This window comes from Setaria viridis, chromosome 2, assembly GCF_005286985.2.
Source record: "Setaria viridis chromosome 2, Setaria_viridis_v4.0, whole genome shotgun sequence".
Classification (NCBI taxonomy): domain Eukaryota; kingdom Viridiplantae; phylum Streptophyta; class Magnoliopsida; order Poales; family Poaceae; genus Setaria; species Setaria viridis.
Window position 1 is genome coordinate 42,046,908 of NC_048264.2, and position 270,579 is coordinate 42,317,486.

The 270,579-nt window shown below is 48.2% G+C and overlaps 40 protein-coding genes and 4 long non-coding RNA genes across 65 annotated transcripts; 17 read left to right on the plus strand and 27 right to left on the minus strand.

Moving 5' to 3' along the window:
• Window positions 1-1,424: 1,424 nt before the first annotated feature.
• Window positions 1,425-7,058, minus strand: LOC117843480 (uncharacterized). Of its 9 annotated transcripts, none has more exons than XM_034724078.1 (17): window positions 6,840-7,058; window positions 6,228-6,346; window positions 5,981-6,100; window positions 5,850-5,885; window positions 5,598-5,732; window positions 5,358-5,441; window positions 5,173-5,291; window positions 4,929-5,030; window positions 4,444-4,560; window positions 4,307-4,360; window positions 4,059-4,125; window positions 3,240-3,293; window positions 2,743-2,832; window positions 2,238-2,303; window positions 2,122-2,154; window positions 1,779-1,876; window positions 1,425-1,685 (listed from the first exon to the last, which is right to left on the minus strand). In XM_034724078.1, exons 3-17 carry the CDS (start codon window positions 6,068-6,070, stop codon window positions 1,505-1,507), a joined length of 1,326 nt encoding a protein of 441 aa, XP_034579969.1. In that variant the 5' UTR covers window positions 6,071-6,100; window positions 6,228-6,346; window positions 6,840-7,058; the 3' UTR covers window positions 1,425-1,504. The 9 variants fall into 9 exon arrangements, with proteins under 9 accessions (XP_034579969.1, XP_072147686.1, XP_034579968.1 ...); XM_072291585.1 differs by having other exon boundaries at window positions 5,358-5,450; window positions 6,228-6,272; window positions 6,840-7,057; XM_034724077.2 differs by having other exon boundaries at window positions 5,358-5,450; window positions 6,840-7,057.
• A 523-nt stretch (window positions 7,059-7,581) lies between these two features.
• LOC117843479 (uncharacterized) lies at window positions 7,582-12,114 on the minus strand. The gene is made up of 5 exons (XM_034724076.2): window positions 11,778-12,114; window positions 10,953-11,002; window positions 10,189-10,266; window positions 9,040-9,985; window positions 7,582-8,534 (listed from the first exon to the last, which is right to left on the minus strand). The coding sequence occupies exons 1-5, from the start codon at window positions 11,931-11,933 to the stop codon at window positions 7,911-7,913; spliced, it is 1,854 nt and encodes a 617-aa protein (XP_034579967.1). The 5' UTR covers window positions 11,934-12,114; the 3' UTR covers window positions 7,582-7,910.
• A 755-nt stretch (window positions 12,115-12,869) lies between these two features.
• LOC117843478 (protein STRUBBELIG-RECEPTOR FAMILY 3) lies at window positions 12,870-19,053 on the minus strand. Of its 7 annotated transcripts, none has more exons than XM_034724074.2 (19): window positions 18,609-19,051; window positions 18,018-18,277; window positions 17,573-17,702; window positions 17,406-17,477; window positions 17,233-17,298; window positions 17,075-17,146; window positions 16,903-16,974; window positions 16,734-16,805; window positions 16,580-16,645; window positions 16,398-16,463; window positions 15,906-16,306; window positions 15,750-15,809; window positions 15,541-15,597; window positions 15,129-15,439; window positions 14,764-15,032; window positions 14,553-14,688; window positions 13,725-13,858; window positions 13,439-13,595; window positions 12,870-13,360 (listed from the first exon to the last, which is right to left on the minus strand). In XM_034724074.2, exons 2-19 carry the CDS (start codon window positions 18,133-18,135, stop codon window positions 13,274-13,276), a joined length of 2,346 nt encoding a protein of 781 aa, XP_034579965.1. In that variant the 5' UTR covers window positions 18,136-18,277; window positions 18,609-19,051; the 3' UTR covers window positions 12,870-13,273. The 7 variants fall into 7 exon arrangements, with proteins under 7 accessions (XP_034579965.1, XP_034579961.1, XP_034579960.1 ...); XM_034724070.2 differs by having other exon boundaries at window positions 15,541-15,600; window positions 18,018-18,229; window positions 18,609-19,050; XM_034724069.2 differs by having other exon boundaries at window positions 15,541-15,600; window positions 18,018-18,234; window positions 18,609-19,050.
• Window positions 19,054-21,779: 2,726 nt separating this feature from the next.
• On the minus strand, window positions 21,780-25,989 carry LOC117842044 (uncharacterized). Its single transcript, XM_034722381.2, has 2 exons — window positions 25,222-25,989; window positions 21,780-22,301 (listed from the first exon to the last, which is right to left on the minus strand). The coding sequence occupies exons 1-2, from the start codon at window positions 25,576-25,578 to the stop codon at window positions 22,143-22,145; spliced, it is 516 nt and encodes a 171-aa protein (XP_034578272.1). The 5' UTR covers window positions 25,579-25,989; the 3' UTR covers window positions 21,780-22,142.
• A 7,644-nt stretch (window positions 25,990-33,633) lies between these two features.
• LOC117845766 (peptidyl-prolyl cis-trans isomerase CYP37, chloroplastic) lies at window positions 33,634-37,803 on the plus strand. The gene is made up of 12 exons (XM_034726832.2): window positions 33,634-33,870; window positions 33,957-34,130; window positions 34,217-34,306; window positions 34,498-34,593; window positions 34,736-34,843; window positions 34,963-35,012; window positions 35,749-35,851; window positions 36,129-36,182; window positions 36,628-36,783; window positions 36,908-37,030; window positions 37,395-37,444; window positions 37,551-37,803. The coding sequence occupies exons 1-12, from the start codon at window positions 33,691-33,693 to the stop codon at window positions 37,672-37,674; spliced, it is 1,308 nt and encodes a 435-aa protein (XP_034582723.1). The 5' UTR covers window positions 33,634-33,690; the 3' UTR covers window positions 37,675-37,803.
• LOC117845767 (caffeoylshikimate esterase) lies at window positions 37,745-41,195 on the minus strand. The gene has a single exon (XM_034726833.2). The coding sequence runs from the start codon at window positions 38,885-38,887 to the stop codon at window positions 37,880-37,882; it is 1,008 nt and encodes a 335-aa protein (XP_034582724.1). The 5' UTR covers window positions 38,888-41,195; the 3' UTR covers window positions 37,745-37,879.
• A 1,118-nt stretch (window positions 41,196-42,313) lies between these two features.
• Window positions 42,314-43,823, plus strand: LOC117842538 (uncharacterized). Its single transcript, XR_004637529.2, has 2 exons — window positions 42,314-43,004; window positions 43,218-43,823. It is a non-coding gene; the product is annotated as an uncharacterized lncRNA (long non-coding RNA).
• Window positions 43,824-44,417: 594 nt separating this feature from the next.
• LOC117842539 (putative cell wall protein) lies at window positions 44,418-45,198 on the minus strand. The gene has a single exon (XM_034723013.2). The coding sequence runs from the start codon at window positions 45,091-45,093 to the stop codon at window positions 44,746-44,748; it is 348 nt and encodes a 115-aa protein (XP_034578904.1). The 5' UTR covers window positions 45,094-45,198; the 3' UTR covers window positions 44,418-44,745.
• A 4,499-nt stretch (window positions 45,199-49,697) lies between these two features.
• LOC117844436 (eukaryotic translation initiation factor 2 subunit gamma) lies at window positions 49,698-52,856 on the plus strand. Its single transcript, XM_072291985.1, is given in 11 exon segments — window positions 49,698-49,787; window positions 49,790-49,805; window positions 49,921-49,982; window positions 50,436-50,548; window positions 50,815-50,917; window positions 51,317-51,436; window positions 51,438-51,548; window positions 51,625-51,775; window positions 51,778-51,827; window positions 51,908-52,169; window positions 52,246-52,856. Coding segments are annotated over 11 exon segments (1,380 nt in total). The 3' UTR covers window positions 52,548-52,856.
• Window positions 52,857-52,986: 130 nt separating this feature from the next.
• On the plus strand, window positions 52,987-54,460 carry LOC117843391 (F-box protein At5g07610). The gene has a single exon (XM_072291986.1). The coding sequence runs from the start codon at window positions 53,236-53,238 to the stop codon at window positions 54,394-54,396; it is 1,161 nt and encodes a 386-aa protein (XP_072148087.1). The 5' UTR covers window positions 52,987-53,235; the 3' UTR covers window positions 54,397-54,460.
• A 797-nt stretch (window positions 54,461-55,257) lies between these two features.
• Window positions 55,258-58,729, plus strand: LOC117842817 (uncharacterized). Its single transcript, XR_004637570.1, has 2 exons — window positions 55,258-55,587; window positions 58,331-58,729. It is a non-coding gene; the product is annotated as an uncharacterized lncRNA (long non-coding RNA).
• A 444-nt stretch (window positions 58,730-59,173) lies between these two features.
• Window positions 59,174-60,442, plus strand: LOC117844437 (F-box protein At1g67130). Its single transcript, XM_072291915.1, has 2 exons — window positions 59,174-59,784; window positions 59,870-60,442. The coding sequence occupies exons 1-2, from the start codon at window positions 59,204-59,206 to the stop codon at window positions 60,408-60,410; spliced, it is 1,122 nt and encodes a 373-aa protein (XP_072148016.1). The 5' UTR covers window positions 59,174-59,203; the 3' UTR covers window positions 60,411-60,442.
• A 7,764-nt stretch (window positions 60,443-68,206) lies between these two features.
• On the minus strand, window positions 68,207-69,055 carry LOC117844439 (uncharacterized). Its single transcript, XM_034725144.2, has one exon. The coding sequence runs from the start codon at window positions 68,786-68,788 to the stop codon at window positions 68,315-68,317; it is 474 nt and encodes a 157-aa protein (XP_034581035.2). The 5' UTR covers window positions 68,789-69,055; the 3' UTR covers window positions 68,207-68,314.
• A 2,151-nt stretch (window positions 69,056-71,206) lies between these two features.
• Window positions 71,207-75,295, minus strand: LOC117845240 (probable protein phosphatase 2C 64). The gene is made up of 5 exons (XM_034726206.2): window positions 74,787-75,295; window positions 74,373-74,642; window positions 74,117-74,237; window positions 73,802-74,025; window positions 71,207-72,124 (listed from the first exon to the last, which is right to left on the minus strand). The coding sequence occupies exons 1-5, from the start codon at window positions 75,009-75,011 to the stop codon at window positions 71,672-71,674; spliced, it is 1,293 nt and encodes a 430-aa protein (XP_034582097.1). The 5' UTR covers window positions 75,012-75,295; the 3' UTR covers window positions 71,207-71,671.
• A 6,097-nt stretch (window positions 75,296-81,392) lies between these two features.
• LOC117845239 (NAC transcription factor NAM-B2) lies at window positions 81,393-83,981 on the minus strand. 2 transcript variants are annotated; one of them, XM_034726204.2, is made up of 4 exons: window positions 83,690-83,981; window positions 83,336-83,570; window positions 82,771-83,090; window positions 81,393-82,687 (listed from the first exon to the last, which is right to left on the minus strand). In XM_034726204.2, exons 1-4 carry the CDS (start codon window positions 83,948-83,950, stop codon window positions 81,989-81,991), a joined length of 1,515 nt encoding a protein of 504 aa, XP_034582095.1. In that variant the 5' UTR covers window positions 83,951-83,981; the 3' UTR covers window positions 81,393-81,988. The 2 variants fall into 2 exon arrangements, with proteins under 2 accessions (XP_034582095.1, XP_034582096.1); XM_034726205.2 differs by having other exon boundaries at window positions 83,655-83,827.
• An 8,217-nt stretch (window positions 83,982-92,198) lies between these two features.
• Window positions 92,199-92,952, minus strand: LOC117844440 (probable 2' cyclic ADP-D-ribose synthase BdTIR). The gene is made up of 2 exons (XM_034725145.2): window positions 92,429-92,952; window positions 92,199-92,307 (listed from the first exon to the last, which is right to left on the minus strand). Exons 1-2 carry the CDS (start codon window positions 92,950-92,952, stop codon window positions 92,199-92,201), a joined length of 633 nt encoding a protein of 210 aa, XP_034581036.2.
• A 4,925-nt stretch (window positions 92,953-97,877) lies between these two features.
• LOC117844441 (probable 2' cyclic ADP-D-ribose synthase BdTIR) lies at window positions 97,878-99,607 on the minus strand. Its single transcript, XM_034725146.2, has 2 exons — window positions 98,497-99,607; window positions 97,878-98,348 (listed from the first exon to the last, which is right to left on the minus strand). Exons 1-2 carry the CDS (start codon window positions 99,084-99,086, stop codon window positions 98,243-98,245), a joined length of 696 nt encoding a protein of 231 aa, XP_034581037.1. The 5' UTR covers window positions 99,087-99,607; the 3' UTR covers window positions 97,878-98,242.
• Window positions 99,608-101,435: 1,828 nt separating this feature from the next.
• LOC117846596 (probable arabinosyltransferase ARAD1) lies at window positions 101,436-104,930 on the plus strand. Its single transcript, XM_034727819.2, has 3 exons — window positions 101,436-102,424; window positions 103,028-103,393; window positions 104,459-104,930. The coding sequence occupies exons 1-3, from the start codon at window positions 101,480-101,482 to the stop codon at window positions 104,630-104,632; spliced, it is 1,485 nt and encodes a 494-aa protein (XP_034583710.1). The 5' UTR covers window positions 101,436-101,479; the 3' UTR covers window positions 104,633-104,930.
• Window positions 104,931-119,488: 14,558 nt separating this feature from the next.
• On the plus strand, window positions 119,489-122,411 carry LOC117844149 (obtusifoliol 14-alpha demethylase). 2 transcript variants are annotated; one of them, XM_034724914.2, is made up of 3 exons: window positions 119,489-119,852; window positions 120,453-120,980; window positions 121,088-122,411. In XM_034724914.2, exons 2-3 carry the CDS (start codon window positions 120,495-120,497, stop codon window positions 122,114-122,116), a joined length of 1,515 nt encoding a protein of 504 aa, XP_034580805.1. In that variant the 5' UTR covers window positions 119,489-119,852; window positions 120,453-120,494; the 3' UTR covers window positions 122,117-122,411. The 2 variants fall into 2 exon arrangements, with proteins under 2 accessions (XP_034580805.1, XP_034580804.1); XM_034724913.2 differs by having other exon boundaries at window positions 119,493-119,824.
• Window positions 122,342-127,838, minus strand: LOC117844148 (uncharacterized protein At4g19900). Its single transcript, XM_034724912.2, has 5 exons — window positions 126,576-127,838; window positions 125,126-125,275; window positions 123,924-124,061; window positions 123,457-123,651; window positions 122,342-123,091 (listed from the first exon to the last, which is right to left on the minus strand). The coding sequence occupies exons 1-5, from the start codon at window positions 127,751-127,753 to the stop codon at window positions 122,905-122,907; spliced, it is 1,848 nt and encodes a 615-aa protein (XP_034580803.1). The 5' UTR covers window positions 127,754-127,838; the 3' UTR covers window positions 122,342-122,904.
• Window positions 127,839-127,943: 105 nt separating this feature from the next.
• LOC117844150 (cytochrome c6, chloroplastic) lies at window positions 127,944-129,855 on the minus strand. The gene is made up of 5 exons (XM_034724916.2): window positions 129,505-129,855; window positions 128,658-128,746; window positions 128,538-128,569; window positions 128,389-128,452; window positions 127,944-128,278 (listed from the first exon to the last, which is right to left on the minus strand). The coding sequence occupies exons 1-5, from the start codon at window positions 129,737-129,739 to the stop codon at window positions 128,138-128,140; spliced, it is 561 nt and encodes a 186-aa protein (XP_034580807.1). The 5' UTR covers window positions 129,740-129,855; the 3' UTR covers window positions 127,944-128,137.
• Window positions 129,856-131,013: 1,158 nt separating this feature from the next.
• On the minus strand, window positions 131,014-131,792 carry LOC117845606 (uncharacterized). The gene has a single exon (XM_034726672.2). It carries the CDS (start codon window positions 131,627-131,629, stop codon window positions 131,303-131,305), a length of 327 nt encoding a protein of 108 aa, XP_034582563.1. The 5' UTR covers window positions 131,630-131,792; the 3' UTR covers window positions 131,014-131,302.
• Window positions 131,793-136,763: 4,971 nt separating this feature from the next.
• LOC117846545 (scarecrow-like protein 23) lies at window positions 136,764-138,726 on the plus strand. The gene has a single exon (XM_034727754.2). It carries the CDS (start codon window positions 137,193-137,195, stop codon window positions 138,564-138,566), a length of 1,374 nt encoding a protein of 457 aa, XP_034583645.1. The 5' UTR covers window positions 136,764-137,192; the 3' UTR covers window positions 138,567-138,726.
• Window positions 138,727-147,226: 8,500 nt separating this feature from the next.
• Window positions 147,227-152,462, minus strand: LOC117845161 (exocyst complex component EXO84C). The gene is made up of 7 exons (XM_034726097.2): window positions 152,129-152,462; window positions 151,437-151,531; window positions 150,221-151,259; window positions 149,067-149,585; window positions 147,979-148,167; window positions 147,772-147,908; window positions 147,227-147,658 (listed from the first exon to the last, which is right to left on the minus strand). Exons 1-7 carry the CDS (start codon window positions 152,231-152,233, stop codon window positions 147,397-147,399), a joined length of 2,346 nt encoding a protein of 781 aa, XP_034581988.1. The 5' UTR covers window positions 152,234-152,462; the 3' UTR covers window positions 147,227-147,396.
• Window positions 152,463-154,932: 2,470 nt separating this feature from the next.
• Window positions 154,933-159,717, plus strand: LOC117843203 (nodulation receptor kinase). 2 transcript variants are annotated; one of them, XM_034723763.2, is made up of 12 exons: window positions 154,933-155,119; window positions 155,373-155,523; window positions 155,725-155,796; window positions 155,878-155,949; window positions 156,148-156,216; window positions 156,310-156,542; window positions 156,833-157,053; window positions 157,439-157,565; window positions 157,642-157,710; window positions 157,860-158,049; window positions 158,642-158,774; window positions 158,993-159,717. In XM_034723763.2, exons 1-12 carry the CDS (start codon window positions 155,041-155,043, stop codon window positions 159,332-159,334), a joined length of 1,758 nt encoding a protein of 585 aa, XP_034579654.1. In that variant the 5' UTR covers window positions 154,933-155,040; the 3' UTR covers window positions 159,335-159,717. The 2 variants fall into 2 exon arrangements, with proteins under 2 accessions (XP_034579654.1, XP_034579655.1); XM_034723764.2 differs by having other exon boundaries at window positions 154,943-155,119; window positions 156,310-156,515.
• A 381-nt stretch (window positions 159,718-160,098) lies between these two features.
• LOC117843202 (uncharacterized) lies at window positions 160,099-166,542 on the minus strand. Of its 2 annotated transcripts, none has more exons than XM_034723762.2 (4): window positions 166,325-166,542; window positions 164,107-164,142; window positions 163,131-163,988; window positions 160,099-162,721 (listed from the first exon to the last, which is right to left on the minus strand). In XM_034723762.2, the coding sequence occupies exons 2-4, from the start codon at window positions 164,140-164,142 to the stop codon at window positions 160,745-160,747; spliced, it is 2,871 nt and encodes a 956-aa protein (XP_034579653.1). In that variant the 5' UTR covers window positions 166,325-166,542; the 3' UTR covers window positions 160,099-160,744. The 2 variants fall into 2 exon arrangements, with proteins under 2 accessions (XP_034579653.1, XP_034579652.1); XM_034723761.2 differs by lacking the exon at window positions 166,325-166,542 and adding an exon at window positions 165,114-165,335.
• Window positions 166,543-170,617: 4,075 nt separating this feature from the next.
• On the plus strand, window positions 170,618-172,178 carry LOC140221954 (uncharacterized). Its single transcript, XM_072291916.1, has 3 exons — window positions 170,618-171,045; window positions 171,445-171,633; window positions 171,787-172,178. Exons 1-3 carry the CDS (start codon window positions 170,622-170,624, stop codon window positions 172,176-172,178), a joined length of 1,005 nt encoding a protein of 334 aa, XP_072148017.1. The 5' UTR covers window positions 170,618-170,621.
• Window positions 172,179-175,468: 3,290 nt separating this feature from the next.
• Window positions 175,469-179,237, minus strand: LOC117845072 (uncharacterized). 2 transcript variants are annotated; one of them, XR_011897400.1, is made up of 4 exons: window positions 178,797-179,234; window positions 177,835-178,239; window positions 176,886-177,145; window positions 175,469-176,793 (listed from the first exon to the last, which is right to left on the minus strand). It is a non-coding gene; the product is annotated as an uncharacterized lncRNA (long non-coding RNA). The 2 variants fall into 2 exon arrangements; XR_004637999.2 differs by having other exon boundaries at window positions 175,469-177,145; window positions 178,797-179,237.
• A 1,408-nt stretch (window positions 179,238-180,645) lies between these two features.
• Window positions 180,646-183,704, plus strand: LOC117843171 (zinc finger CCCH domain-containing protein 50). 2 transcript variants are annotated; one of them, XM_034723731.2, is made up of 3 exons: window positions 180,646-180,938; window positions 181,208-183,303; window positions 183,407-183,704. In XM_034723731.2, exon 2 carries the CDS (start codon window positions 181,240-181,242, stop codon window positions 183,274-183,276), a length of 2,037 nt encoding a protein of 678 aa, XP_034579622.1. In that variant the 5' UTR covers window positions 180,646-180,938; window positions 181,208-181,239; the 3' UTR covers window positions 183,277-183,303; window positions 183,407-183,704. The 2 variants fall into 2 exon arrangements, with proteins under 2 accessions (XP_034579622.1, XP_034579621.1); XM_034723730.2 differs by having other exon boundaries at window positions 180,651-180,938; window positions 181,208-183,704.
• A 2,014-nt stretch (window positions 183,705-185,718) lies between these two features.
• Window positions 185,719-190,193, minus strand: LOC117843172 (HVA22-like protein k). 2 transcript variants are annotated; one of them, XM_034723732.2, is made up of 8 exons: window positions 189,996-190,193; window positions 189,026-189,084; window positions 188,475-188,572; window positions 187,597-187,648; window positions 187,074-187,173; window positions 186,582-186,677; window positions 186,430-186,502; window positions 185,719-186,093 (listed from the first exon to the last, which is right to left on the minus strand). In XM_034723732.2, exons 1-8 carry the CDS (start codon window positions 190,026-190,028, stop codon window positions 185,978-185,980), a joined length of 627 nt encoding a protein of 208 aa, XP_034579623.1. In that variant the 5' UTR covers window positions 190,029-190,193; the 3' UTR covers window positions 185,719-185,977. The 2 variants fall into 2 exon arrangements, with proteins under 2 accessions (XP_034579623.1, XP_034579624.1); XM_034723733.2 differs by having other exon boundaries at window positions 187,074-187,137; window positions 189,996-190,192.
• A 5,293-nt stretch (window positions 190,194-195,486) lies between these two features.
• LOC117843720 (protein TIC 20-IV, chloroplastic) lies at window positions 195,487-198,689 on the minus strand. The gene is made up of 3 exons (XM_034724399.2): window positions 198,302-198,689; window positions 197,653-197,808; window positions 195,487-196,313 (listed from the first exon to the last, which is right to left on the minus strand). Exons 1-3 carry the CDS (start codon window positions 198,672-198,674, stop codon window positions 195,676-195,678), a joined length of 1,167 nt encoding a protein of 388 aa, XP_034580290.1. The 5' UTR covers window positions 198,675-198,689; the 3' UTR covers window positions 195,487-195,675.
• Window positions 198,690-200,228: 1,539 nt separating this feature from the next.
• LOC117843719 (calcium-dependent protein kinase 20) lies at window positions 200,229-204,010 on the minus strand. The gene is made up of 8 exons (XM_034724398.2): window positions 203,125-204,010; window positions 202,689-202,812; window positions 202,381-202,524; window positions 201,950-202,102; window positions 201,679-201,794; window positions 201,428-201,595; window positions 200,790-201,020; window positions 200,229-200,655 (listed from the first exon to the last, which is right to left on the minus strand). The coding sequence occupies exons 1-8, from the start codon at window positions 203,662-203,664 to the stop codon at window positions 200,503-200,505; spliced, it is 1,629 nt and encodes a 542-aa protein (XP_034580289.1). The 5' UTR covers window positions 203,665-204,010; the 3' UTR covers window positions 200,229-200,502.
• An 8,187-nt stretch (window positions 204,011-212,197) lies between these two features.
• On the minus strand, window positions 212,198-213,620 carry LOC117842007 (polygalacturonase inhibitor 1). Its single transcript, XM_034722340.2, has one exon. The coding sequence runs from the start codon at window positions 213,513-213,515 to the stop codon at window positions 212,517-212,519; it is 999 nt and encodes a 332-aa protein (XP_034578231.1). The 5' UTR covers window positions 213,516-213,620; the 3' UTR covers window positions 212,198-212,516.
• Window positions 213,621-218,157: 4,537 nt separating this feature from the next.
• On the minus strand, window positions 218,158-219,689 carry LOC117842607 (uncharacterized). Its single transcript, XM_034723088.2, has 2 exons — window positions 219,365-219,689; window positions 218,158-218,574 (listed from the first exon to the last, which is right to left on the minus strand). Exons 1-2 carry the CDS (start codon window positions 219,627-219,629, stop codon window positions 218,348-218,350), a joined length of 492 nt encoding a protein of 163 aa, XP_034578979.1. The 5' UTR covers window positions 219,630-219,689; the 3' UTR covers window positions 218,158-218,347.
• A 168-nt stretch (window positions 219,690-219,857) lies between these two features.
• On the plus strand, window positions 219,858-225,126 carry LOC117844676 (uncharacterized). The gene is made up of 3 exons (XM_034725429.2): window positions 219,858-220,210; window positions 221,155-221,504; window positions 222,020-225,126. Exons 1-3 carry the CDS (start codon window positions 220,000-220,002, stop codon window positions 224,858-224,860), a joined length of 3,402 nt encoding a protein of 1,133 aa, XP_034581320.1. The 5' UTR covers window positions 219,858-219,999; the 3' UTR covers window positions 224,861-225,126.
• Window positions 225,127-227,200: 2,074 nt separating this feature from the next.
• LOC117846526 (remorin 4.1) lies at window positions 227,201-228,890 on the minus strand. The gene is made up of 2 exons (XM_034727730.2): window positions 227,911-228,890; window positions 227,201-227,809 (listed from the first exon to the last, which is right to left on the minus strand). Exons 1-2 carry the CDS (start codon window positions 228,682-228,684, stop codon window positions 227,615-227,617), a joined length of 969 nt encoding a protein of 322 aa, XP_034583621.1. The 5' UTR covers window positions 228,685-228,890; the 3' UTR covers window positions 227,201-227,614.
• An 8,002-nt stretch (window positions 228,891-236,892) lies between these two features.
• LOC117846245 (uncharacterized) lies at window positions 236,893-238,530 on the plus strand. The gene is made up of 2 exons (XM_072291587.1): window positions 236,893-238,053; window positions 238,310-238,530. The coding sequence occupies exon 1, from the start codon at window positions 237,226-237,228 to the stop codon at window positions 238,036-238,038; it is 813 nt and encodes a 270-aa protein (XP_072147688.1). The 5' UTR covers window positions 236,893-237,225; the 3' UTR covers window positions 238,039-238,053; window positions 238,310-238,530.
• Window positions 238,531-239,608: 1,078 nt separating this feature from the next.
• LOC117846244 (L-type lectin-domain containing receptor kinase IX.1) lies at window positions 239,609-241,726 on the minus strand. The gene has a single exon (XM_034727371.2). The coding sequence runs from the start codon at window positions 241,724-241,726 to the stop codon at window positions 239,609-239,611; it is 2,118 nt and encodes a 705-aa protein (XP_034583262.1).
• A 942-nt stretch (window positions 241,727-242,668) lies between these two features.
• Window positions 242,669-244,217, minus strand: LOC117846246 (chaperonin-like RbcX protein 2, chloroplastic). Its single transcript, XM_034727373.2, has 5 exons — window positions 243,793-244,217; window positions 243,475-243,566; window positions 243,318-243,375; window positions 243,135-243,200; window positions 242,669-243,046 (listed from the first exon to the last, which is right to left on the minus strand). Exons 1-5 carry the CDS (start codon window positions 244,084-244,086, stop codon window positions 242,930-242,932), a joined length of 627 nt encoding a protein of 208 aa, XP_034583264.1. The 5' UTR covers window positions 244,087-244,217; the 3' UTR covers window positions 242,669-242,929.
• Window positions 244,218-247,115: 2,898 nt separating this feature from the next.
• On the plus strand, window positions 247,116-249,933 carry LOC117846219 (zinc finger AN1 and C2H2 domain-containing stress-associated protein 16). Its single transcript, XM_034727347.2, has 2 exons — window positions 247,116-247,359; window positions 248,919-249,933. The coding sequence occupies exons 1-2, from the start codon at window positions 247,261-247,263 to the stop codon at window positions 249,690-249,692; spliced, it is 873 nt and encodes a 290-aa protein (XP_034583238.1). The 5' UTR covers window positions 247,116-247,260; the 3' UTR covers window positions 249,693-249,933.
• Window positions 249,934-250,055: 122 nt separating this feature from the next.
• Window positions 250,056-252,083, plus strand: LOC117844442 (uncharacterized). The gene has a single exon (XM_034725147.2). The coding sequence runs from the start codon at window positions 250,475-250,477 to the stop codon at window positions 251,918-251,920; it is 1,446 nt and encodes a 481-aa protein (XP_034581038.1). The 5' UTR covers window positions 250,056-250,474; the 3' UTR covers window positions 251,921-252,083.
• Window positions 252,084-252,507: 424 nt separating this feature from the next.
• LOC117845068 (xylose isomerase) lies at window positions 252,508-257,094 on the plus strand. Its single transcript, XM_034725954.2, has 21 exons — window positions 252,508-252,706; window positions 252,852-252,939; window positions 253,065-253,175; window positions 253,280-253,354; window positions 253,487-253,616; window positions 253,713-253,804; window positions 254,338-254,388; window positions 254,486-254,565; window positions 254,658-254,712; window positions 254,789-254,890; window positions 254,979-255,030; window positions 255,144-255,189; window positions 255,265-255,320; window positions 255,512-255,563; window positions 255,651-255,730; window positions 255,889-255,959; window positions 256,184-256,224; window positions 256,308-256,407; window positions 256,485-256,556; window positions 256,648-256,725; window positions 256,849-257,094. The coding sequence occupies exons 2-21, from the start codon at window positions 252,877-252,879 to the stop codon at window positions 256,882-256,884; spliced, it is 1,443 nt and encodes a 480-aa protein (XP_034581845.1). The 5' UTR covers window positions 252,508-252,706; window positions 252,852-252,876; the 3' UTR covers window positions 256,885-257,094.
• A 2,160-nt stretch (window positions 257,095-259,254) lies between these two features.
• LOC117845067 (uncharacterized) lies at window positions 259,255-264,326 on the minus strand. Its single transcript, XM_034725953.2, has 4 exons — window positions 263,408-264,326; window positions 262,540-263,308; window positions 259,918-262,309; window positions 259,255-259,782 (listed from the first exon to the last, which is right to left on the minus strand). The coding sequence occupies exons 2-4, from the start codon at window positions 262,800-262,802 to the stop codon at window positions 259,318-259,320; spliced, it is 3,120 nt and encodes a 1,039-aa protein (XP_034581844.1). The 5' UTR covers window positions 262,803-263,308; window positions 263,408-264,326; the 3' UTR covers window positions 259,255-259,317.
• A 3,067-nt stretch (window positions 264,327-267,393) lies between these two features.
• LOC117843238 (uncharacterized) lies at window positions 267,394-269,172 on the minus strand. Its single transcript, XR_011897401.1, has 2 exons — window positions 269,033-269,172; window positions 267,394-268,799 (listed from the first exon to the last, which is right to left on the minus strand). It is a non-coding gene; the product is annotated as an uncharacterized lncRNA (long non-coding RNA).
• Between the last annotated feature and the right edge of the window lie 1,407 nt (window positions 269,173-270,579).

Here is a 270,579-nt window from a genome sequence, read left to right on the forward strand (position 1 = left end):
TCTGCAGAGAAATAGTGGCCCTCTTTCATGGGGTAAACAAATTATGTCCGCAAGTCAACTGTGTGACGAAGCTGCCATGCCATGCTTGATTCGGAGAGAGAACTACAGGAAGCTCCAAGGAATTGTTTTTCTTGAAAAAAAAAGACAGAGCTGTGCCGGTCAATTCTCTATTGAAACACACGGGCAAGAACAGCTTTTCATGCACCTCGTGGGGCCTTCCATGCCAACTCGCTGCCACAAGCCCACAACAGGGATTTGGACTAGCTGACTAGCTGTCACCGAACACGACGCGGCGACCAACCTGCGAGGACGTGCGACATGTCCGCCAGTTTTGTTTTGTTCGCCCGTGTGTGCCAGCCAGTCAACAATCCAGGCGACCACAGACACATTTCGTTGTGCTGGGTTTTCGTCTCAATCCACAGGCCCCAAACGGCCAAACCATGCATTCCGAAAGCAGTAAATCCATCTCACCTTAGCAACATGCAGATATTCACAGCCAATGGCAAAAACACCACTGGAGCTATGCCAGCACACATCAGCAGTTAAAACCACTAATTTCCACTGTTAGTATGTGGGTACCACTGCCAGAACGCCCATTGATGCTGCTGCTGCTGCTGCACTGTCACCTTTCATCGTAGTACTAGGAACATAATCAGTTGATGGCGTAATCAGTTCAAAATTTAGATAGACTAGGAACATAAACAGATAACTAGATACACTGAAACAGAGCCTCGAAAGCACCCGTGCCAGCAGCTTATAGCAAACCAGCATGACATCTGGGTTGGATAAGGAGCGTGAACCCACACTTCACACAGGAAACTCACCGAGGCACCGCGCTGAAATTGTTCATGTGTGGTCAGGTCATCTGTTTCTGTTCCGTCCTTCAAATTTTATACAGCAAATTCAACTCCGCTAACACCAAAAACCCACCCATCCCCCATCCAACCAGCTCGCAAGACGCCAAATCCAAGGCATTGCTAAAGCCGATTCAGTCCACCGGCCCATACGAACTTCCTCAGCTCCCCTCGCCGCTGGCGGGAGGGGCCATCAACCGCCCGCGCTGTAGCGTTTTCGACCCAATAACCGGGAATTTCAGCACAAGGACTCCAGCACCAGTCCCCCGGAACTCACTGGCGTCCTGAGGACGACGGCCTCCACCACCTCCTCGCCGGCGTCCGCGGGCGCGCCGAAGTTGTGGTACTCGCCGGGCGGGGGCGCGAACGGCTGGTGCCGCTGCAGCAGTGCCCGCGCCCTGGCCTCGCCGGCCGCCGCCGCCATGGGGATCGGGGCACGCGCGGAGCCGCGGATCGGAAGGCCGGCGCGCGGTGGGGAGGCAGGGTTCGGGAGCTGGGATCTGAGACGGCGGCGGGGGGCGAGGGTTTGCGCGGCGGGAGGGAGGGGAAGGTAAGGGAGGGAAGAAGACGAGGGAAAAGTGGCACAATCCGTGCCGTTCGTTCATTTTTTTTTTAATTTTATACAGCATCAATTATGCAAGTATACATTCTCAATCAATGGTCCAAATGGGATATTGTGTAACTATGAAGACTGCCAATCTACTGTGGGTTTCTATTCCTCCGTTTTCTTCGAGAGCGAGCAAACGGATCGACCCATGTTCTGTCTTCCCTTGCGGCCCGGTCCCAGCGCTTCTGGAAATCACGAAGCTCAGATCGTGATTTTCTCCGGATCTGCAACGTTGAAACAAAATTATGACAATCTGTACTACGATCATTTTAATTCTTGTGGTGTCATTTTTAACTCAAGGGAAATGCAGATTTTACAAGTGAAGTGGCACTGTAGCAGTGGGTTTTTTTTTCCTGGAGCTCTGAGGTTTCAGATTCCAACTGCATTTTCTCCCGACTGAGGGATGAGTTGACATCTGATACGATGCGCAGCAGCTAAGATCAGTCTTAGTGGATGTTTCATCAAAAGTTTCATAACCATTAAATAACATGCCACATCATTCATTTTGATGATGTGGCAAGGTCATTGTGAGGAGAGAGGTGAGGAAGTTTTATCATATGTGAGAGGAGATTCATCATATGTGCACGGTTACCAAGTTCTCAGTCTTATTAACTATGTCATGAAACTGTGCACTAAGACTTGCCTGATTTGTTAGCTCACCTTTGTTCGCATGTCGAGGCCTGCTGCCCTCCCCTGGTTACAGATTATAACACAAGAGTTATGCAGAGGTCACATAAGAAAACGCAGCATTACGATGTCATGCACAAAGAACATACTCTTGTCTTTTGCACTTGAGCATCTTTCCGACGGAGTTGCTGAGCTTTTTTGCCTCGAGTGCCATCCTTCCAGAATTCAAAAGGAAAAAATACAGGAAACATTCAACATTACTTTGCACATGAACAAAGAAAATTCATACCATACAAGATGTGAAGGTGCAGATACAATAAGGAATATCAGAAGAAAGTCCTATGGCAATATTTTAATGCACTTTCCACCACCTACCACAAATCACGACAAAGGGCTTTTATTGTCTCCTTAAAAGACTTGATTATGAAAGGAGTATATGAATTATGCAAACAAGTGCGCTCAAACTGTTATTCTCAAGAACAGATAAAAGCTTTGTGTGTTGTTTCATTACAAGGTGCAGCTCAAATTTGGAGTGTGCTGAAATATATTGCTATGATGTATTGTTCTTATATAAGTAACAAATATTGTGAATGTGTGTTTTAAAGAGACATCAAGGTTCCAACTTGCAACACTAAAACAGAAGTTTCCACAAACCTTTGTCGTTGTCGAACCTCCTAATGTCTGCACTCCTCGATGAACTATAAATTCACTATCAACTACTCCGATGTTCTTTGTCCTGTCACCCTGAAAGCAGTATAAGAAAAAACAAGTTATATTTAGAGTGTTTGCCAAATAAGAAGATATCTTGGACAATGAGGTCACAAACTCAAAGTTAATATAGTCTGAATTAAAATATGCTAGATGCTTTAGAACATAAATGACTACAGAAGTTTGTATTCTTTTATATCAATTAACCTCGGGCAAAAAAAGATCACTTTCAATAGATTACCACAGAAAAATTATATTGACCACATGAAAAATAGTGCTATATAATTTTCTCGGGAATACTATCATAATTAATAGTTTTCATCATTATGATAACAAATAATTATAAATCGAGAGAAGCCATATGAACAACTTAATCAATAAACACTTAGATGAAATTAAATTATAAAGCATGCCACAGTTACTCAAACAATATTTAAACATACCTGAGCACAATACCCAAACTTGTAATCGATGCCCCATCCATGGATAAGATCATTCTGTATAAATATAATGTAGATATATCAATAGCTGGAATAATCCACAAAAGTCAACCAGGTCGAAGACAAAAGAGAATATCACACAAAGTACTTTCTTTTTTCGAAAGCAGGTTAATTATATGTCGATGTATCATACTCTTATAGTAATCAAACAGTCAGTTTAAATATGATATATGAATTAATGTGGGCTCTTTCTCCTTCCTTTGCTCCGGACAACTGCAGCAGTGACAACACAAGTAATGACATAAAATGAAAACGTATGTAGCATCCACAGTCCAAACTAATCTTAGTTGTGATATTAAAAATCCAGAAATATATTGGGCCAATGATACAAGTAGTTAATACCTATCTAGTATATATTAACTGCTTTTGTAGTCATATTATTTCAGAAAGAAGCAAAATATAGATACTTAATACATTTTAGAAAGAAAAAAAAATGTGAAGACCTAAGGTATTTCAGAAAGAAACAAAATGTGAAGAATTAACACTAAGAGAGGTCAGTGTAAGCCCCAAGTTCCAAAATGCACTAGCTTTGCCTGTTTGGGTTTCCGTCCATACTTTTCTCAACATGGTTAACCACAGTTATGTGAGTCCAAATACCAACCAGGACTAGCCATACACATGGACATCTAATCCTATACCATTTTGTACAACCCATGCCCACAACTTACGAACCGCTGAAAGGAAAACGGTCATACTGTGTGGTACAATGGTAAGTTCAAATATGCAAACCTAGTTAAGAAATTATATGAAGACAAAGTCTACCTGAATAAGATGCCACACACATTGCCAAGCAGACTTTGAGAAAACCGGCGCCATGCCCTCAACCCATCTATGGATCAAATAATTATCATGTCATGGACAGCTCTCAATCATATTTGTCGTAAGTGTACTGTGGTTACTAAACAGTAAGACGATACTGGTGTAACCAGATCAAGCAGTAAAAATGTAAAGAGTTAATCATCAAAAGTTTCTGTTGTAGCACAAGAAAGGATTCAAGAAAGAAAATATACCCAGAACAAGGCGGTCCTTCTCTTGAACATTCTTTGTTAGCCCGACTAACTCTTCTATACAAATACACATGCTGTTTGATTTAGTTATGATGTAACCACAAGTTTCCAAAATAAAGGTTGCACGACATGGAACTTACCTATGAAAACTCCCTGTTCTTTTACGAACAGTTATCCGGTGATGAATTTCAGAAAGTTTAGAGTCAAGACCTGGTTGTGATATCTCCAGCCCTTCTGATTTAACTATATTTAAGTATCTGAAGGGAATTAATGCATTAGCTAAATTGGTGCAGAGAATGAACAGATCGAACAAACTCCTTTTGGGGAGAACATTAGCATAATGCCATTTCTTCAAAGATTTCTCCTATCTGGAACAAGTACTTAAAGTTGGATTACTTTTAAGAAGGCAAGTAACATTAGACGCCTAGGACATGCCTGGCAGCAGAAACATCTTGAAAACTGTCAGTTTATATTAGTAGCAGCCTGAACCATGATTTAAAAAATCCAATAAACTGGACTCTGATAAAATTATACGTTTCTGTACATCTTTCCTTGTTTGTATTTTTTTTTACTGCTAGGCAATGATAAGTTTGAAGCATCAGGTTGCTTTCATGTAACACTATACCTTCTTGGGTTAAAGTTATCTACTTCCAGATCTTCGTCCCAAAGAAAGATGTACTGATACATGGAGACAACAGAAGGATGGAGGAACCTCTTTGCAAACCACCTACAAAAACAGATGCCTTGACATTTTATCTTGAAGCTAAACGATACCAGATAAAAAATGAAGGGTAGAACAATACCCTTTTTTGGTTGCAAAAGAGAGACAAGGCATGTCCAATCTCAGAGCAAAGAAGGAAATACCATACCATTTTGTCTGGTTAGAAGCAGCTATATGTATCACACTTTTGCTCCACAGCAGATCATTCCACCCGTTGACATTCCCATCATAATGGAACAACATGGCTGTAAAATTTTCTGGAAGAAACTGAACACTCAAGAGTTACATGACAATTATGTGCAATTAGTTCTTACGGAGGTAGTAATGAAGTACCTTCTTTATAATAGCGTCCACAGTTTTTTTCTGATTTATACCAGCAGCAATGGCAATCAAAAACTGGTCGTTCTGTTTAGACTTCTGCTGGAACTAAACACTTACAGAGCATTAAATAACTAAATAAGATTTTGTACTTATGAGGTGGGAGCAGCTAATGGTTGATGAGTTTGACAAGTGAAACCAACAGAAATTTTGTACTGGAATCAAAGCTCTTAAGAGGAGATGTACCCAACTGACCTGTGACTCTGCACTTGTCGTCAGCCACAATGGCTTCAACTCCATGTCGGAGTTAGACTCCACTATACCATGGGGCAAATATCCAATCCTAGCAACAGCTTTTTGAGACACCTTGACAGCAGCTCTGTCAGACACCTGATGTTTAAAATGGAGGCGCAATCCATGTCTTAGTAGCAAAATAAACTCTGCTTCTGGGTTGATAGGGAGGAAACAATTTTTCTAACTTTTGATAGAAATAATTTGTCCACATACCGTCACTGTATCAAATGGTCGAGATTTTGCTTCCAACTGTAAAAATTGCATAATCACATCAGATTCATCCTTCAGGTATATTTTTGTTCAGAGAACTCCGTTTTGAATAAACGAGGGATATTGATTGTTACCGATGTCTGCTTATGTTGAAAGTTAGCCATGTTGTAAACCAGGAACACGATAATCACGCACAGGACCAATAGATGCAACCGCAGTTTCATCTTAGGATAGCTATCGCCCTCCTTACCATTCTGTGGAATCAAAAGTAGGTAGCAATACAGAATCGTGACCTCACACTGAACCACCCTTTTAAGAGCTCAGGAATTGTAGATGCCACTAACAAGCAATGAATCATCAAAAGAACACATGCAAACTCACCTTATATTGCAAGGCACTAGTTTTTGACTTTTTTTTCCTGTAGATCTGGAAACAGATGAATCAGTCTTCTTATGGTGTTAAGATGCAACTCGAGCACGTCAGGATTATTTCATGACACCCTGCATGCAGGTCATAAAACATAGCGAATAATATGTTGTCATAATTTTATAATGTAAAGATTGACTCAGTTCATTTGGGGTGGTCCCAAAAAATGTTCTAAGGCGTGTTGCTTGAATTCAGACGTATACCACATAAAACAAAGTGTAAAATTCTTAACAATTAGAAAACAGAAAAGGAGAGGGAGAACGCGGGGGCGAAATCTCAAATGAATATGTGGACATCGGAAGCAAATTGACGGCAACGGGGTGTGACGCACGCATCGATGCCGAGCGGAACGGGAACACTCACACACCAGCCGCAACCAAATTACGCTACTCTTATCCCCTAACCCTCCAGTTGAAGCTCGGGAGTCACCTCGCGGCAACGAGGGCGTCACAAGAGATCGTTTCCCAATTGCGGGTAAGAGCACCCCAAGGCACGATCAGGACCAATCCGTGATAGCGCATGGATGATGGTACTCCCTACGGGTCGAGAAGAAGAAAGCGAAATTACCGCGGCGGCGGGAGGAGCCGGCGACGAGTCCGCGGCGGGCGGGAGGCCTCGGAGCTGAACGCGCAATGGGCGGTGGAGGAGGCGCCTCTCGCCACTCGTCACGCCGACCTCACGGGCGGGCGGGCGCTTGGCAGCGAGGGCACCGGCGGTGCCTCTGCTGCGTGTCAAAGGTTAACGAAACGTCTCGCGGTGCCGGAGCCCGGAGGGATTGGGAAAGGTTGGGGGTGGGGGTGGGAGTGGGAGGGGGAGTTGGGACGGGCTGACGGGGACGGGCACGGGCACGGGCGGAGGCGGCTGCGGGGAGGGAGCCAGAGAGCCGACGCGCGATAGCGACGGTCGGGGTCAGCGCATCAGAGGAAGGGCGACGGGTGGCGCCTCGCCCAGGTCGCAGCGCCCCACACACGGGGCGTCCTCCGCCCGCTCGCGCGACGAGCGCGCAGCTGCCGTTTCGGCCGCGCCCACGACCGGGTTTTCCGGTCGGTTTGTTGGTCCCTGCAACAACAACACGTGAACTCGCGAGGCCGTCGTGAGTGACAAAATGCACGCGGCCCACGAGTGGGATGCAAAAGAGATGATGATGGATCGATGCACAGGCACCACCGGCCCAACACTGCCGGCGTGCCGCTTCTGCTTCTCTGGTGCTGCTGGAACACAATTTTAGCTAGCGTGGAGTTTGATCTGGTCCAGCCAGTCCACTCCACTCTTGTTGTGTTTATATAAGCATCAGTTCACACGGATAACAAGCAGCAACAATTGCTCAGACAGACATGTTGGTGCAGTTCTGCTCGTCCAGATACCTTTAATCTGGAAACTGCAACATTACACAGTCAAACATGTATAGCCTAACTCGGAAAATCTCTACAGGCAAATAAGGGTTCCCTTCTAACTGTCCTTACTCCTCGCTCCTCAGCCCTTACAAAAAAAAAAAAAAAAAACAGCTATCCCTTCCTGTTACATCAGTTTGATTACTGGGCCAAAGGTTTTTTGCCAGGTAAACAACACCGTCTGGAAGGGACTAGCCTATGATATGGTTAAAGCTGTACACAGTTTTGCATCGAGCTGATGGTAGCTTCACCGCCGGCTCTTCTTGCCGCCTTTGCTGATGCTATCCTCAGCACTCCTCTTCCTGCCTTTGCTGGGGCTATCTACCTGTGCACCAGCACCCCTCTTCCTGCCTTTACTGGGGTTATCTTCCTGTGCCCCAGCAGTCTTCTGCCCACTCTTTGGAGGCCGACCAACGCCTCTCTTCTTGTCCGGCTCATTTCTCTGGGTAGTCTTTTGATTGGCTGTTAATGATGTATCACTGCGAGAGCTCTTGCCCTCACCCTCCTTGGCAGTAGCTTCCTTTGAAGCAACCTTGCTTCCCCTTGCATCACCAGGGCCAGGACGTCCAGGCTGCAGGGCTCGAGCATTCTGCTTCACTACAGAGGCACCAGCTGTTCCCGTCTCTCCATGGCTCTTCAAGAGCAAACTTGTACTCTGCATCACAGTTTTGCATGCAAAGCCCCGAAGCTCAACTGCAGCCATATGCTCCAATGTAGCCTTTGGGTAGAAAGCTATTACATTATTCACAAAAATGAGAATGTCTCTCAGAAGCTCCTTGGTGGAAGAGATGGCGCCACTCTTGATCTTAGAGTGAAGGGTCCGGAAGTCCATATGCCGGCGAATCATCTTCTTGTATCTAACCCTTTTCCTCTGTAGACGAAAAGGTAAGAAGTGAGATAAAATTCAGATCCATATGTGTTCCTGCTATTCGACTGACCTTGAATGATTTGATGGCACAATTAATTTGAGAAGTAAAATAAATCTTGTACAAGACTACATAAGCAAGCACTGCATGGTTTCCCTAATTCAACAAGACCAACTTCAGACACATAATAAGAAAATAAACTAAATTAAAGATCCATAAACCTGTCTTGACTAATCTCCTAGCAGGAAAAACAGTTTAGCGGCTCTAACAGAAGTTTCAAAACTATTGACACACACATGAAGCATCCCCTCTCATCATTCCAAAACAATTATGACAAGGTATCTAGGTCATTTCCTCACATAGCTCTCTCAATTATGACCTCCTTAGTCTTTATCAAAAGTCAACATAAGTCCGATATTAATCAGTGAAGGAAGTATATACCAATAACTTATACCATCTACTGAGGCACCGGAAATACAAAGGTGAGTAAATTAGGTAAATCCATCATACCTGGGTATCAAGTTGGCGTTGCAACATTAAACAGTCACCTTGAGTGGATATAGAACTCAAAATCTCTGTCAGCTTTTGTTTAATTTTCTCAACCACAGCCTGACCACATTCTGCCTTTGGAGTTTTCAAGCCCTTCTTCATGACATCAGATTCTGCTTTAGGAGTTTTCAAGCCCTTCTTCATGAAATCAGATTCTGCTTTAGGAGTTTTCAAGCCCTTCTTCGTGACATCAGATTCTGCTTTGGGAGTTTTCAAGGCCTTCTTCGTGACATCAGATTCTGCTTTGGGAGTTTTCAAGCCCTTCAAAACATCCGATTCTGCTTTGGGAGATTTCAAGCCCTTCTTCATCACATCAGATTCTCCATTTGGAGTTTTCAAACCCTTCTTCATTACACCAGATCCCACATTTGGAGTTTTCAAATCCTTATTCATCACACTAGATTCTACCTTTGGAGATTTCAAACCCTTCTTCACCACAATAGATTCTACCTTTGGACTTTTCAAGTCCGTCATGCAGCCTTCAGAGGAACCCTCCCTCTCTTCTATGCACGCTGTAGATGTAGGGTCACCATCTCTACTACTATGACCACCTTTTATAAGAGTCCTTCTAGCTCTCCTTCCTCTTTGCTTTCTAGAACCCCAAAGCAAGCTATCTTTGGGGCAGACCTTCTCAACTTGGGCCTGGGGATATGGCTCATCTGGTGATGGATTATTAGCTTGAATTGAATCAGTATCACACCGCTGCACTTGCTGAGATTTCTGACTGTTGCTTGCTTCCTCTGTGAAACTAGCTGCTGATGATCTGTCTCTGGATGCTTCTTTACCTGAGGAAGTATCTGCTATATTTTCGGAGTGCGAACATGATTCAGTATGACTGGTGCGGCATTCAGAACTCCCGTCACCATGTTTGCTATTGCTAAGGCTTTCAATCACAGATTGGAGGGATCTGGAAGGGTAAAAGAAGATCATACTTTACCAAAACGTAGAGAAAATCCAGAAAGTTGGCAAAGTATCAAACAATGAATTGCTTGGATGAAAAACAATAAATACAGATAGTATCCGGGAGAGTCGACCATATAAGAACAAAATATCAACAACTTAAGTGAAATGCAAAAATGCTCAGATAAGAGTGAACAAATTGGCACTAACCCAATAGAATTTTCTGACTTCTCCAATTCCCTTTTCAGTTCAGCAACTCTCTGCTTGCGAAGCTCTTCAAACCAAGCACTGTATTGAAGCAAATACAATGATCAGAACTCAGATGAATATAAGATACTTCACAACATACAATTATCTATATTCAACTGCAGCCATCTGAAAGGCACTTCAACGTCCTACATTTTCACATACATAACTTATTAATTATTATTTATGGGATTGTGAATACAATCTTCAAACTGAGATTGTTGATGAAGTGGTCCAAGTTTTAAAGTTTTTTTTCCCTCTTTGTCCGCTTGTATTTTATCCCCTATCCAGCCTAAATCAGCTCACTGCTGGAAGTAGCAAAATGCCAACTTAAAAACCTGAAATCACCAACCCGCAAATAGAAAGAAGTGCAAGCATTTCTAATGGCTGAGTGCAGCCTTCAGAAATGCTGATTAGCAACTAATATTTAATATGATCAAATGCAGCATGCAGTGCGCATCTTATCTTTTGGTAAAACAGCAAAGATTCTTTTCAACTATCGTGCGCTATATGATGAATATGTTCAGAGATTCATGAAGTTCTTATTCAGCTGATCAGCTCCCGCACCATCATAGGCAAAACGAGCTTAAAATTCATCTGATTTCAACTTCTTGAAATACATAATGATATGCAGTTGTTGTTCTACACCGCGCAAATTCAACTTGCAAGGTCATGTAGTGGATAAGCAGGTATGGAATATGAATATCACAGATCAGGCGTACACTTACTTGCATGGGGAGTAGCGTGACTGTATCTCTGCAAATTTTGCTTCACATTCCTGGAAATATAAACAATTGTAAGCAAAGAACTGGTACGCAGCTCTAGTATAAACCACTCAATCAATCTGCCATAACTTAACAGCTCAAATGTAATGTAATCAGACACAGCGTGATGCGTAAAAATAGTTACACAAAGAGCACACATCATTAGGTTCAAGGTTCCCCTACATCTGCATTGCTAGAAAAAGTAGTAAGAAAAACATGCCCGGGAGATTATACAGCAGTAGCAGCAAAGCCTTTTATTTCCAAGCAAGTTGGGGTAGGCTGCCGGGAAATTATCTTGTTTCTGAGAGAAGATTTTTTACCTAATAGAGTGATTTATGTGCCCCTCGTGTGCAAGTATGAAAAGTTATGTAAAGCATTTCAATGGCTATTATAACATCTGAGCAGCAATTTGAGCACAAACTGTGCAATGTGTGTCATCATTGCATTGCTAGTTACTGTGGCACACTTCATTAATGCCTACATCCTTGTCCTTGTGACTGGGCTCCCCTTTTTTAAACTCAAAATCATGGCATGGCAAATCCTATCCAATCGAACAGCCCCTTAGCATCTATAAGGTCAGCGATGCATTTCTAGAATCACACAGCCCTAAAGACATTGCAAAATCAAGCATACCCACAGGTAGGGCCACGAAACCCTAGCCCCAATTTTCTCTCGAGACAGTTATTCCCGAGCCGGTGGGCCCAAGGGCCATGCCCTAATCCGTGTCCTAGTCGGACGCGAGCTGCAGACACACACGAGCTAGGGTTTGACAGGGTGCGGGGTGCGGACCTCGGGCGAGAAGGCGCACGGGGAGCGGGTCCGGAGCTCGTCGGCGACGGCGGCCCACGCGGCGCCCCCGTGGCGTAGCACGGCGCCGCCCAGCACCAGCTCCTCCCACGTCCCCCACCCGCCGCCGCCCCCGCCTCCCACCGCCACCACCACCATCGGGTGCCGGCTCTGGTCGGCTTGATCGCGGGGGGTACGGGCGGTGGATAGCCAGTAGGAGTCGGAAAAGGGAGGTCAGGAGGAGAGGAGAGGTGGACGAGGTGTCGGGTCGTCGCGGTCTCGGGGCGGTGGTCTGGTTTCCCCTGTTCCGCCTGCTGTTTTTCGGGTCCGGCTCGCGTGGGGGCGGGGGCGATGGGTTTTGTGGGTTGCTATTTCTGGGTCCGTGCCGTGCTAATCTCGGAGCCGCGGAGGCGCGGACCCACCCGGGCGGGAGAGCGTGCGCGAGGAGTGGTGGGGCCGCACGCCGCGCCACGGAACGCTTTTTTCACTCGCCGCTTCGCTTTTTCCCGTTGTGACCGCGCAGCGTGCATCGGAATTCGGAATCGGATGAGCCGACGGTGACCGAATTGGGTCCGTGTCGGAAAAGCACTGAACTGGGATACGAGGCGCAAACTTCGACCCTGTCACATCAGGTTCACATCAGGTTAATTAAGAGAATTAAATATAAACTAATTATAAAACTAATTGCAGAATTTTGTACTAATTCACGAGACGAATTTATTAAGTCTAATTAATTCATCATTAGCAAATGGTTATTGTAGCATCACATTATCAAATCATGGACTAATTAGGTTTAATAGAATCGTCTCGAGAATTACACTCCATCGTCTCGCGAATTACACTCAATCTATGTAATTAGTTTTGTAATTAGTCTATGTTTAATACTCCTAATTAGCATCCAAACATCCGATGTGACGATCTAACACCCTAAAGCCAAACAGACTATGAAATTCGGATTACAGATTCCGATTCCTACATTCGTTTTCCGTTAAATCTGACCACGAATTGGATTGGGAATTATTCAGCGGCATTTTCCAACGAAACGGAGCAAAAGATAAAGGCCTCTTGGAGTGGACTTCAAATTTAAACATACAGTGAATTTAACACGAGCAAACTCTAATATATTTGTTTCACTTCTCGTATTTACATATGGTCTACAGAACCACGCATGATCACATCAAGTGATCTGGAAACAGGCTTGGAGATTGTATTGTGCAGACTACAGAATTACAACAATAGCTTCGTCGAACTATAAATTGACCAGAGATTCAGAGGAGGAGCATGGCAATGGATAAAAGCACGGTGCATTCTTGCATCCTGCCACTGTATTCCATCGTTCTTGCCTCGGCCAGAATATCCTACTACTGCATCAATGATCAACGGAGGCGTCTTTGCAACATGGGGGAGAACTGAATCTGGCAAGAAGCTCCACATGACACTCCAAAATGAGGTGCATTCTTGCATTCACTTAGAAGCAGCGGCCTCCACATTTCCCCCCTCTACATGGAAGCCTTTGATGCATTGCTTACCATGCGAGTTAAGTCTTGGACAACTTCAGACATTGGTGGTCTAAATTCTGGTTCATGCTGCACAAGAAGGCTCAAGTTAGTCGCACTGTCTATCTTGATGCAAAGAGATGTCAGATTTAAGATCAATTGCTTTACCTGAATGCAGCGGCTAATAATGTCAGCAAAACGCGACAATGCCTTTTCAGAACATTGTCCTTGAATGGAAGGATCGACCATCTTTGCTATGGCATCAATATCATAGAGCTGAGAAGTGGCCCATCGCACCAGATGCTGTTCAGCGCGTGGACGTGAGCTGCAATTCCATCCCATGTCAAATATTGTTGAATTGGCTGGATCAGAAATCATCTTTAAGAAAAATAAACCTGCCAGACTGCCAGATGAGTGTGAAAAACGGATTTGTGTTGTTTATTTAAAATGTTACCTGTCATAAGGTTTACGCCCTGTTAGAAGTTCCAACATGACAACACCGAAGCTGTAAACATCACTTCGATCACTTACGGATCCAGATTCATGCACCTCAGGAGCTTCATAATGGAATAAGGTGCGGCCAGACAACTGACATACAAAGAAGCACAGGCTTTATGAAAGATGAAAATAATAGCATTCATTCCCTTGTCATGAAAACATTGGTTAGCCAGTATTCACTACTTTGAAAATAACTAGTGAACTTCTACGAAATCAATGTATCATAACCAAACTCAAAGAATAACATTGTCAATGCAACTTTAAATTACAGCATCAAAACATCAAGAAAACAAATAGCTCTATACCATTCGAAATGATTATAAAATGAAAGGAGAAAACCAGCATAACAGCAGATAAAGAAGCAATAAGCTAGAAAAACATAGCACAACAGCCCAAAAGTGTCATGGCATCATGCATGTTTAAAGCTGTGTCTAGCTTGACATTTGTTTTAACATATAATTTTGAGTAAGATATTTTTATGTGGCCAATACAAGCCTGTTTCCAGAGACTTAACTAGCATACAATAGACAGGTTGGGCACCCAGGTCATCAGGACTCGGATAACATAAACGACATCACCTGAAGTTTCAACTATCCTTATGAAAATCTAATACCAAAATATCATCATTACCAGTAGGAACTTAGAATATATCTGTAATGGTTGACTAAGCGATCACTGGAATCCCCAGTGTTTGAACAGAAAAGGTTGTACTCTTCATATTTGCTTTCTATAAAAGCAGGGAGAATCCTTTATCGAAAAAATATCATCATTAACATTAATTTACCTGAGATACTGATTTTGATGCTAATGATGCAAGGCCAGATTCAGAAATATGCACAACTAAGGTGCTGTTCAGAAGAACAACAGATGGTTCAAAATTCTGATGTACAATTGGTGGTTGGCAACCATCATGAAGATGTCTGCAAAAAATGATATGAATAGCACTTTCAGACAAAACTCAAACAAAATAAGACGGAGCAAACTATTCTGCTTACTGTAATGCTTTTGCTGCCCCAACAGCAACTTGGAGGCGAGCATTCCATGATAATGGCTTGCTTGAGTCATCTAAATAATGGAGCTCATCATGTAGGGTCATCTTGCTACAGTGCTCGTAGACAAGTAATCGCTGCTCAAACTCCGCACAGTATCCAACAAGCCCAAGTATGTTAGGATGCCTGAGTTCAGAAATGCTGACAACTAGCTCAAGAAAGGCGTCCACTGGTACTTTTGAGTTAAAAGCATCTATCGCCAAAACTTCAAGTAGCTGCTTACAAAATGAGTTTCACAATTTCAGAACTGATGATTGTATCGTCAACATACATGAAAAAAGAATTTCATCAAATTTCACTGCACCATTTACCTCTCCATCAGGAAGCTCTGCCAGATATACCTTACCAAACCTGCTATCTCTTATGAAATTTTCCTCACTGAAACTATTGGTATATTGTTGAAGGGATGCAATGGAAAAGGACTTGACAGTACTTGTCAAGTCTACCTTTCCAACTGAAGGTACTCTTCCCTTTCTAGTGCGGACACTGGGATTGACGATGACCTTTTCTGTACGCAGTGCAACAGGTTGCATAGGATGCAGCTGTTCCTCAACAAGATTATCAGCCTTTTTCATATCAATTACATGCTCTTTTGGCTTCACTGTGACAACCCCAGGAGCAGCTGCCATGCATGCGTTCATATTAACTTTCATACATTCAAACTTGCAATACACTGAAAGAATACTTCTGATTTCTGATACTATTGAATTTCAACTCATTTACCTGCCATCGATGAGTCTGACTTTTGCCCATCTCTCGCATCATAAACAACATTTGAAGCTGCTGCAAAACATTCTTTAAAATGTAAATGATCGAGGAAAATACAGACCCAGCTATGCAGTAAATCTTTCAAGTTTTCCTGTATTCAAACTTGCAAGGCAGTAAAAATGGTGATACTGGTATTCATTTTTCCTAGCTTTGAAGTCATTCACCTGATGTTGGCATTTTTAACCTATGCTCCTCCTTTGCGTCAGAAATAACATGGGAACCTGCTAATAAATTTTCAGATGTCAAAACTAAGGAGCAAGATCAGAGAGAAATCAAAGATGGATGATAGAATTTTGGGTGTCAAGTGACAGAAACGGAACCTTTCCCAACATTATTCTCGTGTTTTACTGGTGACTCCTTGATTTCTGCCACTTCCTTGATTTTAGGCTCTCCAAGCTTCTGAGGCACCCTTCCTATCTTGTTTTTGGTATAAATGTCATCCCTTGACTTTTTTTCTTTGCACTTGGATAAACAGTACATGGCCATTAGCACAATAACTACTGCTGATACCACTCCTGTAAGGATATATCCAACTAATTTGATTGTAGATACAGTATGTTTTCCCGATCCTGGAGTACTTCCTCCTGGAACACTAGAAGAGGTTGAAGGTTCTTTTGTGGGGACATGCCTAGCTGGAGGCGAGACTGATGGTAATGGTGTTGGCGCCGCAGGAGGTTGTGCGGATGGGGCTATGCTGGTATTGAATGGGTTCCCATCCTTCCTGTGCAGTAAAATAAATTATATGAGCATTGTGAACCCATAAAGAAACTAATTATATGAGCTTAGTCAAGGAGGATCTTGTAAGTTCTTACTTAAAGTTTGGCAAGTTGAGTAACTTCACAGGCACTGGACCAGAGAAAAGATTGTTTTCTATGTTCCTGTCGAATTAAATCAGTTGTGATAAGAAAACCAGAAATTTCATTTCATTGAAAGGCCAATTCAGATGCCCTTCGAGAAAAGATAAGACATAAAAACTATAATTGAATGAGCATACAAATCTTGGAAAGGTAGATCTTGCAACACATCAAGGGTTCCGGTTAGTTGATTGTTCTGAATATGCCTGTGATGGTTGTGGTATAAAATTAGGCAATTCACATTAGTTAAAACTTCATATCCCAAAAGATAGTGGAAAAGGCATCAATACTCACAGGCTAGTCAATGCTGTCAAATTTCCCATTGAAGGTGGCAGCGGACCGGTCAAGTTGTTAGAAGAAAAATCTCTAATCAAGAAAGTTGATTGACATTACTAACTCACTTCAAATTATCAGTTAGTGGTAGTATAGAATAACACTGTAAACCAAGTCAGTGTGTTCTCACAAATTTGCGAGTCCAGTGAGTGCTAAAAATACATCTGGTATATCTCCAGACAATTGGTTGTTATTGAGTGACCTGCAAATGAAAGAACGCAGGAGGGACAGTTTGAGAAACCATCATGGAAGTCTTAATTTTCTGAAGGCCTGTGAATTTCTATTGGCAATAATATACTTACATGCTTGTCAAAAGTGTAAGTGATGACAATGTACTTGGGAGGCTACCACTTAGCTGGTTAGCTGAAAGGAAACTGTGATTGACAGAAAGGGCTTAGTAAAAAAAAATAGCCATGAAGGTGAATGGAAAAAGAGCAATGGAATGCTCGGACAAACGTACAATTTCTGCATTGTGACTGGTAGACCATCTGGTATGGTTCCGCCAATATTATTGTTGCTAAGATCCCTAAATGAGGTAGCAAATCAGGAAGTGTTAAGCACCAACTTGATAGAATATCACGAACTAAGAACCAGACAGACTGGCATCTCAAACTCTACACATAATCAGCTTACAAGGTGATTAATGATGTGAAATTCCCCAAAGTGTTACCCAGCTGTCCACCCAAACTTGCACCGCTGAGAATTCTGCAAGAAAAATATGCTACATTGTTCAGATCACCAATTAAAGGGGGTCATTGAGTAGAAAAGTTGAAGGAAAAATACATGAGGACTGATCATACATGGAGGTAATATTTGAGGCCACGCATGAAACACCCTGCCAACCCTCATTGCAGGGGTCACCGCCATTTGTAGTCCAATTAGGCAGCTGTGGTGCTCCAAGCGCAGTGTACAAGCCATTTATCGCAAACACTGATAAACACAACAAAAGCACACGATATAAGGTACCAAAAAATAAAATACGTGCATTATCCCGTTTGCTTTAAGTAAATTATTATATGATATAAAAAGATGAAAACAATCTAGTGTCCTGCATGAACTTATGAAACCAATATCATATTTACAGCGCACTTACGAATACTGTATTTAAGAAAATTGTAGCAAGTATCAAGGAGGATAATCTAGTGTCCTGCATGAACTTATGAAACCAATAATCATATTTACAGCGCACTTACGAATACTGAATTTAAGAAAATTGTAGCAAGTATCAAGGAGGATAATACAGACCGTCTTGCTCGTAAGTGTAGGGCTGACAGCACGGTAACGCGGAGAGTAGCAACAAGATGGCGGCCGAAGCAACCAGGGGCGGCGGGGACACCCGCAGCACGCGCGCCGGCTTGCTCATCGCCACGACCTTATCCCTTCAGCGATCCCCCAACGCGGGCATGAGCTGACGAGCGACCCCAGTGGATGAAGGTGGCAAACTCGGTCACGTTACTCTGCTCTTTGGAAACAATGATCAATAATGAGTCCCTGAGGATTCCAGCCTGGGGTCAAAAAAGGGAGGGAACAGTAAGAACACAGGGGACAAAGAAACGAGCGGCGCACGAGAAAGTAAACAATGCTGATGCCGGAAGATTCTTGCAACCGCGAAAACCGGCAAAAATTCCGCAAGAAACTCACAACATGGGGGGGGGGGGGGGGGGGGGGGGGGGGGGGGGGCGACCGCCTCTCGCTGCCGGTGACTGCACACAAATTCGCTTACCATCCTCTTCCCGTGGAAGAGAGCACAGATGGGAAACCAAAACCGGGAAGAAAGGAGACGACGAAGAACCAGAACAGCCAGAGAGAAGAAAGGCAAAGAAGAAGCCCTGATACCTGCGGTAGGTTCCTGTCTCCACGGCAGCACTGCACTGCGCGCAACCAGCGAGTCCAATCTCTGCCGCAGGCCGCAGCCGCCGACGCCGCTTTACCGAGACGCTCGCCACCGAAAGCAAGCGACCACCAGCAGTCCAGCAGCCAGTGCGGTCCTCCTTTCCTCGGTCCGCGTTTAAAACTGCCCCGAGCTGAGCTCGGGAAAGCCTTGGCCGCTAAGGATTCGCGCTGCTCGGGTGGGAGAGTGTTGGAGAGGAGAGGAGAAAGGAGATGACGAGACAGGGACGGGGATAGATCTATCAATCCGCTCGTCGCAATCCGTCGCGGGCGCCGGAAAGGGGACAAAGCGGCCAGGCGAGGCGTGCGGTGCGGCGGGACTGCGGGGGAGGGGGGGAGCGTCTTGTGTTGATGAGTGCGCGGAGGCGCGGCGAGGCGAGCGGCCGGAACAGCTGGGGCAGGCAGGAAAAGGACAAAGCCCCACCAAGGCGAGCCGCTTTTGAATTCACCGCTGCTGCCGCTGCCAGCGCCAGTGGCCAGGGCTGGCCGCTGGGAATGAGCAGTGATGGCGACAGCGGTTGTACGGAGCAGCTCGTGGTTTTTTACTTTTTGATAAACAAAAGTCTTTGCTAGGAGAGGAGGATGTTTTTTTTTTTCTCTCGGTTCATGGTCGATTTGAGATCTGCCTTTGGTTCTAGCTGATCCATAGCGCACTGGGAGTTATATTTTGAAGGTATCACTTTATTTGATCATAGTTTTTTGTGTTTCTGACTTTTTTTTAAAGAAAGGTTCTGACTTTCCAAGGAAAAATCATTACGAGAAAGAAAATGGTATAAGGGCTGTACTCGTTAAAGTCACCAAATAAGCATCGTGGGTACGATAATTCTATCAATTGATCATATTTTAAAGCTTTAGTTGAAAAATAGTTTCGAAAAATATTTCATATAAAATCTACAGCTGGATATGAAGAACGGGATTAATACTCACATAAATAATCATGAATACGATCGATTGTGGTACGCATATTAAATTAGAAACCACTTGTCTTGCTAGAAATAGCATCAAGATCTGATTTTTGTGGACAGTAAGATATCTATAAATGAATCCAGTTCACCGTGACCGTAAACGTTTCAACACGGTCAGATTTGTGTGCCATTTTACTCAGTACCAGTAAAGTGATGATAACTGATTTGAGTCGAATACAAAGCCGCAGACAAGAAATTAGGAGGAGGAGAAAACACTGCCAACCAAAATCGGTGTCTCTCGATCTGGCCCGGGCACCAGGAGATAGGCGTGTGGAAATCCTGGTTGAGGTAAGAATGATGGCCCGCTTTCGGTTTGCCTTTAGATTTTCTGGCAACGCTGATGGCGTTGGCACTGGCCACTGGCCAAATCGAATAATCGATGGGGTCACGGAATGATCCCACCCTCCCTCCTACCTCGTGATCCCTTTTTGTGTCCCGTCTTTCCAGCCGATCCCAGCGAAAATTCCCAATTCCAGATCCCGTCACACATCACCTCGCTCCGAGTCCGTTGCGGGCATCCATCTGCACGTCGGCATGGCATCGTATACGATACGATCGCGTCTCTCTCCGAGCACACGAGCGGACGAACGAACAGCCCGCGGAATTCCGTCAGCTTTGTTTTCCTCCGCGCCGTGCAGGAACGCAGGGTACGAAATTCCTACCGGCATTTTTTTTACAGAAAAATGGAAGGAGGAGAAGAAAAAAAGGGAAATTCCTACCGGCGAGGAGCATGGTATTCCAATTTCCAACCAGCAATGCACTCGGCAAGATGTACGGCGGTATCCATGCCGGAGAGAAAAAAGGTGACGAAACTTTTCTTGAGCTTTTGGCGTGCTGTGGCTGTGCGCTGCACGCCACGGTGTCGTGTGATTGGCTATGATCGTCAAGTGGCGTGTTTGTCAAGTATTATAATCACGTTCGCATATTTTAGTCGTGTTCAGTGATGGTGGATTAGTGGATGGATACCCGTCGGCTCCCGGTTGTAACGGCTACTAAACGGCCACGGCTGTCCTTTTTGAACAGTTAGTGCTGCAGGGGGCGCCCTAGTGCTGCAGGGGGCGCCCTAGTAGCCGTTGCAGCCGTCGCCGGTGGTGTCCAGTCCCGGTGATCCGCCTCGAGTCGAGCCCGCAGCCCCGCACTGACACGACAGGACGGCATGTCCCATTCCTAAAATCGGAACCCAATCAGAGGTAATTTTATTGCTGCGATCCCAGATTAAAAAAATGAATTTATTACCGTCAACGAGGGGTGTACGTGACACGTGCGTCGCTAAGCCGATCGGTAATCAATCACGGCGGGTCATCTTGCTCTCGTCGTCCCCGCATCCCGGCAAAGTTTAATTGGGTTAATCAATCCAAGTTGCCCCTCTTGTGCGGGCGCGCGACAAGGCGGCGTAACGGCGCAAGCGAACAGTCGCAGCGAGGGATTTGGAACAGTGGGTGATTGGGGTTGGTGGAACAGTGGTCGGATTCCGCCTGTCGCCTCCGGCGTCCAGCAGCGGCGGCCGCAATCCCGCCATAGATCTGGCTGGCGGCGGACTGGCCACCCGGGGCATCAACGGTGGTTACGGCCTAGTAGGTGCCTCGCGGGCCGCCGTGAGATTCGTCCGTCGAGTCGGAGTGGCGTTCTGGACCGTAGAATCGCCTGCGTGTATCCTCGACAGCGTCGTCCCGTCCTCAGCGTGCCGAGTCGCCTGTCAGGCTGTCACCGCTCACCACCGAACCGAAATTGTTCGACGCGGAGGCGTTGTCACCTGATAACGGGAAGCTTAGCCGCTTCTCATGGTCACAGTCATTGATTTCGATCGGTTGCGTTACGCGAGCGAAGGCGACCGCAGTTACCGAAAGGGAAACAAAGCAGGTGGGATGTGCATCTTTGACCGGCAAAGAAACCAGCCTTGACAGTGTCATTAGTATTAAGTCACTTAATAACTGTGCGATGCATTTATGAATGATGCATCATTCAGTTTCTGGATAGAGACAACACCGCCTTGAAACGTTTAATTTTTTTTTTTGTAAATGACGAATGTTTTCAGACTAGTAAACTTGCGGGTCCTGAATTCCCTGGTTTTCGTCAGTAAAAAGAAAGGTGAAACGCATCCTTTTGATCTGTCAAACATGGCAGCCACTCAAGAAGCAATCATCAGACAGAATGAGACGAAAGGGCTAAATTAAACGCCTGGTGGCTCACATTTGGCAACCGAGTTCACATTACATGCTCCATCAGGCATCTACTATAACACAGCAAGCGGGATCAGCGACAACTCTAGAGATCCACCAGCCGCCGCTCGCCCGCCACAAGACAGCAGAGGGGGCAGCGGCAAAGCTTGCCTCAGAACAAGACCTAAAACTGTACAGATACATAGAGAGCGAGAGAAAGAGAGAGCCTCTTGACTTGACGGGCATGCTCTTGATTCACCAGAGAAGGAATGGATCGGCAATACGTCCACAGAGCACACGGCTGATTCCAACAACAGTTCGCGCTCTGAATGGGGGAGTGTAATAATACCGTGGCGCTAGCTAGGGTTTGATGAGGAACCGGCAAAAGGAGGGGGCTGGTGCGATGGCCATTGGATCCTCTCCGGGGGACAGGGTGCTGGGGCAGGATGCGCGATGAACGTTGGCACGTCTTGCCCTGGCATCAGAACCGAGACGCCTTTGGGGTAGACAGGTATCTGCGAGCGACATGAACAAAGTGGTCAGTGAAAATGCATCAAGTGTACTCACTGTGGCCAATGTGAAAACAGAAATGTTAAAAGGTTTTGATGCAAGCACAAATGGTGATGTCGTAAAATCATGCTACATTGTAGTAGAAACAAACATGAGAGATATTTTGGTAGCTGAAATGCAAGGTCAATGTCATTTTCAAACAAGAGCAATGTATACTTTGTGATAATGTAGCAGAAATATTTCCATTTTCACAAGAAGAACTGAAACCGTTATTGTGTAAACTGACACAAATCACAGAATGAAGTATCTAGGAAGTCTGACACAGTTGAGTTCCACAATGGCACAACAGAAAATGGGTTTCCTGCAGTTTTTAATTCCGCAATGTCCAGAGAAAATCAGGTCTAGAAGAGAGCTCTCAATCCTACTTGTAGTCACTATAGTAAAATCCTAGGCCCAACCAAGGCCAGCTGTCCACAGTGTTTGTCTGCATAGCTGAAGGTTTCGATCTAATTTGCCAAAGTGCAAAGCCTCAACATATTAAGAAGAAACATAAATTTCTAAATTCCTTCTGCCTAGATCATATCCCAGGGCACCCAAGCAATCCAAAATCATTTGGTGCCAACAGTTATGATGAAGGTCAGACCTACGATTCCAATCTCACAAAATAAAAATATTGGCAGGAGGTTGGAATTGGAAGTGAAAGTTTAGGAACTACTGTGATTTATGAATGATTTTCCATCAACTTATATATATAATCTAGCAATCATACAACCAAGTTGTTCTCTACAAATGCAATATCAATTTTCAAACCTACCATCAAAGGAACTTTCTAGTGGGCCTTTGAAACAAACTAGATTGTCAAATGGACCAAAAGAAGAAAAAAGGAAAGAACACGGATATGCTTGACACCATGTATGTGGTGGCTTTCTACAACCATTTTAGCTAAACTGAGTTGTACTGATGCATGAACATTTCCCCGACTATAGTGGGCACGACAATCTTTGGCTTGCAGGCCATAAAAAGATAATGCTGTACTTTTCCAGTGCATGCTCAATGATTTAGGACATATCCTCCACAATTTCATTCAATAGTTCAGCATTTAGTTTTTCCGCACCTCCCCCAGTAAACACAAAAGTTGCATCATGTGCACTAGTAAGCAGGAACTAATGCTGAAAATGAGCTGAACACAAGAGATAGTTGTTGGTCTGCTTTAGGGGACAGGTTGTCAACTTTGAATATACTTGTTTGCTTGCAATTAATGTTCTCTCCCACCACTGGAACACTAGAACACAAGATGGTGGCAAACAGTTAACCAATCATCCTAAAATTTTCATGAGTTCTCAAGTGATAGCATAGTGTGTGCTTGTAAACTTTAAATTGTCTGAATTCTGAAAAGTAAAGCAATAAACTTGAAAGTAAGCCTAATTGACCTACCTGGTAGTCAGTTTGTCACATTAAATTTAAATTGATGTACCAGTAGTTGGACTGAAAAAATGATCTAACTTTCATACTGTTAAAGAACAATGGAATTTATATATGTAGTTTGCCACACCTCTCACTTAAGAGTAAATGATTTTGATCTCCATGGTCTGACCCACAGCTACAGCAGTAACTAAGTTCAACTGCTGTCCGCTGATCCATCTTAATAACAAGATGCTCCACATGACCACATTATTAACAATTATTAAGCAGCAAAAATGATGACAGTATCTGGGACCTGCACGCAGTTGTGGTCCTGTGGACAACCTAGATTGCAATTTGTAAACTATACCAGGTCCAGAATTTGGTGTGGCTGCAGACAGGGACGGGCCCTTGTCTGTTTGCTGCTGTCAGCCAAATTTCCCTCTCAATTCCATAACTCATGCTTTCCTTTCTGAAAAATACAGGCCCAATCTTTTATGGCTCATTCACTATACATATTCCTTGAGACACTATGTACAAGATTCTTGTGACAAGTTATACAGATGTATTACCTGAACTTGGCTAAAATAAACAATTTGGGGGGAGATAGGCAGAATGGCATTCGGGAACTGATGCTTACACCTACATTCTTGCTTCCGCTATCTACTCTAGCCTCTCTCAGCACTGAACAAGTACTACTTCTCCCACCACTTCCTAGAAAACAGTATAAATGGCAGTGCTACGGTCCTACCGAAAGAACTTAAAAAGGAAAATTTAAACAAGCATTGGTGCAAAAGCATAATATGCAAAAACGAGGCAGCAGTAGCCACCATATGGCTTATCTCACTGGATATCTGGATATGGTTTGCTGAGTTAGCAGCAGATACTTGTGGAGTTGTGGAGCTGAACTAGTAGAGCCCATGTGCATATATGAAGTTATAACAATGGCATGCACACCAAACTAATTAAATGGTACATCTTGTGATTACATCAGTCCTAGTAGAACTCATGTGCATGTATGAACAACAGCTTCTATGCTTTGACAATATTGAAACATCTACAAGACCTTGACATTTTGAGGAAAAAAATAGCCTCCTTAACTTTTTCTTATGCGCAATGCATGATCTCTTCCAGTACAACCAGACACCTACTATGCATCGAATCATAACAGGGGTGTCCTAAATTCTAAACTTAAGGATTGCAGTTGCACGAGCTCTTTAACGGCCGATCAACAGCTAGAGGTAAGAAATCATTTGCATTTCCATCTTCCTCGCAAGATGCCTTCGTACCACCACTGCATTATGTTCGAGCAGAGCAGAAGACTAGAGGATGACAAGAACCGGGGGTCCGACAAGATTCGCAATCAGGTCCATCAGATGCACAGACACACAGTAGAGAAAAGCCAGGACACGCGACAACGGAAAAGCTGAGGAAAAGGCGAGGCGACGGAATCATTAAAAGCGTCGCGCCATGGATGGGCGCGGGGCGGGGCGGGGCGGGGCGTGCGGGAACAGTGCGGCGTACCTCGAGGGGCGCGTGGCCTTCGAGCTTCCTCGCCGCCTCGAGATCCGCGCCGGGGGCGGCGCCGCGCCCGCCGCCACGGCCGAGGAGGAGGCGGAGGCGGCGGAGGATCCCACGGGGCGGCGGGGCGGCCCCGTGCCCGGCCGCGTGGGCGGGGGGCCGGAGGAAGTGCTCGAGGATGGCCATGGCGAGGAACATGGAGACGAGGATGGCTGTGGCCACGAACCCGAACGACACCGCGCTCACGCCGCTGTCCAGCTGCCGCCACCGCATCTCCTCCGCTGCCGCCGCCGCCGCGGCGGCAGCCGCGGACACCGTCCCGGGCCCCGCCGCCGGGGCCATCGCCGGCCCGCGTACCATCGCACACCGCCGCCCTCCTCCTTCCCGTCTCCACCGCCGGTTTGGACCTCTGATCACGGCACGCGCGGCGCCATTGCCGGTGCCGGCTCCTTGGCTTTCCCCCGCGCGAGTGGGTGTGGCTTGGGTAGTTGTCTTCCGAAACCTTTCTCTCCCGCGGCGTCGCGCGCAACGAGCCGACGAGTGGAGTTCAGAGGGAGAAGAGGGGACTGAGAGGAGGAAGGGGTCGGGCAGGGTCTACGCGACGCGATCCTTTTCCGCTGCGCAGCAAACCGAGAGGCCCTTTTCGCGGAGAAGTACGAGGCGGGGCAAGGGGCAGGACGGGCATTTCGTCGTGACGGTAATGCACCTGCGGGGCTGCGGGGCCGGGGGCTCGCGAGTTTCATCGGCCGGGGTCGCCGGGATGGGGCTCGATGTGTTTTCTTGGGTACCAGAATTGCCCCTAACCTCGTCTCTTGTTCGAGTATTTTTCGAGTAGAGTAAAACCACTCTCCAATCTCAATCACAAATGTTTGACAAAGGACTCTTTTCTCTTTTGACCTTAATTGTGGGCCCTTGATGAAAGGCTTGCAGCGATGGGTTGATTTTTATTTTCTCTAAAAATTTACTATTTCTTATTTAAAATGATGATGCTAAATTTTCCTTTAGCGTGCATATGACTATATGGTAGCGCCGAGCAGTGTCCACGCTACTCAAGTTCGATCCCTATGATCCAACACTCATTGTTGCGTCATGGAGGTTTGCCTGGTGTAACAGGTTGTGTTAGCAATAGGTTATCCCTTTTCTCGCTCTTCTTTTCTTAAGGGACACGATTCCTTCACTTGATAATTACGAAAACAATGTTTCCTCCCAAAAAAAGAGAGAGAAAACAATGTTAATTTGACTATAAAAATCACTTTCATGATGGAGCAAGCCGCCTGACTATTACAAACTTGTCATACTATAAGGTCGATGAAACTTTTCCATTGTCACACGAACTTGTCTATTGTCAATGACAGTGTTAAAGTACTCTGTCATACTATAAGGTCACCTCAATGGCACAAAACGGCCTGTAACTGTAATAATAGGCAATATACCAATGACAATGTTAAAAAAAAAACATGCCATAAGATCATCCTCACAGAACAAAGCAGCCCGAGCCAATCGGCAATATAATAACCACTACAAACTTTTCTCTGAAGAAGTTTGTAAACGTTTACAGAATAGTATTCAGAGAAAAAGATAGCATAACTACTGGCTATAATACACACACCAGTCCGTTGAAATGCTCTCGGATAGTCAACAAGTCAAGCACACGCTGCAAGAGCTCGGATCTGCTGCCCGCTGTCTACTTATCAGATAACGCCCTTCGATTAGACGCTTAAACAACTGATCTAATGAACCTTATCCTCGTAAAGAGAAGTTCTAAACAAAGGGCTGCCCCTCGTCAGTCGTCACAGCTTGGCAGGGCGAAGAAGGCACGAAGCTCATACACATCCCATTCCCATGGCCACCAAGCAGCGCGCGTAATCTGATCGGGGTGACGACAAGCTCCTCCACCGGACACTTGTCACCCCTACAAAGGCAGGTGTCAGTGGGCGCGACCCTGCGCTGCGCCCACCTCTCGGCCGATCACGCACTTCACCGCGGCTGCTGGCTCGATGCATGGCGTAAAAGAGGCTCCGTTTTTTCGTCGCCTACGTCAACGAGTAAGGAAAAAAAAATGGGAAGCTTTGTGACTTTGAGAGCCGTGACGAGGAGAAAGGCCCCGCATACCGAGAGAGGATCGATGCTCGCGAAAGGTCGAAAGGATACACAGCCGCTGGCATCTGCTATCTGCTCATCGGCCGTAGGGGTAGTACTCTCGTATCGTATCACAGCCGCAGGCTACGTACGTGCACAAGTTCCCACCATTTTATCTCGACTTTGCAGTGGACGAACGATGCGAACAAAGCGGTGAACATTGACTCAAGCCACCACCCGCGGTCTGAGGACATGTGCGCGCTCTGTCTCGGTTCATCGGACGCGAATCTGCACGGGCGTGAGCGTATATACTACAGGTTACTACGTGCTGGCACTTTAATTTCTTTAACTGGGAAAAAGTCGTTGGGATAAATGCCAGCAGCAATATACCCATTAATTCCTCATCTTATGATGAACAATGAGTAGGATAACTACCAACAGATATGCAGCGGAATAATAATAATCACATGCATAAAGACACAATATTTTTCATGGGAAAACTTCCTCAAGGTGAGAAGTAAGATCCTGTTTGGCATGGCTCCAACTCTGGGTGGAGCACTCCAGAACTCCAGGTAGAGCCATCTCTAGGTGGAGTTGGAGCGGTCTAGATGGGGTGTTTGGTCAAAAGAGTGCTCTCAGCTCCAAAAAAGAACGATTTCAGTGTAGATTGCCATTGTGCCCCCCAATTCAGACCCCACTTGTCGTCCGCTCTATCCTCATCTTCTTCTTCCTCAGGATGGGGGCACACCGCCAGGGAAGAGCTGGGGCGTGAGGGAGAGACCGGCGGCCTGGTCTGGCGGTGGAGTTGGGCGGCCTCGAGGTGGCGTCGGCAGCCTTGGGGGTGGGGACGGCGGCCGAGTTCGTGCAGGATGGGGGCAGTGGCCGGCTGACGGCGTGAGGGAGGGGCCACGACGCGGCCGCCCGCCGGGAGAGCAGGTGTGGCTGCCCGCCAGCGGAGGCGCGCCCGATGGGGCCAGGCGTGGCCGCCCGTCGACGGAGGCGCGCGGTTTGGCGAGAGGCAGGGGGGCCGGCGGCAGGACTTGGGCGGCCGGTGGAGGTAGGCGGGGCTCAAGCAAGCAGGCGGCGAACGGCGCCCGCCGGTGTGGGTGGCGGCAGGGCTTGTGCGCTAGGAAGACGCGGGGAACAGGTGCGCGGGAGGGGAATGAGGCGCGGATGGGGGTCTCGGGAGGAATAGAATCGAAATATTTTTTGTGAAAGCAGTGGTATTGGTGGTTAATTACCCACCAACTATATGAGGAGGTTCAAAAGAGGTGGTTTTGAAGTTGCAAAAGAGGTGCTCCAAAACTCCAGACCCATTTGCACTACAGCTCCATGGAGTTTTGGAGATAGGATGTTTGGCTGGATTTTCTGGTGGAGTTGCTGGAGTTCTGGAGTGGAGCCATGACAAATAGACCCTAAAAACCCACGGGATCAATCGGCCCACTCCAAGCTTCCACTATAATCAAAAAATGGTTACATAAAATCTTCTCTATAACCTCTAAGTGATTACACCAGCAGCAACACATTCACCATAATACAACTTGGCATTTGCAACAACAACCACAACCACTAACAAGAGGTATGACTACTACAGGTTCACTGTGCATAAATTTTGGTAGGATTGTGATTTCATGAGTCCCCAAACTACTGACAAAGTTTCAGCTCAATCAGACACCGTTTCACCCACCCAAATTGATCATCTACCGAAACTGCTCAGCGCTGAAACTTCAAAACCACTCACAAATCTGATGCTTTGCCGAACCAAACCTCAAACCAACTGACCAGATCGAATTACTCTAAGTGTAGAATGATCTCACCAAGTTTGGCGCAAATCCAAGCACGTTTGAACCTCGGATCACAAGTTTGAGGTCAATATGCCCGGAGCCACCAAATCTAGACAGATTTGCTTCTCCTTCTTCTTCCTCTCCTCTCTTGGTTGTGTTGTGTGTGTTCTTCTCTCCCTCTCTCACCAAGTGACGTCCGGCACCTGGGAGAAATGGGGCCTAGAGTTTTCTTACATGCTACTCCCTCTCAAGGAGCAATCTCAACCATCGATTCGAGCCACAAATCAATGGTGCACAAGAGCTGAGCTTGTGGGCTGTTTTTTTTAACTTTGTTGGGCTCCAAGTCATCGTCCATATGGAGGGATAGCCCAACAAACTTCCCCTCCTGACATCATGGAGGTTTTTAGTGCCTTTTGGCAGTCCTGCCAGCTATCTGGCAACAAACTTTGAGCTTCTCCTTTGTCACCACCTTAGTCAAAATATCAGCTCCATTATCATTAGTGTGGACTTTCTCAAGCTGCATTTGCTTAGAATTCAACACATCTCGAACCCAATGATAACGCACATCATTATGCTTTGATCTCGAGTGAAAACTTGAATTCTTACTCAAGTGTATAATACTTTGGTTGTCATAAAACAACACGTACTTGTCTTTATCAAACCCAAGTTCTCTAACAAACTTTTTTAGCCACAACAGCTCTTTGCTTGCCTCTGTCGCTGCAATGAATTCAGCTTTAGTTGTAGACAATACAACATATTTTTACAACTTGCTTTGCCATGACACAGCTCCCCCCCGCATAGGTAATCAAATACTCTGAAATAGACTTCCTACTGTCAACATCCCTATCCATATCTGCATATGTGCATGCAACTAGCACATACTCACTTCTCCCAAAATAAAGTTTCAGATTAGTGCTACCCTGGAGATACCTCAAAATCCACTTCACGGCTTCCCAACGGGTCTTGTTGGATTGGACATAAATCTGCTCACAGTACTAACCGCATGAGCAATGCCAGGCCTTGTACACATCGTAGCATACATCGAACTTCCAACTGCTGATGCATAAGGATTATGCTGTATTTCCTTCTTCATCTCATCAGTAGAGGGGCATTGCTTGGTGCTTAACTTGAAATGAGCTGCAAGTGGAAAACTCACAGCTTTTGCATTGTCCATCTTGAATCTGCAAAGTACTTTCTCAATATACTTCTCTTGAGACAAGTACAACTTGCTGCAGCTTCTGTCTCTCTCAATTCTCATCCTGAGAATTTACTTTGCTGGCCCCAAGTCTTTCATGGCAAAAGATTTGCTCAACTGTTTCTTCAGCGCTGCAATTCTAGAGACATTCCTACCAACGATCAAGTTATCATCAACATAGAGCAACAAGATGATAAAATTATCACCTGAAAACCTCCGAAAGAAAACACAATGGTCTGATTTACTTCTCTTGTAGCCTTGCTCCCCTATAACTGAATCAAATTTTAAATACTATTGTCTTGGTGTTTGTTTCAGGCCATAAAAACTCTTTTTTAGCTTGCACACATAGTATTCTTTACCCTTCACAAGAAACCCCTCAGGCTACTCCATGTAGATCTCTTCCTCCAAATCACCATGAAGGAAGGTTGTTTTCACATCCATTTGCTCAACCTCCAAGTTGAGGCTAGCTGCCAAGCCAAGGACCACTCTAATTGATGTTATTTCCACCATAGGAGAAAAGATTTCACCAAAATCAACACCTTTTTTTTCTAACTGAATCCTTTCACAACAAGCATGGCCTTGTACCTTGGATGTGGCGTGTGCTCTTCTTGCTTGATTCTATAGACCCACTTATTTTTCAAAGCTTTCTTGCCCTTGGGAAACTTCACCAACTCATAAGTATGATTCTTATGGAAGGAATCCATTTCTTCTTGCATAGCTTTCATCCAGTCCTTCTGATGCTAATCTTCCATTGCATCTGCAAAACACTCAGTTCTGAACCATCAAATAGTAACACCACATACTGATCTAAAGGATACCTGGTGGAAGGAACTCAATCTCTGCTAGATCTTTTGAGTGGAAGTGTTGGTGGATCTTTTGGTACTGGTGGTTGCTGATCCGGATCATCAATTTCAGCATCAACCTCATGCTATTGGGGAGCATTTTCATCACCTATACCATGCACATCATCTTGTGCATCATTTGCAACATTATTTTTAGCATGTGTGGGAGCTGGAGTTGCAGAAACTAGGTCTAAATCAACCAATGGATCTTGCTGAGGAATCTGCATCTCTGTCTTCACAATATCCTCAATTTGTTTGATCTTCACCAAACACAACATCATGGCTTCTCACAATCTTCGTGCAATTGGATCAAATAGTTTATAGCCAAACTCATTCAATCCATAGCCAAGGAAGATACACTATCTTGTCTTAGCATCAAGTGTTAACCTTTCATTTCGAGGAATATGAACAAAGGTCTTGCACCAAAACACTTTCAGGTGATCATAAGAGACATCCTTGTTGTACAAAACCCTGTTAGGAACATCTCCCTGCAAAGGATAAGATGGTGAGAGATTAATAAGATAAACTGCAGTCATCAAAGCCTCACCCCAATAGTTCTTAGGTAGCTTTGCATGTGACAGCATGCATCTCACTCTCTTCACAATTGTCCTATTCATCCTCTCAGCAATAACATTCAACTGTGGTGTCTTTGGAGGTGTGAATTGGTACCTAATCCCTTGCTCTTTGCAATATGCATCAAATGGCCAATATACTCTCCTCCATTACCAGTGCGAATGCACTTGATCTTCTTCTCAATTTCTCTCTCAATCGAGGCTTGGAACTGCTTGAACACACCTATCACTTGATCTTTGGATTTCAAGGGAAAAGTCCAAACTTTTCTGGAGTAATCATCAATAAAAGTGATAAAGTACTTAGCACCACCCATTGATCTTACTGACATTTTGCAAACATCAGAATGCACCAAATCCAGTAACTCTGGCTTCTTGTGAGAAGGTAGACCCTTGAAAGCAATCCTGTGCTGCGGAAACATGAGGGTTGAAGTCAATGTCAGCCCTGTAAGGATGTACGAGGCTAGCTCCTCATCTTCAAGCTTCTTGCCGGCAGATGCCATCTCATCCGCCGGCGACTTCATCTTGCCAAAGTACTCGGCAATAGTGGAGCTTCCCTTCTGCGCTGTGGCCAACGCCATGCACGTTCCAATGACCCGGGCACGCGACTGAGAAGCGAACATGGCCTCAATCGCTGCCTAGGCCGTGGCAGCCGTCGGCGACATAGCAACCTGCACAAGTATCTCACGGTAAATAGAGAGAGAGGACAACAAGTAATTCAGAATCTGCTGATCCTTTGCAACCCAAAGATCATACTCTGGATTTGGAACCTGATCATCAGGTTTGTCGGCCACCTTGGCGACCGTCTTCGGCGGTGTTGCTGCCGCCGGGTTGATGAAGCTTGCCACCTGCGCGCCGCGGAGTGCAGACATGATTTGCGCCTTCCACATCTGAAAGTTGTTCTTCACCAGCTTCTCGGTGGCTGGAAAGTCGAATGATGGAGCAGCAGCAGATGCGGAGGAACCCTGAAACACCATGGACTAAATCTTGGAGAAACATGACTCTGATTACCATGTGAGAATGGCTTAACGTGATACCTCGCTAGAGGCTTAACGTGATACCTCGCTAGAGGTCATGGTTCCGTGTTATATAGGTCGGGAAAAGCCCCCGACATGGTACACAATATATCTTGTACAGGAAGTAAACTTGTACACAAAGAAAACAACAAACATCTATAATCTTATCTCTAATATGTAATACAACAACCTCACTAATATCCAGCTGATATCTTAACAGTGACCACCGGGATCACTGCTTAATCAACCAAGCCCAGCGACGAGCCTAGAGGAGTGATTGGACTTGGGATTAGCTGATTATGGCTAGCAGTTGAGCTGATGAGGAGGAATGCAGGGGAGCGCGGCGATCCATGGTGGACGCGCGTGAGAGTGATGGCGACGCGGGGGCCTGCGCGCCCCTTGCCATTGCCGGTGACAGGTGTCGGCGGCGTGGTCGATCGGGGAACCAGGGGGCAGGCGGGGTGCCGCGGCATGGCGGCAGGCAAAGGCAGCCACCCGCCGCTCCGAGTGGGGTGTCGGGCGAAACGACGTGCCGGTGGTGTCATGGGCAGGCCTTGAGACACTCTGGCTTTGGCGCCGCCCCTGAGCGTCCGTCCCTACCACCTGGGCCCCGCGGGATGAGGCTTCACCACCTGGGCCCCGCGGGATGAGGCAGGCAGGAAGCGGGAGATGAGGGGGCAGCTGGGCCGAGTTAGATGTGTCCGGGCTTTCAACAAAAAAAAAGTGATCAACCCCGCACGTTCAAAGGCTTGGGCCGAATTGGCGACGTTTTCGATAGAGAGAACGTGGGGCCCATGACGGAAATGTTCGAAGCCGTGTCGGCCCGCAGCCCAACAGGAGGAGGAGCCGAGCCAGTTCGAAACTGGATTGCTGGCTGTCGAAACTGGATTGCTGGCTGTGGCTGGGAATAGACGGCGACCACCGCCACGACGGCGACGGCAGGGACGGCAGTAACGGCCACCATTCCCTTCCAATCCCTCGCACACCATGGCGTCGCGCGTGGCCGCGATGGCGCTCGCTGGTGCCCGCCCCACGGCCCATGCTCCCTCGTCCGCGGCCGACACCGAGCGCCGCGCGTGGAGGACGCGGCTTAGCCTCAACCGCCGCGGCCGCGGCACTCCCGGCCTGATCGCCCGCGCCTCCCACCGCCCCCCCTGCGCTGCTGAGGTGGGTGCGCCGGAGCTGGACTTGTCAAGATAACTTCCAAGCTTCCAGCGCTTCATTTGTGCTCTTGGTTTGTGTAATGGGTGCAGGGGGTTATCCAGTGGCTGAGGAGCGCGGCCGCGGCGCTGGCCATCGCCGCCCAGATTTCCGTGTCGCTGCCGGCGGACGCGGTCCTCTACTCGCCGGACACGAAGATTCCGAGGACCGGGGAGCTGGCCCTGAGGAAGGCCATCCCCGCGAACCCAAACATGAAGATCATACAGGTTTGCCTGATCCTCTGAAATGGCATTGAGGTTTGCTTATTCAGTTGTTCAGTCTGGGCGTTGCCTTATAGTGCTGCATTTGGCAGGAATCGCTAGAGGACATCTCGTATTTGCTGAGGATACCGCAGAGGAAGCCGTACGGTACCATGGAGGGCGATGTGAAGAAAGCCATGAAAGTAAATTATCTCCATGGCATGCTTTTTTTCTCTCCTTTCCCTAGTTGCTCTTCAGAGTTCAGAATAACTAATCGCTAGAGCTATTCAGACAGATGGTCCATGCTTTATCTGGGCATAGTGGCCTTCGCATTGCACTTGCCACTTGATAGCATCGTGCTTCCTTCATATAGAACTCTGTGCTCTTCGTGTAGATTGCAATGGACAACAAGGAGGCAATCCTGGGAAGCATACCTGCAGAGCGCAAGGAAGATGGTGCCAAGCTATATACTTCTCTGCTGGAAGAGAAGGTAACCGTGCTATGTTTGTTAGGAGTGCAAAATGCAGTTTACAGAACAGACTGGAACCCAGTTTTCAATCTGTAGTTAGTCATTAACCTTTATTTGTTATTCCAGTTGCATGATAGCTGATATATTTTACCATCACCTGCAGGGTGGTTTGCAGACTCTCTTGAAGTATATTAAGGAGAATAACCCTGACAAACTTTCCATAGCACTTGCTTCGTCACTTGATACTATTGCTGAATTGGAGCTGTTGCAGGTAGTTCAGTGATCCCATAAACTGTTTGATAGAATTTAGACAATGCTTAGAACAAGTAGTTCGGTTCCAATGACCATTATGATTACTTAAAACGTCGTTTTCTCCCCTCCCTTCAACAGGCTCCTGGTCTGTCCTTTCTCCTGCCCCAACAGTATTTAGAATATCCAAGGTGACACTTTTGATTTTCCCTTAAGCTCAAAGCTCTATTTCATTGACTGCTCGCGTTTCTTTTCATAATTGTTTTCTTTGTTTCAACCAGCCCAGCCTGGATCATAACTTAGTAGAATGCAGTTGTTATGAAACTTCGTCACGCATGACTTAGTTATATAAACATTTTCAGTGCAAGGTTTAAGCATGAGAAATACCAACTGCCTTAGCTGCTTGATGTAGTAATCAGGGTTTCAGGGCTGCCCTTTAGTAGGTTAATTTGAAATCCTCGTGTGACTTCTGAAACCCCAATTAATTCCATGTTGCAGTGCTCAATGAGAATAAGAAAAACATCATTTTACTACTATTTGCACCCTGATGGGTCTGATGGTGCAAACACTTCTTAGTCAATTCTACACATGTCCATTAAACTTAAACTGTTTGCAAATTGCTAAGTATTTCCTTGCCATCATATAGGATTCTGGAATGGTTAAAGTTTAGTTAGTGCTTGATCCTAAGGGAGGCAACATAGTTCCTTTAGAATTTATTAGAATCAGCGTAAATTCTTTAACAGGACTAATTTTGAATACTTAAGAACAAAATACACGATATGTCTAGCGAAAAATAATAGATTCAGGATCTCATGCCAACTGAAATGTTCAATTTCTAGGGGTGTTTACATAATTTCAGCATGCAGTTCTCCAATCTCTGACAAAAGATTTTTATGAAATTTAGTTTAAACAGCTTGCTATTAATAGGCTAACAGGGAGAGGAGTTGTTGAATTCACTGTTGAAAAAGGTGACGGTTCAACATTCTTTCCTACTGGTGGTGGTGAACCAAAAAGTACTGCTACAATTCAGGTAGTTAATGGTGACATCGTCAAGTTATAGTCCATGGAAAGCTTGATATAAATCAACAGTTTTAGTTCAAGACTCTTCTGACATTTTTCCCACACCCACTGTTCTGAAAATAGTCTGTTGTACTTTGTAAGTGTTCTGATGGCTCTAATAGTTGTCATAAACTTCTCTTTTTATTATTGTAGTTAATGGTAAGAGCTAATGAGCTTTAGTAGCCTTTGCTACCATTTGTCTTGTCATCTGGAGAATTATGTTGGGTACTGATTGTTTACTAATGTAGGTCGTCATTGATGGCTACTCTGCCCCACTGACTGCTGGAAACTTTGCAAAATTGGTAAGGTAGCTTAACTCTGACCCCAGCCTATTATTTCCTCCTGGTTGTCATGGGGAAATTCCTAAATTGTAAACTTTAATGCTCACTCCTTTCTGGAACAATAATGCACTAAACTTTGACCACTAAAACACAAAAGTACTAAGTTTGTTATGCAAAAATGATATTAGCAGATCTTTTCATACAATAATATAAAACGAAGGTTTTTTCGGTAACTTTTAGTAGCAAATGTTAGAAAAAAAACTATATTCAAAGACTGCATGTGTATTGAAGATTACAAATGTCCAAAATAACAGGTAAAAGAGTGGTGGGGTATGAACATAATTTCTCTTTATTCAAGGGACCGGCTAGAATGTTACCGAAACATATTCACGATTCTTGAAATGTTGCTTTACAAGCTCTTTGCTCTTAGTACCAGCTCTAAATCAATGTGGCAACCTTCCTTCAGGTCTTGGATGGGGCATATGATGGGGTAACACTGAAATGTGCGAGTCAGGCAATTAGTGCAGATAATGAGACTGGAAAAAAAGGGTACACTGTTCCACTAGAGGTCATGCCTGCAGGACAATTCGAACCATTGTACAGAACTCCATTAAGCATTCAGGCCAGTTGCTCTCCTATACTGCTTTAGTGGCGTTCGAAGTTTAAGCATATGATCTCTTTTGTTTTTTTTTGGGTGAATGATCTCCTCTGTTATATTCCTTTTCCCTTTGCTTCATCTATTCTAGGATGGAGAATTGCCAGTCCTGCCGATGTCGGTATATGGTGCTGTTGCCATGGCACATAGTGTGGATTCAGATGAATACTCCTCACCAACGCAGTTCTTCTTCTATCTTTATGACAAGAGAAACGTGAGTAAAAAAGTCTATAACTCACCCTCCCAATAAGACATCAAACTACATATTTTTAATATCCAATTCAAGGATCATTTAAGTGTGCTTGGCTGAATAGTGTCCCTATCTTCCTCTCCTATTGTGAACCATAACTGCTGTCTTTAGAGGATCATTTCATGCTTTTCTTTTTTTTTTTTTAAAAAATGCTGAATACAAAGTATTCAGATAACTGACCAGACTCAGCCAGGTCATACAAAGGTATGAATTCCCAATCTACTGTATCACTCAGCTTCTCCCTGGTCCCAGCCTGTAATCTATAGAAGCATGAATTGTGTATATACTTGGATATGTGATTTAATATGAGTCTATTTCTCTTCTGTAGTCTGGTTTAGGAGGAATATCGTTTGATGAAGGACAATTTTCAGTTTTCGGGTGAGTGGTGGCTCGTTTCATTTTGGGATCATCTAATGGCAAATTGATCAATTTCACGAATGAATAAGGGTCCAGTAAAAATTTTAACATATCCGAACATCTGCAGGTATACCACTGATGGAAGAGATGTTCTGACGCAGATTAAGACCGGAGACAAAATTCGTTCTGCCAAGCTTGTTCAAGGCAGAGAACGCCTTGTGCTGCCATCAGCAGCGCCTGAAGAGAGCTGATATTTCGACCCGAGAATTGCAACATTCTTTACACTGATCAGGCAACCAACATTTTGTACATCCAAGCCACTAAACCTGACCATGCAGTTCATAATCAAATATATATAAGAATAATTGTACATGAAACCATTTTTCTGGTGTGTTGATCACTTTGGAATCTGAACAGAGTGGAACTGAATAAGCATTCCGAGCCACTGTGGAATGCTTATTCAACAGTTATGTCACGTTGCAAGGAAGTTGGCAGCGTGCATTTCTCGTTGAGCCAGGCGAGGATGTCGCCACGAACGCGCTCGATGTTCTCGTCCAGCTCCCCGAAGAGCAAGGAGTGGAGCATCCCGTCGTATATCTTGATGGTCTTGTCCTTGCTGGCTGCGGCCTCGTACAGGGCGCGGCTGACTTCGGGGTCGGTGACCTCGTCGGCGCTGCCGTGCACGACGAGGAACGGGATGGTGACCTCGCCGAGGCGCTTGGCCAGCTCGTCGGTGGCGCGCAGCAGCTCGACGACGGTGCCGAGCCTGGGGCGGCCGTTGTAGCGCACGGGGTTGCGCGCCGCAATGACGCGCTTGGCGGGCACCTTGACGGACTTCTCGATGAGGTCGGCGGTGGGCACGATGGCGGCGGTGGGCGCGAACCGGGCGACGAAGGTGAGGATCTCCGGCAGCGGCCACGGCGGGCGGATCCGGTCTGAGATCCTGCACATGGGCGCGACGAGGACGGCCCCCGCCCACTCCTCGGGCGGCGTGCGGAGGTGGATGAGCAGGCAGATGGCGCCGCCCATGGACTCCCCGAAGAGGAAGCAGGGCAGGCCCGCGTGCTCCTCCCGCGCCCTGACGGCGCGGAAGAAGGCGAGGAGGTCGGCGACGGCGGCGTCGAGGTCGGGCACGAAGGCGCGGAGGCCATGGGAGCGGCCGTGGCCCGGGAGGTCGGCCGCGAAGCAGGCGAACCCGGACCTCGCGAGGAAGACCGCCGTGGACTGGAACGTCCAGCTGATGTCGTTGCCGTAGCCGTGGACCATGAAGACGAGCGCCTTGGGGCGCGCCGGCGCGCGGGGCCTCCACGCGCGCGTGAAGAGCCGCCGGGCGCCCTCGTCGGGCGTGGTGAAGTAGGACGGCTCGCCCTCCGCGCCGTGCGCGGCGTAGTAGTCGGACTCCGTGGCCGGGTGGTCCCCCCAGAAGTGGACGGCCGGCGCCGGCGCGTCCCCGTCCGCCGGCATGGTGGGGATCAGGGTTTGGTTCCGGACGGTGGCGTGGGGTGGGGAACGGTGTGGATGGGGAACTACTGGTGGCCGGCGAGTGGGGGAGTCGTTGCTGGCTTGCTGCCAGTTGCGTAGCGGCAGGGGAGAAGAGGCGTTTGGGTGCGGGACAGGGCTCCTCGATTCGTTTCGGGCCTTGGGGGTAGGTAGAGAGCCAATAGAACGGTTCGTGGCGCCGTTCCACCAGCTCGTCCCAGCGCCGGTGCAAAAACCACGTGGACGTGGTATACTACTATTCGTTCTTTAGTTGGCAACACGCCAGGAACATTACTCCCGTGCAGCAGTGATTCTCAATTTTCTCGTGATAGCATATCACCTGAATCTCGGTACTATTTTTTTGTTCTTTTGGAAGAGAAGAACATTGGCAAACAAAAAGTTCTGAAGATCGAGCGTTCACACGAATGTGCGTCGACAATACTATTAGCACAAATAAGAGCCCAGTTAGCAATCGCTTATTCGGCCTGTGTGCTGATGCTCAGGCTGCACGACGTTGCTGGTTGGGCCGCGGTCCGCAGATCTCGGATCCGTTTCCCTTGCGCGCAGAATTCCCGAAGATCACAGTGCGTGCTCGATCTCGTGCTGCTCGATCAGTGCTGTGTCAATCAACAGAGACGAGGAGTCTTTTTTCTTCTTGGAAAGACCGTATCGAAAAATAATACTTCCTCCGTATGTCGTTTTAACTTTTCTAAAAGTATAGATATTATTATGCATCTAAATATAGTGTATGTTTAGATCCATAATAATATCTATGACTAAAAAAATCAAAACGACCTTACAGTTTAGAACGGAGTGAGTATAGAGTAAAAAAAACTTTCTCCGTGATAAGGTACAGTAGCTACATGATCTCTACATTCATGTTTCGGCGAAAAATTCAGGTACATTCTAGCATTGATGATGGTACTTCCGCCAGACGATCCACACCGTGTGCATGCATCCATCTTATTAGTATTTGTTTGCCAGACAGGTGGCCCGGTAGATCGGCAAGCGCATCTACCCCCTGAACGAATGAACCGGGGCGTATCCCGATCCCCTCCGGTCAGGCGGTCATGGCCTCATGGACCTCCCTCTTTATTATGCAGCTCGTTTTTTTCACGCCAAGAAAAGGCTCGAGAAAATTAAAGGTCCCCACCGCAGTAGGACGGTGATGAGTACAACACGGCCATGTACAGATATACTTTGCCCCCAAAAGGAGTACAGTGCTGCTTGCCTGAACTTCCTGCTACCCATGGTTTTAGTAACGCCGCCACCTACTGGCTAGTGGCTACTGTGGCGTGCACCGCACTGTTGCTCATCATCCCATCATCAAGCACGTAAAGAAGCATGGAAATGTACAGTTGACAGTGACAATAAGACAACTATATCGAGCAAATTTTATTCGAATAGTAGTGACGGAGAATATTGTCTAATTCAGTGTGCATACCTCCTGCAGGGTCCAGATTAGATCCTATGCATGCATTTGGTCATTTTCATCATAGAGTAATAAGAAACGTAACTCACTTCAGTTTTTATATTCTGCTATTCTAGCTGTCTGAAGGCATATGTGCAAATGTTATTCTTTTGTTTCTCTGTCATGATGAGATTCCTAGGTTCATGTTCTGCCAATTAATTCCTAGCAAATCTTATTGGGCTTTCAAGTGATGGTGCTTGTGATAATCCTAGCTGCGTGTCAATCTTTTTTGAAAAGGACTGACTAATCCATGTCACTTCTGGTTTTACATATCAGAAGTATATAAGATATTGAATATGTTTTCTTGCATCTAGGAGTGTGGTCACTGGCTCACTTCTAGACTACATTTACTTGTTTTCATACACTCATTTAGTCATTTTCAGAACTGATTGTTGAACCTTCCATTTTCAAGGTTCTTTAAAGCCACACCTTTTACATTCTGATAAGCTTGATACATTTTCAGGGAAGCAGATGAGTCGATGATCAAGAAACATCCTACTTGACAAAGTACCTGTTGGTTTAGAACTTTAGATGTTTTTCTTACTCTTTTGAGAGTATGGAAGATTTTTTCCTAAGTTATGATTTTGGATGGACTTTGTAATGCTCAACGGCAAAATTCTATTGCTCTGAAACTTACAGTTGTCGTGCTATGCATTGTGGGACTCAGCTGTTTAGGCAAAAGAGTGTATCCGTATTGTGTAAGTGTGTGTTTGTTTCCCACCTTCTAAAATTTTAGCTCCTAAAAAGTGACTAAAAAGGGACTAAAAATCCAAACAATATGACTAAAAGAGGATTAAAAACTTTAGGAGGCCCAAAACTCTTTAGTCCCCTCACCCCCTCCTAAAAGCGACTTGTGGACGCCCCCACCCCTGCACCCTCGTCCCGACCACTCGCACCCCCACCGCCAGACCCGTCCACCCCCAACCCCGCCGCCAGACCCGTTCACCCCCAACCCTGCCGCCGCTAGATCCGTCCTCCATGCCGGCGGCTGCGCCCAACCACCGCCGGCCGCACCCTCCCCCGCCGGTCCACCGCACCCAAGTTGCCGGTCCGCCGCCCCCAAGACGAATCCGCCTAATTTCTCCTCCGCGCCCCCTCCGACGGCCAGCCACGCGGCCATCCCCTGCCTCCCTCCACCGGCGGGCGCACGTCGTCCTCCCCTGCCTCCCTCTGCCAGCGCCCTCCTCTCCCTCCCCTCCTCCTCCGGCGGGCACACTTCGTCCTCCCCCACCTCCCTTCGCCGACGGGCCGCCGCTCTCCTCCCTCCCTCCACCGGCAGGGGCGCGCGTCGTGCTCCCCTACTTCCCTCCGCCAGGGGGCCGCCCATCCTCCCCTGCCTCCCTCCTCCGATGGGCCACGCCGTCCCTCTCCTACCTACCTCCACCGGCGCGGAGGAGGACAGGGAGCTAGAGCACGGCAGGGAGGAGCTTTAGGGCAGAAAGCTCGAGCACGGCAAGGAGGAGCCAAGTGGCGCGGCTCTGTCTCTCCAAGCCATGCGCCGCTCTTCTCCTATCCATGAGTGGGGGCAAGAGCTCCTCGCTGGAGATGAGCGGCCCCTCCTGCTCCCTTCGCCAGTGAGCTGTGCTCGGGCACCGTGGAGAGAAGAAGGTGTGGACAGTATCAGAGAAGCGCCAAGGGCAACTGGGAAGGGCAGCATGATCCTTTTGTCACACCATTTATTGTCTTTAGTCACTTGAACTAAACACCCTTCGACTAAAGTGGGAGTAAAACTTTTTAGGAACTAAAATTTTAGAAGGCTGGAACCAAACAGGACTTGTAACACTTACATCTGCTGATGGCACACGGGAACTGCAGGTGCCACGACTATTCACTCATTTTTCGTTCCATCATTTATTCCCCTACCAATCATTTACATTTGCTTGTCAAGTTGTGAAACTTAAGTTGGATTTACTTTGCATCGTAATTTGAATTATCTGGGTATCTTTCCTCGCTTCTTTTCAAATTGCAGGTCATTTTACAAATTGAGGTCATTTTAACTTTTCTAGGTACATGTATTTTGTTACGTAGATATAACCTATACTTAGATGCATAGGAAAAAATATGTATCTAGAAAAGTTAAAACGACCTAAATCTAGGACGGAGGAGTACGTATATATACTATCTTCTCGTACGATCATCCCTGTATTAATCCCTGAGACTAACCGAACGAGGAACTTATTCCACCCAACAGGATCGGGTGATAGCACAGGGATCCACCCACTCCCGGTAGGGAATAAATCAGCCTTTGTAACCGTTCCACCCCTGCCGAACAAAGCAGGGGATGAGGGGCGGCGGCTCAAACAGATCACCAACGAGATATCTAGATCCACCTCCTCTGATCAAGCCCATGGCACCCATGGCGTCCATGGTCGCGCGTGTTGCCCATCACGCGTCCGCCAGATCTGCCTCCCTTGCTGCTCGCTCAGGCAACGCATGCAAAGATCTGATCCTGGGCAGCCGCTCCAACCCAGCAGTTCGCCCTCAGGGTAAACTTACTGGCGATGTCTCCCCCAAGCGCCCCATCCAGTTGTTTGGATGCGCCCATCACGACGCCCGCCGCCGATACACCCATTCATTCCACCAAGTCAATTGCGTCGCTGGTAATCCAGCCCTCTGAAGCTTGCAGCTAAGGTCCTCATCTTGTATGGAATTTTGATTGGGGGATAATCCAGCACTGTAAAGGTCCTCATCTTGCATGGTTAGATTGGGATTGGGTCGCCGTGCGCCGTCACTAATTTTCGGTTTAATCACCACGATCGAGCATTCTATAGACGCTTCAGGCGCCTGAAATTGGAGGTAGGGAGTGTCTAATTCTCCCCTGACGTAAACAATTCTTCTTTGTAGATCTCCAGCACGAGTTTGTTGCACAAGAAAAGGACATGGAGTCAGATGAAGCAATGTGGGCCTTGTATCAGCGCTGGTGCGAACATTTTAAGATTGAGCGTGATCATGATGATATGATCCGTCGGTTTCCCGGTTCAAGAACTGTGTATTGCAAGTGCATCAAGTGAACAGAGCTGGTCTCTCCAACAGGTTGGCTATAAACAAAAGGGCTGATACTTCTCTTTTCAGAGAAAAACAGGAAGCGGCCTATACTATTGGATGAGGCTTCTGCGGGATTCAAAGCCCAGAAGGAGTTTTCCATGAAACGTGCGCCGTCTGCTGATGACTGAACTTATTACAGTCTGAATAATCACAACCGATCCTTAGTTAATTATTAAGAACCATGCACTTATGGTTTTATCTTGTTAAGACTTGTGGACTCAGCATCTCCAGTTAAGACTTGCTGCTTCATCTTTAACCATCTTTATGCACAACTATGGACTTACCGTTTTATCTTAACCTGGACAATGTTTTATCTTCACCTATGGACCCTCGAGTCAGCATCTTTATGTAAGAATATGGACTTTACTGTGATGTTTTATCTTAACTTATTGGAGGGAGTCAGCATTTTCATTGTGCCTCAAAAGTAATGTATGTACTCGCTCCGTCCCAAATCACAATTTGTTTTAGCTTTTCTAGATACACACATTTTGATATGCACATAGATATATACTTATGTCTAGATACATAGCAAAAGTGATGTATTTAGAAAAGCCAAAACAAATTGTAATTTGGAACGGAGGGAGTAGATAACATGATCGTGATACATGGAGCCCACACGTGCAACGATTGTTTTCAGATGTGCATCTGAGTTATATGACTCGGCATGTACATTGGTTTGGTCTGCCGGGCATAGTCGTTAATGTTCAATTCCATGAATCATATTGTATCAATAAGGTTCAGTAGGAAATGAAGTAACAAGAATTTAATTAAATCGAATTTTCTTGTTTGGATGTACATAGAAAGTTTTTCTTAGAATTAAATTCGATGGGTAATGTACTTTTCACCCTAAAGGAATGCAGTGCTGATTACCTGAACTTCCTGCAACCCATGGTTTGTTAGTTAATACGCTACCTACTGTGGCGTGCACCTCACTGTTGCTCATCATCTCATCATCAAGCACGCAAAGAAGCATGGAAATGCACAGTTGACAGTGACAAATAAAATAACTATATCGAGCAAATTTTATTCGAATAATAGTGACGGAGAAACAAGCTGCGTGCTAATAACAAACCATCTCGGCCAAGATCTGACGCTTCTTCCTACGCATCGCGCGTGCACACTTCACCAGAGCACAAACTGCTCACAAGACGGCAAGAGACACGACGTGGGACGGACCACACAAAGACACGCGTGCATGCAGGGAAGCAAAGCACGGCTAGCTCTAGCTATATACGTAGCAGTAGAGGATTATTTTGGAGGGTGGCGTGGCCGGCCGAGACGACGACGGACCGAGCACCACCGGCGCCGGCGCGCGCGTCTCGGGCGTTCAGGGAGTGGCGGCACCTGGGCGGAAGGGGTTGGGGATCTCGAAGCCGGGGTTCGGCACCCAGGTGTCGTCGGCGCCGGGGAGGTACTGCCCGTTGGCGGCGGCGGGGATGCTGTGGTCGAGCCCGCCGATGTCCGGGATGTAGTGGCTGCCGAGCTCGTAGCGCCCGATCCCCGGGATCAGCACCGTCCCCTCCTGCACCGTGTCGGGGCGCTTCACGTCCTCCGCCGCCGCCGAGGCCGCCACCGCCTGCTGGCCCGGGACGGGGCGCGTCGCGGAGCCCAGCTGCGCGAGGCACGCCGCGGACACGAGCAGCGCGAGGAGCAGAGCTGACGACGACCTGGCCATGCCGACGATCTTCTTCTGGTTACTACTAGCTACCTGATCACGACTCACTCACTGACCAATCCTGGCTCCCGTTGCTTTCGTGGTGGTGTGACTACCGATGACGCCGCGCCCGGGCTTATATAGAGAGCGCGCGCTCGGGGCCGGGGGGCACGGCGCCATCCAGCGGCCGGGGCGGGAAAAGGCGGTGCGTTTAATTCGTGGCAAGCATGTGTTTGCTTGTTACCACACTTCGCCAGCGGCGTTGGCCGTGCGCTCGAGCTCGATGGGATCGGCGCTCGGGTTGGGTGTGATCGGCCGTGTGTTTCTGAGCGTGCGTCGCGCGTGCCCGGCCGGCGGGGGCGTGTGGGTGAGTCGTCTTCGTCGTGTTGTTGGCTAGTTACGGTTCGACGGCGACGGATCGGGGGGCAGGGCCCGCGCGCGCGCGCCCCTTCCGTGGCCATTGATTGGGATGTGGCGGTCACGCTCGCGCCTAGGTTCCACCCACTCTACGCTGCTCTTTATTGTGGCGCCGGCGGCGACGGCCATCATGGGGGGAGGCTACTTATTTCGGCCTGACGCCAAGGTTCCGATAGATCATCTCCTCCTGTACGCTGATTAGCGCGGCTCCGCTGATACTGACCATCACGGCATCGATCACTGTCTAGCACTGACGTAATCCAAGCATAGACACGTCCACTCATCAGGAAACATGACTACTGTTTGTGCTGTGCTGAACGATGCACGGAGCATTCCAGCTGAGGATTAGGTACTAGCTAGCTATACTGTTTGTGCTGTGCTGTCACACTAATCGATCTAGACACCACGGTGTTCAGCTCGATCGCGGCGGACTCCAACTAATTTTGGGGGCTCGGTACCAAACGCAGATGATGGCCGATCCGTACAATGATTCATCCACCAGCGACAAGCTTAATAACCCATGCTTTAGCAAGAACATCAGGTACCCGCAGTCCTGTATCCCTTGCTCATCAGACTCCATATACCGTTCCATGCACAGTTCCGAACTTTGATAGGTCCAAGTGAACTTTTCTTTTCCTTGAAAAATGACATGACACATGAACTCTTCCATTCATCTAAGAAGAAGATAATCAATCGAATTTTTCTTTTCCAAATCATGATGAGCAAAACCAACCAGCCAACAAGTATTTACGAATAGGTTCAACAAAGCAAAATCAAAAGAGAAAAAAATAGCAATGTAGCTCTGCCACCACCAACAGGGGCGCATGTGCATTTGTCAATCAAGCTTACAGTTTAGGTTGGCTTATGTGGGATGGGACCCAAGCTGTCGGTTAAATTCTGTCGGTCCCTGCAACGTGTAGGCGTAGCAAACTACCATCCGCAGGTCGGCAGTTGGTGATGTACTGCATGCTTGCCTGGCCAATCAAATCGCTTCATGCATCTACCAGCGCCAAGGTCAAAAACTAATGAACCACTAACAGACCAGAACAAACCGTTTGCTGCTCCTGCACGCTGGCGCAGCGATTAATGGCGGCGTACTTGTGGGGTTGCAGTACTACCAGCGCACCGCCGGCAGGTCCTCGGTGCGGTGCCGGCTCCGGCATGGTCGCATGGATCAGCAGGTTAGAATTGGAAGCTTCCGATGGTTTGTTGGGAGAACCACTGCCTCGTCGTCGTACGTGGGCATCCGGGTTTCATCCAGGCCACGCCATTGGACGTTTGGGCGATCCACCTCCCGCGAACGGCGAGTTGATTATGGCGGTTGTTGCGCAAACTGCCCTGCAGGCAAGAGACGGGGCCAGCCGGCCAGTGCTTTGTGCGCACAGGCACAGCTCCTGGTTCAGATCAACGCTTAACCCGTCGGTAGATGCTGAGCGGCTGTTCTGCCCTGTTCATCAAAAAATCGATTTTGGACGCTCAGCTAACCTGGCTCTCCTTTTAAAAATCCTACATCCCCCCCCCCCCCCCCCCCGGGTGCTTGTTCAGCCATAACTTGACATCGATCGCATAGTTAATCAAGCAGTTAGCAGTTAGTACTACGTCCGCCATAAGCAATTGCTCAACGCAGGGCGGCGGGCGAGATCGTCAACAAGAAACGCGGCGGGCATCTACACATGCGCGATGCACCTGCGCCCATAATTCGCGTTTGCAACTGATGCGAGGACGGAGAAGCGGCAAAGGAAACCAGCAAGGCCCGGCCCCCCGCTACACCCTGTTGGCCTGCATTTGGCCTGCGCGTGCCCAGCGCCAAGCCGCGAGCGCCCGGCCACAGGTAATCCACGGGACGGTGGTAGAGCAGGGCGCCAGGTGAGACGAGGCGTCGAACCCCAGCAGAGTGATTCTGTCTACCTGGACCAGTGTATCACTGTTATCCAATCACTGGAGGGTGTAGACGCGCGTGCGAACCCTCCCCGGCGGTGCGTGATTTATTTCACGAGGGGCCCTCTGCTGCTGCTACTTCACAGTTTTGCGTCGTGCTCGTCAGGGGGCGAAACTGGGCTTCCCCCAAAACCAAATTTCGAGCTACGTCGAGTACATCGAAAGATCCAAATTTTAGAAAAATATCATAAATTTTTTTGAGGTTGCTTTGTTTTTGTCTTTTGCCATTCGCGTTAAATGATGATAAAGAAAAGGAAAAACCTCAATCATGGCCCAACCTAAGCAAACGGATAAAATTTGCTGTGAAATACCTCAATCACGCGCCCCCAACCGTACCTAAGAAAACGGATAAACCTTGCTGTATTATTCGATCTTTCAAAAAATAAACACTGAATTAACACTAAACAATTTGTTTCACCTATTTGGTAATTGGCACCCAAAATGGCACCCAAATTCAACTGTGGACGGATATCACTCATTTCCATGACTAACAAGAAGTAGGACAAATAGTTAGTCTCAAACGCTGATATGCCGTGTATCCCACGAATGCGCCATTGTCTAGAGAAAGTGCTTATTCAATAGTTATTAGTGATTTTGGAATGCACAATATGTCTTCTCTCCCTTCGAAGGTTATGCATGTAATCTTCCTTCCGAGTAAGAACAGAGAAAGAATTACTGTTCACAAACTTAGAGTCCATATTATATAAGAAGTTAAGAATCGTGTGAGGTGATGCCATGTGTCTTTTGGATCTCAACGACATTTCTTCCATACCATGGAAGAAATGAGGGTTTAACAAGGTTTTCTCGAATATTTGCACGGTAGCATAACCATGCTCCTAGGTCATGATTGACATCGACGCGTTGGCGACCATCTAGTTGAGTTGTTGTGCAGTGCCTCACCGTCCTCCTCGTACCTCCAGCCCCGGCCTAAGTGGTACACACACTATGCACGCGCCATCGCGTGTGCCATTACCCCTGCACAGCATGTTCGCGCTTGCTGAGGAGGTCATTCCACCCGCGAACCTAGCCACCGCTTAGAGTGCGTTTGCATTTGGACCACCTGCGGGATGGATACCATCCAGGAGGTGGCGGTGTGTGGAAACGAGACCGTCCAAAAGGTGGAATAGGTAGTCGGGTTCCTGGGTTGGACCAAGACGGCTAGCAGCTGACACGTGCATAGGCTTAACAAAGCCATCGTGGTGCATGCGCCGTGTGCAAGATGAAGGCATATGGTTGACGAGGCGCTCCTCCTTAGGCTCAAGAACATGGCACTTGTGGATGATGATGCGCTAGAGCCTAAGAGTGAAGCCATGTTGCTCTCCAATCATTTTTTTTGGGCAAGGCAAAGGTACATCAAGTTAGTTAACAGAAATTCTAAAATATTGTAATAATGAAATAATCCTTCACTGATACTTTTCCAATAATCAATATTTTGATGGTGTTTTTCTAAAATATACCTCATACGTCCTAAATTATAATTTAATTTGGCTTTATCCTAATTTAATTTTTTCTAACTTTGATCAAATTTATAGAAAAATATTAACATCCACCGTACTCCTTTTAAGTGGATACCAAATGAACACGCTATCAAAATATAGTTAATGGTGGATTCAGCCAAATTAATTTGGTATTGTAAATGTTGATTCAGCCAAACACGCTGCCACACTCCGCATCGGCGTCGAGGCTAGCAGGAGGCCCCTGGGTGCCTGGGTGCCTGGCAGCCTTGCAGGTGATTTCTGCAGTCCCCAATCTTTAGCCCTATTTATTGCTATCTATGATTTTGCTAGCTTCACGATCAATTGGATAATTTGATTTCTGAAGTAGGTAGCAATGGTTCCTCTGAAAATTCTCCGTTCATATTACGAAAGAAAACGGGATGAGCACGCTGTTGGGGAAGGGGAAGATCCTTCTGAATTTGGTGCTCCTTCCGTACTTCAGTTATGGTTACTGCAGCAACGTCGAGTCACTTGATATGTGACTAGTGTTATATATCATTTATATATAATGTCATTTCTGATGTCAACTATATGTCAATTGTATTTTTGTGAAATTGGCATCTGTGAACTTATATTTTGGAATTTGTGTTAATCGATGGTCCCACCTGCATGCTGCACATGTATTATCGGCAGCCAATACAATAGAGTTAGAACGCTGGTCTAATTAGCTGGTTTCATGTGTTCTCTGTTTTTTCATGCAGTTTCTATTGGGTTAGTTAGCACTGAACAAGACACTAGGTTTACCTTTCCGAGTATCACCGTGCAGTTTCCAAGATGGCTCGCTGAGGATTGATGGAACAGGATTTAAGCAAGCTCGATGTGACGAAGCTTCACCCACTGTCTCCTGAAGTTATCTCACGCCAAGAGCGACAATTAATATCGGTATGGATGCAATCCCTTTAACCCTATGAATCCAGCTTGGCCTATGTGTAGAATTCAAATTGTATGCGATGCAAAACCTTCTGCAGTACATAATATTCTTCTATAAATATCTAAGGTACCATTGGCCATGTGGCTCATGGAAAGTCTACTGTTATGAAAGCTATATCTGGAGTTCAGGTGTGATTCACATATTCCAGTATCACATTTTCCTTCCAAGCATGGAATCTGACTTATGTACATGGTTGACACTTAATGACATTTGTTAGTAACTGCTTATGTGTGCTCCATGCTACTCCAACATGTGATGATTAGATGTGCCTTTTAGACTTTGGTGCATTAGTCGACAAATTGCTTTGCAAAGTTTTAAACTCATGCTAGGAACACATTGCACATTTGGTTAATAAATTCATAGAAGTTATATCTGGGGATTATTCAATATTACTATGATGTAAAAGTATTTTCTTCACTGAAGGGCTGAAGGCACTGTTGTGGTTCGTGCTTTTGTTTTTATATGCATTTCTTACCATGACATAGACCGGTTAGCAACTGATTTTATTGATTGCAATCTTTTACACCGTGTTTGTGCGTGATATGTTATTTGTTTTTGATGGCTTAATTTCGGTTATGTAGACTGTTCGGTTCAAGAATGAACCAGAACATAACATCACTATAAAACTGGGTTACGCTAATGCAAAAATCTACAGATGTGAGGATGACAGATGTCCCCGACCAATGTGCTACAATTATGTTTTTCATACACTAATTGTCACAGTTCTCTCTTAACATGGCAAGCTTCTATTTCTGTCATACAATGAAGAACTCAGCATGGTTGTTCTAAACTTTGGCGTATAATATGTTTCTAACATCATGTTTGAATTTTTCAAATGATTTTGATTCTCTAGAAAATATATAATATATTATTTAGATTTTACCTATCAAATGCTTAGAATTTGATGCTGTGTTGTGAATTCCTGATGCACTATTTGTTGACTCTTTCTTTTAAATGAAGGGCCTATGGAAGAGGAAAGGAAGATAGCCCTCTCTGTGATGTGCCTGGTTTTGAAAACACTAGGATGAAGCTCCTGAGACATGTTTCTTTTGTTGATTGCCCGGTATGGTCACTCTTAACCATTTTTGTCCTATCGATAATTCAATATTCTGCTGTGCTCGGTTTTAAAGATTCCGGTCCTAATTAAACTGTGCTATCCAAAATCCTTATTAACATCACCGCATACAAGTGAACAAGCAATAAGCTTTATACTTTGCTGCATATAGTTCAAATTTTTTTTTTTGCTTCCTGTTAAGATTCTAGTTGCATTAAGCTTTTGGTGATTAATGATGTTTCGACTAAAAGGGATATGATAAACTACTTTTTGGTAATGGTTACCATGGGAAATTGCTAAATTAGATTATGTTAATTTTCTGATGTTTCATTTGATATTGGTTGTATAATTTTATTGGTCACATGATATAAGGAAATAATTATTTGAGTAACCTATCTCCTTGGATAGGGGCATGACATTCTCATGGCTACAATGCTTAATGGAGCTGCTATCATGGATGGAACACTGCTTTTGATTGCAGCAAATGAAAGTTGCCCACAGCCCCAGACATCCGAGCATCTTGCAGCTGTACGTTGAGATCATGCGTCTCCAGCATATCACCATTTTGCAGAACAAGATTGACCTTATCCAGGAAAGTGCAGCGATGAATCAGCATGAAGCAATCCAAAAATTCATCCAGGTCAATACTTGTCACCATCTCGTTATAGCACGTGTCTTGTCTTTCAAGATCTGATCCTTTTTTGCTCATTGAGCAGGAGACTATAGCTGAAAGTGCTCCTGTGGTGCCTATATCTGCCCAGCTGAAATACAACATTGATGTGATCTGTGAATACATTGTGAAGAAAATCCCCATCCCTGAAAGGAACTTCACCTCACCTCCTAATATGATTGTTATTCGCTCCTTTGATCAGAGGTTGATGAAATTAAGGGTGGTGTAGCTGGTGGCAGTATCCTTAGGGTATGTACATCTCAATCATGGTGCTATTGTTTTGTTTTCCTTGTGGTTGATATGAACAAAACAGCAATGCTTCTTTACAGGGAGTTCTGAGGGTTAACCAGAAGATTGAAGTTCGCCCTGGCATTGTCATGAAAGATGAAAATGGCAACATCAAATGCACCCCAATCTACTCAAGGATTGTCTCGCTATATGCTGAGCAGAATGAGCTCCAGTTTGCTGTGCCAGGAGGGCTGATTGGTGTGGGAACCACAATGGACCCAACTCTAACACGTGCTGATAGACTGGTGGGCCAAGTTCTCGGTGAAGTTGGCTCGCTACCTGATGTTTATGTAGAGCTTGAGGTTTGCACAATCTTTGTCCCTTCATAATTTTAGATGGACGGAAATAGTCGTGTGCATCATCGAACCTTTGCTTTGCATCAATTTCTTCCTTCTCCGGAGGCTCCTAGGTGTAAGGACGAAAGGTACAGAGAAGGCAGGGAAGGTGTCCAAGCTCACCAAGGGCGAGATCCTCATGCTTAACCTAGGATCCATGTCCACAGGCGCCCGCGTGCTCGCTGTTAAGAACGATCTTGCCAAGCTACAGCTCACTGCCCCTGTCTGCACAAGCAGAGGCGAGAAGGTTGCCCTTAGTCGTCGTGTTGAGAAGCATTGGCGCCTTATCGGATGGGGCCAAATCCAGGCCCGTACGACACTTGAAGTACCACCCTGCCCGCTGTGAAGCATCATCCTCGACGGTGAGCTGAAATTCAGTGTTGAGGAGAGAACATGAGTCTGTTGGTAGACCTGTTTCCGCGTTACTGCAGATTCAGTCTTAGCAACTAGTTTGATTTTGTTTCTTCGAAGTTTGGAGGCCACTTTACATTAAGTGTTACCATGAAATCCTGTGAACATTAGCAGGTTGGAGATCAGTATTATTTTGTCGACGTTGATGGTAGTGTCATCTCGGGTTGAATGTTATCGCACCAAATATTTGTACTTTTCACTATTTTTGGGTTCGCTACTTCAAGAAGCCTACGGCGCCGGAATCTATGTCATTGTGCAAATTTGCAATTCAATTGCAATGTTCATTGATCACGAATCAGGGCAATTCAGGAATCTAGCGCCGGAAAAAAAAATCATCTCATCAACATACATTTCATATGTTTCCAGAGGGTGGGCGGCGGCAGCAACGGGATCCAGATCCAGTAGAGCTCTACGCTCCATCCAACAGGACGACCCGATCCCGTTAAGGTTACGAGTTCAATTGGTTTGCAATTCCGAGTCCGAGTTGCAGTAGTTTGCGATTCCTTTGCATCACATACCATCAAATACATATCTTCCGTAATTCTGGTAGTATTTGCAAGCCACAAAAGTGAAGTCGTTGGATCTCAGGCTCGGCGGCGCCTACCCACTGTCCAGAATTGTAGATGGAGCAGGGCACAACGCCGGCGACCTACCTTCCGGACGATCTCGTCGTCGAGATCCTCGCGCGCCTGCCGGCCAAGTCGCTCTGCCGCTTCAAATGCGTCTCCCAGCGTTGGTGCCGCCTCATCTCCGACCCCGCCCACCGCGCCCGGTTCGTGCAGACCCTTTCCGGCTTCTTCTTCGTTTCCGACGAAGGCCCCGAATGGCGCTTCACTGCCTTACCGTCGTCTGTTACTCCTCTCGAGGAAGACGGTGACGGCCCGCCTCTGGTGGACGCCGCCCTCTCCTTCCTGCCCCCTAGATGCGGGGAGATCGAGATGCTGGACTCATGCAACGGGCTCCTCCTCCTCCGCTGCTACAACGAGCTCTCATCTTCTCCCCCGCCCCCGTTCTACGTCGTGTGCAATCCTGCCACCAGGGAGTGGGTGGCCTTGCCGCAGCCGAGGTACAACGGTTACGGACAAGGCACCAGGACCTTGTACGCTGCGGTAGGCTTCGATCCGGCCATCTCCTCGCATTTCTATGTGTTTCAGGTGGTGGAGGTGGATGATGCCATGCCCCGACGTTCCATCGCGGCGGTGGAGGTCTACTCATCTGAAACTGGCACATGGGTTCTAAGGGAATGCAAGCCTGAATGGATCTACTTTTATGGCCGTATGACCTACTTCAATGGCTCCCTACATCTTCCTATCGAGCACGAAGAAGTTGTGTCGGTGGATCCCAACGGTCAGTCATGGAAGGTAACCCAAGTACGTCACTGTGAGGATCATGGCCATAGGGAAGGCCGTGGTTATGTAGGCCATTCTCAAGGGCGCTTGATTTACGCGAACAATGACCGCAAGTATGATGTGCTGTCAATATATGTTCGTGAGGACCAAGCCAGTAGGGAGTGGATCATGAAGCACAACGTTAGCAAGTCCGATCTACTTTTTGAGCCATGGAAGCATATGCTGAAACCAACCTACTACATAGCTGGATTTCATCCGGATGGTGATTTGGTTTTCTTCTACGACCGGACACGGAACATGCTGATCTCCTATGACATGAATCACGGTGATTGGCATGTTGTTTGCACTCTCGAAGACTTCAGACACGCCCACCACCCATTTTTTCCATACGTCCCATGGTACTCAAGGGGACTGGCATCACCAAATATCAACTAGAAGTGCTTCACGTTCTCCACACTACAAGGCTGATATTTCTAATCTCTATTATATGACATCGACGCCTTGAGAAAGATAGCGAACAAATTTTGGTACTCCTTTGTGTCACTCAGTAGAGATAAGTGCCATAGATGAAATTTAGAAATTCCGAACTTTTCTTGTTTTTATAAAATAGAAACTAGATCTTCTTGTTTTATATATCCTTGGAAAATCGACTGATGGTGAGACGGTGGTGTCCATTCTGTTAATTAAATCGGTTTTGTGTTGAGGAATTAGTTGTACTGATCTTTAGTTTCACTTGTCGACTGGTAAGACAAAATTCGGTGCTGTTTAGACTTTGGACCCAGTGGTGTTTGTGTTAGTCTGATGCTCGTTTCTGGTTCCCGCCGTGAATTCGACGAGTCCAATTAGTCTGCTTCTTCTTCTTGTTTGGAAGTATATACTTTTGTTTTTGGAATGTTCCTGTTCTTCTGCCGTTCTGCTGCAATTTCTCTACGAGCAGTTTTTCAATCTCTTCGTGCAAATTCCGCCATCCCCGCCTCGAGGATGGAGGCGGGGAGCTGGTGCCCGGCGCGGCCTACCTCCCTGACGACCTCATCGTCGAGATCATCTTCTCGGCTGCCGGCCAAGTTGCTCTGCCGCTTCAAGTGGCAGTCAGTGGTGTGGGGATTCGCTCTTACCGCCGGGGTGGAAGGCGGCGGCGCCAGCCGGAGGAGGTGCCGGTGAGGGGCAGAGGGCGAAATCCAACCGGGGTACTCTGCAAAATTTCAATCACAACAAAGCGGCTATATGCATATATTCGGATCGCGATTATTGATTGCGATCCAAAATAGGGGGTTATTTGCATATAATAGGGGGTTAAATACAAATCTTCGGATCGATCTAATCCAGGGGTCTTTCTGAAAATGCTCCTAGCCGGACGCCGGCGACATGGCATCCGGCGAACTCGCGCCGCCTCCGGCCGCGCGACCCCCGCTGGCTCCGCGACCAAGCATCTCGCGCTCTCCTCCGCGACCAAGCCGCTGCCTCCGGTCTCGGGCGCGGGCCACGGCGGCCTCCGCCGTAGTCTGCCGTGGTCGGGAAGGAGACGTCGCAGGAGAGGAAGACGCGCTCGCCGAAGCTCGCGCGGTTGGCTCCGCTCGTCGTCGCCCCCGCGAAAACCGGCCGCTGGTTCTAGATTTTCACCTCCAGGTATTTATCCATAGCCCAAACTCTACTATGCACACAGTCATATCTAAAAATCTCAGTATCTGTACTCCAATCTGAGTTATGTCGGTTCAAAACTGAAATTCGATCAGGCCCTCGCGTCGTCCTCCCTAGGCGGCACGAGGGCGCTCCGCGCGCCGGAAAAAAAAGGCGCCGCCACCCTCACTAGCTGGCCGCCGCCGCCGGCGGCGGCCCCTCCCACCCTCCTCTTCCCTCGCCTCCCCTCCTTTCCCCTCTCTCCTTCTCTTCTTTTTTCCTTATGCTTCTTCCCATGGTAGTTATGGTGGCGCGGCGGCCGGCTCTTGCGGCTTCGCGGCGTGGCTGCCGACGGCTCCCGATCTGTGCTTCGGGTGGACGGATCTGCGTCTCCCTTGGCCGGATCCGGCCTTTCCCCCTGTCGCGGCGTCCCTGTTGGCCTCCGAGCTAGCGCTGGCCAGTGACGGCGAGCTGGCTCATGGCGCCCGCAGCGAGGACGCCTGCGCGCGTGCGGGGTCGGCTGGTGACGACGGGGACGCCCGCGCCCGTCACCAACGCCCAGGGACACGGGGTGGCCGCTGCTGTGTTGCAAGATGGCGTCGCGGCTGCCGCTTTGGTGGGTCGATACGCGCGAAGATGCGTCCGTGGCGCCATGGTGGCGTGGCCGGTGGCGGCTTGTTCGGGTGCCCAGCAGCGCCGTGGTGGCGTGGCTGGCGACGGCCGAGCGGAGCGCCATGGTGGTGTGGCTGGCAGTCGCTCGCGGTCCCTGGCGGTGGCATTCTTCCTCGGCTGAAATGGCTTCCTCGAGTGGCAAGCGGCACAGCTTGTCATTCTCTCGGCAGCGTGCATTAGGGACTAAGCCTGAAGCGAAAGCTTTCGGCCATGACGGATGATGGCGACGACGCTCGAGTGTCGTTTACCTCCTTGGAGGCATCCATCGGTTTGGCCTCAGTCCTTAAACCTGCGAGTTCTTCCTGGCTGAAAATCTCGACCGTGTTGGTCAGGCGACAGCGGCGCTATTGGCGTCGTAAATCTCGACCGTGTTGGTCAGGCGACGGCGGCGCTATTGGCGTCGTATTCCTTGTTGGAGGCATCGCCTTGGAACTACTGTCTCTGTTCACTCCTGCGTGGAAGATTCAACTTGGAAAGTAGAAAGAAAAAGTAAAAGGAAAAAGAAAAAGGGGTCGGTTGGTGTTGAGTTGCCGCAAGTTGTGGCGCCTAGGGCCATTTGCTTTGGGCAAGTTGAGTAGTGTGATGGTATTGTGCGGCTTGTGTCGATGTCCCAATCCGACCAGCCAGAGTTGTTGCGGCTCGTGTCGATGTCTCAATCCGACATGTTAAAATTATGGAGATGAGTTGAGTTCGGCGTGCGTTGATGCCCCAATCCAACCCGCTTTGTTGTTTGTTTGAGTTGAGGAGTGTGCGGTGCGTGTTGATGCCCCAATCCAACCGGCCGTGTTTTTTTTTCATTTGTTGTATTGCCTAGTCTGGGTTCATCTTTTTTTTAATATAATTGGCATCTCTCCTGCTTGGTTCGTTTAAAAAAAATTGCGTTATGTCTTTTTGTTGCAATTCACTTCTCTTTATCCAATCGAATTTCACCGTTTTGAAATATGGACCATATGGTGGTTGAAATGAATCTCATAGCATTTCAAATGCCAAAATTGCTACTAAGAGTTTTTCAGTCGGATACAGAGTTCAGAACAAGTGCCTGCTTGACTGCAGCTAGCCATAGTCGTCAAGGGGCATATGTTCAAAGACCCCATATTTCCGTGCTAGAAAAAGTAAGGGGGGAAAATGAAGTGAGAGCCTACTCAATGCCCTCGAATGCACGTTTCTCTTCACAGTAGTACAAATACATCAGGCATAGAGAAGGCTGATTTGCTCAGCACCGTTTTGAGATTAGTGTGGCAGAGGGGCCCTTCTTGCCTTTGAATTGTTCTGGCAATACGCCTTTTAAACTGTTTTTTTTAAGACTCATCTTTTCAACTGTTATCTACTTTTAACCTCTTGAACAATCTTAGACATTATTAGTAATTCTGGATCTTATGTGTTTAGAAAGCAGTACCTGCAAACAGTTCGAACGATCTCATTATTTGCTGGGTACCAAATTTTAATCGTTATATTCAGTTTTTGTTCATTTTTATTTTTTCTCTATTCTGGTTGCACCTGGAACATATAGTAGGACTAACCTTAGAACTTGTCCGGCATTACAAAGAGCTGTTGCCTCAGGGGATCTTGTTTTAGGAATATGAAAGTACTTAACCTCTTGGTGATGGCTTTGCTTGCTACTTAACCATAGCATTTTTTGGCTCTCTTATTCTTTTCATTCGAAGAGACTGAATTCCTATGCTTATTTGAAGTTTAAACAGGCCAGACACTGCAGGTTGCCTCTGAATTACGGTGGCAATAATTCTGGCAATGCCCTTTTCAACTGTTATCTACTAACATTTTCTGTTTTACCTCTTGAAAGGTGAACAATCTTAGATACATTGGTATTTCTGTATCTCTTTTATCCACCTTTTCATGCAGAATTTATTCAGTGCTTGGTCAGGTTGCACTTGGAACATCTAGTAGGATTAACCTTAGAACATTTTTTGTGGCAATGCAGTGCAATATATGATTTTCAATTTGATGTACATGTCTGGTTGTGAAGCACATTGTGTGTTCAAATAAATTAATTATTTATTTCAAATGACATTGATGGGCTTAAATGGGTCTGCTGAAGTTTTTTTTTCCTTTGTTGCAACAGGTGAACTGTGCGGCCATAACTGGATTCCTTTTGCTATTTATGTCATGTCACTTTGATATAGGAAAGTGCCTAGTGTGACGACCGTGTATGCCCAGCGTTATTGCGTCAGGGAAATGTTGTTTTAGGAACCTGAAAGTACTTAATCATAGCATTTTTTTGGCCCTCTTATTCTTTTGATAAGAACACACTGAATTCCTATGCTTTGTTGAAGTTCAAACAGGCCAGGCGCTGAGTTCCAAATTATAGGTCGTTTTGACTTTTTAAGGTTCATAGATATTATTATGCATTACGCTATATCTAGATGCATAATAATATCTATGAACTTAGAAAGGCTAAAACGACCTACAATTTGGAACGGAGGGAGTACCTCTGAATTACAGTGTCGATATTTTTTCTTAATCTGAATTCTCTTGTGCTGTTGTTTTCCACCTACAGAGCTAGTGTAGGAAATCTTGGTTGTGTTTTGACAGGCGGTGTGGGTTTCAAAGTTTTCTTACTACTATCTTGACCTGAAAAGGGGAGCCTGAACATGGTGTCGTAGGCTGGCCCAATTGCATTGGCCACACACATAGCTTGGGGTGTATATTGATGCTGTAGCGATTTGGGGAACCTACGCCAAGTTCAACAGGAAAATTTCAGTAAACAGCTTCAAGTTTGAACTGGAATATTTCCCTAGCCGAAGTGGCGTGGTCACGGCGAAGAGAGAGTCCAGCTTGGTTACATCTCCATGCTTGAGTTAGAGTCCGTTCTGCTCTCTAGGTTCCGGTTCTAGCATTGTCTGTCGCGATTCCTCTAGGTTGCTGCTCGATCTCCACCATCTCGGCCCAACTTCCAAGCCGGCGTGCAGATTTCGCCTACGCCACAGCTTTGGGCATGGACGCCGCAACCCAGAGCCCGCCGGCGGCCTACCTCCCTCAAGACCTCGTCGTCGAGATCCTCTCGCGGCTACCGACCAAGTCGCTCTGCCGCTTCAAGTGCGTCTCCCGGTCATGGCACGCCCTCATCTCCGATCCCGCTCACCGGCACAGGTTCGTGCAGACTCTGTCCGGCTTCTTCTTCTGCCGTCGCGACACGAGCACCCCGCCGCCCTGGGGCTTCGCCGGCTTGTCTTCCGCGTCCCCGCCCCTCGTCGACCCGTCGCGCGCTCTCCTTCTTGCCCTCGAGCTACGGAAAGATCGAGCCGCTCGACTCCTGCAACGGGCTCCTCCTGCTGCGCTCCAGCTCACCGGCCAGTGGCGGCGCCACCGAAGCAGAATCGTCTCCCGCCACCGTCGTCGTTCTACCTACGTCGTGTGCAATCCAGCCACCGGGGACTGGGTCGCCTTGCCCCAGCCGTCCGTGGAGCCAGGGCTAGACGACACCCCGAGGGCTTGCTCCGCCGCACTGGGCTTCGATCCGGCAGTGTCCCCACACTTCTACGTGTTCCAGCTCGTGGAGGATAACTACCGCGCGCGGCTACTACTATGCCATTGACGCCGTCGAAATCTACTCGTCCGAAACTGGCGCATGGGCTCTGCATGAAAACAAATGGGGTCCAAGTCCGAGCGGATGGCCCTCCTTCGCGGGCCACACGGCCTACTTCAACGGCTTCCAGCACTTCACCACGTCGGACGACGTCATCGCCCTGGTAGACGCCAAGGGCCAGTCATGGAGGACCATCACCGTGCCGTTCGATAGGTCCTTCGGCAACGGTTTCGTCGGCCATTCTCAAGGGCGCTTGCTTTACATGGATGAGGAACCTGATGAAAACGCGCTCGAAATCTATGTCCTCGAGGACCATAGCAGTGAGGAGTACTGGACTTTCAAGCATCGTGTCAGCAAGGTAACTTTGCTTGCGCCACAAAAGTTTGCATGGGAACTGGATGATTTAGTGGCTGCATCGCATCCTTGCTGTGATAGGATTTTCTTCTATGACCGGCAGCTGAAAAGGCTCATGTACTATGACATGAATCAAGGGCGTGTTGATGTTATCTGCACCCTTGAAGTTGCAGACGAAACTCAACCCCTTTTCCCGTATGTTCCATTGTACTCAAGGACTTTCGATCACCCTGATGGTGAGTGTATCACAATCATGATCTAGTGAACTACAATGAATTTTGATTTTGCCTTGAATTGTCCTTGTCGATCTTGTTGCATATATAGTTATGGAGTAATCAGCTTCTCTGATTCTTGTTGTTGCAACCGTTCTCAGCACGTACTGTGGTCCTGGTTCCGGCCGTGAACGTGAATTGGAGTCCGATTACTGGTGTACTACGTGCATTTTTCGAGTTCGAATTCGCTATCCTCTCTAGTTTCAATTCTAGCGCTTATTTTTTAATTAAGGAAATTATCCAGTCCCGAACATTCACAAGTGAATGTCTACGACCACAAAGAAACAAATCCGACCACCTAGTCCGGAGGTACATGAGTACTTAGACTCCACCAAGCCACCTAGAAAAGAAAGCTAAAAGGACTAAGCTTCAAACTTCTTCTATGCTCTTGCTTCCACCTAGCAATGGGACTTGTGCAGCAACTAATCCCTCCCATCTCTTAGAAACTTTAGAAGTTAGGATGATCCTGCTCGACGACCACATGTTTCCTATTGTTTTCTTGTCACCTAGAAACTGCACTTAGTCAATCTCTACCATGCACACTGGCAGTACACTAAAACCTCCATCCCACCAAGCTGGATGGGTACCACCATCCCAAGTACTCCAAAATGGTACCTCAAGAAGAAAGCAACGCCAAGACGCTGCCGCCACCCGAACCTGCTTAGGTTCTTCGGTTTTCACCTGGAAAAAATCCTAGGGTCAAGGTCCTCACCGCAACGCCTTCAACAAGGAGCACGATGCATCATGGTACCGCTGTCGCCGGCACCGGTTAAGACCGGTCATGGCTGTTGCCTGAGGACCTCAACACCTTGACAACCACCAAACTTTGTTGGCTGCTGCCAAAGCCGGCCACCTGCCGTCGCCACCCTCCATCTGCCTCCCTCCGTCTGCCGCCACCATCATATAGCCGAGCCACGTTCGCCTGTAGCCGCCACGAGCTGCGTTCGGGCAGATCCACCGCGAGCTCCCCACGGTGGCGGTCACTGGAGGCGAAGATGCCCTCCCCCCGAGCTTAGCCTAGGAGAAGTAGGCTCCACGTGTGCCGCCACCTTGCCGCGGGCCATGCCATCGCGGATCTGAGCATCCGTCCCCCGCTAACGCCCCCCATGGATCCACTAGGGGAGGCCCTAAACGGCCTGGGCGACGCCGGATCCGGGCCTGCCGGCACCGGATCTGGGCACCACCAGCCCAAGGGTGACAGCTGCCGCTAGCAACCACTACCGCAGCAGTACGAAAGAAGAGGGTAGGAGAGGTTGCGGAGGGGGAGAAGGTCTTTCACGGGGGAGTTGATGCGCCCGCCGTCGCCCTCGTCGCGGATGGACGGACTTCCGCTGGCAAGCTCCGGCGGCGGCGAGTCGGAGGGGAAGGAGGGAGCGGCGCTAGAGGTGAGGTGGTGGTGCCGCCCGAGTTGCCCTAGGGTGACGCGGGGACCTAGGATACGACTGCCTATTTCGATTAGATCTTCAACCCTGCTATGATTGGCGATTGGTCTAGTTGCTGTCTAATCTTCCCGGCTGGCATGCTTCCGCTTCTACACTTGGGCATGGAGGAGGACGTGACCCAAATCCCAGCACCCTACCTCCCCAACGACCTCGTCGTCGAGATCCTCTCGCGGCTGTCGGCCAAGTCACTCTGCCACTTCCGGTGCGTCCCCAAGTCATGGCGTGCTCTCATATCCGACCCCACCCACAGGCACATGTTCGTGCACACCACATCCTCGCCTTGCTTCTTCTTCCACCGCTGCTGCGACGACATCCCTAGCCTGTGTTGGAAATAACCTTGACCATGGTGCGTCCTGGTCATAGCGTGCGTGTGTGTGTGTCTAGCGTATGTGCACATGAGTTTGTTTTAGTTGTTGGGTACAGTCTAGCAGCATGAGTCCATAGGCACAAGTTGAACTTGGTCCTTGCCCATGTCTTGCGGAGGAGTTTTGGCTCACGACGAGAGGCAGCCGAGTTGGCCGGGCATATGTGCACGTGTACGTGTGTGTGCAGAATAGCTGCGGCATCAAGTTTGAGTTTGTTAGGCGATTAGGAGGCGTAGGTGTGTGTGGTGCTGATTTGCATGGAGGAAAGCTGCGTCATCCAGTGGCTCACGATGACGACGAGCAGGTCCTACGGGTCATGATGAGAAAGCCGAGTGTGGAGGTTAGCTCTATGGCATTCCCAGTTTATATGTAGCCCCGTGCTCCTCTTTGTTTGTTGCCGAGTCCAGAGAAATAAAGTTGCCAAGATATAGGTGAGTTCGTCGCCATGGCATTCGTCTCCGGCAAAAACCATAGTTCATCTTCCTCCTTGCGTCATCATCGCAAGAGTGAGAGAGAGAGAGAGAGCGTTCCTGGGTTCCAACATTTGGTATTCAGAGCTAAGGTGATCAAAGATGTCGTCCCTTGGGCCGAAGAAGCCGCGTATCGACCTAGGCGACGGCGACAGCTCTAGCAGCTCACCGCGTCCGCTCGCGGTGGCGAGCGTCGGCACTGTCGAGTTGCCGCTAGTGACCAAGACCAATTACCATGAGTGGTCTGTGGTTATGCTGGTATCCCTGGAGGCAATGGAGCTCTGGGATGTCATGGACGCAGTCTGCAAGGAGCGCACCAAGGATCGGTGGGCGTTGGCCGCCATCTTGCGTGCAGTGCCGTCAGAGATGAAGGTCGGGCTCATCGTGAAGAAGTCGGTGAAAGAACCATGGGATGCGGTGAAGAAGATGAGGGTTGGTGATGATCGCATGAAGGCCACGAGCATGCAACGTCTCTTGAAGGAGTTCGAGAACGTCGCGTTCCACGACGGGGAGTCCGTCGACAACTTCACGATGCGCATCAACAGGCTTTTCCCCAACCTGCGCGAACTTGGCGAAGCGATGGAGGACAGCCGTGTGGTGAAGAAGATCCTGTGCGTGGTCCCATAGAAAATGAAGTAGGTCGCGGTGGTGATCAAGATGTTTACTGAAGAGTATCTTATCCCTCTAAGTGGGTTTTGGTGATTTAATGATAAAAGTTTAAGTAACTAACAAAGTTTCAAGTGCATGAGCAGGTTCAAATTGATGTAGCACTTGTGATGGATCCCTCAAAAGGAAATGAAATGATGAGCGACATGTCTAGCGATTTAAATTTTATTCTCAGTTTGAATTTGAGTATAGGAAAACCGCACTACGAAGAAGGATGTGTAATCTCTGGTCTTGATGATGAAAAAGGTGCTCAAGATGACCTAACAAAACCTATGAGAGACACCATTTGCACCAGCACATCACTTGGGGATAATTAGAAGTGCTAACCAGAGACTTCTGGATTTTTTCGAAAGTTTTTCCGGAATATTCCGAAAGTGGAGAGTTTCCGAAGAGTCTCCGGAGGTCCGGATTTTTCCGAAAGTTTTTCCAGAAAAGTTTGGAGGTCCGGATCTTTCCGGAAGTTTTTCCGGAAAATTCTGGAGTTTTCGGAAATCTCCGGATAAAAGTTTCGGAAATTTTTGAAATCTTTTTTATAATGGATAGTTCAGGTGTGAAGGGGGTATAAATACCCCCTCACCCTCCTCCCTGCGCCCCCTCTTGCCTCTTTACTGTTCTAAGCTGCAGAAACACTCTAGAGCTCCTCTCTTTGCTCCCTTTGACTTTCTTGTGAGATTTGTTGGGGATTTGAGGAGAGATTGGTGAGTGGGCAACGGATTGTGCTAGTGAGCTTCAACTCCATCTCTTGAGCACCTTCGTTCTTTGTCAATCTGGCAGTTTGTGTTTGTTACTCTTGGAGCTTCAAGCTCCTAGCCAGCTAGGCGTCGCCCGGACGAGCATCCAAGCTTGTAGCTGCCCCGAGAAGTTTGTATTACCCCTACGATTGAGTAAGTAACTCTAGGTGGATCTTTGTGGTCACTAGAGGGAGAAAAGTGACTTGGTGATATAAGTCCACCCTTTGTGGGTCCTCAACGGAGACGTAGGCTTCGCGGTGTGAAGCTGAACTCCGAAAACAAATCCTTGTGTCATTCTTGCTTATTGCCTTTAAGTTCATTCACATTCTTTCTTAGAACTCATTTCTAGGATTTGCTCCCGATCTACATTTCTAGTGTGCTTGGAGTTGTTCTATCTTACTTAATAGTACTATAGCAACCTGCTGCTTCACCTATATTCATCGATCTAATTTCCAGCAAGTCTTGCTAGGGGGTGTAGTTATCTTTAGGAGAAGTTCGGATTTCTTCGGAGATTTCTCCGGAAATTCCGGACGTCCGGAAGTTTTCAGAACAATCTCCGGAAATTTTTAACAAGTTTGTTTTAAGTGTCAAATTTTCAGATGGACTATTCACCCCCCTCTAGTCTACACTCTAGATCCTTTCATTTACGGACTTCAACACCACGTCTGTGGAGGAGGTCATCAGCCGGCTGCGTGTGGCGGAGGATGCCGACGTTGACGAAGCTGCGGACGACGTCGGGCGGCTCTTCCTCACTGAGGAGCAGTGGGAGGTGCGCTGGTGTCAGCGTGGCGACAAGGACCAGGCGCACGGTGGTGATGCGCGCTGCGGCGAGAAGAGCACTGGACGTAGCAGCGGCCATGACAAGGATGACGACGATATGAGCAGCACAAGCTCGAGCACTAGCAGGCATCATCGAGGAAGATGCTTCAACTGTGGCGAGCGCAGGCACATCGCGAGGGATTGCCCCCAAGTTTAGAAGGGAGAGGGTGCTGCTCGCTGACGCTGACGACGAGCCGACGTTTCTGTGATGTTGAAGCTCGCTATGCCAAGCTTAGGGGAGATTGTTGGAAATAACCTTAACCATGGTGCATCCTGGTCATAGCGTGTGTGTGTGTCTAGTGCGTGTGAGTTTGGTTTAGTTGTTGGGTACAGTCTAGCAGCATGAGTCCATACGCATGAGTCGAACTTGGTCCTTGCCCAGGTCTCGCGGAGGAGTTTTAGCTCACGACGAGAGGCAACCGAGTTGGCCGGACTTACGTGCACGTGTACGTTTGTGTGCAGGATAGCTGCAGCATCAAGTTTGAGTTTGTTAGGCGGTTAGGAGGCGTAGGTGTGCGTGGTGTCAATTTGCATGGAGGAAGCCGCGTCATCCGGTGGCTCAAGGCGACGTCGAGCAGGTCCTGCGGGTCATGGTGAGAAAGCCGGGCGTGAAGGTTAGCTCTGTGGCGTTCCCGATCTATATGTAGCCCCATTCTCCTCTTTGTTTGCTGCCGTGTCCAGAGAAATAAATTTGCCAAGATACACGCAAGTTCGTCGTCAGCAAAAACCACAATTCATCTTCCTCCTTGTGTCATCATCGCGAGAGTGAGAGAGAGCGAGCGTTCCTGTGTTCCAACAGCCTGGGCTTGGTCACCGCCAAGGGAGACGGTGGCCTGCCCCTGGTCGACTCGGCGCTCTCCTACCTGCCGACCTCGAGCGGCGGGAAGGTCATGCTGCTCGACTCCTGCAACGGGCTTCTCCTCCTGCGCTGCTCATCACCCACCGGTGGTGGTGGTGCCGACACCAGCACCCCACCCCCGCAGACCATCTACATCGTGTGCAATCTGGCCATCAGAGAGTGAGTCACCCTGCCCCAACCAAGCCTCGAGCCTGGGTTTGACAACTTCTACAATACGAAGGTCTGCTCGGCAGCGCTGAGCTTCGACCCCTCTGTCTCCTCGCATTTCCACGTGTTCCAGCTCGAGGAGAAAGAGCAGAGCTATGATCAGTTCATCAAGGCGGTGGAGATCTACTCGTCCAAGACCGGGACGTGGGTAAGGAAGGAAACGCGATGGAGTACTCGTCCTCACCAATGCCTCTTCTTGACCTGCCACATGACCTACCTCAACGGCTTCCTGCACCTCACCACCTGGGACGATGTGATTGCCATGGTAGATGCTGGGGGCGAGGCGTGGAGGACCATCGACGTTCCGTGCAAAAGGTCGAGGGGCAGTGGCTTCATCAGCCATTCTCAGCGCCGCTTGGTCTAAGTGCATGTCCGCACCAGACGAGCGGGTGCAGGTGAGCTAGTGATCTATGTTCTTGAGGATCATAGCAATGAGCGGTGGACTCGAAAGCACAAGGTGAGAAACGCATTTTTGTTTGGGCCAGGAAAGTTGCCATCGTCTAGGCTTGATAGTAACCCTGTGGTTGTGTTTCATCCTACCTGCGAGAGGTTTTTCTTCTATGATTGATCAGGAAAGAGGCTCGTGTGCTACGATATGAAACGGAGGCGTGTGAATGCTATACGCATTCTTGAAGACGTGGCACAGGCAGATGAAATTAACCCCTTTTTCTTGTATGTCCCATTCTACTCTGGGACGTTAGATCGCCTGATGTCAACGCGGCATGATTCCTGTAGGACTAACCCTGGGAACAACGTATTAGTGTGCTATTTGAACACTACTAACCACTTTATGCTGGCTATGGCATTCTTCTGAGGATCTCGTTGAACGAATTGACAAACTACTCTGTGAAGAAAAAAATACATTGGTAATGCTATCCACAGGGTGTCCGATGCGAGAACATTTTTCCGAACGGACTCAGGACGTGTGGCGCAACATGCTCCACATATTTCACTACTTCTTTTTTACATCGTCCACAAGCTGTCCACTGCCGACTCCTCCTTTCAGATAAATATCCCCACCGCAAGATCTTCTCCTCCAACGCCGCCTCCGCCACCGCGTCCTCCGGTGCGCGCTGCCCCTCCTTCCCACTGCCGCCCAACATCACCAGGAGCTCCCTCGCCAGCACATTCGCCGCCGAGCAGTCGCACGCGACCTTGTGGATCCGGACGAACAGCGCCACGCCGCCAGCTGCAGGTGGAAGCTCGTAGAGCGTGGCGAAGAGCACTGGGGCATCGTTGAAGTCGGCCCACAGGTGGCGGTTGAGCTCGTGCTCGAGGAGCGCGTGGAAGTCGACCGCGGACTCCGGCGCGGGGAACGGCTCGAGCGGGAGCAGCGGAGGCGGAGGCAGCGCGGCCGAAGGGAAGGCGAGCGTCGGGCCGGAGGGGGTGGTCCGGAGGCGGTCGTAGAGGACGGGGTGCGCGTTCGGGAGGGAGCGCAGCGTGGCCTGCACCGCCGCTGCCGATTGGGCCGCGCCGCCGCAAGAGAGGCGGAACGCGAGCAGCGTGGTGCCGGTGCCGCTTGGCACGGCGCAACACTAGCTGTACTCTGTGCTGTTCGGCGCGCGGGTGCACCACTCGAGCTCGGCGCCCTTGGCCTTGGCAGCGTGCTTCCGCCCGGAGGCGCGCGTGGGCGCGGCGGCGGACGACAAGGAGCTCAGTGCCATTTTCATGATGTTGCAGCCATGATTTGGGGATTTTTTTAATCGACTTTGAGATGTTGCAACATGATTTTTTTTTATGTTTCAACAATGACTTTTGTGATGTTTCACCTGCGATCTGTGATGTTGCATCTGCGATTTGATTGGGATGAGATGTTTCATGCATCGGTAGTTTGATGTTGAATGGTTCATTTTTCATGATATTTTGGTAGGTTACTTGGATGTTGCACACATTTTTTATGATGTTGCAATAGTTAGTTTGGGATGTTGCATTTTTTCCAATGCAAGATTGATTATCGCACGTAACATGATACAGATGTTGCAGCGGGTTTTTTTCCATCATCAACGAATCACTAAGAAGGTTTTTTACACGTTCTTTGGTGTTGCAAATGTTAGTTTTCGATATTACAAATGTTAATTTTCTATGTTGCAGACGTTATTTTTTGATGTTGCAACGGACTATCGGAGCGTCCGTTGGATTTGACTCTATCGGGACATCCGGGCGCTAGCGACTTCGAAAATACATAGCAAAAACCCCAGATGAGGCGTATAATAAGTGAACTGAAGGATGCACAAGCAGATTAGCAGTTTCGCTAAATTTGAATTGATGTACAGATCAAAGAATTTTTCTTTTCCGTAATGACGAATAAAAAAAGAATTCGATCGCGAGGATCGATCTACAACGGCCGCGGCCGCGGCGAGGCAGGGGACGGCGAGGAGAGCGACGACGCGTTGCGCAGCCGGCTGGGCGCGGGACGGAAGCTCCACCTCCTCATCAGGACCGGCGCGCCCCGGCCGCGGCCGCGCGCGGCGGGCGGCGCGAGCGCCCGCCGCACCAGCTCCCGGTTCCCCTTCCCCGTCGGCACGCGCGCCGCCGGCCTGCCGGTGCCCCTGCAGCTCCTCTGCCGCCCCGGCGCCGCGGCCGCCGCCGCCGCCTGCCGCGCGCCGGCGCCCCACCATTTGCACTCCGCTCGCCCCGAGTGCGGCGCCGCGCCGCCCGCAGGACCCGCGGGCCTCGGCGTCGCCGGCCGTGGTCCTGCCGCGCCGGGCACCAGCCTGACGGGCCGCGCCAGCCCACCGCACGCCACGCTGACGTGCTGAAGCCGCCGCTCTCCTCCGGTCGCCGCCGACGGCGCTCGTGAAATCATCATTGCTGCCCAGGCAAAGCTCGACGCGCAGACCTCCCCGGGCGGTGCTGTGCAGCCCCTGTCCTCTTCAGTTCTTCTCCTAGTCGCCGTCTCCTCTTATATGCCAGCCACGCACGCGCTCGTCGCGTTCGTGCCCGCGCGAGGTGGAACCGAAGCCGCGGGGGGGCAAGCTTTACAGCTCGCGCGCGTGCCCGACGACCCGATCGTGTTGTTGACCACACCAGGCACCAGCCGAGCCTGGCCGATCGGTCGCATTTCCCGGATTCTCCTGCTGACTGACCCTTTCGCGGGCCTGGGCGCCTGGCCTCGGCGACCGGGTGTGGCCGCGAGCGCGGGGTGTCGCGATCGGCGATCGCGCACGGCGCGGCGCCTTTTCAGATTTGACCATTCCTTGGTGTCTTCGGCATGTCATCGGTTCAGGAATTGACCAATCTTTTTGAGGTCCTGGTCATGCACTGGCTGGGTGTGTGCGCGGAAGATTACTCCGTGGTTTCGACCGTGCAGGTAACAGAGCATACTACGTCCTCGAACTTGGTAAAAAAAAGCAGCTTTCAAGTTTCAATTCTGTGACAGCACCACGAAAGCCGGTCGAAGATATTTTGTTGCACTTCCAGCTCCAACGCGCAAGTGCGCAGCTGCAATGCCTGCAAAGCGAAAGCATATCTTTCTGAAAATCACTGACGCAGGTCCACAGAAGAAAGAAGGCATGAAAACGAAGTTACTGACACCGTTGCCCGCGTGGAGGCTTTAACTTTACGTTTGATCTTTGAGGCTTTAGTTCCCCTTTTTTCCCATTTTAGCACTATGCAAAAAGAAGATTTCCCATCACATCAAACTTGCGATACATGTATGGAGTACTAAATGTAGACGAAATCAAAACTAATTGCACAGTTTTGTTATACTTTGCGAGACGAATCTTTTAAGCCTAATTAGTCAAAGTTTGGATAATAATTAACAAATACAAACGAAATGCTACAGTTACGCATTTATGGTAAAATGCAAACTTTGCCACTCCCAGTTTGGAAACTAAACAAAATATCAATTCAACCGCGAGAATTCTACCAGAATCGCGCGGAGATCCGTCCGTCACTTTCTACTCGTCGAGCGCGACCCGCGCGGCGCTGGCTCAAATAGTCCCTGTTCTGCTGTTCACACCTCCATGACCATGATCCCGACCCGGAGGCCGGAGCACGTAAAAACTCCTCTCTCCGACTCTCCTGGACGGGGTACGAACAGCGGCGCGCGTGCTGTAGATCGCACTGGTGACTGATGCCACCATGTCGTGAGACTGAGGTCAGCGACAGATTGGATGCGAGATCCACATCACGCGACGGGGTACACGTCGGTACTGGACATCTGCTGCCGGTGCCCCGGGGCCGCCGGTCCTGGGTTCAGTCATCAATCATCATGGAAGCGTCTCGTCTGTCCCGTCCTCAGCGCACTAATCGCACCGTGCACGTACACCCTTCAACTGTTTACTGCATTTCATTGTGGCCGTGTCTTCTCCTACAGCAGAGGCTGCAGGCAAAAACAGAGCCTCCCACAGACAGCAGGCATAAACAGAGCCGCAGCCTGCAGCCGCCTCGCCGAAAACAGAGGGAAGAACTTGCAGATTCACGTCCGAGTTCTGAACAGGAACACTCCACCCTGGGCCGGAAAACTTAACTCACCATACGTGCAGGAGCTGAGCTGGGGCTGTAAGAGAGTGTCGCGTACGTAACAGGTTCGAACTTTCCTTGTCCATCGTCGCTGTTTCGTTCTGCTACATCTACATGTATCAGCTACCATCACACCAGTGCAATCTACAGCTCGTACAGTGCCCACACACCCCAACAGTCCATCTTGATCTCAGAAATGGGGCTATGGAATCGACAAATCAGGTACGACCGATTAGACCCGTGAGCCTCGCACAGGTAGATGTACCGCCCTACAGCACAATTCGGCAGGTTACATTCACATCGGCTCATCGCAGACAAGATGCATCATGCAAGGCGTGTGCGGTACGGATACCAACAAAGGGCAAAAATGGCAATGAAGGGGATGTTTGTTTCCTATAACCCTAATCACATCGGATGTTTGATACTAATTAGAACGTTAATTGCAAAACTAATTGCACAGATGAAGGCTAATTCGTGAGATGAATCTATTAAACCTAATTAATCTATGATTTGATAATGTGATGCTACAGTAACCATTTGCTAATAATAGATTAATTAGGTTTAATATATTCATCTTACGAATTAGTTCATGACTTTTGCAATTAATTTTATAATTAGCTTATATTTAATTCTTCTGATTAGCTATCGAATATTCGATGCGATAAACGTTAAACTTTAGCGAGATAAAGCCGGGGCGTCGTGGACGCGGCAGGAGGATAGGAGATGGTGGATCGGCAAAGGCGACACAGCGCACCGCGCCCTGTCAACAAAAGCCCAGACAGGCACATCTCTCTACAAAGCCCAGTGCCGGTAGGGGAGAATTTACAGGTCACCCGACAGCGTCATCATCCCAGATGACTGTCGACTAGCATGCGCTTCGAGGCCACTGTGCCCAGGAGCACCAGCTGTGAGCTGTTCGTTTTAACACAACAAAATTGCACGCTCTGAGCAAAGGTTCCCTTGTTGCTCGACCTTTCAGGTATCCTTGCACACCTGAAAGTCAGATAAACACACAAGGAGCAACCTTTGTCTCTGGAAATGTGCAATTTTGTTGTGCCAAAAAGTCACACAGCTCGGGCACTGATCACAGTGGCTCAAACGCTTGCCGTGCACCGGAGGAAATCACAAGACCATGTTTCGTTTCTACCTTTTCTCTCAAACAACTGGCAACTAAACTAAATTCAAACAGAAGAAAATAAGTTAATTGACAACAAAGAAACGCAGCTCCTCAGCCAATTGCCTTCTCCTCGGAGAACCTGGGAAGCTGGACGAGCGAGTTCACCCGCGTCACGCCGTCAAGGCCCGACCAATTCTGATCGTGGGCTGCGCCGGCGACCACTGCGTCCACTGCCCCAGCAAGCACCTTCTCATGGGCGCTCCCAGCAACTGTCCTGACCGTGAAATTCCGGGTCAGCGCTGGCTCCTGCTCAGCTTCGTTCGGGTCTGCGACTGAACCCTCGTCGAGGCTCATGTTATCCATGGAGGCCGTGGAGTCACGCTCGTGGTCCATTTTGCCATCCAAATATAGGCAAACCACCGCGCAGTCGTCGATCTTTGATGTTGGGTACTTGGTTTTCCATTCACGAGTGGCTGCCTCGACTAGGGATTTTGCGGCCTTTGATCGACTTGGGGATGAGGACACTATGTCCACAGCCTCCTGGTTGCTAAGGACATCCCACACCTGCATGATTTGCATTAGCGTTAGATTTCCTGAAGTATGACTGCGCCAAGTGGTGCGTCATGTATAACTTCGCTGAGTATATACAACTATAAAGAGACATGGGAAATGGGCCGAACAAGAGAAGGCGGAAGGACAAATAGAATGATTCAAAATCGCATCCGTAAGCAGACCAATGAAAACACTCTTGATGATTCCGCACGAATGCTCTTTAATTCTTTTTTTTTATAAAAAAGGAAATTAGATGCCAAAAGGGGACAGAGTGGCATGCTTTGTGAATCGTAATAAGAAACAGCAGCAAAAGGCAAAAGCAATTACACAGAAAGTGACTGAAAAATCGACCCAACTAGTCATCCATTAAAAGAAAATTTCAAGTGATAGAGAAGTCCATTACATAGGGTAAAATAAACTATGCTTCTTCACCAACTACAATCATTTCAACAAAGGGATCCAAGTTCAACCATGACAAAATCTCACTTTTGATAGTATACATTGTTTAAACTAATGCACCATGGGCGCACTAATGAAAAGGGCAATCAAGCGAGGGTGTATGAACCCAAAGGAGAATTTGGAACGAGTAAGATACCGGTAAGTGATAATCAGTTTCCTCATTGGCATAACTGACAACAAAATGAAGACTGATGTCCATATAATACACATCATGACCTCAATGCAGGGAATAAATTCGATAAATCATCACTGTAGTAAATTCTGGGGCAGACACCATATCACATGGAGAGATATGGAGTACTACTACTTTATTAAAACAAGTGGTATGGTCAAATATTTCACTAGTTTTGATTGGTCGCTGTACTTCATAACAGTGACATAGCAACCTGTGATAAATAAATAAGAGCAATGCTAGATGCCCAGATCATTCCAGGAAAGCTCAAACAATTCATACATCTGGCTGGACCTTAAAGAAAAGTTATCGATCTTTCAATGAGGTCAGTCCACATGGAAATCCACATCATTCAGATGCACAGGTCATCAATGAGGAAGTAAGTTAAGAATGAGGAATTTCGAATTTTATCTTTATCTAATCCAATGAAGAGAGTCCTTGATAATTTTAATTATCTTTTTTAGGCAAAATTTTAAATTTTATCTATTGCGGTTAACAGTCCCTACACTACCCACTCGATGCTGGAAGGTGCAATCTCTTCTCAACACAATGACTAAACCAATTGGTCATGTCAAGTTGAATATGGATAAGATTTAACAGCTGAAGGACAGCAGATAACAACAGGTGGTGACGATGCAGTGGAGAAGGGTGTTAAGCTGGCTAATCATTATATATGCAGCAGACAGGAAAGGAACCAATGGCGGATATTATTATTCTTGCACCTGCCATGATGACAGTTTATCAACCGACCCCTAAAGCTAAAACATTTTGAAGTCAAAAGACTAGATCACTCGTAGGTATGATCACGAATCCTCTTTTAGTTTCAATGGAATGCACGGGACATCCTGGACCAAAGGCCCACCATGTGCTGCTATTTAGATCACGAATGCGAAAGTGCCACAGATTGACATTACACTGCAACTAATCATGTTCTGAGGAAAAAGATTATGGCAAGATCTTGTTGGATCAGAGATATTCTCAAATGCATATATTTGCAAGCACAAAAATCCAAAAACAAAACAGAACACTAAATTGGAGTGCTTGGTAGAGGAAATTACCCCATCTGATGCAAGGATGACGAACTGATCCTTCTCACTAAGTGACCAGTGGAAGAACTCTGGCACCGAGATGACACCGTAATCCTTGAGGCAGAAGTCCCCAAATGCGCGGGCCATTGCCAGGCCCGGTGCATCGTCAAACGGCAGCCAGACCCGCGGCACCTCCGGCTCATCCTGCAGCGCGAACACTCTGCCCCTGCACTTCTTGATCCGCTCTGCCTCACCTGAATCACAAGTAGAGCCATTAACACAGGAACACATAAACACCACCTCATCAATAAAGCTGATTTAATGGCAGAGAATATGGTGGCGTACTGGGAACATCAGGTTTGAGGTCAACGGTGAGCTGCACGGCCACCATACCGCCGCCGGCGGCGTCCCTTGAGCCTAGAACGGCACGCGAGTCGCCAATGTTGGCCATGTAGAGATCCGAGCCCTGCGTGCGGAAACCGCTCGTGAGTTGCACGGCTGAACGGATATACATCCAACAGAATCTGATTTGACATTTATGTCTGCGAGGAAAGGATGAATCGATGGACAAGAGCCTCATGCCAAGTCCAGTGGCACGTACGAGCTTGAGGACGGTGACGCCGGTGCTGCCGCTGCAGAAGCAGTCGAGGGTGGCGTGGGAGCGGAGGTCCTTGTCCATGGCCTTGTAGGCGCGCGCGAAGGCCTTCCTCCACGCGGCGGCGGGCATGTCCAGCCCGGCCTTGGACGCGCGCACCGCGGACATGAGCCTCAGCGGCAGCGCGTCGCGGACCCTGCGCGCCACCAGGTGGCCGTGCGGACCGTGCCCGTCGAACACCCCGCACAGCACGACATCGTCCTCCCCGCCGAACCCCTGCAACGGCGACAGGTCCACCATAATTATTACCACGCCACCCGCGGCGGATCAAATCGACGACGAGAACCCGACCGACCGCTCGCTTTGGGAGAGACAGGAGAGATAAAAGGACAGAGATTGGCGAGAGATTTGGTGGCTTACATCCCAGACGAGCATGGCGTCCTGGTTGATCCCCTTGCGCCCCTGCTGCGTGAACACGGCGGCGGTGCGGCTGCGGCCGTCGTTGGAGAAGATCCGGCCGGGGACCGAGCCGAGCTGCTCCTCCCGCGGCGCCTTCCACCTCCTCCCGCGGCGCCTCCCGTCCTCCCCTCCCGCGCCCGCCGCCGTCACCGCCGTCGTGCCCCCGCTCACCACGCAGTTACCCATCGATCACGCCTCCCGATCTCCTCCTCCTCAAATGCCGTGCTCGCCCGGCAGAGTAAGCGCCGAACAGAAACACCCGCGCGGAGACCAACGACGCCGGTTGCCGCCGCCGCCGCGTGCAAGGATTCCCTCCCGGAGTGGTCAGGTGTGGAAGTGGGAGAGGAGAGGAATCGCAGATCAGCAGCAGCGCCAAACGCAACGTGAAAAGTCAAGGCGGGTCCCTGGATGCGGAGGAGGAGGTGAGAACGGAGGAGGAGGAGAGAGAGGCGAGCGAGTTATTTATTACGGGCGCGGGCGGGGTGGGGGCAGCGGCACGGCAGCGACGCACGCACGCAGAGGCAGAGGGCAGTGAGGCAGACAGCTCCGGGTCACGGAGAAGAGGCCGGGGGCTCTCGGGGACGGCGTGGGCTGTGGGACGGGCGCCGGCAGGCGAGGCCGCGAGGGGCTCAGCGCCCGACGCGCTGCCCGTGCCACGGCGTTGCTTGTCGATGGTTCGTTGGCGCCGCTGGAACCGTGACTCTCAGATTGATTATTTGTGCGGTTGGCTAGGAGTGACTTGTTTACTGAGGCCGCAGGGCGTGTACGGGCTGCCGGGTCGCGCACTGCGAGGAATAATCAAGCGGCGAGCAGCGGCGACCGCTGACCGGGTCGCCGGGGAGCGGACGTGGCGGCAGCGGTCAGAGCGGGGAGGAGCCCAACGGACGAATTACGCATATCCAAGTCTTGTTACTGGGTTTGAAGTTTGGAATGGAAGCGAGGTACTCTTTTCCTAGGGACATTTAAAAAAAAGGATTTTTCACAAATGATAGTCTTATTTATTATTGATGTTGCATAGATAATGAGGAGTCACTGAGGCAAATATTGGAGGGCTAAGATCAGTCTTAGTGCACAGTTTCATTGTACTGTTACGAAGACTGGTAACTGGTTAACTGTGCATATTGAGTGTTATAGGGATGAAACTCACCTTGCTCTCTCCTCATAAAGACCTTGCCAAGTCAGCAAAATTACTGATGTGGTATGGAATTTAATGTTCATGAAACTCTTATGAAACTCTAACCGAGACTGGCCTGATGAGAAAAAGCTGCTTTGCATGTTTTTGTTGGTCATTGTGTTAATGTGAAATACCCCTATGATAATAGAGGGAGTAACTAAAATTCATTTTTGACACCGTGACTCTTTTTGTTTGTCTAATTTTAAACGTCGACGATTCTAATGACATCTATGTTTAGCATGTCAACTGTATACTGCTTGATTTTCATCCAAGACGTCCTTTGGTCGTTTTCAAGCGACACGATGGTGATTTATCCTTTATGACTTTTTTTTCCTATCCTAGGGCTAGTTTGGTCGGACTCCTACCAGCTCCAGCTCCACCTGACACCGTACTGTAGCAACACTATGCATGGGAGCCATTTTTCTTTCTCCTCTCCCTCTCTCTCACAAACCAGCAGGGAGCCGGAGGAGGCTCCAGCTCCTGCTCCTGGGGCCTCTTGCACTACATTGCAGGAGCTGGAGTCCAAGGAGTCCGACCAAACTGATCCTTAACCTAAGATAGCAAAACAAAGCACAAGAGCTGGAGTCCAAGGAGCCCGGCCAAACTGATCCTTAACCTAAAATAGCAAAACAAAGCCCACGATGTTGTCACTTGAAAACATAAAATGGTTGAGGTATCAAAAATTGGATGGAATTGTAGTTTAAGGTCAAGATTAGATAAACAAAAGAATTGAGAGGTTAAATGGACCTTTTCCTTTAAAACAACCTTGTTGAGAATGTAAATGTAAATATCACAACTCCTATTTTTCAGGCAACTATTGTGCCTTCGAGAGTATGATCAGGAACTGTTCCTGTCAGTCTTGGAAAGGGGGACGTACCAATTGACTAGAGATATACTTAGGACGTACTCAGTGTTAATGGCACAAGCGGTACATGCGCACTCTGAAATATGAACACTCAGGGTTAAATGTCTGCCGATGTGATGATGGGGGGATGAGCTTTATCTTCGAGAAGGAAATTACTCTGAACTGAGTTTTGGGAGGCAGATAGATCGGTCGAGGAGGACTGTGATTTAGCGAGTGATGGATATGATAGGAGATCAGACCTAGTGACGAGGAGACCAGCAGGCTAAGAATGACCTGTTCGATCGGCATGTAGAACCACCGAAAAGAGATTGCGAAGGAACAAAGTAGGAGATCCGTAGGATCACAATTGGAGCGACGAGATATGTTGATTGAATCCCACTGACTGTCAGATATCTTGCACCCAATCTAAAGGAAGTCACCTACCGTTAACCTTTAGACCCAGAACTCAACTTTTGACATCAATTCTCACTCTCACGTCTTTCTCAAACCTTATCCCTCTCTTAGCTTTGCATGATCAGAGCCACATCAGGTTCAGTAAAAACTGAAATTCCTATCCCTTTGCAGAAATTTTTACCTGATTTGCTGCCCGAAGTTATTTTATTGAGCTTGATCCTCTGGCGCGGCGCAAAAGAAAGGCCGGTAGCGCCGTAGCCTTTTTCTGAATGAACAAAGTAAGTAGCGTATCTGAATCCAAAAGAAGATTCTACTTCTATACTCTATACAATACTCCAAGCGGGCGAAGGAGCCTTGTACTTCAAGATCTTCAGAAAATCTCTGCAAATCAACGAACCAAGCCCAGGCGGCCCAGTTGATGAAAAGGCTCCTTCAAGCATCGTTCCGGAGCGTCATCGCGTGCGCACGCATGGAGACCGCTCGCTCGTCTCCGGCCGGCTTTCTGCGCGCGGCCGCCGGCGCCAGCGACCTGCGCGTATCTTTCCGCATTCGTACCGGCGCGCTTTATGGTTGGGGATCCCAATCCACCTGCCCATTGAATCCGATCCCGAGCCGATGCTTTTGCTTCGAGTTCCGGCGGGGCCTAGCGGCTGGGGATCCCATGATCACGCCCACTTGCCGCAGCATCGTCGCCTGATGAATGCCCAACTACCCCCACCCCCGCCCGGCCGTGGACCATGCGCGTGCGTGGGTCGGACGGATCCATCATTAGCGAAGGGGGGCGCGCACGGGCGGCGATTGATCAGGTCACTCATTGCCCCACTAACGCTAAGCGCGGCGCGGCGCCGGGAACGGCCTGTAGCATCGAGTTGACGCGACGGCTGGGGCCTTCGTGGGGTGGTGGAGCTGCCCTCTCCAGCCTGCTCGATCGCGCGCGGTTGATGACGCCGTGCGGATGGCAGCCACGCTGGTTTTTTGTTGGATAGGCTTGCAGTGCAGGTCGGTGTCGTCGAGTCCGACACGTTACGTGAATCGTGAGGGACATGGTTGGCAGTCAACTATTCTAAGCCTAATTCTTTGGTTCGTGGCTACCTCTAGCTGTCACGTTGCGTATTTGCGGCGGCGTATCGAGCAAGAAGAGCAGCAAGCAGCTCTTTTGTAGCAGAAGTTTGGGTCCCAAGGTGTTCCGCACAAAAAGTAAGAAAAGGAAAGAAAGATCTAATAATGGACGTTGGAAAGCCCAAGTTTGCATGTAGACCACAGCCCAGCTTTTCTTGGACGGGCCAATAACAAACAGCCCGGGAGCATCAAATTGGACCCTTTTGTAACGTGTCTGGACTTACGTACCAGGCCGAAACTTCCCCCAGCAGGCCAGCAGTCCACACCTAGAATTCTATTGTGACCCAATACAGAGTTACAGGTTGGGCCCAACATGGGCTGGATTACAATTCGTTCTCATCATTCATTCCGTCTCCATTCCTGGATTTTCCTGCTGCGGCACGAGCTGTTAGTTACTAGTAAACTCCTAGCGGTAACTCGTACGCGACACGTATCGCACGTTAATGGCGAATCCCGGCGCCTCTCGCGATCTCGCCCCGTCGTAACAAATACCATTAACCCCCGGAGCATGATCGGCCGCTTTCGCTCTCACCTCCCAATCCCGCCCCGCGCGGGCCCCACCCCTGCCGCCTCGGTACGACCCCGACGGCAGTACGGTCACATCACCGGCACGGCGCATTCCAGCGACCGACGCCGAGCCAGCCACAACCGCAACCGCATGCATTCCCCCCACTCCTTTTTCCCTCGTGAAATCCTCCTTCACCCCCTTTTGTCGCCCTTGTGCGGTGAGGAATCATAGTTTTGGTTTTCACTGTTCCGCTGACGAGGAGAGGGCAGAGGGGGATGGTAAGTAGCGGCGGCATCAACCGGGGGCGATCGACAGCTACCGGGCAGCGGCAGGCAGGCGACCGGGCCGTTGCACTCTGCTTTCCCCTCGCGGCCGCTGCCCGAGATGGCAAGCCCGGCCCCACACCCCGGACACCGGCCGGATCGATCGCTGGTGGCTGCAAACCTAGCTAGTTTCGATCCGCCTGCCCCTGAATGGCAACGGCGCAGATGGCTGGCGCGAGATTGGCCGTGTATTATCCCCTGTCAATCGGGGTCAGACAACTATTAGTGCGTGATTAGCCATCGCTTTTGCGTTTTCGCTCAGCGGATGGAACGCCCGAGCCAGCCGCCCGCCGTGCTTATCGGCGGTTTTGACTCTTGGGATCAGCACCGGGCTGGGGGCGAGAGCTCGCACGCCCACAGAATCGCAGGCGCGTCGTGGGACCGCTGTGGTAGCAGCAGGTAGCGAGGACGGGACGACAAAGGCGTCGAAGCCCCTGGAAAGGAAACCTTTTGGCCGCGCCGCGGAGAGCCGTTGCTGTACATGCGCCACGCACAGGACAGACAGATGGTACCGTGAAGTAACCCTCTGGCTGGCCCGATCAGGAGCACAGCATAGTGTTGTCCTCGGCCGCGCCCGAAAGCGACGACCCCCTGTTACCATTACCACGCCGCCAGGACATAATTTTACCATGCTCTGCTTGTTAATTCAGAGGCTAATCCAATGTAATTAATCCCGTTGCTACCAGCTGATGATTAGCATGTGGAACACGTAACCCGTAATTAACTACGCTTCGGATCGAAGTCGTATAAGCGGTCGTCACCGGGATAAAGATCCGCAGCGGCGCGTGAAGCTGCCAGCTAGGGGGAAAGAGATCGAGGTTGGCGGGAGGGCGGCGGCTCGCTGCTTGCATCGCATGGCAAAGGCTGATACGGCGCCAGAGCCAGGCACCGAGTTTCAACACAGACAGGTACCATACGGGGGCGACTGTGCTTTAGGATGAGTTGATTTCAGCTAAGCAACAGATGACAGGTTTGTTCGGGAGCACTTTTGATCTGAAAACAAAACGTGCTTTTATTTGCACCAGAGGCGGCAAAGTGAGGTAAAATCTGCCTTGTCCTTATCTGCTAGTACGTATCCCCGCGATAAAAATCTCGGCATCAATTCCCCCGATCTGCTTGTCTAGACCCTACACCACACCCCCCAACTCGTGTGCTGCCGTCGACCTCGATGTGTCGTCGCTAGCTAGCTGCACATTACGACATTGCCACCGGACAGTGACGGCCGAATTATACACGCTCGGATGTACAAATCTACCCCTTCGCTAACCATGGTTACTTAGCAGCTTCCTCGGCTTGCCCCAGCCAATCACCCGCGCGCACTCCGGTGGTGGGCATGGCATTTTACCGCAATCCCGTCGCAACACCTAGCGTGCAGCGGCAGCGCGGGCCAATCGCGATCGCGACGGCGTGGTAAAAACGCGGGCGAATCGCGGGGAGACGCGTAGCGCGTAGGCGAGCGCCGCCAGCCATACGACCGAGAGGCTGTGGGGGCCGGGGGTGAACACAAGGTGGTTAAAGGCGGACAGAGGCAGGGGTCAATTCCGCCGCCCCGGAGATAAGATTTGGATGCGCGCCCGCCGTCGCCGTCGCGGGTGCCGTCACCCAAAAACTACCCGATTCGGGCAGAGCCAGAGGCGACAGGCCCGAAAGGGGCCGAGCCCCTGTGCGGCGCGCCGACGTTTCGAGCGCCCGTACGCCGCCCCCCGCTCTCGCACTGCTCGGTGCCTCGCGCGCGCTCTCGCCGGGGCGCTCGACGCGGCGGCGTCGGCGCACGCAGAAAACCACCCGGAAGGAGGCTGCTGGCTCCATGATCCCGCGCGCCTACGCCTAACTCCTTTCCGTCTAGGCCTAACTCCCTTTCCTCCCCCGGCCGGCCGCTCCGATCCAGGTCCTCCTCCCCGGCCGCAGAGCACGCCGCGCGGCTTGTCTCGCGCGCCATTGCCAACGCCGCGGTGGCGCCCGCGCGGACGCGTGGCTGTCACTCTTTCTCGGCGGCGGATCGAGCATGACCGCCGGCCGGAAGGAGGTGGACGAGATTGTGTCACGATCAGGGGAGAACGATGCCATGTTCTCAGCCTCTGGGTGCAAGATATATGAGGGTGCCAGTGACATGGCACGACAAGATATGGGAAATGGTCTAGCCATTTTAAAACCCATCTGCACATACATTACATTCCAATAATGATTCAACCCAAACATGCATACAATCTCTTTATAATTTTGATCAAACATAAAATGGACTCTTCAAAAAAGTTAGAAGGACTTATAATTTGGAATGCAAGTAGTAGCTAGTATATGAACATTAATTTTTACATGCGGGCATGTGCATGAATCAAGCATACACACACATGCATGCAATTACCATGCCCGAATTTTTTCAATCTTAATTACATGACAGTGATAATTGATAAGTAGTAAAGCAGTTAATTGTGTGACTGGGATGTCATCTCAACTGCATTCTTGTGGAATTATTATATGCAGGGCCCACCACACTATAGATTCACTATCATATATCTATGTAAGTACAAGTAGATTTTTTTGGGGGGTTTCAAATATGGCCTACTCCTATAGCAATGTCGTTGCTTAGCTAGTCCGTACTGGTACGTGCTCGTGGTAGGCGATGGGGGCACTATATGCATGCAAGTGTCCTGTGCGTGCTACTACTCAGTGCTCACTGAATGAGACTACCACTACAACAACTACCAGAGCTAGCAATGTTGACTACCTGAAAAGCCAGCCATGCATTCGATGCATGCCCATAGGCACGTCGGTATCATGGATTCACGGGTTCCAGTTCACCCCGGAGAGCTGCTGGTAGGGATGCTGGAAACTGCAGGCGGCGGCGGCAGCTTCCGGCGGCACCGGTGTGCCGAGAATGGCGTGGTGATGGTAGGTCGCCGCAGCTTGCACGCCGAGCGGAGTGAGGAACGTAGGGATTGCATTGGCGCCGCCGCCGCCAGTGTCGTTGTCGACGGCACCGGCCCCAACAGCACCCAGCTGATTTCTTTCGGACGGCGACGACAGGGACATACCGCCATCGGTGGCGTCTCTGCCGCTATACCCATGGAATCTTTTTGTCGGGGGAAGGATCGCGAGCGCTGACGCGTCGAGCCAGTTGAATGGGGTGGAGGAGGAAACGAACAGCTGCTTGGTGGCAGACGGAGCCGCCCTCGCCGCCGCGGCGAGATGGCTCAGGGAGGTGGCGCCCGCCGAGAGGCCGCCGGCGTCCTCTGGGGTGAGCAGGCCGTCCAGGAAGTTATCCTCGTGGCCTTCGTGATGGTGGAGCAGCGAGGTGTAGTTTCCGCCATGCGCCCCTCCTCCCCCAGCTGCGGCGGCCATGGCAGCCGCCGCGGCGTGGCGCGGGTACGCGGCCATCACCGCGTCCTCGACGGAGCCCTCGCACTCCATGCTCCTCTGCTGATCGCCGGCACCAAGCTTGGTGGTCTTCTTGTAGATGCGGCACAACACCCAGTCGTCCAGCTGAGACACTAATTATTAGAGCTTGATCAACCACACCGGCTATTCGAGAATATTGCCCAGTCTTCAGACTGTTGCACACATACCCTGAGAGAGGTGGCCTTGCCACCGCCGGCGCCGGGCGGCGGCCGGTTGGCGGCGGCGGAACTCGCCGCGTCCGCGAGGCGGTACTCGTGCATGATCCAGTTGGTCTTGAGGCCCTTGGGCGGCTTCCCGCGGTAGAACACGAGCGCCTTCTTCACGCCGACCTTCTCGCGGTTGCCGGTGGACGCCAGGATGGGCTTGTCGGTGCCGGTGGCCTTCCAGTACCCCGACGTCGCCGCCCGGTTCGGCCGCGCTCCGTTGGGGTACTTGCGGTCCCTTGGGCTGAAGAAGTACCACTCGTGCTCCCCGAAGCTCGCCTTATCTGATCCAAGCCAAAGTGCATGAGAGTAGCTTAATTATGCATTCAAGTATGCAACTGATGCTGTAGCAAGTGCAAATCACCACTACTTTACTTCGAAAAAGATGTGCATAGTAGTAAAAGAATATTTTAATACTTAGCACCAGATACTGCATAATCCAAGCACGGGAAAGGTGAGATAATCATCATGTCAAATAATAAATTATTCTCCAATCAACTTGGTACGGATTTACATGGCGCCCACGTACCGGGGAGCTCCCACGGGTCGAACTTGTAGAGGTCGACCTCGGCGATGATGGCGACGGGGAGCGGCGCGGAGGCGGCCTTCTTCTTGAGGTAGTGGACGACCAGCTCCTCGTCCGTCGGGTGGAACCGGAACCCCGGCGGGAGGTCCGGCGCCGAGCTCGTCTGCTTCTGCTGCGGCGGCGGCGCCGAGCCGGACGACGAGTCCGTGCTCTCCATGGACCTCATCGGTCGATCACCCTGTAGCAAAGCACCAACAACACCAGATCAGCAGATCGATCTACCAGACTATATATACGCACGCAACAAGCACGGCGGCAACACCTTGTGCTACCCAACCGCCAGGCTGTTAGCTTTACCGCGGGATGGATGGATGGATCCCTGCAGCTTGGCAGAGCTTCTAGTGTGAAGGATCGGAGCAGACAGCGACGAGGATAGCCGGGGTTTGTTACGCTGTCGGTTGGGAGGAGCTGAGCGGGCGGCGGCGGGCGAGTGATCTGCGCTGGGATTTTTGGTGGTTTCGTCGGGAGCCCAATGGAACCGTGGCGATGGAGGAGAGCCGGCCAGAGACGGAGGCGCAGGCGGGCAGGGAAGGAAGGAGTGGGAGGCGCCGAAGGCATTGGCCCGAGAAATATGGCTCCGTTGCACCGAACCCAGAGCCCCGGACCCGTCGCCGCTCGACACGTACCCCCGCCGCCGCCCGTACTGCGTGTCAGCTTGCCACCGGCCCCGCGCCCGCGCGTGACCGTGAAGCGCCCTCGCCTCGGCTGGGTCTGGGCTCTATGCGCAAGCGGGCTGGTTGGCTGCGTCGTACGGGCTCCTTCCGAGCAGAGCCCATTAGCTCGCACAGGTGGGCTTGTTGTGTGGCCCGCTTCTAAAGATACATGGGCTGATTTCTTCCCCGTTAGCCCGTCTTGAGCCGCTGACATGGCCCCTGGGCTATCATGAAATTTGGAGCGGCAGGCAAGTAGAAAGTGCAGTGCAGGTTCCCTGAAAAAAAAAGGTGCAGTGCTGGTCTGAACTCTGAAGCGAGAACTGCATGTTTCTTTTTTCCTTAAAAAAATCCAGACGTAGAATTTAATTTAACCTGTTTCTTCGAATGTTCCAGCGCTGAATTTGAAAATTTTGAGCTCGGGTTGTACGTCTTCCTGACCGTGCTCATGCATGGTTCATGACTTGACCGTGGCCGTAGTTTCTTAATCACAAGCAGGTTTTCTTTTTTTGAACGAACACAAGCAGGTTTTCTTAAACAGGTTTCTCATACTGAAACTTTTGATTCCAGCAAAGCGTGGTGGCAGTGCTGCACTAGCTGCTGAATTCAAACATTTCAAGTAAACAAATGAAAGGCAGAACCATCGAACCGATCTGCATGAGGTCGGATCGGTGAAAAGCGAAATCTAGCATTATACAATTATACGCACATTCTTTGACGTATCTAATCTTTCTACTTTCCGAAACGGGTCTTTAACGTACTCTCAGGAAGCGTATACATGATCATAACGCATTATTCTACCTCTTGCATTTTCCGAATTGATGTTTGAAAATAATTAAAGCTCCAAATTTTTATAAGGTTACTTTGACGAGCTTTGCTGACATTCCAATTTTGAAGCGCATGCAGACATTCTAGCCGGTGGTTATATTTTATTAGCCGGTCACGCCGCTACAGTCCGAGTCCCCGCCGCATGGCTGCATGCTGGGAACGGACCAGTTCTTGGCTGACGAAAGAAAGTCGCTGTCAACATACACGGAGCTGATTCCAGAAACAAACAAATTAGACTAATGGGAGCTTATCTGGACTTCAAAGATCAAAGACCGGTGGTTGACTGCACAAATCCCTAAATAATCAGCGCTTAACTAGTTTCAGACCAGCTCGATCTCAACTGCATTAACCGCCAGTGAATCTTCAGCTCATGAAGATGCTGGGAAAAAGAACTGCGGTCTGAGTTTGGGTAGTCTCTAGTCTGCAAGGCTGCTCTGACCCGAACCCCGTCGTCCGTACAGTGCCTAACGAGTGAGCTGACGCACACCGCGCTGTAGAAAAGAAAGCTGCCTGGATTTCCGTTCGGGACTGCTACGTGCTGAAACAATCAGGCCTGGTTTAGTTCCCAATTTGGGAGTGGCAAAATTGGCATTTTGCCATAAATGCGCAACTGTAGTGTTTTGTTTGTATTTGTGAATTATTGTCCAAATATTGACTAATTAGGCTCAAAAGATTCGTCTCACAAAGTACAACAAAACTATGCAATTAGTTTTTGATTTCGTCTACATTTAGTACTCCATGCATGTACCGCAAGTTTGATGTGATGGAGAATCTTCTTTTTACATAGTGTCAAAGTTGGGAGTTTGGAAGTAACTAAACATGACCTCAGTTAACGCCGCGATCCGTTTGGCTGACCTTGATCCTGTCAATGATCCTGACGCCTTGGCCTCTGACCGATCCGTCGGTTAATCAAACTCTGACTCTTGTTTAGTGATTAATGATGATCCGGGTCAATGCCCATCTTGACGCCGGGGGCTGCATTGCAAATTTGCAGGTCAGACTAGCGTCTGACTCATCAACGGATAGGTGTGGATTGCCTGCCGGTCGGGTGGAATAATCGTTCGTCTTCTCCCCACGAGCACGAGGCACATGTCGGGCAGCACGGCAGCAGGATGGTATGATCTGATCGAACAGTTGAATGTGTTAGGTCAGCCGAGACGACGACGCAGCAGCTAGAGTCCTGCGGTTCCATGTGGCGGCTTGGAAAAAAAATAGAAACAACAGAGAGGTTACCCGACGGCCACGGAGAAAGTTCAGGCTCGATCGCGGTTACCGGTCGAACCCGGAACCGCACGCGTACGCAACATCCGGGCAAGTATCATCGATCGCCTGTCTTTGTCAGACAACGTGATCACGAAAACGGAGGATACTGTTGGGGAAAAGGACTTTGCGCGGTGTCCCCTTTTCATTTTGCGCGGTGCCCCTTTTTTCATTTCGAAATTGTACGATTGCTCCACCTAACATTTGGAGATGAAGTTTTTGGGTTTCTTAATTTACAGGAATGAAAAACCGACGCTAGCGCGAAGAGGTGACTTCGCGGATGCTGAGATTGGGTGTTGGGAAGTGAGGACGCTCACATCGAGTTGGCGTTCGATCGGGGTGACGAGAGGATTTTGACTGTGGAAGTGACAGCGCGAGCACGGGCGGAGTGCCAGATGCGAAGTGGTCATTCAGAAGCGATGGCGTGGGACAACACTCAAAGGCGAAGTGGAGAAGACGGCTTCGACGCTCTGGCCCACCTAGGCTTGGGTATAAAGTGATGAGTTATAAAGGGGTGTGACAAAAGTGGTGTAATGTTATTGTAATATTCTCGAATATGCTTCACATGACAAGTAAAGAAAGAAGTCGAGTTGTAAAGTGTAAAAATTACAACCTTATAAAATGGGATCGCGGTGAATGCAAACGGATACGTTCGGACGGAGGGAGAGCTTTCTCAAACTCTCCCGAAACCATTTTCTCAGCTCTTTGTCGTTCTTATTATTTTTATTTGGAAATTTGTTGGACTCACTCCAGGCACGGTTTTCTACCCAACAGATGCTGATCGTGTCTTGTTCTTCGTGCGTCTTCCCTGCTCTGATCATCCTCGCAAGTCTTCTATTTTCTTTCTTTTTTGGGCTTTTGGATGTGGTCAGTCAGATCACCGGGCGTGCGCGTTTACACGTCGTAGTACTGGCACGTTTGTACTTAGTGGTACGCACTTGTGCGATTGGTTGAAATCCAATGGAAAACGAGAGACTTGAATGGCAAGCAACTTAGCTTGGAGGAATTCTAATTTGTTAGTAGTAGATGTTTGGGTGCAGTGAGTCTGGCCTTGCCGGCTAAGACAAAGATTTCTTCCTAGTATAGTTCAACCACGCCAAAAGAGTAGTTAGAGTACCATTAGCATTAGGCAACAGAAAACGCAGTCCCAAGTGCAACTCCAACCTTTTGATGGACTTAATTGGTTGAGAATAATCAAGTGCTCACTTCGTTCTTTTTCTACCACATTGCATTGTTTTCTACCGCATTTCCAACAATGTATCTTCGGAGAATCAGAAGCAACCAACTCTGGTCACACTCGTGCAAGCGGCATGAAACTGCCTTACAAGTTCCAAAGGAGAGTCACTACGACCCGTCCGATCATTCGCGAACTTGAGCCATGAAGAACAGCAGCACCCATGCATACTCCACGATCGCCGGTTGACCACTGACCGTTAAAGACCGGTTCAGAAGTCAGCCTCGGGGCTCGGGCGCACGCACGCGAAGTGCAACTCGTTTCGGACTGTGCATCGTCGGGCGGGGCACTGCAGCCTGCAGCCGCCGCATCGACAGTGACTACTCTGCAGCCTGTTGCTGTAATGGACGCGTTGTTTCATCCGAGAGACAAACGGCGGCATCGGAACAAAGCCTTGGTGATCGTGTGGTGGAGGCGCATCCTTTGGCTGCCGCACGTTTTAACCGCGACCGCACGCAGCAGACGGCGACCAAGCTGCGACCGCACGCTAAAAGCACGAGCCGGGCGGCGGTTAAAAGCGAGGTTTCCCAGCGCCGAGCTTGCATGCCGCCGGCGGCGGCTGAAAAGGACAAGCAGGATGGTTGGAGGATGGAGAATCTGGATCGCATCGCATCTCTTGTGCGCCGGCGCCGGCTCGCCGCGGGAGCCCGTGCTGTTTGTTTTGGGTCCGTATGTACTCGGGATTGAACGGGAAAACACGGTTAGTTGGTGCCCGTGTAGCAGGAAATGGTCTTCCGAGGATGTAGTGTTTATCGGAGTGTCCTGGTCGTGGTTGGATGGGAGACCAGTTCGTCGCGTGGGCATTGCTTGAGCATAGGTTTTGCTGCTCACTCGTATGATAGTATTAAATACTTGCCTTTTTCCTCTCTTTGACATCTGACATTATTAATTACTTGTCTTTTTCCTCCCACTTTATTTTTTTCACTGCATCATTTCGGAGGGGAGAAAATGCCGAGCCGATGCCTTTTTTTTTTTGCCTCATATGACTATAACTTTTCCTTTGGCGAATCTGATTGCTTTCTTTATAATGCTATAACACCAAGCAATATAAAAAAAATCTCTTCCAACAAAGCACGTGTCATACATTTTCTAGCTGGTTAATCATAATCCACCACTCACCAAAAGAGAGAGAAGGATTGGGCTTTTGAACTATTCCAATTCAGGACCAGGAATTCAACAGTCTTTGCTTGCAAAAAATTTAGAACACCTAAAGGGTGGTGACCGCAACTATGTGGGTAAGAAGCAACTACCAATCTGAAAAGGACGACAGAATTCCAATACACTCAAAGTTTGGATCTTGATCAATTTCTTCAAGTAGTCTAAAAAATACTGGATGATAGCATTTAACAGATGTCCTTTATTTTGAAGTTAGGACTACTTTATAAACCCATTTAGAGTATCAAACAACTCAACTTTTTTGTTGAGGCTGAAACAGGATCAGAGATCCCACACTTGAACTCAATATAAGTGACCTAGGCCCAGAAAGGTGAACAATTTTGCGGCACATGCATGGTGCAGATACAACGGGGGAGGGGGAGAAGAGAGATACAATTATACAAGTGTAGTTGTTTCAAGTTTTAGGTAATCTCAAATGCAATTCAATGTATGTATCTAGTCAAGGATGGGATAATGTTATTGTTGAAGTTTGTTTTGTCCTCGCTTGTGTGAAACCATATTAAGTCTTACTTGTCGAGTCGTTAATTGAAATGTTATGGTAAAGGTTTCTTTCCAAAATATAATGTACTGACTTGTAAAATGTAAGAGTAAAAAATGCAAACACGAGAATTTGGTTTATGAATTAACCCGATTTACCAAAATATAATTCACATGTTGTTGATCAAATTTGAAAACTAATTACCATATATTAGTTGCACAAAATAAAATAATCTATTTACCAAAATAGAATTGACCTCAAGAGAATTGAATTATAGGAAAACACCAAAATCTAACATATGTTCAAATACAAATCCATTCCAATGTTTTGGCTCCTACTCTTTTACTTATCAACATGGAGGTATCTTTCATTCATTTAGAGAATAAATAGAAATTTACAAGATTAATCAATTTTTCGAAATATTAGATATTGGATTAAACACATGTGGTAATTTATTGCTATATTTTTTGTGTGATGATAAGGGAGTAGGTGGAATTCAAAACCTTTACAATTCTTCGAGCAAAAAAAATGTGCTGCTATATCAGACTAGCTTTTAATAGTTCAAAGGTAGGATCGATACTTTTGATCTATATGCTGATTTTAAGATTATTTACATACTCCACCCACAAATATAATTATTTCTAACATTTAAAATTTCTCCCAAAATATAAGCATCCTTGACATTTAAAATTTATCCGCAAATATAAGCAATCCTAAGTTTTTCCTTTCAGATCACGCGCACCATCAATACATTATCCCATCTTAAAAGCTCTTATTATACAATTAGATTAGCCAAGGGAATGCACTTAGACTATGCAGGTGCGTGCAAGCTATTATGCCATGCGCGTGCAGTGGTGATTTATTCCTTTTAAAATTAGGGCTATATTGGTTTTTTAACTTCAAATCTTAATTTGTCCTAAAAATCCTAAAAAACACTTATATTTGCTTATTAGAGTAGACTAAAGTCTAGTCTTGTTTCCTTTTCCTTTTTTTTCTTCTCTTATAGACTAAATTCTAGTCTTGTGTCCTGGATTGGGCGATCGAGCTCTCAAGGGGCTTGCTACTGTAGACAGGCGCTGACATGTTGCTCCACAGGTCCAGTTTTTTTTTAAAAAAGAATTCCAGAAGAGTGTCGAGCTCTTTGTCCTAATGGTGGCGTCGTAAATACGGTTTGACGCTCTGAGCCACTCGGCCGCCTCCACGAAACCCCCTCCTCTCGGCCCATCTGCTACGTCCGGCCCCCTGCTCCCTCAAACTGTCCGTCCATCGCTGGGTCCACCTCCACCTGTGCTGTAACTGATATCAGTTCTTCGAATTACCTCTGGAGTATACATACATGTATTGGTTCTGAACTTTTTTGATCACCTATGGAGTGATGCAGACAGGACAATTTCAAACAGCTTCGGTGCTCCTGCCATCTACGGACAAGGTTACTACTCTTGATTATGTATATTAGACATATATAGCACACTACATCCTTATACTCCCAGTTTATTCAATTATTTTTCTTTGCACGGTACACCATTCAATTCATCTGCTGATGCAAAGGAGAAACGAAATATCAGAAGAAAACTTGACTTGACTGAATGTTATGCACCAGAAGAGACATGGTTCAACCGTCTATTATATGTAACTGCTACCTTTTTTATTATTGACGTTTCTATAATCTAAAACTCAGAACTTTATTTCCTCAGAACAGATAATACTTTAGCTATATATAATTCTTTTACTTTCTATTGTCCGCATAAATTACACCCCTACCAATAACTGATGTTACCAAAATAAATTTACTCAATAATTTGCCATGACCTATAAAGAACACAATTATGAGCAGCGCAGCGTAGCACGCCTATCCACTTAGTACATATATAGTATGAACCCTTTTCTATCTATATACGTTTGGCAGGAGCTCCGTTTAGAAGAGAACATATGGCCCAACTTAGGATATCATGCACTCGGAGAAGACTAAATGGACTTTAAACATCACAATATCTTGGAAATTATTAACCTTGAGGGGTAAAAATTAAATAGCAATAATTATCTACTACTACTGATAGTTAATTGCTATAATAATTATATCAATTATTTTACCAAAAAGTAAAGTGCCATAGGCTCATAGCAGATGTCCATCCGAGCTATGAAAACACCACATAGACACATGCCATCCTTTTATATAAAAATAAATGTCACTCACAGTGCCAAATTACACTTAGCCACAATTGGAAGGCCAGAAATCAATATATATCTATTGAAATTTTTTGTTGAATTCCATGAACATCACATACACCGAAAAGCTGAGCGTCGACATGCAGTTTTCCTGCAGGATATGCAAAGTTGCATTTAACATGCATAGGACGATATATATGTGATGCCTTGCAAGAACGCATTTCATACCATCCATGCACATAGATTAAATTGATAAATGCAATAGAATGCACGAGATCAACATAATTTCATTTGGAAACATGTACCCTCCCAAAATAATATCTTGTCTGCCGTTCCAGAGTAGCACGTCAATTCTCCCCCTCTAAATTTCATTTGGACAAACAAATAACGAAACACCATTCAACATTTCTTTTTCCAGTAAAATGCTAACGTATTACCACGTTGAGTACTGTAAATAAACTTAAATAAATATTCTAGCTATGAGATGGTTGGAAGCACACAGTACAACACTCTAGCATGTATTATATTGATAGAGAAGGAGATATACATGGAATTTAACACCTATTGCCAGTTGCCACTGTGAAGCTAAGCAGCTAATATAAAATGTGAAACATAGTACCGCACTTTCAAATGATCCACGATTATTTTTGCAAACATCGAAGGAAAAGTTAAAAAAAAAAGATGGAACATGACGAGCGAGTCTGATAGACTCGCATTGCATTAGCAGCTTGTAAAAACCATTTCTTTACATAGAAATTTATTCATTTTGTACATGTAGATATGCCTGTCATTATTTGCAAAAGGCGCATCTTCGCGTTGACTGCGTATGGTCAGTCGTGTAACTTATTCTACATTGAAATATTTCTATCACCTCATATTTACCCAAAAATTGACTAAAGAAACTAAATGAACCAATATCCCCCCTCCAGGTTAATGAGTTATTCATCATCCGGTCGTCGTTAACTGTACTGATTCGCTGGCCTGAATAGTAGTCGGTGTACGATCTGTTCAAAATTACAGCCTGGAGGCGATCATCTGCTGCCTTCGTGGCACGCTCATCTCTGTTTCTTTAATCCTCTCCATGACCGCGTCCGCTGCCCTTGACACCAGCTCGGCCAAGTCACTGCAGATCAAGAGATCGCCATTGCAGATACAGTTAGTTCTTCCAAGCTAGTTTGCATCATTGTATTGCATAATGCAGGTAGACGTCGGAGCTAGGTCGTCTGGGAGTGTAGAGCACGTACCCTGTGGCCGGGTCGTAGGTGATCCCGACGGTGTACTTGGCCTCGCGGAGCGCGAGGCGGAAGCGCTCGATGTCGCGGGGGGCGTAGGCGTTGCTGTCGACGACGTCCTGCGGCAGGACGAGCTCGGAGGGCTTGATGCCGTAGAAGATTGGGATGATGGCCTTGCGCGCCTCGACGAGCGAGGCGAGCTCGTGGAGGCAGAAGTCGGAGTCGAAGTAGTGCCTGGAGAAGATGGCCACCCCCACCTTGCACTGGCCGATGCCGGCGTTGATGCGCTCCTCCAGCCGGTCGCCCGGGCGCATCGACTTGTTGTCCAGGAAGGAGCGCACCCGCCCGCCGCTCAGCTGCAGCAGCCGGTCGTACAGCAGCCGCGCCACGTTGTGCTTCGTGTCCACCCCGCGGTGGTTGATGAAGACGTCGTACGCCGCCGCCCTCGCGCCGCCGCTGCCGCCGCCGCCGGACATCATCATCATCTCCTCCTCGTCGACGAACTCCACCGCCCCGTTTCCAAACAAGTTGCTCATCATAGTGAAACCTTTGATTACAGCAAAGTGTTCGGGAGTTTTGCTGCACTAGCAGGTGAATTCAGCGTTCAGGTAAATAAGCGAGAGCAGAACGTGAATTGCGACCGGCTCGGTGCCAACAAGCGAAATCTAGCAGTGTACAATTTACACAACTTCTCTTTCGCGTATCGTCTTCTATATATACTATACATTCTGATTTCTGAAACGAGTCTTTAACGTAAGCATTCTAGTCCATCCTTGGACGAACGCGAACCCTAAGCCGCGCATGCATTACTTTATTAGCCGGTCATGCCAGTATGGTTCATTCCGGGTCCATGCATGGCTGCACGCTGGATCGGACCACGGAAGTCACTGTCAACGAAAAAGGAAGCTGATTATTCAAAAAGAAAATAAATAAACAAACTATACAAGTTGCATATAAGGTGGTAATACAATCCAACACAGTCCTATCTATTTTTAATTCAAAATCATATAATATTATGACCCGATCCTTATTAGTCTGATAATAAGCCTGATCTTTAAATTAGAGTACCACCCTAGTTGCATGGGGATCCTAACTACAGTCCAGTCTACAGTAGGCTCCAAAAATCAAAGACCAGTTGACCACACTAATCAATAACAAAATAGTATTTCAGTCCCAACTGCAATAACCGTCAGGACCTTCATCAACTGATGAGAAGTTTCACCGCGAAAGATCATCCTGTAGACGTTTGAGTAGCTTCCAAGTAGTCTCATCGCCCGTACACAGCTTAACGAGTGAACTGACGTATATCGCGGGCGCTTAACGTATTCCGTCTGGGGCCGGGACTGCTAAAGTGTTAACGCTGCTAATCGTTTGGCTGACCTTTGATCCTGTCAATTCCGGGGTCTCAGCCTCTGACCGGCCGGTCGTTCGTTCGTTCGTTCGATCCGCCGATTATTGTTTGGTTGATCAAACCCTGACTTGTGTTAGTGATTGGTGATCCGGGCCGATCAATGCTCATCTTAATGATGTGGCTGCTGCATTGCGCTGCGCATGCAGGTCAAACAGGAGTTGCAGGACTAGCCGCGTCTGGTCTTGACCCATGAAGAGAAGTAGCTAGAGAACTGCAAATGGATCTGGATGCTTGGCGCGGGGCGACTTGTCTCTCCCAGACTCCATAAGACATGGCACATGGAGGCCTGTAGCAGCAGGAATGCAGGATGGATAGTACCATCTGCAATGAAACGTTGAATTTTCAGGGTCAGGCCGGTCAGACGACAACGCCGTCGAGTCCTGCAGTTTCTGAAGCAGCTTGGGGAAATAGAAACAACAGAGCGGGCGGTTAGCTGAAGCCGCGGAGAAATTTCAGGCTCGTCGCGTACCGCTAAAACCCGGAACTGCACGCAACAACGGAGCAAGTACTATCAGTGATAATAATAAAATGATTGATTTGCTTTGTGCCACCTCATTTTCTCGCCGAATTCTTCAATAATGTGAATTTAGAACAGGGGAGACACGGAAGTCGTTGGTGCAGAAAGCAGAAAACGATCGGCTTTGTCGGGGCCATGATCGGGTTATCTGAGCATGTCTTTGTCAGCCAACGTGATCGCGGAAACGGACGCTGTTGTCTCCTTTTGTGCGTTCTCCGATTCCCTCATGCTTGCAGGTCTGTCATTTTCGTTCTTTTTTTTTTTGGGATATATATCGATCACTGGTGCATGCGTTCACACAGGTACGTCTTGAACAGGAAGCGACTCTTCCGTGGAGGCAGGCGTGCCAAATTAATTGCTAGAGATTAGGGTGAGCATTAGCTTGCCGGTTAAGACTAACATTATTTCTACTAGAGAGTACTATACAATCCAATCACTGAAGAATTAGTGTACCTTTGGACAAGAGAAAGCTAGGGCATTCTCCCATTCAACTCTGATAGCATTTTGTGGAATTGGTTATGCCGGAGAATAGCCAAGGGCTAGTGCATTTTTTTTGTACCGTGTTTAATTTCCAAGAGACTGTATCTTTTGCGGATCGGAGACAGTCAGTGCTGGTCACCACAAATGCGGGAAAGGCATATGAAGCTACCTTACAAGTTCCAAAGGAGCTCAGCTACGACCCGTTCGATCATTCGCGAACTGCTTGAACGATGAAACAGCGCGCACGAGACGCATGCATCTTGGGTTGAACACTGACTGTGCCCAGAATTCAGCTAGTGCAGCACGCTAGCACCCATATATCCATCTCTGTGCGCGCCCCCGCAGGCGTCGCGTTCCGGTCATCATCTCGTCGCGTCACACGGCGGGCAGCAGCCGTCACCCGTCAGCTGCTGCGTCCCTGCCTCGTGGCCCGGTTGACGACCGCATCCCGGAACGAGTTCGTGCGCGCGACGAGAGAGAGAGAGACACGCGGCGGCATCGGACGACGAAAGCCCGGTGATCTTGTGGTGTCCCTGGCGGCTGTCGCGCGCGCGCTTTGACGGTTTGACTGCTGGTGCTTGGGAGACGACGGCGTCGTCCTCCCGCCCTCCCGGCCTGCCTCCCCATGCCAAGCACGAATTAAACGCGCTAATATGACAGGAAATAAATAAACGCAACGCCGAGCTGCCGGCGGCGGCCGAAAAGGACAAGGGCACGCCGCGGAGGAGAATCTGAATCTCGTCTCCTGTGCTGTGCCGCCGCCGCCGCCATCCGGGAGAGCAACATGCCAACATGCCCGTCCGTACTGTTGTGAGGAGAGAACGAGCATGTCCGTACACAATGTCGTTGAACTTGAAGGGGGAGCAGGGTTGGTGCTCGGAAAGTGTCCCCCCAGCCTAACAGCCTGTAACAGGAAACGGTCGTCCAGTGTGTAACCACCTGCTTGTTGAGAGAGTTGAGTGTCAATGTGCCATAGTCGCGGTTGGAGACTGGTTCTTGTTAGCATGGCGAGCTTGGTTTGAGGCGGTACTTCTCATCTTCGCTCGTGTCGTGCGCGCGTGCTTTGACAGTTGACATTAGTCACACGCATTACTACTATCTTTTTGTTCACATGCATCAAATTTCATAGTGTTAGCTGAGTAGTACGTGTAATGTCTTAGTAGACTCTTGTCTTTTGAACCTTTCTCTTTGTTTTGCGAATGCAATAAGTTTTAATCTAATAACCTTTCTAATACTAACATCAAGTAAAAAAGTTCTTTCAACAGGACCCTTGTTATGCGTTCTCCAGTTAACCTCATGCAAAGTTGATCAGCACTAGCCACCAGTAGAAATATAAGGATATATATAGAGCTTTTGGACTATTCCAATTCAAGGGCAAAGAATTCAACAGTCTTTGGTTGCAAAAAAAATATAATATAACACCTAAAGGTGGGACCGCAATTATGTAGACAACTATACAAATCTCACAACCAACAAGCTAGGCCATAATTCCATAAAGTTTCAAAGTTTGAGTCTTAATTCCTTCAAGTCTAGAGAAAGTGTAGACTGTCTAATTCATTTAGCGTTTGTTCCTTTTGAACTTTGAAGGTTCTATAAAACCCATTTGAATATATATCAACATAATTATGCATGTATAGTTTCAAAACTATGCGTGGCTTCCAGTATAAATCAATGTATGTAACCAGCCGGGGAACAATGTTATTGTTGAAATTCATTCCGGCCCTGTTTCACCATGTTGAATTCCTATATAGTGGACTGGGTCTTTAACTGAATTCCGCAAAATAATTGTATATATGGACTTATACAATGTTCAAGTAAAAAAAAGGTTTTGGTTTACTAGTTAACCATATTTACCATATGGAGTACCAAAGAGATTCATAGCTACTACTAGTTATAGAAATATTAGCTTTTTACTGCTGAAATTTCCAAATAAAAATTTGAACCTCAAGAGGATAATTCTAAGAAAATTTTGCAACAGAAATTTGCCATCCAAACTTTCCAATTTATGAAAAACACCACTATAAAGGTCAAAATCGGTTAGTTACCATCAGAATTTGCCTCTAATATATTTGTAACATGCCACTTGTATACATAATTACATGTATTAGACACAAATAAATGCCCTCGTTTTCAACCTTATATATCATCCATTGCGCTTTAAACTGCCACAGTGGCCGCTACCCATCCATTGCCGGCCTCCATCATTTTTACTACAACCGACACCCCAGACCTCCCACCCTCTACCTCAAGTCAGGCTTGACCGCATGGGGAGGGGAGCGCCAACACGCCAGATCTGGTCACAGCTTCACTGAGCTCGTGTTAGTGTACGTACATCACATAGGTATGTCGCACACACTGCCCTAAAATAAAAAAGAGAGAGAGAATGCATAAATTCTCACTCATAGTCCCATGCTAAATTCGTTTGTTAAAATGCAGTCCTCCAACAGTACACCAAAAAAAAGTTTCATTTAACATGTAGAGGAGGAATGCATATATATATATATATGATGCAGTGGCAATAGCACATTTCATTTCATTATGCGTGCAGATCAAATTTATCAATTCAATAGAACAGAAGAAATCAAATGTATAATTAAATTAACTGAAAATATATGCATCAGTCCATTCGAAAATCAAAACAGGCTTATGCAAAAAAAAAAAACCACACCCCCGTTCCAAATCAGTGCATGCATTTTCTCCCCGAAATTTCATTTTGATAATCAAATAACACGGTATTAGTTCCTGGAGTAAGATGTAATATTTAGACCTGAGATAATGTTGAAGCGATGACATGGTTCAAAGTACACAATGTAGCTGGTATACCCTATACCCGTTGTCACGGTGAAGAGCTAGCTGCTACAGTGTGAAACCTAATACCACTCTTTCAAACGATCCATGCTAAACTCGTTGCGGATTAAACACGTACAGTCAAATAACTGGAAATAGAGACGAGACATGAAGTATACGTGTATGGCGAGGAAAATGGGTGTGAGACAAAGACGTTTGAATCCAACAGCGCCATGCAACAGGCCATTGCAGTGGCAGTCTGTAAAAAATCACCTGTTACATACAATTTCATTTGTTTTCTACATGTACACATGTGGCTGTCATTATTTGAAAAAGCCCCACGTCTTCTTCGCAAGGACCGTGAATGGCCAGTCATGCAGCTTATTCTACATGGGCATACATTAATTCTAACAATCGCCCCCAAAATTTATGAAAGAATGACTAAATCAGAAAAAAATCAAATCAATTACAATGAAAAAAAATAAAAAATGAACCAATCCCCTCCATGTGTTAATGAGTTACTGTACTTGTATTATTGTTCACCATGCATGCTTCCCGGTCGTTAATTGATGACGCAGGCCAGCTTGCACGCAGCTTGTTGCTGATGTATGTGCATGTTCCGTTCAAATGGTCACAGCCTGGATGCGATCATCTGCCGTTGTGGCATGCTCTGACCCATTTCTTGAATCCTTTCCATCACCGCGTCCGCTGCCGTGTACACCAGCTCGGCCAAGTCCCTGCAGATCGAGAGAGATCGCCATTCAGTTAGTTCATCAATTCCAAGCTAGCTGCATCATATTGCATGTAGTATATGCAGGGAAAAAGGTAGACGGCAGAGGCTGATCATGAGAAGAATTTCAATGGCGGCGTGCAGTGTGTACGTACCCTGTGGCGGGGTCGTAGGTGAGGCCGACGGTGTACTTGGCCTCCTGGAGCGCGAGCCTGAAGCGCTCGATGTCCCTGGGGGCGTGGGCTTTGGAGTCGGCCACTTCCTGCGGCAGGATTAGCTCGGAGGGCTTGATGCCGTAGAAGATTGGGATGAGGACCTTGCGCGACTCGACGATGGAGGCGAGCTCGTGGAGGCAGAACTCGGAATCGAAGTAGCGCTTGGAGAAGATGGCCACGGCGACCTTGCACTGCCTGATGCCCTCGTCGATGCTCTCGCCCAGCCTGTCGCCCGGGCGCATCGACTTGTTGTCCAGGAACGAGCGCACCCGGCCGCCGCTGAGGTGTTCAAGGCGGTCGTACAGCAGCCGCGCCACGTTGTGCTTGGTGTCCACCCCGCGGTGGTTGATGAAGACGTCGTACGCCGGCGACATCGCCCCGCGGCGGCGGCGGCCGGGCTTCGTCTTCTGCTCGTCGTCGACGAGCCCCGCCCACCGCGCGGCCGCCGCGGCGTTCCCGGCCGCCGCCTCCGCCGACGCGTTCAGCCGCGACGCCACGGGCCTCTGCTGCAGCCCGCACGACGCTGCCATTATACTGATCGTCGCGGAATGTGCGGGATCGATCGGAGCACCGCCGGTGATGGATGCCCTTAGTTCCTTCCGCGGTTTCCGGAATGCGGCGTGCGCCCGATCGACGATCTCGACCGTGCTAGTGGCAACCGGTGCTGTGTGCGATGCTGTCGCCGACCGAGATGGATCGGATGGCTAAGCTAGCTAGCTGCTCGACCAGATCAGTCGGTGAATTGAGAAGCAGATGAATCGATCAACGATTGACACCGTCGTCTGTGGCGCTGCTAGCTCTGGAAAACAATGTCGATGGTGGCGATGAGGAGGACTGGCAGGGGTATGTTTTTATAGCCTCGGTGCCCATGACCGCCTGGATCCTCCCGCGGAAAATCAAGATTCAAATGTTTGTCTGGTGAGTTGACAGGAAAGTTTACGCGGCCTCCTCCGCCATCGCCTGCTCGTGCTCGATCCCCAGCGGTCCAGCGCAGTCACATTCAACGGACCCCGCGAAGAAAGGCGTTTGGAGGGTCGAGCGCATGCGCGGGGCGCACGGTCCCGACAACCACAGCCCCGGGATTCGTGCTCCCGCATGCGCGCGGCCGATCGACGGCGGAGCGACCTCGCGGGGTGTGCGGGGGGCGGCGCGGCGAATTAGAGACGATTCCTCCTGTCCCAAGGAAAGCCCGACCGCATGGCCTGGCGTCTACCGATCGCAGCCCCATCGTGTCTGAAATTGAATTCCGCGGGTTTGATTTGTCGCCCGCCGGGCATGCACGTGGACCGGCCCCGCGACGGGCAGCATGCGTTGGCATTTTACTCAGTAATACAGAGGACGATGTGGATCGGGTCTCGGCCGGGCACCGAGATGTGCCCCGTCGATCGGAGACCACTTCAAAGGCGTACGACGACGTGAGCTGGTTCCGGTGACGCCCGAGGGGAGCCATGACGCCAGCGCTTGGACTCTCCCCGTCCCCGATCCCTGTCCCCGTTCAACTTTCTCGCACCTCGTACCAGTTTGCTCGCCTTTGCCTCACCGCGCCCCTGGCCCCTAGCAGTGAAAGAGAATTGTTGTCATCAGCGCGGTGAAAAGGACTTTATTTTTTACCGCGCGTCGCGTCAAGTCAGGGGAGCTAGCACAGAAAATTCATCCATGGATGTCGTCGACACGCATACGGTGATCTGGAATAGTGCACCACGTAGATTGCTTGGGGGAGGCGGCGTCGATAACGGAGGAGGCGATCCGGCTGACTGCGACTTGAGGATTGATCTCTGATCAGAAAGCGATCGACGGCTAGTACATGTTCGTCTGTCCCTCTAAGGACGCCAAAAACGTAGTCAACTTTATCTGGTTTTCATGTAATATTCGCGCGTCTTACCAGGGCTCTTTGACCCAATCGCTGGTGCTAAACTGCTAATACGGTTAAATCTCAACTTTCCAAAAAGCTACATGACCTGCCACGTCATGGATGAGATGTATGAATAGTTGCCTGAATCAGGGGCGGATCCAGAATGGGGTTGTGCCCTGGGCTAGCTACTGATTCACACCTCCTGAGCCTCCTTTTTTCTAATGAGATCATAATTTTTTAAGCTAAACACCACATATGTTAAAGGGGCTACATAAACTCGCCACGGGCTGCAGCCCAGGCCTTAGATCCGCCCTTGACCTGAATGCTTCATCACACACAAAAAAACCCCGCTATCAGCACATTTGGAGTACAAGTTCTTTTTGGAACGTCGTGCTCTGTTTTCATACTATTTTGCCCGCGCTGTCATTTGTTTGGAACTATTACAAGTTGGGAAAAAACAAGTTTTACATCATCAAGTTTTAGATGTAAAATTATAGCAATGATATATCATTGCCTTGCACACGAAATTAGGGACATCCTGTCAATAAAGATTGGGTGGGGTTGCATAACTACTTTTACAAAATGTCATCTCTCTAATGGCCTCTAACTTTAGACGTGTCGACTGGAGGTATTGATAATTTATTATTCTGCATGAACTATTTGTTTATCAACGGATGTTAAATTTCCTACCGTCAAAACTGCCTATTTGGATTCGAGTACAAGAGTTCTTTTTCACTTCTAGGCGCAATAATGAAATGCTTGCTATCTATAGTGTTTTTTTAAAAAATCACCTGGAACTTCTGAAATGTTTTTTTGAAAGAAGAAGAGTGTTAACAACTTAACATGTTAGGAGGGAAGTACAATGTCCCAGAAGAGCTTTGAAAGAAGAAGTGTGTTAACAACTTACGGACACCGACCGGTGGGACCAACAGCCCGTAACCCACTGGGTGGCCACGCCGCGTCGTCCTCGCATCGCAATCGCCGTCGCCCCCGCCTCACTCCCTCCCATCCTCCGCCGACCGCCGCACTCCACCTCCCCATCCCCGCCCTCCCCACCGCGCGGCCGGCCCCATGTGGGAGCGCGGCAGGCCGCCCCGCAAGCCGCGCCCGTCCCCGATTATCGTGCCGCCGCCACCGCCTTCGCCGCCTCCCCGCCTGAACCTCCTCCTCCCCAGATCCCTCCTCGCGCTCGCCGCGCGCGCCATGCCGTCGCGCCGCCCCTCCCCGGTCCTCCTACTCCTCCTCGCGCTCGCGCTCGCGCTCCTCTTCGTCATACTCTCCCCGTCGTCCCCCTCCGCCTCCCGCCTCTCCCGGTCCCTCGCCTCCGGCTCCGCTTCCGCCTCCTCATCTCCGGCGACACCCGCCGCTCCGCCGCCCCCCGTCAAGATCTACATGTACGACCTGCCGCCCAAGTTCACGTACGGCGTCGTGCGCAGCTACATGGCCGCGCGCGCGCCCTCGGGCTCGGCGGACGCAGCCGCGGTGCTCCCCGACGAGCAGCTGCGGTACCCGGGGCACCAGCACTCGGCGGAGTGGTGGCTCTTCAAGGACCTGCTCCGCCGCGGGCCGCGCGACCGCCCCGTAGCACGCGTGGACGAACCGAGCAACGCCGACCTTTTCTACGTGCCTTTCTTCTCCTCCCTCAGCCTCGTTGTCAACCCCATCCGACCCCCGGCGGCGGCCAACGCCTCTGGGGTGGCGGCAGCGTACAGTGACGAGGCCATGCAGGAGGAGCTGCTGGCGTGGCTGGAGCTGCAGCCGTACTGGCAGCAGCACAGGGGGAGGGATCATATTTTCATCTGCCAGGATCCCAACGCGCTGTACAAGGTGATCGACCGGATTAGCAATGCTGTACTCCTGGTCTCTGATTTTGGCCGGTTGCGCAGCGACCAGGCGTCCCTCGTCAAGGATGTCATCCTGCCCTACTCACACCGAATCAACTCCTTCAAGGGTGATGTCGGGGTAGATGGTCGGCCCTCATTGCTGTTCTTCATGGGCAATCGCTACCGCAAGGAGGTGAACTTTGAATCTTGTGAAAGAAAAATGATGGCCTGATAACATTAGGAGCCATGTTCCATTTGAAGTGCAACTACATTTTTAGGGGGTCATATATCATGTAGGGAGCAAAGGAATTTAGGTAACATTAACATTAAGTCTAACTCTTGGTTTGCTAATTTCAAGAGTACTCTCACATGATGTTAATTAAATGGTTTTGTATTGGTGGTGTTCCAATGTTTGAATTGTCATTTTGTGTTAGAGTGAAGCTTGGATGAAAACAAAGCTAGGATGCATTTGTGCTTGCCTTGAAATTAGTTAATTGAGTAAAATTCACTGGCAGCTCTTGAACTTGTTTGGGGTCACTTAGGTACCTGAACTATTATTTTGCAGTTTCATATATATTCCTAAACTTGTTAAGTGGTTCACTTGAGGTTTAAACCTCTCTAATTGACATGTATTCACCTGTATGGCATGTTGACTGTGCGCCAGCTAAGAACCTAGAATGCCTAAGCATACATACATTGCATTCATCTAGTTCTTTTTTTTTTCTCTTTTAACCAGAATATGTCTCTTAAGACTTTGTTTTAGTTTCATGTGACAGTTATCATTCTGATTATGTAGGGTGGGAAGGTCCGTGATGCACTTTTCCAAATTCTTGAGAAAGAGGAAGATGTAACCATAAAACATGGCGCACAATCAAGGGAGAGTCGGCGTGCAGCTACACGAGGAATGCACTCATCAAAATTTTGCCTCCATCCTGCTGGAGACACCCCCTCAGCGTGCAGATTGTTTGATGCACTTGTCAGTTTATGCATTCCTGTTATAGTGAGTGATCACATCGAGCTACCATTTGAAGATGTTATAGACTACAGTAACATAGCAATATTTGTTGAGACAAGCAAGGCCGTACAACCTGGATACTTAACTTCAATGCTACGAAGAGTAAGTTCAGAGAGGATTCTGGAGTACCAGAGAGAAATAAAAAAGGTCAGTATGTACCATCTCACTTAGACCTTACTACTTTATACATCTATCAGATGCAATGATTCATGCTATGCTACCTATATATATTTTTCCCTTAAGATCCTTATTGCCTACACAAATGGTTGCCCCAGTAATTGCATAGATGTTTCCTGGCCGCAGTGCCCTATGTGCGGTGAATTGTGTTCTTTTAACATGGACATAGATTTGTTCATTATATATCTACATAGCATGGTGGAAATATATGTGGTGCTTGGATGGTGTAATGCATAGTGACCGAAGATCAGTGAGTTTCAGAGGATTGAATAGAAAAAAATGAAGAAACCAAAGTATAACCATCCTCATCAACCTGCCTTCCTGGATTTGATGTAGTTGTCTTAACTGAAATTCTCATGAAGTTGTGCCATTACCATATCAAACTGTAGCTGAACTCCAGCAAGAAACTTAATTTGTTTCAAGTTATTGTGGTGAAGAAATGATTGTTATACTTCCACACTCATACTCACATGTGACTATTGGAGTCATCTGCTCGGTGCATTTTGCCAGAGATGTTGACCCCACCACATTTTTCTTTGCTTAGAATATGAAATGGTAAGAGCATGGATATATGGTGGTTTATAATTGTTTGACAAATTATGTCACTCTGGCAATATATGAGTCATCTATGCACTTTGTATGTTCTAGCAAAGGCCCTGGTTGTCATCAGATAGGATTTGGGAACAAAACCTCCATGTTAACTTGTATTCTAAGGGATCATTCGTGCTAATTTCCTATCAATATGTCATTGACATGTTTCCAAAATTTAACCTTTATTCCTTTTGTGATATGCAAGTGGGCACATTCCACCGAATTTGTGGTTCACTATGTAGTACACATGGTTGATTAAGCAGAATATCTAGGATAAGTTGACAGGTCCACCTGATGGGCCCCACTTAAAAGTCTATAGCGTATATATTTCGATCTTATTTATCTCAGTGGTGAAGATATGCAGCGGATGTCTTAGTTCAGTTTTGTGTTATGCATATGGAATTCCTTTCAACATATTTGCTTAAATGCGAATGCCCGTTTCAGGTAAAACAATTCTTTGAGTATGAAGATCCGAATGGACCAGTGAATGAGATATGGCGCCAAGTATCCCTAAAAGCACCACTGATAAAGTTGTTGACTAACCGTAACAAACGCCTGTTTGAAAGAGGCACCAATGGAACAGATTGCTCGTGCATGTGCTCTACAACCCCCTATTGAGATGACCACAGCCGGGTAAAGAAGGTGGAACCCCTATGAAGCTTTTTGCCTCATTTCCAAGTGATCACATTGCTTGAGAGAGACGATAGAGGCTGTGCAGCTCTATGTACAGCGAGATTTCCAGTAACTACTTTGAACACTAAAATTACTAACTGCCACGATCCCACAATTTTCAGTAGATATGTATAGGAGGGGGCGAATAGTCAAAGAACCTTAAAGTGATGCCTCTGGCGTCAATACAAGGCCACAATATTTTTTGTATGATGTGTAAGTTATATTATTTCATTTTTTTCAGCAATTTGGCGCCCTTGTTTTTTTTTAATGTTACACGAGCTCAGTCCCCGTTAGTAAAGCGTGGAGCAGACGATTGATATGCAATGCAAATGCAAGTTCGTCCTGTGGGATAGCTAACACGTAGTAAAAAACTTTTCATCCATTGTCACTGAATGAGTCACATCATAGCTACTCCCTCCGTTCTTTGACTTATAATTTGGTCAAACTCCATTCTTTAACTTATAATTTGGTCAAACTTTGAGATGTTTTAACTCTTAAAAAAATTAGAATAAGTTATAATTTGCAACAGAGGGCCTAACATTGAGGTCACGCTGCCACCATGTACGTATGCTGGTTGCTTGGGCTCACGATGAATGCTGTGATGGGAAAGCAATGTTGAATCGGGCTGTTTGCTTTGAATCTTGGGCTGTCTCATGAAAGAAGGTTCCACCAAGAATCATCACACCGTTTCCTTAACTTTTTTTTTTAAGAACTTGTCTGAGAGCAAGTATTTCATCAAAAAGGACAAGAGTCTAGCAACATAAGAACGAGACACAGCCTACAAATTTGAGGTGATGCCAACACAAGGACGATAGTACTGCTCACGTGACTCTTCTTCTGGTACGAGTGCGATTGCTCCTACGACCTCAGTCAGATGCCCTGGTCATGGCCACAAAACAGTTGCCCCTGTTCTTTAGAACATCTGCACGTATTGCTTGGAAGCTGGAACAATAGCCGATTTTATGATTGGAAATTTGGAATATAGCGCTGTTTGTCACTGCATTTGGATCAACTTTTCTTTCTTAACCAGGGCGCTGGAGCTATCGCATACGGCGACAGCTTGAGGCGCGGCGGTGCCGACAACGTGCGCGGCTAACGATCCGGCCCGCGCTGGTCCCAAGCAACTCGCGCAAAATGTTCCACGCGCAGAACTATATACCATCACAAATTAAGATCTCGCCGCCCACACGAAGGGGACACACTATCTGTACACGGGCCGGCGTGTGCCCAACGTGCATACATATTTGGAAGTTTGGTTTGGCGCCGCATTTGCTTGTGATAAGATCGTATTTCAATTCGTTTTCAAGGAAAACGAAAGCTACACTAAAACTGGTTTAGGTCTTTTTCCGACCGTGTCCAGCTTCTAGATTTTACTTCTGATAACGATTAGATTTTACTTCTGATAACGATTTCAAGGAAAGTCCACTCTGTGGGAGTGGAGGTCCTCAGTTATTTTTTGCGTCACAGCTGCATCAATTGTCTACATCGTGTAGTACAGTTAGGGTGGTAAAGGCTCTCTAATTTAGCTTAGCAAATTTAAGGATCGGGCTCAATAAGGGTCCGACTATAAATTTATATGATTTCGAACTAAAAATAGATAGGGCTAAGTTGAATTGTGAAGGAGGTATGATCCATTACCACCCCTAAGTACAGTACCTCATCAAAAATAAATCATACAGTGCATAGTACAATGGTTTTCGACTTGTCATGTGTTCAGCGTCGTCTGGAAATACTAACAATTTTGGAGAAGTTACCCTTGTTAGCTACCCTTGATCTCAAATTATTCATGTGACAGTTCAAAAGCGGTGACAAAAAAACCTTACATTTCACGTGCTCCGATCCCGACCTTAGAACATGGGTTTCACTATCGGCCATTTCAATACTAGCTTATTTACACCATGGCTGCTCTAATAGGGAAGTTATAATGGTTGCTTGGATCACTTGGAAAATAAATAGGTTTTAGTAGAACACATTTTCAGAAAAATAAAATTAATGTTTCCGGTTGCTTTGTTTGCATCACTGGATGCAAAAGCTAGTTTTAGGGTTTAACATGTTTGGCTACGTAGCAGTTGGTTCCATCTATTTTCAGAAAATGAATTAGGCGTGGACGGCAGGGATGTGATTCTCAACCGAAGGTCACCTACTCACCTCCACGAATATGAGTGTCAAACAACAATTGTGCTTGCCAGCCTGCTAGGAGCGCTATCTGTTTTTTTTTTAATATATAAGAACAAGAGTTGAGCGGTTTTATAGGAGAATTGGGTTTTGAGAACAAGTAAAATGAACAGGGGTCTTCAACTTTTGTAGATTCTCATCTAAGTCCATACACTTTTAAATTAGGAATCTGGGATCTCGTTTCTCATAAAATGCAAAATTTGGGTTCTATGAAAACTTGTCTTCCTTAAACACGAGATTTAAGAGTGGTTGGGATAAAACATATTTTAGGGAATAGGGATTCAGTTTTCACAAAACCCATGCTACCCACCCGTCGATTGTTCACGAGATGATAGGGATTGAGACTGCGCCGTCATAACTGATGAACAACTAATGAATAGCGAATCATGTCGTTTTGCTGTTCCCTGATGGCGCTTATCTGAACGACCGCGATTCGTGCGCTGCAACGCCTCTATTCACTGCTTCGATTGCGATAGGAAGAAGACTAGTAAACGGCTACCTGTATGTTCTAATGGCTACTAAATTTTGAGTAGTAAAATATCGTACAGCAATTGAATCATGTTTAAAGCATGGCTTCACTCAGCTGGACAACGCTTCAAATTACGATCGAGTTGTCTGAAAGGGAGTGCAATAAATGCGGCCGAAGAAAATCGAACGCCATATGTAGGATTGTGAGGAGAATAACGAGGTGTTTGGATCAATGGTAAAACAAAAGACTTAAAACTTTCATGATAAAAAAAATGTCAGACAGAGCAAAAGATAAGGAGAAGCATGGGATAAGCCAATTTTACGAAGAAAAGTAACAACAAGAGTAACATGTACCTGGGTTCTTAAGCTTTTCTTTGATTCTCACCTAAGTGCAGTGAGATCTTGGTTCTCAGGTCCTCATTTTAAGAGTTTGTTTTACTCTGACAATGGTGTAATCCTGAATTCCAAGCACCTGTTTCTCCAAAATCCTATTGTATACCACTACTTCCTGTCAACATTTTCCTTTGATCCAAAACAAGGTCCAAAATAGTACTAGAGGCCATGCAACTTTTCCTGAAAAAGTTTAAATTAACCTTTTCTCGTTCCACAAGCTCTGTCAGCAAGGTTTCAAAAAAAAACTCTGTCAGCAAAAGTTACTTAACGTCTAAACTGAGTACAGCACTTCAACATATATGCAATCACAAGTAACCTACAGAGGCGCTCAAGGAGTTCTTTCTTGATGAACCTATACGACGACATACCACGCTCATCATCTCCAGCCGCTAAGATCTGATCTCTAAACTGCAGAGTCACATCTTACCCAGAAGCCTCCACTCCACAAACCTGTTAGAGATCTAGGCATCTTACGGTATATTTTAATTCTAAATATTATTAAGTAAATCATGATCATTGTGAGGGACACAGAGCATGTGCAAGTGTTTATGTTTAAAACAGATTTGAATATAAACAGAACCAAAAGGAGAAACCAACCACCTCACCGCAACGCATCACATCCGGATGCGTCGCGGTCGGCTAGGCTAGGCTCGGCTCGGCACGCCACGCCACGTCTCGGCGAGGCGAGTGAAAGCGCGCGCGTGGCACCCTTTCTCTCTTCCTCAACTTCTCAATTAGTGCACACATAGTCCACCTAGCATGTGGGATTAACCACTCTAACCACCTAGCATTAAACGTGGACCTTGAGATTAAATAAATTAAATAGACCTAGCCTAAATATTCCAACAAAACCAACACAGCGTGTTGTAGAAGTGTTGTTTCTACTTTAATTTCTAATCCTTCCACCCCCCGGGAGTGACAGGTGAGGAAGGATGTGTCCACGCCTATCATCTGTTTTACTTGCCCGCAATGCATTTACTGCTGACTAGCCACTTCCGAGAGAGAGAGATGCCCAGACGTCTGTCGCAAATTTTGCCATGAGATGTCCCTCGTGTGTGCTAGCTTGCTCGCGCGCGTGGTTTTGCCTAGCGCCTTGTAATATTTTTAATTCTATAACTTTTTTTAAGTCTTTATGAACGAAATTTAAAAAAAGCACTTCCGCGTGCTTATCCTTTCAAAAAAGAAAAAGGCAAACTAAGTGTTGTCTATCTTCCCGATCCTGTAGAACAGAAAAGCACATGAAAACTGCTCAAATGAAGTGTTCATGTTCTACTGAATTTCTATGAGTGTTTGTCTGACTTGGTTGCATGATGATGTGGTTCCAAATTTGTTGGCCAGTAGTTTTACAGTTACCAGTGAGCTTAATTTCCATGGCAAAAAGCCTAAGTGCGTTAAAGAGCTTACTTTTATTACACTACGCTAGAAATGATTTGTGCTGGCATAGGAAATTTAGCATGCTGGCGGATGTAATTGGCACCTACTAGCAAAAAGCTTCCTTGGGCCAGCGGGGGAGCACCCGCCAGCATAGATGCCACTATGCTGGCGGGCGACCTAAGCACCCGCCAACACAGATGTCACTCTTCTTTTTAATCATTACATTTATGGTTTAATTGAGGAGATAATTCCCTATTTGACACCATGAAAATGACATGTTCCTTTCTTGGCCCTGAAAAATTCTTCCTTCCTTACTTGACACTCGCTTCAACTTTCATCCCTAATATGACACCGTCATCCATTCCATTAGCCACCGCCGTGAGACGTCTCTTTAGACCCTGTTAGTTATTTTCTGTCACGCATATCTCTAGCTCACGCTCGGTCTCAAGGCTCTCACTCGTCCCTCAAACCCTAGACACCAAGAATCGGCGACACCAGGACAAAGCGTCAGCGGCGAGCAGTGGCGCATATGGAAGGCGACAAGGGTGGCTTGGCGGACAGGGCCCCGATGGCCTAGCGGATGCGGCGGCCGTGAGCCCCGTCGGGGGAGGGGGGGAGGGGATGTGGCCGGGAGCGCCGGGCGGGCCGCAACATTAGCAGCGAGCGTGCACCAGCTCTTAGGCAGCGCCACACGGAGCTGGAGCACCTGAGGTACGCAGCGGCACGGAACGCGGCGGTGAGAGGCACCGTCCTGGCCCAGCAGGCAGCGGGGAGAAGGGGTGGTGGCGGCCGCTCATCACGCACGTCGTGGGCTGCCAGCCCTGTAGCGGTGGGAGGAACCCGATGTACTAGAGGGAGAGCTGCGAAGACGGGATGTGCCGCACGCTGGGTTTCGCCGACAACCAGGTGCTCCGCACGTACGGGTTCCGGCACACCGCGCCGCTCAACAACAGCGTGCGGCCGCTGCCGTTCGACTACCCCACCGCGCCTGCGTGCAGATGACCGTCTGTGTAATAAGTTGGGCCTATTTGGGCCTTAATTGCACATGAGGGGCAAACCCATCTTTTCAACTGGCACTTAATGCTGTTAGTTAACGAAATGGACTGCGGTGTCATATTAGGGATAAAAGTTGAAGTGAGTGTCAAATAAGGAAGGAAGAATTTTTCAGGACCAAGAAAGGAATGGGTCATTTTCCTGGTGTCAAATAGGAAATTATCTCTTAATTGAGTTTCATTTAGGGTAATATAGAATTGGTTTTTATTATATTTCTTCCTACTTGTTAGTTAATACATCTATAATTTAATTGAGTTTATAGAATTAGTTAATATAACATATAATTGTTGTCATAGGTTGTTAAAGATGGATCATAGAGCATGGATGCATGGCGTACGGAGATATTCGCATACTTTCATGTTAGAGGTATCAAAGTTTGTGGAGGCTGCGGAGAAGCACGCTCGCATTTGCAAGACAAAGCAAATACGTTGTCTGTATTTTGACTGTAGCAACAATATTGTATGGGTCAAGAGGCATTTGATAAAGCGAGGTTTTATGGATGGATACACAATGTGGTCCCACCATGGTGAGGTAGGAGGTACTTTCAACAACACAGACATCGATACTAGCTCTGATGAAGTGGGTGGTGATGATGCAAATGAAAATGATCATGTTATGATGGATGATGATATGACCGTGGAGATCAAAATGGTGATCAAACAGATGCGCGTGTGGAACCACAGGTGGATGAGGAACCACAGATTCTGATGAACGGGGAGGAGGTGGAGCGACGGCGTTCGAGAGGCGTGACAGCGGACGAGGAGGGGAGGAGGCCCGGCAGGGAGCAGATGGCGCTCGTGGAGGAGGCCAGCGGCGGAGTCGGGCAGCCTAATGGCGTGATTTCCGTTCACAACACGGGGACTTAGAGAATTTCAGGCGCACCCCCGGCCTTTGTTGGAGGCATCAGTGCTGGCAGGTGGCATTAAGCACCCGCTAGCACAAAGTTTTCACCAAATTTCAAATAATTTAGATACTTGATAAATATTTCAAAATTATTTCAAACTTCTACACCTGAACATAAATCTTATATAGTGAATGTAAAAAATATATTTTCATACATAACACAAATGTTTTGACTAGTTAATTCACATGTCATTATAGGTTGAAACACCTCATGAGTTACAGGGTGATTATGACTTAGATATCCATTTGGAAAGGATGTACTGTTACACTATCTCAAAATTATCACGTCGGTTCACTGGTAAAGTGGTTACATGCCAATTATCTTGATTGTTTGATTAATTTATATTTTATTAAAATTAAATTAAACCTAGATGGAATGGCACAATTCACCTTCCCCCTTGGATTTGGTATTTTCTTGTAACCATACATTTTAGTTTTTATCTCAAATAATGGAATTTTCTTAAATATGGACATATTTCAAATGTTAACATGAAAATCCATTTACATTTTGATTTAACTAAATTTTCATAAAATATAATTTGGTCTAACAATCATGATATTTGGCACGTAACCACCTTACCAGGGCAACAACATGGATAAAAATAATAAGATAATTTTGAGATAGTATAACAGTACGTTCTTTCCAAATGGATATGCAAGTCATAATCACCCTATAACTTATGAGGCTAACTATTCAAAAACTTTTGTGGTATTTAGGTTTTATTTTTTACAAACACTATTAAACATTTATGTTTAGGTGTAGAAGATTCAAACAATTTTGAACATACTTAGCAAGTATTCAAAATGTTTGAAATTTGCTGAAAACTCTTTGCTGGCGGGTGCTTAATGACACTCGCCAGCACAGCTCTCCACTGTCGGCCACCCGCCAGCGCAAAGGCTCTGTGCCGGCGCCCGCCCGCACAGATCTCTCCTATATAACCCGCGACTAGGGTACCAAATTTTCTAAATCAAATTTTCACTACGCCGTCAGGTTGCCAAATTTCTGTGTCGGAACCACTGCCCTCCTTGACGCCGCTGCTACTCACCTGTGCGCTGCCACGCCTCCCGAAGCGCCACCGCAGCCCCCTCACCGACGTCAACTCCTCCTCGATGCCGCCATCGCTCACTCGTGCGCCACTGTCCGCCACCACCCCGTCTCCACCACCGGCCGCACCCCCATCTCCACCGCCAGTGTGCCCTTTTACTCTCCACTGTCGGCCCTCCCCCAGCCCGTGAGCTTGGGCCGCAGCCCCCCCCCCCCCCCCCCCCCCCCCGCTCCTCCCCGATGTTGTCGCACCACCTCCCAGACGCCCGACGCTGCCGCTCCTCCGCTCCTCCCTGACGTTGCCGCGGCCGCTGAGAGCCCCCGCACCGCCACATTCCCGAGCGCTGCAGGACCTCCCCGAGGCTGCACCGCCGCTTCGTGATGCTGCGCCGCCGCTCCTTCCCAAGCCCCGCCTCCTCCCCGACCGCCGGCGCAGCGTCGCCTCCCCCAGCGCTGCCACTCCTCCCCGAGGTGCCGCTCGTCCCCGAGCCCGCGCCGCTGCCGGTCCTCCCCCGAGCCGAAGTGCCTCTTTCTCTCCCCGAGCCCGAGCGGTTGGTTTTTTTCATGCAAATATAATTACTGGATTGCAAATTATTGTAGAAAAGAAAATTTTGTAATAAATGTGGTGTTTAAATATTTATGGATTGCAATTTTCATGAATAATAAATATGCATGTATTGTGATAGGAAAAGTTAGGTGTACAAATATTTATTGATATGCATAAATTCATGAATAATTAAAATGTATAAATTGTGAAGGAAAAAGTTTGGTGTACAAATATTTATTGATATGCATAAATTCTTGAATAATAAATATGTATAAATTGTGAAAGGAAAAGTTTGGTGTACAAATATTTATTGATATGCATAAATTCATGAATAATAAATATTTATTGATATGTATAAATTCATAAATACTTTTTAATTGCAAGTATTAGAATTTTGCATAATAGGAGCGCTGGACAACAATGAGAACAATGTTGAATCCTCCAAGGAGGATTCTGATTCTAACGACGATAGGAGGATTCTGATTCTAACGATGATTGTGGATCGTATTCTACTCCACCTGAGTACAAACCAAGCCCACCGAGATCTCGCGGGCGTCCAGATGAAGATGACCCTAAATTCAATCCAACCGCGGATCATTAGGTACCTACGTGCACATTCATAAACTAGCTAGTGATATGTTTGTTGTTCACATGAAGATGATAAACTCCAACTATTGTTTTCTCTATAGAACGATGACCAATCCCCGGTGCATTCCCCATCGCAACGTCGTAGAACATCTACTCTGCATGAAGAGGAGGTAGATGCCTCTGCACCACAACCTTTGGCTACTACTACTTCTAGTAGTAATCCGAAAAGGAAACATGTGCAACGAAACCGAAACCAGATCCCTGAAAAAGATAGTCTCATAATTAAAGAGCTTGACGCCAAAAGTGAGCCCATATTACCTGAGGGGATATCTGCAAGGTTTTGGAACATATGTGGAGCTATTGTCAGGTATAAATTGCAGACCTGGATCACGACTATTAATTGAAAGAAAGTGCCTACCACTACAAAGGATGTATTGTGGGCCACATTAAAAGAAAGGTTCACTTTTCCTGAAGGTCAAGAGAAATTTGCAAGAAACTTTGCTGAGGGCCTCCTTAGGAGATGTTTAAGAAATTGGAAGTCTACTCTTAATAAAGAATATGCACAGAAAGACAAGAATGCTAGGGAGGACTTCGGCAAGATTTCTCCAGAAATGTGGGAAGAGTTCAAACAATAGAAGAATATGTCGGAAGCAAAATCCTGAGCGAACAAAATACCGCGAAGGCTATGAAAGCCGCCGAGAACCCCCATCACTTGGGTGCGGGAGGGTATGCTGCCAAGATCGCTAAATGTAGGAGAGAGGAGAATGGAGGAGAGCTGGTTTACCGGATATGTTTGCAGGCTTGGATGAGCGCAGTAGGACTTGGGTACAAGCTCGAATTCCGACTGTAACACTCGATGGCAAGGTTAAATTCAAACAGCCCTCAACAGAACTAATTTATGAGAGGTTGGAATAGCTCGCCGAGGCGCAAAAGAAGGGTCTTTTCAGGCCCGATAGGGAGAAAGATCAGCTAACCGCCGCGATCGTAACCGCGGAGCACTCTGGACGTGTTCGAGGGATGTCATCAGCATTGCCCTGGGGTAAAGGATTCCCCAAGGACCAAGCAAACTACAGGAAGCACGACCGTTATAAGAAAAACCCTGAAGAGAAGATGAGAGAAATTGCAAGCAGGATTTCTTAGAGTTCTTAGCCAACCATGGGATGAGCCAAATGATGGCTGACCCTACAAAATCCGATGGTCAACAATAGGCAGAACCAACCATGCTACTTGCCCAGACAGGATTCGTTGCTCCGAGTAGTGCTGGCTCCATTGCAAACGTGAGGTATCCCATTGATGGCATACAAGTGGATACACCATGCAGGTTGGTTATACCTTATGGAAGGAAACAAAATAAGTTTCGAGAGGTCGCAACCGGCATGACAGTAACAGGTCATGTGTTCCTAAAGGCACCCCGCCAGAATACGCCTGGGTGCAAGTTGTTACTGTGTTGGATGAGTCGTGAGAGATAGACATCCCTTCTGATAAGGGGATTGAGGTTCTCGGTGGTGCAATGAACCAGTACATACTGTGGCATCATTGAGATATCGTTCTGAATGCATCGTCAGAAACCTCACGGCCGATCCAAGAACTACCCCTTCCAAATTCAAATGTTGACATGGAGTAGCCGACGCTATCACATGTGCAGAGAGCTAACAATGAGGACAAGCAACCAATGCTATCACCTGTCCGAGAAGCTCTTAATGAGGATGATGGGACATCAGCACTACAAGATGATGAACAGGTAGATGATTTAGAAGTTAATGATCCAACATCACCTTCGTTGGCATCTCCACCTCCCAAGAGGCAAGCGGTACCTCGTATGGTCAGCACATATGAAAAGGCTCCATTAGCAGACGTCAACAAGTTTTTAAACGTATTGAAGAGGAAGGCTTCATCTTCCGGTGAAAAATCTGTAACTCGCAGCGCCTCTCGGCAAAAGGAAAAGGATCAAAACCCCAATTCTTTGGTCAGATGATGTCCCAATGGATTATGAGCATCGCAAACCATTCTTGTATCGGTGGGATCTGCTGGAGGGCCCATGGGAACTGAATAAGCTGCATGGATGGATCATGAATGCAATGAAGCAAGGTATTCGAGCAATCACCGTGCATGTCCCAACTAAGGATTTTCTTGGCGTTCTCTCGTACCAGATTGTGATCGATTTCGAGGATTTGCACAAACTTTACTGTGGACAACACCTCGACGTGAATCTTATTTTCGTATGGTGCTTGTAAGTCCACATGTACCGCATACATGAGTTTTAAATATATACATATTTTATTTCAAGTACTTGAGCAACCTATTCTGCAGGATACAATGGAAGGAGGAAGAATTGATGCATGACAGGTTCAAAGTAGTGTACCTTGACCCAGCACGAATAAGCGAGCCAGAGCACAAGCTCAAAATGACGGAAATGATCAAAGGACAAATAGAAGCAGCAGAGACACAAGCGGAGAAAAATGCTATAAAAATAAAAGCCCACAGAGACGAAATGCACAAAATATTCGTATACATTGCAAAAGTAATGAAGAAAAAGGCTGACATGGATTATATCATGGCTCCTTACAATTTTGAGTAAGCTAGTTTTAATTACTATATATATACTATGTGCTATTTAATGCCATCTTTAATATAAATTACTTTGAAATAATGCAGAGATCGCTGAATTTGCATCATTATTTTACCCAAGCTAGGAGAAGCAGTGGTCCTCAACTCAGCTAGCTATCGTAGAGATAGGTACAATGATTTTATAGGCATTATACAAAACTAAGACATTTCTCGGCAGTACTTAAATACATTTTGACATTCTATGCACCTAAGGTATATTATTAACTCTTGTCTTTATATCCTCAAAGTGCGTACAAACTTTACATACTAAAAGGCAGGGTCCACAATCCAAAAAGGACGAAAGCTATAAAAATAATATATCATAGATTCGTAAGAACATAAAAACTTTTTTTTTCATATAATGTAGACTTGTCATTAATAATAACTCATCATTTTTCTATTAGATTGTAGTGCCATAAGCAACCTCCCGGCTCTGTGCTATGCGGATATTACATGTGCGAGTTCATCAAAAACAATGGGAGGTACTAGTGGGGGGAAATATTAACGACCTCCTTATACTCCTTAAACAACGGTCATAAGTGCCCGAGCCCACCTCCGGCAACAGTAACCTCCGCCAACCTGGCCTGACCCCTGGGACAAGGGGTCGGACGTGCCCGACCCCCCGAGGCCACTCCTCATCTCAGCCGAAAGAGTTCCGCCTCGCCCGACCCCCGGGCGAGAGGGGTCGGACGCGCCCGATATCTCGCGCCAGGTCTCTTCCTCGCCCGACCCTGGGCGGAAGGGGTCGGACTCGCCCGACCCCTCAACGCAAGGCTCCGCCTCACCCGACCCCAGGCGCAAGGGGTCGGACGGATCTGGACCCACAGGACAAAGCTTCGCCTCGCCCGAGGGCGGGCGCGGACCAGCGGACGAGGGCGCGGATCTCGTGGGCCCCCACCGATCTCGCCATAAATGCGACCTATGGGGCGCCAATCCGGAATGCGGCTCTGACGCACAGAAAGGCGCCCGCGCTCCTCGACATGAACCGCCATAGTTTTCGGGCGGAACACTGTAGCCACGACCACACGGGACTAAAGCTGCACCGTTCTGCTTCCCCTGTTCATCGTAGGGCACTCATTGCCCACGCCCCCTAGCATAGGAGGGAGCGCCCCCCGGTTTCGCGCTCGGCCCGGCGGCAGGGGCATGTAGCCGCGCCTCCCGGTCAGCAGCGTGAGGCAACAGGGGCCGACCATCCTCCACGACGTGCATAACTGCGGCGGTCAGTCGCCACACATGTCCCGCACGCTCGGTTACAGCGGCCGACCGCTGGGTCATCTACAGGGCCCAACGACATCCATTCCCCTCCGGTGGTCATGCTGACAGGAGATAAAAACCGGGAGAGAAGACGGTGACCAAGGGGACTCGGTCCTTCTCCCTGTGCTTTACTTTACTTTACTTGCTTATCTCTTTTACTTCTCATTACTCCTGGCTCAATTGTAACACCCATCTCTTCCTTACGCTATAAAAGGAGGACCAGGGGGACCGAGCAAGAGACAGCTCTCAAGCCAACCGAACACCCCCCAACTCACACCCTCTCCTCACGAGCATCAGTGCACACCCACAAAGACTTGGGACCAGCTTCCCTTTCTCGCCTGTTTGTAACCCCTACTGCAAACTCAACACGAGTAACACGAGCAGCTCCCCACACTGGACGTAGGGCTATTCCTGCCCGAACCAGTATAAACCCCGTGTCCTCTCGTGCAACCATCAGAGCCTTACGCGCAGAGAAAACAAATTCACTTGCCGTAGTCTTAACTCATAATTCTTGACAATGACAGGTACCGAACGAACCCTGAAGACGTAAGTCTCTAATACACTATCATGTGCTAACTTCCTAATGGTAATACATCCTAATCTTCATTTACTGTATACCTGCAGATGCCTACCATCGACAATAACTATAGCAAGATCGAAGACAAACAAATCAACAACATTTATACGGACATGGCGAGGTTCATCCTACGCGAGATTTGTCATGAGGATGGAGCATTCTTTGATAAAGATGGTGTGTTGATGGCGGACGAGTGCACAAATCTTCGTAGATGGGCGTAGTAGTTTCAATATTAGCGTGGCAAAGAATAGCTCTATTCCAAATGTTGGAAGCTTAATAGTGTGAATTATATATTACGTAAGATGCAGTTTTGAATAATGTGAATTATTTATTATTCAAGTTTGTTGTTATGTTGTTGGAGATACATATTTCAATTTGACGGCTAAAAACTGGCAGGAATAAAAATTATAAATAAAATTATAAATAACTCACAGGAATAAAAATTATAAATAAATCACGGGGATAATATATTGAATGAGAAAATACATATTCCTAGCAGGCAGCATAAACACCCACCAGCATAGAAACCATCTAGCATAGAAAGCATCTGTGTTGGCAGGTGGCTAAAGTCGCCGTCAGCACGGAGCGGTTTGTACTGGCAGGCAAGCACCCGCCAGCATAGACGGCATTTGTGCTGGCTCAAGATTGCTGGTGGGTGCGATACCCGCTAGCACAAACCTGTTCTAACTGCCAGCACAAATGCTTACTAGCGTAGTGTTAACATCCACATATAATGTATATCTGAAGGTAACACACGTTGCGGCGCGCCCAACTGATTGACACTCGGGAGTCGGCAGCAGGGCCGGCTCTATAATTTTGAAGACCCTTGGGCAAACATAAAGATAAGGCCCGTTGAACTAATTTTTAATATCAAAACTAAAGTATATAGTATGGATAATAAAAATTATTTTGTAATATAAATATTTTCTCGAATTACGCAGGAGAGCTATGCATCATTTTTGCAATATATATATAGCTCATAAAACATAACAATAGTGTAACAAAAAAACTAAAAACAATAACCATTATGATTACCTCAAATAAAAATATAATGCTTTAGTACTTTGTAGAAAAACGTCTTCGGATATATTTCTTGATGCAAAGTCTTCACGAACAGTATCAAGATTAATGTCGTCCAAAACATCCTTCTCAATGTTGCACATAGCTAAGCCATTCAATCTTTCTTGTGACATAGTTGATCTCAAATAATTTTTCAATAGTTTCAAAATGGAGAAACTACTTTCGGCTGATACTACTGCCATTGGAATAGTTAAAAGAATCTGATATGCAATTGACGATAGAATTACCATGATTCTCCTTCAAGGCCGTAAGGCATTGCTCCTTATACGCAATTGACGAAGAATGGAATTACTACATGAAAGAAATAATATTAATTAAATGATTGCTTTTTGATGAAATTGACGAAAAATAAAACAAATATTGAACTTCAAATAAGCACTTGCCTCTGACCCTGACGTCGCTCGCGGCTCGCCTGTGTCCTCTGACGCGCTCCAGACGCGGTGCTCAGCGACAGCACAACCACGGGGTCCAGACGCGGTGCTCAGCGACAGCACAACCACGGGGTCAGGAGCGTATACGTATACAGAATCAGGGATGGTACAGGCACGGAGCAATTTGGCAGGCCTGATTTGGCACTGACGGAGGCAGGCCGCAGTTGTTACGCGAGCTATTTAGAAAAGCTGAAACAAAGTCCACCAACCAAATTATAGGTATTGATTACCTATATGGTTTTGGACCTGCAGCTTCATGAGCCCCGGACGGTCGCACGGCCTGCCCTTCCCTAGAGCCGGCCCTGGTCGGCAAATGAATATGGAGGTAGTCATGTGGCGGCACTGCACGCCACCAATAAAAAGAATAACCAAATGCATTCAGAAAACAGAGTGGCACCCACCATGATGCCTTCTATTGATTTCGAGGGGACCTCGGTCGATCGCTCCGGTCTTGGTTTCTTCTACAAATACCGTTCTCGGCCTCCCTGCATCCATCGCCAAGTAGCTCTGAGTTAGGTAGCTAGCTATAGCATTATACGATTCCGCAGGTTAAACACACATATATTTCCATGCCTTTGCTCTAAGCCGCGTCAATTCCATTCCATCAACACAAGAAGTGTCACTGAAGGAGTAAAGGCTGCAGGTACTCTAGCAAAACTGAATCTCTAGCAGTAAGTCCTAACAACAATTTCGTGGCAGCTGCTTGCATGTCCCTCCTATTTGGTATTCCATCCATTTTAAAATATACTCCCTCCATTCCATTGCAAATTGTAGGTCGTTTTAGGTTTTTAGTTCATAAATATTATTATACATCTAGAAAAGTCAAAACAACCTACAATTTGGAAACGGAGGGAGCAGGACATTGTAGTTTTGTTCTAAGTCATACTTGTCCAACTTTAATTGATAGATGTTGTATGTTTAGCAACCTAAATTATGATTTCAGAGATTTGTTGCAATCATATTGGGTTATGTTTTTTTTGGCTAAGGAAGCATTGGTGAACACCAGGCCCGAGCCCATGGGAGTTATTTAATTGCACTAGTATCGACTGATATCACCTGGTCTCGTTCTTGGTTCATGTTTAAAGTTACAGCTAAAAAAATACACGACCAACATCATCATCTAAGGACATGTAAAACACTTATTTGGTCATGTTTAATATAGTTTGTCTAGCTGTCTGTAAACTATTTAAGGGCCCATATTGTAAAACAGTAAGGACGTCTCTCTCATCTCTCGCCTATCCTATTCCTCTCTCTCTCCCCCGGATCTGCAGGGTGAGGCGGCTCGACGCGGGCGACGCGGCAGCCATCCCGTCATGGACATGGACTTGCCGACAACCACATGGCTGGCCTTTGCTCTCTTCTTCATCGTCGCACTAGCGACCAAGATCACAAGACGACGACAGCAATCTTCGGGTACTCCGACAAGGAAACGCCGCCCCCCTCCACCCGTGTCTCCGGGGGTCCCTCTCCTAGGCGACCTGCCAGCACTGCTCGCCAAGGGCACGTTGGAACTGATCCGCGACCGCTACACGAGGCTGGGAAGCGTCTTCACCGTGCGCTTGCTCCACCTGAAGGTGACCTTCCTGGTCGGGCCGGACGTGTCGAGCCATTTCTACCAGGGGTTCGACTCGGAGATCAGCCAGGACGAGGTCTCCCAGTTCACCATCCCCACCTTCGGCCCCGGCGTCGCCTTCGACGTCGACTACGCCACCCGGCGCGAGCAGTTCAGGTTCTTCGGCGACGCCATGAAGCCGGCGAAGCTCAGGACCTATGCCGAGCTCATGGTCCGTGAAGTCGAGGTACGTAATAATCATGCATCGACCTAGCTAGCACTACATTCACGTGTTGCTTTCGTAGAACACATAGGTTTTTTACGTGTCATCACGTGACTAAACATGGTCTGCAGAGCCACTTCGCGAGATGGGGACAGTCCGGCACGGTTGATCTGAAGCAGGAGCTGGAGCACGTTGTGACGCTCATCACCAGCCGGTGCCTGCTGGGCGCCGCGGTCCGGGAGAAGATGTTCGGCGAGGTCGGGACGCTGCTCCGCGAGCTCAACGACGGGATGCGCCTCGTCACCATCTTCTTCCCGCACCTACCCATCCCCGCGCACCGCCGCCGCGACGCGGCGCGCGCCAGGCTCGGCGAGATATTCACCGACATCGTCAGGTCCCGCAAGCGCCTGAACGAGGACGACGGCGGCCGCCCCGACCGCCCCGACGACATGCTGCAGTGCCTGATCGACGCCCGGTACAAGGACGGCCGCGGCACGACGGAGGCGGAGGTCGTCGGGATGCTCGTCTCGGCTCTCTTCGCGGGGCAGCACAACAGCTCCAGCGCCGCCACCTGGACCGGGGCGCGCCTCCTCACCCACACCAAGCACCTGCGCGCCGCCGTCGAGGAGCAGGCGCGCGTCGCGGCGCTGCACGGGGCCGGCCGCGCCGACCACTACGCCGCCCTGCAGGAGATGGACACCCTCCACCGCTGCGTCAAGGAGGCCCTGCGGCTCCACCCGCCGGCGCTGATGCTGCTCCGCCACGCGCGCCGGGGGTTCGCGGTGCGCGACAGGGACGGGCGCGAGTACGAGGTGCCCGAGGGACACGCGGTGGCGAGCCCGCTGGTGATCCACAACAGGCTGCCGGAGGTGTACGAGGAGCCCGACAAGTACGACCCCGACCGGTTCGGGCCACGGAGGGCGGAGGACAGGGCCGGCGGCGCGCTGGCGTACGCGTCGTTCGGCGCCGGGCGGCACATCTGCGTCGGCGAGGCGTTCGCGTACATGCAGATCAAGGTGATATGGAGCCACCTGCTGAGGAACTTCGAGCTGGAGCTGGTGTCGCCGTTCCCCAAGACGGACTGGAACGTGGTCATGCCGGGGCCCAAGGGGAAGGTGATGGTCAGCTACAAGAGACGGCAGCTGCATAGTGCTGCCTGATGCCCTGAGCCATGGGCTCTGTTTGGAAATCAGACATCCCGCTCTCATGGAACAGAATCGGAATCAGACATCTCGCATTCATGAAACAGTTCAATTCTCGTAGGAATATAAAAGAATCCCAGTGTTCCAAGGTCTGAATTCCACTGTGCGCACTCCGCATGTCGTTAGCCTTGTATGATAGGAGCTAGTTTATGTAATACCACTAAATAAAGTCCTCATCGTCTCTTCAGCACAATACGTGTTTGGGGAAAAAATATTTTACAGCACAGCAAAGTCAAGATTTGCACCATAATCATTTGCATATGCTCAGTTTACATTCTTGTTCCCTAGTCCTTGCTAACTGCACGTCATTTAAAAAAAAACAAAAAAAGCTTTACCAGAAACCTATATAAACCAAAGGAAGTCGGTACATAAACCTTTTGTAATAACCCATCTTACATGAACAAGAATCATGCTATTTTCAAAATATAATGTGCTAAAATAGAATGCACCGAACTAGTCAAAACTCAGTGTTCCAAATACCTTTACTTGTTGCATTCTGTATTGCCAGTAGACAGATTTGCTATCGACAGTTAAGTCAACACACTTGCACTCGCTTCTAGCTCCAGCACAAGCCTTGGTGAAAAGAATATATATACACAATGCTGTTGGTATTTTTCCCACCACACTGTTTCCATAAAAGATCAGCAATACACCATGGCCATTCTGAGTACCTATTGAAAGATTTCTTCTGTATATGTGTTCTAAACCAAAATGAAGATTCTTGGCTGGAACTTCAGATTGTGCAACTATAAAACATCAAGGCAATGGAGACAGTAACGGTTAAGGATCTTCTCAACAAGACTGTTGGACTCAGGCACCAGCGTAGATGTAATGCCGTTCCAAAAATGGAAAGTGGTGGAGTCATTCACAATCCTAGAAAAGATTGCATCATGGTGTGCTTTCTCGACCATGTTATCTGGCTCTGAAAAATATCTGCAGTACAACAACATCATGATGAGTATGCATGTCTCTGATTTGTAGCTAGCACTCAGCTTCCAGCCAAACATATGAAGAGTTGGTAATTACTTTACAGTGATACATATAACAAATAAATGTAAGGAGCACCGAGGGCTTTTAGGTGGTTGAACATGACAAATGAGCTACGAAATTCAGGATCATGAAAAAGTGAGGATAAAAGACTGAATAAAACGCAAAAGTGTTATAATACTAGATACAAAATATTATAATTTGATATTATCTTTCAGGGTGAGATGGCAACCGATAATTGTAAAATATAGCTTCTGGGTAGTAAAATTGACCAAACATAGTCAGCACAGATGGATGAATAGAAATCATACCTCATAATATTGGTAGAACTTATAGGGTAAAATGTAGCAGAGGGTTCCAATTTTGTGTCAAGGTGCCCCATATTTTCATCTGCCTTGCTAGACAGATTGCTTATTACTCTTGTCATAAGTTCAGCACCATTCCATTGCAAGAGGGTATCATCATATGTCGAATAGAACTCTTTAAGGCACTCCTCCAATAAAGGGCTGCAACCAGCACAAACGAAGTGAGAAACTCTAAATGTGTGCTAGCAGTAGCCATAGTCAATCATGTAAGTGCTCACATCTGACACCTAGTTACAAATAATATTTAGTACTTTGGTGTACTAAAAAGAAAATATGGATATTGTCCTTTTTTTCTGTGAATCAATAGAAATGCAGACTTCATCTGTTTGTTACAGATTACATGATGGTATAAATAATTTAACTTAAATGAAGTTTTATCAAAAATAGAAGGATAAAATCATACAGCATTGTACCTATGCTTTTCAAATGCTAGCACAGCGCCACTATAACTGGAATTTCCAGGTACATGGTTTGCGGCACCAATAGTATTCCGGAGCGATGTTAAAGGTTTAAGTACAATAACATCAGAGTCAAGGTATATTCCACCATATCTGCATGCGAAGCATAGAGAAATAAATTAATCATATTCATCACAAAGAACAGCAAACTAATACTCAAGATTACATTTATGTTCTAAATTCTGGCTGATATCAGTGTCACACTCATCAACATTCATGAAAACATCCTTACCATATTATTGGTTTGGTAATTAAAATTAAGGTTAAAGGCTTCAAGCTATTTAGTGAAAGAAAGTTCCAAACATTATTTGCCAATCAATTATTTTCTATACTGGGAAGGTTGATAACAAAAGGTATGGTTTTAATCTCAAACTATTTGCCATTGTTCAGATCTAAAAATAAGGACATTCTCTGTAGATAATATCTCAAGTTCTCAACTAAACCAAATGGGTTAAGAACTGAGAATCAGTGTGTACGGCTGAAGCTTACTTCACAAACTACAAGGTGCTCTGGTAGTATTAATTAGTGGGCACAATCGCATCCTAACGGGGTGCTTGGTTTGAGAGGCCACCTAATTCTAGGATTGGTTGTGCCAACATGGGAGTGTGGCACCATCTCTTTTCGTTTTTTGTAGGGTCACACTAGCAGCTAGCCCTCATTTTATAGCCTTGTGCTTGTGCAGGAAAAGGTGGAGGCGGACAAATAAGTTAGTAAACTTCAGGGTTATGATCAGATAGTCCATTCACAATATGACTCCCCAAACAACCATTCTGTTAGATTCTCTGCTGCTTGTGAACCGATCTAATTCAGTATCGTTCTGAAGTTCCAAAATTACAACTGGAGATGCCTGATTGTTCAGAGTTACTTAAACTACTGTATTTTCAGCTGGTAATTTCCCTTTTCATGTTATTTACTCGGTGCCAAATTGCCTGCTAAGCTGATAAGGAGTGCTAGAGCCTAGACTGATAAAATTGTTCATTATCTGTTTCTTAAGGTAACTCTTTTGCCAAGAATTACTGCAAAGGATTTTTCTGCTCAAATATAAAGATGTAGCATTATCCCTCAAAGCTCTTTTTTCTGATAGAATGCAAAGCAAACAGTGCATGTCTCCAAACAACTTCTGGAACTTGTGTACTTGAGTTTTTGTATTGTCTTACTTGTAAAGAGCAGCAAGGCGTACTAGCTCACTGTAGTGCAACGGGTAATATTTTGTCTGCCGCCATTCATACCACACTGATGCAAACTCATGAGTTGGAGTGCTTTCCAAAAGTTCGTCAAGATCCGGCACTGCAACAGCAACTTTATATCTGCAAGAGAAATATAGCTCTATGAATAGCAACTCGTATGTGGACATGGATGTAGCTAAAATAATTATAACTTAAACTGGTTACAAGCAAGGCTCATAGTATTAATGAGTCATGCAAAGTACATACTCTTTACTAATAGAAATGGCGCACAATCTCATACCCGTTCATTCGAAGAAGAAGAAAAGCAAAGTACATACAAGTCACAGTGTCTAACATGTAATGTTTTTAAGAGTTCAGATGTAATTCTAAGCTAATAAAAGATAGTTTAATTATATAATTAAGTGAGGTTAATCCTGAAAATACACAGTTTGACCCCTGCAATTAGTAGATTGTAATAAGACAAATCCATAAATGTTCCTACAAATGACACTGCCAATAACTTGCCACAAAGTTAGCGGTGAACAGCATCCCTTTCCTGAAAAATACTAGACACTAGGCAAGCGATGGGGTGGTGCCTCAGAGCTGCTCACAGGCCAGATGGCAGTTAGGAGGTAGGCAGGAGGCTGGGATGGTGGCATCTACAGTCTAGGTGCCACCTAGACAGGTGACACAATCACCTTTCAGCTAATTAAGGGGAATAAAGATACAGGTACTTCTAATTACAGAAATTGCTATTTACGTTACATTAGCTCATGCATGACAATCAGTGTCCATACAGGACAATAAACAAGTAACTACACTTCATGAGCTACATCCATTGGATTGCGTTTTAAAGCAAACCAATCAGGAAAAAGTGTAAAACGGGTGGAAAGTTTAAAAGTTGGGTGGCAAACGGCAAAGGTTAATCAAGTTCTAGGTGTATCATTTGCAATATTTGAGAAATGATAACTTGTAAACAAAATCATGTCATCAGGAAAAGATGTGTTTCATACAACCCCAACTATATGATGCGACTTCACTCATCCACGAGAATTGATAAAACAACATCCTATAGTATACTTATTCTGCAATATAAATGCATTTCAGCATATAAACTGATTGGGATACGTGGACAACATGTAGATCTGATAAAAATCGAGAATCAATAATAGTGCATCCTGTTTTTGCTCATAGTGCAAATGTACAATATATGCATTCGACATCCTGATAAACTGAATTCAATCCTTAAATACTACGTAGATCCTATATAATACAACACCAATTCAGAATTGCTAGCAAGATGTTTCACGTTTTCGGGTTCGAATTATGCATTTTCTTTTGTTTAGGGTCTAGTGTTAGGCTGTTAGCTACTAAATTAACAATTTCAATTAATTGCATTCTAAAGATATGGAGGCTAGAGTTGTGTATCAACAGAACATACCCTTCCTTCACAAATTCCCGGAAGGATTCTAGCTCCAGCGTCTCCGATAGCATGACTACACAGGCTTCCGGGTGCTGCTTGAGCAGGCTCTCGAGTCCACGCTGGTGTCGGACACCATACGCCCACTGTGGGCTGTTCCAGACCATGAACACCCTCATGGAGCACTTCCCAAGCTCGAAGAATCTCTCCATGAACTCCGAGAACCCCAAATGTGGATCAATGCCAGGGAAATATCCCCACCTCCTCCCCTTCTGTTGCTTCTCCTTCACAGTTGCTCTCATGCCCTGCTTGTTCTCGTAAGATTGGAGCCTACGCCGCTCAAAATTCTTGGACGCGGGCTTGTCGAGCTCAGCTAGTAGCATCCGCTGCACCATGCGGTCCCCACGGGTGAGGGAGGTGAGGCCGGGGCTGTCGGGGTCCTGGAGCAGCGGGTGATTGCGCGGATTGAGGGACTCCAGGTTGGAGCGGAGCATGCGATCGCGCCGGAGGTAGTCGGCCTTACCCTCGAGCCACCGCGCCCACCCAGCCCGGAGCCTCGTCTCGGCGCTTTTGGCGGAAGCGGGCTTCAGGAGTAGGGCGTCCTCGATGCCGGCGATGGACGAGATCTCCACCCGCAATTCCAGATCCACCAGCTCGTCGTCCGATCCGAAGGCGGCGGCGGCGATCCGGCGCGGGGAGTCGAGGCGGGGCAGCCCAGCGGACAGGGATTCGCCGGCTGCGGGGAGGCGGAACGGCAGGCGGGCTGCGCCGGCGACGTGATCCCAGACGAGGGACGTGGCGGCCGCCGCGGAGGCGGAGGCGTCGTCGGCCGCGTCGGCGCCCGCGGCGTCCTCGTCCAGCACGTCGAGCTCGTCGATGCGGTCGTCGTCGGGGTTGGCGACGGAGCCTCCGCCACCGTCGGTGGCGGTGGTGGTGGTGACGGTGAGCAGCGGGTCGAGCGCGGCGGCCACGTCCTCGTCGACGTCTTCGTCGGCGAGGAGGGCGGCGGAGGAGTTGGAGTCGGCGGCGGTGGTGGAGTGCGAGCGGGAGGTGGGGAAGGTGGAGGACGACGACGACGAGAGGCGCGAGTGGAGGACGGCGAGGGAGAGGAGCAGGAGGAGCGCGGCGACGGCGGCGCAGAGCTGCGGGCCCAGCCCGGAGCGCCGCCGCGCCGGGTGGGAGTGCGTGCGCGGCAGCATGTCGGCACGAGGGGAGGCCGCTGCAAGCTGCGACGCCGCTTTCCCCTCCCCCGCACCAGCAGCCGCGCGACGGGGGATTTCTTCGTGTTTAAACCACGCCGACGCCTGGTAGCAGTTCGCGCGGCATCACCAACCAACCTCACCAACCCTCTCGTCAGGAAGCTGACCTGGGACTTTGTTAGATCGTGACTAGCGAACCCTGAGCCCCACTGGCCACTGAACTTGGTTGGATCAGGGGTCACTGCTCACATTTGTTTGTTCTAAACTCAGGCTAGATTTTAGAAGTTCAGAAAACAGATACCAGAAGGTTACAACTTCAGAAGTTCAGAGAACAGAGACAATTACAAGTTCAGAACAAACAGTGTCTTCTCCTCGCTCAGCCGATCAATCTCCATCACCTTCGATCTTTGGCCACCCGTTTTCGGCTTGTGACTTGACAAACGAGGCTAGGAGCTTGATGTCATCTTCAGATAGCCGGGGGCCGAAGGTGCACTGTCCTCTTGGGGTGCATTTCTCTCCAAAGCCCTGACCAAAATCAAACATGCCACTATTTCAGTTCATCTTCTTCTTCTCCAAAACAACTAGTTTGCTAATTGAAGAACGCAAAGATAGCCACTCCAGACGGTTTAACTCACCGGCATCCTCCCTTTCCCGTAGTATGTGATGTTATACAATTCCTCCTCTGTAACGACTCCATTTCTGCAGCAAGTTTGCCTCCTTTGCGTTAGTAACAGTGAGCAATTAAACCGCAGCAGATTCTTCAGTTTGCCATATGGCAGGTTACCTCTCGAGATCCTTCAGGAAAAGAGTGGCTCCCTGGCATGATCAAGCAGCATGTTAAGAACAAACGATGATCAGAACTTATAACAGATTTGTGCTCCACACAAGGATTTCAGCAGCTCACTGGCTGTAGGATGTTTCCTCCCATGTCGTGGCACCCGATGCAGGCCTTCCGGAACAGTGCTGCGCCTTCTGAAACTGGTTGGGCAAATGCTGTCCAATAGGGAGAGAGGGGGGCAAAACATCGATCAGCCTGAATTCCAACTAGTATGAACGCCTTATGTAATATGCATTACACTAGATTAAGTTTCCTTTTCCTTTCTTGATTAGGGGAGCAAGTTTCAGTATGCGATAGCTTTGCTGGTATGCCTGCAGACTAAGTACTTACCTTCTTTAGCTAAATTCATAGAGATCATGCCTTTCACCGCTTATTAACATCTCGCATTGAGCCTATATGCGCTACAAGCCCACAACAACCATGCGTGCGTGAGAACCAACTACCAACCAACTGCCAGTCTACCACGGTCCAATCACTTTTTTTAAGATAAAGACCATTGTCCAATAACTAACAATCAAACCTCAGGGTGTGTTTGGTTGGTTGTATCATTTGATTCATATATGAAATAATTCAAAATAATAATGATCCTTTTGTTTGACCAACTCATCCAAGATAAGACCATCCCACTTAATATATTATTCTACTCTAGAACCATATGGTCCAAGCAAATTGGTTGAACCACCCCATCCAGAATCATCCATGCATGCATCATTTGGTGCATGCAACCAAACACACCCTCAAATGCCAGGGCAGTACTCCGTAGACTAGTATGTCCAAAATTCCAACTTTCCAAGAAACCAACAGTACCAGCAACGATTTCACATGTAAATACGCAATGCAGCAAACACACACAACAGCAGCAGCAACATGAAGGCTTGCGCATCTTGCAACAACAATCAGAGCTTGGAGAAACCTGGAGGGATAGTAGCAGGTAGGCCATAGGGCGCAGCTGCAAGGAGGAGCGCCGCAGCCAAGAGTGGCGCGGCCGCGCGCCCCGTCACGGCTGCAGCGACGGCGGAAGGGCGCGCTTGCTTCAGGCTGGCGCAGCAGTACGCTGGCGCCGCCCTCACCCGAGGAACGGAGGAAGAAGCGAAGCAGGCGAACTGAGGCGGTAGCTGGGGCCGCGCGGCCGAAGGAAGCCCGTACATCGCGCGCAGCGCGTGCCCGGCGTCCTCCGCCGTCGCAGTGGAAGATACAAGTCGACAAAACGAGGCAAATCTAGGAGCGCCGGAGCGGACGAGGGACGACGAAGCTGCCGATTGCTATGGTTCAAGTGGACGCCACGTGGTAGGCTCTGCAGGGGGCAGGTGGGATCGGACTGGGTTGGGTTGGGCCATGCGTCTAATGTATCTGTCTTCACGACGTTTGGCCCAAATAGCCCAGCAAGCAAGTTTCGGCAAGGTCTCGAAAGTCGAAACAGAACAGAATTATCCACCGACAAAACTGCATGTTAAAGAATCCAGATTTTCAAATTCACAGCATCATTTTGAGTCCTGACTTAATGTTACAACCACAAAAGGATTCCGAATCATGGTTAGCTGCTAGCATTTGAATGGCAGGTAAAAACACTTCAAGTGCGCTCACTGCCGACCCGCCACAGTATATGAACAAGGTGCAAACTCACATGTGAAACCAGAATCTTTAATCAAACTGCAAACTGACATATAAAATCAGAATATTAATCACAATCGATGAATAGAAGGCCTCTCAAACATCATGATTACACTTCTCAAGCAAAACCGCGCAAGTATCATTATGCTAGTTTTTTTTTTGGGGGGGGGGGATATTGCAAAATTGAAAACATCAACTCTGAATTGGTATCAACAACATCCAACAAGAGACATAAGGAAGTGTAGTTGGTTAAAAATATCCAGAGGTCAATTACACTAGACCAAGACGTGTTGAAATACATGTGATAGACTTGTAATCAATAGCGAAGAAAGATTTAAAAGATATAGGCTTATTTAGAAATGAGTAAAATGCATGGTCAGATCTCAAACTTGTCAAGTATCTTGGGGAAAAGTATAACGCGCTATCAGTCGCGCTCGTGCGTGCAGCCTGGCCCGCTTGGCCTGTTTTGGCTTGTCTTGCTGCAGGCTACAACAACACACACTTTCATAGAAAATAGAACTCAGGAAATCAAATTACAGGTAAAAATAATGGTATTCTGTTGGTCCATGAACAGATAAGGCCAATGTAACATCAGCACTTTCATAGAGAAGCAAAAACAACATCTCCATCACAATGTCTCCATAGTTTTAATGGCAGCCTAAGTTTCTAGGCATTCAGAATATCAAAATCCACACAACGAATCTGAAAAAATTCATGTGCATGTATCTGAAGAAGTGTTTACTAATTAATAGCAATTAAGCAAACTTTGCTTGAAGTTGCTTTACACTACTCTAAATCAACAGCAAGCAAATAGCAACTCATGATCTGTTTCCAAGAATACAACTGGAAACTCATGATCATAGCATGAATTTCGTATCAAAGCCATGCACATACCAAAACACATGTTTTATTAGTTCACTCCTGCTGCATCTATAATGTTGCATCTCTAATGTACAGTTCTGTGCAGAATTGGTTGGGCTTCCAATGTTCCACAACAAAATTACATCCTACAAAATAAGTGAATTACACATAGAACGACATGGTTTGATCATCAAATAAAATAGCTGTACGCCTGTGCCGGATGAGATTGCTCAGAGAGATCAGGGCTCTTGATGTGCCTCGAGGCAGAGGGAGAGGTCGATGCGCGCCCGCTGGCACTGCGTGCGCTTGAGCGCGGTGCCGGCGCTGCCGCAGAGGGTGCGAACGGCCTCGGTCTCGTCGGGGCAGCACGCGGTCACAACACACTCCGCCAGCGCCCGGTTCAGGTGCCGGCACAGCACCTCCGGCTGCAGCGGTCCCCGGGCGGCGCGGCGGTGGCACTCGGCGAGCGCCCGCTGCGTCGAGGCGCAGGGCCACGGGACGGGCAGCGCCGCCGAGGCGTCTGGGTCAGGCTCGCGGTCCCGTCGCCCGCCGCTGCCGCCGGTCATGGGATTTGGTGGGAGATCGGCGGCGCCGCTCGGTTCCGGCGTGATCTCTTCTTTTCCTCTGGACTCTCCAGAGGTTTCTCCGACAAGTTTCTCAGAGGCCCGATAAAGACGATGGATCGGCGGCCCATAGGAATTTCTCGCAAGCCCAGTTAATGATGGATCGACCCATGAGATTGCTTCGGACCCCCCTCAAAAAAAAAAAGAGATTGCTTCGGACTGGCAACAGGTCTTGTGATTGTGAGGTCCAAATCCAAGCGTCAGATGGTAAACGACAAATTTCCCCGGTTCATCTGGTCACTTTTTTTCCGTCGATTAGCCTGTGACGTTACCGGCGGCGCTAAAATCGGCTAACACACAAACGCGCTCGAACCTATGGCGCGCGGAGGGGCTCGTTGCACTACTCTGTAGTCGGCAGGTCACTTAAAACGTCCTCAGACGTTGCAGAGACGAAGAAAGAATAGCAGATGGGGATCGAAAAAATTAGGGTAAAGAGAAAAGGTAAAATAGTAGATTGATAATGTTTTTGATCGATTGGACATCCTCAATCGACCATAGCCTTTTATATTTATAAGATAGGGAGGTCTTCCCCATTTACGAGTTGAAACCCTAACAAATCCTGTATCAAAATACCACTCCTAACTTGGACTATATAGACCAAACCGGTCTGACCGTCCTGGCAAACCGGTCTGACCGATTTTCCTGGGTACACATCTTTCTGAGGTCATAACTCTCTCATCCAAACTCCAAATTGGACGTTCTACATATGCATTTTGATCTACTCGACGAGAGATACATAATGGTAAAGTCCAATTTGCATTTTGAGTACTTAGTCTGACTGGTTTTTGTGTCTGGTCTGTCCAGATCCTATCAATTTTGGTCGTCAACACATGCCTCCCATTTTTTTTTTTGCAAAGTATACGTGCCAAAAAATACTCTCTTGGACCAAAATTGTCTAAGAACGATGATGAACAAAACATCAGCCATATATATTTTTTTTCTAAGGGCAATAACATCCTATCGGCCATATACTTGATTTGCTCAAATCAATGCTGCATTTACCTGCTTCGGCCTCCACTCCTTCCTAATCCGTTTTGGGTTAGCCGGATTCTTTTCAGTTTGTTACTCCTCACTTGTGCATCCTTTGTAATCTTCTTTTTTGAGTGTGGGATAACCTGAGGGACACCACCTTAGTTGTATACACTTAGAATTTTGCTTGTTACTACTCTCACACTGTCCAACAGCAGCATACATTATTTTTTACCAGATTGCTATTGCAAGTGACTGATCTTTCTAATGCATCATAGTTTGGATATGAAATAGGATATTGAATCATATATGGTTGCATGTACATACTACTATAATCAGCAGGTGAGTAATAGCAAGAATAACACCAAGATCATGGCATAACTGATCCAACAAAATATTATGGTGTAGTAGCAAAATTATCTTGTTGTTGGCACATACCTTATTGCGTTTCATGTTTTGGTGGTGCTTTTGCATCTCTAGCACCATTTGGCTGACTCCTTCGCTTCTGAGCAGCCCCCTTCCTTTTGTACTTGGCTAGAAGTTCTTCAAAGCTCAACCTTACTCTATTCTTGGATTTGGAGGCGCCTCCAGGCTTACTGGAGGCACCGGTTAGACCGGTGTAAGAACCGGTCAGACTGGTTGGCGTGTTGTCGGCTTTCTTATTCTTGACTCCTCCCCCCGAGCGTCAAATCCTTTGCTACAACTTGAGGGATTTTCTTCAGTGGCACCTTCTTCTCAGGCCTCTCCTCTACAATGATTACATTCTTCCCTTTAGCTTTTTCAGCTTGATCCAGCCGAAAAAGTACTTTGGGATTTGTTAACTCAAGAGTGTTTATAGGAAAGGGATTTTGATCAATCTGCATTCCGTAAAACTTCAATCGTCCTTCATTGACGACCGATTGTATATGTCTATGGAAAACATTGCAGTCATTAGTAGCATGAGAAAATGAATTATGCCACTTGCAATAAGCATGCCGCTTTAAATCATCAACTGAGGTATAGTACGAGAACACCTAATCTTTCCAAGCTTCATTAGTTCATCAAAGAGTCTATCACATTTAGACACATCGAAAGTGAATTTCACCTCACCTTGCTAATTTTTCTAGACCGGCTTGAGAGAAACACAACTGCTTGGTGTATCACTTGGTGTCCATACAAATTCAACAACATACACTTCTTTACTCTCATCTTCCGAGGAATCATAATTTAGCATATGCATATTAGGACGATCAGATTTGAGCCGAGTATCTTTACTTTGGCTTTCTTGAGCCAAAGCTCTTTGCAAGACTTGGTTAACATTAGCAAATTCATGACCTTCCAATTTATCTCTAATATGGGATCGCAATCCATTAAAAGCTAATCCAGTAAGATCCTTCTTGGAGATAACAAGACTATAATAATGGTTTTTTGTATCACTAAACCTTCTAATATAATCAGCAATAGATTCATCATGCTTTTGCCTATCCGATGTTAAATGACTCAATCTTATCTCCACTATAAAAGTGATCATGAAATTTTTGCTCTAATTGCTCCCAAGTATGAATAGAATTAACAGGTAATGAAGCAAACCATGAAAAAACAGTTCCAGTTAAACATAAAGAAAATAATCGCACTTTTATTTATTCTATGGAACTAGCTTCTCCCAATTGAGCAATATATTGACTAATGTGCTTCCAAGTAGTTTTGCTATCATCCCTGCTAAATTTCACAAAATGAGGACAGAAGGATAAGAAACCAAATCAAAACTTAAGGGATACGGCTTTTGATATGTACGAGTCTTATGTTTTACTTCTATTCCATAATCCTCCTTCATTTTTTTAGCAAGATTGATATTAAACCTAATAGTGGTTGGCCTAGATGATTGTGATGTAGAAGCATTCGATTGCAACATATTCTATTGTACAAGTGGATTAGAAACATTATGTCGCAAATGACTACTAATTTGTGGATTAGGCATGGAATCATAAGAAACACCCACTCCAACAGGAACCACGAGCAGAGTTCCATGAGCTACTCTAGTATATGGAGCTATAAAACCAGGAACCTCACTAGATTGGCCAGAGCCAGCCTGAATGGGAGGTATAGTAGCTATAGGCTCCGGAGATGATGCATATGGAACCTAGACCGGTCTGACCGGTTGGACCATGCGGTCTGACCAGTGTAATCTGACCAGATTGAGGTGGAGGTGTTTGTCCCACGAAATAGTTCAATGGCATGCCATATTGAGGCCCTACTACGGGTGCTGCCGATGCACTACAAGATGGGATTTGAGGTAGTATAGTATTAGAAACAGATACAACATCATTACTCCCCTCAACCCGTTTACCATTGCTCTTATCTACCATATCTTGCACACTTTTTGTTATCGATAAGCGCAAGTTGTCTATTACAATAGTAAGATCATTTACGGTAACAAAAGGAGATGGCGATGATGATGTGCTCACATTGGTTTGTACCTTAGGTGGTGGAGTATCAAAGGTGATGTCCTTAGTATTTATGACATAGCCATGACGATCCTCCTCGAAGTGCGACAAGAACTTCTTTGTTGCTTCTTCCTTGCGTTGCTCCAATTCTTATGCTGCAACTTCTGCAATTCTTCTTAGCTCTTCTTCAAGAGCCTTGTGTTCGTTGGCTGCAATCTTTTTCAGATCTAGCCTGACGATGTTGGACTTATCAATCTCGCTACGTTTAGAATTAGAACCAGCCATGGCAGCCGATTTATCTCTTTTCTTCCCCAACGGAGTCGTCAAAATGTATTGGCGCTAAAATCAGGCCAACACATGAACGCGCTCGAACGTGCGGCACGTGGAGGGGCTCCTTGTAGCTTCTCTGCGCGGGCTGGTCAGACCGGTTCTGCCGGCGAGCCCGGCAAAGAAAACCAACGAAGGGTCGCCCAGGAGGAACCCCGTCAGGACATGCGCACCTTGGATTGTTGTAGGGTCAGCAGGCCACCTAGAACGTCTTAAACGTCGTAGAGACGAAGGAAGAATAGTAGATGGGGATTGGAAAAGCTAGGGCAAAGAGAAAAGGTAAAAAGGCAAAATAGTAGATTGATAATATTTTTGATCGATTGGATACTCTCAATCGGCTGTGACCCTTTATATTTATAGGGTGGGGAGATCTTGCCCCGTTAGAGTCGAAACCCTAACAAATCCCGTGTCAAAAAACAAGTCCTAACTCGGACTACACAGACCAAACCGGTCCGACCGCCCTGGCTAACCGGTCTGATCGGTTTTCCTGGGTGCAGATTTTCCTGAGGTCATAACTCTCTCATCCGAACTCCAAATTGGGTGTTCTACGTATGCATTTTGATCTGCTCGATGAGAGCTACACAATGATGAAATCCAATTTGTATTTTGAGCACTTTGGTCAGACCAGTCTGACCGGTTTTGTGACCAGTCTGTCTAGATCCTCTCAATTTTGGTTGTCAACAGTTACCTTGTACGAGTTGCTGTCAAATTGAGTCCATACTCAAAATTGCCTCTAGTATTTATCCCCAAACGCTGCGATTCATTTTGCGGACATTATGGAGTTTTGGTTTTTCTTATTTGTTTTTTTGCCGTGCAAGCACCTCCATGCTAAATAACAAACGCCGTCTATCTCACGAGTCACGACCGTAGTAGAACTTCCTGAAAAAGCTTCTTGTACCGAAAGAAAAGAAACAGTGTACAGAGAACTGCGTCTACACTTCAGCTGACAGCTCTGACACTACCCTCCCTCATCGCTCACCCCAGTCGACTCGTTCTCACTGCCGGATTTTGGTGTCAGCCAGCATGGGGGACGATCGGCTCAGGCTCAGCTCGGGTAAAATCCTCCCTGCCGTCCGCAGATCAGCGCTTGCGCGATATCGGCAGCGCCACACCCACGCCGTGCTGGCAGCGTCCCGTCGACGCGCGGCGCCGGCAGCCCGGCACTGCCCGTGCCTAACCAGAAACGTCAAGCGTGAAGCGTCCCACCGAGAGGCACTGGTATCCGAGGAGAGCTTTTGTCCGGCGCCCCGTCTCGCCCGCCGGTCGCCCCTCGCCCCCCACCGAATGATCACTGGCTTTACCAATCAATCCCGGCCGGACCAAGACCAACACCAACCCCGTCGGCACCGCCGGCCGCACACGCACGCACAGGGCACGGGCACACACAACCCCCGTGATTTTCTTTAGAAAAACCCCATGCCTTTCCCGTCCCCGCCCTGCCGATGGAGATGGAGACGACCGGTCGCCTTGTCGCGGCCCGCGTCCTTTGATTCCCTCTGCCTGGCCGCGCCAGCAACTGCCTGCAACCAGACAAACAGACGGCCGCCCTGGCGTCCCCCCTGCTCGGTCGCTCGCACGCGCCGGACCCCGCGCGCGAAGCCAACGGCGAGCGAGACCCGTTCGCGCTCCCCAGCCCAGTCATCATCGCTCGCGCCAGCGTTATCAGTAGCCAGCACAGCAGTGAGCCGTCCCCTCCCCTCTCGCTCGCCTTGCCACGGGTGGTGACCGAGCGAGCGACTCGGCGGCCTTGCCCTGTTGCCCGAGACGAATTATTGGCCGGCGCCGCGATGCTCCAGGGCGTGCTGTCCCGCGCGCCCGCCACCGACGCGGCGGCAGCGGCAGCGATGAAGGCCAAGCGGGCTCCGGTGTCCCCCGACGAAAAGGGGGACGGGGATGGGTGCCCCGCGCGGGGGAAGCGGCAGCAGCTGCTTGGGCTGGGCCCCGCCGCGGCGGCGGAGGAAGGGCCGGAGACGCGGGGGCTGCGGCTGCTCAGCCTCCTGCTGCGGTGCGCGGAGGCGGTGGCCATGGACCAGCTGACGGAGGCGCGGGAGCTGCTCCCGGAAATCGGCGAGCTGGCGTCGCCGTTCGGGTCGTCCCCGGAGCGCGTGGCGGCCTACTTCGGGGACGCGCTGTGCGCGCGCGTGCTCAGCTCCTACCTGGGCGCCTACTCGCCGCTGGCGCTCCGCCCGCTGGCGGCCGCGCAGAGCCGCCGCGTCGCGGGCGCGTTCCAGTCGTACAACGCGCTGTCGCCGCTCGTCAAGTTCTCGCACTTCACCGCCAACCAGGCCATCCTGCAGGCGCTCGACGGCGAGGACCGCCTCCACGTGATCGACCTCGACATCATGCAGGGCCTGCAGTGGCCCGGGCTCTTCCACATCCTCGCCTCCCGCCCGCGCAAGCCGCGCTCGATCCGGATCACCGGGCTCGGCGCCTCGCTCGACGTGCTCGAGGCCACCGGCCGCCGCCTCGCCGACTTCGCCACCTCCCTCGGCCTGCCCTTCGAGTTCCACCCCATCGAGGGGAAGATCGGGCACGTCGCGGACGCCGCGGCCCTCCTCGGCCCGCGCCACCACCACCACCAGCAGGACGAGGCCACCGTCGTGCACTGGATGCACCACTGCCTTTACGACGTGACGGGGTCGGACGTGGGCACGGTGCGGCTGCTCAGGACCCTGCGCCCGAAGCTGATCACCATCGTGGAGCAGGACCTGGGCCACAGCGGCGACTTCCTGGGCCGGTTCGTGGAGGCGCTGCACTACTATTCGGCGCTGTTCGACGCGCTGGGCGACGGCGCCGGCGCAGCCGAGGAGGAGGCCGCCGAGCGCCACGCCGTGGAGCGGCAGCTCCTGGGCGCGGAGATACGGAACATCGTGGCCGTGGGGGGACCCAAGCGGACAGGGGAGGTGCGCGTGGAGCGGTGGAGCGACGAGCTGCGGCGCGCCGGGTTCCGGCCGGTGTCCCTGGCCGGGAGCCCCGCCACGCAGGCCAGGCTGCTCCTCGGCATGTACCCGTGGAAGGGGTACACGCTGGTGGAGGAGGACGCATGCCTCAAGCTCGGCTGGAAGGACCTCTCCCTGCTCACCGCGTCGGCATGGGAGCCGGCGGACGACGACACAGTCGCCGCCGCCCCCACGCCCCGCCACGGAAGCCAGGAGACGTGATCGCAGGACAAGATTTTGCAGCACCAGCTAGATTGGATTGGATCGCCTCTGCTGCTAATCTCGCAGCTCCCTCGTGGCCACTTTTGTTCTCTGTCTTTTCTCTTCTTGTGAGTAACTATGTCTGTGATATAAATCGTATAGGATTCGGCATTCGTTCCCACACCATGCTCAGATCAACATTCCATTTCAGATTTTTGTAATGCTGCAGCTTCAGTTTCAGTCTGAAATTTGTAAAAAAGAACACATGCATCAGCAGGTCGGGGAGTTGGCTTAGCTCTGAGAGGTAGCCAGGTAGGTGATGGAAGAAGTTGCCGCCAGGGTCTGCTCCTCAAGATTGAAGAATCTACTAGTTCGAGTAAACATCATCCATCGCTTTATATAGTCCCGGGTGTCCCGGACTGTAGTAAAATAGACAGCTCAGCCGCCGGCCGTCGGCCGTCTGTCTGCATTAGCTTAACGAGTCTGCATGTCAGTTTGCCGGCTGTAGAACGCCCCTGTGACGATGACTAGTTACTGATACGAAAATGACTGCTTGCACGTAAGCGTGCGCAACAACTGTTCCTGGCTTTCTTTGATAGCTCTATGTAAACAGCCCACAAGTTGGGGTGTGCGCTGTTTTGGATAGAGCCGATGAAGGTCAGCTCACTTCACGGTTCACGGATTGATGATGGTCGGATGGACAAAAGCCAAGAAAAAATGCGCGAGGAAAATAAGAAGATGCTGCCTGGGCCTATATCTTCGAGTAGCCCAAGCTGTCATGCTAAAAAGAAAATATAGGCTCGGCCCATTGAACAAACGCACTAGACCCTTCTTTTTTTGATCTTCTTTTTTTCTCTTCTCACTGAAGAAGGAGAGAAAAAAAATCGGTGGCCCAGAAACATCAAAATCAACCGAGTGTTATTTAGAATTTTTAAAAGAGAATGATAGTGGCTCATCAACTAGAAACAACTGCTCGTAAAGTTGCATTCAGTGCAGCCACAGAAAAGCTTACTCAGTTCATGAATCATCAGAAGACCAAAGGCCCATGCATGGACTTTTTATGTTCTTATTAGCAAACTGGTATACACGCGGGTGCGGCCGTGCAGTGGTGCGCCGTCCCTGAGATTGAGAAAGACGAGATCGAATCAGGCCAACACAAACGGCAAATTTTGGATGGCAAAGCGATCGATCGCAAGGCGCTGTAGCAGCTCGAACTAATGGCATTTCGGATTTTGAAGCACACCGCGCAGTTCGTGAACTGTAGTACTTCATTTTGAATTATCGAATGAATACCGAGAACTTCTGCAGTCTTTGGAGCAGCTGGGCTGGGTGGGGGTTGCTGCTGACGGGCTGCCGCCCGGGCCCGGCCACCTGCACGACGAGAAGCTCTCCTTGATGGCCGCCGCGATCTCCACGTGACCATCAGCACCACCGTCTCTGCTGCATCAGCAACGCATCGGGATTCGTTTCCGCGGTGGCGCGCCATAACCCCCGCTTCCTGGCGGCAAGCCGGCGTCCCCAGCGGCAGCGTACGGCGGCGTAATCCGAAGGCGCCGTGCTGCAGGGCGCGGTCGCAGACATGGAGCGCTCCCGTCCGCCGGCAACGCGCCCCCGCCGTTTTGTCCTCTCGCCGCCTCGGCCTCGTCGTCTTCCTCGAGGTGGTGGCGAACTAATGGCGGAGGTAGGTCGAGTTCGCCTCGGCCTTCCACTTCTCCTCGAGTTCGCCGAGGTGGTCGGCCTCCTCTACGTCGGCCCACCGGCGTCCACTTCCTCCCTCTGCTGCCCTCCGTGCCCATGCGCCGGCCAGGGTGATCGATGCAAAACTATGGGTCCGATTTTTGGGGTTCTGCAAATATTCGGATCGCGACTAGTAATCGCGATCCAATTTAGAAGGTCGCGATCTAATTTAGGAGGTTTTGTAAAAATATTTGGATCGCGATTAATTGTCGATCCAATTCAGGGGTCCTGTGTAAATGTTCCTCCCGCCCCGCCGAGGTCGCCATGGCTCTCCTCTCCCGCCGCCGGCGGCGATGGCCGCCTCCTCGTCGCTCATCAACTCGTTGTTGCTCAAGGCTGCAGTCGCCATGTCTCTCATCCACTACAACCGCCTCCCCACCAAACCCGCCCCCGCCGCCTCTCCTCCATTGGAAGCGGAAGGTCCCATGCTCCCGTTCCCCAATCCGCGCCCCAACCAAGCCCAGCTCCACCGTTCACTCACCTCTCTTCTTCCGACCCAAGACAAGGACTGGAAGCTCGAGATCCTCCGCCTCTGCGAGGGGCTCAAGCTCATCCAAGGTATGCTTTACGCGCGCTCTCCAGCTCACCCACCGCATTTCCTCGCAGCCCAGTCCTCGAATCGTGTGACCAAATTTCTGTGCATTGTGCAATTAGGCGGCGCGCGTGCGGAGGACGCGGAGCAGCCGGTCGCGTCGTGTCTGTGCCACTTCTTCGACGGGTGCTGATGGCGAGCATTGGGTCGACGAGGTGCTCAGGAGGAGGTTCCTCAGGCTGGGTACGGCTTTGCTCTGAAAACAAACTGGGTTCTGTGTGCTGGTATTTCGAATTCTGTGGTGGTTTGTAGTACGATTTTACACTTTTGTATTGTTATAACAGTGCGGTGGAATGAGAAGCGACGGCGTGTCGATCAACCTGTTCTCAGGAATAACTTGATTGGTCAGTGTTCGAGATTTTTACTGAAACATGAACTTTACAACATGAGATATGATCTTTACAACATTTGAGAGCTCTCTAGATAACGATCTGGCTTTAGACTGCAGTTCTACTGCAAAATACAACAGGAATTTTTGGAGAATAGGAGATTCGGTTGTTTGAAGTGTACTTTCATTTTTTTTTCCATTTGGAATATTTCAACAGTGAGGATGAGATGCAGCACCTTTGCTTGTCAGCTGATTTCCTGGTTGAACTATCAGACGGCATCTTCGCTGGAGTAAATTTCCATAATCTCCATGTAACTAGTTGTCTTATTTAAGTGTTCCTAATGTTGAATTAATGAATTTGTTTGTGCAGAGAAAAGTTTGCTCCTCATTTGCTACATTTTCTCACCAAGCAGTAGACTTCATTTTGAGTAAGTTACAGTCGTGCTGCTATGCGGTTAATTACTCTGAGCAATAGTCCCAAGTCATGCATTCACCCTAAAGAAAATGTGCGTGTTAACTTTGTCACTTAAATTCATAGTGCTCTGTATATCAGGTTGGTACTGTATTAGTCCCCAAATGTAAATTCACGATGAACTGCATAGGTACTAATGTCAACTTACCTGATGCCTAGTGCATTCTACTGTGAAAGAAATGACTGTCAATGTCAACATACCTACAACCCAATTTCAGTTGCCTACCCTACATCACATCACACTCCACTTTCACTGTTTCTTTTTCCCATGTTATCATGTTAACCTCTCAGTATATACTTAAAGCATGCAGGATGACATGTCAAGAATTCATGAGAACATGCGCTTGTGGCCATATGTAATACCCAATATGTGCATGAGAACAGGAAATAGAGCTTGCAATTTTTCTCTTAACTAAGAGAGTGTTGTGAGGAGTTTATGTTGCTTTGAATACTGTCCAAGAAGTGATCTCGAGAACATCTTAGGTATCACTTTGTCTACTCCATTGGAACTGATACAGGAATATTAAATTGGTTAGAGGCCTTATCATGTTTTCTTTTACATGATTTCTCTAAATTGTATTTTATATTGATCAGATGTGCTGCCTCCATGGTCTCTTGCTTTCATTGTTACCTTTGGTAAATCTTTTACCGAGTGCACTATAACAGAGTAAAGTAGGATTGCTCAACTCTAATAAATCTGATAGTTGTTCGCTAATATTATATTTATTTGTATTCCTTCTATATTCTTCAATGGTTTGCAGGATGGGTTGACTGTCATGTGCACAATTCTGTGAGCAGCACTTGTTCCGTAAGTTAGGAAACGAGGAGTTCATTGGCCATCTGATAATCATTTCAGTTTCTCAAAAGATCTCAAGTATATCAGAAGGATTGCTTCTGGCTGACCCGTTTGATGATACTTTCCCTGACATGCATGGCAATATATTCATTCATAATGTAGGTTTTCTTCTATTCCTTCTAATTTGGATTATAGAAGGGTGTTGACTCATTAAACCAACATGGTTGGCCGCTGTACCTATCTTGACTTCATGATTGCCCAGTGTATCCATTTTGACTTCATGATTGCCCGGTGTATCCATTTCAACTATCAGTTAAGAACAAACAGTTGACTTCATTATTACTGAACTATGGATGAAAACTAAGAAGTAGGGCTTATTTGCTGATGCATAATGGTTGTTATGCAGAATGTCATACTGTAAATAGTCTAATGTGCTGTAGTTTCTGTTAAGATACAGTCGATTATCTGTATAATAATCTTTTCTTTTTTAATTTTTGTCATCAATATTTACCTGAAACAAGCTAGATTGTGATATCTCCAGTTGCGCATTTTGGAATGCATTGGTCAAGAATTATGATTCAACCTTGTAAGCTTGAACCCATTTGGCTTATCTGAACTCTGTAGTCTGAACTGCTGTATCTTTTATGAATTATGATCACAAGTGTCATCATTCTTGAAGAAATTTTCTATTGATATGCAATGACGGGCTGCCGCCCTCCCCGGGCCCGGCCACCTGCTGGACAAAGTTCTCCTTGATGGCCGCCGCGGTCTCCACGTGACGTCGTGACGGTGAACAAGCAGTAATCCCGGCCAGCCAGCCTCTCCACGGCAGCGTACGGCGGCGTAATCCGAAGGCACCATGATTCCGGATGCGGTTGCAGACGTGGATCGCTTCTCGTGCTCCTAACGTCCGCCGGAAACGCGCCCCCGCCGTTTCGTCTTCGTCGCCGTCGGCCTCGCCGCCTCGGCCTCTTCTTCTTCCTCGAGGAGTCGAGGTGATAGTGGACTGGTGGTGGAGGAAGGCTAGCGCCTTCCACTTCTCCACGAGTTCGCCGAGGTGGTTGGCCTCCTCTACATCGCCCCGCCGGCGTCCAGGTTCTGCCTCCGGTGCTTGCCGTGCCCTTGCGCCGGCCAGGGTGGTCGCTGCAAAACTGCGGATCCGATTTAGGGGGTTTTATGAAAATATTCGGATCGCGATTAATAATCGCGATATATGTAAATATTTGGATCGCGATTAATAGTCGCGATAGGGGGTTTTATGAAAATATTTGGATCGTGATTAATAGTCGCGATCCAAATAGGGGGCCATATGTAAATGTTCCGCTCGCCCCGCCGAGATCGCCATGGCTCTCCCCTGTCCCCTCCGGCGGTCCCGCCGGCGCCGCCGTTACATCGCCCCCGCCTCTCCTCCATTGAAAGCGGAAGGTCCCCTGCTCCCGTTCCCCAATCCGCGCCCCAACCAAGCCCAGCTCCACCCCCTCACTCGCTTCCCCTTCTTCCGCTCCAGGCCAGGGACCCGAAGCACGGAATCCTCCGCCTCCGCGAGGAGCTCAAGCTCGCCGTACACGCGTGCGCCCGCCCGCTGACGCACCGCGTTTGCTCGCCCAAAAATGCTCGATTTCTGTGCATTGTGTGATCAGATGGCGCAAGCGCGCGCGGAGGAGACGGAGCCGCCGGTTGTGTGGTGCCGCTGCCACTTCTTCGACGGGTACAGGGACCTGCCGCCACCGCGGCCTGGTGTCGATGGAGAGCATTGCTGCATTGGGTCGACGGGGTGCTCAGAACGAGGTTCCACGATCCTCAGGCTGGATGCGGCTTTGCTCTTAAAACGAACGAGGTTGTATGTGCTGGTATTTCGAACTTTGTGGTTATGTTCTAGAACGATTTCACACTTCTGTAGTCCTGTTCTGTTGTAACAGCACGGTGGAAAGAGAAGCGACAGCGAGTGGATCGATCCCTTCACAGGAGTAACTTGATTGATTTGTGTTCCTGAGATTTTACTGAAACCACTCTACAGTTTTTGAGACTTCTCTAGATAATGACCTCGCTTTAGAGACTGCACATCAACTGCAGAATACAACGGAAAATTTTGAACAATTGGCACTCTTACTGCTGCCTGTTTCCAGTTTACCATAGGAGTAGGAGATTCAGTTATCTGAAGTGTAGTTTCAATTTTTCCATTTTGCAGACTTCAACTATGAGAAAGCTTGCTCCTCATTTGCTACATTTTCTTACCAAGCAGTAGACTTCATCTGATAAGCTACAATTGTGCTGCTATATGATTAATTACTCTGAGCGATGAGATGTTAGAAATGCATTAGAACATGTGTTTGTGGTTGTATGAAATACTCAATATGTGATAAATGCATGTCAGATCATTGCACATCTTTTAGTCTAAAGTATTGTATTACACAAGTGTTTACCAATTCAAGCAGGATATAATAGGTATCCATAAGCATCATGCATGTGTAGAAAGACACTGTCACTGCTTATACTAAGCAATGTTTTAGCATGGCAGGGCAAAAACATGATGTTAGATGGATGCTAGTTATGTCAATGACTCAATTGTTGGATTAACCGTGGTTACTTCTTTGGCAGAGAAAAGCTGATCCTGAAACCTCGGTTTATCTTGTGAAATTTTCTTGTAGATAGATGGAATACGAGTTATGAAGTTACCAGCCTTCATAAGTGTTGAACTATGGATGAAAAACTAAGAAGTAGGTACTTATTTGCTGATGCATAATGGTTGGTGTGCAGGATGGCAGACTGTATATATTCTGCTATACAGTAAATATTTATAGGACCACTGGTTTATCTGTTCTGCTAAATGTACTGTAGTTTCTGTTAAGATACAGATGATTATCTGCATAATATTCTTTTCTTTCTTGAGAATTTTTTGATGATATATACTCCACCCATTCCAAATTGTAAGTCTTCAGGTTCAGAGTTCAGTCCACCATTCGACTCAACACGCGCTGCCAGTTCCAGATCTGCGACATGCCCACGCGTGTATTTTTAGGATACATCTAAGGGGGTGTTTGACAGTACTACACTCCACGAAAAACTGCTCCACTCCACTCACTCCACAAAACTAAGAACTAGGGACTTATTTGCTGATGCATAATGGTTGGTGTGCATAAATATTTATAGGGTCACTGGTTTATCTGTTCTGCTAATGTACTGTAATTTCTGTTAAGATACAGACGACTATCTGCATATTACTCTTTTCTTTCTTGAAGAATTTTTCTCTTCATTCTAAATTGTAGATCGTTTTATTATTTCTAGATTCATAACTTTTGCTTACGTATCTAAACATAGTGTATATCTAGGTACATAGTAAAAACGTTTCACGGCGAACGGGGCATGGAGGCACGACGGAGATGATGAAATATAATGAGGATGGACGACGCCATTGACAACCTGACGAAGTTAAGTTGCTTAAGTTGCAGGGTTCGGTGTTCGTATGTTCGTTCTCAGTCTTCACGTTCAGCGTTCATTCCACCATTCGACTTCAGCACACGTGCTGTCAGTTCCAGATCTGCGACATGCCCACGCGTGCACCTATAGGCTGCATCTAAATTGGTCATCTAGCTTGGCTATCTGTTGCAACAGGTGATTTCACAGTTGAAACTAACCGTACGTGCCACTGGCAGAAGGCCACGCGTGTGCAAGTTTCTTCAAGCTGTGCCGCATCTGAGACTCCGCCGGGTTTTTGTTTCAACCCAACTGGCAAACCAATCACAGTTAAGAGCCGACGCCACCGAGGCCGGCCGCCGGTGCCCAACTTCCGCGCACTTCCTATTTCCTATCGGGCTATCACGTCGAAGTAAACCGAACAGAGTAACAGACCCTTGTCCTCTATAAAAACACGCTCGCGCGCACGAGCATCGCCTTGTCCGTCGTCCCCACGAACACTACCATCTCGTCCGTCCTTGGTTTGCTGCGCGTCGCCGTCTCGCCAGGATGAGCTACTACAGCCAGCAGCAGGCGCCCGTGACAGGTGATCCGCGAGCCGGAAACTTTTTTTTTCTGTACACTTCGGCTTGATCGATCACTGACTTGGACGCAGCTCTGAACTGACCGCGCGCGTGGTTTTTGTGTTTCTCTCGCGCGCTTCGGCGAGCAGCGTACCCGCCGCCGGGCGGCTACGCGGCGACGGCGCCGCCGCTGCCGGCGGGGCAGCCGTACGTGCAGGCGCCGCCGATGCAGGCGGGCTACTACGCGCCGCCGGCGGGGTACCCCGGCGGCAACTTCAACGGCGCCATGATGAACCCGCCGCCGCCGCAGGTGGTGTCGCCCCAGACGCAGAGCCGCGGCGACAAGGCCTTCTGGGAAGGATGGTAAGCTAAGCTTCCCGCCTTTCTTTGTTTGATCCCAAGATAGATATACTTCCTCCGTCCCGAAAAGAATGCAATTAGTCGCGAACTGATTCGCTAGCTTTGCAGCTGCGCGGCTCTTTGCTGCTGCTGCATCCTGGACATGTGCTGCTGAGCCCGGCGAGAGCACGAGTGCATCGAACCATGGCGTGCTCCCCATCTGTAACAGAGTCCGTTTGTAACACCTCGAGAATAACTAGCTTGTGTCGTGTGTGATACATGTCGCGTTACTCACGTACCATCAGTTTTATCATGTTGGCAATTGGCATGAGGTTTGTATTTCTGATACATGTGTGAAGGTTCAAGCAGGTTATCAAGATTTTCCTTCATTCCTAAGAAAAAACACATTCGCTAGAAAACAAAAAGGATAGACAGCGAGATACGGTAACAACCACGACAATCCCGTTAATTACCGTTGGTGTTTCCAGGTTCCGTTTTCTCTTGAGGGCAATGGTGTTTCTGGGTTTCAGGCTCCGATAGGTATACCACATATTAAAACCGGTAACAAAGCTGAGCAGATCTACGGACTACAGGTGCAAGGTTTCAGCAACTAAGCTTCAGGATCAGTGAAGTAAACAGGGCTCTCTAGGTCATCATTGTTCGCAGAAGCGAATGAATCGTCAGATCCTGACGTTGATGGAGTTGCGATGCTCTCATCAGAATCGGACATCTCATCATGCAGAGCAACATGTTCTTCAGGTTCAGGTTCCTGCTCGGCCTCAGGCTCAGACTCGGATCCAGAGGTCCCCAACATGAGCTTGTGAATTGCAGCCTTGGCAGTTTCGAGAAACCACTCATCCTCAGGAAGCGCACTGAAATGATTTTTAGTGGAAGAAGAAACGTGATATTAAGCACTGGGCAAACAGGTAGCCTAGCAAATATTATGGGAACTCAGAATAATCAAAACAATACTGTAATTACCGACCTTTGTGGGTCAACATTCCTTGCTGAGAAAGCAGCGATCGCTCTGGTTATGATTGTTGACACAAGCTGCTGAACTGGTCTGTGTGGGAAACGCCCGCAGACAGCAATCTCAACAATGAAGTGCATATCAAGAATAAGCTGCAAGGAGCAAAAGATTGTTAACTTCAGTATTTGCATCGAAGTAACATGAACGTTCAGGAAAACGTACCTGCTGCAACCCTGAAGGCTGGAGTTGGACAGACCGGTCCTCAAAAACATCCCAGAATTCTTGCTCATTGGAGAGCCACATGACAACCGTTTCAGTTAGCCTTGAGAGTAAGACCTTCTGTATCTTATCTTTTCCCAGGAGAACATCACCAGCAACACTAGCTAGCTGTTGCAATCTTCCAAACAGCGCCTGGAAGAACAAAAATATAGGTGATACAACTTTGTTTGGATGCTCAACTTTCAATTTGTTGGTGTTTGGATAATCACTTTTAAAGTCTAAACCAAGTTGGACATATTGTTGCATTTCAATAACAGAATAAAGGGGTTGATTGTGAGAAATAGCCATTGAATAACAGACTTCTTCTAACTTTAATCTGATTTGCCAAACAGAATGTTGGAATTTTTTCATACATGCTTTTCCACAACACCATAAGCACCGCACAGCAAAGCAACCATAAACCAATACTAACAAGCTCAATCATAATGTAAACATCACTGCTGTTCCCTGTTACAGATTTTACACCCATGGGACCAAAATGCAATATTGCAAATAAGATATGTAGTATATTTAACTGGCATAATTTCCTTAATAAGTGTAGATCTCTATCCTTACACCTTGCCCTCCCCTACCCTTCAACACCACAGACAATCTGAAACTCTGAGACTCGATCATTCGTGTTTGTGCTTATGAATAATGGTGCACAGTACACCATAAAATCTTTAAATATAAGTCGTTTTAAAATCTGTGTTGGTCAAACTTTTTTTTAGTTTTGAGCAGAAATATATACGTGATACATAGATTGAATACATAATATGTGCTTTACTAGATCCATCACAAAAAAACACCCTCATAGTACACTTTTTTTATAAAAAAAATATTTTCATAGAAATTGGCCACCCAAATCTTGGAGACCGTCATGTCCTACACTGATTTATATTTTGGACTAAAAGGGGTATAAAGATATGTCATGCAGCATCTATGTCATAGACGTATGAAACAATTTCTCAGAAAGACAAGAAAAAGTCACACCTATCAGGATCTTATGTAAACATTTGATATCAAATCACTGAGATGCAATACAAAATCACCTGGAAGGGCAGTGAAGGCAAGGGATCAGCATCAAACAAAAGATCATCAGTCTTCCGCTCCATGTACATTCTAGCGTCCAATCGTGACTTCCCTTCCAAGTAAATAAATGATAAGACATACTGTCGGCAGAAGTGATCCCTCAGTTTGTCCAATGAATGTTGCAAATGACGTTTCCACTCTTTGTATTCAATGGAGTATATGGACCCAGAGCCAAGGCTTTCACTTGATCCAACAGTTCCTTTCTTTTCAGTCTGCATATCAAAGAACTTGGATACAGCAGCTGGCAATAACTCATCTGCTATAGTGTATGCCGCTCCAATTAGAGTAAGTTGCTGCGCATCAGTTTCAGCTTTAAATTCAACAGGCTCTTTTGACTCCAGTAGAGTATCATCTTCAGAAGGTCCAGGCAAGACTTTGATCAGCGTTTGTACATATCTATCAAAAAGCTGGACATATTTATTCAAGATTGCTCCACCAAAGTGAACTATAGTCATTGGGGTGACTTGATCCAAAATATCCTGCAAGGAGGACATGCAAATATATCAACTGCTTTAAATTATCAGATAGCAGGTGAAATACAACAAATTGTGTAGTATCACATTCCATTTTCTCCAGTTAAAATTAATCTATTCAAATTTTGAAAAACAGCACATGAGTGCACAAATAGTAAACTGATTATAGTAACTTGGTATCTACACAAACTCATGCCTACATTAAGTCAAGCAAATGTGTTACATCTACTTATCCTAGATATGTTTATGCAGGGAGTTATTTCTGCTGTGTATGGTTTGCCTGTGTCAAGAAACTGTCATATGTACAGAATGTGGGCTGACTGCTAGCAAAGCACCTAAAGGTCTGATAGCTGTTTGCGTTCAGTAAATTTTCCACGACATTTTGCAAATCTGCTAGAAAGTGGGCGACTTATAGCAATGCTCAAATGCTCACTGAGGTGCAAATTGAAGTTCACGGTAGGAACCCATCGGGTGTAATGCATCTTTAGAAAGGAGCAAAAGACTAGCTGGACAAATCAAATTGCACAATCCAACATGACAGAAAGCTGAATTGCAAGACATGTTAAAACAAAAGGTTGGATTAAAGCTAGTTCACTGAAAAAGAAATATCAGAATATAAGAATCATCAAAGGAGAACTCACATTGACAATGGACATGAACTTCTTCCCACTGCTTGTCAGCATAATGTTTGGGGCAACTGCACCAGAGAGCGGTGATCCTTCTTGAGGGGTGAGAAGCAGAATATCATCATTCCTTGCTGCATCCACAATCTTTCTTCTCACCCTTCTAAAATTTAGTTCAAGAACTTCTTCAATATAAGGGTGCAGTAGCACCATAAGTAATTTTGAGAATTTCAGCCCATACGATTCTAGAAAAGAGCAATGAGAGAGACTAGTTTGGATGCATATACAAGCAGCGCGAAGGGCAGAAACACTCTCAGGCAAAGGAGAATTTTCTTTGACCAAGCGTGCAAATGTTTCAATTTCGTATTCAGCCCATTGGATGATCCGGTTCATATTCATGGGGCTATCTCCAAATAGTGTATTAGTTTCTTTTGCTGCTTTTGCAATAGCTGAGAAAACAATCTGTGACAATGATGCAGCATAAGTTTCTGTGTAGATTGAACACGACGGGAGAAATGCCTCAACATTTTTATGAAGGCGCGAACCGTAAGCTTTTAGAAGTAATTGATGGGCTAAAGAACCTTTGCCTATCTTAACTAAACCAGCCAAAGACTTCCTTAGCTCAGCTATAGGTAAAGATGGCTGTTCAGACCACCTAACAAGTTGATCCTCAAGAATTGCTTTCCTTTTAAACAGTGCTGTCTTAAAGGCAGAAAGCTCTGCATTTGATTCTTTGCTAGATTCATTTGCAACCAAATATTTCTTCTCTTCATCTTCCAGAGCGAGCACTGCCTCCTCCATTTTGTGCTCTGCAAGCAAAGCATCTAACTTATCCAGAAAAATAGCTTTGGGATCCTGGGTATCATCAGATAAAATTTCATCCAGTTCAGTCTGAAAATCCTTTTCTTTCACATCTTCTTCCTTGTTAGATTTGAACCAAACATCAAGCTCGCGGGACACACCACTCATTAGATCTTGCACAAGAATCCCTTGAGCAGACACATGCTTTTGAAGCTCAATTAACTCTTGCTCTGCTTCAACAACCTCCTCAGATATTCTGTACAAATTGCGAAAAGGAGGAAAAATATTGAATAGGAAAATTATTAAAAAGCGAAAAGTGAGTGTGTGGACTGGGATTTTAGAGTATGAGAAAAGGAAACATAATATATTCTGAATTTCCATTAGTTTCATTTATTTTCATAGCAGAAGGGATCAGCCATAAATTTGTAATTACCTGAGAAAAGCCAGGTACTTTGACTGCATATTTCCACTCAAGTTTTCAATAGCATCCTTCAACTCCAACAACTCAGAACAAATTTTCCTGATACCCTGCAAGCACAACAACCATGTCATGCCATTGAGTACCATCACAATACCAATGAAAATGCTTTGGAAACCACCGGAGTCTCAACTCCCTTCCAGTCCCAACAAATAAGGATGCACTGATACAGGTAACACTAAACCCTTCCATCAATTCCGGTTAAAAGTTGTCAAATTATGCAATTTTACTTGCAGCTTTTATCGCAAGAAGGAGCTAGTACTTCTGTTTGGCCGTGCTTCTAATTTTCGTGCATCAAGGTTCAGTGAGAACATGTCCTACAGAAAACGAGAACATGTATTCCAGAATAACAGATCAGAATTAATAAGACGGTTCTTTCCCAAGCAAAAGGGGGGGAAATTTCTAAGGCAAATGCAGGATAGGCTCATCTCCCTACGAGAGATTAAACCTCACAACACCATCACAGCAACTCTAGATCTAAAACCGCGAAATTTCACACACAAAGGGGGGCCGTACAGCACAGAAACGAAAGAAGCAAGAACTCGTTGGGCACATCAACAGGCAAAATTCCCCCACCATGCGCTAGCCGGAATGTAGGGGAAAGCGCTGAAGCGCGGAGCAAGGCAAGGAAGGGGGGAAAAACGCACCTTCTCGGTCTGGGACTGGTAGGCCGCGTTGATGGAGGACTGCGGAGTGATCCACTCGTGGCCCGGGAACTCCTCCTCCAGCTCCTCCCCGCTGCTGCTCTCCATCCTGCAACTCCGGGCAATCTCTGAAGCCCAGTGCAGGGTCGATGCTGGGAAGGAGAGATCTCTCGGCGTGCGGCGAGACCGGACTGAATGGCGAGAAGAGGACAAAGGCGGCGGCGGTGAAGGAGCGCTGGAAGTGGAGTGGAGTGCCGTTACGGGTAGCCACCCACCGGCAGCAACCGGGGGGCTACCGTGCAGGGGTTTTTCTGCCTTGGCGTGTCCTGAGCTAGGTGAGAAATTGCTGCCCGTCGACGACTCGGCGTCACTTCCCCCGCCCTTTCCTGCAACATTGTTCATCTTTCCATTAAAAATCCGGGCGATTTTTCATCCCAATCGGCCACGACAGACAATAGCTATTTACTTAGGTTAAATAAGAGAAATTTTCATAAACTTTTACATCTATAAATTTGAAGCACTTGTAGTGTTCTAAATTATATAACTAATGTTGATATGAAAATATGATTGACTCAATATCAGTAGTAATTCTTTGCAATATATAGTAAAAGGTTCTTATATGCTTGAAATGAGCCATCTTTTGATGTATGCATGTGACTTTTTCTTTGATGATGTCTACTCTGAGTATAGTATGTAAATACATCTTAAAATGATATCAACAAGTTTGTTATTATACGAACTTCTTTTAATCAATACTAGCATCAACCCTCGAGATCATTATAGCCCTATTTGGTTGGTGGTAAAGAACTTGTTTGCTATGATGTTTGTTTGAACTTGCAAAGTCACTTTAGTTACGTAACTTTCATCAAAAACTTATTTAATTATTTTTTTAACATTAATTTGTTCAGCTTTCCTTGAAAATATGAATCCAAATTAAAAGCATAAATTTCAACTAACCATGTGTGAAGATCATCTTAAGAACTTTTAACCGATTCATATGAGCATACATAATACAAAATAATTGGAATGATAGAGTGAAGCTCATCAATAAAAATCCCTAAATTTCCTAAATTCGGGGTGCTAAGTTCGGAAACTCACCTTTAGATTTAGGGATCCACGATCGACTCTTAGGCATGATGATAGAGGTGCAACGTTGGAGAATTTGAGGGGATCGATGGCAGGTGCTGCGGTGCGGCAGCGGGGAATTTAAGGAGATGATGCTGAAGTCGCCCCTCCGCTATCCGTATACCTTGTAGCTTGATTTCCTGGAACTAGTTACGATTGCACAGAGAAATTTTGAATCGAGAGAAATTAGAGGATCCGAAGGCGACGATAGTGGTTCTAGTGAAATCCTTATTGATTCTATCGCAACCTGACTGGATGGAGAAAGTCTAGGCAAAGAGAATTTTTTCGATCGATTGGATCTCAATGAAAGAGGAGTGGGGGATTTGGGGGGAGGGGGTCGAATGGGAAACATGGCAAGGATCTTTTATATACGAGAAACAATAGTAATGGCTCTGACGATTCTTTCCATAAAGCTCTTAAAGCAAATAAGTAATTAATCAAATATTTTTAATTAATTATCCATTTTGTTCTCGAACAAGACCGGCCCTGCCCCAACGAAGCCTGGATCTAATTGATTTCATTGATTTGTTTTTTTTCCATTGTGGTTTATTTCCATGAGACATGAGCATCCTTCACAAGCAACGTGCACGCTCACTTTTTGATGCCAGTGTAGTATAGCTATTCTACACATGTTCCATGTACACTATTACTAAAAACTATTACAATGGCAATTAACAATTCACTCATCAAATCCTCAGCATATCCAAGTTGTTTCTTTCAAAACAGGATTAACTCAATTTCACTTATGATCAAAACCGAGAAGATGATCCATCGCCTGAAGCAAAAGATAAAGAAGGGACGGAAAACACAGATGACCAGCCATTACAAGTCCATCAACCAACCAAAATAGGAAGTAAAAAGAAGATGAAAACGGAATGCCGTGCCATCTACGAACGCAATCTCGGTCGCCTCCGTTGTAAACGGGATAGGGTGTGATGGGCTGGACTGAGCAGGGCCGGGCCGGGCCGGCCCCAAAAGGTACCAATGATTAAGTTCATTTTAATTTTGTTTAACTAATGAATTATGCTTTGAGATTTGTGATCTTTCGTGGAAAAGGAGTACTTGAGTACTCCTCAACAATTTTCAATTAATGTACCAGTAGCCAGAAAACTCAAGAAATAGCTGGCTCATCGATTCTCTTCTGGCAGATAGAGTGAAAGATTTTGTCTCATTAAAAGGCACTTAGTAAACCCCAATTTGAAACAGAATGCCTTCAATTAAACCCAATAAGCATCAAACAGAGCTCATTCTGTGCTGGCCCATGGGCCAACCGCCAGCATATTCCCTCCGCTTAATTCTGACTACAAGAAAGTCTAGAACGACATCCCAATGAAAAGAAAAGAAAAGAAAAGAAATGCTTCAAAAAATAAAGAAAAGAAAAGGTAGAAGAACACTCTCTCAACACGCAGACAACTAGGAGGGAGAGCACATTGGCACATTTCTCCCTCGCCCGCTCCTTCTCTCTGAAATTCAAGAACAAGAATACTAGAAGAGCAAGTAACAAGCAACATTTCATTGACGGTGGTCATTGGTCAAGCCTGTACCGTAGCGCTCGTCCCCCGGGAGCATACACGGCCTAAGAATATCCGGAGCTCCATCGATGACGCACCGGAACAGTGCAGGGAAAGAAAAAGCGCGCCGTCGCTGTCGACGGCCGTGCCGAGCGCCAGCAGACAAGCGGCGACGCTACAAAACAACGCGCCAACCAACCGCCCCACTGCTGACCCTTTCCACCCCGCAAGCTCCCTGCGTTCCGCCGGCCGGCAGCGGCAGCGGGCAACCCCCATGGTATGGCCGCCCGCTTCCTCCTCCTCTATGCGCTGCTCCTCGCCCTCGCCACCGCCGCGGCATCCCAAGGCCTCGCCCAAGGTAGTCTTGTTTGGCGTCATGGCCGAATCCTTCTTTCTTCAGTTCTTGATTATTTACTCGCCAATAGTGCCGATGGTTTCTGGTTCGATTGGACCATGAAGGCATGAACCGGAATTTCGTGCACAAAGCAGGCTGCTTTTTTGCGTCTGACTGACGTGACTTGCTGTTGTTTTCTTCCAAATTTGGTGCCTGTATTGTTGTGCTTCTTTCTGATGTGATGGGGGGACTTTTTTCCTGCTTGACTTTCACACAGAGGATGTTGCGAAGCGGTTGAAGGAGGAGCTGTCAGAGAGGAACCGAGAGAATGAGATGCTCGAGTCATGGAATGGAGACCCGTGTTCCCCGTCTACCTGGGAAGGATTCTCTTGCGAACCCAAGGATGGCGTCCGTGTCGTCGTCAAGCTGTGAGTGACACTCCTACCTGATGATCAACGCTCACACATATGCTTTCAGAGCACCACTTTGGCTTGTTTTTGTTTCTGTTATATTCAGATTTGATTGATCTTGTACTTTGAATTGAGGTGCTTTTATTGTGTCCATATGGTACTTGCATCAGCAAGTTGGTGTTTGTCCAGAAAGAATGTGATGAATTAGTACTTGCGCAGGAACTTTTCTTCGAAGAATTTGCAAGGCCAGATTCCGGCAACCATTGGTAACTTAACGGACCTAACTGAAATGTATGTTAAACTGTCTGATTTCCATAGAGAATTCATGCTTTGCTAGGCGTTGGCTTTTTTGTCTTACTCCTGTTCGTGCAGTGATCTGCAAGACAATAATTTCACTGGATCTATTCCGGTATCCTTTTCTGCTCTCAAACACCTGCGCAACCTGTAAGCATATGCTATCTGTCTCTTATTTCTCTTTATGATACAAAGGCTTCAATAAAATCCATGAGTAATTCTAGATTCCTGCCATCTCATTCTGGTCGTTCTACCTCCATTTGATCTCATATGCTTCTCACATCACGTGGGCAGTTTGTGTGAATTGCCACCTAAAAGATCTGATCAAACAAATGTCATCCAATCTAGGTCAGTGAAGTGCAACCCCTTCCTGAGCAATCAGCTGCCTGATGGTTTCTCAACCGGGGTGGATTTCAGGTAACATTTGTATTGTATCCATTTTCAAGTTATATTTCTTTTACGTGTAGCAGCAACATAATTTTACTAGCCTTTCTTTATGCAAATAAAAAGGCATGGAGCCTGTGCTGCTGAAGAGTATCATAGCTCCCCTGCTGAAGAGTACCAAAGCCCACCTGGAGTTGCCAGTCAGAGAGTAATTGTTATCGGTGGTGTTGCTGGTGGATCTTTGGCATGCACTTTTGCTCTTGGATTTCTATTTGTTTGTTTTAACAAACGTGAACGTCGTTCTCCAGAAAAAGACTGCTCGTCTACAACAAGTATGTCTCCTGCTGCTACAGTATATGGTAGATGGTCTTCTGTGCAGTCTTTATTTTGGGGATGAAATAGAACTTACATGCCATGTATAACCTCTTAGATGAACATGAACAACGATCAGTAGTTATATGATCGAATGGAAAAAAACAGAACAACGCTGGCAGTAGGACATGGAAACCATGTAAACAGAATCATTCCATTTTTATTTCAGTGGGAGGCTAATAAGCAGAAAGTAGGGCAAATCTTTCATGGTTTCAGTGTATCCATTGCTTAAATACTTTATAGATAAATTATTTCTTGATTTACATGGTTTATGCAGACCCCATTTTTCAAGAATGCGGTATCCATAACACTACAAACCCTGCAGTACAACAGCTGTCCCTCAAATCTATCCAGACTGCAACAGGCAACTTCAAAAGATTGATAGGAGAGGGTGGGTTTGGAGCAGTTTATCGAGGTATATTACCACATGGACAAGAAGTTGCAGTAAAAGTCCGATCAAGCTCATCAACACAGGGAACACGTGAGTTTAACAATGAGGTACAGACCAATTCTGCCATATTAGCATTGTTTTTCCCCAAAAAAAAAATCACACCAGCATAAAGGAATATTCTGGGGAAGAGTTTGTTCTGAGTCATGAATGTGGCATTTTACTGTGTCACAATCTTGTGTGAGAAGTTTTATTTTTCTATCTGTTGTCATATCTAGCAAATATTCCATAATAACTCTATTTTATATATGGTCAAATTTTACATCAATGTTCATGTGTTCCAGTTAGTTTAAGTTCTATTTTTTCAGTCAACATCAAATCCTTTCAGTTCCTAGCAAGTTGGCATAGGCTTAAGTTCTATTTTTCAATATATATCTATTTAATCATTTCATCAAGCAAAGTTCCTCTGATCCCTGGATCAACCAATTGACACAGTTGAGACTTCTTTCTGCTGTGTGGCATGAGAATTTGGTCCCACTTATTGGCTATTGCTGTGAAAAGGATCAGCAGATATTGGTATATCCATTCATGTCCAATGGCTCACTACAGGATCGCCTCTATGGTATCATGTTTCATAACACTTTATTTACTTTTCACTTGTAATACCCTTATTATAACTTCATTTTTTTGGTTTGAAGGTGAGGCATCCAAAAGGAAAGTTCTTGATTGGCCTACCAGATTATCTGTTTGTATTGGTGCAGCAAGAGGTAAGAAGCGCCTTTTTTGTGTGAATTCACAATCCGCTTGTTTCTCCTTGTTGCTTTATGTTGACCTTTGGTCTATAAATATTCAACTGTGTAAATGCTTCCTTTTATTTCTACGTTTGCATAACTCATTGCATGTTTTACTTGTTCAGGGCTGGTATATCTGCACAATTTTGCAGGGCGTTGTATCATACACAGAGATATTAAATCAAGCAACATACTTATGGATCACAGCATGTGTGGCAAGGTAGCCGACTTTGGGTTTTCTAAGTATGCACCTCAGGAAGGTGACAGTAATCCATCAATGGAAGTGAGAGGAACTGCTGGGTACTTGGACCCTGAGTAAGTTTTTTCATGGCTTTCACTTCGTCAATAAATATTAGGATATCAAAAGACTGTAATTGGAACAGCGGTGATTTAAATAGATAGAGCAACGTATTGTTCGAAAAATAAGGTTGAGAAAATTTTAAATATTTCCATCAACGTGAACATAACATTTGGGAGTAAGTTAATCTAAGTAACAGTTTTTTCACCCCCTAGATATCAGTAGATCGTGTTCAGAGTTGGATATTTCTGCGTCATACTGAGAATCTGGGATCAACATTATTACAGTAGCAGGTCCTGTAATTTTAATAAATAACTTCATTTTAAATCATCCAAAAATACGACAGAAATGTCAACTCTAGGAGGTAAAAAGCATATTAATGTGTAAGCAAAGAGTTGTTGCACATGTATTTTTTAATACATGTTTAGACATTGTTAAATGTTGTCTAACCAAAATTGTTTTCTATTTTAGAATTCAACCACCATACCACAAATTATATGCCAGCTGTGGAATTATTATATGTTAGTTGAAATTTCGAATCATCATGCATTGAATCTTCCAGAACATGTTCGTCAATTGTCATGATTTATTGATGCTTCTTTTTTTCAGATACTATTCCACTCAGGTGTTATCCACCAGAAGTGATGTCTTCAGTTTTGGAGTAGTCCTGTTAGAAATTGTGACGGGAAGAGAACCACTTGATGTCAAAAGGCCTCGTGATGAATGGAGCTTAGTTGAGTGGGTATGTTCACATTACACTCTATAGTCATCCATTGCCCATCTCCATCAAATGTAACATCTTCTGTCTGGAAGCTCGCAATGCTTTATCTGCATCCTCTAGATTTTGTGATTGCTTAAATAATTTATATGTTTTCGTCATAGTAGTTCTTGACAAAATATGATATATATTTGAGCTCCCTGAGTCCAATAATAATGTTACATTGATCCCATGTCATGCAGGCAAAACCTTACATAAGGGAGTACAAGATCGAAGAGATGGTGGACCCTGGCATAAAAGGGCAATATTGTTCAGAGGCCATGTGGAGAGTGCTTGAGGTCGCTTTGGTATGCACCGAGCCCTTCTCAACCTTCCGGCCAAGCATGGAGGACGTTCTCAGGGAGCTGGAAGACGCACTGATCATCGAGAACAACGCGTCTGAGTACATGAGGTCCATCGAAAGCACAGGGACTCTGGGCTCCAATCGCTATCTGTCCATTGACAGGAAGATGTTCACATCAGGTTCAGCGCGAATCGAGCCGACAAAGGGACAATTGCAAACGATGCCTTCGCTTCCTAGGTAACTGGACTGTGCTTATGATCTCACAACGGGTGCCATCAGGGATGTACCCTTATTCAAGGCACATCTGAGCTTGGACATTGAGCCTTAAGCACCTGAAAACGGCATGGAGGGGTCATGTTACCCATTTCTGTAGTCTGTACCATCTACAGAACCTATCCAGTGGTGAGAGCACAGATCAGCTACACGCCCACACCTGCACTGGGAAATGCTTTGTGAAGCCAGGAGACTAGGCTAGTTTTGCCTGTAAAATTGCCATTGATTCAATCGCCTTAAAGCTGGTGAACGTATGTGCACAGCTATTCTTTGGACATTGTTTGAAACATCAGATATGGTGACGTAACCCCTCCAAAAAGAAAGATATGTTGAGGTAGCATCACTTCATTATTTGAACTGTTGCTGCATTGGGACATTGTACTACTCTTGCTGTAATTGATCTTGTCCTTGCGTAATTAAACATAGTTTCCGACCGACAATGGGATGAATTTCCCCAACAAGTATTGTTGAGCAGGCGTCTCTGAAACCAATACATATTGAAATATGGTGGATGAATGAAACTCTTGTAAAATTTAGGAAAGCAAGTATAGGTCACCGTCACAAGCAGGCAGACCTATGATCGCCACAAGAAAGCCTTACGGCCAAACAAACGCAACCCATGTCTGCTGGTTTCAAAGGAGAAACAGTCTTTAGGAGGAAAACGAAAAAAATGGCAAAAAACCGAAAAGTAACCCACCAGATCAAAGACGCATCTTGTAGCATACACCAAACTTAGGGTAGAAACTCTGAACCTCAGAATAGATCATGGGCATACAGATTTTCACAAGTATACTTAGAACATAGGCCTTATGGGTTTGTCAACAGAGAGAGTTTCAAGTTTAGTTCAGGTATGGTACTTATATGGGCACGCTACATGCTTGTTCCGTTATCCCACATAGTACATGTAAAAAAAAAGCAAGAGTATAACTCCCGGTAAAGTTTTATCAGAAAACCTCAAAGAAAAAAGGGTAAAAGCTTCATCATAGGCTTCCGAACAAGAAGCGTGTGGTCTTGATCTGTCACATAAAACTTGATAAGCCACTGCAGGCTGGAGCGCCTGATGTGAAGGCAATTGTCTATCACATCTTTGTAGTTCATGGGTGTCATATGTTCTTGATAAGTATCGGGATTGAATATTTAGGCAATAGACATGCACAAGACTATAGATGAAATTGAAAACTGAGCTGTATAATCTTCCTCAATTCGTTTCTCAACCATAAACCGAAGTCTGAACAAGCAGCACCCATCACTTACTGCAGGTTGCATTTTGACCACACGATCACTTCATTCTCTTAATCAGCAGCCAATCCATTCATAAAGGTTGACTAATCCAAAGGTATTACTGGATATGGGTCGACCTTCCTCATTTTCATGGGATCTAAGGTATGCTAAATAATTCATGAACTCCTTTGTCAGTAGACTTGTCTGCTCCAAACAAGTCAGGAGTAACTTTATCTGTGGATTTATCAGAGGGGCTGCTGTGGATCATTTGGAATGGAGGGTTACTCATGTTCCATCCATTGACATCCGTGGGCGGATCAGGAAAATGAGAAATACATCCTTTGCCATCAGAAGGAAATGGCAGTGAAACATCAGGCGATCGTCGTGGTCGCCGAACAGGTCTGCTGCTCCTGCTCGAAGATGGGAAATTTGCCTCCCTGCCCTTCTGTTTGGTACCAAGAAAGCCACAGGCAAGAGCTTCCAGAGCTCGGGCTGTTGGCGGGCGGCTTCGGCTACTATGCCTTCTTGAGTTGAAAGAAAGCTCCTCATAGAGCACATCACTAGAGGCATCCATGTCTGGAAGTTGGTCAGCCACCTCCTCAGTTCCTGAAGAACGTGGAGGCCTAGCCATGGTTTGCATATTTTTGTCAGATGGAGAGGCAATGTAGCTCACAGTTGACTCATAATCAGAAGGCATTTGTGGTATATTGAGATCAATGACATGCCTATTTTGAATAGATTCTCTGTAAACCATTGTTTCAGCATTAGGGGGCACATTGTCAAGCCGTCTGCAGTATGGCTTCTTGTTATTGACATCAAAGGATATGTTAGTTGATGAGTTCGGAATTGCACCCCATACAAAAGACTTGGCCTCTCCGCTTGCTTCATTTGCTCCAGACACATCATGTTGCAGCGGCTCGTCAGCTTGCTTCCAGTAATGATTTTCATTGGTCGTCGTATTTCTGCGGCCAGTTCTTTCAGTCTTAGAGGAAACTAACCTTCTTCTCTTCGAAAAGGGTGCTAAGAAAACTTGGGACTCAGCATTAGCCCTTTGATCGAACTGAAAGCTTATTTCAGTGGAAGTAGTAGCATGGACTCTTTTAACGTCAACAGGAAGAATACTTGCTGTTGAAGAGCATGCATTACTCATTGTGCTGAAACCTTGATCAGTTGAAATATGACCATTGATCGATGTTAATGTGCCTGAGGAAGCAGCCTTCTGAATTACACTAGAATCCATCTTAACAATTGTCGGGGGCTTACTTTTTCTCTCCTCACTAGCATACTTTGCGCCAGTTGTGCATCGATCAGTACTTACATGTTCATAAGGCTGGGAGCTGTCCTCGGAATCTGAGTGTTCCTCTGCGCTGTCACTACCAGAATCTTCAGAACTTGGTGAAGACATGTAACCATGACTGGAATCTGTTGGTAGATTTCTTAGTGACCTCACCTTAGAAGGTTCTTCCCCTTGAACAAGGCTGGTATCCACCACAGTAAATTTCATTAGTTCTGGGGAACACCCAGGCTCAGTGGGACGGTTATAGGAAGGTTTCTTGTTAGGAAGTGTGTTTCTGTCATGTTCAGAATCATGGATCCATCCATTTTCATGCTTAATCCCACTGTCATCATTACCACCCTGAACTCCAAATTCAAGCAGCCTTGGTTCAGATGCAACTTTGCTCAAGACATCACTAACAGAATCAAAATAATGATTTCCTTTGACAAGCTTCTTTCTAGAAAATTTCTTTACACCTGGGATGAGAAAGACTAAAGCATGCTTTCCAACTTGTGAAGAGTCCTTGGGTTGTTCTGAGTGCCAGCCCCTTGAAAGCAAGCGAGGCCAGACAGCCTCCCAGAATAGATCATTGGATCTTGCCTTGCTTAGTCTGAAATCACCAGTCAAAAACTTTATGATATCTCCAGATGAAAGCGCTGAGCAAGCCTTGCCAACTGGGATTTCCGGACGGGTTGAGATACCATGATTTCTGCTAGGATCTAATGCAAATCCAGTCAAGTCATACTTCCCCTTGCCAATTCCAACTGCCTGTACAAGAACTTGAGCACCAACTGTGGACCTTAAGGTCAAAATAAACTGCTCAAAAGTAGATGTTCCCTCATTGAATATTTTAAAGACCTGCAGAAGACCATATATAGAGGTCAACTCTTGAGAGAGCTGAGTGGAATCACATCAGTGCAATAAGATGCTAGACAAAAATTCATTAACTTCTTAGAGCAAAAGTTTAAAATACGAAAACTTAAATAATAAATAAGAACAAGCATACTAAATGCTAGGCCTTTTTCAAAAGCAGAAAAGAATGGCATTAATGGCTGTATAATGGAACAAACACTGTAGCTAATAGCAATGCTGATGAGCTGCCCTGCCTTAAGTGTCATTACAAATTAGAGATAATAGAAAATGTAGGCCTATAGTTGTTGAACTGATTGTACACGTCATTTTTGAATGGTTTGATGTTTAGTAGGAAAAAGGAAAGAGAAGTAGAAGAAAAGGAAGAGGAAGAGGAGGAAAACAAAAGTCAGCACACCTCCATCAACGAAGCTTCAACTTCCCTAGCTACACCAGCAAGCAAACGTGACAACAATTCCTGCTGCCTTGGACCAGAAAATATACGCAGCCCAAGAATACACCTCCTGCTTCTTGCTTTTCTACATGCTGCCCATCGCCTGTATGCATCAGACCTGAAAAATTCTCCATAGTAATAGGATAAAACTTCTCCCATTGTCTTGGTTTCCATAAATTTTGTCACCTGAACAAGATTTTTCCCGAAAATGTAGAGACCAAGAAGAAAACTTTGTGCCTCTTCATCACTCCAGGAGTATCTTGGCATCCCAGGCAATGGTAAACAATCATCGAATTTTCTCTTTACACAAGAACAACCTAAAACTTCCCTTCTTTGTGAGCAATGCATGTCTTGTCCATCAGATCCTGCTAATTTCTCACCTTCCTCAGCATATTTAACTTTACAGCCAAGACACTCTGAACAAATCCTGTCCTGATGTAAATTTACCGGAAAATTTTCACTGCTTTGGATGGGGGCTTCATCTTGTGAAGGACATGAACTGCGTCGTGACAACCCCCCATGCTCTTCTTTTACACGAGTGCTTGTATTTTGGGTCCACGTGACTGGAATAGCTAATCCTACACCCACAGGGTACTCAAAACCAAACGCTCTGCTGTCATAAACTGTTGATGACCTTAGTTTCGCCTGTTCCTCTTCAGTTAGTAGATCTGGAACTTCCACCTGGTACTCACCCCCTACACGAGGGTATATTCGTGTGTCTTCATTGACCTCCTCTGGACATAAAGGTTCTAGAAAACGAGGTTGGTCAACAAGCATCTCTATCGGATGCTCTTCATCATCCTTGATTTCAATGGGATCCATCTGCACAAAAGCAATAGGGGTACAGATTAGGATCCATGATGGCTGAATGCAAAGATGATTGATAGAACATAAATATGTGGGCTTGAGAGAACATAAATATGCAGGCAAACTTATCTACCTGATAATCTTCTTCCTTGATCTCAAGAGAGTCCATCTGTAGAAAAAAGTACAGGTTCAGTTAGTGGTAAGTCAACTCTACGTGCATATCACCAGAACTGGAAAATTTAACCCTAGAACAAGTCACAATACATGAAGTGTGAAGATACGAGGGGGTAATCATACTATGAGGATCTGTGAGAGTAGTATAGAATTAGCTGTAGCTGGACATAAATTCGACTGGACAACTTGTGCCTCAACAACAAGTGCAGAATAGCTTGCAGCGCTTAAAATTATGGAATAATCCATCACATGCCGCTGGAAACTATCAGGCTCCCGAATATGCCATTGATTACCCCATGACATGTGGGCCCATAGAACTTTCTCCTTTTTTGAAAAAATAAAGGAAAACCTCCTTCTCTACATCAGTATACCAAAATTAGATTTAAGCACAGCAAGTTTAGACACCATGTAAAATCATAATTATTCCTGCATTCCGATATTTCCTACTCTAAATCTACATCGTATACTGAGCTGAAGGAGAAAACCTTCTGCCACTCTAACTAAAAACAAAAATGGCTGCATTTTGCGGTCATTCCCCACCAAACAATTTGCATTAGCAGTGACAGCAATGGCAGGTTAGGATTGACCCACCAATCAGCATCACGAAAGTTACGAGAAACTGCACTTTATTGATCTCACGCCCGCCATGGACAGACTTAACTTGTCACATAGGATTCAGTTGATACCCCAATTTTATTTCGAGTTGCAAAATGAACTGCACCTGCACTTCGGGACCGAAATACGGGGTCACGTGAGATCGATCCCGCGTGGTCATGAAGAAGAACCTATTCGAACCATCAACGGATGGATTAGACTAGTAGCGTCTCACGAAGCAAGCAAATCAGATGCTAACCGAGACGGGGAGAACGAACGAAAGGTGTGGATTTGATCGTTCGGGTGCAGAGATGAGATCCCGGAGAAGACAATTCAGGTAAGAATCCATCTAAGCAAGCTGAGTTACTTTACCAGCAAATGGAATCAGTCGCGGGTCCGGACGGATCTCCAGTCCACGCCGCTCCAGCACAGCGGACGACAACGACGAAGATGCAGCACAAGTATCGCACTTCGAAGCGGCCGGCGTGCTCGGCAGCAGGATGCCGGAGACGCGGCCGCCGGTGAAGTGGACGACGGCGGCGCTGGCGCCTGGCGTGGCGCGGGCGCTGGCGAAGTGACGAGGAGGTCGATGCGATTGGTGTGAGAGATGCTTTGAGACAAACGAGACGGGGCAGAGCCGGGTGGAGGTGGACCCCGAGCGCCGTGCGGGCCGGGCTGGGCTGGCAAAGAAGCCCGGAAAGTTTTGGGCCTGGAGAGGCGCGATGATGGCCGTGGTGGGATATTAAAAGTCACTTAATTCCTTTTTTTTCGAAAGACAAAAGGAGTCAGTAACTGTATTCTGCCCAACAGCCTAAAGCACCAAGAAAAATTGTGCTACAAACTTAGTAAAATATCACATGTGACGCAACAAAGAAGGTGTCAACGTCAGCACCGAACATCCCCGTGTGGGATTATTGGCACCGTGGACCAAAAAAAATGGTAAACGAGTGCAACAAGGACATCCGATGTTCTTCTAGATTTGTGCATCGTCAGAAGTCCTTCTAACAATTGCTTTTGTCTTCCTGCATTCCATCATTTCCTACTCTAAATATACATACTAACTTATTATGTTAAGGGGAAAAACTTTATGCTAATTATGGCTGCATTTTTCCTCTGGGGAAAGAAAGGATAGAAAGACATCAGCTGCTGCATTTTGCAGTCCTCCCCCAACCAAACCATCAGCATTCGCACTGGCAGCAATTGCATGTTAGGCTCGATCCACTAATCACCTCATCAATCCACGCAAGCAAGGGGCCGATTCAGTCGATCCCCCAACTTTTTTTTACGAGTTGTGAAATGAATTGCGTCCGCGCCGCCGCCGGTGTGAAGTCATATGAACTCAACTAAGATCGATCTTACATTCTTGCACGCTGAAGGAGAGCAGCGAAATCGAGCCATCATTGGATGGATGTATTAGACTAGCAGCGCGTCGCCAAGCAATTGAAGCAAACAAATCCGCTTCTAAGTTCTAATCGACGGGCAAGGCGAACGAGAGGCGCGGATTTGATCGCTCACAGCAAAGATGAGATCCCACGCAACAGGATTCAAGCAATAATCCATCGAAGCAAGGTGATGAGCCTTACCAGGAAATGGAAACAGCCGGCAGGTCCGGACGGATCTCCAGTCCACGCGGTCCAGCTGAGAGGACGACGAAGGAGAAGGACAGAGAGAGGACGGATTGCTTCGAGATTTCCGACGTTCTCCGGCGGTGGGACGCCGGAGACGCAGCCGCTGGCGAAGTGGACCGGTGGCGGCGATGGCGCCTGGCGTCGCGCGGGCGCTGGGCGCTGGCGAAGTGGAGAGGACGACGAGTCGACGATGGTGTGAGATGCTTTGAGGCAAAACGAGGCAGCCGAGTTGGAGGTGGGCCCCAGGAGTTTCGCGGGCTAGGCCGGGCCTGTGGGAAGCCCAGTGATGTGTGGGCCTAGAGAAGCAGCACGGGCTCGGCTTGTTTACGCACTGGGCAAACTTTTTGTAAAACCGAGCTATATATATTTTTTAAGATAAAGAAGAGCGAGCTATATGGTTTTAAAACTCTTTTTATTGCGCATGGCTTCTACATGGAATTTGATCCTCTCTAAAAATGATGATTTTTGTTTCAAAAAAATGATGGATTTGTCTTTTAAATCATCCTTTTGACATACATGTACATTTAGGGGGTGTTGGGATCCTAAGCTAAAGTTTAGTCCATGTCACGTCGAATATTCGGAGGCTAATTAGAAGGACTAAATATGAGTTAATTATAAAACTAATTACACAGATGGATTAAGCCTAATTAATAAATCATTAGCAAATGGTTACTGTAGCAGCATATTGTCAAATCATGGACTAATTAGGCTTAATAGATTCATCTCGCCGTTTAGCCTCCATCTGTGCAATGGGTTTTGTAAATAGTCTATGTTAATTAGTATCTAAACATTTGATGTGACAGGGACTAAAGTTTAGCCCGTGGATCTAAACACCCCCTTATTTGTTGTCCAAAGGCAAAGCTAGTATCTACTAGGGAGGATTTGGTTACCGTGAATGACTTTGTTGGATGCGCTAGTAACACAATTCGAAGTTCGGCGCTGCTGGCACTCGGATGTCCGATGTGAAATTTGAAATTTTTCTTCGGACGCTCCGATGAAACATTAAAAATTATCTAGTGCAACATCAACAGTCACTATTTGCAATATGAAAAATAATGTGTAAAAATGACTATGCCGTTTGATCTGGGATAGAAAATTTCCGCCGCAACATGAACACTATGTTTCATGCAACATTCACTATGAATTATGCAGAAATAATAGTTGCAACATCAATACTTAACTATTGCAACATATATCGTAGCAGTCGATTTTTTTAAGATTTCAGACGTCCGTTCTGTAGCATTACCGTTCAAAGTTCATTTGTAGTTACTATATCTCTCCAAGACTGATTATTCTCATTTCAAAAAAATGATGGATTTGTCTTTTAAAATGTCCTTTTGATATACATGTACATTTATTTGTTATTATTCAAGGCTAGTATCTACTAGGGAGGATTTGGTTACTGCGAATGGCTTTGTTGGATGTGCTAGTAACACAATTCACAGTTACTATATCTCGAGTCTTCCCTAGTTGTAGTACCCGGACGTTAACTCATCGTGCTTTTGCTAAATATCCAATAAGTCAGTGTGAAATAGGATTGGTCATGTCCATCATTGTGACATCCATCGACGTCTTCGTGCTGCCAACCCGCATGGCGCGCTTCGCCCACCTCGCCTACGTCGTCATCGACTAGCCGAACTACGCGCTCGGCGACTCCATCCGCGATGCTCTGGTGGCGCAAGGTGGTAACCCGCGGGTCACCCTTGTGCCTTCTATGGCGCCATGCTCGTCATCTTGACCTCGTGCAACTGCAACTCCTTTGGAACATCTTGAACACCTTCTCCGCTACCACCGGCCTACATATCAACTATGATAAGAGCACCTTCGTCCCTATTGGGGTCCCCGAGGAAGAAGTAGCTCTACTAGCCGCCGACTTTGGCTATGCCCCAGTGTCCTTCCCGCAGACGTACCTTGGATTACCCTTGTCCATCAGCAAGATGCACCTGTCTAACTCCTTGCCTCTCGTCCGGGCGGCCAGAGCTATGTTCCCGGCTGGTGCGGTCCACTACTCACCCCGAGCGGGCAAACCACTCTCGCCAATGCTGTCCAAGGAGCGCGGGCTATCTACGCCATGGGTTCTGTGCTCCTCCTCGATGGCACCATCCGAGCCATCGACGTGACGCGACGTGCCTTCATCTGGACTGGAGACTCTTCTTGCCATGGCAGCCAATGCAAAGTTGCGTGGGAGCTAGTTTGCTGGGAAAAACAACGAGGTGGTTTGGGTGTTAAAGATCTTGCCATTCAGAACCGTTGCCTTCTCTCCAAGTTCCTGGACAAGCTTCAACACGTGCCCACTACCAACTGGCAATGATGGTTTCTCAGATTCTACGGCTAGGCTACTGGGTGGGACCTTGGCGATTCACACTAGCTGGACACCCCGATATGGTCCATGCTCCTCCAGCTCCTGCCTGATTTTTCGCCGGGCCACCACCGTCCATTTGGGTGATGGAAGGACAGTCAACTTCTGGCATGGGAACAAGGATCCTCGAAAAGGCACTTACAAGTGGGGCCTGCCTGCAAAAAGAGGTTTCCACCGCGTAGAGCCCAATTTAGGAGATGTGCCCTGCGAATCCAAAGCTTGGGAAGAGTTCGAGAAATACCGCCTCCATATTATGGGACCCATTGAAGGCCCATGCAAAGGGAGCGGGACGCAGCCGAGGAAGCCTCCTAGGAAAGTTTGCTTCCAAGCTAAGCTAGCGATGGCGCACCCTGACGAAAAGAAAGGCGCGGCAGTCGAGGTAGACCATCAGCACGCGTCCTGTCCCTATAAAAACACCATCATTACAGTTGATGGGACGCGCCTGGATGCCTCGGGGACAGACAGCCTCACCCATCCTGCCCAACAGGCGGCGGGCGCCGCCCTCATGTCAAGAGCGCCCACCTAGCTCCCGACTGCCCTCTGCCTGAAAGGTGGGCCCACTACGTGGACCCGGGAGGCTGCGAAAGTCTCCTAAGGACTCTGCCAGGAGGCGGGGCTACCTCGCAGACCCGGGAAGAGGTGAAGGCCTCCCGGGAGGGATCCCGAGAGTCAGGTTCATCGCCCCCTGTCCCGAGATGGTGGGCTCGGACTGATAGGAGCAAGAGTTACCAAAGTAAGATGGTAAAATGTGGTGACTGCCATACAGAGGACTTGGACAGGGTGCTCCGGCGCCGTGCATACCAAGACAAGAAGGTGTTAGGGCAAGTGGATGGCACGTTAGAAGAACTATAGGAAGGTAGGCGGCCATTAGGCTGTCGTGTTCACACGCACAATGTAAAGGGATGGATTGGGATGCAAGACTCATCCCAACCGGTCCCCCCTTAGGCCTAGCCTATAAAAGGCCGGCTCTTGTACATACAAGACAGACAACTCTAGCAACACAACACACAGGACATAAGGTATTACGCTTCCGAGTGGTCTGAATTTGTCTAAAAACTCTCTTAGCAAAATCATATACTAACACCCCTAAACGCCTCTCGAATCCCTATGCACGAACTAACCCCCAGGCCAGATCTCAAAAAAGGGGTCTCTCCAGATTCCTGCTTTCGGTGCTTGACCACCGTCAACTAGCACGCCAGGTAGGGGATAGTGCTGTGTTGAGATTTGAAGCTTCCCATCCTTGCAGAGGCAATGGGAGCCGTTTCGATCATCACCGCGCTTACCACAGTGAGTCAGATGGTGAAGCCAGTGGGGGCAGGAAACGCCCCACCGACAGGCGGCAGCATCGCAGGCGGCAACGCCTGTCCCTACTCCGCGGTGGCCGAACGCCGCGCCGCGCATCAACGTTCCTCACTCGGTCTCCAGCAAGACGGTCTCCGCCGTGGGTTAGGGGCTCGCTTCTGGGAGGAGGCGAATAGGCACGCCGAGGTAGCAGCCCGCCGACACGGCTCTCGCGCCCGCTGCCGCCTCGATTTCAACAATCTACTGCTGGGAGATGCCCTGGTAGCCGCCCAGGCCCTCCTCCGGCACCCACCGGTGGAGGCTGGGGTCTTGATCCCAGAGGGGTGATGTTTAGAAGATCTGGCCAAGCTAGTAGGCAAGGCCTAGGCTCCTTACGGGCGGGGTGAAAGCTCGCGCGGCCAAACCGGCCAGGACAAACGTGGCTCCGGTTCGGCGCATCGTCCGTCCCCTAGCCGGTCCCGGAGGACCATCATGCCCCCCTCCCACTCCGTGCAGTAGGAGCCACGCACCCTCCTTGAGCGAAATCACTTGAAGGAAGATGCGTGAGTCACACTAGAGCGGAGCCGGGAGCGGCATCGCAAGCCGCCCCCGATGGAAGACCGAGCCTCGTCAGGATCCGCCCCTAGGGGGGATTCTCGTTGGGAAAGGAGAGCCTGTACGGATGGAGATGACGATGCCGGTCCTTATGGGGTCGGGTGCCACGCCTTCACGGCCGACCTCCGTCTGGTCGATTGGCCGACCAAGTTTTGGCCTAAGATCCCGGAGAAGTATGACGGTACCATCGATCTGGAGGAGTTCCTCCAAATCTACACAACGGCCATTCAGGCTGCTGGTGGGGGGCCAAAAGTCATGGCAACCTACTTCCATGTAGCCCTTTGCGGGTCAGCAAGGTCGTGGCTCATGAACCTCCCCGCTAGATCTGTTCATTCGTGGGCTAACCTGAGTGAACGGTTCATCGCCAACTTTGCGGGCTCATTCACCCGCCCTGGCATGGAGAGCGATTTCCATGTCGTTTGTCAGCAAGACAAGAAAATGTTGTGGCAGTACATCCATGTTTCAGTCAAGTCCGCAATACCATCTCTCGCATCACCCCAACTTCAGTAATAGTCACTTTCAAGCAAGGTCTCACTGACCAGCAGCTAAGGGAGAAGCTTAGGACCCATAGTATCGAAACTGTGGCCGAACTGTTCACCCTGGCTGACAAATACGCCCATGAGGCTGAAGCACAGGCCCTGCCCCCTCCATGGGAGGTGACCGCCAAGCAACAAAAGAGGGCGCCCCCGACCCGGCTAGGGTCAGGGGGACAAAACAAACAAGAGGAAGGCTATCGCCGTGATGGGTCCGGAGGGTCGGAACCGACCTCCACTACCCAGTCTGGCTGGTGGCAAGAAACTACCAATGTTGGCACATCCAGCGGGCGGCAAATGGTGTGAGATCCCCAAGACCAACCGACACAACCTAATCGAATGCCGGTTGGTCAAAGGTTTGGCCAAGAACCACCAGAAGGAGCGGGAACACTGTCGCTGGAGAGACAATGACGGTGAAGCCGGAGGAGGTGGTCTGGGATTTCATGAGCCCCAACAGGCTATCGCCACCATCTTCGGTAGGGCAAATGCTCCGCCATCATGGAGGAAGGACAAGTTCCTCTAGTGGGAAGTGTGTTCTGCCACACCTTGCCCGGAGGACGCCTAACTTTAGAAGTGATCAGGCACACCCTTGACTTTCGACCGCAACAATCATCCTAACAACACGACAGGAGTAGGTCAGTTGCCCGTGGTGGTCACCCCTACGATCTGCAACAAAGGGCTGGCAAGGGTCCTTATCGATAGTGGCGCTGGGCTCAACCTCCTTTTGTCTCAGGTCTTCCACCTGATGCAGGTGGGTGCTGGGCAGCTCATCCTTTCGCACCCTTTCTACGGGGTGATGAAAGGGAAAACCACCCCTCTGGGGAAAATTCCCCAGGACATCCGTGGACTAGGCGTGGAACGCTTGAGGTGGGCGACCCGAGGATCGCGCTGCTGTGGTGAAAGCGCGCAGCGGCTGGAGCGGTCACTCCTTGCCATGGCGGTGACAGAGGAGCAGGCGAAAGGATTGCGGCAGAGAAGGCGAGGAGTCGAGGAAGATGACAAGCGGAGAAGGAAGCACTAAAGCTCATGCGGCCTTATAAGGCGACAGGCATGGCGCTTCGATTTTGAGAAACGACCGTCGAAGAATGAGCGCGGAAGGGGACCCAAAATCTAGGGGAATCCCAACTGAAACCAAGGCGTTTTGCGCACGAGGAGAAGACGAAGCGACAAGAGGTGGCCCCTTTTCCTTCTTCTCAGCCTCACGCTTGACCTGAGGCGGTCCAGCCTAGGGCCGGGGGCTGCTGTCAGCGCCAAGGGAATGGGGGTCCCCCAAAAAGGCACTAACAAGTGGGGCCCGCCTGCAAAAAGAGGTTTCCACCGCGTAGAGCCCAATTAAGAAGATGAGCCCTACTAATCTGAAGCCTACGAAGGACCCGGGAAAAACCAACTCCACATTATGGGACCCACTGAAAGCCCACGCAAAGGGAGCGGGATGCAGCCGAGGAGGCCTCCCGGGAAAGTTTGCTTCCAAGCTAAGCAAGCAATGGCGCACCCTGGCGAAACAAAGGCGTGGCAGTCGAGGTAGGCCGTCAGCAAGTGCCCCATCCCCATAAAAACACCATCATTATAGTTGATGGGATGCGCCTGGATGCCTCAAGGATTGACGGCATTACCCGTCCTGTCCAACAGGCGGCAGGCGCCACCCTTATGTCAAGAGCGCACGCCTGGCTCTCGGCTACCCTCTGCCAGAAGGGTGGGCCCACTATGCGGACCCAGGAGGCTACGAAAGTCTCCCGGGGACTCTGCCAGGAGGTGGGGCCACCTCGCATACCCAGGAAGAGGTGAAGGCCTCCCGTGAGGGATCTCGGGAGCCAGGTTCATCGCCCTCGATCCCGGGACGATGGGCCCGGACTAAGAGGAGCAAGAGTTATCAAAGTAAGATGGTAAAATGTGGTGACTGCCATACAGAGGACTTAGACGGGGTGCTCCGGCATCATGCGTACCAAGGCAAGAAGGCGTCAGGGCAAGTGGATGGCGCGTTGGAAGAACTGTAGCAAGGTGGGCAGCCATTGGGCCGCCGCGTTCACACGCACAATGTAAAGGGATGGATTGGGATGCAAGACTCACCCCAACTGGTCCCCCCTTAGGCTTGGCCTATAAAAGCCCGGCTCTTCTACAAACAAGACAGACAGCTCTAGCAACACAACACACAGGATGTAAGGTATTACGCTTCCGAGCGGCCTGAACCTGTCTAAAAACTCTCTTAGCAAAATCATATACTAACTTCCCTAAACGCCTCTCAAATCCCTACACACGAACTAAACCCCAGGCCGAATCTCAAAAAGAGGTCCCTCCGGATCCTCGCTCTCGGTGCTTGATGGGACCACCGTCAGGTGCCCACTACCAACTAGCAACAATGGTTTCTCAGATTCCACGACCAGGTCGTTGGGCGGGACCTTGGCGATTCACACTGGCTGGACACCCAGATATGGTCCATGCTCCTCTAGCTCCTACCTGAATTCCCCCCCCCCGGCCACCGCCGTCCATTTGGGTGATGGAAGGACGGTCAGCTTCTGGCAGGATCACTGGATTGGTGGGCAGCTGCTGACAGCGACCTTCCCCATGCTATTCTCCTTTTGCCAGTGGGCCAGCATCTCCGTCCAGACGGCGCAGGCTGACTCCCATTGTGACCTGCACCTCCACCCTCGCCTCAGCACTGCAGCCTCGGCGGAGCTTTGGGTCTTCCTCCCTGCGCTCGACCATGCGCTGCCCACGCCAAGCGTGCCTGATCGCAGGGGGATTGGCCTTCGCCTACAGCCTTTCTCCTCCTCGGCGCTCTACGGATGGCACATGGAATCCACCCCGCTCAACCCGTTCACCGACTACATCTGGACTAATGTTGTTGTTCCCAGGTGCAAGCACTTCCTCTAGCTGATTCATCGTCACCGACTCCCCTCGGCTGCCTTAATCCATCACCGCCACCTCATTGACTGCCCATCATGTGCCTATAGCGGGGACCATGAAGATCAAGATCACCTCCTCCTGCGGTGCCCGTGCGTTCGTCTCCTCTGGTGAACCATCGGCTAGCCCAGTGTTCCCTACCTTGCCTCCTTCACTGATCTCCGGACCTTGCCTCAGCTCGTGCACATCGTCGACAACCACGTCCGGTCTGCCATCATCACTGCCCTTCTTTGGAACATCTGGAAGATGCACAATGCCCTCATCTTGAACGGTGACTATGCCTCGGTGCGCTTCACTTTGGAAGCATCGCCTGCATCAACCTGAATCGGCAGCTGAATCGGCAGGCGCCTACTGCCGTGGAGCTTAGTTCTTCGTAATAGCTTAGGGGGTGTTTGGATACAACCTACTAAAGTTTAGCACCTGTCACATCGGATGCTTGGATGCTAATTAGGAGTATTAAATATAGGCTAATTACAAAACTAATTGCACAGATGGAGTCTAATTCGTGAGACGAATCTATTAAGCCTAATTAGTCCATGATTTGATAATGTGGTGCTACAATAACTATTTGCTAATGACAGATTAATTAGGCTTAATAGATTCATCTCGCGAATTAGCATAGGGTTCTGCAATTAGTTTTATAATTAGCTTATGTTTAGTCCTCCTAATTAACATCCGAACATCCGATGTGACACTGTTAAAATTTAGCATCTAATATCCAAATACTCCCTTAAACTAGTCGATCTTTCCCTTGTACTCTACTCTCACAAATCATGTCTACACAACCTCATATGTCAGTATAATTGTTCAGGCCGGCTTCTTGCCTGGTAGCCCCCTTGAAAAAGTAGTCAGGTGTACCACATTGCACTACGTTCCGTATCAACTCTTTCAAAGGAGACAAATGTGTTCGTATCAAATTCTTTGGATGGTCTCTTTTTATTCCCGGTGTATATTTCTCGTAGTTTTAGCTAGGCACCGACATAATAAATTAGATATACATTTTGCTAAAAAAGGCAATGACATGTGTAGCCAACACATGTAAAATCAAAGACGCTCAAGGGCAAAAGATGTTACATCTAAGGCGACTAAAGTTTAGCACCTGTCACATCGAATGTTTGGATACTAAGTAGGAGTATTAAACATAGGCTAATTACAAAACTAATTGCACAGATGGAGTCTAATTCGCGAGACAAATCTATTAAGCCTAATTAATCCATAATTTGACAATACGGTGCTACAGTAAACATTTGCTAATGACGGATTAATTAGACTTAATAGATTCGTCTCGCGAATTAGCACAGGGTTCTGCAATTAGTTTTATAATTAGCTCATGTTTAATCCTTCTAATTAGCATCAAATATCCGATGTGACACTGCTAAAGTTTAGCACTGGTATCAAACACCCCCTCAGTAGTTCAATGCGGGCTTTTATGTCTTCTCTTTATTTAGTAAAAACATCGAAGTACATGCCTCAGTACCTATGCTCCATCACCATGGAACATACATAAATAAAAGATTGCATATGCAACACAACACGACCATAATGGTCACTATTGGAGGTGAACATTCACGAGGGGTTTTAGTGGCATAGAAGATAAAAGAAGTTAACAAACGAGGACATCTAAGAGCTTCTCTAACGCTTCTCAGCTTAGGCTCTTGTAATAGCGACTCTTGTCTTTGTCGTTGAGATCGTCTTGGTTGAAGCGCCTCTCTTGCACGCCGTGCTTGGATCAACCGCTCTTGAATCATCCCTTCAATATCAGGTTGTGGGGCCGATGATGATAGCCGTGATAGATGCTTCCGACGAATTGCTCTTGCCGAATATCGACAACATGAAAGGCACCTCAGAGTCTTGAGCCAATGATTTGCAAAATTCTTTACCTTGAATGAAATTACTCCCTGAGTAGTTAACACCCACTATGATGTTATATATTGTTTGCAACGTAGTATTAGAAAAGGAGAAAAACTCAAATCGGCAACAAATCAAAAGTAGGGGAAGTTCGAAAACCATATTGAAGGAGGCCTCGTGGATCTGCTCGCGGTTGGGGATGGTGGTAAGAAAGCAAAAAGTCACAGCAATGACAAGAGCGACAAGGAGACGCAACCGTTGACGGAGCATCCAAGTCATTGGAACTCTATTCGTGATGAAACTCGAGGAGGATGAAGAAGATGATAGAAACAATCACATCTAGGGGCCATATATATAAAGAAGGGGCATATAAAGAACGAGGACTCCTCTTTCCTTGTGTCTTAATGGCTACTGGAACATTCGGTGGCTACTGGAACATTCGGTCAACAATCAAATATAAGTAAACAGAAGGCAATGAAAGATGACAAGCTCATTCCATCTAAGATTACAGATGATGGATCAGTAGCACCGAATGCATGACACAAGCTCACAACCAGGCAACCAGCAAACATTACAGCTGGTAGCTGAATACCGACCCAAATGAACACATGATGTACGAAAGTATGGCTACGATGCTAATATATATGGAAAGTAGTACACAGTTTGCAGCCACGAAGTTCACAAAATACATCTAGTCGATCAACATGGGCAACAGATATCTTTACTGCCTAACGCCAAGCATGAGTCGACCAATGCACACATCAATGACTCTTACTTCCAGGAACCAAATATAATAAAGCCCCCTCTGGTCTAATCATCCCAGACATTATTTTCTTCTCAAGTTCAGATATATCAAGCCCCAATTTGTGATATTTAGCAAGATCAGTCTGTCCAGGGAAATGTGCAAGTCAATCAACAATGACAACAATAATGAAGCCACAGGAGAACAATAATGAATAATGCAGGGGAAATAGCATACCTCTCCAGAGTAATCAAGCAAGGTAGCTTCACCCTCCAACATTACCTATTATATGACAGTACAAAGCATCTATAAAAGGTCCTGAAACAAACCTTCTCATACTGAAACTGATGGAATGAATTCCTAGTCACATGCTCTGAAGTAAATTGGCCTTCAACACGGTTCATTAAGTTCAGAATACTGCAATAGCTCAGCCGGGAAGTACTGACAAGAGGTGCCAGTTTGCCAATCACCATGTCCTTGATAACACTCATTTCCATCTGCAAAGTGGACTAATGTTATGGACAAAAGTCAAGCTAAAAGAAATAAGTGAGAACAAAAGGTCAAAGTGCTCTAAGATAGTCACAACACGATCACGAAATAATTCATATAAGAAGCCATAAAAGCTAAATAGTTCTTCATACGGCAAGCAAAATTCAATCATAACTTTGGAACAAAACCAAAAGTTTCGACACAATAAATCTAAGGGGGTGTTTGGATCCCCAAACTAAATTTTAGCCCCTGTCACATCGAATGTTTGAACACTAATTAGGAGTATTAAATATAGGCTAATTATAAAACCAATTTCACAACCCCTAGGCTAAATCGCGAGACGAATCCATTAAGCCTAATTAGTCTATGATTTGACAATATGGTGCTACAGTAAACATTCGCTAATGATGGATTAATTAGGCTTAATAGATTCGTCTCGCGATTTAGCCTAGGGGTTCCGCAATTAGTTTTGTAATTAGCTCATGTTTAGTCCTCCTAATTAGCATCCGAATATTCAATGTGACACGGACTAAATTTTAGCTCCAGGATCCAAACACCCCCTAAAAGCACGACTACCCAGCTGTGAGAGATACTAATGTCATAAATTATATTTCCTAGCTGGCTAGCTAGTAGAACATGAGGAAATTAAGAGAAGCATCGGAATGGACCAAAGACAAAATGGAAGGAAGTCCATTACCTTGCCTGTTTGGCGACCTCCTGCCTGCATCTGAGTGCTGCTGCCTGCAGCTGCCGCTACCCATCCAGTAGTAGCTCGAGCGCAGGAAGCACCTTCACACAAGGGAGCACAAACTCCAGAACAACATGCTGATCAAAAACAGGAGGAGAAAAAACCATTTTTCTGATGACAATACTAATCAAGGAATCCTATCATCAAGTGAAGGAATTACTGGAGGGAAAGCGTAGCTTAATCCTTATCAGAAAAATTGCAAGTAATTATGCTAATACCATGAGAGAGCTTCGGAGAGCTTCTCTGTTTTGAGTAGAACTGCATTCATATATATAGCAACCACTTTCTTGGAGATGCCATCAGTGATCCAAGAATAGATGGCATTATCGCTAAAAAGATTCGTCAGCAATACATCTGTACATGAGAAAAATAGTCAGGCAACTGGCAAGTTTCCATCTGAAGATCACTCTCCTATTACAATTTCACACACATCTCCAGTATGCGCTTCTGAGTTTGTTTTGATCTTGTAGATCTCGCGTAAAGAACAGGAAGATCATGGGACCAATAAAGTTTCCATTACCTCCAGTAAGCGGAGACCCACCATGTTGTCAGGGAGCTAATAAAGCCATCCTGAGAAATCTTATTTACAACATGGTGGAAGATGTCCGCCAGAGGTGTTGCCAGGGGCGAGCTGAGGCCGCGCACGGCCGTGCTGCTGCTGCGAGGTCCAGCGTTGGGCGCAGCCTGGGACAAGATGTGGCATCTAGGGCCAGCGGCGGGCACGACCCGCGGCAAAGCTGCAGCGCAGGTGCCGGCGGTGGATCAGCTAGGACACGCTGGGCCGCGCGACGCAAAGCCGACATATGGAGGCGCGAAAGGCTGCGAGGGGCTTGGGAACCGTGGGACGCGACCATTCTACGAACTACAGCGTCGAATCGGAAGGAGAAGGCAGGCGAGTCGGGCGGCGTTACCTTGCCGGAGCGCTTGAGGTGGGCGGAGCAGGCCTTGACGAACTCATGCCGATCCCGACCTCCTCGGCCCAGGCCGGGCGAGGCCGCCCGACGCCGACGCCCTGTCTGCCATCTCCGATACCGGCCCTGGAGGCGCACGCGGAGGGCTCGGGCAGGCTCGGGCGCGACGTCACAGCTCGGGGCGGCGCCGGAGAGCGGCGAAGCCTCGGCCCGGAGATCCTGGGCGGCGACGCCTGGGGCCTGGCTGAGGAGCTCCGGGGTGTGGTCGGGCGGAGGAGGGTCGGCGCGGAGGAGCTCCGGGGCAGAGCCGGGCGGAGGAAGGGGGCGCCGCTGCCCCCTGCGCCAGATCTGGATCCCGCGGGAGCGGGCAGAACGGCGGCGGAGAGCAGGGAGCGGCGGCGGCGGGGAGGAGAGAGGGAGAGAGAGGGCGACGGGGAGGAGAAGGGAGAGAGAGGGGGTTAGAGTTAGGGTTCGGGTTGCGGGGGGTTTCCGTAAAAACGCCTCTCGGTGGGTTTTCGCAAAAACGACAACATTCTCGAATTCTCCCTTCTTCACGTGGAAATAAATTTTAAAACGAGGGTCTATTTGTTAAATGTACGAACGTGTATGCTGTACGGGCTGGATGATCTGAACTGAGGTGCGATTTTTTGAAACTTTGAGGACTTTTTTGAAAAACAGCCAAAGACGCGGCTGAGCGACACGTGTCCCATTTTTTTTCCCGTGGAATGCGGGAAGGAGGGCAGGGGAGGGGCTTTTAATAAACTGATATATATGGCAGCTGATCACGTCCCATGCAACTAGTATTTTTACGTATGATGCCAGGTTGAAAGAAACTTTCAAATCTTATGGAACTGTTACTCAAATTGCCATCCACGCTAAGTCATTAAGCAAAATTGTTTGTCATTAATGATTTGAAATTGATGTGATGGTAATTATGTATCATGTGTATGAGAGGTACATAGGAAGAAGTGTATAGAGTGTGTCTCCAACACATTCTCTCAACAAAATTTATATCCATGGTTTGGATTGCTCCTGTGTGTGCAACATTTTCTCGCTCTCGTCGAATTTTGAATCCACGACCCCTCTATGTTTGACCGTAAACCTTAAACCGTTCCGCTATTGCCGCGACGGTTTCCATTCCTCCCGTCCCACCCGAGTCCCGCCCCGACAATCACCGACAGGTGGGCGCCACCTCCAGCCCATCCCCGAGATTTGACCGCTGTCCTGGCTCCGCCGCGGGGCCCACCCCACTCCTCCCTTTCCCCCCGCGCGGACCTCACCAACCCCGCATCCAATCCACCTCTGCGGGCCACTCGAGCGCCCGACGCGTCCGCCCGCTGGGACGCGCGTTCCTGGACCGCGCCCACCGCGCCCCGAGTCCACGCCCACGTTTGTCACATTCGCCAGCGTGTGAGGCCGGACCATGCACCCGGTCCAGGCGAAGCCACCGACGACCTTTCCGCGCGCCGACCTCGCCGTACCGCGACGGAGATGCAACCGAGGCTTTCGGCGCCGAATCTCCCGTCCACCACCTGCCCGGGCGATCCCTGGCCGTCCGCGCCGCCAGCCACGGCCGGATGGGGCTCCACCGCGGCACGTGGCGGGCGCGCGGCGGCAGCCACCACCCCCACCGGCTGCACCACCACCCGACCCCTCTGCGACGCGAGCGGTCAGCACCGCGCACCGTCACCCGGCTGTTTGAATCCCAAGCGGGGCCCACCGGCAGTAAATTCTCCTACATAAATCCCCAACCATTCCGCACCCATACAACACCAAACCACCCGCGTGACAAGCGGCCCCATGGGACATAGTGGCCCACTTGTCGGTGAGTGCTTTCGGACAGCGGATTGGACGAAGCAGGACGTGGTGCCCGAGGAATAAGACAAGTTAACCCCACCTCACCACCGCCAGTAAACTGCGAGTCCTCCTTGCTCCGTCGCCTGCCTCTCTCTCTCTCCTCTGTCCTCTCCTCTCTCCTCCCTCTCTCACTGCCGTTCCCCAAAGCAGTTTCGGCTTCTCTTCTTCTCTCGGGCGAGGGGGAGGCCGCCGGCGGCGACCTTCGGGAGGAAGGGAGCCCGAAGGGAGGGGCCCCCTGGGATCCCGCTGGATTGGATTGGATTAGGACTGGATCGTCGCGGGCAGGTAAATACTGCTCATTAATTGCTTTCATTTCTCGCGTCGATCCGGGCTTCGAATCGGCGGGATTGCTCCCGGTTCTATCCGGATTGGATAACCTGATTTCTTTCCAAGGAGAGGGTGGCTCCGATTTCTTGGAGTTGGTTTCGCCCCCCTTTCCATTTTCTTGCCTTCCTTATTTGATGATTTCTTGATCTCGTTTCGTGGTTTTATATCTCCGGGCCCCCCGTCTTGCTGAATCTATCTGAGTCCTCGCCGTCTTTCCGTGGATGCAGATGCGCTGAGCTCCTGTCGGGCAGAGCGAGCGATGGGCGACCTTGCTGATCTCGCGTGCGCCGGCGACGCCGCGCGCTCGCATCTCGCCGGCGCCGGCCGGCGGGACAGGCTTGCGGAGCTGCTGGAGCTCGCGGCGGCGGACGACGCCGCGGCGTTCCGGGAGAAGCTCGCGGGGGCCGGCGGCGATGGGGACGCCGCGGAGCTGGCGGACGGCGTGGGGCTGTGGTACGGCCGGAGCAAGGCGTACGAGCCGCGCACGCCGCTGATGGTGGCGGCGACGTACGGCAGCGCCGAGGTGGTGTCGCTGCTGCTCGGCCTGGGATGCGTCGATGTCAACCGGCGCCCGGGCGTCGACGGCGCGACCCCACTGCACTGCGCGGCCTCCGGCGGCTCGCGGAACGCCGTCGCCATCGTCAAGCTGCTTCTCGCTGCCGGCGCCGACCCGGTCACCCCCGACTCCGCCGGCCGCTTCCCTGCCGACGTCATCCTGGCTCCTCCTGCTTCGCCGGATGCCCTGGGCGATCTGGAGATGCTTCTTGGCCGCCGCCGAGGGCTGGCTGTCACGACCTCGGTACCATCGGGTTCCTCATCCCCGCCGCTCTCGTCCTCGCCGGATGAGGGCAACAGGTCGCCATCCTCACGGTCGTCTTCGTTGTCCCCGATCACCGTGGACCGTGCCAAGAAGGAGTACCCGGTGGATCCGACGCTGCCGGACATCAAGAGCAGCGTGTATGCCTCCGACGAGTTCCGCATGTTCGCCTTCAAGGTGCGGCCCTGCTCCAGGGCCTACTCGCACGACTGGACCGAATGTCCATTCGTGCACCCCGGCGAGAACGCCCGCCGCCGGGACCCCCGCAAGCACCCGTACACTGCTGTGCCCTGCCCCAACTTCCGCCGCCCTGGTGGCTGCCCCAGCGGTGATAGCTGCGAGTTCTCCCATGGTGTGTTCGAGAGCTGGCTCCACCCGTCGCAGTACCGCACAAGGCTCTGCAAGGAGGGCGCAGCTTGTGCCCGCCGCATCTGCTTCTTCGCCCATGATGAGGATGAGCTCCGCCATGTGCCTCACAATAGTGGCGCAGGTTTGCTGTCTCCCCGTGCCTCTTCATCTATTGACATGACTGCTGCTGCTGCTCTTGGGCTGCTACCTGGATCTCCTACCAGGCACTTTGTGCCACCCCCTCTGTCGCCATCTGCTGCTAACAATGGTGGAGGAGCTGCTGCTCATTGGCTCCAAGGTAGCAGGCTGCGTTCTTCTTTCAATGCAAGGGATGCACAGGCTGATGACCTTGGCGCGCTCCTTGAATGGGAATCACAATACCTTGGAGCGCTCAGCCTCCCACAGAGCAGCCGATCCCAGCCCCGTCTTTCTACTGGTCTGAGCATTCATCCGACAGCAATGGCTCCATCTAACCTCGAGGAGATGTATGCTTCAGACGTGGCAATGTCACCAAGGTTCACCAATGACCAAGCTCACTCAGTTTACTCACCAGCACACAAATCGGCCCTTCTAAACAAGTTTCATCATCAACAAAAGGGTCTCCTGTCACCTGTTAATACCAACAGGATGTTCTCTCCAAGGGGTCTCGATCCATCAATTATCCATTCTCCATTTGGTGGCATGTCTCCTCGGTCCCCTCGGACCATGGAGCCAACATCTCCCCTAAGTGCCCGTGTTGGAGCTACTGTCACACAGCCACAGCGTGATATGTTTGATCATTTCTCTTCCATGAACAAGCATCAGTTGCCATCTGTTGGTTCGCCACGGAATCTTAATGCTTCATGGGGTAACATTGGTACCCCAAAGAGTAAGGTTGACTGGGGTGTTGATAACGAAGAGCTGGTCCGTTTGAGGCATCCTGCGCAACCTGGAGCTGCAGGAGAGGAACCAGATGTGTCATGGGTGCAGTCACTGGTGAACAATGCTGAGCTGAATGGCAAGAGGGGCGAAATGGCAGGCATGGCCTCTCGACCAATGAGTAGGCCTGACCTGAGCAGTCAGGGTGATTTAGTGGATCAGACGATGATTGCTTCTTGGCTTGAGCAGCAAATGCACTTGGAGCCGAAGTAACTGTTAAGGGAGGCCTTTACTGCCAAGGTGGATGAAACCTTCATTTTGCTGGATTAGTTACCGAAGAATAGTTATTTGTCCTAGTAAATAATAATATTCTTTTGTATTCTTGAAATTTTTGTTCCCAAAGTCAGAGATGGTGGTCTTCAGCAAAGCATTCGGTCAGAGATTGGTAGCTGAAAGCAGCTGCCCAGAATTGGTAAACAACCTCGTTACTTTGGAGGTCCTAACTAGTATTCTTTTCATTAGTTCAGATGAGGTAAGATTCATATGGTCCACCATGAGTCAATAGTAATTGTGTTGATCTCTGTAACAAAAGAGATTATAGTTCTTTCCCCCCGCATTTATCAATGAATGATTTCATGAAAACATTCATAATCCAATTTGTTGTTCCTCTGTTGAATACATGTGTACTTCTGTTTTTCCCATTTCCTGTGTTTGATTGATCCACTGTTGAATAATACTGGCTGTGAAATGGTCCCATTATAAAATAATTTTGTATTCCTGTTGATTCTGTTATAAGAGCTTCCAAATTTGGACACGATTCTTGCTATGCAGAACTGTGTTATACCAAAATACCCAAGGGTATACGAGAAGCAGTTCGTACTTCGTATTGCTGTCCTTGTTGCATTTCATTAGCGTACTATGATTATTTTGTGGTAATAACTTGACGGACTATTTAACGATTGACTTCTGTTAGTTTTTTCCCCGAAACAGTTTCTGTTAGTTTCTAAACAAAATTATCATTGGCTACATAATACCTTTACCCAAAAACACATAGATATATACAATATCTAGCAAAAAAATCAAAACGAATATATCTAGAAAAATCAAAACGAATATTGTTTTAAGATGGAGGGAGCAAATTGAGAAAATCTCTTGTGCGCCATTGGCGTAAACCTAAATATACCACCGAAAAAATACAATCCCTTGTGTTGGTAGGACAATCTCAGAGATGATTCCACCTTTTATGCAGCCGTATGAGTATGGTGGTGTATGACATGGCCTGTTCTTCGTTGAACAAAAAGTTGGTCAAGAGTACAGCCGCCTTCCCACCAGAAAGGTGAGCAGCTTCTGTCAAAAGCAAGACAACGTTTTGCTCCATTGCGATTTCGTTCAACAACCGTCACGTGGCACTGTTTCAGCAAATTCCAAATCGGGATTTGCTATGATCATCAATGTATTTCTGGTTGCAGCAAATTGACAACATGCTGATCCAGTGTATCTACATCAATCTCTGCATATATACAAATATACTAATCAAGGAAAGCATGCACAAGTTATGTTCCAAAACATGTTCAAATCGGCCCCTCCCTTTCGAGCCGCTCGCGTCGTCCCAGGGGGCGACCCGGGCGGACCACCGCCGCACGCCCCCCAGCTCCTCCGCCCCCCGTTCCTCCACCTCGTCGCTGTCGGAGCGCACCGCCGGAAGGCCGCACGGGTGCAAGGACGGCGGCGGCGAGGCCTCCTCCCGCGCATCTTCCCTCTCTCCCGAGCCATCGTTCCCCACCGGAAACCCTAGCGCCGCCACCCCTTCTCCCTCCCCCTCCCATCTCGATGTCGCCGGAGCTGGCCTGCCATATGCCCGTGCGGCAGCTAGGAGGGCGTGGCGGCGCCGGAGTCCTCTGATTCGAGCTGCTCTAGCCCAGATCTGGGCTGAGTTGGGCGAGGGCAAGTTGCCCGCGGCGATGTCGGCGGAGGCTGCGCGCGGTCGTGTGGCCTGCGGCTGCGGCAGCGGCAGCACGGGGGCGAGGTGGCCTGCGGTGACGGCGACGGTCCGCAGCCGCGCGCGGGTGATGGCCTGTGGCGGTGTCGGCGATGGCCGCACGGGGGCGGTGGCCTGCGGCGGCCGCCGCGCGGGTGAGGCGGCTCGTGGAGTGGGAGCTACAGGCTTCGGTCATCGAGCTTCCGTCTACTCCGCCGGAGACGCACCTGCACTGTGTGGGGGTTCCGTAGGCGTCGGCGAGGTTGCAACCGCGGCAAACTGGTTTAGTAGAGTTTTGTGAAAATCAGTTAGTAGAGTTAGTTTGTTTTAGTAGAGTGAGATCAAGCTTGTTAGCAATGTGAGAATCAATTAGTAGAGTTAGTTTATTTAGTAGAGTTAGCTCAAGCTTGTTAGTAGAGTTTTGTGAGAATCAATTGGTAGATTTTATTTGTTTAGTAGAGTTTGCTCAGTAGAGAGAGCGCTCAAATTGTAAGCTAGCAACCTCAGCATCTCGATCATTTGTATCCTCGTTAAGCTTTCTAATAAAGCCGTGTGGATGCCTTTATTAAAAAAAACATGTTCAAATCGAAACATATCGACAGGACCTAATTCTCGATGGCAACCCAGCGACCACCAATTCATGCTTTAGTTCAAGATGGTTCATTGCAATACTCAAATTGCTCTGACATAAAATATGACACATCATAGACGATGAAAAAGCAAACAGGCAACGTATGTACATGAAAATGCATCTCACGCCTCAAGCACTTTATATAGTGTAGACAAATGGATGCTGCAAATCCGTCCAACAACCATTTAAGTGGCTATGGATAGTACTGATCTAGCTAAAACTAAAAACATAGTTTCTAGATTCAGGAACGGTCGTATTCACAATCCAAACAGGCTGGATGACCTAAATGGACACTTCTGTAGATATCCAACCATATGGCATTTGCTGCGCCAGAGAAATTGTGAGTGGAGATAGCAAAGTTCAGCTCAAGTCTCAGTTCCCAGCCCAGCAGCTGCTTCTGTTGCAGTTGGATTTGGACCTTCAATTGCATTATTCGCTTGTGAATCATCAGGTTGGTTGAGGCCATTTACGATGTAGTTCGCTGTCACAAACATAAGCAGCATAAATTGGTTTTCCTTGAAATAACATATTCTACAGTCACAAAGGCAGAGGCATATGAAGTCATGTTGAGGGCACAAGCAGATAGATCCATTGCGGACTTGCAGTAGAGAAATAACAGTGCGCCATGCAAGCATGTGAGGCCCAAAAGAAAATCAACACTACATGTTGAGATCCAAATTGTGACCAGATATTTATTATTTATGGCCTGCACCCAACTTAGCAATTTTTAACATTCTTTTCCTGCATGGTTAGCTATTGTCTGTACAAGCATGCTGTGTTCCTTAGTCTGACATACAGGGTCTATCCAGTTCTATACCTGTTGTAGCACCTCTGATGGCCATGTTCTCTACAAAACGAATTTCATCTTCATGGCTGCTGACAAACTTCGTCTGGTTTTGTACAGTATTACTTTCATCAGTTTATATCCATGAAAATATCTATAGAGATGAATAGTAAAAACACACTTACAAGTTCCTTTGACAGAATGTTCAGAAACCTATCAATTTTTGCTTGATGTTTCAGGAAGAATGGGCGTATGTATCTTTTGTATACATGCTTTGACCCCTGAAAGTAAAAGGAGCATAGCCATCAGAACAACAAAAGCCACAGAATTCTAGCAAAACATAAATAAGTCCAAAAGGCAGCACAAATCTTGTCCCAAGAAAACATGGATATTAAGTTTAAAAGAGACCAAAAGTATGTAACAATTCAGAAGCCATAGAAAGGAAAAAAATATATTAAAGCTGTGGTCTCAAAAGTTCTCGAAAAACTCCCGCTACAAGAGAAAACTTGAATGGGTCACAGTAACAAAGCTCTTGAAAGTAGAACAGGAAATAAGACTGGAACAATGCAAAGAAGTCATCAACGTCATGGATTTGAGCAACACCACAAAGAGGTAAATGGTAAAATTGAAACTAACAGAAATTTGGAGAAAGGGGATGGAGGGCAAGGAAAACTTACACCGTTTGAAGGGAACTGGAGCCACACAAGGATAGCAAACTTCACATGATAATACAGAGGAACACTGGAGAACAGCAGCAGGCACATGTTCAAATGGTTTCTAAGGAAGGTTGGATTGTAAACAACTCAATAATGCCAAATGAATAGCACAACAACAAGGCATGTTACTTATACCAAATGTAAAGCACAGTAATAAAGTTCACAGACAGTGTTATGAAATGAGAATCCCATGAGGGCAAAAAGAATGATACTTTGTCAAATGTAAAGCACAATACAGAATGAAGCAAGTTGCTGAAGGATTTTCTTAACTCAAAAGAATAGACTCTTAATGCATCATTTTCTAAAAGATTTTCTAACCAGAAGGTTTTTCTTAAAGGTAGCAAGGGTACATGGAGTCTAATGCAAGGTTTCAGAACCAGATGCTCACTGAATAGTCATTGCTATTCACGGTCATATCATCAAACAAGAAATAGTTCTTCGATAATAAACTTTTCAAACACTTCAATAACATTGATATCCATACCTTGCAAGAAGCCTATCTGCAAAGACTTCAGCAATGCTAAAAGATCCATATGCTGCAAAAAAAAAACATTTTGACATTGAGATATCAATGTTATTACAAGCAACGAGTAATGAGCAAAAAAAAATGCAGATATCAACCAAAATACAGTGAACAAATTGACACCTGTTATTTTTAGATTTGTTCAGTTGATTCCAGCTACACAAAAATTTATCATTTTTATACTATTAAGGACCTGGTTGGATAGTTTTGGAGTTTTGAAAAAATACTAAAGTTTTGCCAAATAAAATGGTTTTTGAGAAAACTGTGAGGTGTTTGTATATAATAAATATTGTAGTTTTAAAAACCATAGTATTGCCAAAAACCCTAGTCATTTTAAAATTTAAACTATAGAAACTCGAACCCGGACCTCTTTTTTCAAAATTGTGGTATTGCATAGCTCTGGTTTTCAAAACTGTAAACACCATGATTTTTTTGGAAACTATGACATCCAAACAGGTCCCCAAGTCTAGCCACGCCCACCAATCACACTAGTATTTCATCAGCTCAGCAATCGTGTGGAGACGATAGGGCAAGTTGGCGTCCATGCAATACTAACTAATATTATTTCCACAGAAAAACAGTGGGTCGTTTGCATTACTATTTCATTGACATGAATATCTTTTTTGTTAAAAATAATTGAATAATGCCAACTGGAAGAGGATTTCTCAAATAATGCATGCAACCAGATTAATAACTCCATCAAGTACAGCAACATATGTTGCTGTTTTGCTCCATAATGCTAATATAGCAATAGTCTGCACACCATTTTCATCAATATACTAAAAGAAGATGATTAGGTAATATTGAAATTTACTAAAATGGTTCATCACATTACAGACCTGCCCAATACAAGAGCAACCGCTCTTTATCCTTTTCATCCTTCTTCTCAATAGCTCTGAAAGTGGAGTAAACAGGTAGACCAATCCCCACAGCACAACTGCACCAGCATGAAGTGAGAATAAAAAACATGAATTCAATCTTTACCAGCAACTATGATACTGGTCCACTATTTTTGAGAAGGGACCGCCAGAATAATGTATACTTTTTGCTTTATTACATCAAATAAGACCACCATGCCATTTAACATGAAAATATTGTTCTAACAGCAGACAAAAAGTGTTGTAGTTACAGAAGATGCCCATCTCACGTAGACTGAAGTTATTGCTAATATTGAAAATATTATTATTGCCAGCATTATCTGTTTGTATAAAAATTACAAAACCTGATGCACTAAAAAACTATGGACATCTGATGCCCATTGACCAGGTCTTTGCATATACTATTTTATAGGCACACAATAAGCAATCAATCTTTAATAGTATCAAACAACATCCAGGAAGCACAACACAGAGGTAACAACATGGTAAATTTTACGATATTTAAGAAGTACCTGGCTGTACGGATGACTACATTAGAGCTTAGTGGCGCCAATAAGAGCCGCAAACCCACCTGCGGATATACCGATATAGTCTTAACACAAAGCATCAATAACTTTTTATTCAACCATTAAATTTTGGACCATTAATAAAGGCCACAGGAAAAACGAAGAGTGTTTGAAGAAAAGCACGGTGCAAGATGCTCTTGGCAAGTGACTAGGTCTTAGTGGTACAAACTTGCTACACAAATTTAATTAAATCCATGTACACTCTAGTAGCTCACCAAATCTAAAGCAAATCTGAACACACTAAAAACAAAAGTCCCTCCGTTCTGTCAGCTCTGGCGAATATGGGTATATGGCCAGGTGGATTCATATCCCCAATTAGCTCACATGATGACTGACAAATGGATTAATACCAGAAATACTCCTCCAATGTGCTAGCCGTTTTCACTAATGCTCCTATAATACTAATGTCCTGGCCATACTGGGCAATGCTCTTGTAACTAACAGGAAGGATAAATCCACTGCAGGAGCAATGGCAGTTACAGAACAACTGTCTCCTTTCTCACACAACTCAATTCAGTGCTTCAGTGACGAAAGTAGAAGTTCGGGGCACAGCGACTAGATTCTCAGGTAAAGGCAAACCATACTTGGCGCAATCCCATACCACAGCCTGTGGCAATTCAACGTTACGGGAGCTTGATGAAAACCAAACAGAAGATCCCCTTGTGCCACAATCTTCCACAACCTTTCGGTTCAAAGCCTAAACACGATTCAGCCGCGACCTACGCCTACCCCAATCTGTTCATTCGTCCCCCTACCCCCCAAACACCAGCTGAGAAGAAACAAACACGATCGATAGCAAAGCCGCAACGACAACAACATCCCGAACCCTTCGGCGAAAACGCGGGAGGGAGATCGCCCGAGCGGCTCGGGCGATCCAGGTTTTCCGTAGGAAAAGCGGAGGGGGACGGGCGCGTACCTCGCCGGAGATGGCGGGGGCGAGGAGAGCCATGGGTCGCCGCGGAGGAGGCGGCGGGGATACCAAGGCGGTGCGCAAACCGCGGCGCCGCAGCGGCTGCGTGAAGGCCGACGAATCCGCGGCGATTTGGGCTCCGCGCGGCAGGAGGGAGGGGGGAGGCGGCAGGGACTTGACGCGACGGCTGCAACGTGAAAGCCGGGGAGGAGGGGCAAAAGCAGTTAGAGCTTCGGCTATTTACGATTTGGTCCCTGACCTGTCCATGATTAACACGTGCGGTCCGGTTCCTTCGGGTAATCGGGTTCTTCGAATTATAGCAAATGGATCAATCGTGCTTAGGGGCCATTTAGGAGGGGTGCTAAACTTTAGCATCATCAATTTAGTCATTTTAGTCACCAAACTTTCCAAACACCCCAGCTAAATCTGGTGGGCTAAACTTTAACCCCCCACTAATCCTTTAGCCAGTTGGGGTAGCTAAAATGGACTAAAATAAATCTCGCTTCCCGTTTTCCCTCCAATACCCCTTCCCTCAACCCCCCCCCCCCCCCCCCCCCCCCCCCGCATCCCCCCGCACACACGCCGCCATTTCGTCCTTCAACTTCCTCCCGAGATCTCAACCGCGTCGCCCCAGATCCGGAGCAAGCCGCTCCCGCACCACCACCTCCTCCCCGCACTCCTCCACCACGACTCCCTCCGCAAACTCCTCGCCGCCGTCCATCTCCAACCATCGCTGCCCGAGATCCGAAGGAAACCGCACCCGCGCCGCCACCTTCTCCCGCACATCTTCACCCTAGCCGCCCAAGTTCTGCGACTCCCTCCGCATACTCCAGCCGCCGTCCAACTCCCACCTTAGCCGCCCAAGATCCGCATAATCCGGTCCGCTCCTCTTCGAGATCATGGACGGCCACGGCAACGACGAGTTCTCCCAGCCGGAGGAGGTGTTCGCCGGCAACGCCATCGACTTCTTCTCCCAGGTGGAGCCCTGCCAAAGTCCTCCAGCCGGCCTCCAGGCGTTGGATCTCAACTCGCAGGCGGAGGAGTACGCGGACATCGCCTCGTACTCCAAAATCCTCCGCGGAGACGGTTGTCTTGCTCCAGGCCGCGGCGCCCGTTCTCTTGGCCTGCGCATGGCCCGCAATGGCGCAGAAGGAAGCATAGGCGGTGGTGGATCCGGGGCGGCCAGAGGTTCCGGCGGCGGTGGAAGCAGAGGTGGAGCCGGGAGGGAGCAGAGGTAGTGGCGGTCTTGGTAGCAGGGGGGCGGCGCTGGTGGGAGCAGAGGTGGCGGCGCTGGTGGGAGCAGAGGTGGCGGTCGTGGTGGAAGCAGAGGTGGCGGCGCGGTGGGTAGGAAAGCTGGTGGTGCAAGTCGTGGTGGCGGCGGCGGCGGTGGATCCGGCAGGGGTAGCGGTGGGTGTGGAGCAACAAGGTCTTTGTTCACTGCACCTCCCTGTACTGGTGCATCTGGAAGTCGTCGTCGAGGAGGATGGCCGGCAAACGAAGAAGGTTTCTATGAATTTGAGGGTGCAAATGATGGAGATGTTGCTGAAGGCGTTGAACTTGTTTTTCCAAGCAGCAAGGTAACAATTTCTAAATCCATATGACTCAATTGTGCTGCTAGAACCTGTTTTCCAAGCGTTGGATTGGCACTAGGGATGTTTATGTAGGATTTGAAATGATTGGACTCTGTAGGGATGTTTCTGTAGGATGGTTCTGTAGGAAGATGGCTTGAAATGCATAACACTCTAAATTGTTGATTGGACTGCGGTTTGTGTAGAGAGTCATGGACAGTATGATGTACACATTCTTATGTGTCATGTGATTTAATTGAATTGCAGCCATGAATGCATATGACTCAATTTTGTTGCTTCAATTGGTTTTGTTTCAGTACTATGCTTGATTGTCCTGATTGTAGATATTCTATGATGTTTACATTTTCAAATGTGTTGTCCTCATTGTCCAAAATCTTGGCATTTTGTACATGAACTAGATAAAAGGTGACAAGGCTTTTTGGTCAGAAGCCAATACACATTTGTTATGTGATCTCTGTGTTGAGCAAGTTAGAGCAGGCAATTGTCATAAGGGCATCATGTCAGCTAGAGGATACAAGATCATTGAAGAAAAATATTATCTACAGACTGGGTTGAAGCATGAAAGGAGGCAGTTAAGGAATAGGATATCTGGGTTGAAAATACTGTACACTTTCTGGAAGGCTTTGTGGACAAATAGTGGGTTGGGCAGGGATTCAGATGGAAATGTGGTAGCATCAGATGAATGGTGGGAAGAAAACACCAAGGTAAGTTCATACTTGTGACTTTCTATTCTTGAACTGGTGGGAAGAAAACACACAGGTAGGTAACATTAACTTGATTTGCAGGGAAAGATATGGGAATGTAAAAAACTGAAAGCTGGTGCACCAGAGTACATTGACCAGCTTGAGGAGATCTTCCATGAGAGCACTGTAGATGGTTCTACTTCCTTCAATCCTTCAGTAGATGAAGACCAAGAAGAACAAGAAGAAGACCAAGAAGAATAAGAGGAAGAACCCAAGAGCTGATTTTGTTGACAGTCCTGTTAGCATTGGTACAAGGAAGAGGCTGAGCAGTAATAGTACAAAATCAACAGCATCTAGCCCTGGAAAAAAATCTAAAAGTCCAATTGTTCAGGCTATTGACAGTTTTGTGGACAAATGGTCACAGTCTGATCAAAACCAACAGAAGCTGTTGAAGAGACAAACTGACAGAGAGGTTAAGAAAAGAGAAGAGATCAAGAAGTGTCAACAGCTAGCTTTAGAATGCGGAGTATCTCCAAACAGCATAGAGTTCTTTGCTTGTCTGTCCTGTTTTGAAGTTGGTACAAGAAGAGAGTTCTTCATGAATATTCCAACAGATGAAGCAAAATTCATATTCCTGCAGAGATGGTGTGAGCAACAGGAATTGTACAAGTGAAGGAGTTTGGTCTTATTTAATGATGAAATGAGGGTTGTCTTTGTTAGGATGGTAGTGTAGTCCATGTTGGATGTTGAACTGAGTAATGTCTTGTTTGAATTGGAACTAAATATGTTTAATTCAGTGTGATGTTGGTTTATTGTTTGATGTTGGCTTGTTGTTTGATGTTGGGTTCTGATAAATTGAAATTTAGTGTGATGTCGGTTTCAGTTTGAGTGGCTAATTCATGGTGCATAAAGATTGACTAACAGTTCCATTTTTTCATTATTTAGGATGCTAGTTCCTCCACTGAGTACTCAAGTGATGATGATGACAACTACACCATGGAAGAGTGTGGTATTCAAGATGAAACTATTGAGTTGATAATGAATACTCGTAAGAGGAACTGCGAAGTCGCCTTTTTCCTATTTACAATTGGTATGTACGCTGAAACTTACCTAAATAGAGCTCCAAAAAGGGTTCCAACTGTGTTGGGGATTGAGTGGGTCAATGAGACACTTTCAAATGTGACATCGTGCTATAACATGTTTAGGATGAGCGCTCACTTGTTTTATCAACTACATGATATACTAAACTACATGTTATACTGGTAGACAGTTATGGGTTGATGGAAAGTAGAGATATGTCAACATTGGAGGATGTAGGAATGTTTCTATGGATAATCGGTGCACCACAGTCACTTAGGCAAGTTGAGGATCGGTTTGTTAGGTTATTGGAAACGATAAGCCGTACATTCGACAGAGTTTTGTGCAGTGTTCTCAAACTAGCAAAAGCTAATATTAAGCCAGTGGACCCAGAATTTAAGTCTGTGCACCAAAGATTACAACAACCTCAATTTGCTCCATACTTCAACAATTGTATTGAAGCTTTATATGGGACACATATACCTGTTGTGGTTCCAAGCGATAAGGTGGTTCAACATACAGGAAGACATGGATATACATCTCAAAATGTCCTAGCTATTTGTGACTTCGACATGAGATTTACTTTTATCGTTACCGGATAGCCTGGATCGGTCCATGATATGAGAGTGTTAAGTGATGCCCGGGAAAAATACAAAGACACCTTTCCTCATCCTCCGGCAGTAAACTAGTTTATGTACGATACTCTCTCAATGAAAATATAGTTCATTAAGCTAACAATTTGGTATTCAATTGTAGGCAAGTTTTACCTGGTAGACTCGGGGTATCCAAACCATCCCGGATACTTGGCTCCATATAGGGGTACAAAGTACCATTTACCGGAGTTTCGTAACGGACCAATGTCCAAAGATACGAAGGAGACATTTAATTATGCACATTCGTCTCTTAGAAACGTTATCGAGAGATCCTTTGGAGTATTGAAAATGAAGTGGCGGATATTGTGGGGTATACCTAGTTTTTCAATGCACAAGCAAAGCAAAATTATTGTTGCTTGCATGGCTATTCACAACTTCATTAGGGAGAATGGTATTGGCGATAGGGAATTTGAATTGTGCGATCGTGATGAAAATTTTATTCCAAGAACCGGAGGTTCAAACTATGAAGGGGATGCGATGAATACACAAGGAGGAGACGAAGACATAATCATGAATGCTTTTCGTGATCAATTGGCAAATGCATTGTACAATAGGTCGTAAACTATTGCTATCGGGGTTGTATAGATAATGTACTTTTTATGTACTTTCGTGGTGATTAAACTTTGTAATAAATATGGATTTTGCTTCTCTATTTGAACCAACATTGGTAAAAAAAATCAAACCGGTACATGCAAATCAAGCCGCAACATGCAAAGCATCGCAGCGCATGCAAACCACCCAAGCGCGCATGCATCAGGTGGGCCAGGCGCATGCAAACGTTCAGCATGCAAAATAACAGGCGCATGCAACCTGCCAGCGCACCAGCACCCAAGACAATTTCGGCGGGAGGGGCAGGCAGGAAGGGGTAATACAGTCATTTGGCAAAATATGTGCTAAACTTTAGCTCCACTCCCAAACACCACATAAGGTTAAAATTTAGCACTCCATTCATGACTAAATTTTAGCAAGCTCCTCCCAAATTTAGTCCATGACTAAATTTTAGCAAGCTCCTCCCAAACAGGGCCTTATATCGTTTTGGTTCTAACACCAGTTAGACCATCTTCTTTGCTAGCTGTTCATAAATGGCTATTTATGGAAGAAAAGCTTTCGAAGTTGGAGCCGGTCCTAACTCGTAAGCATAACAAAATTCGAACACTCCAAACTGGGCTATACATATGCATTTCAAATGTCCTACCAAACTGATGTTAGCCGAATAATTCACAAACTCCTAATGGAAAGAAGGAATGTCACAAATTCACAGGCAATGCAAATCTCTGCAAAATTTCCTCAAGGATCCTCCATTTCAAATGTGACTATGAATAAAATTGCATCCCTGGCCACTACGGTCAGTGACGCGAGGCACCACAGTCCACAGATAACTGCACATCTTCATTAAGGAACAAGGTTTCAGCATTTAAGCAATCGGGCAGAGGCAACATTAGAAGCAAAAGAGAGAGAGAGCGCGAATTCACGTCTTCTAGACACAGTTTGCAGGTTACGCATCTCAAGAAAAGAGAAATTAGAAGAGGAAACCAAAATGCAGTGTTCGAATCTGTTGTACCAGCTGGTCATAATAAGAATTATACAAGACCCTTCAATATGAACAAAACATTGTCTCTAGAACTGTAAGTAGCTACTTCAAAAAACCACCCTTCTTATATCCTGGACCTTGTATAGTAAGCATCTATCTGAACAGATTCAGATCAGAGTGAATGAAGGCAGTGTGGGATATGAACGGGACATCTGGGTACATTCCACAGAGAGCACACCGCATACACTCAAGCACTGTGAAGATCTGCATGAAGGCAATAGACATCCAGAAGTACTGCATTGGTTTCCCCTGATACACAATGCTTGGCATCCAGGTACACATGGTGGCCACTGCTTGGGAGCCAGTGTCCAGGAGGATAGCCAGAATCACATGGAACCTCAGAAAGTGCGGTGACCACTTCCGCCTCACAACGAAGAAGTACACCGTCATAAATATCACCAGAAAGAGCCACCCAGGACACAGCGTCATAGTATCGATGAAGGTGTACAGCAGCGAAAACCCTTGCAAGTAAGTGTGCAGCTGGTAGATCACGTCAGCATAAGACCACATGTTGTGGAGTGGCAGCAAGTATGGCACACAAGCAAGAGTTCTCCACCACCATCTGGGTTTGGAAGTCAGCTCCGGGTAGCTGAATGATGCCAGTGAGAATGCTTGACAACTAACGGATCTTGGATGCTGACTGTGCCTTATTGACAGTGATGGAATGCCCTTGACAGAATTTCCCATTGGAAATGATGTAGGCATACCATGATGGATGGAATCCGTACCAACTGCAACACACAAATGATGATTAATAAAATCAAATTCATTATAGTGACTAGGTGCAAGAATCTGTATAAAGAGATCCCTGACTATTACACAAATAGGAATACATAAGACTTGTAAAATGGCTTCACTTCCAATGTTTATTCTAAATGCATCAAACCAATGGAGGCAACTAAACCAAAGGCTGTAAGTGAATAGCTCGAATTCAAATCCTGTTCAAAATTCTATATTGTAGATTACTATGCCATTGTCTTGACTGTGTACCAACTAAACACTAAATTATTTTCTTCAGCAAACATATCTTCAAAATTTGGTCCTCAACAAATAAATCCAACGGATGAAAGATCCTAAAACTGCAATTTTTTTTCCCTGAAACACACAATATTAGATTGCCAGCTACAGCATATCAACACCGGATGTACTATCAAATATCAATGACCTAAGAGTCCAAAAATATTTGCCAGTACACAACAATGTGAAATGAATATGCCAGTACACAGAAAAAGAATTGTAAGTCAGTGCTAGCTACCTTCTGGAGAAACGTGGAATCCGATTGGCAGTTGTAACATTACAGGTTCTAAATCATAACAGCGTATGTTTAGTTATAGTTCAGTCATCCTATTCTGGACATTCAATGTCCCATTGTGCTATTGTTCCATAGGCTACATGTTTATCCATATTCTACAATGACAACAGAGAATTATGAAGCTTGTTTCTACGACTATCTTTGCTAAAAACAAGATTCAGGGTTCTAAGCTGCCATTTTTTATCTAACAAAGGTAATTTTACAAACCTCAAATAATGTAGAGAAACGAAAGTAAGCTCAATATTGTGTTGGCCACCATAATAATGCATACAGCATTCTGTTAGCAGAAGCAATATATTCTTTAAGAAAAGGACAGAAACGAAAGTAAGCTCAATATTATGTTGGCCACCCTAATAATGCGTACACTATTCCGTTAGCAGAAGCAACATATTCTTATAACAAAAGAACAGTGGAATAGTTCAAGAGGTTACTTTGCTCCAGGTATGCAGTGATCTAAGTTTAACGGGAGGTCCCTTTGGGTATCTTAACTTCTGGAGAAACATGCAGTTCATTGAAAGATTAAGCTTCATGGATGTTTTTTTTTCCAGAACTATCAAGAACAAGATTCTGAGCAAGAAAAGACAGATGCAATGGGGAATTTGTAACAGAAATCTTAGCATTACATTGTTACAATATGGGGTGATTTGCAACCAATGATGATCAAGAAGATATTACTGCAGGAAACCAGAAAAGTATTGTGGGCAATAAAAGAGCATATGCACCATATATTGCAATAAATCCGTTTATTGTAGACATACCTCGTAGAGCTCTTGCAGAAAAATGATTCCTCTTAACGCGAAACTGGGCGTTCTTTAGACTTGATGATCTACCAGGAAAAGCTAGCAGCTGAGTATTTCCAGCAGATAAGCCCTGACACAGAACCATTTTGCATCCGTGTGGCTTTGCACAATCACCTGTGCATACATGTAAAGGAATTATGAATTTTTAGTTTGATGCTGTAATTGTGCAACGGAATTACAAACTCAGTACAGGTTCCACATTTGGTTCAATTCAACCAACATTGTTTGTTAAACTGTACAAAACTGAACCAATGAAGTTATTCTTTAGAAACTTTTTTTGGAAACGAACCAATGAAGTTATGAAGACATGAATAAACTTCAAATCTAACAGAGTCCATCGACCTGCCAGAAATATTTCATTATAAACCAAGCCACCCATACTTTTGCGCACTACACCTCACAGAAAGCTAAATAAGTAATCCGCGACGAACTGCAGGAGCTGGGCGGAGCAATCGTCCAAGGGCATGACATCCTATCCTAACCAATAGCTGAAGAATCGACTCCCCGGGTCGGATGGATCCCTGCCCCATGGGAATGGCAAACGGCGGGTTCGACGAGACGACGGGAGGAGCAAGAGGAGAGAGGCGCAGGTGAGGGCCGTGAGTACCTCGGCAGGCGCCAGGCGCGGCGGAGGAGAGACTGGAGAGCCGGGGAAGGAACGAACGGCCAGTTGCACGTCGGAGCGGTGGCGCGCTCCGCTGGACCAGAGGAGCAGGCCGGAGCGGGCAAGCGACGCCCAAGACGGAGGAAACCGCCGGGATGGTGGGAGCCCGGGCCGCCGGGGCGTAGGAAAAGATAGGGTTATGCAGTTGCCCGATCAGCCCCTGGAAGCTTTTGGAATTCACTGTCCAAAGACGAAGTGCGTTCGCTACCTTAGCAGCAAGCAAGCCTGTTGAAATGTTGTGCTGGGCTGGAATAAAAGCAGGCCCTGTGAAAAATTCGGCCCAAGTAGTAGCTATGGCTCGACCTTGGCGTGACATTCAGTGCTTTTGCCTGGCCGTCGCGCACCGGCCCCACGCAGATCTCTGATGATGATGATGAGACACCTTCCTTTAGGAATCGTTTGCTTTGGTATTGGGCCTGTATGCTTCACGCAACATATTTTTTGGGAGCAATGTTTACGTCACAGCCTTGCCAGTTCGATTTAGGCTGCAGGCATTTAATTTGGGCAGGCAATGAAAATCGAAGGTCAATCCTAACGGCAATAACATATTTCTCTTAGATTTCATCTCCATTAAAATAGCTTAGTTTAACGTTAGCTTGCTAAGCTTATCACAACCCTAGCTTGGGACCTGCTATCCTTACCGTCTTTAAATGAAATGAAACTTGTGCACGAAGAATCTTATGCATCATCGACCAACAGTATTAATGCCTTACATGCCGATGCTTGCGAGGATGTGTAGTCCAAGTCCACCAACTGGTAACCAGTGAGTACATGGTACATCCCGTTTGAGGTAAGCTGTCATCGAGCACCGGCAACGCTTGGCTACCAGTGAACAATAAACACTGAACAGTAGCATCTCCCTGCAACTTGGTTTGCAAGGTGAGCCATCGATCGGTCAGGATCAGCACATCTCTTCCCATCAAAGCGAGAGTACCAGACGCAGCACCTTCATTGGAGCATCTCCTGCATCTACTGACGTCACCTTCGTCGATCCGTCCCTTAACCGCCTTTAAATCCCTTTGACAAAAGTGTCGCCGGGCCCACCACGCGTTCGCACGCACCGGATCAGATTGCACAGGGGCCGTAGAATGCAGCAGCAGAAACGGCACCGGCAGGCACGGCGTACGTGCGCGGCGTGCGGCGTCAACCACCCAACCGGGCACGGGAAGTCAAGCAGCGGATGACGGCTAGCCACAGCTCCAGGGCTCCGGGCGGCAGCCACTGCTTCACCTAATCCTCATCTGCTTCTCACCCAAGATATATAGAGTTCGTGGGTGTTGGGCGCAGGGCGGCCGGCAACGCCCGTTTGGTCAGGCCGCTGATCTCCGTGCGAGGCAACCTGGAGTCCCGGACAGCAACGGGCACCGACCGATTTTTTTTCGGGCACGTTAACGTTTTCGCTTTGTTCAGCGACTCTCAGGCAGGCAGATTGTTGACCGGTTCACGAGTCCAACTTTATAGTAGGAGTAGCACGTCACGTCTAGCCACCAATCCACCTGTCCCACCGGTTGGATGCTGAATTGCCAATGGCATCTTTTTTTAGGCAGGGACAGGGAAACATCAACATAGGTTTGGAGCTATATGCTCACAATGTCCATACAGGTCCAAACTCCAGAGTGAATCTCTGGCCAGATCCTCCTCCATATGGCATGGATGTCATCTACAATTCAACATCAAGGAACATTGGCATGGAAGACATGATCAACCAAAAGACTCTGGAGTGAAGCACCTTCGTAACTACAGTTGACCAGTAAATTGAATTCCTGATTCGAGGTTAAAACAGCTGTTATCGAGCACCGTATTTATGCATGAAGGTTATCAGGATGTTGGCACCAACAAGATGAATGACAAACAAATGGATCCACACGAGTTGTGAAATGCGTACAACCTCCTAAATTTTTTCCTCTTTCTCTTGTACAGTACACTTTGCCTAAGGCGTGGAAATCCGTGAGGCATGGATCATACAATCTAAAATACAATTAAAGCATCAGCAATCCCCTACCGCTTCAAGTAACCAACGAGCGAAGAATAGAACCCAATAGAACACCGGAGCAAACAGAAGAAAACAGTTGTCAACAAACAACCAGAAAAATCTACACAGGGTTTTCATCTGGAATTCACAACTTGCCTACTGGTGTTATCGGCTACCGGGTACTTGTCATCTGCAATGATCCGTCCTTTTGCAGCTTTAGGCTCAGGCTGGTGAACCGCTCTCTCGAATACTGTCTCGAGGCTTTCCTCCAGTCCGTTCCAGCCTTCATCATCGTTGCAAACTCATCGTAGCTTATCTTGCCATCCTGAAGAACAAGATAACGGTTGGATATTCAGTATCATAATGTTCAGTCTATTTATCAAAACACCAAATGATATAAACTAGAAATGAGAAAGAAACTAGCATCCATTTTCAACTAGTTGATCAAGAAGTACAAACCTTATCAGTGTCTACATCACGGATAATGGCATTGATAACCTCCTCATGATTTTGTCCCAGGTCATCAGCTAATGACTCGCGGAGTTCATCGATTTCAATATACCCACTCTCGTTCCGGTCAAAGTATGCAAATGCCTTATGCAGATGCTCATCATTGCCAATCTTTCTTAGGTGGACAGATAATGTAACAAATTCTCCATAATCCAAGGATCCATTTCCATCAGCATCCGCCTGGCATAATATGAACAAACAGTAAATACAAAAGGCCCAACACAAATCCATGACAGAATGCGTATTGCTCAATTAAAACAGAAAAAAGATCAAGCAACAATATTGAACACATTGGAGCAATTATGGACTGTTCAGTAATTTGTACACATTCAATACTAAAGGATCTTTTATAGTGTCGGAAAAAACAACACCATTTGTCCTCTTATCAATATTTTTTTTGGAACTTTCAGGGTTCTTCTAAAGGGTGGTGGTATCACCTTTGAATTTCGACATAACACATAATAATTATGAACAAGGTTGATAAAATACTATTCGAAGACTCCGGTAAAATATGTTCAGCAGGAAGAGGGAGTTTATCTAAGGTGCAAATTAAGTTTCCACGGTGAAGGAAAAGAATGTCTACTTACAGCTTCCATTAGTATTTGGACATCTGCATCAGGCATTTGGTGACCAAACTTATGCAGACCAAGCTTCAGTTCATCAAAATTAAGCATTTGATCCTTGTTGAGATCCATCTTTTCAAACATGTCCTTTATGTCAGCAGCCTCTTCTACCGAAAGATGCTCAGCTATGACCTGAATCAAAACATGTGATGAAGTTCAGAATAAGTATGAGAATGAAAGGGAATTATTTGATGTCAAGTCAGAGTGAAATATACCCTAAGGGCATGCTTCTTGAACTTGTTCATCACAGAGAACTGTTGAAGTCTGGCCTTAACAGTTTCACCCAAATTAACATTTGGAGCCTTCTTAATATTCTGTAACCATGGGTGATCTGGAGGAAAATACAATTTTATCAGACAAATGTAAAGGGGAGAGCGCTAATGAAATCATAGAGCAATTTAAGATGGAAACATTTTCTAGTCGTTTTAACATTGAACAAAAGGAATAAAACACAATATAGTCATCTAGTGCGAGAATCATTATTACCGAGCACTTGCTGAGCTGTTAATCGTCGTTTTGGATCTGGATTGAGCATTCCCCTAACAAGATCTTTTGCGTTATCTGAGACCCTTGGCCATGGGTCTCTTTTAAAATCAATGGCAGAACGGATAATTGCTTGAGCAACACCCTGTTCAGTTTCTGCATTACAACATGGAGACGCAAAATGTTAGGGACATTTACCACATGATTAAGATGTAATGTTCATCTACAACAGCCCCCTCACCCTATCAGCCTATCACCCATGCCCAAAGTAAAGATAAAAAAATAAAAGTGTCAGTTTACAATATGCCATATAGAGTATTTTAACTTATAAGATAATAGAAGGTGTTCCCCATTTATAATTATCTACAATTTAAACTTTCAACATATATAGACATGTCACTGTCACCATCCCTCATTTCAGGTGCAAAACTAACCTGCCCAGAATGGAGGGACGCCGCAAAGAAGAATGTAAAGAATCACTCCTGCACTCCAAACATCAACTTCTGGGCCGTAGTTTCTCTTTAGTACCTCTGGAGCCATGTAATAAGGACTTCCGACAATCTCAGTGAACCGTTCGCCTATACAAATCCAAAACCAGCACAGCAAAATACGAAATGTAAGCAGGCAGCAAAAGAGATAAGACAGACCACCACACTCCAGTGATCGTATTGTCAACAAGATGACATCATCAATAATGACTGATGAAGCACAATGACAGACAGAAGATGGAAGTAAACTGTACCTGGAGTGAAAAATACAGACAGGCCAAAATCAATGGCTTTAAGGGCTGCTGTTTCTTTCTTGTTTGCAAACAAGAAATTCTCTGGTTTGAGATCCCTGTGCATCACTCCATGCTTATGGCACATCTGACATTGTACAGGACACAATGGATGCACAAGTTAGTTCATTGTATGGATTAAGGCAGTAGGGAACAACAGATTGACGACAGAAGAAGTGAAATTGCAAACAATCTAATCACCAAGTTGATTAGCAAGAGTCAACACAATTAAACATTTGCTACATGACCTACTGAATCAAAGTATTGACAAGGTTATCATACGAGTGATAGCAAACTGACCCCACAAACATAACGAGAGTAACGGAAGCACATGACCACATCCATGTGTAATTGCCGTTCAACAGTAATGATTCTACTATGAACTGAGCCAAAATCTCACCTGCACGACCTCGACGATGGTGCGCGTGACCAAGGCGGCGGCGCGCTCCGTGTAGTGCCCCCGAGCCACGATCCGGTCGAAGAGCTCCCCGCCCTCGCAGAGCTCCATGACGAGGTGCACGGCATTGTCGTCCTCGTACGTGTCCCTGAGCGTGACGACGTTGGGGTGCTTGGGGAGGTGGCGCATGATCTCCACCTCCCGGCGCACGTCCTCGATGTCGACGGGGGTGCGGAGCTTCTTCTTGGAGATGGACTTGCAGGCCAGCGCCTCCCCGGAGTCGCGGTCCGTGCAGAGGTAGGTGACCCCGAACTCGCCGCGCCCGAGCTCCCCGCCCAGCTCGTACCGCGCCGCGATTTCCCGCCCCGTGGGCTCCCGCAGCACCGCCAGCCGCGGCGCGCCGCCCGGCGGCGCCGAGCGGTTGTACTCGATCGAGAAGGGGTTCGGCTTCTTGCCCTTCTTCTGCTTCGGCTCCTTGGGCTTCTTGCCGCCGCCGCCGCCGTCGGCGGCGGCTCCCCCCGGCGTCATGCAGCAGTTGCCCATCCCCCGCCGCCGCGAAGATCCGACTGCCCCGGGGTAGCCGAATCAAAGAACCGCACGGGCCGCGGAGATCTGCAAGGTAGAGGGAGGGAGATAGAGAAAGCGGCCGAGAAACGAACAGCGCGTGCGCGTTTGGTGTGCGGCGTTGTAGGGAGCGAAGGCGGCGAGCGAGGCGAGGGGTTAAATCGCGGGGAGGGATTCGGTGTAGACGGGGTCAGCGGTGGCGGCGCCTGGCCCCGGGTGGGAACCCGCCAGTGGTAAAGCCAAGCCCAGCGACGCGGCCGCGGAGGAGGAGAAGAGGAAGGTGGAAGGGGAGACGAGGGGGCAGCGAGCCAGCGAGGAGGTGGTCAAACACGACCTCCCTCACGCCTTTTCTTTCCCTCTCCTCTCGATTTCTTTTTCTTCTTCCCTCCCGTCCTCTTTTCTCCTCTCGCTTTCATCTTATCTCGTTCATAAATTTTTCAATCTCAGTTTAAACTTCGAAATCTCTTATAATTTGCCTCTTTTTTCCGCCGCGTGCTTTTATTTATGGGGAGGGAGACTTTGGGCGAAAGTTTTCAAGTGGAGTGAAGAGGACTGAACGAAAAGCGGGTTAGGTGGGGGATTTAAAATGACATTCGTGCAAATCTTGGCCGCCTAATCATAGTGGACAGGTCGACGTTTTGATGGTTGTTGCTACAATGGTTAAGCGGCGAGCGGATTTTCTGGTTCTAAGTGGGGGAGTGCTTTGGTGTTCAAACATGTGGAGTAATCGCAAAACCTGTCTGTTGAGCATCTTTTTAAAATGTTATTAAATACGACCATGCATGCATGGAAAGCTTCTTCCCTTGATTCCAGTCGCCCTCCAAAGCAAAAAGATAGGTGGAGACCAGCTACTTTAATCGTGCAATAAGAAATTCTCGGCAAGGACTTGCTTAGAACGCAGTGGGATTTTTTTCCTCCTAATATCTCTTGGAAGCTTCTATTATGTAGATAAGTAGGGCTTTGAGAACGGAGATGTTTGATATGAGTAAAACCCTAAGAAACGGGCACTTTTGAATCTGAAAAATCTACAGAATTACAATGTGCCTTTAAGAGGGTAGATAATCCAATATGTTTATGAAATATTAGCTTGATTCTTTGATTGGGCAGCAAAATCCCATATATCTCCTAAAATCCAAGTTCCCATTATTTGCATTGCACTTGTCTTTTTTTTTTTCTAACCTTACGTTCCAAGTTGCCCTAAACTCCTTTCCATCCATCACACACCATAATTCCATTCACTTTGAGTAAATCGCAACTTAATCGCGCAGGTACCCCTATCTATCAAGGCAACCGTTCGCGCGGCCATAACGCGACTTGATTACCGCCACCGCGGCAGCGATTACACCCGACCTGCCCCCCGTTCCTCTCCTGTTCATCAGCTCCCACTGCATTTTCCCCCATCTCTCCTGTAGTCTAGTCCTGTTCATCAGCCCTCCGTTTTGCTGTGAATCTTTTGCAGCCCGTCGGTCACCCGCTCAGGGGCGGAGCTAAAATGACCTTCACCTTGTTTAGTTGCCCAACTTTAAACAACCAAAATTACTGTAGCAACGCTGTAGCGTTTCGTTTGTATTTGTGAATTATTGTCCAAATATTGACTAATTAGGCTCAAAAGATTCGTCTCGCAAAGTACAACAAAACTGTGCAATTAGTTTTTGATTTCGTTTACATTCAGTACTCCATACATGTAATGCAAGTTTGATGTGATGGGGAATCTTCTTTTTGCATAGTGCCAAAGTTGGGATTTTGAAGTGACTAAATATGACCTTAGAAGAACAATTTTTCGAGAATTATAGTACGTATATATGACTCTAGTATAGTATGGATAACGAAGCTATTCTAGAAAATTGGTGTAGCACAGATTAAAAGCATAAGTTGCAAAAGGGATCACATTACATGGCACCCGTGACCTACCAGATCGATGGTGGCGATATTTTTGTGGCAATTGTATCTAATGGCGTGTTCAGCGATGAATACACTGAAGTGCTACCTGCTACTGCAGCAAGCAAGTGTGATCGGCCAATCAGAATTAGGGATTAAAAACCAAACGACGCAATTTGATCCGTAGAGGCTCCAAGGTTCAGTTAAAAAAAGAACTGCCGCTAACCTTGCGAGGGGCCATGCCCCTGCTGGCCCCCCCTTGGCTCCGCCCCTGCACCCGCTGCAGGGCTCGCGCACGCGCGCGGGACCAGAGGGCACGAGTGAGTCGCCGTCTCGCCGATCAGTCGATCACAGGTCGGCGTCGACGGGAACCGGGCATTGATGTCCCCGCGTCGCGTCCCGCGCTGCCCGGACCCTGCGAGCGGGACTCCTGCAGTACTGCTGCCGCGGCGTAAAAGCGCCCCTGCCCTGGCGCGGTGTGCCGATGGAGCGCGGGAACCAGGGAAAGGGACGCGACCGGCCGGCCGTTCACACCTCGCCGTCCTTCTCTGGGCGACGCCCGCCCGTGGGCCGACGCGTCAGCGTGACACGCACGCACGCCGGCCGCGCCGTGAAGTCGCGGCGCGCGTCTGCGTCACCGCTCACATGTTTTTGCTGCCGCCTCGCTCTCGTGGCGCAATGGCATGGCAACGAAGAAACGTGCGTGTGTTGTGGCGACCTGCCTACCCGTGTGCCCACGGCCGCCGCCCGTGCAGCTGATCGACGACAGAGCACGAATCTGTGTGGCTGTTTACGTCGCGGACTCCCGAGCAATTAGGAAACATGTCTGTCCAGGGAATCAAAACAAACGGGCCTAATAATTCATAATTGGATAATGGACATGCATCAGGATCATGCTGCTGTTGCCGCAGCAGGTCCGCGCCCACTGCCCTGCCGGAAACCAGTCCACGGCGCGGCCGAAGACTGGAGGAAGCGGATGAGAGAGGGTGTTGGTCTGTGGTCAGCCAGGGAGGGTGGTGGTGGTGATTTGGACGGCCAGTGAGAACATGATTGGCGACGCTCGTAGCGCCTGCCCTAATCAGACCCCACCGATGGTAACAGTCATGTGCTGCGGAGCGCGTTGTTAAAAATGAGAAAGGAACAAAGTAAGCAGACGAGAAGAAGAAGAAGTCGTCGCGGGTCTTGGCATCCAGAACCGTCAAACTACACGGTTCATCGGAGGCGCACTATAGAAGAATAGTATTGTTTGGTGTAGTAGTCGCCGGCGGTTGCCGGGTCGCGGGTCAAAAGGCTCGCCGCGGAAGGGTGGTGCCGTGCGTCCTACCAGACAGCGGACACGCGCTAGCAGCCGAAGCAACATGAAATGAGCACGTTGGGGAATTCCGTAGTTGCAGCAGCGTGTTTGAAACAGAAACTTGCAGCTGGTAGAGAGAGAGCTGCTGAGAAGAATCTCACACTGCACTGAATCACGAAAGCCTGTTCGTTTTAGCTTATTGAGCCGGCTTATCAGCCACCAAACAATGTTTTCCTCTCACAACAAATTAGCCGTTTCAGCTTTTCAGCTGGCTTATAAGCTGAAGCGAACATACCCGAAATAGTTGCAAAGATGAATGGGCCAAATACACACTGCACTGAATCAGATCAAAAGACGGCCATTTGAGGTTGACAGGTGGGCTAAATTGCCCAGAGGGCTGCCATGTAACGGGCCATAGCCCATAGTATATCAAGCTCGAACGAGGCCGATTCATACGTATGTGGTGAGACAGACATAAATAGGGGGGGAATGGAGGAAGCATTCGGCTCTAGTCTATATCCGACCCAAAACTTATTGCGTGACGGGCCGACGCTCCTAGTTTACGAGATCCGACCCAGTCCGCCGCCGGGTGGGTTATGGAAAAGCCCGTTACATAGGAATTGTCACGCCGGATGGACGACGCACGTACGAGGTCGACAAAAACCACCTGTTGCCTGGCCTATTCGGTTCGGTTTGTTCGGTGGTGCAAAATTTCGGTGTTCCAAAATCCAAAACCGATCGGTGTCTCGCAAAACTAAAAACCGACGATTTCGGTGTCGGTATTTTCGGTTCGGTGGATGGTTTTTACCGAGGTACACCGAAGTTCATCCCTTCCTCTCAATCCTCACTGATCTTCACGATTCCCAACGGAAGCGAACGAAGAAGGAAATCTTACTCGCATACGCGGGGCGCCGCCACTCCGCCGGGCTTCCCGAGCGCCATCGTTTTGCTGTGCTGCCGAGCACCTAGCGCAACTGCTCCGCCAGACTGCCGCTCGCCGAGCGCCGTGCGTCGTCGCGGATTCGCCGGATCCTGAAGCCGGGAGGTCGGCCTTTGCTGCGGACGGGGCATGCGTCCGCCGGCGTCGTTGCCAGGCCTGAGCGCCGCGCCGCCGGTGCGTGGTTCGAGCGGATAAGGCAACGAGCGGTAGAGAGAGAGAGGGACGATGGGCGGAGCACTGAGCAGCTGCCTGCCTGCCTTTAGCCTGCTCGTGTATTTTTGCTTGCGGGCTTTTGCCTTTGGGCCGGGATGTTTGATTGGGTGAAGTGGATGACGGCCTAATAACTGAGGAAAAAATGGGATGCTCGGTTCCTCGGTGTTTCAGTGCAGTCGGACGTGAAAACCGAAGCCGACGCCGATCGCCGATGTTCCTGAAAACTGAACCGACGCCGAACCGACCGTCTTTTTTTTAAAAAGATTCTCGCAAATGGAACCATTTCAAAATCTGAACCCTTAGCTTGGCGCTATCCACGCTGACGCCAAGCTTACACATCTCGACGCGCTAGCACCAAGGTCCATACGCAGCTGCTGACACGGATGCCGACGTGGCGTGGGGCGCCAAGCCCTCTCCTCGGAATAATTATACTTATTTCGTTCGAAAAGCCAAGAGGTATGGGGTAAATTGCTCGGCACCGAGCTTGGCGCCAAGATCCACGGCACCAAGGCTTGACACCATTATGGATGGCGCCAAGCCCCCACCACATCGGCATCCGCGTCAGCTGCTGCGCGTGGACCTTGGCGCCAGGATAGCTGGCATCGAGACGTGTAAGTTTAGTGTCAACGTGGATGGCGCCAAGCTAACCAGATTTTGAAATGGTTCCGCCAGGGGCGTATTTGTGAGAATCTTTCAAAAAAAGGTAAAAAAAAAAGACGGCCGAACCGAACTACCGAAAAGCCGACACTTCAGTTCAGTTTCGGGGTTCGGTAAAACAATGCGCCTGACCCATAGACTCAGGGCCGGCTTTTTAAGGGTCTTGGGTAAGGAAGAAGATAGGACCCGTTGAACTAATTTTATATCTATATCTCCTTATATATCTATACATATATAATATTAAAGAGAGAATGTTTCTTTCAACCGTCAACCGTCATGAACATTTTGCAAATAAGCCCCTCAAGTTTCGTGAAATCAACCCGCAGACCCATCTCCCGCCGGCTTCTCTTCTACACCCAGGCGAGACAAGAAGGAGGGTGGCGGCGGAGGTGGCGGAGCAACGTGAGGGGCGAGGTTGGTGGCCGCCGGCGGTGAGGGAGAGGCACGACCTAGGATCGAGGGGAGAGACGAGCTCCAGCAAGGCTGCTCGCGCTAGTGAGGAGGGCCTGGGATCGATTCCCGACCGCTTCGCGCGCCGCTAGCACAGCACGCCCCCGGATCCACCCGTAGCAAGCTCCCCACGCCGCCAGCTCCGCCCGCGGCCGGCTCCTCGAATCCCCCGCACCGCGCCCTGCTCCCCACATCTCCCGCGTGCGCCCTATCGCCGTAGTGCTCCACCGCCCTGACCTACCTTTGCAGACGGCAACGGCAACACCAACGACAATACAACATCCCGGAGCGCCACCGTTGACCCAGTCAATCGCCCTATGCCTCACCTCACCACCGTCCTTATCCCAAATGGTTGAGGCGTCCCATATGGGAAATCACTCGCGGAGCTGCCATCAGCACAACACCCCACCTGCAAAGCTGCTGCTGCGCTCGATTCCTCACTTTCTTTTACTAGAACCGAAGTTGCTGCTCTCCGCTACACTACGATTTCTTTCTACGAATCAATTAGTTGTTGTTGCTGCTATGGATTTCATACACAATGAAAGAAGGTAACAGAGAGAGGATGCGGTGGACAAAGAGAGAGAAGATACGGTGGAGAAGATAAGAAACTTGTGGTGGGGGAGAAAGAGAATGGCCCACCGGTATTCTTGTTGTTTAGGTTGAAAAGAAAATGTTAGATCCATAATAATTAGATTTGAAAATAATTAGATTCGAAAATAAATTGAAGACAAATCATTTATTTATTTATTTTCAAGAAAACTATTTATCATTTGTTAACCCATAGCAACGTACAGGTATTGTGCTAGTCAAAACTAAAGTATATAGTACAAATAATTAAATTACTTTGCAATATATGTATAGCTCGTTAAACATAATAACAATGTAAAAAAACTAAAAATAATAACCATTATGATTACCTCAAATAAAAATATAATGCTTCAGTGCTTCGTAAAAAATCGTATTTTGGCCATTTCTTGATGTAAAATCTTTAAGAACAGTATCAAGATTAATGTCGTCCAAAACATCCTTCTCAATGCTGCACATAGCCAAGCCATTCAATCTTCTTGTAACATAGTTGATCTCAAATAATTTTTCAATAATTTCAAGTTGGAGAAACTTCTTTCGGCTGATGCTACTGTAACTGGAATAGTTAAGAGAATCCGATATGCAATTGAGACATTCGGGTAGCAATCTGCAGGTTTAAAAAATTGAAGAATCTCAGGTGCTGACATCAATTCTTCTAGCAAAGATACTTGCAACACTTTTAATGCTTCTTAGGCAACATCTATCATATTCAAATAAATACAGTGAATTAGAAATTTTAACCCTAGCACAATCGGTATCAAGAAACCCTAGCAATGAACAAATTTTAACCCGCAAGAGTAAAACAACCTCACCTTGGAACCCTAGACTGAACGGCCCCGGAAGACGGCGTCGCGAGGCGATGTCGGTGGCGATGGCGACTGTCCACGGCGATGGGGGCGGCGATGGAGGACGGTGTTGGGATGATGATGGACCAAGGCGGCAGTCGATGGATGACGGCACCGGGGGCGTCGATGGAGGATGCCGTCGGGGCGGCGATGGATCACGGCTTCGACGTGGCGATTGGGGATGGTGTCGGGTGGTGACATCGGAGAGGATGGAAGCGAGAACGATCGAAGGGCTTAGGATCGTCAGGGGTTTCCGAGGGATGGACGTGGGCATGGTGGGACTTCCTTTTCGATCATAGGATGTTCGGGATGCCGCCATCGCCTCTCACACGCACGGATGGACGCCTCTCACGTGCTATATGGTCTTGGGCCCCCAGCTCTATGGGTCCTGGGCGGTCGCACTGCAAAGAGCCGGCACTGCATAGACTGCGCGAGAAAAGGGCTCAAACAAATACACAAGAAAGATTCGTGTAAGGTTCGTGCATCCTGCATTCACTCATGGTGCTGTACTGCTGTGCAGTGCGGTGTCTCCGGTCTCCCGATCGCGGATAGGGTCCCTCCGCCGCTCCAATGGCGTCCCCTGCCCTCATGAGCACGACAGTGCATGCGCTCTGCCGCTCTGGACGCTGGTCTTGCGCCATTCAATTCGTCTCCTCCGGCCTTCCGGTCTCTCCCATTCCCATCTCTGCAGTCTTGTTTTTAGTCCGCTGCTGCCCCCCTGGACCACTCTCACCGAAGAAGAGTGAAGAAGAGCCCTCATCAATTCATCATCATTCATTTGCCTAGTGCCATAGAATCAGCAGCAACGGATAGCCATGGGTGAAATTTGAAAAGGTGGAGCTGGTAAAAGAAAACAGGAGCAGGATTGAAATGAGTTGCCGTTGTCGCTCCTCGCTGGCTCGAGTCGCTGCTGCTAGTCTGGCTAGCCTTTGCCTTGCTGCGCGCAACGGTCTGCCTACGAAGAAATGAAACACTCAAACACGCTCGCTTTCGCAATTCAAATCGCGAGCAGTACGCTACTGGTTTGGAACCCATACAACAGGTCAACAGCTAGGTTTTTTACCGTTGGGAACAGGCCAGGTACGCCGTACGTCTTGCCATCTTTACTGCGAGCACCAAGGCGCACGTTAAAGTACTCAGCTGCTGCAACTGCCTGACCCGTTTGGTTCTTGTTGCTTATTTTTAGCACCTGTCACATCAAATGTCTAAACACTAATTAAGAGTATTAAATATAGACCATTTATAAAACCCATTACACAGATGGAGGCTAAACGGCGAGAGGAATCTATTAAGCCTAATTAGTCCATGATTTGACAATGTGCTGCTGCAGTAAACATTTACTGATGATGGATTAATTAGGCTTAATAGATTTGTCTCGCCATTTAACCTCCATTTGTGCAATTAGTTTTATAATTAACTCATATTTAATGATTCTAATTAACCTTCGAATATTCGATGTGACACGAACTGAACTTTTAACTCGAAGAACCAAACGCCCGAGAATACCGACGAGGTCATGCTCGAATGTACAAGTTGGACACCGTGCACAGGGCATCGGGCAGCACAGAGGACTCGATCGATTTCACCGACCACAGTGTCAAACAATGTAGTGTATTTTTTGTTTTTAGAGGAAAAAAAAGGCAATCATAATTACCATTTAGTAACATTCCTTTGATACATTAGGCCGATCGGATCCATACCAAATACACGGTACATAACACGCTCCAGTACAGTACAATACACGTACACAGCTGTCGTTTTCGTACGTACACGCTTTAACAGCTCAAGGTCACAGCCGCGCGCATCGGTATTACCGCCACGCAGCACCTCTTTGTCTATAGCTAAACACCAAGCACCGTCGTGCTTTACCACGACCACCACGTACGGGACGCGAAGAGCACCGGCCAGCGAGCACACGGACGCCGAGGTAGACGGAGCCCCCCGCTCGATCCGGCGGCGGCGGGCGCGCTCACGACAGGTCCTGGCACCCGGCGAGCGGGGTCCCGTGGTGGCACTCGTTGTGCGCGTACGGTTTGCACCCGTGCTTGATCACGCCGTGACCCCTGGGGAGCGGCCCGCACAGGTTGTTGTAGCTGAGGTCCAGCTTCTGCAGCGTGGAGAGGCGCTCCAGCGACGCCGGCACGGTGCCCCGGATGCGGTTGTGGGAGAGGTCCAGGTACGTGAGCTCCGGCGGGAACACCAGCTTGCTGAGGTCGAAGTCGAGGTAGTTCCACGACAGGTCCACCTTGCCGATGGGCCGGCCGGGGACGAAGAGGTGGGAGGGGTCGCCGGTGAGCTTGTTGTGGGAGAGGTCCACGGTGTTGATCTCGTCCTGCGCGTCGTCGCGCGGGATCGGCCCGCTCAGCTGGTTGTAGGACAGGATCAGCGACCGGAACTGCCCCTGCACGAGCCCCGCCGGGATGGGGCCCGTCAGCTGGTTGTGCCGGAGGTCCAGCGACCGGAGGTTGGGCAGGTCGGCGAACGCCGCCGGGATGCCGCCGCACAGCTTGTTGTTGGAGAGGTCCACCGAGTCGAGGCTGCGGAGCCGCGCCAGGGCCTCAGGGATGGGGCCCGATACGTTGGTGTGGGAGATGGTGAGGAACTGCAGGTTGGAGAGCGCGGTGAGGCAGGGCGGGATGGTGCCCGTGAGCCCCGGCAGGCGGAACAGGGACAGCGACATGAGCGCCGACAGCCCGCCCACCGCGGACGGGATCTGGCCGTGCACATCGTCGGCGCCGTCGATGAAGACGTTGTTCACGCGCCCGGCGTCGTCGCACCGGAGGTGGTCCCACGCGCAGCAGTTGGGCGACGACGGGCTCCACGACGACAGCGTCGCCGGGTTGCCCAGCGCCGCCTTCACGCTCAGCAGCGCGTGCAGGTCGCTCGGCGCGCAGGACCGTGCCGGCGTCGTCGCGGCCGCCGCCACGAGCAGGAAGACAACGAGGAAGGATGAGGCGGTGCACGCCATCCTGCTCCTATTCCTGTTGGTGGCTCTCTCAGGCTCAGCTCGTGCGCTGCTGGGAGCTCGCGCTGGCTCTCGAGAGTGTGGGAAGAGTGCGGAAGTGAGGCGCACCCGAGGCTGCTATAAAAAGGGCGCGGGCGTGACGGCATAAACGCTTTCTTTTTTCCTCGGCACCTCGCCCCGGCTTTGTTTTCTGACCACCCACCACCGGACCGGGGCGTGCGCGGACACCGAGGGCGCCAGCCGTGTGCATCGCGAGCACCACCGTGGCATTGGTCCTCGCTGAAACCCTGACTGAAACCGGACAAAGCGCACCCTTCCCGGAGGGTTAACTGGCCGGGCCGCGACGCCGGGAGGGAAGGATCCGAGTGGGTTCGGGGCTCGCCGGCGTCGCGGCCTCGCGCGAGCGATTGGTGCGTCCATGATTAGCATGTGGGAGCTGCGCCTTTCGTCCGCTGCGTTCTCCGGCGTGGGCATTATTGGGTGGCCGTGTGGCACGGTAGTAACTCGCGTACATGTGCTTGGCGATCTCCGAGAACCGAGAGATGGCCGTCGCCTAGCTAGCACCTGCCCTGGATTCGCTTGTCCTAGTTATGCTTAGCAGGAGGCAGATTAATGGAGACAATTGAGGGATGCACTGTTTTCTTGGGATTGTTTGTTTAGTTCGTTATCGGTCAACACGAGAGCATTTGGACCTATTTAACCCAGAGAACATTTATGAAGATTTATACACACTCTCCCCAGTGTGCAAGGACAGCATTTGCATGGGAGGGTGAATAGCCCGCACGTACTCTTTCACGAGAGATGCCCGGATACAGTGTGGAGGACGCGTCAGCTCGGCGACGTTGCATTCTCGGTGCATGCATGCACTGTGAGAGTGAGACTGTGATCAACAGGTCCACCCGGGCCTGCTGCAAGGCTGCAACGCATGGTCAGGCAAACACGGCCACCTCGTGCCGCCACGTACCCACAAAGACGAACGTTTTGTGCCGTCAGAACCGCCCACGCATGCGGATCACTCTTACGATCTTATCTCTGAAAGTCCCTCTGTGATGTCTCGCAAGACAACAAAGCTCATCGGCCCCCTTTTCGCTGCTCGCCTTCGGCCTCGATATTACCTCGAGCTTTCATTTCCAGAGCGTTACACGTATTTCTTAATGCCTTGGCAGCACGGAGGCAGTCCCCCCATGTGACAACTAAATAATGGGGCATGGATAGATGGATGCGTCCGACAGGGTTCAGGCCGCACACGAGAGCGCATGTGGAGGAGAGAGAGGGAGGGAGCCTGAATCCTGATCGGGTAGTGGCGTTGGCGAAGCGAGAAAAGGGAAAGGATTCTTTCGGCCACCTTTGTGGGCTGGCCTGGCTTTGCTTGATGCTTGCGCTTGCGCTTGCGCTCCCGCCTGATCGCCCCCACCCAGCTGCGCACCACATGGCCTTGTGGCTGGAGATGCCCAACTTACCCTGCTAGTGCCCTGCGCTCTGATCACCCAGTTCGGCAAGCGTGCACGTTGCGGCAAGATGTGGCATTATGAGTTTATGACTGCCCAAGGGCTCAAGGGCACACAAGCGCAAGGGGCATCTACCGCTCCTGCGAACTGGAGGATAAGCTCGCAATCACTTTGCTGCTCCGGCTCTCAGTCACTTGAAAGCGTGGTTGCCGGTTGGGGTCCACCCATTCCTGTCGTAATCAGTGAGGCGGCACCTCCGTAAATGCCCAGTGATTGGTCTCATCAACCATAGTGTCCAAGTTGACACAAGCTCAAAAGCTCGCACCGGCCACGGCAGACGACACAGAACGACGATGCCGTAACACTGGCGTTCCGGCCGGTGGCGAGATCTGAATAACTGCAGAAGTATAGGATTCCACCGCGGTAGGTTAACCGGCTGACGCCTGGCAACTGGTTGGCAGGCACCCGTCACGTGCACGTCGGAAAAAATCTTACTTCTACAGTGTTGGCGGCACGATCGACAGCCGGCGAGGGCGAAAAGACAGAGATAATTCCGTATTTGAAAAAAAAGAATTACAGGTTCCTTTCTTCTTTTCTCGTAAGATCTTAAAAAAAATTTAATTCGCTATTTGACATCGAGTTCAACTTTTGTTCCTTGTATGACGCTCTGTTGGATTTTCCATCGAAGAACCGTTAACTACCCTGCGAAAAGATGATTTCGCCCCTGTGGACCCTACCACCCTTCTCCCGAGTAGATGAGCCCCGCCGCGGTGTCGAGGCAGAGAGATGAAACAACGTCGAAGTGCCGCATTCAGAGTGCCGCGTAGCGGCAGCACATCTCGACGTACTGTGGCGGGAGGAGGGAGCTTTTAAGAATGTCGTGGAGCCACAGGAGGGAGCCCATGCGGCGGTGTGTGGCGGCCGCGGGGCAACGGGAGGCCCACCTCCAAGCTCGCGGACTTCGGCTGCGCCATGGTGATGGGTTCCGCGCGTCCGTGCACCGGGTTGGGTGGCCAAGGAGATGGCCGGCGAAGACAAGCGTATGCTGCAGAGGAGGGAGAAAGGGAGGAGAGGAGGAAGAAGGGTGGTGGGTCTAGAGGGGCAAAATCATCTTTTCGCGGGGTATTTAACGATTTCTGGATGAAAAATCCAACGGAGTGTTATAAAGTTGTAAAAAATTTTATCGGTCAAAAAAGAAATCAGTAATTTTTCTGGTGTCAAATAGGAATGGTCTCGAAGAGATACTTGCAACAGACAACAGGGGCCGGGCCTGGGGCACGGACACGTCATCGCCATCGCCGATCGCCCACCCCGTGCGATTCGCAGGTCCCCCCGTGTCATGATCCCGTGTATGGTGCTGGTGGCTCGGCCGCCGCAGGGGTAGGACAGGCCGGGCCGTGGCCAGTGGCCGGACGCCAGCCCGGCCGCATCCCCGCGCGGACGAATTATTACCGTCTGATTCGAGCCACGCAACGCACACATGCATGCATGCATCCTTGCCCGCGGATCCCGACAGCGTGGGAAACGTTTGATCGCTAGCGCGGGCAGTGCGATCCCGCCCGGCCCCCCCGGCCCCGGGAGGACGTATCGTGAGTTCGTGACAGCAACGGCGACCGCGACGTGTGATCCCCGGAACAAGTCGAGCGGATGGATCTGATCCTCCCCCGCGCGCGGCCGCCGGTGTGAGCGCGCCCGCCGCCGGCACTTTACCCCGAGACCCATCACGCGGGCGCATGGGGCTCGCGCGCGCCCGGCCGGCGGGGTCCGTCCGAGTCCGACGAAGCGAGGCGCAAGCGCATGGGCCGGCCGCCCGGGCGCGCCGATGACTGCCGACGAGCGTTCGGGGTTGTCCCCAGCGGGGGCCGGACACTTGTCCCGGCCCCGAACGGCCTCCCGATAAGGTGCATGGATCTGGGGGGCGACCGGCGACGCGACGCTCGCACATGACGAGGGGGCTCGCGAGACGCGGTGGGCTGTGCTTGCCTTCTTCGAGCTTCGAAATTAATGGGCGATGTGGACGTCGGTTTGGCTCCAGATCCGCTGCTAGAAGAACCACTAGCATGTAGGCATGTAGCGTGACGTCTCCGGTCACGCTTCCGATCTGCAGTCAACTGATTTTCCTCAGTGTCGCCGCACGCAGCTTCCGCGGAGCCGCCCGACGCTGAGCACGGACACGTACCCGTGCTGCCTAGATTTGGCTTAGCTAGCGGTACTTTTAACTGAAAAAACGAGCACGCGGCACATGCGATGCTGGTGGTTGGACAGACTGCAGGTCGCGCGCGGCGCCCGAGGGAGGAAGGGAGGACGATGAAGCATGTTCTTCGTTCGGCACTTCGGCTAGATTAGTCGGCATGTTACCAGATTCCGCTTTGAATAACAACCGATTGCTGACAGGCCAAAGAGGAGGGAGGGAATAAACAACGGGTGATCACGGGGTCGAGTGAACAAGGATTTAAAGAGGGGAAAAGGGTGCTATCGTCCGCAAAGGAAAAGTTAGCGTGAAGAACAAAGTTCTGTAGCCCCTCCAAGAAAACAAGTTTTGTTTCTGTAGCCATGTTGAAACAGAGTGTAGTACTGTTTATCGCCGAGGCAATACGTGACAAAACGATAGATACAGTATCTAGTACCTAAGGGCTAAGAGGCTAAGAGATAAAGAAAAGAAAATCATGGTCTTGTTTAATGAAAGCTGACTGAACGAGAAAGGTCCGTGTGTCTGGATCACAAAAAATGCAGACTAGCAAAGTCAGTCGGACAAATATTTAACGAGAAGGATGAAAGCCAAATCAAAGAAAGAGAGAGCGGGGAAAAAACCCTAATAAAAGCCAGAAACAGCAACTGATGCAAAAATTTAGTCAGGGTCATATTAGAAGACTAAGGTTGGGACCAGAGCACCGCTACCCCTCGCATTTGACCACCGTTGACACCACATTCATGTCGGTGTTTCTGGTGTCCCCCCCAGTGGACAGTGGTTACTGCAGAAGTTGCAATCATAAATTTTCCTGCAATTCTGCCGATTTAAAAATGGGAACTGCAGATCCATGCCCACTCTTGATCCGCTGATTAATCTAAGTGATAGATCACCTGCGTCTGGTTTTGTTGGATCAAGGATGCTGATTCTCAGAAATGGCGTGGTGGATCCACATGCAGGCTTGCAGTTGAAAGAAGAAAATGGAGGTGCATACAAGACACGGCAGAGCTCCCAGTCAACATGTGTCAATTTTTTTGGTCTTCTGCAGTGTTGCACAGGAGAGTTCATTTGAGATAGTAACTACGAAGCTAGAGTGAGGTGATACAATTAAACATTCCAATTCCATTCCACTTCATCTTCAAAAAAAAAAATCCATTCCACTTGGGAAACATATAATAGAACTGTATCCTGTGCAGAAGCTACTCGAATTGCCGATCTGCTGGATTTACCAGAGGAACTCTCTGAATTCTTACGGGTTGATCGACGCCATCGACAGAAGGTTTGATGTACAAATTGAACATGACGTTGGTGAATATCGTGAGGATAACAAGTGCCAGTGTCGAGAATGCCACATATGTTGGAGAGAATTCCGGCAGTTCATCAGTTGACCCCCGGCCTGTTATCATGTCTCGGTCCAAGTAAAGGTCTGCTTCAAGTAAACAAACAGTGAGATATACCATAGTGTTATCAGATGATGTGGATTGCGAAACGAGTTGAGTGAGCAAGAACTGGGATTGAAACTCTTTTCGTGGCAAATACGCTCTCACTGGATCTCATAAGAAAATTGAACTGGCTTCAAAACAAGAGAGCTGTGAGCACTCGTAGTGAAGTGCAGATGACTGAAAATCAGTATTTCTTGGCTGAAGAATGCTAAAGAGTTAAAAAGAACGCCTTATAATTAATTCTTTTAAACTTTGAATAGGCATTATGAGGAGTTTAGAACACAAGTGAAAGGTGCTTCTATACAAACATTCGCACGCATGTAGCACTGCTGCACTACTAGAACTGGGATGAGTTGTACAATGTACTGGATACTGAGTACTGAATCATCTATCAAAGTTAGGTAAGGCTCGTATGACCTTTCACAAAATTCAGGGTACTTTCAAGTTTCAACCAAAGCTTTAGCAGTACAGAGGACTGGTCCATCTCTTCCGAATTACTGAATGGTGTAGGCGGTTCAACACTTCTGTACGAACAAGATATCCTCGAACCTCATGCATTGTAACTTCACAAAATTAATCTTATCGTTTCAGTGAATACAGATTAGTGTAAACAAACGTTAGCATCAAATTTTGGCCGTGACGAAGATCTTGGTCTGCATATCTATGCTAATGATTGATTCAACCGAATTCTCCAACTACAAACTACGATCAGGAAACCGGACACGTACTAACACTGGACATGAGCAAAGCAGGGTCAGCAGAGGCTGGAATTACCTGGAGGAGGAGGTGGCATCGGTGGCCGCATCTTGGGCTCGACCAGCCCCTCCAGCAGCGCGTCGAGCTCCGCCAACCGCCGCCGCGCCTCCTCCGGCGTCTCGCCCGGCGCCGCCGACTCCTCGCCCCCCTTCCCCGACGACGAGAAGCTGACTACCTTGCGACACGTCCTCCCCCTCCGCTCACGCAAGGACCGGGGAAGAACCGCCAAGAACCCGCCTCCTCCGACGGCGCTCGTGGCGAGCGGGTGGACTGGCAGCTGCATCGTTGCTACTTGCCGCCAGAGGCCACCCCGGAAGGAAGGTCAGCAGCGGACCTGCGTGCGGTGGACCGAGCGCGCGGGTGTGGATAACGATTTGGACGAAGTTAATGGGCCAAACGAGCTGTCAGGCTTCATGGCCCATGTTCACGGGCCTAATCATAGGCCTAGTACAGAAAACAATTAACCACATGGGCCCATGAAACGAGATCCAGAGTCCGTCGGTCCTCACCAGCAGATTCGCGTGTAGTGAAAGCTAGATCGCTCGACGGAATCCGGAAGCCACCGAGGCGAGCGGCGAGCTCACGCACCGGCACAACACCGGCGTTGCCGACTTGACCACGGACCACCACCACCCAACGCGTGGAAGTGCGAGATGGCGGCGTCGGGATCGGGAGGCAACGGCCCCGGCGGGCGGCCCTGGACGGCGACAAGCACGTGGGCGCCGGCCCCCGACGGCGGGGTCGTGGAGGACGCCATCTCGTTCGAGACCTCCGACGAAGACGCCGAGGACTCCCCCGCGGGCGTCTTACTCTCCCGCCCGCTGCCCGATGGGGACGGGAACGCCCCTCCCTGCGAGATCACTGGTGAGTCCTCGCTTTGCCTTCGACAGGACTAGTACTAGCTTAGCTTAGTTCAAAATTTTTGCGAGATTTTGTTGTGAATTGCTGTGTTTGCGCTAGTCGGATCGTTGATCGGATGCGTATGCGTGCGATGTTGGGAATTGCCGTGTTGCTACTTGCGTTGGACAGCGTCTGAGCGTGTAAAACCCTAGAGTTGGCGGGCACTAGCTAAACTGAACTGGCCATCGTCGTTCAGGTTCTGCAGTTCTATTGCTGTGATTCTATTGGACTGGAAGTATTATAAATGCTTTGGTGCTCCTTTGTTAATTTTACGCACTGTTTTGACTAGTAAACTATAATGAGATGTCGACATGCCCAAACCCTGCTCGTAATGTAAATCAAAAGTTGATGTGTGATCACTGTGTGAGATATAAAGGTCCATTTTGTTCACCTAGATGTTTAAGCAACTGAGTCGGTCACTCATTGTTTAGCCAATTTGTCAGAAAAAACGGTTGATTACTCAACTAATCGGCCAAATGGTCATTTAGGCGAATAGGGCAGGCAGCTGTGCAGCGTTTGCATTCCCTGTAATTGGCCTAAATGGCAGGTGAACAATGCCATTTTCTGTTGGAGGAGTGACCTTGGTGTGCTTCTTAATCGGTCCATGATCATAGCAACTGTAACTGGTAGTTTTGGATTTCTACTCTACTTCATCATGGAATGCCCATCTAACACTGATTATGGTGACATGCCCAATTCCACTTTGAGAGCGTACCTGATATTGTCATCTTCTATTGAACCGTTGAATTTCCATGGAAGCCTTTAATAATAGTGTGAAATTTGTTGACGGTTGCATCTCATTCTGTGTGCATATTTGTAGTTGGTTTCCATTTTTCATCATGTACCTATCATGGATAAATTTCAAGTCATTTTGTTATGCGCAAGACTAATTCAAGGATGTTATTCAGTTAGTTTCAGGGGAAAGTATGAGATTCACTGGGTATATGTGCGAAGCACAGCTCGGATTTACGAACTATACCATTCTACTGACGCAAAGGGTACCAGCAAGGATTATCTATGCACTGTCCGTTGTGGACTTGCTGCTAAAGAACCACAGCCCTGTGGTGAAGAAAGTATGTCTCAGGGGAGTGGCGGTGCTCCAACCAGTGACAAGCGTGAACACGAGACCAAAAGTGTAAGCAGTAGTAGTGATGAAGACAGTTGGGTTGATGTCAAAATTCCAGAATCTCCTATGGGAAATAACACGCCAGAAGCTCAAGAAAGGAATACAATCAGAATCTGCCAAGAAAATACTCTGGTAATTCCTTTTTTGTTCTTCACAACAAAATTTTGTATAGTATTCAGACCATATTTCTGCTGGGTGTGGTTTCAAACTGCAACATTCTCACTAGCTGGGCGCCTGCACCTTTTTGCGACGTAGACCTGTCGAATCATTCCAGTCCCCAACAGGCAACAGCATGTAGAGATTTGAATGCACGTTGTAGATTTCCCGAACTGAGAGATATCAAATGTTAGTTATATATTAAATGAAAGGAGGCGGCGGTGGGTGATAACTATTGGAAATACATGAGATTTGGTTGCAGTGATTACCAGAGAAAATCATATAACTAGATATGTTCTTGTATGAATTTGTCGGATAAGATAATCTTTGCTAGGAGGTAATTTAGAGTTCTTTCCCAAGGTTTTATGTTTTTTCAGCGGAAATATTATAGAGAAGTGGTAGTGACGAGCAGCAGGACTTGCAAAGTTACAACCAGCTGAGCCTTATAAGGTAGTAAAGTCTAATATTTTTATTTTCTATGTGTAATGCAGGCACACTATGAAGCAACTGCTGAGATGACTGATGTGAGCCCATGTGTGTCTCTTACTATTCGTCTTCTGTCACTTCAGTCAAAGACATCAGTGCACATTGAGGAGATCTGCATATTTGCTGATCCTGTTGAGTCCACTAATGATAATTCAGTAACAGGTCCTGGGAACATGGGTGGCAGTTCTTTGCTGGCTATGCTTGTTCCTGGACTTATGCAAATGCCGAAATCAAGGAATTTGAAAATTGATGACAGCTATTTTTCTGATGGATCAAGGACTCAACTTACCCAAGATCGTGCAATGAAAGAGAGCAACCCATCTGTAAAGATTATGCAGGAAACAGGGCTAAGTAGCACAGATAATTATAAGCCATCAGGGATAGAAAGTGGAATAAATTCTGCAGACAGTGGAATAGTATCTAATGAAAAAAGGAACCAAGGTGACTTGCAGTTGAAGGACCATTCTCTTCCATTGCCTGTACAAACAACAGAAAGTACACAGGTGCCATCAGTGAAGGACCAGCGAGCATCAGACGCAGATCATCTTGTTAATCCCTTTGCAAATGAAAAATTTACTCCTCACAATCATAATCTTGAGAGAAAGATGGATATTCTGCTCACTAAGGTTGAGAAGATGGAATTATACTGCTCTAGGTTTGAGGACAGCATGATAAAGCCCCTCAGTAGCATTGATGCAAGGCTTCAGCGACTGGAGGAACAGTTTAGTTCATTCTCTGTGGAGATACAGTCTTTGCGAGGTTCTTCTGCAGTTAGGTCAGCATCAGATAGTATGTCTAATACGACTAACTCACAGGAGGAAGCACATGATTACGCTAATGATAGAACTCCTGCTCCTATAACTGACAGGAAGCCAGGTTTAGCTGTCAGGGCGCCAGATTTTTCTTCAGATGATTCCTGTTGTTATAATGTCACTAGTGAAAACCAGTTTGATTTTCGTGGGCCTAATGTGGTGCCAAGGCTACTTGTGAAGGTCCCTGATTTTATTGCTCAACCTGGTGGAAACCTTCATGACGGGCCTTCCTCACCTGTCTCTGTCTATTGTGCTCCATCTTCTGAAAAGGAGCGTAAGATTTCCCCAGGTTTAGTTGTCAAGGTTCCTGAATTCCCAGATGATGATGATGATGACGACAAAGTGGAGGAAGAGAAAGAAGCAGAAGTTGGTGATCATGATGATTTTAATGCACAATATGATGATACTCTGAGCAAAAGCATTGGTGACAACACCAAGAGCAAAAAACCTGTATCTATCAATGGTGCATTGGCTTCCGCATTGGAGGCGTTACTCACTTCCACCAAAGGAACATCATCTTCAACACCTGTTGTTTGCACAGCCAGTGATTTAAGTGCTGAAAATACTAATGATTCCGTGAGTTGTTCCCTTTCTCCTGAAAAAATGGACGAGATGTCCGCTAAAGATCGTTCAGCCGACCAATATCTGGGTACATCTGGTAATGCAAATTTGGTTGGTACCTTCAGATCTTCTCAGGAAATAAACGTAACTCCACATACTTCTCTCTCAAAGGAAATGTTGGATGGCAAGGTTCAGATAAACGAACAGAACGATAACCTTAATGAAGAAAAGGTGCCATTTGTTGCAAACTCAGAATTATTGGATATCCCTTCACAGCCTGATAGAGTTTTGCAATCTATTGATAATGGAAGTCAGGTAGATGGACAGGATAATTGTCCTAGTTTTGACACGATGCCATATGCCATAAGCACTGGACCTTTGGTACCTCCTCAGCCTCCTACAGTTTTTGAAGCTGTGGATAATGGAGTTCAAGTGAATGAAAATAGACCTGCCATATCATTAGCAGAGTTTCTTGCAGCAAGGAATGCTAGCTCCGGTAAGAATGTTACTTCTGAGGTATGCAGTGGTAATGATGGCGCTAAAAAACTGTCTTTTGAGAGAACATCAGCTGATAAAAACTCGAAAAATATCAGTCAACTTCTAGTGAAGAAAGCACTTGAGGTTGATGCGGACGAGGGGAAACATTTTTCTAGTGTATCCATTGGGGCAAACTTTGCCGGGTCAAGCAGTGTACCTCCTGGAAATGCTGCTAGTGGGCACAATATCATTACAAAAGAAGATGTCTCAGATAAGTCCTGTGGCCTGAAGAATGCAGAGAGTGGCTTTAGGCTCTCAGTTGGGATGGACTCCATATTTTCTCAGTACCATGCTACAGATTCCAAGAAAGATTGGATTGAGAACAGCAGCTCCGTCTGGAGCCCAGATGATAGCTTTTCAAAACCAAATGTTATGCATTCCTGGTCAGATTTTAGTAGTATGGAGTCGTTTAGTGGAGCACCTGCCAAAGGACCTGTTGTTTCCGCGAATGCCACATCAGGAAATTACGTTGAGGATCTTGAAGACAATGGAGATCGTCCTACCGCAACACGGATTTCTGGGGAAGAGATACAAAAGGTTTGTGACTTGCTCTATGAGTTTAAGGATGACATGTTGGGCATGACCTCCATGGCGAAGGGTACATGTAAGAGCAGCCCGTCCCTTGAAGTCTTACTTGCTGAATCATCTGATTCTGAAGCACAAATTTCTGATCCGGAGTACATTGACAATGGTGCTGGCATTGGTTCAGCTCGATTGTTCCGTACATTCTCATCTTCAGATGACGATGCTTCTACTGGGAACGAGCCTTTAGTTGATGTTGCTGACCTGACCACACCATCCGAGCCATATGCTTCTGCCAAGCCTCTGGTTGATTTGGCTGATCTGACAAACCCTTCTGGGACAGATGCTTCTGCTGTGAATGAGCTTTCGGCTGATGTGGTTGATCTGCCAACGCCTTCAGAGACATGCTTATGATGTGAACAATGAGCCTTTGTTCAGTGTGGATATCTGCCAAAACCTCTGGAGTTTTCTGGTGGGAGCAGTAGTGGAGGAGAACATCCTGACAGTCTTATATAGGCCTATCAACACTGATCTACTTGTCAAAGTTGCTTAGTTGGGGTGTCCTGTACAGCGGCCATCGTTTCCGTCTAAGTTGACACAGTAGTTTTGTACATAAATAATTTCCATGCCTGCAACAATTTACTAAATACTTATGATACTAAGCAGAGTACCTTTGATTTTGGGTTGCTGTACCTGCTGTTGGAGTAACTATATACCATTGACCGTTCATTTTAAGCACAGGGCAGGCCATTGCAGGAAAAAAATACGCAGTTGCAGACAAGGTATGGCATAATTTCACTGCGTAATTTCATAACCTCCCCTTCTCTGACAATCGAGAAAAAATCAGCTGCTCCATGACGTATGTAACTTCTTAGGGGTGTTTGGTTCTTTGATCCGGACTAAAGTTCCTGTCACATCGAATATTTAATAGGAGTATTAAACATAGATTAATTATAAAATCAATTGCACAGATGGAGGCTAATTTGCGAGATGTATCTATTAAGTTTAATTAGTCCGTGATTTGATAATGTGATGCTACAGTAGATATGTGCTGCGAATCATGAATTAATTTGGCTTAATAAATTCGTCTCGTGAATACTCCATCCGTGTAATTAGTTTTATAATTAACTCATGTTTAAGTAGCCTCCGAAGTTCGTCTCGTGAATACTCTATCCGTATAATTAGTTTTATAATTAACTCATATTTAGTAGCCTCCGAAGATTCGACGTGACATGAACTGCACTTTAGACTTTAGCTAAACTAATGTCGTGATGTTGTAACCACTTAGTCGCTGACAGATGCTGCTCGGAACACGCCATGTTCCATAATAAGCGAACAGAAGAACAGGCCGCACTCTGTTCACATGTGAGCTTGTTTCCCTGCCTGCCGCCTTGCTGCGCGCCCGCGCTCCGTATGCACATGGGCTAGTCCTGTCTATCTATGGGCCTGGCGAAGTCCTCAATGCAGCAGCATTCAATACGAGGCACGGCCCACTAGTGGGTCCGTGGCCATCTTCCTTCACTCCGTCTAGGTACAAGGAATTCAAAGATTCGCATCCCTCTCCGGTCTCCCATGCAGTCCAAAAGGGGCATGGGAGACGCTATTTTCTTCCTCAAAAAAGAGACGGCACAATTCTCAGGTAGAGTAGTATGGTACCAAAACCACCTTATTGTCTTTCGCTACTGATGACTGTATGCAAAATGGTCTAACAACTATGCATTACATTCACATTTATTCACACTTCCACTATATACAATCACTTTTTTTGAACAAAAATAACTCGTGTATCCCAGGGGAATACTGAGTTAAAGAGTTACCCCTATGATCTAGCCAAAAAATAAAAGGTAAATATTGCGTCCATACTCCAAATCTAATTTTCCAAACCAAGATATTGCACATCATCTATTGTGGAGTACAATACACCGCACTACACTCCACATCAAAATTAAGTAAGCTGGAGGTCACTTTCCTGTCAGGGATATTGTTTATGTTTAGCAAACGTGAACTAGTGTACACCTGCTTTTCTTAAACTATGATCATGCCAATTGGAAGTATGGGTCAGAATTTATTTGGCGAGACCATAGACGACCTATCGTTAGGCTTCTATTTGAAAAGGGCACTTCCGGATGCAGTATATTCGTTTAATGATGAGTGCTGTTCCTCTCAAAGGCTCACCATGTCAATGTGACTGAATTGAGGTGTCATTCGACTGCCGGAACAGCTTCACTCCTTTCACCACAAGATAGTCAACAGCACATGCACACTGGTTTGCCAAGTGAAGGTGGTTACACACCCAGGCGTGGGAGCAGCGTATGTTCCCCCGTAAGAAAATACTTTTCAGAATTTCAGTACACGTGCTTCTATAATCTCGTTCAAAAAAAATGTTGGTTAAAGCATTTTGGTTGCCACAAGGGCTGCTGGTAGCATTGAAACTTCACAGTAGTGAAGAAAACAAAGCGAGAACTGAAACTAGTAAAGCTACGATGTGTTTGGTAAAGCTCCATTTAATTCTGATTCTCCAGGAGCTGGTTCTCTGAGAGAAGTGATTCTTTGACTTAAAGTGATTCTATTTGATTCTCTAACATAAACTCTTAAAATAAGGATGGATAATCACTTCATGGAATCAGAAGAAGCTACTTTTTTTCAACTCCCAGTCTTTTAATTCATTTTAGAGAATCACTATCACTTCTCTGTGAAAAACTGTTTGGCAGAATTCTTGCTGAAGCTTTGGGAGCTATGCCAAACGCACGAAGATAAGAAAATTTACACAGGGGTAATTCACCTGATATCTTGTTCATATTGACATACACGATCCTTCATGAAAAAAAAAATCCAAGAAAAATACAGGCAGCTCTTGCCCTCAGGACTCAGGCAGAGCACATCCTTCTTATGACATGTGTACTGTTCCCTGTCTGTCCTGGCCATCGACTTTGCAATACCATATCAAACACAGAAAAGAGAAATAAGATTACAAATCATCATACATGTGGATACAACACTAAAACAAGCGTTCCACACAGCTAGCACGGCACTGATCACTCTGTCTGATCCCGTGGAGTGAAGCGGTGAACGATCCAACCCAACAAAACAGGTGCACCGGCGACGACGAGCAGGCAGGCAGTCAGGGCAGAGGAGTTGCTGAAGACGATACCGGGTGGGGAAGGGGATTCAGAAGAAGGAGCGCTTGGTGGAGGGCGCCCTCCCCACGGCCCTCATGAAGTTGGCGAGCTCCAGCACGCGCGCCACCTTGGTGCCCCGCTTGGCCTCCGCCGACGCGCGCTTCTCCTCCGCCTTCCGCCGCGCCTTGGCCACCTCGTTCTGCGCCTTCTCCATCGCCTTGGCACGCTTCTCCTCCAGCTTCCTCTGCACGCGCGTACCAGAAATTTCAGAGCCGGGTCGGGAATGGCGTCGCTGGAATTGGGGGTTTGGTCAGTGGAATAGTGGATTGGTTGGTGATCAATTACCTCGTACTTCTTGAGCCAGGCGCTGGCCTTCTCGACCTGGTCGCCCTCCCAGCCGTTGATGACGACCTCCTCGCGCTTGAAGCGGTTGTTGAGCTTGGCCACCTCGGCGATCTGCCACGCGGCGATCTTGGACTCCACCTCCTCCTTCTTCACCTGCCCGACCGACACCCCGCCCTCGCCGCCGCCGCCGGCGTGGCCGTGGCCTTGGGCGCCGCTGGCAGCCAGCGCCCCGTCCGCGCCCGGGGTCGGCGGGCCCCGGCGGCGCGGCGACGGGATGGGGTTGCTGTCCGGTACGATGGCCAGCGGGTTCGTCTCCTCCAGCTCGTCGCCCTCCCCGATCCTCCCCATCACGTCGACGTCCCTCTCGGTGTCGCTCCCGGCCCCGTTGGCGGCGGCGGCGTTGGCGGCGTTAGCGGTGGCTGCTGCGGCGACCATGGCCGAGAACTCCCTGCTCATAGTCGGGAAGGGCTCACTGGGGGCGGTCTCGCTCCCGACGGAGCGGATCGACGTGTGCCTGCTCCCGCCCGCGGCGGACCCCCACGACTCCCCGCGCCCCCTGCGGTACGACGACGGCTGGCTCGGCGGCGGGCTCAGCGCGTGGATGTCCCTGAACTCCGGCTCCTCCTCCTCCTCCTCCTCGTCCTCCTCCCCCACCGGCTCCGTCCGCCGCCTCTCCTCGACGACGACGCTCCTCTCCTGCTCGACGACGACGCTCCTCTCCTGCTCGACGCCTCCGCTGCTGCTGCTGCTAGCCGCCGTCTGCGCACTCAACATGTGGCACCTCCGCGTCCTGTCCTCGCCAACGCTAAGCCTCCAGCGGCCGCGGAACCATCTGCGGCTCAGGTCAGCTCAGCTCAGGTGATCAGCTCGTGGTGGTGCGGTGGTGGTGAGCGGTGAGTAGGATGGTGGCGGGGGGCGCCTTCTTAAATAGCCGCGGAGGCGGTGGCAGAGGCCGTGGCAGTGCGGGGCGCCCACAACCGGAAGGCAAGGCCGGCCAGCCGGCCGGGATATTTCCCAAATTTTCTGTCCATTTCTCGCGGCTTTTGGGCGCCTTCGTCTCGCTTTCTCAAAACCGGAGGAGGCGATGTTTATTTTGGGGGAGTAAGGATCGCGTGGCCAAAGTGCGCTGACTCACACTAGCATCCACTGCTATTTCTTCCAGTGCTCTCAAATTCTCAATGCAGTGCAAGCCTGGTGATCAGATACGCTTGCGCACGTCGAATTGTTTTCGTTATCGACGTGCAACGGGTAGGTATCATTGGCGAACATTCCAGTGCAGTGGCCGTGCTCCAGTCCACCACCATGTGATGATCCAAGCAAGCTGAGCAATAACTGAGGCCGGTTCGCAAATGATTTGTACTGATTGGGAATTTGGAATTCAGTTTTTTCTGGGTTCTCGGCTTCTCTAGAGCAATCATCATCGGAGCACAAAAAACCTGAGCCGGAGCTTCTGCTCACAAAACTAGGAGCTAAAACAACCCTTCATGGGTCATGGCGTACAATTGCTTTGCTACCATGATTTTAGCTAGTTATTATGAATGAAGGTAAAAAAATAAGCTTCAATCTAACGTGGAGGGTAGTTGCGTGATTTATCTTTTCACTGCTACTCACGTTAAAAAGGGGTGATAGAAAGAGATATTCCGTTACCATGGGGATAAGACGTGGTCGGCCGTGGTAACACCGGTCAACGTCGCATGATCAAAGTGCCCCTGACGTCCTGAGCGAGATGAAATTGACCGCAGCGGCACTGACGCGAGAGAGAGAGACGGGCAGAGGCGGTAGCGGTAGAGGGAATTAGCGTTAACCCCGCGTGGGCCCGGCTTCCTGATAGCTCCACTAATTAATATAAATTCGCACCCGTTGTTTTATTATAATTTTTTTTTAAAAAACTCCGGTAGGCGCAGACAAGGTGGGCCTGGGCCCTTTCCGTCCCTCGCTCGTGGGCCCGGCGCAATATCGGCGGTGTACTGGATGCAGATGCGTTTGGTGGAAGGCATCTTCTTCCTACTTGTGGGCTTGTGGGCAGAGTAGGAATGCCTGTGGAGAGGAGTAGACTAGGGGGTTGGCTGTCAGAACTCAAAAGAAGGAAACGAAACGAACAAACCCGTCAGTCAGGTGGAAGGCGAGCGCGAGACGTTAGCCGTTGAGCGAGAGACAGGGGATAAGATACGGTATGGCCGTCGACTTCTGCCTACTGTGTGTGCAAACCCACGTCCCGTGATGGATCACGGATGGCCTGGACGGTACTTGCGCTGCAGCGTGCAGTGCAGCCAGCCAGCCATGGGCCATGGCCGGCTCGTGTCACCGCGAGAGCGACACGCCACGTGGCACGGTGGCAGCGTCTCCACCAAGTTCTAGACACCCAGTGGCGCTCCGACGAGAAACAAAGAAAAAGGATTCACGAGAGAGGACTCTCAGCGAAATCATTCGTTTCTCCCGTATCTTGCAATCAACTGTAAACGGCTGAGGACGAGGGGCAAGTAAGGCCATTCAATTTTCTGTGATTACCCGTCGTCCCCGGCCGGGGTAAAAATGAGCAGTGTTTGCGTCACCGTCTTCAATTGTACTGACATGGCCGATGAATCACGAGTCTGCGGCCAGAAACATTCTTGGCGTTTCGAGGTGCAGCCATGGCGATTGGTCGAACAAGCTGTGGGGGCACACGCACTGGTCCTAGTACTAACCTGCTGCGGCGCACGCTGACACGCGGACGTGGGGGTGGCCCCGTGTGTTCCTCTTTCTCATTCACCTTTCGACGCATATGGCAAATATGGTCGTGGCATATGGCTCACCAGAACCCCCCAGTGACCCCGCCATGCACGACGTTACTGCGCATCGAATCAACGAGAGCTGGAACCAACTTACTTTAGTTATACTTTACAGCTAGTTTTAAGAATGTTTGAAAAGCGCTGGTCATCCTTCGACGCGGCCAGAGCAGAGGACGTGGCAAAATCTCGCAAAACCACAAACTCCTCCCTCTTTTTTTCGTGGGCACCAAACAAACAAAAAGTCGCGAATCGCAAAAAAAAAATTTCTGTGGGAGAAAGTAGAGACGAGCACGAATCTTCGGTGACAAGGAACGGACATGCGTCGGGGAGGTTACGAAGGATCGGTAGAGGACGGGAGCAAAGATCGCTCGAGCTAGCAAAGGATCCTCTGTAACGACCGTATCGACACTAATATAATGTGCGGTCATCTGTCTTCTCCATGGAACAGTTCGATTGTTACTCAGGCCACTCGTACTGATGATGCCCGCAGAAGATCCTTGAACCGAGCAGCAGCAGGCCCCTCGCGGCACGTTCGCAGACGAGGTCAAGGTCAACCTTAACGTACCCTACCACGGCAGCCAATTGGGGCCCCCCCTCTGCGACGCGAGGCGAGGAGGAAGCAGCAGCAGAAAAACTTGAAAAAGGCGAGGGCGCGCCCACCACGTCATGGGGAGCCATGGCGGGTCAGACGCGGTTGTCGGCCGGGGCCGCGCGGGCGTGGCGGCCAGACACGTGGGTTACCGACAGAGCCCGTGCGCCGCGGGGCCCGGCGGCGCTGCGGCCCGAGCGGAAACCACCATCCATCATCCATCACGATCCATCGCGGCCGGCGGCCACGCCGTGGCCCGTGGGCGTGAGCGCGCCTCGTTCCGCGACGTGACCCCCGCCCCCCGGCGATCGAGACCCCGGCCGGGCCGCCTCGCCATGCTCATGCACCGGGACTGGCCTCGCGTCGAGAGGGCAGCCGGCGAGGGGCTTGCGTGCTTTCGCGTAATGCTAGATTACTGTATTGATATCAGCTGATGGATGCGGCTCGTTGGAAAGGGAATATCGAGAGGAGGGAGTCAGTGAGGGGGATTGGTGGGCGGATGGATCACTCTCGAGAGAGAGCACTCATGGCTTCGGATATTGTTTCGCATTTGTTTTCTGCTGCGGCGTCCCTTTCGTAATTGTCGATCGTATTGCCTTTTTCTGGTTAAGCAATATATAGAATTCAGGATGGTCAGTGAACGCCCAGCCACAACAGCCACTGATGCTGCAGCACAATTAGCGTTACCGTTGGGTAAAGTTTGGGCACACCCACGCTTTCCCTGACCCACATCTATGAACTGTTTCCCCAATCCATACCCTCCCTATACCCATACAAAATTTAATTACCCATACCCGATGGATAATGGGTAATAATTAGTGGATATGGGTAATTGGGGGGGGGGGGGGGGCGGAGGTCATATCTGCAGCAGCCAGCAGGTTGTAGATTGACTGCATATTAACGCAGAGCTCTTCGCATAGAAAAAGCACACATATAGAAAAGCTACGCAGTACTACTAATACTGTTTTTGTTAACTTAATATCTATACACCAAATAACTTCAGAAATTCTTGTGTGCGGATGACACGACAGAACAGACAAATATTGTACTGTATCTTTCCTAGGCATTCGACATCATGCGTCAAACAACAAGCAATACAAATCAAGGACAATACCACTATCAATAATCAACATTGATGTGATCCAGCCCCTCAGATCTTCAGAGCACGTAATGTGGGGTGTTTGGATACCTGTTGCTAAACTTTAGCACATGTTACATCGGATATTTGATACTAATTAGGAGTATTAAATATAGTCTAATATAAAACTAATTGCACAGATGGAGTCTAATTCGCGAGATGAATCTATTAAGTCTAATTACTCCATGATTTGACAATGTGGTGCTACAGTAACCATTTGCTAATCATGGACTAATTAGCCTTAATAGATTCGTCTCGCGAATTAGACTCCATCTGTGCAATTAGTTTTGTAATTTAGCTCATGTTTAGTCCTCCTAATTAGCATCCAAACATCTGATGTGACCCTGCTAAAGTTTAGCACATCGTATTCAAACACCCCTTTCAGCTTCCCACTAAAGTTTTATCTCAGCTTACATGCTGTCCATGAATGCAGATACTGAAGCTTACATGCCGACCTTACATGAAGAAAAAGAAATAACTTGTAAAGGTCCCGTGGTGGAGAGTATGCATACAAAACAACAATTTAGAAAAGTTTAGGACGCATGAATTTCAAACATATATGCATTTTGCTATCTTAAAAATTTGATAAGGCAATTTTGCTTTCTTGGGATCAGATTTCTATAGCTGGAGAAACAACTAGTCACAATATTTGCAAGTTTTAGGTGCCAATCATATCCCCGTCTCCAAAACACACAAATCAGAACCTAGCACATATACACATTTTCCCAAACACATGTAATCAATTGCCCTACTGTAAACAATTTGTTGGTCACATTCAGAGTTTTAGTTCATCCAGGTGAATCGCTCAAATCAATTGCCCTACTGAAGAAATTGAACTCCTCTTATCTGCTCCTGTTCTGGATAAATCTAGGTTTTGCAGCCAAGAAGAACAAATGTTGGACCGATCACTCAAATCATTTGATCTAATCACGTAAATTGTACTGCAGGAAGAAGACGAATCAGAATCAGAAGTTGGATTGGAAAAGGAAGGGGAAGCAATGGAAGGCAAACTAAGCAGTAGGAGGAAGAAGATAAGGGAAAGTTGTACCAACGGCGACGGGGGTCGACTTTTTTCTATTTTAGCTCTTTTCGTGAATTTTTTTCACAAATAGGCTCCTCACGGAACTAATTCCAAAAATGGACCCTTAACTTGGCGCTAAGTATACAACTACTTAACTAAATATCGTAATAACTATATTACTATTACTATGTAACTAACTATACATCTAACTACGTAAACAAAATTGCATACGAAGAAAATTCTAACTATCTATTTCTCTATCTAACAATTCTATCTTCTTATCTATTTATCATTTTATAAGCACATCCACCTAATTAAATAGTGTCATGAGTATTCTTTATTCCTTCTAACATTGCAATTCATAAAAAAAACCTACCAAATTAAATTAGTTTTCATATCTAACAATTCTATCTAACTATCAATTTATCTATCTAACAATTCTACCTACCTATCTAAATTCTACCTAACGATTCTATCTTCTTTATCTATCTATCTATCTATCTATCTATCTATCTATCTATCTATCTAACTAATTAGTTAACTATAACTCTTCTTACATATCTATCTATCTAACTAACTAGTTAACTATAACTCTTCTTACCTGAGTGGTGCACACCGGCGGCCAGGGGCGGGGGCACGGCGGCGCACTGCGAGGGCGCCGGCGCTGGCGGCGGCGGCGGCGGCGGCGTCACCCGTCCTTGCCTAGTCTGGGTAACGGGTGAATGGGCAAGGATAGTATTTACCCTCCCCATACCCTCTTTGCATATGGGTATATCCATCCCCTACTCGCTCCAGATGGGTACGCCCATACCCTACCCATTTGTCACGGGTGTGGATATGGGTAACGGGTACAGGTATCCAGCGGCAACGTTAAGCACAATAAAGCTCGTGTACATGTTGTGGTTTTCAGCCAGTACTGGACGCCGGCCTAATCCAATTTCCCTTCATCGATCAGCAAGAGGCCCGCTAGAATCTGAAGAGCCCAACCCTGGCACCGCCGGGTGTGGGCAGGCACACCCTACACGTAGCAACGCCAATGCATGGAAGGAAGATGCCAAAACGATCGGACCCGGTCCATATGGCTGGCCCTCCCTTTTGTCACGTCGCGCGTGCCAAAACTCGCTGGAGCCTATTCTCGTCGACTCGACGCTGACGTTTATACGGACACGTGTCCACCGTACGTGCAACGCTGGCTGTGTAGTGGTTGTAATATCTTTTTGGACGAGACGATGGGTAAGGTGTGTGAACGCGCCGTGACGTCGGCGCTCTCGTCAAATGGCAGCGTATCCATCGGCACTGGCACTGCTGCTTGAACCATGTGTTATCATCCATGCAGGGGCCCTGAGCCCATGACACAGACCAGTGTTGCGCGCAGTACATGGCATTGATCGCCCGCCGCCTCCTCTGCTGTCACAGTACGTAATACTAGCGGAGAATCTGATTCTTTCGCAACGTTCATTGCACGCAGCACGCTGATCAAGTGCTTTAGTTTCTTCCTCGATCGTAATAATGGGGAATCCGCCGCTAGATTCGCACTGGGTGACCACACCTCGATAGACAGAGATGCCGTCCGAGGAGGAAAAATTGGAATGTGGTCGAATCGCCCGGCCCCCTCGCTCGTCGTGTCGGCAAACTGCCGCTGATCTCTCTACACTCCACGAACGGAGAGCGACCGTGCGCCGGGAGGGAACACACGAAATGCAAAGCCGAAGCACAAGCGCCCAAACCCAAGTTCTTCCCGATCGTCGGCGACGACGAGCCAGCAGCGCGCGCGATGTGGTAGTAGGCCCATCGTAGCGAACGCAACGACCCCCGCGGCCCCGCGCCGGTCCACCACATGCATGCAGACAAACGCATGCCACACGGCCCGCGTACCCATCGTATAAAGGATAAAAGCGATCGGACGAGATGGAGAACGGATCGGCCCGGAGCCCCGGACAGGAAAAGGCGATCGGAACCGTACCCCAAGGGGCCAGCGAGAGAGCGACCGCCCCGGACGGCGCCAAACGCGCGCGCGCCATCCGGGACGAAGCTTCCGTCCTTCTCCACCCCGTCCCGTCCCCGAGCCGGCCGGCCGGTGCATGCACCGTGCCGCCCGCAAAGCCGTGCGCCTCTGCTGTCGCGCTCGCTGGGGGGTCGTACGACGTGGTCGCGCTCGCTGGGGGGTCGTGAAATCGGAATCGATCGCCGTGGGCTCGTCGAGTGAAAAGATGCGTGCGTGCGTGCGTGCGTGCTTGCTTGCATCAACGCGCGTTTGGGTGGGGGAGGGCGGTGAGCTAGCTGTTTTACAGCTGCGGATGATGGCAAAACAAGTGTTACGTCGATGGGTTCAGTCGCGAGCAAGGAAGCCTCGCGATACGTCGATCGAGCCAGACAGGACGGAGAAGCTAACACGTTTTCACGTAATCACGTTTGCTGATTAACAATTAACCGCAGGGGATGAGACGGCTGCATCCTGCTCGTCCTTTCATCGAACGATGCTTCGCCTTGGGGCGGCCGGCGGCGTTGGTGCGTGCATGACCGACCGAAAAGACGATGGTTTCCGTCCGTGACGCGTAGGTGACAGTGGGGTAACTGGTTTCTGCGCAGAAAAAACAAAAGTGGAGCTACTACCAGTTCTGGTTTCGTTTGTCCCGTCCAACGGCCCAAGGAAGGCGCTGTCGAGCTTTAGGGGTGCCACGCACATGACCTTACCAAGGGGCGGGGAGTAGTTTTTAGTACAAGCCTCTGGTGACCGGTGGAACAAGTTTTACTGATTTGGCTTATTAGCCAGATTGCGTTTAGGTTTGGAACAGGTGCACATATATGATAATACTTGCTTGATATAGTCTGGTCGATACAACCGACCATTTTTGATTATCCACCTAGAGCCGCTTGGACCGGGCGGTTTGGAAAGCAAGGCAGAAGCAGCTGCCACGACGAAAAGGTTTGTACAAATCCTATCCTACCGAGCGTTTGACTACACGAGAAAACGCTTTGAACGCGTGTTTTGTTTTACAAAACTGAGACAAAAAAAAAATGGTTGGTCGTTGTCCGTCGTACAACACTGTACGTAGCTGCTTTTGCAGCAGGTCACCAACGGACCAACCCATCCGTGGTTTTCCTGCATTCTGCTGAACAACACTGTTTCATTCCATGGTTCAGCCTGGAAGTGGTAGCAGGCCGAGAGCACAAATATTGTACATGGTAACCAGTTAGCCACTAACCAATACGGACGAATGATGGCGTAAAACGGCGGTGAGTTATGGTTGCGTTGGGCATTGGCTGTATATTAACAAATTACAGCACCTTTTAATTTCTTCGAAAACAAATTAAAACACCTGAGGGGTAAAAGGAAGAGAAAAAGATAAGTAGATAACAACCCCACGAATCTCTCGCTCGGCGCAAGGAGCCACCCACGAGCCCATGACGGCATCGGGATGCGGCTGGGCCCCGGAGAGGTTCGTGGGGAGGCTTTTGGAGTTTGGGGCCCTTATGTGTGTAACTGGATGGGTCGGTCGGAGTTCTTTGATGTGGGCCGTCTACTTCTGTGGATCGTCCCGCCGGGTTCTTTGATGTGGCCCACCACAGTGTTACATGGGCTACTGTATTTGGGCTGGGATAAGGGAGTTCCCCCGGTTTGCCGAGAGAGGAAAAAAAAGGTCAGGTGCAAAAAGGCCCTTCCAAAAAGAGTAGAGCCAGAATCCAGAGGCGCCTGTCTACGTCAAAATGGCAAACCGAACATGTTAATACAACGGTCTCCAATGTGTCAATGTCCCCAAGCTCCAAGGCGTTGACCTAGTAAACCATCGCTTGCCCAATGGCCGCCGCCGCCGCCCCCGCCGCCGACGCGTTCCCCTCCACCGTCCCCGCCGCCTCGTCCGACTCCGACTCCGAAGACCTCCTCCTCCTTCCAAACCTCCTCCCATCCGCCACCGCACCCTCCTCCCCATCGCACGCGCAGCTCCACCACTTCCACGTCCCGTCCCTCCCGTGCCCCATCACCGTGCGCGCGCTCCCCTCGCGGGGCCTGTCGTTCCAGCTGTGGCCCTCCGCATCCACGCTCCTCCGCGTCCTCCCGGCCTCCCCGCACCTCCTCCCGCGCCCGCCGGCCCCGGGGAGCCCGCCGCTCAGCGTCCTCGAGCTCGGCTCCGGCACCGGCGCCGCGGGGCTCGCGCTGGCCGCGGCGCTCCCGGCCCGCGCCGTCCTCTCGGACCTCCCCGACGCGCTCCTCAACCTCCGTCACAACGCCGACCTCAACGCGCCCCTCCTCGCCTCCGCCGGCGGCGCCGCCTCCGTCGTGCCGCTCCCCTGGGGCGACGCGGCGGCGATGCAGGACGTGGCGGTGGCGCAGGCGGAGGCACCGTTCGACCTCGTCGTGGCGTCGGACGTGGTGTACTACGAGGCATTGGTTGACCCGTTGATCGAGACGCTGCGGTTCTTCATCAAGGGGGAGGTGGTGTTCTTGATGGCGCACATGAGGCGGTGGAAGCGCACGGACAAGAAGTTCTTCGGGAAGGCGAGGAAGATGTTCAACATCGAGGTCGTGCACGAGGACCCGCCGCTCGAAGGTTGGCGCCACGGGCCGGTGGTTTACCGGTTCACCGCGAAGAAGCAGCACGGCAAGAAGTGATGAAGCTGCGTCAAGGTAATGGTTGCCTGCTTTGGCTGTGTTCAAGTTGTATTGCTGCTGCTGTTGATGGTACCTCAACGAAATTTAGATCCCAATGTTCTGGCAATGTGAACAAGAACAGTAAAATTGTGCAACTCAGGACTGAAACTTGGTTAAGTTTGCTCACTGACTGAATTGTGATTGTATTGGGTTGGAGGTGTTAGACTGTTAGTGTTACTTTAGTTTACTTTATGCCTGGTTTCATGAGTGCAATTTTTGTGTCACATTCCAGTTTCGAATTTGATGAAGTTTGAAGGACCTGAATCTAGTTTGATAAAACATGATTTGAACTACAAGGTAGGTTGCTCATGTGCCTTGCAAGGGACCTTTTGCATTTTCCAGTTCAGACACGATGAATTCATGGTAATGCTAGTGTGTTGTGCCTCATCATGTCCGGAAATTGGTGACCTTAGTTAACATTGAGTTTTTAATTTAATGGTTTCATTCAGCGAATAGTTAATTCCCTTTGTTGCGTGAGAAGAATTGTATCCACATTATTGTTTGGGTGACGTAATTTCTAGCTTTTAATTTTCCAACCTGCAAACTCCTTGTGCTTTATAAACAAATGTTTACATCACAATCAACTCAAGTAGAATAAATTCATTTCTACTTTTGTACTTTCCAACACAATTTCTAGCCCTTATCATTATAAGCAAATGTTTGCTTCACTATTAACTTAATTAGTGTGAATTTATCCATTTGTTAAACTGCCATTGAAGGTTGTCAACTTGGTAATGCTTTGTCCGTATAGCATTCTAACCTCGTTCTGCCTGGAGAGTTCTCTTTCATTATTTTTCTTTTGCGCATACTTCTTGATGCAAAACTACAACTATATCCTAAACCCTTTTCTCTGGAGGAAGTGCTGATGAATTGGAGTCCTCTAATATGAAAGGTCCATTTTTAACCCTGCATTTTATTTCTCAATGTCTCTGATGCCTTATACCAAGTTATGCTATATGTTTTCTGAAGAGGGAAGTTGCAAACACTTGCATGCAGAGCAAATCTGGGAAGGTACACGCATATCTTAGAAATGAATGATAAGTAGAAAAGATATAGGTACATTTATTAGTAGGTACTAGGCATACCAAAGCTGGCCTTCACCTGATATAGGACAATAGTAGAGCTTGCCCACATCCAGAAAAATAAAAGGAAAAAGCGAAAAAGAAAAAAATGATCATACTATCCATCGGCAAGCACGATTATTGAAATAGTCAAAATGAAAGCAGTTGATTCATATCGATGAACAATAAAAGAACTACCATCATGAAGTCTAGGCATTAAATGAATGCCATAGCTTCACCCAGGAGAATTCATTTGTATAAAAATAGCCTTTACCAAGAGCATTTCAATACACAATATACTTACTTCCTACAGGTAGCCAGTCTATACAGAAGCAGTTGAATCAATACTGTTTACAACATCCTGATGAACTCAATAAAGGTATTTTAGCTGTTACTTAAGGTGCCTGTTGAATACCACCTGTAGTAAACACAAGTAAACATATTTAGCATATAAAAAGAAGCTGACAGTCCTAGTAACCCATCTGTGGTAAATGAACAGTGGGAGGTGAACTAGAAGCATTGGTTGCACTGGATGAGCTTGTTGTCTTCCCATAAATGTTGGACCCCTCCAGCTCCTTCAGTGTTCCATCAGATGAGGTGTATGAAAATTTGCAAAGATGGATTGGTGGTGCAAAGTACATTGCCACAGGCATCTTTGGTGGAAGGCTGGGCAATGATGCCTCGAACTTCAATACACTTATGACCTGGCGAATAGAAGGTCGTAAATTATAGTCTGGGTGTGCACACCAGAGCCCCACAACCATCAAGCGCACAGCTTCACGCTCATCCAATGCACCATCAAGCCTCCCATCAACTGCATTAAGAATCTCATTTCTTCCATAGAGATCCCACACCCATTGGACCAGCTTTATCTTCTCATCATCTTCCTTTGGCACAACAGGCCTCCTTCCACAGGCAACCTCCAATGCAAGAATGCCAAAGCTGTACACATCAGATTCTTTGCTTGCTTTGCCAGTGGTAACGCACTCTGGAGCCAAGTAACCCATTGTGCCAGCTATCACAGTAGTTTGTGAGCCTCGATCATGGTCAACAAGACGTGCAAGCCCGAAGTCCCCTAGCTTAGCATTGAATGAAGAATCAAGCATCACGTTGCTTGGCTTGACATCGCGGTGCACAACACATTGTTCCCACTCCTCGTGAAGGTACAGGAGGGCAGATGCAACGCTGATGGTGATCTTGAACCGCAATGGCCATGTTAGGATGTCACTATTGTCATAGAGGTGTGTGTCCAAGCTCCTGTTTGGCATGAACTCGTACACGAGCAAGAACTCTCCATGCTCATGACACCAGCCCACAAGTTGCACAAGGTTCCTATGCCTCAGCCTGCTGATGATCTTGACTTCAGAGATGTACTCCTTCTTCCCCTGTGTTGATCCTTTGGCAACTCGCTTTATGGCAATGTTGAGGTTTTGATCCTTCAAGAAACCCTGGTAAACTGCTCCAAATCCTCCTTCTCCGAGCTTTCTTTCCAATGCAAAATTCTTTGTAGCAGCCACAAGTTCATTGTATCGAAATCTTCTTGGACCCCTCCCTTTCTCAAACTCACCATCAATGGACTCATCATATTCTAGCTTCTCTTCTTCCTCCTTTCTTAACCTCCTTGTCTTTCTAAACCTCAGGAAGCACAAAACCAAACCCATAGAAAAACAGACCATGCCACTTATGCTAGTAGCCAAGCCTATGACTACTACTCTTTTCATCTTCTTACTCTTCAGCTGCACGTCAGTTGAACTGAATTCCCAGTAAAGTATCCGATGAGTCTCTACCAATTTACCAGTGGCAGCTGAGAAGCCAATTGCCACTTTGTCTGGGAGATATTTTCTGAGATCAACTGAATAAGATAGGGTGGAGTTGCCACTGAATATTGGGCTGTCCTTGTACGTCAAGAAGACACTCAGGTTCATGGAGCTGGCCTGGTAAGTTACCCATGCATTGGCTATCTTACCATCCTTGATGCTACTTTTCCATGTTACATTGGTCACAGATACAATAGAATTGATGTTGATACCTACATGATTGTCGTCTGGATCCCATGAGTTCTTGTGGCTGTCAAACTCGATGGCCACGATCTGGTTAGATGTCTCACTCTGATCAGCACTGCTACTGAAGAGGCCAAGATTACCATCGCCGGAATTATTGGGGACAACAGAAGGGTATGGTGAGAGGAAAAAAGCGAGGCCCTCACCGTTCGAGCTGTTGGTAACATTAGCTTTTATCATGAATGTGAAGCGGGTTGTGAAGTCAGCTAACTGACCAGTGGTGCTATCCCAGAGAGTTACCGGATCTGTGAAGACTGCTCGTCCAACACTGTGAGTAATCTGGCCATCCATCTCTTCCTTGGTAAGCCTGACTGCCTTGTTGTAGAAGGCATCCTCCTGGAACTGGATTGTGGCCGCTCCATTGTGGTTCGATTCGGTGAAATTCAGCTTGAATTGCAGAGGACTGACATGGCCGATACTTTGGAGTATGAACAAGTGGAGTGCCAAGAAGCCAGTAATTGTGCTTCTTGATCTCATGGCTGGTGAGAGTGCTGGAGGGAAGAAGGAAGGAGAGGAGAGGCAAAGCATCACAACTTTTGTGAACTGAGAGGTTGTTTCCTATGTATGCTGATGTAAATAACTATGAATTCCCAACTTGGTCAGGCGTCGATTACTTCACAGTTCAGACAGATGTATCAATACTGCCGGCCTGTCAATAGGGCATAGGCCTTGAAAAGACAGATGTAAGCCACAGGAGAAGCAGCTCAAATTTGGATTTTATATGGTACCAGAGGGCAGAGGATGTAAAATAATGTTATGATATTGAACTATGAATTGAAAATTTCAATAGGAGAGAGGATGCTTGGTTTTTATCGCCAATGCCGGCCTAGATCACAGACAAAACACATGAAAGCGAGGTTAAGTATAGTCCTTCCACACAGGGTTTGCTAGTTGCCGGCCAAAGCAATATCTTTGCTTATTTTCAGCAAATGGAGCAGGTATCACCTGTGAATTCCTGGAGCCCCGAGGTTCTTTTCCATTTGGCATCTGTGCTTACCGTACTGAATTTGGATGCATTTTATTTTCATATAGTTCAGTGACGCATCATTTCATTCATCTGTATATAGTTTACCTGGTCCTAAATATCAGGTCAGTGACAATGTTTCTTAATATTGTGTAAGCTTCAGTTTCTACGGGGCATCCGTTGCCAAATAAGATCACATTCAGTAGTAGGACGACTTATTACAATCTGTTGTGTTCAGAATTCAGAACACAACTGCAGTCAACTGTTGTGTTCAGAATTCAGAATCTGTTAAGTACTTGATATTTGCAACTGCAGTCAAATGAGGTTTGTTTATCAAATTTGATATTTGCAACTGCAGTCAAATGAGGTTTGTTTATCAAATCCGTGTCAATATATTTGCGCCCAAAAAATTCCCTCAAAACCAAGAAATTGAAAAAAAAAACGACAGGCAGCGGGAACTTTACCGTCATTTCCAAATGTAGGCACAAGGCAAAACATCCAGGCTCTCAAACAAAAAGGAACACCATTGTTACGATGCTTTGCTGAGTTGTATTGTAAGGACAAAAAGGGTCCATTGCACTAAACCATAAACCCCTAGAAGAGAATATACATCAAGTGCTCTGTTCTATCCATGCAGGGCTGTCGTATACAGAAATGAGCAGGTCAAATCAAACCCCTGAAGACAATGTACAGAGTACACTGTCGAGTGAAAGCAGTCATACTCGTTGCTCGGCGTCGTCGCGAGCTCCAGTCTCGTCGTGCCGCCGTTAATCGCCGGTGCTGGTGTCATCGGTCGGCCAGACCACCGTCTCCAGCAGCCTCTGGCGCATGATATCCAGGTTCTCTTTAGAGATCCGCTCGTACATCATGGCGTGGTCGCATTTCTGCTCAGAAACAGAGAGATACGTTTAATTTGTGCCATAGAGTTTTATTTCTTTCAGATTGAACTGAACTGATCTCTGAATTGACTACCTTGATCCATTTGCCGTACAGGTGAAGGCGTGTGATCATCACTCTCTCGGCCAGGTCCTGCCTCTCCTGTCATATACGTACGAAACAAGTCAAAGAAATGAACCCTAGAACAATGCTGAGGCGCTCGTAGTTTTGTCAGTATCGTCAGAACAACCAGAAGCGAAGGAGATGGATGATGTTAACCTTTGCGAGCAAGCGAAGGAAATAATCGCCATCTAATGGATCGCAGACGGTAATGTAGCTGACAAAAAGAGTAGCGTTAATTTCGAGCAAGAGCTGAACAAATATTCAAATGCAGGTACGAATTCTGACAGAATAAAAAGGATAGGTGTTCACTCACTTGTAGAGCCAGGTGTACGACGGGGGATTCATCTCGTACAGCTGGTGCAGGACCGTGTGCGTGGCCTTGTAGGTGAAGTAGTTGATGATATTCTGCGTATCAGAATTCAGAACAACAGCAACTGATGAAATGTCTCGCAGATTAAAGAATCCACACAACCAGAGCTAAACGTTTGATTCCTCTTCTTGTAGTGAGACAGTGCTAAACAACTCAGATGCAACAATAAAGCAGTAACTGTTAACATTTCAGGAGCAACATTTTTGTTAAAAAAAAATGCTTGGCATGTTGCAGCAGTCAGTGAGGCGCGGCGCACGGTACCTTGTGCACGTCTTCGAATCCGTCCTCGTAGGTCCCGCCGAACTCGGCCACGACCACGAGGCCGCGGGCGCGGCCGGTGGCCCGTGCCCTGCCGCGCCGCGTCCGTGCCCGGGTTTGCGCGCGCCGCCGTAGCCACCTGAACCCGCCCACCATCCCGACCGGCGCCCGGGACGGCATTAATGCCCACCGCGAGGTGCCCCGGCGGCATGCGGTGGGAAGGCAGGCGGCAGTGTGCGCGGCCGCAGCCGCAGCCACCACCGGCGCGGCGACCGCTGCGGCCTGGGCGACTGCCATCGTTCGAGGAGACGGATACCGGCGAGATATTTTTCGTCGGCTGGCCTCACCAGACGGCCAGGTGTGATAGCGGCGTAGCCTTGGGAAGGCCGCGGAAGGGCGGGAGGGACAGGCTGGTCGTGGTTTCTGTGGAGGAGAGCTTTTCGCTCGCGGAAACAGCGCATTTTTTTGGGCTTTTCGTTGCGAGCGCAACGGCAGAGCCTACGAGCGCCCGTGGTCAGGAGGAACGGGGATGAGATTCTTGTGGGGCAGATGATCTCCTGGTGCTGATTGCTGAAGAAGCCGCAAGGGACGCCGACATTTCGTTGATTCAGAGTTCGGCTTTTGTCCCTTTTGGTGTTGTCGAGAATCTTCTTTCTTGACCTTTACTGATATATTGCTAGCGTGAATTGCAGAGCATGATGGTCTAACAGTGTATATAACCTTGATAATTCGTTCCTTTCTTAATTCGTCTCACCAAATAGACTAAATTAGAATCCACTACAAGACGTGATTTTTTTCCTATTATGTTTATGTGAGTAATAAGTGTTTCATTACTTTTTAGCATTTTTCTTATTTGGGGCCCGATGATTTTTCTAGTATAATTTGTTTTCTTTCTCAACAATTGTACTAAAACACCAACAATTTAATTTTGGAAAAATTTCATTTTACTCCACCTATCCACTTTATCTGTTTAACCCTCCGAACAAAATTTAGTCTCACCTTACTCCATTGAATTATTTCATTTGGTCCAATCTATGCCTAATTAGATTTCTCTTTTTTATTTCTCCATGTATGAGTTGAATTTTGAGTTCAAATTTTGTGAGCAGATATAAAACATAATGCCTAATGTAAAAATAATTATACTAAGAATTTTTCATAAATATCTAAAATATTTTTCTAACATAGATCATAAAGTTATAAGTCAAGTGATTTGGAAAAAAAGTTATAAGTCAGGTGACAAAATTTGAAATTAAAACTCAACTTGTACGCGAAGAAAAAAAAAGAAAAATCTAATTAGTGGGTAGATTGGATCAAATGAAATAATTCGGGGGAGTAAAGTGAGTCTAAATTTTGCTTAGGGGTTAAGCGGACAAAGTAAATAAGTGAGGAAATTATTGTCATAATGTTGGTGATTATCAGTTGTCCAAATATGCTAAAAATCCCTGGCCACTTGTAAATAAATTGTTGGGAGAAGGCAGTGATCTTGTAGTCATTGAGAAGAGGACGTCATCGACTCTTTACTTCTCAGTTCCAAATTTTGAGTCCATTTGGTAGAGCTTCTCAAAGGCTTCTTCACTGATTTTTATTGAAGCCATACCAAAGGGGCAATTTCAAAATGGCTCCACCACCGAAGTTGAGGAGAAGTCGCAAAACAGCTTACACTAAAGATGAGGAGTAAAAAAAAATGGCTTCACCGGCCTCTCCTCCCTCTCCAAGCATTAGGTGACCATAAAATTATCCATATTACCATTGAGAAGTCATTTTATCAAACGTTTTTCAAAACGGCTTCAACCTCACTAGAGAAGCTGCTCCACCAAAGAAGCTAGAGATGGAGCCATTCTGGCACCAAACAGGACCTTTATATATGGTTTCCGCCGCAGGGTTGCCGTATCCAGAAGGTTGTGAATGTCATACTTTTCACTAATGTTCATACGTGCAATGATGCTGGTGATTTCGTCCAATGCAACCCCCCCGGTCCCATCTTAAGGTTGGAGCTCTGAGATATAATTCAAGAGGGTGCCGAGTGATGAAAAAACAATTGCTCGGGTTGGGAAAGGCTGAAACATGGTGTGGTGAGTGCATTCTTGGTCATTCCACCAAGTATAGGCTGAGATTCTTACTGTATCTGCAGCACAATTCATTGGAGTTTCGTATCACTTGCTAGCAATGGTAGATAGTAACGAGTTAACGACATAAAGAAAAGATGAGATCAATGATGGAGCCAATCGCAGGGCAGGGCAAACCGGGTTGCATCGTCAGCAAATCTACAAATGAAATTGGACGGTCTCAGCCCAGGAAGTGAAGCCCAAGCCGTCCATCTCGGGCCGAAGAGCCTGAGCCCAGTTCGCACCAGTCGTCGTCAGTCGTCACGAACTCACCAATCAGCCTCGCTCGCGTCCGCGAAAAACCAAGGAATTTTCGTTGCGTCTCCCGGACGCTCCTCCCGACCTGCCATTCCCACGCCGATCGTGCGGTCGGCCACGGAAACCCGCATAAGCAAAACCACCAACGCGAAAGCGACGACACGAGTCCGTGACACCGATTCCCTGACCCAACCAAACAAACCAACGAACGAAAACGAGGTCGCGCCGTAGCGCGACGCCGAGGCGGGGTCAGGCAAAAGCCGCGGACTTGCCGGGGGCGCGTGTGGAGACCAGCTCGCCGGTCGTCGTCCCCTCCGATCCTGCACTGATGAACGCGCGATCTCGTGGCCTCGCGGCCCGGGGGCTCGGTCGCTGTCGCCGCCCCGTGGATTGCGGCATCCGCACCGGCTCCGGCACGGCGCAGCGCTCCCAACGAATCCGCGACTTGGTGGGTTCGTGTCCGTCGGTGTCATCATCATCATCATGATCATGATCTCGCGCTTGCGCGTAACGCGTCTCGTCGGGCGAGGGTTTGGTGGAAGCGGAGTCCCGAGCACGTATCCGTTCGCGGCCCGTGCAAGCTCAAACGGATCGTCACGGCCAAGTGTGTCTCGTGCTGTCGTGCACAGTGTATTCGAAACCCAGTTCCAAAAACACACGAATGTATTCGAACCGGTTGGTAGCGTTCCAGCTTCTGGTCACCTGTTTCTTCGCGAGATACACCCTATGCTATTCCTAATTGGTGAAATTGTAGCCAAATTCATCCGTATTCCAAAAATCTTACCATCTAGAGTAGTGCGGGTAGTGCCCATCCAAAATTTCGTCGATACGGCGGATACCTGCTCGCACCGTCTCACCGACTCTCAACCGCCCTCGAAAAACCAATACGGGGCCCACAAATATTCCAGTACTTCGAACCGAACTCCCAATAAATCCGAGGGCCTTACCGCGAAAACCGCGTCAAAACGTTACTTCGAATCGTGCCCCGTCTGCTTGACGACCGAGCCGCCCCCTTTTTCCTCCTCCCTTCCTGCCTCGCAGCCGCGCGCGGGCGCGGCGGCGGAGGTTCCCGGTTACCCCGGGGAGGCGGCGCTCGGTTCCGGCGGGGATGGGCACGCCGGAGTTCCCCAACCTGGGGAAGCACTGCAGCGTCGGCGACTGCCACCAGATCGACTTCCTCCCCTTCACCTGCGACCGCTGCGACAACGTGCGTTCCCTGCAACCTCTCCCGTTGTTTTTCTCTGTTTGGATGCGGTGGTGCTTTGGTTACTTATTCTGAATTGGACTGCTAGTACAAGCAAATTTGTGTGCTGAATTGTTGTTATTTGGATTAATGAACTCGAGAGCTGATTTTTCCATGGAAATCTAGTGGATGCGGTGTGTCCAGATAGATCTTGGGAGTAGTAGCAGTTTTGGGGCAACCATTGACTAGGCTTTACGATAATGATCTGAATGGCAGCCTCCTAGTGACCTAGTCCTAGGTAGTAGGCACGAACCCGAGGAGATGGGAAATGGAACCTTAAACCACTCATGTTAATGACCGGGCAACACCATCGGATGTCTTAATTGAGATGGTGTATCTAATCTTTGACCAGAAGAATGATCCCTTTATGCACATCACAACGTGGCGCTTTTGATTTGCTCCATTTGTTAGTGAGGTAGAGTTACTGTGTCATCCTTTACCATGCGTGTACAATCTATTGTTGACATGTTCTACATGACACTTTTATCCACTTGGCTGAGCCTAGAACCCAATTAAAAATCAAGATGTTCAAGAAACTAGTAGTTCATTACTAGATGCCATTACAGTGGGTCACTGATTCACGCACCATCATGTTTGAGGTCCAAAATAACTTGCTAGTTCGGTAGTTCTCCTTGGCACATACCAAAGTATATATCTTTTTTTTTTAAAAAAAACTTATTATCCGAACATTCACTCATGAAAGTCTTTTCTTTCATCTGAAAGTTTACCAGCTTTGTCATGCGGATAATAGCTTGAAGCAGACTACTCTATGCTTCTCACACAAAAAGAAGCAATTAGTATGGAAATAGTACCTATATGTATCGAATGCCAATGACTGTTGCTAATTGCAAACATAATAAAACATTCTCTTATGGTTGGACATGGATACAATTGGAAACAGGTATGGGGGCATGGGTACAAGGAAAAAAGATGTCCTAGACTCCTAGCCAATGACAGTGACTATATGTTAACTTTGAGTGATGGTGATGATTTATTTCAAAAAAGTGATGGTGATGATAGTTAATGCATGGAATGCTAAGAATAACAATACCCACTTGCTGTACATGATTCTACAAACATATAATGTCAGTCACATGTTCCTGGAATCCTGTATGCAGCAATCACTTAGGATGCCTGAAAGTTGCTGTACTGACGGAACTTTTAATTGACAAATTTAATTTACCGGCACCATGTCCTCTTTTTTGCAAGGTTTAAATGTAGCAGATAGACAATTTGGGGTTTTTACTTCTTTCTCTTTTTGTTCCCCAGAATCTATTCAACCCTTTTGACGCTTGTTGGATGAGATAGCAATAATGGGAAGTCCAAAGTAAACAATTATATAGAAGGATAGTGCCTGAGGTCATTTTTCCATGTTTCTATTGAAAAAGTAGTATCTATATTTGTTGTAGCTGAGGTAATTTAAAAAATTGCCTGAAGGCTTACTGTTCATATTTATTGTCTATAGTTATCATTGCTAATACTTTCAGCCAGAGTACTGATTGGGTTGTTGGACCATTGCTTAGGTATTTTGCCTTCAGCACAGAAGTTATACGACACACCAGTGTCCAAATGCAAATCTGAAGGATGTTACTGTCCTCATCTGTCCACTCTGTGCTAAAGGGGTTCGCCTCAATCCAAGCGAAGACCCAAATATCACCTGGGATACTCATGTTAACACTGACTGTGATCCATCAAATTACCAGAAAGTAACAAAGAAAAAGAAATGCCCTGTGCCCGGGTGCAGAGAGGCACTGACTTTTTCCAACACGATCAGATGCAAAGATTGCACCAAAGAACACTGCCTGAAGCATAGATTCGGGCCTGATCACAAGTGCCCAGGACCAAGAAAAGTGGATTCGGGCTTCCCCTTTGTAAATATGCTAAGGAGAAGTCAGAAAGTGGAGACACGTCCGAACAGCAGTAAGAACAATAGTTCTTCATGGTGGAGCTCCAGCCTTGTGAATGCAGCAACGAATTTCAAATCATCAGCTGAAGCTGGAATGCAGAAACTGAGCATCGCTACTAGCCAAGCCTTCCAGAAGGCTAAGGATGGGATCTCCGCAGACAGCAGCAGCAGCAGCAGTGAGCTTGTGGAGGAATGTGTTCATTGCCCAGCAAGATTTTCCACCGTGGGGGCCTTAATTGAACATGTCGAGAAATCCCACCAGACAAACCAGCAACCTAGTCGTGGCCGAGTGACAATTGATGTTTGCCCCAAGTGTAGCAAGGGGTTCCGAGATCCGGTGTTGCTAGTGGAGCATGTTGAGAGGGAGCATGGCGGAACGTCAAGAGCATAAAGCTGCTCGTGTGTACTTTATAACTTTTTTTTTCTTCTCATTTCATCCATTGGGTTATGCTCTACACCTTTGGACTTCAGATTTGCCCATAGAAAGTATAGTAGTATGTTGGATTGAGGGCAAAGCGGTTGTCCATTCCATTGAACCTACCTTAGTATTTTGGTCGTTCTGGATTCTAGAAATTAAAGTATGATTTGTTAAGATAATTTGCCCATAAATAAAATTTTGTTGCACGGCTCGAGTTCACAGCCTCCAGCTGATTTAAGTCCATCGAAACATACAAACTTTAGCCCATGCATTTTGCATTGACCACTCACAAGTCCGGCGTAGGGGCATAAGCATTTTGTGCCTTTTTAGGCCTCTTTGGAACGTTGTATTCTTAGAACGTAGTAGAACAGAAGAAAGACATAGGATTAGAGTTTGGAGGAGCTTAAAATCCTTCAGGAATTCAAAATGGACAGTAACTATGTACTGTATAGGAGTAGAAGGGAGGAATACCGGATCTCCTATGCCTGTACAACTCGGGTCGGAGTCGGATTCAAGCGCCACACGGACCAACAAATAACAAGTCACTTCTCCAAAGTCCAAACTATAAAATCAGCGTCCTTTCTGAGGGGAAACCTGACTGCCCGAAGGCGGCGCTGTCAGATGCTGAACGTAGCATATCGTGTACAACAACGGACGAGCCCAGACGACGATCTCCGCACCCGGCGGTCGAAGAGACTAGAGACCTATGGCTCCACGCTCCGGCCGGATCTCTCGGGGATCAAAGCGAGGGAGCCATGCCCGGACCTCTCGTGTGGCCAAGAGAGCGCGCGGCGGCCTCTAATGCCCCCCCATCCCCTCTCCGCGAGCGAAGCAACCGAGAACGCTCTACGATCCGGCAGGCTGCTGCTATTCGTTCGCATCACAGATCCATACTTGGAGGGCGAAGCGATCGAGCACGCAGCGCTATGGGTGCCCTGTCGCCTCCCGACCCGATGATTCCTTGCGCCTCCTGGAGGGACTGGGCCAATCTCAGTGATGGGCCCGCGGGGCTGATCGCCGAGCGCATCCTCGCCGACGACGTCGCCGACTACGTCTCCTTCCGCGCATCTTGCCGTCCGTGGCGGCTGTGTTCCACGGACCCGCGGGAGCACGGCGTCCTTGACCGTCGCTTCCACCCGTGCCAGTGGACCATGCTCAGGACAAAGGAGGGAGGCCCTCGATACCGCCGCGGCTTCATGAACGTCACCACCGGCTGCTGCAGATACGTGGACCTCCCGGAGCTCCGCGGGCACGACGTGTTCGGGCCCACCACGGAGGGCCTCCTCGTCCTCCTCGACAGGGCCACCTTCGTGGTCCGCCTGCTGAACCCGATCACCCGCCAGGCGGCCGACCTCCCGCCGGCCACCACGGTGCTGAGCCAGAGCGATCTGGAGCTAACCTGGCTCAGAAAGGAGGATTTGTTGCAGGTGTCAGGCGCGGGCCTCGCCGACGCCTCCACGATCGCCGCCCATTTCCCGGAGATCGATACGGTTGCGGTCGCCAAGCCAGGCGATGCGCAGTGGACGGTGGTCGATCGCGGGGAATGCTTCTTACCAGCCATGTCTTTCGCCGGCCGCTTCTACTGCGCCACCACGAGGGCCGTGATGGTGGTGGAGACCGGCGCCGATCAGCCGCCGCGGCTGGCCATCGCCGCCGAGCTGACGAGGCCGTTCGCCAGGATAATGTGGGACACCGTGCATCTCGTGGACAACGGCGGGGAGCTGACGCTCGTGGACCGTGAATGCAAAGGCAGCCGGAGTCCCAGAAGATACAAGGTGTATCGGGTAGACTTGGCTGCGAGGGAGATGGTGCCCGTCCGTGGGCTCGGCGGACGCGCGGTGTTTATCGGCAGTGAACTGGCCCTTTCTGTCTCGCCTCCGGCGTTCCCCTCCATCAGCGCCGACACGATCTACTTGGGATTCGACGATCTGTTGACAAGTTTCATGGACGATAGCCCGATTCATCTCATGGATGGAACCTCCGAGCCTCGTCGATTCTACCATGGCACGGATAACGACTATGGACCTCGGCGTGTTGATGAGTATCTATCATGGTGCGTGACGGGCTATTGTGCGAGCACCGCTGACAACGACGACGACGAAGCTGCTAAACAAGACCGAGCAGCTGGGCCACGAAGGACGCCCAGGCAGCGAAGGCCCAATACCAAGTTAGCAGTCTCGGAATGGGTGAGGCCCCAATAGGCGTGCGTGTGTTTTCCGGCTGGAAGCTGCGTGTGATCTCTCTCTGGTGCCGCCTGCCGGAGTCCCTTTTCCCGGCGATCTGCTAACATATCGTGGCAGCTCAAAGGGCAAATATAGGTTTGTGAAACAAGCATATGCCAAAGTGTATGCTTTAGTATTTGTACGTGCCACGCGTTTATATGTGCTCTCTCTTTTCGTTCATCCTCAAGATAGTGCAATGTTTCTTGGCAAAAAAAAGAAAAAAAAGAAAAAAAAGAAGAAGATAGCTCAATGTTCAAGGCTTGAAAAATTCATATGGACAGCCGACAGGCTTGCTCAAGGTGAGAGAGAGATGTCTACTCTTGATAAGAAGAAAAGTTAAACCTAATAATGGACATTGGACACGCAACTTCCTTTTTGGAAAGATGCGTTTATCCGGCGAACCCCTGACATTTGAGCAGCCTGATATTGGTGTTACTGAGTGTAGTACTGTATATGTGAGAAGTGGTCTGTATATTACATTCAGAAGATGGCTTCCTGCTGATTTGAGAGCCCAATGGGAGTTCGGTTGTTTAAATTTAAAAAGTGAATCTATCAATGTCATTATCCAACTACTAGTTTAACGGGATTCCTACTTTAATTGCCTGGGCGTTCGCTCATCTCTCGCCCCCCGGCCCGCTCCGCGTACCACGGGTTCACCTGATCACCTCCCTTCTCTCTCGGACTTCCATTCCTGGCGGAGTGCGCGGTGACGGCTTTGCTGGCGGCGCCCTTCGCCGGGTCCTTTGCCGGCGACGAACCCGCCAGGTATGCCCGCCCCTTCTCTTCCCATTCCAGCCGCGCGAAACGGAGCACCCCAAACCCTACTGTAAGCTATTTGTGTTCGGATCTGAAGCAGTTACAATTACTAACTTTAGATGTTTTTGCAAAAATTATCGGGTGTACATGTTAGCGACCCTGCCTGATCTAAGCCCGGCATGAAGGGCTCAAAGCTTTTGCTGCTGTTCCTGCTGGCGTCACCTTTGTGCCTATCTGCTGTGGTGAGTTGCTACTTGACTTTTTACTATTTCATAACCATGGTGATTAATTTCCAAAAAAAAAAACCATGGTGATTGTATTCATGGACAATGCGGTTCTAATTTTGGGTCTGTCCTTTTTCTTTCAGATTGCTGCACAGCAAACTTGCCCTGCCGACCTCGATAGGAAATGCGAGGGTGGCGCTTCAGATGATTGGGAGGGGGAGTTCTTCCCTGGCATCCCAAAAATAAAGTATGAGGTGAGACCATGAAAATTCAGATTCTTCAACTAGAATGAGGCGTGATGTTAACAAATCGTTGTGAATTAAACCATTGTCCTTGAACAATTGATAATTGTCTGCAGGGTCCAAAAAGCAAGAACCCTCTTGCTTATAAGTGGTATAATGCAGAGGAAGTGATTCTTGGAAAGAAGATGAAGGTATGATCTGTGAACTCCATATTTTGGCTATACGCATTTTCAATATATCCCCTTTAGACTGCAAAGTCAACTTTTACACTGTAGAGGAAGTGCAGATAAGGTCAACTTATTTAGGTGCTTTTCCTGCATTAGGATTGGATGCGCTTCAGTGTTGCATTCTGGCACACGTTCCGTGGTACCGGTGCTGATCCTTTTGGTGCCCCTACAAAGGCTTGGCCTTGGGAGGATGGCACAAATTCATTGGCCATGGCTAAGAGAAGAAGTATGATCATCACCTAAATTTTGTTTGGTTTCAGCCTTCCAGGTTATGTTTCAATTCGTTTGTTGGAACTAACGTCTGGTTGAACTGGTATTGCAGTGAGAGCTCACTTCGAATTCATGGAGAAGCTGGGAGTTGACAAATGGTGCTTCCATGACAGAGATATTGCCCCAGATGGCAAAACTCTCGAAGTATGTCCTTCAATCATGTTTGCAGTTTTTTTAACAGATGAACTCGAAATACAATCAAGTAGTCTGGTAGAGTTATCCTGGAGATTTTTAAGATGCGGCCTTAAAATTGGTTAATTGGCTGGGTAGTTGTGTCCTTCAGTTGTTCTTCATGTGTCTTGGTAGAGTTACCTAGGATTCTGGTTTTAAGATGCAACCTTGCAACATTTAATTAGGTCGCTAAGGGTCATTGTCGAGTTATTATGGGATGCTATATAAGCATTCCTATGCTCGCTCTAACTAAAAGAAGGATTCATTTTGATCATCTGTTTCATCAAGTACCCAACTAACTAGGCATAGCAAGAGCTCCAATTTGTTTTACTAGGAACAGAACATAATTTAACCAATAGAGAATCTTTTGGCGTTACCATGTTAGGTACTTGTTAAGATGAACTGTTGTAAACAGTTGACAACTTTGGTCTACTAATGGAATTTCTGTGGGGTTGGGTGTAAATTGACTGTCAGAAATTTCCTAATACCGTTATTTGACATTGCAGGAAACAAATGCTAACTTGGACGAGATAGTTGAGCTGGCAAAGCAGCTCCAGGTTAGTGTAATCTTAAATTGCTAGCACTTGGGCTGTACGACAGTGTTTTGCATTTCTCTGTTTGCTCAATTTTCTGTTTCATCTGAACTAAATGTAGGGTGAGACCAATATCAAGCCACTGTGGGGAACCGCACAACTCTTTTTGCATCCACGTTACATGCATGGAGCTGCTACTAGGTTGGTATCTTGGATTTTTTTTTTGTATTTGACAAAGTTATGGACTCAAGAGTGTGACTTGAGATTAAGAGAACTCTTCAATAATGTTGCAGCCCAGAGGTTCAAGTATATGCTTATGCAGCTGCACAAGTTAAGAAAGCTTTGGAGGTTGGTTATCTCTGGCCATCAGTATTGATCTTCCTTCATTTAGGACAGTTTTTGATTGGTCCTTACCTCCTTACAGGTCACTCACTACCTAGGTGGTGAAAACTATGTGTTTTGGGGTGGAAGAGAGGGGTACCAAACTCTTCTGAATACCGACATGAAGAGAGAACTTGACCATCTGGTATAGTGGGACTTATTTTGCTGATTCGTTTTTGTTTCTGCTTTGCCTTGTGGCACAAATTATTTGCTCATTTGCTGGATTTGTCCAGGCCAACTTTCTTCAAGCTGCTGTTGACTACAAGAAGAAGATCGGATTTAATGGTAATCCAGTCCTGTTGCTTTATTATTTACCTGTGCCAATTTCCCTAACTTTGACATTGTACATTGTTTTCGCCATGACAATCGGTGATAGAACTGAGGTTTTGTTATCTCAGGAACATTGTTGATAGAGCCTAAACCACAGGAACCAACAAAACACCAGTAAGCTTGTTACTTAGAGGATTAGCAAAATATCTGCAGGACTCAGAAGCACTCATCCTTGCTTTCCTCTGGCAGGTATGACTGGGATGTTGCAACTGCATTCGCTTTCCTACAGAAGTATGGTCTTATAGGTAACATTCAGCTGCATGTCAGTACCTGTTCAATTTTTATATAATGTTTGTGCTGTTGGTTGAAAAAATCATTAGCATCGCAACCAAATCTTCCAATATTTTCTGGATGCACATACATTGACACCACCTCTCAGCAAGTGAAACTTGTGTGATTTTAACCATCCATGCTACTCTATCTCATGATGACACAGGAGAGTTCAAGATCAATGTCGAGTGCAACCATGCTACTCTATCTGGACATAGGTAATTTTTTTTTCTTGCTTTCTTGTGTAGCTTCAACCGTGTAATAGCTTGAAGTGATATTATCATAACTGCATTTTAAACTTGCAGCTGCCATCATGAACTGGAGACTGCACGGATTAATGGGCTGCTTGGAAATATTGATGCAAACACTGGTGATCCACAAGTCGGTATGTTTCAATGTTGTCTGCAACTCCTTTGATTGATAAGCATCTGACCTGATATTCTTCTTTGTGTTACACTGGGAACATACAAGCATATTTTTTTTAGACAGAAGAAAAGAAAAATTGAGGCATACATAGTAACTTTACCTTTTCCTTATGGACAGGCTGGGACACAGATCAGTTCATGACAGACATCGCAGAGGCCACTTTGGTTATGTCAACTGTAGTTAAGAATGTGAGTGGCATGAATCTGCTTTCTCATGAGAAGTTGCCTGTCAACTACTTGTTTAGGTTTCCTTTTTTATATTCAAGAATGAATCATAGATTCAATGGCACTGAGGGGAATTCGAAAAATTTTGTGGCACACAAGGAACTCGTCAAAATTTCTGTGGCACTAAGGGAATTTGCTCAATATTAATATGTCACTCATAAGTTTGCTTCATCTCGGTTTGTCAACAGGGTGGACTTGCACCTGGTGGATTCAACTTTGATGCCAAATTGTTAGTGCACATTGTCATTGATTGTTGTTCTGAACTGATCTCTAATTCAAGTGAAACTAATGGTAATTCTTTTATGATGACAGGCGGAGGGAAAGTACCGATGTTGAGGACATGTTTATTGCTCATATCTCAGGAATGGACACCCTGGCCCGTGGCCTCCGTAACGTCGCCAAGCTGATTGAGGTAACTGAAAGCGTTATGACCTGCTGCAGTTTTCATATGCAGGTTTCTGAATCAAAATTTTTGTTTTGTGATGCCAGGATGGTTCCTTGGATGAGCTTGTGCGCAAGCGCTACCAGAGCTTTGACAGTGAGATTGGTGCCTTGATCGAGGTACGGCAAGTTACAAGTTCGGGAGTTTGATTTCTTACCCTCAGAGGATTGAGATCGACAGGCTGTAACTCTGCTGTTTGGTTTCAAACAGGCCGGGAAAGGAGACTTTGAGACGCTAGAAAAGAAGGTTCTGGAGTGGGGTGAACCCACTGTTCCATCCGGCAAGCAGGTAAATGGGAACGACAGTCCAGGCGTCCTCTTGGTGTTGGTGCATCACACAGTCGTAGTAACAATACAAATAGCTTTGGAATGATGGTTGCTGATTGTATGATCTTGTGGTTTCCTGGTGCAGGAGCTGGCCGAGATGCTGTTCCAGTCTGCTCTGTAGATAGTGCCATGTCCGCAGCTCCAGAGAATAAGCACGAGCGCGGAGCCGTCCCCGCCACGGGCAAATGCTGTGGACTTGTGGTTCCATGCCGTGAACTCTGTACAGTAGAGCGTGGAACCGAAATAATTAGTTGCAACTTGTTAGGGATACCAGGATTGAGTCCCGGTGTTTATCCTATTCGTTTGAAGGAGAATCAAATGAATTTGGTAACCACGTGTACAACTCGTATGCTTGTGCAACTAAGGTCGGTGTCGGACTCACGCGCCACAGGACCCAACAGGCAAGTCACTTCTCCAAAGTCCAAACTAAAATTAGCGACCTTTCGGAGAGCAACCCTGACTGTACCGGCGGCGACGCTACAAGATGCGGAAGCTGGCGTCGAGCGCACGAGGGACGAGCCCAGGCGACGCTGTGGCTCCGGGCTACCCACCACGCTCCGCCAGGACCTCTCGGGGATCAAAGCGAGGCAGCCATGACCGGGCCTCTCGTGCGGCGAAGAGAGCGGCGGCCTCCCAAGCCCGCATCCCCTCTGCACAGGCGAAGCGACCCAGGACGCTCACGACCTGGCAGTCTGCTGCTGTTCATCCGCACGGATCCCTACTTGGGGTGCGAAGCGAGCACGCAGTGCCATCGGTGTCCCATCGCCTCCCGTCCCGCCGTCTCCCGACACGATTCCCTCTGCCTCCTCGAGAGACTGGGCGAATCTCAGCGATGGGCCCGCCGGGCTGATCTCCGAGCGCCTCCTCGCCGCCGACGTCGCCGACTACGTGTCCTTTCGCGCAGCTTGCCGTCCGTGGCGGCTGTGTTCCACGGACCCGCGCGAGCACGGCGTCCTTGACCGCCGCTTCCACCCGCGCCAGTGGACCATGCTCAGGACAAAGAGAGGCTCTCCGTACCGCCGCTGCTTCATGAACGTCAGCACCGGCTGCTGCAGATACGTGCACCTCCCGGAGCTCCGCGGTCACGACGTGTTCGGGCTCACCACCGAGGGGCTCCTCGTCCTCCTCGACAGGGTCACCTGCGTGGTCCGCCTGCTGAACCCGTTCACCCGCCAGGCGGCCGACCTCCCGCCGGCCACCGCTCTGATGACCCAGCGTGACCTGGAGCGACGCCGTGACGGAGGAGACTTGGCGGAGATCTCAGGCACTTTCCTCGCCGACGACTGCACCATCGCGGTCTGTTTCGCCGGGATCACGACGCTTGCTGTCGCCAAGCCAGGCGATGCGCAATGGGCAGTGGTCGATCGTGGCACATACCTCTCGCCAGCCATGTCTTTCGCCGGCCGGTTCTACTGCGCCACGAATCGGGTCGTGATGGTGGTGGAGACCAGCGCCGACGACCATCCGCCGCGGCTGGCCGTCGCCGCCGAGCTGTCTAGGCCGTTATCCGGGGGATCATGATGGACACCGTGCATCTGATGGACAATGGCGGCGAGCTGACGCTCGTCGACCGAGCACGCGTGCGTAGAAGACACGAGCCTTACGAGGTGTACCGGGTCGACATGGACGCGAGGAAGCTAGTGCCCGTCCGCGGGCTCGGTGGGCGCGCGGTGTTCATCGGCTGGGAACGCGCCCTCTCCGTCTCGCCTTCCGTGTTCCCATCCATCAGCGCTGACACAATCTACCTGGGATTCAACAGCTTGTTTGGTTACATGGACGATAGCCCGGTTCATCTCATGGAGGTAACATCCGAGCCTCGTCGATCCAAAGGCGACATGCCGATCTGGGGACCTCGTGGCGTTGATCTTGATCACTGTCTATCCTGGTGCGTCACGAGCTATCGTCGGGGTTACGGCTCAAAGGACAGATGCTGATCTGTGTCTGTTTGCAAAACAGGCATGGTGAAGTGAACAGATGCTGCAGTGTGGCTACACAGTATGCATCCATTTCCAAATTCCATTATCTGTGTTGTTAATTTGCTCCGCTAAATGTGTTTCCCATTTAGCATTTCTTGGATCAGAGGCATATGTGCAACTCTTGAGGTAGTGCAATGTTTTCCCCCCTGAAACAGGGGCTTCAGCTCAACTATTTTTTTTAAAAAAATGATTACATAAAAAGTTACATGTTTAATGGCAGAGAAGCGCAATTATGCCACTTCATTTTGTTGACAATATGGTGAAGCAGCACAATGCATGCAGATGCAGTTCAGTAGTTCAGTTCCCATAATTCAAGCCTTGTGCAACATCAGCACATAACTCTCATAACAATGAATCCTGATTTTACCATGGCATAGCTTCAGTCCAAGTCTTCATTCTACTACGTACATGCAGTGTCAGAGCATCAGTTATTCCACATTATTTTTTTAATCAAGGAGCTTCATTACTCAGCTTATATCAGGATCCAACAGTAAATTCTAGTCACAATCTCTCCGTGCTTCACATAATAGAAATTTGCTACGTGCTTAGTTGAATCAAGAACCATCAATAATGTTTTATCATACATGGTCGCCTTGTTGAGCACTTGGAGTTGGAGTTGCAGTTGCAGAATCAATTAGCCCTTTTGCCTTAGCTACTAGGATAGTCAGAGGTAAGCCACTCTCCAAAACCACTCCTGTGTTGCCCAAGAAGGCCCTGTACTTTTCTACTTTTGATGGGGTCCTATCTACCTTGGACAGTGCTTCAGCCATCCCTTCCACAGCGAAGATAGTAGCGTATCGAGGACACCATTCTACAAAGGATATCGTGATCTGGATTATGGCCCTTCTCATCCTTGGATACTTTGGACAGGGCTTCTTGTTGGAGTTGAGCGTATACACCAGCTTTTGAACAAGTCCTGTTCCATTGGTATTTGACTCCAGCTCGTGAGCAAAGCATTCTGGGATGACGTCACCAATTTGCGAAGCGAGGCTGATCAGACTCTCCAGTTCTTTGCCTTCTGCGGTCATTATTTTCTCCATCACCTGCGTGGTGTGCTAACAGTGTCAGGTAACTCAGTGTGTATCAATGAAGACATATATGCGCACACAAATTTAGTACAGCTAAAATGAGCAAGTGAAAAATGGAAAACAAAACTCAAGTAGTTTTAAGGGACTCACCACTGTCAAGGCAGAAGACAAGTGGTCCCTTGCACCTGGACAGCGCAGCTCATCTCTGGAGAGCGCACAAAGATTCTGCAATACACTTGTCGCAACACATCGGTACTCATCATCAGAAATCATGTTCTTTATATCCTTGACAAGTTCATATCCTGGCTCCTCCAAGATCGCCGAGCAGTTTGCAGTGCTCCCCATTGCAAGGTTTGCCAGTGCTTCTCCTGACGCTGTCCGCAGCTGCTGACCATAGTACACATTGGTTGTTCCATCTCGCCCAAGAAACAAATGCACCAACTTGCTAATGATCACCTTGGTGTGGCCGATCTCCTGCCTTGCCTCCTCATCCAAGGCAAACATGGCTATGATATCTACCGCCGGCTTCCATATCTGAGGATCGCTTCGGTTGTCCTCCAAGATACTGGCGAGGTTGCCCAGCAAGAAGGGGCTCTCCCACAGCTCTTGCCGGAGCATAGTGCCTATTTTCCCCTCTGTGATTGAAAGCCTCCTTATCAGATTCAGTGAAGAACAGATCACTGCTTTCTGCTGCACGTCATCATCCCCTACTGTGTCGGACGTGTAGCTTACGAATCCTGTGATCTTAAAGATGAGGTCCGTGGCTCTACTAATTTCTGTGCAGTTGTCAATATCATAGGCAAGCCTCTCTAAGATTAACATGCCCAGAACAGTGAAGGAGTCCTGATGTGTCAAGGGTGGCTCTTTCGGAATGGACCAGTGCTTCTCTTTCATCCGCTGCCAACACTGGCATAACAAGGAGCACCCTCCATTATCACCTTCTCCTTGCGTTGTTTGGTTATCTAAGTTTCCTCCATTACCATGAACTGGTTGTGCCGAAGATTGTTGCCCTCGCGATTGATTATCCGCAACATTCTCCCCGTTGATGCTGACGCTGATGGCATGGGACAAGAAATCTTGCTGATGGTGATGCCAAGCTGGTTGATTCTCGGCATCAACTAATAATGATGACACAAGCTTCAGCATGCTGGGAACTGAAGCAAGTCTGAGGCTGCCCGCGAGCTCGGCAATGACCCTGGCAGCGAACAGCCTGATATCTCTGTCTTGTTGAGCTGTCCAGCCGAGCATACCGACCAAGGTGCGCACCACGTTGCTGGAGCTGGAGATTCTCAGGAGGAGCTCTTCACTGAAGTTCCTCTGCTGCAGGAGGGCGTCAAGGACAGAAACCCCTGCTAGCTGCATTTCACGTGAGGTAGAGCTCAGGGACTCAATGGAGAAGTTCGCTAGGCTCATCGTTCTCCCTGCAGCGAGCACGCCGGTTTCCATGCATGTGACGTAGGCACACTGGTAGTACACGTTGACAGCCCTTGCTCCCCACTGACCTCTGAACCTTGAATGACGGACGAGCGATCTGCGAGGGAAGAAGCCGAAGAGCTCGACTATGCATGCCATCAGGTAGAGTGTCCCTTGGCACAGTGCCAGCACGTAGAATACCATGATAGATGGCACCAGGTTCCGGTTACTGTCCTTCCCTTGTGGGTATACGTTGAGAGCTACTAGATCGGACAGGCGCAAGGAGGAGAGCACAATTCGTGCAACAGCTGCCGGGATCTGCAAGTTGCCGACCAGTATGACTGTTAACATTATTATCACAACCATCATGCATGGACTTGAAGTCGATTCCAGTTCCCCAAGGAAGCATATATACAGGAAGATGTTAGCCCAGCGACCAAAGAGGGTACTGTCCACTGGAGTCTGTAGGCTGCCAAGTGATAGTACCAGTATAATCAACGATATGCCCAAGCCTTGAAGAGGACTATGCAAAAACAGCATATCACCGCCCAAACAAAGGGCTAAAATCAGTTTGGCCGAAGACAGTAGCTTGCGGCCACACGGGCTACCTGTCAGGTTGGCAATTTTTTGGGGCCTCAGGTTGAGCAGCAGCACTGCAAGAACCAGTACTAACTGGAAAAGACACCAAAGTAGCAGATCCACCAGCGTGTCCCTCCTATCAAGTGGCCACATTATTGTATAAACTCTCATTGCTCTGAGGGGTGTGCCATGTCTGTCTCTGTATATATGTTCTATTGATGTGTGTATCTGTAGGCCAGTGATGAGCAAGAGGGCAACTAGGAGAGCCCACAAGAGCAACCGTTGGTGCTGTTGCAGGCAGCTCGTTAGCTGAAGAGCACCTGGAAACTGCATCTTGCTCGCAAAAATTATTGCCACCCCTAGGAGCAAGGTTGGAAATGCCCCCAACGGAAACTGCATAATGAGGCTACAGAACAAACCGACAATGGCCACCACTTCATTCCATTCCTGCGGCTGCACGAACATTAGACCAATCGATCTTATAAATTTGACAGCTCTTGTAGTCCCAAATAACGATTGATGGTCCAATTTGTAGTTGCTGCTGAATATTCTGTGTGTGCATAGACAACAAAAGAAATGAGCCTAGAGGGTGACAGCTATCTATTTCCAAATCTAACTGCATAGTTGTAGGGTTTCCCATCAGTTAGTCTGCTAGTGTATACAGAATATCATTTGAGCTGACTCTATTTTCATATCATGTAACTCAATATTAGAATCGAGTAGCACAATTACTGTTGTGTTCATTCTCAAATGAAAGGGAGAGAGGCATACGTTACGCACCTGAAGGCTTCTATGAAGATCATGACCGTGGCAAACCAGAAATCCTCGGCGTTGAGTGCTGTGCAGAACCCGCCAAGCAGGACGACGGTCGCCCACAGGAAGGCTAGCGTGCCAAAGGCGTTTCCTGCCCACTCTCCAAAGGCAACGAAGCACACGAACCAGTTGAGCCTTGTCTCCCGCTTAGCAGCAGCCCTCGCCCTCCTCTGCCCCGGGCATATTGGGATGGAAATTTCTCCGCCGGCCGCAGCTTCTGGTCTCTTCATTGTTTCTCACTCAGCCATCACGCACGGTGCACAGAGACTCATCAACCATATGTATACACAGCACCAGCCCCACGCCTCCATATATATTGACTAGATCAGTTGGTCCACGGCACTTGAACACTGACCAAGTCCTACTTGGTGTGCCTTGACCGCAAGTCAACCATCTCTTTCCCTTTTTAATGTCGATGGTACAACAAATACACCACAAGGACTCAACTACGAGCCGTAGCTCCTGTGGCAAGGGTGTGGTGTGCCGTGTGCCTTGGGTGGTAAGGAGTCATGCTGAAGATTCCAAACCATCCCAATCCCAGCTCAGATTTTTTTTAAGACGTGCATGGCACGTTTTTCATTAAGAAGAGGAGAATTACAACGATGCAGTTTCAAGAGAAACCTCAAAGTGCAGAGTTATAAGAGCCACGACCGATGACAAACAACACAAACACGACAGCTAAAAAGAAAACCACCTCACCACCACCACACAAAACACGACCTAAGATGACTGTAGCCTGCAGGGGAGAAAGAGGCCATGAACACTTGCATGTCACCGACTGTCTAACAACCAAAAGCCAGCAGAGGTAGAGTGAGGAGGTCCTGCAAGACGATACCTCCAGGGAGGAAACGACGCCAACGCCATCATAGTCCATCTGTCTCCGGGGGAGCAGACCAAGTCTTCACCTGGTAAAAACTGCTAGATTTGGTGACTGCAACAACGCCTCCAGCGAGGTGAGCTACGTCCAAGGACGCAATCGACGTCGGTCCTGGCAAATGCACGAATAGGCTCTCGCCAAAGGCCCCCCAAAACCAACTCCGCACAGCAGACCGCCGAGGCTTGGATGATAGCCAAAGTGATGGGATGGCAGCGAGTAATCTATGGCGATGACGATGAGGAACATCCGCGGGCACAGTAGAAAGGGGCCACCATCACGACGATCGAAAAAACGACCATGAAGCAACCAGGCGGCCAAAGGGGAAGCCAGCGGGCCCGCCAAAGGAGCCCACGCTGAAGCCCTCCCTTTTCCTAGCAACACTCAACGATGAGGTGGCAACCCGAAGCACCATGGGGAAGACGAAGACACATCCTCTCGTCCCTGCCAGCGAAGAAGACGGCTAGAGGAGGCATGACCCCACGAGTGACAACCATTGATAGAAGAGCGAGCGACCCATGACAGCAGGTCGGGAGGCACTGGCGACAAGCGGGTCCCCTGGCCATCCTTGAAGAGCGACCGGAACACGACCAGGGTGAGGTAGGGTGAAGGGAGGAGGGGCACGCGCTGACCCAGTTGGAAGTCCCCGCAGTCGCCCTCCTACAAGCGACAACGAAGAGGAGGGAGCGACGTCGACTTGCTGTGGCGGCGCGAGGGAGCCCCCACGTTGCCCCGGGGATGGACTCGGCGGCACCGGACCCGGCAGCGGTGGCCGCCCGGTGTCATGGGCAAGGCCCCGGCGGCGCACTCCAGGCCCACGACGTGCGGTCCCCCGCGGGAGCGGCGGCGAGCAGCCACCCGCGGCGGCGCGGATCGGGCTGCCCGGAGACGCGGCGGGCTCCCTGACAGATGGGAGTCTTTTACCTGTGTGCCATTAAGAAAGTTGGGTCTAACCTTCATGCCCCTAAAAGGTTCGTCGACACCTGTATGCCCAAGTGCAACTTTGTTTGTCCCTCCATGCCATTCCATCCCTATTTCCTTCGGTTTTGGCCGTTTGAGGGCTCTTACAAGCGGGTCCAGGCAGCGAAAATATCCATTGTACCCTTTGTCTCTAAGGCATATGCGCGGAGGTCGTGTTGACCAATTTTGACCAGCATCTCTCACAGGCTCGAGCCCAAGGCAATGGACCAGCACTATGCCTCTTCAACTGCCCGCAGGTGTACAAGCACTTCATCCGCAACTGCGCGCTGCGCCCGGATCCTGAGGCCAGCGACAACCTCCACCTCGGCCGACTCCGCGAGGTCAGCGTCATCTCCGGCCTCACCGCCAGCACCAGCACCGAGCGCCTCGACCTCCTCGAGCACCAGCACCGCCTCCGCAACTACCGCTCCGTCACCACCGTTAACGAGCTCGCCGGCCCTGGGATCTGCACCGTCGTGCTCGAGTCCTACGTCGTCGACGTCCCCGACGGCAACATCGAGGATGACACCCGCCTCTTCGCCGACACGGTTATCAGGCTCAACCTCCAGAAGCTCATGGGGACGGGCCGCCCCCGCGGTCCCCGCGACTCCGCGTCGGCCGTGCCGCCGCCGCCGCCCTCCTCCGTGGCGGTCGGGTACTACTATGCGGTGGAGCTCTACTTCGACCTGGCGCTCGAGAACCAGGTGCTCAAGGCGTGGAACACGCTTGCGCGGCGGCAGCTCGGCATCCGCCTCATCGACGCCGCCGCCCGCCCGCACCTCCCATTGCTCCACCTCCCCGCCGCCACGCTCCCGCCGCCCGGGACCGGCGCCGGTGGGGACCCGCTCCTTCGCCTGGGTCCCTTACTTCGGGCGCTTGCATCCTGCCTCGACCCGCTCGCGCTCGCGCTCTCCTCGCTCGCGGCAAGGGCGGCGGCGGCGGCCACGCGTTCGGCCGGTCCCCGCTGCCCCACCTCGCCGGCCCCGCCACCGCCGGCCACCAGATTTGGGGGCCGCGGCCGCCGGCAGGAGGGAGGACGGGGAGTTCGCCCGCCGCCGCTGCTGTCTCCGCCTCGCCTCGCCTTGCTGGCCGCCGCTGTCCCCGCCACCTCTGCCTCGCGCGGCGCGGAGCTCATCGGTGAGCGCGGCGCGGGCGCGGTCGGCCTCGGCATCCCGCGCCCGGAGCTCGGCCTCCAGCTTGCGCGCCGTGATCTCGTAGGTCCGGAGCAGGTGCCGTTGCTCATCGGCGTCCAGCTTGCCTGTCCACGAGGCCCGCGGGCGTCACACTCACGCAGGGCCGCGTCGCGCCGTCCGACCTCCGCAGGCTCACCGCCAACGGCTCGTCCCTGGACGCCGCCACCGACGTCGCCAGCTCCGAGTCAGAGTGCAGCACATATGCCTTAGAGACAAAGGGTACAATGGATATTTTCGCTGCCTGGGCCCGCTTGTAAGAGCTCTCAAACGGCCAAAACCGAACGGAATTGGGACGGAATGGCATGGAGGGACAAACAAAGTTGCACTTGGGCATACAGGTGTTGACGAACTTTTTAGGGGCATGGAGGTTAGACCCAACTTTCTTAATGGCACACAGGTAAAAGACTCGACAGATGGACCCCCACGGGGTGGCGCGACGGGCCTCCCACACGGATCCGGACCAAGGAAGGCCGTATCGTGCGTCGCCTGCGAGTAGGAGTAGGAGGAGCCAAGCCCTATGGTGGTTGGGGCAGAGGCGGCGGGCTTGGGTTGGAGCCTCCCGAGTCGCCAAGGACGGCGACATGTTGTCCTCTCGCCTTTGCACGGGGTAAATTCGGGCTCTGGAGCCAGGTGGGGAGGAGCGACGCGGGCCACCGCGCATAGCAGACGGCGGATGGCCCCCACCCACACCCTCCTCGCGCCATCGCACTGGGAAGGCCCGCGCGGCCAGACGATCGGGGAGGCAGGCGCCCTGGTGGGGATAGCGACAACGGGGCGATGGCGAGCAGATCTAGGGTAGGGAGAGAGAGGTGGAGAGGATACCGAGCTAGCTCCGCCGCCACTCTCCTTGAGCGGGCTTCCGGCTCGTGGCTCCAGCGGCGGCGGAGGCAGGAAACTGGCGAGGCGGGCCTGGCGGCGGGGAGGTGCGGCGGCCACCTGAGTCGCCCAGCGAGCCACGCGGGGACCAAGTATATGTTTACTAGGACATAGGATTAAAGCATTTCCCAGCTTAGATCGGAGTAGGGGTGTAAGAGCAACTCCAAGAGACTGCTAATATTACCTCCAATATTTTTTAGGAAAAAAAAAGAAAAAACAAACTCCAACAATTCACACAAAACTCCCCTGAAAGATTGACGACGCGAAAAAACGTCCACTCGCCCCGCATATTTTCGCGAGCCGTGGACTTCCCCAATCCCGCAAGATCCGATATCGCGCTCGTTTTTTTTTTCGTGCCTCACATCTGTCGGGGATGCTACGCCGGGATGCTCTTCCGGTATGTCATGCCGGGAAGGGAGGGCTGTCGCACGCGCCGCCGGGTCCCTACTCCGCGCCATCCTCCACTCCAGCCACGTCTTGACGCCATCCTCCTCCTGGATCCGTCGGCGGCCACCAACGCTGTCCGCGCCGCGAGGAGCAGCTCTAGCAGCCGAGCACCGCCGTGAGTCCGACCTCCACCTCACCGCCTCGCCGCCGTGGCTTGCTTCAACTTCAACCCCTTCCTCCTCTTGCCGCTCGTCGCCGCCCCGCCGGGCAGGCGCGGTCAAGCGGCATTCCTACGGTCGCGCGCAGCTTCCCTCGGACCGCTCGCGTGCGGCGCGGCGGTGGGTCGCGGCAGGTGGCGGCTCGCGGCGGCGGCTGAGCCGTAGGCCGTGCAGGAGCAACCGGCGCGGTCGGAAGCATCCGGCGAGACCGGCGCCGCGGTGGCCCCCCAGGCATCCTCCAAGCTGGTTCTTGTTGTCGGGGGCACCGGCGGCTCTCTGTCTCTGTTCCATCATTGCAGTATTTCAGCTCCTATACAGTAAAGCTGCAGAGCTCATTTATCTCTGAATTTTACAATAGCCTAGTATCGACGACCGAGTTTGAATCATGCGGCATACTAAATTCTCCTACTGTTTCGGTTGCTCTTCTTGTTGATTTGCTTGAGCTATATGTCTAAATTAGACAGGTGAGTTGTTTCCTTTCGCTTGCTCTGAATCAACTAGTTTCTGTGGACGTACATCACCAAGGAACATATATTGGGGCCATGTTTTGTTTCCTCCAAACTCCCAACTTTGACACTATGCAAAAAGAAGATTCCCCATCACATCAAACTTGCGGTACATGCATGGAGTACTAAATGTAGATGAAATCAAAAACTAATTGTACAGTTTTGTTATACTTTGCGAGACGAATCTTTTGAGCCTAATTAGTCAATATTTGGACAATAATTCACAAATACAAACGAAACGCTACAGTTGCGCATTTATGACAAAATGCCAATTTTGCCACTCCCAAATTAGGAACTAAACAAGGCCTGGGTCATGTTTAGTTTCCTCCAAACTTCCAACTTTGACACTATGCAAAAAGAAGATTCCCCATCACATCAAACTTGCGGTACATGCATGGAGTACTAAGTGTAGACGAAATCAAAAACTAATTGCACAGTTTTGTTGTACTTTGCGAGACGAATCTTTTGAGCCTAATTAGTCAATATTTGGACAATAATTCACAAATACAAACGAAACGCTACAGTTGGGTATTTATGACAAAATGCTAATTTTGCCACTCCCAAATTGGGAACTAAACAAGGACTTGGCTCTTTTTCTACGTAACCTACTGCCTTAGACATTGAGGGAGCAGGACGCAGGGACTGCCGGCGTGACTGCCGGCGTGACTTGTCCTTCGTGCGCAGGGCCTGCCGGTGTCGACTCGAGGGCGCAGGACTGCTGTGGGCTCCTGGTCACGGTGGGGGAGAAAATACGATGACGTGGCCTATTTTAAATTATTAGGGGTAGTTTTTAGCAATCTGCTGTGAACTGATATATTTTTAGGCGAAATTTTTTTTAGCATAGCTCCCAATACCTCGTTTTGGGGAGATTTTTTGGGAACTCTTGGAGTTGCTCTAAACTTGTTTGGATACACCCATTCGCCATGTGTATTATTATTATAGGGGAACAGGAGTTATTGAGGAGGGAAATCCTAAGGGAAAGTAGCACTATTGTAGCTCAATAAATTGAACCAAAATTTTTAAATGCCACATTTTGTAAAACTAAGTCAATTAATTGAGCGAAAAGGAGGGTTCGTGGTTGGTGGTGACCTTTACGACCCCAGTAAGGCAATAATTCGCACCTCAAGGTCGGGGCATCCCTGATCCCCACCGGGGCCAGCGTGATAACACAATTGTAAGGACAAATCGACTGAGGAGGAGTCCCTCCAGAAATCTGAAAAGGATTCGGCCAACAAGAAATAGAAACGCACCATCAACAAAATTCAGTGCCAGAGGCTAGAGCAAGCAATAGGTAAAATCAGTGATAGAATAGGCACAAAATCCATCCATGCAAGCGACTGAACTAATCGAAGCAGCCAATATATTCAACGGAGATATCTCACTAGCGGAAGAGCAATCACCAAGCAAGCAGCACCAGATTAATTAAAAAAGCATTCCCTAACTTACCGCGCGCGTCGGAAGATGAGGGATCGTGGAAGCGCGTAGCGCCATGGATCTGAAGCCATCCTCACCTCACGGATTCGTCGCGCCGTCGTCCCGGCGACCCTCTTCCCCTCGCGCTGCTGTCGCATGGCCGCTTGCGGGGATGATTGGGGGACAATAGACTTGGGCCAGTGGGCTCAATGTGATAGGATATAGGGAATACTGGGCCGTGCGAATGTGGGATAATGGGCTGGCTACTTTTTCGGCCGATTATTTCGGTCCCGGACAGTGTTCGATCGGACAGTGGTTATCATGGCAGATGGTTCTTCCCAGGCTGGGTGCATATCTACATCACGATGGATGCAGTACGGGATATTTTTTAACAAACCCGTACGGGGTATTTTCAGATAGACTTTACAAAGAGTTAAGCATCCAAAGTACAATACACATGTACGTAGACACTCTCACATACACACGCAGCACGCTCACTCATGAACACATGAACGCGCAACCAAAATACAATGCCATTTGGACGTCTTTGATGAAAGACCAAATACGTACGGTAGCTATCTCTAGAACTAGTTCGAACATATACAATATCTCGTTCTATCTTTCAGAAAAGAAAAAAAAATACAATATCTATTGGTTAAAGCAAAACATGAGACACAACATCTCATTCTATCTTTTAGAAAATAAAAGATACAGCATCTATTGGTTAAAGCAGAACATGAGATACGATATCTCAGGAGGTTCTTTTAGATAAAAATGAATAAAAATGACATGCAAAGATGAATATAATATGCACACCATTTCTGCAAAGATAGTACCAAGATAATGCTATAACTATAATAATCATAAATAAATCTATGTGATAATCCATATAAATACATCTGTCTAATTAATTAATACGCAAGCATTCAGACCAGGATATGCCTATCCTTTTTCAGACGCGCATAGTTGTAGTAATGGACGTACTCCCTCCGTTCCAAATTGTAAGTCGTTTTTAGCTCTTTTAGATTCATAGATATTATTGTGCATCTAGACATACACTATATCTAGATGCATAATAATATCTATGAATCTAGAAAAGCTAAAACGACCTACAATTTGGAACGGAGGGAGTACTTTGGAACAACATAAATAGACAATTGCACTATTCTGTTGCTCCTCATCCAACAAAATAAAGCTCAGAGCCTCAGACCAGTTTCAGGTTCAACCATGAATGGGGAGATCGCAGCGACAATAGCCTTGTGCTTGCTCCTCCTGACCTGTGGTGAGTGAGTTCATCCAATCCATGCAAAAGCTGGGCAAAAAACAGATTGCTATAATTCAAAACTGACTGCCTTGCGATTGATTGGTTGTTTTAATGGTTGATGGATTTGACTGTGGATGAAGGTGCGGAGGCCACACTATGCAATCTACGAAGCATGGGCTTTGTGGGGGTGTGCTGGTCGAATATGAGTTGCGCCAACCAATGCGTCTTAGAGGGCAGAACCAGTGGATATTGTAAAGGAATTCCAGCAATCAAGTATTGCATGTGCACTTTTGAGTGCGGTGTCAATGGCGCCGGC

What these genes read in the sequence shown, in the direction of transcription:
- LOC117843480 (XM_072291585.1), bottom strand. Translation starts at nt 6,070, where the DNA reads ATGAAACTGCGGTTGCATCTATTGGTCCTGTGCGTGATTATCGTGTTC. An exon ending in GCTTCTAACCAGACAAAATG is followed by an intron (nt 5,031 to 5,172) that starts GTATGGTATTTC and finishes CTGTTTTTGTAG; the next exon opens with GTGGTTTGCAAAGAGGTTCC. An exon ending in GCTACAGTGCCACTTCACTT is followed by an intron (nt 1,686 to 1,778) that starts GTAAAATCTGCA and finishes TCAACGTTGCAG; the next exon opens with ATCCGGAGAAAATCACGATC.
- LOC117843479 (XM_034724076.2), bottom strand. Translation starts at nt 11,933, where the DNA reads ATGGTGGTGGTGGCGGTGGGAGGCGGGGGCGGCGGCGGGTGGGGGACG. An exon ending in TCACGCTACTCCCCATGCAA is followed by an intron (nt 10,267 to 10,952) that starts GTAAGTGTACGC and finishes GCTTCAATACAG; the next exon opens with TGCTTGGTTTGAAGAGCTTC. An exon ending in AACGCCAACTTGATACCCAG is followed by an intron (nt 8,535 to 9,039) that starts GTATGATGGATT and finishes TTTCGTCTACAG; the next exon opens with AGGAAAAGGGTTAGATACAA.
- LOC117843478 (XM_034724070.2), bottom strand. Translation starts at nt 18,135, where the DNA reads ATGAGCAAGCCGGCGCGCGTGCTGCGGGTGTCCCCGCCGCCCCTGGTT. An exon ending in CTACACTTACGAGCAAGACG is followed by an intron (nt 17,703 to 18,017) that starts GTCTGTATTATC and finishes TGTGTTTATCAG; the next exon opens with TGTTTGCGATAAATGGCTTG. An exon ending in GGGCGTAAACCTTATGACAG is followed by an intron (nt 13,596 to 13,724) that starts GTAACATTTTAA and finishes ATGGAATTGCAG; the next exon opens with CTCACGTCCACGCGCTGAAC.
- LOC117842044 (XM_034722381.2), bottom strand. Translation starts at nt 25,578, where the DNA reads ATGGTACGCGGGCCGGCGATGGCCCCGGCGGCGGGGCCCGGGACGGTG. An exon ending in AAGGCCACGCGCCCCTCGAG is followed by an intron (nt 22,302 to 25,221) that starts GTACGCCGCACT and finishes TGTCGCTCGCAG; the next exon opens with ATACCTGTCTACCCCAAAGG.
- LOC117845766 (XM_034726832.2), top strand. Translation starts at nt 33,691, where the DNA reads ATGGCGTCGCGCGTGGCCGCGATGGCGCTCGCTGGTGCCCGCCCCACG. An exon ending in CAAACATGAAGATCATACAG is followed by an intron (nt 34,131 to 34,216) that starts GTTTGCCTGATC and finishes TGCATTTGGCAG; the next exon opens with GAATCGCTAGAGGACATCTC. An exon ending in AAAGTACTGCTACAATTCAG is followed by an intron (nt 35,852 to 36,128) that starts GTAGTTAATGGT and finishes TTACTAATGTAG; the next exon opens with GTCGTCATTGATGGCTACTC.
- LOC117845767 (XM_034726833.2), bottom strand. Translation starts at nt 38,887, where the DNA reads ATGCCGGCGGACGGGGACGCGCCGGCGCCGGCCGTCCACTTCTGGGGG.
- LOC117842539 (XM_034723013.2), bottom strand. Translation starts at nt 45,093, where the DNA reads ATGGCCAGGTCGTCGTCAGCTCTGCTCCTCGCGCTGCTCGTGTCCGCG.
- LOC117843391 (XM_072291986.1), top strand. Translation starts at nt 53,236, where the DNA reads ATGGAGCAGGGCACAACGCCGGCGACCTACCTTCCGGACGATCTCGTC.
- LOC117844437 (XM_072291915.1), top strand. Translation starts at nt 59,204, where the DNA reads ATGGACGCCGCAACCCAGAGCCCGCCGGCGGCCTACCTCCCTCAAGAC. An exon ending in GAGGATAACTACCGCGCGCG is followed by an intron (nt 59,785 to 59,869) that starts GCTACTACTATG and finishes ATGGGGTCCAAG; the next exon opens with TCCGAGCGGATGGCCCTCCT.
- LOC117844439 (XM_034725144.2), bottom strand. Translation starts at nt 68,788, where the DNA reads ATGATGATTTCACGAGCGCCGTCGGCGGCGACCGGAGGAGAGCGGCGG.
- LOC117845240 (XM_034726206.2), bottom strand. Translation starts at nt 75,011, where the DNA reads ATGGGTAACTGCGTGGTGAGCGGGGGCACGACGGCGGTGACGGCGGCG. An exon ending in ACGCCATGCTCGTCTGGGAT is followed by an intron (nt 74,643 to 74,786) that starts GTAAGCCACCAA and finishes TCGCCGTTGCAG; the next exon opens with GGGTTCGGCGGGGAGGACGA. An exon ending in GCGTCACCGTCCTCAAGCTC is followed by an intron (nt 74,238 to 74,372) that starts GTACGTGCCACT and finishes TTCCGCACGCAG; the next exon opens with GGCTCGGATCTCTACATGGC.
- LOC117845239 (XM_034726204.2), bottom strand. Translation starts at nt 83,950, where the DNA reads ATGCCTTCGGCGCCTCCCACTCCTTCCTTCCCTGCCCGCCTGCGCCTC. An exon ending in ATCCATCCATCCATCCCGCG is followed by an intron (nt 83,571 to 83,689) that starts GTAAAGCTAACA and finishes GCTTTGCTACAG; the next exon opens with GGTGATCGACCGATGAGGTC. An exon ending in CGACCCGTGGGAGCTCCCCG is followed by an intron (nt 83,091 to 83,335) that starts GTACGTGGGCGC and finishes GGCTTGGATCAG; the next exon opens with ATAAGGCGAGCTTCGGGGAG.
- LOC117844440 (XM_034725145.2), bottom strand. Translation starts at nt 92,952, where the DNA reads ATGAGCAACTTGTTTGGAAACGGGGCGGTGGAGTTCGTCGACGAGGAG. An exon ending in ACCTACGACCCGGCCACAGG is followed by an intron (nt 92,308 to 92,428) that starts GTACGTGCTCTA and finishes CTTGATCTGCAG; the next exon opens with TGACTTGGCCGAGCTGGTGT.
- LOC117844441 (XM_034725146.2), bottom strand. Translation starts at nt 99,086, where the DNA reads ATGGCAGCGTCGTGCGGGCTGCAGCAGAGGCCCGTGGCGTCGCGGCTG. An exon ending in ACCTACGACCCCGCCACAGG is followed by an intron (nt 98,349 to 98,496) that starts GTACGTACACAC and finishes CTCGATCTGCAG; the next exon opens with GGACTTGGCCGAGCTGGTGT.
- LOC117846596 (XM_034727819.2), top strand. Translation starts at nt 101,480, where the DNA reads ATGTGGGAGCGCGGCAGGCCGCCCCGCAAGCCGCGCCCGTCCCCGATT. An exon ending in GCAATCGCTACCGCAAGGAG is followed by an intron (nt 102,425 to 103,027) that starts GTGAACTTTGAA and finishes CTGATTATGTAG; the next exon opens with GGTGGGAAGGTCCGTGATGC. An exon ending in ACCAGAGAGAAATAAAAAAG is followed by an intron (nt 103,394 to 104,458) that starts GTCAGTATGTAC and finishes TGCCCGTTTCAG; the next exon opens with GTAAAACAATTCTTTGAGTA.
- LOC117844149 (XM_034724914.2), top strand. Translation starts at nt 120,495, where the DNA reads ATGGACATGGACTTGCCGACAACCACATGGCTGGCCTTTGCTCTCTTC. An exon ending in TCATGGTCCGTGAAGTCGAG is followed by an intron (nt 120,981 to 121,087) that starts GTACGTAATAAT and finishes CATGGTCTGCAG; the next exon opens with AGCCACTTCGCGAGATGGGG.
- LOC117844148 (XM_034724912.2), bottom strand. Translation starts at nt 127,753, where the DNA reads ATGCTGCCGCGCACGCACTCCCACCCGGCGCGGCGGCGCTCCGGGCTG. An exon ending in CGGGAATTTGTGAAGGAAGG is followed by an intron (nt 125,276 to 126,575) that starts GTATGTTCTGTT and finishes TTTCTCTTGCAG; the next exon opens with ATATAAAGTTGCTGTTGCAG. An exon ending in AGTTCTACCAATATTATGAG is followed by an intron (nt 123,092 to 123,456) that starts GTATGATTTCTA and finishes GTTGTACTGCAG; the next exon opens with ATATTTTTCAGAGCCAGATA.
- LOC117844150 (XM_034724916.2), bottom strand. Translation starts at nt 129,739, where the DNA reads ATGTACGGGCTTCCTTCGGCCGCGCGGCCCCAGCTACCGCCTCAGTTC. An exon ending in ACCTGCTACTATCCCTCCAG is followed by an intron (nt 128,747 to 129,504) that starts GTTTCTCCAAGC and finishes CCTATTGGACAG; the next exon opens with CATTTGCCCAACCAGTTTCA. An exon ending in ACGGGAAAGGGAGGATGCCG is followed by an intron (nt 128,279 to 128,388) that starts GTGAGTTAAACC and finishes GATTTTGGTCAG; the next exon opens with GGCTTTGGAGAGAAATGCAC.
- LOC117845606 (XM_034726672.2), bottom strand. Translation starts at nt 131,629, where the DNA reads ATGACCGGCGGCAGCGGCGGGCGACGGGACCGCGAGCCTGACCCAGAC.
- LOC117846545 (XM_034727754.2), top strand. Translation starts at nt 137,193, where the DNA reads ATGCTCCAGGGCGTGCTGTCCCGCGCGCCCGCCACCGACGCGGCGGCA.
- LOC117845161 (XM_034726097.2), bottom strand. Translation starts at nt 152,233, where the DNA reads ATGGAGAGCAGCAGCGGGGAGGAGCTGGAGGAGGAGTTCCCGGGCCAC. An exon ending in AAGTACCTGGCTTTTCTCAG is followed by an intron (nt 151,260 to 151,436) that starts GTAATTACAAAT and finishes CAATTTGTACAG; the next exon opens with AATATCTGAGGAGGTTGTTG. An exon ending in AGTTCATGTCCATTGTCAAT is followed by an intron (nt 149,586 to 150,220) that starts GTGAGTTCTCCT and finishes TCCTCCTTGCAG; the next exon opens with GATATTTTGGATCAAGTCAC.
- LOC117843203 (XM_034723763.2), top strand. Translation starts at nt 155,041, where the DNA reads ATGGCCGCCCGCTTCCTCCTCCTCTATGCGCTGCTCCTCGCCCTCGCC. An exon ending in TCCTGCTGCTACAGTATATG is followed by an intron (nt 156,543 to 156,832) that starts GTAGATGGTCTT and finishes TGGTTTATGCAG; the next exon opens with ACCCCATTTTTCAAGAATGC. An exon ending in CACGTGAGTTTAACAATGAG is followed by an intron (nt 157,054 to 157,438) that starts GTACAGACCAAT and finishes CAATTGACACAG; the next exon opens with TTGAGACTTCTTTCTGCTGT.
- LOC117843202 (XM_034723762.2), bottom strand. Translation starts at nt 164,142, where the DNA reads ATGGACTCTCTTGAGATCAAGGAAGAAGATTATCAG. An exon ending in TCAAGGAAGAAGATTATCAG is followed by an intron (nt 163,989 to 164,106) that starts GTAGATAAGTTT and finishes GCTTTTGTGCAG; the next exon opens with ATGGATCCCATTGAAATCAA. An exon ending in TTGAAGCTTCGTTGATGGAG is followed by an intron (nt 162,722 to 163,130) that starts GTGTGCTGACTT and finishes GGTCTTCTGCAG; the next exon opens with GTCTTTAAAATATTCAATGA.
- LOC140221954 (XM_072291916.1), top strand. Translation starts at nt 170,622, where the DNA reads ATGGAAGACCGAGCCTCGTCAGGATCCGCCCCTAGGGGGGATTCTCGT. An exon ending in GAGCGATTTCCATGTCGTTT is followed by an intron (nt 171,046 to 171,444) that starts GTCAGCAAGACA and finishes TGGCACATCCAG; the next exon opens with CGGGCGGCAAATGGTGTGAG. An exon ending in GGCTATCGCCACCATCTTCG is followed by an intron (nt 171,634 to 171,786) that starts GTAGGGCAAATG and finishes ACAACACGACAG; the next exon opens with GAGTAGGTCAGTTGCCCGTG.
- LOC117843171 (XM_034723731.2), top strand. Translation starts at nt 181,240, where the DNA reads ATGGGCGACCTTGCTGATCTCGCGTGCGCCGGCGACGCCGCGCGCTCG.
- LOC117843172 (XM_034723732.2), bottom strand. Translation starts at nt 190,028, where the DNA reads ATGGCTCTCCTCGCCCCCGCCATCTCCGGCGAG. An exon ending in GTAGTCATCCGTACAGCCAG is followed by an intron (nt 188,573 to 189,025) that starts GTACTTCTTAAA and finishes ATGCTGGTGCAG; the next exon opens with TTGTGCTGTGGGGATTGGTC. An exon ending in TCCAGTTCCCTTCAAACGGT is followed by an intron (nt 186,678 to 187,073) that starts GTAAGTTTTCCT and finishes TTTTACTTTCAG; the next exon opens with GGGTCAAAGCATGTATACAA.
- LOC117843720 (XM_034724399.2), bottom strand. Translation starts at nt 198,674, where the DNA reads ATGTCACGCCAAGGTCGAGCCATAGCTACTACTTGGGCCGAATTTTTC. An exon ending in CGCGCCTGGCGCCTGCCGAG is followed by an intron (nt 197,809 to 198,301) that starts GTACTCACGGCC and finishes ATGTATGCACAG; the next exon opens with GTGATTGTGCAAAGCCACAC. An exon ending in TTCTGCAAGAGCTCTACGAG is followed by an intron (nt 196,314 to 197,652) that starts GTATGTCTACAA and finishes TGTGTGTTGCAG; the next exon opens with TTGGTACGGATTCCATCCAT.
- LOC117843719 (XM_034724398.2), bottom strand. Translation starts at nt 203,664, where the DNA reads ATGGGCAACTGCTGCATGACGCCGGGGGGAGCCGCCGCCGACGGCGGC. An exon ending in CGTCCCTCCATTCTGGGCAG is followed by an intron (nt 202,103 to 202,380) that starts GTTAGTTTTGCA and finishes GTTGTAATGCAG; the next exon opens with AAACTGAACAGGGTGTTGCT. An exon ending in GTGATGTAGACACTGATAAG is followed by an intron (nt 200,656 to 200,789) that starts GTTTGTACTTCT and finishes CTTGTTCTTCAG; the next exon opens with GATGGCAAGATAAGCTACGA.
- LOC117842007 (XM_034722340.2), bottom strand. Translation starts at nt 213,515, where the DNA reads ATGGCGTGCACCGCCTCATCCTTCCTCGTTGTCTTCCTGCTCGTGGCG.
- LOC117842607 (XM_034723088.2), bottom strand. Translation starts at nt 219,629, where the DNA reads ATGCAGCTGCCAGTCCACCCGCTCGCCACGAGCGCCGTCGGAGGAGGC. An exon ending in GATGCCACCTCCTCCTCCAG is followed by an intron (nt 218,575 to 219,364) that starts GTAATTCCAGCC and finishes TACTTGAAGCAG; the next exon opens with ACCTTTACTTGGACCGAGAC.
- LOC117844676 (XM_034725429.2), top strand. Translation starts at nt 220,000, where the DNA reads ATGGCGGCGTCGGGATCGGGAGGCAACGGCCCCGGCGGGCGGCCCTGG. An exon ending in CCCTCCCTGCGAGATCACTG is followed by an intron (nt 220,211 to 221,154) that starts GTGAGTCCTCGC and finishes GATGTTATTCAG; the next exon opens with TTAGTTTCAGGGGAAAGTAT. An exon ending in TCTGCCAAGAAAATACTCTG is followed by an intron (nt 221,505 to 222,019) that starts GTAATTCCTTTT and finishes TGTGTAATGCAG; the next exon opens with GCACACTATGAAGCAACTGC.
- LOC117846526 (XM_034727730.2), bottom strand. Translation starts at nt 228,684, where the DNA reads ATGTTGAGTGCGCAGACGGCGGCTAGCAGCAGCAGCAGCGGAGGCGTC. An exon ending in CCTGGCTCAAGAAGTACGAG is followed by an intron (nt 227,810 to 227,910) that starts GTAATTGATCAC and finishes ACGCGCGTGCAG; the next exon opens with AGGAAGCTGGAGGAGAAGCG.
- LOC117846245 (XM_072291587.1), top strand. Translation starts at nt 237,226, where the DNA reads ATGGCCGCCGCCGCCGCCCCCGCCGCCGACGCGTTCCCCTCCACCGTC.
- LOC117846244 (XM_034727371.2), bottom strand. Translation starts at nt 241,726, where the DNA reads ATGCTTTGCCTCTCCTCTCCTTCCTTCTTCCCTCCAGCACTCTCACCA.
- LOC117846246 (XM_034727373.2), bottom strand. Translation starts at nt 244,086, where the DNA reads ATGGCAGTCGCCCAGGCCGCAGCGGTCGCCGCGCCGGTGGTGGCTGCG. An exon ending in GATTCGAAGACGTGCACAAG is followed by an intron (nt 243,567 to 243,792) that starts GTACCGTGCGCC and finishes TCTGATACGCAG; the next exon opens with AATATCATCAACTACTTCAC. An exon ending in TCGTACACCTGGCTCTACAA is followed by an intron (nt 243,376 to 243,474) that starts GTGAGTGAACAC and finishes TCTTTTTGTCAG; the next exon opens with CTACATTACCGTCTGCGATC.
- LOC117846219 (XM_034727347.2), top strand. Translation starts at nt 247,261, where the DNA reads ATGGGCACGCCGGAGTTCCCCAACCTGGGGAAGCACTGCAGCGTCGGC. An exon ending in CCTGCGACCGCTGCGACAAC is followed by an intron (nt 247,360 to 248,918) that starts GTGCGTTCCCTG and finishes ACCATTGCTTAG; the next exon opens with GTATTTTGCCTTCAGCACAG.
- LOC117844442 (XM_034725147.2), top strand. Translation starts at nt 250,475, where the DNA reads ATGCCCGGACCTCTCGTGTGGCCAAGAGAGCGCGCGGCGGCCTCTAAT.
- LOC117845068 (XM_034725954.2), top strand. Translation starts at nt 252,877, where the DNA reads ATGAAGGGCTCAAAGCTTTTGCTGCTGTTCCTGCTGGCGTCACCTTTG. An exon ending in AGAGAGAACTTGACCATCTG is followed by an intron (nt 254,891 to 254,978) that starts GTATAGTGGGAC and finishes GGATTTGTCCAG; the next exon opens with GCCAACTTTCTTCAAGCTGC. An exon ending in CACTGGTGATCCACAAGTCG is followed by an intron (nt 255,731 to 255,888) that starts GTATGTTTCAAT and finishes CCTTATGGACAG; the next exon opens with GCTGGGACACAGATCAGTTC.
- LOC117845067 (XM_034725953.2), bottom strand. Translation starts at nt 262,802, where the DNA reads ATGAAGAGACCAGAAGCTGCGGCCGGCGGAGAAATTTCCATCCCAATA. An exon ending in ATCTTCATAGAAGCCTTCAG is followed by an intron (nt 262,310 to 262,539) that starts GTGCGTAACGTA and finishes ATGCACACACAG; the next exon opens with AATATTCAGCAGCAACTACA. An exon ending in TGTCTTCTGCCTTGACAGTG is followed by an intron (nt 259,783 to 259,917) that starts GTGAGTCCCTTA and finishes CACACCACGCAG; the next exon opens with GTGATGGAGAAAATAATGAC.